Below are 288358 nucleotides of genomic sequence, written 5' to 3' on the forward strand. Positions count from 1 at the left end.
CAGTGGTTGCCTCAGAGGCCAGAGAGAAGCATGGCCTGCCACCACTGGGGACATGTGAGTGGGCTCCACCTGCAGTCACCTCAGGGGTTGGCAAAAAGAAGAGGGCACTGCACCCAAGCACCATACACTTTTGCTCTCACTCCCCTGGGAACACACCTGCCCTGCAGCTGCCATTGCCAAATGCTCTGGGCAGCACCCAGAGATGGTCATCTGTCCCTTCCCAAGACCCTACAACTAGGAGCAGCTGGCGCAGCACCTCCTGTGGGGGATAGGCAGAACAGGGTGCTTCTTGTATGGTCTGCATGTGGTGGGGGCAAACCACCACAGTTATCTCTGACTCCAGAGGCAGTCATGGCCCGCTCCCACTAGGGGTCCCTGAACAAGCACCACCTCACCTGTGGTTCCAATCACCTCAGAGGAGGGCATTGCAATTGAACACTGCTGCTGCTACTGCCAAATGCTCTGGACTCCTCGTAGATCTGCCTAGAGCTCATTACCACTTACTCGGACCCTGCAACTATGAGTAGCCTGTACCACATTCCTGCAGGTCCTTGCTGCTGTTTTGAACCCAATGACCAGGCACTGACTGCTGGCCCTACCCACTTCCTCCTTCTCCCTGAAAACACACTGAGTGTCCTGGAAATAACAGTCTGCTCACACCAAAGAAAGAGACAGAAACTATTCAAACTCGCACACCAAAAATAGCCACCCTCCCCCCCACAAAAAAAGAATACATAGAAGTAGCCTTGCAAGACTACAGTTTGGCTTCCCTAAACTCACAGACAAAGAAAAACATAAGCAAGATGAAGACGCTCAGAAACCAATCCCAGTTAAAGGAAAAGAGGAATTCACCTAAAGAAGTCAACAATGAAACAGACCTCTGAAGTCTGACAGACATTGAGTTCAAAAGGGAGATAGTGAAAATACTGAAGGAATTAATGCTGATCAAGGAATTAAGAGAGGATATGAATAGTAATGCAGATTCCTTTAGAAAGGAACTAGAAAATATAAGAAGGAGCCATGAAAAACTAGAAAATTCATGTGCAGAGATGCAAACTGAGCTAAAGGCACTAAAAAGCAGAATGAATGATGCAGAGAAATTAGTGACTTGGAAGACAGAATAATGGAAATCACCCAATCAGGACAGCAGACAGGAAACCAAATGAAAAAACATGAAAGCAATATAAGATATCTGTGGGATAATATAAAGCAGGCCAATCTACAAATAATAGGAATTCTAGAAGGAGAAGAAAAAAAGGGGGGATTGAAAATGTGTTTGAAGAAATGATGTCTGAAAACTTTCCAAATCTAAAGGAAACTGATATGAAGATACAGGAAGTACAGAGGGCCCCAAACAAGGTGAACTCAAACAGGCCCACGCCAAAACATAAGAAAAATGGCAAAAGTTAAAGATCAAGAGAGGATTCTAAAGGCAGCAAGAGAAAAGCAAAGCATTAATGATAAGCAAAGCCATAAGGCTATCAGCTATTTTTCTCTGTAGAAACCCTACAGGCCAGAACAGAGTGGCAAGATAGATTTCAAGGGCTGAGAGGAAAAAAATCTGCAACCTAGAATACTCTATCCAGCAAGAATATCATTTAAAATAGAAGGGAAAATACAGAATTTCTCCAGCAAACAAAAGCTGAAAGACTACAGCAATACTAAACCCATTCAAATAGAAATACGGAGGAGTTCCCGTTTTGGTGCAGTGGTTAACAAATCTGACTAGGAACCATGAGGTTGCAGGTTCGATCCCTGGCCTTGCTCAGTGGGTTAAGGATCCGGCATTGCCGTGAGCTGTGGTGTAGGTTGCAGATGCAGCTCGGATCCCGTGTTGCTGTGGCTCTGGCGTAGGCTGGCAGCTACAGCTCTGATTGGACCCCTAGCCTGGGAATCTCCATATGCCACGGGAGCAGCCCTAGAAAAGGCAAAAAGACAAAAAAAAAAAAAAAAAGAAATACGGAAAGGGCATCTCTAAATAAACAAAAAAAAAAAAAAAAGGAAGAAGAAATAGGATGGAAGGAACCATAATTGGAAAGCAATCCCTTAAGTAAGTCAGCATATAGATCTAAACATGAAGATGTTAAAAAAAGGACTTCAAAATCATACAATGTAGGGAAGGAAATTAAGAAAATATAGATTCTGTTTTTATTTTAATGAGGTGTTCGAGGCTATGTGACCATCAGGCTAAAGCAAGCAGATATAGGAAGGGGTTAAGAACATACTTTAACAACAGGGCAATCCAAATCAAAACTGAACATTACATTCACAAAACCTGAAAAGAAAAGTACTCAAACATAAAATAAATGGAAATCATGCAGCCAAAAAAGGAAGAGAAGAAAAGAGAAACATAGAATCAACAGGAAAACCAGGTAGAAAATGGCAATAAATACCTATCTATCAATAATCACCTTGGATTTCCTGTCATGGTAGAGTGGAAATGAATCTGACTAGGAATCATGAGGTTGCCGGTTCTATCCATGGCCTTGCTCAGTTGGTTAAGGATCCAGCGTTGCTGTGAGCTGTGGTATAGGTCACAAACACTGCTTGGATCCCACTTTGCTGTAGCTGTGGTGTAGGCCAGCAGCTACAGCTCCAATTAGACCCCTAGCCTGGGAACCTCCATATGCTGCAGATGCGGCCCTAAAAGTCTAAATAAGAATAGGAATAATAAGAATCACCTTAAATGTCAATGGACTGAATTCTCTGATCAAAAGACACAGAGTGGTAGATTGGATTAAAAAAAGCAAAAAGCATCCATCTGCTGTCTACAAGAGAGTCACCGCAGGGAAAAGGGCACATATAGTTTGAAAGTGAGGGGACAGGAAAAGATATCTCATGTCAATGGACAAGACAGGAGAGCAGGAGTTGCAATACTCATATCAGACAAAATCAACTTTAGAATGAAGGCCATAAAGAAAGACAAAGAAGGACAGCATTTAATGGTAAAAGGATCCATTCAAGAAGAAGATATTACAATCCTCTATATATATGCCCCTAATATAGGAGCATCTCGATACCTATAACAAATACTAAGAGACATAAAAGGAGAAATTTATGGGAATACAATCATAGCAGGAGACTTTAACACCCCACTCACATCAATGACAATCCTCTCGAGAGAAAATCAATAAGGCAACAGAGATCCTAAAGGACACACTTTAGAAACATTGGACTTAACATTATCAGGGCATTACATCCAAAAAAATCAGAATATGCATTCTTCTCAAGTGCACATGGAACATTCTCAAGGATCGATCACATACTGGGGCACAAAGCTAACCTCGACAAATTTAAGAGTATAGGAATTACTTCAATTATCTTCTCTGACCACAATGGCATGAAACTAGAAGTCACCCACAGGAAAAGAAATGAGAAAAAAACTTACTACATGGAGATGAAACAACATGCTACTAAAAAAACCTATGGGTCAATGAGGACATCAAGGAGGAAATTAAGGAGTTTCCATTGTGGTGCAGTGCAAATGAATCCTACTAGGAAAAATGAGGTCTTGGGTTCAATCCCTGGCCTCACTCACTAGGTTAAGGATCAGGTGTTCCTGAGAGCTGTGATGTAGGTCACAGATGTGGCTTGGATCTGGCATTGCTGTGGCTGTGGTGTAGGCTGGCATATGCCACAACATATGGCTCTAAAAACCAAAAGAGAAAGAAAGAAAGAAAGAAAGAAAGAAAGAAAGAAAGAAAGAAAGAAAGAAAGAAAGAAAGAAAGAAAGAAAGAAAGAGAAGGAGGAAATTAAAAAATACATCAAGACAAATGACAATGAAGACATAGCTACTCAAAATCTATGGGATGCCACAAAAGCAGTGCTCAGAGGGAAGTTCAGAGAAATACAGGACTTCCTCAAAAAAGAAGAAAAATCTCATGTTGACAACTTAACCCACCACCTAAATGAATTAGAAAAAGAACAACAAGCAAAACCTAAAGTCAGCAGAGGAAGGAAATCATAATGATCAGAGAGAAAATCCATAAAACAGACATTCAAAAAACAATAGAAAAAATCAATAAAACTAACACCTGGTTCTTTGAAACAGTCAACAAAATTGACAAACCTCTTGCCAGACTCACCAAGAAAAGGAGAGGAAAAAACCCAAATAAAGTCAGAAATGAAAAAGGAGACGTCACAACGGAAACTACAAAAATACCAAAAAAAATAGAAAAAAGAAAAAAACCATGAGAGAATACTCTCAACAATTATATGTCAACAAGTTTGACAAACTAGAAGAAACAGAAACCTTTCTAGAGACTTATACAGCCTTCCAAAACTGGATCAAGAAGAAATAGATCAACTGAGCACCCTGATCACTAGAAATGAAATTGAGTGTGTCATAAAAACACTCCCTACAAATAAAATTCCCAGGACCAGATGGCTTCACAGGAGAATTCTACCAAACATACAAAGAGGAACTTACACCCACCCTCCTTAAACTTTTTCAAAAGGTTGCAGAAGAAGGAACACTCCCAAAGACATTCTATGATGCCACCATAACCCTAATTCCAAAACCAGACAGAGATACCACCAACAAAGAAAACTATAGGCCAATATCTTTGATGAATATAGACTTGAAAATTCTCAACAAAATTTTGGCCACCTGAATCCAACATATCAAAAAGATCATACACCACGACCAGGATGGATTCACTCCAGGTTCACAAGGATGGTTCGACATGTGCAAATCAATCAACATCAAACACCACATTAACAAAAGAAAAGTCAAAAACCACATGATCATCTCAATAGATGCAGAAAAATCATTTGACAAAGTCCAACATCCACTCACCCTAAAAATTCTTGCCAAAGTGTGTCTAGAGGGAACATACCGTAACATAAAAAAAGCCATTTATGACAAACTCACAGCAAATGTAATACTCGATGGAGAAAAGATGAAAGCCTTCCCACTCAAATCTGGAACAAGATGAGGATGCCCACTCTCGCCACTGTTACTCACCAAAGTATGGGAAGTTCCTAGCCACAGCAACCAGACAAACAAAAGAAATAAAAGGCATCCAACTAGGAAGAGAAGAGGTAAAGCTGTCACCGTATGCCTACAAAGACATGATACTGGATATAGAAAACCCTAAGGACTCAACCCAGAAACTGCTTGAACTGATCAACAAATTCAGCAAAGTAGCAGGATACAAGATGAACATTCAGAAATCAGTTTCATTTTCGGATACTACCAATGAAATATTAGAAAAGGAACACAAAAATACAATACCTTTCAAAAATACAATACAATACCCCAAAAATCAAATGCATGGGAATACCACGGACCAAGGAGGTGAAACACACATATGCTGAGACCTAGAAAACATTAATCAAGGAAATTAAAGAGGATTCAAAGAAATGGGAAGAGAGTCCATGCTCCTGGGTTGGAAGAATTAATACTGTAAAAATGTACTCACTACCCAAAGCAATCTACAGATTCAACGCAATCCCTATCAAATGACCCATGACATTTTTCACAGAACTACAACAGACAATCCAAAGATTTATATGGAATCACAAAAGACCCAAAATTGCTAAAGCAATCCTGAGGACCAAAAACCAAGCAGGAGGCTTAACTCCCCAGACTTCAGGCAATATCACAAAGCCACAGGAAACAAGAAAGTGTGGTGCTGGTTCCAAAACAGACAGACAAACCAATGGAACAGAAGAGAGAACCCAGAAATAAACCCAGACACCTATGGTCAATTAATCTTTGACAAAGGAGGCAAGAATATAAAATGGGAAAAAGACATCTTTTCAGCACGTATTGCTGGGAAACCCAGACAGGTGCACACACATCAATGAAACTAAAACACATCCTCACACCATGCACAAAAATAAACTCAAGATGGCTTCAAGACTTAAATGTATGACAAGACACCATCAAACTTCTGGAAGAGAACATAGGCAAAACATTCTCTGACATCAGCCTTACAAATGTTTTCTCAGGTCAGTCTCCCAAAGCAACGGAAATAAAAGCCAAACTAATCCAATGGGACCTAATCAAACAGACAAGTTTTACACAGCAAAGGAAACCAAGAAGACAACTTACAGAAAGGGAGAAAATAGTTTCAAATGATGCAACTGACAAGGGCTTAATCTCTAAAATATACAAACAACTTATACAAATCAACAGCAAAAAAGCCAATAGCCCAATTGAAAAATGCACAAATGACCTGAATAGACATTTCTCCAAGGAAGATATACAGTTGGCCAACAGGCACATGAAAAAATGCTCAACATCCCTGGTTATTAGAGAAATGCAAATCAAAACTACCATGAGATACCACCTCGCACCAGCCAGAATGGCTATCATTCATCAGTCCACAAATAACAAATGCTGGAGGGGGTGTGGAGAAAAGGGAACCCTCCTGCACTGTGGGTGGGAATGTAAGTTGGTGCAACCACCATGGAGAACAGTATGGAGGTGCGTTAGAAAACCACATAGAACTACCATATGACCCAGCAATCCCACTCTTGGGCATATATCTGGACAAAACTTTTCTTGACAAAGACCCATGCACCCACATGTTCATTGCAGCACTATTCACAATAGCCAAGACACGGAAAAATTCTAACTGTCCAGCAACAGATGATTGGATTAGGAAGAGGTGGTAAATATGTACAATGGAATTCTACGCAGCCATAAAAAGAACAAAATAATGCCATTTGCAGCAACACAGTTGGAACTAAAGACTCTCCTACTAAGTGAAGTAAGTCAGAAAGAGAACAAGTACCATAAGATATCACTTGTATCTGGAATCGGATATATGGCACCAATGAATCTTTCCACAGAAAAGAAACTCATGGACTTGCAGAATAGACTTGTGGTTGCCAGGGGGGAGGGGGAGGGAGTGGGATGGATGGGGTGCTTGGGGTTAATAGATGCAGACTCTTGCCTTTGGAATGGATAAGCAATGAAATCCTGCTGTGTAGCACTGGGAACTATATCCAGTCACTTATGATGTAGCATGATAACGTGAGGAAAAAGAATGTGTGTGTGTAACTGGGTCACCATGCTGTGCCGCAGAATATTGACAGAACACCGCAAACTAGCTATACTAAAAACAAATAAAAATCATTATATATATATCCAGTGTTGCCACAGCTGTGGCATGGGTTGCAACTGTGCTCAGATCTGATCCCTGGCCCAGGAGCTCCACATGCCACAGGGCAGCTAAAAAAGGGAAAAAAGGAACAAAAGAATACATTTAACCAAGGACATGAAAGACTGAAACACTTTCAGACAGTGATGAAGCCCCTGAAAACTATGACACACATAAATGGAAAGATACCTTGTGCTCTTGGAAAAATTCACATTGTTCAAATGTTCATTCTGCCCAAGGAAATGAACATGTGAATGCCAGCCCCTCCCCAAATTCCAACAGTCTTTTTCCCAGAAATAGAGCAAATCCTCCTACAGTTTGTGTGGAGCCACAAAAGACCTCAAGGAGCCAAAGCAACCCTCAGAAAGGACAAGAGGCCGGAGGCATCTCCCTGCCTGACTTCACTCTATGTTGTGAAGCTACAGTCACCAACAGAGTGTGGAACTGGCTCAAAAACAGGTGCCTGGCCCAGAGCAAGAGGACAGAGCCCAGAATTCAACCCACACTGAGCGGGTCAGTGTGTTCACGACAAAGGGGCCAAGGCCACGTCGTCCCCACAGGAAGTGCTGCTGGGAAAACTCAACACCACATACCATGTAAAGACAGTGGACACCATCCATACCACACACACAATGGACCAAAAAACCCCAGCTTTCAACCCAGAGCCCCTCTTGCATCCTCTGAAGGTGGACCCCCCCTCTGGTGCACATGGGAAGCTAAAAGCTTCTGCTCACCTTTTCCTCCTGTGCCACCCAATTGGCAGGAAACCTGGCTCCCATCAGTGTAGACACTGCCCCTTGATGTCCTAAAGCTGAAAGCCCCTGAAGTCTGAAGAAGACAGAGCTCTGACAGCAGAGATGCCACCAATCATCCCAGCAAAGCAGAAGCCATGGGCCCAAGGAGCCTCAACTCCCTTCATTTGTGCAAAGCAGGGTCCTCCAGGACCGCACCTGCCCCGTGGGTGCCACCACGGGAACTCCTAGAGTATTTGGTTTGGTCTGGTTTTTTTAGGGCTGCAGAAGTTCCTGGGCTAGGGGTCAAATGGATTTTGTAAAATTAAAGATTTCTCCTCTGTGAAAGGCCTTACTCAGAAAATCAAAAAGCAAGTCACAAACCGAGAGAAAACTATTTGCAAACACATACACAACAAAGGATTTGTTTCAAAATATGCAAAGAATTCTAACAAAACAACACCATTAAAAACAGAGAAAGCTCTGGAGTTCCCTTCATAGCTCAGCAGTTAATGAACCTGACTAGGATCCATGAGGATGTGGGTTCGCTCCCTGGCCTTGCTTAGTGGGTTAAGGATCTGGCATTGCTGTGACCTGTGGTGTAGGTTGCAGACACAGCTTGGATCCTGCACTGCTGTGGCTATGATATAGGCTGGCAGCTGTAGCTCTGATTTGACTCCTAGCCTGGGAACATCCATGTGACTTGGGTGCAGCCTAAAAAGAAAAAAGGAAGAAAGAAAACCATCCCCAAGAAATAGAGGTATCAAGAAAGCTGATTTATAATAGAGACAGCACTCTGCAAGTGGGTGGGGAAGGATGTTCACTTGAATAAACAGGGCCAGGATGGATGGTCACCCACATAAGAAAACTAGTATTACTGGAAACCTAACACAGTCCCACCTAAAAGACCCCTCCTACACCACTGCAAGAATAAGTAGGAGATGGCGTTCCTGTCATGGCACAGTGGTTAGCAAATCCAACTAGGAACCATGAGGTTGCAGGTTTGATCCCTGGCCTTGCTCGGTGGGTTGGGGATCTGACATTGCTGTGAGCTGTGGGTGCAGGTTGCAGATGCAGCTTGGATCCCATGTTGTTGTGACTCTGGTGTAGCCAGTGGCTGCAGCTCTGACTGGACCCCTAGCCTGGGAACCTCCATATGCCCTGGGAAGCAGCCCTAGAAAAGGCAAAAAGACAAAAAAAAAAAAAAAAAAGAAAGAATAAGTAGGAGAATATCATGATGACCTCAGGGCTGGGGGAGGGGACACAGTGTGATACTATTTACAGTGTAGCAAAAATAGAGTGCAGAAATGCTTAGAGTAAAAACAGCCTCATGCTGACAGTTGCTGGATTTTGACAAGATGCCAAGTAAATCAAAAGGTAAGAGAGGAGTTTCTGTCATGGCTCAGTGGTTAAGGAACCTGACTAGCATCCATGAGGTTGTGGGTTCGATCCCTGGCCTGGCTCAGCAAGGTAAGGATCCAGTGTTTCGGTGAGCTGTGGTATAGGTTGGAGATACGGCTCAGATCTGGTGTTGCTCTGGCTGTAGTGTAGGCCGGTGGCTACAGCTCCGATTAGACCCCTAGCCTGGGAATCTCCATAAGTGGCAGGTGTGGCCCTAAAAAAAAGACAAACCACCAAAAAAAAAAAAAAAGTAAGGGAAAGGGGTGCTGAAACAAATATATATCAGTGCAAAGAAGTGAAACTCAACCCCTACCTCATTCCATATGCAAATATGAATTTGAGACAAACACCTAAATTTTAAAAGTAACACGAGCAATTCTCATTGTGGTGCAGCGGAAACTAATCTGACTAGGATCCATGAGGATGTGGGTTCCATCCCTGGCCTCACTCAGTGGGGTAAGGATCTGGCATTGCCGTGAGCTGTGGTGTAGGTCGCAGAGACGGCTTGGATCCTGTATTGCCATGGCTGTGGTGTAGGCCGGCAGCTACAGCTCTGATTCAACCCCAAGCCTGGGAACCTCATATGTCACAAGTGTGGCCCTAAAAAATAAAAAATAAAAAAATAAAAAAAAAATAAAAATAGCACTATGTTTAGCACAGCAAAGGAAACCATCAACAAAATGAAGAGACAGCCTACTGAATAGAAGATATTTGCAAACCATTTAAATGACAAGGGGTTAATATCCAAAATATGTATGAAGGTCATATAACTCAATAGCAAAAAACCAAATAACACAGTTAAAAATGAACAAAGGGAGTTCCCATTGTGGCTCAGCAATAATGAAACCCAACTAGTAATCATGAGGTTGCAGGTTCAATATCTGGCCTTGCTCTGTGGGTTAAGGATCCAGCGTTGCTGTGAGCTGTGGTGTAGGTTGCAGACACAGCTCAGATCTTGCAGTGCTGTGGCTGTGGACTGCAGCTGCAGCTCAGATTTGACCCCTAACCTGGGAATTTCCAAACACCATGGGTTTGGCCCTAAAAAGAAAAAAAAAAATCAAAGAAGACATTTCTCAAAAGAAGACATACATATGGCCAACAGGTACATGAAAAGATTCTCAACATCACCAGTCATCAGGGAAATTCAAACCAAAACCACAATGAGATATCACCTCATTTCTTGTGGTGAGGATGTGGGGGAAAGTGAAACTCTGTACACTTAGTGGGAATATAAATTGGTGCAGCCGTTACATAAGTTCCTCAAAAAATTAAAACTAGAACTAACAGGAGTGAAATAAAGACCCGGTGGCTCTGCAGGTTAAGAACCTGACTAGCATCCATGAGGACTTGGGTTCAATCCCTGGCCTCACTCAGTGGGTTAAGATCCAGTGTTGCTGAAAGCTGCAGCATAGATTGCAGGTACAGCTTGGATCCTGAGTTCCTTTGGCTGTGGTGTAGGCCGGCAGCTGCCGCTCCAAATAGATCCCTAGCCTTGGAACTTCCATGAACTACAAGTGCAGGCCTTAACAAAAAAGACTAAGTTATGATCTAGCAGTTCCACTTTTCAAGATGTATGTGTCCAAAGGAATTGAAGTCAGAATCTCAAAAGGATATCTGTACCCCTATGTTCACTGCACCAGAGTTCAGAATGCCCAGATGTGGAAACAATCTAAATGTCTATTGGCAGAAGAACAGAGAAAGAAAATGTGATGTATAAACACATACAATAAAGTATTCTGCAGCCTTTAAAAATGTGGAAATCCAGGAGTTCCCATCGTGGCTCAGCAGTTAATGAACCCAACTAGGATCCATGAGGATGTGGGTTTGATCCCTGGCCTTGCTCAGTGGGTTAAGGACCTGGTGTTGCCATCAGTTGTGGTGTAGGTCACAGATGCAGCTCAGATCTGGTGTTGCTGTGGCTGGGATGTAGACCAGCAGCTACAGTTCTGATTCGGCCCCTAGCCTGGGAACCACCATATCAGTGCAAAGAAATGAAACTCAACCCCATACCTAATTTTAGGTGCAGCCCTAAAAAGACCAAAAAAAAAAAAAAAAAACCTGAAAGGAAAAAACCCTATGTAAAATCTTATCCTAAATTCTATTTTTTGCATCTCAAAAGCTGAAGAGACAAGATAGGATATCATCTGGTCATCTTCTTTTCTTAGTGAAAGGCTACAACTACAGTTCATGTAATGCTCAGCTAAGCATGGTGAGGGGATGGAAGAGTGAGAAAGAAATGAAATATATTCTTAGTAATGGAAAAAAAAGAGAGAAGAAAAGTCAACTTCAGAGGCCCTTTGAGCCATTCTGGGCCTTGGAAAGAACTGGAGATTCGAGGAGCCATTTGGGGTGAGTACAAGACACAGCCAGCAGCTGGGGTGACTGCAGCCTGGGCAGGGTAGGGCAGGATGGGGGCACTCCCTCCTCATCCATTTGAGTCAGACTGATCATTCATTTCCAATCTTCTGGGTTTGAGAGAAAAGGCTGGAAAGCTGGCTTTCCAACTGTATCCCTGCCTCATCCAGAAGCAGGTGCTTGTTATGAGGCTGGTGTGGTGAGCAGTCCCCATTCAAAGAGAACGGTGATTGACAAGCAGGGTCTCCTGGGAGGGGTGTCTAGGTGCTGCTACCTCTGAAGAGCCCACTGGGCCCCTATCCTGCAGCATTGAGGTCTTTTCTCCTTGATTTCAGAGGAATCCCTGCTCTCTGATAAACCTTTAAGCCACATTTTCTATGAGACACAAAGACCCCAGTGGAGTCTTCCAAACATGGTAAAGACTTTCACAGGATGAGAAGGTTCTAGTCACTTTTAGCTTTCCATCCTCTGCACCACTCCAGGACGGAAGAAAGCTGTGTACAAACTAGTTTCCCTTGGTCCTTCTGATTTGATCCCAAACTTCAGAATCTGCCAATCATGATCCTGGGAAGAATCAGCCACAAATGTAGGGGGGGAGCTAACATATGAGACCCAACTTATTGGCCAATTACACCCAGGTGGGGACTGGCTTGAGCTTGCAGTTTGGGCGAGGGTTGGTTCATCCCTAAGCCTTGCTTTCCTCTTCCTGGCAACACATCCTTCTGGTCAGGTCTCTGCTCCAAGAGTGAAGAAATGACAGAAACTTCTCTAGTCTCACCTGGAAGCCTGGATGAGAGGTGAGGAGGGCAGAAGCTGGACAGAGCCAAACTCCAGGACTTTTGTCTCCCCTCTGGAGGCTGCTGCATGTATGTACAAGGAGATTGAAGTGGATGGGAAAGGGCAGGGAGTCATCTGGAAGTGGCATTGGTGGAGGCGGGAAGGGGGCAGGAGGACCCAGGACCCACTGCCTGCCATCTCCACAGAGCTTCTTGGGCCCCAGCACCATGCGGCACTGCCCGTAAAAATGTTTCTTGGATGCTGTGTCCTTGATCCTCCTGAGCCGCTTCCTCCAAGAGAAAAATGCAGAGCATCCTAAGTACAGTTTATCCATGGTGAGTTCCAGAGGTGGAGCTTGGACTCCTAACCCTAACCCTTTGGGGGTGGGGGGTGGGTATATTTTCAGTTACACAAACAGTCTAAAGTCACCATGGAAGTTCTAAGAGGAATGCTGTTGAAGAATCAGGAGAGGGTTAGAGAAAAGATAATAGTGAACTAGCCTTGAAATATGTGTCGGGTTTGAATAAAGGTGAGGAAGACAAGGGGGCATTTTCCATGTGCAGAGAGCAGCCAAGGCCATGCTGTTTGGTGGGGTTGGCCCATGGGCAGCCTGCCTAGGTGAGGTCACATCCCTCTCCAGAGCCAGAGCGGTTGTGCAGAGCGCCAGCGTGGGGGTTGCGTGCGTGCCGTGGCGTCCGAGGGGGTTGCGTGCGTGCCGTGGCGTGCGTGGGGGTTGCGTGCGTGCCTGGGAAGGGAGCCCCCGGAGCGACTGCTGAGGGACACCGCGGCGAGCGAGCATGGGTGAAGGAGCTGAGGGCGTGAGCAGGGCTGCAGCGGGCAGGTCCAAGGTAGGTTTGTGTTTATCTTTTTGAGAAGGGAAGAGGGTGCCTAGGATGCTTGGGAAAAGGGGAGGGAAGGTCCCAGGAAGTGTTTGGGGGAAAGGTGCGTGGTTGGGGAGGGACCGGCTTCAGTGCAGGGCAGGTATGGGGGTTGAGTGCAGGAGGGTTAGCTGCGTGGAGGGGAAGGGAGCTCAGAGGGAATGGGGAGGGCCACCGCGAGCGTGGGGGAGGGAGGGTGAGGATGGCAGCGGAGCCCCAGCTGAGAGGTTGAAGTTAGGGTTAGTTTTGAGAGGCAGGAAGAGGGTGGATGGGATCCCTTGGAAAAGTGGAGGCGAGGTCCTAGGAAGGGTTGGGCCTGTGCGAGTGCGGGGAGCGTGGAGGCGGGCAGGCACCCCTTGCCCCCCGAGCGTGCGTGGGGGTTGCGTGGGTGCAGGGGAAGGGAGGCCGGAGGGAATGGAGAGGGACACGGAGAGCCTGGGGCCCTGCGGGGAGGTTGTGAGGGGCATTCTAGGGGATAGGTTCAAGGTAGGTTTTGGTGGCTGCTGCGGTGGTGGTGGTTTTTGTTGTTGGTTTTTGGTTTTTGGTTGGTTGTTGTGAAGGGGGAAGAGGGTGGAGGATGAGGACCCCTTAGCACATGGGAGCGGAAGGATGTCAGGAAAGGAGCCCAGAGGGGTTCTTGTGGGAATGGGCCAGGGCAGCTGGGAGGGGCTTGTGGGTAGTGCCTGAACAGAGGGGAAGGGAGAGCTGAAGGGAGTGCTGAGGGCCAGGGGAGCAGGGGGGGACTGAGGTAAGGCTGTCAGTGGAGTTCCAGCAGACAGGTTCAAGTGAGGTGTTTTTTGTTTTGGTTTTTGGCTTGCTGTGTGTGTTTGTTCGTTTGATTGTTTGTTTGAGAAGGGGGTAGAGGGGTGGGTAGGTTGGATGCCTTTGAGCTGATGGGGAAAGTTTCCAGGAAGGGGGGGGGTGTGGGTGGGGGCAGAGAGGGGCGAGGGGGGCGGGGACGCGGTTGTGCAGAGCGCCTGCGTGGGGGTTGCGTGCGTGCCGTGGCGTGCGAGGGGGTTGCGTGCGTGCCGTGGCGTGCGTGGGGGTTGCGTGCGTGCCTGGGAAGGGAGCCCCCGGAGCGACTGCTGAGGGACACCGCGGCGAGCAAGCATGGGTGAAGGAGCTGAGGGCGTGAGCAGGGCTGCAGCGGGCAGGTCCAAGGTAGGTTTGTGTTTATCTTTTTGAGAAGGGAAGAGGGTGCCTAGGATGCTTGGGAAAAGGGGAGGGAAGGTCCCAGGAAGTGTTTGGGGGAAAGGTGCGTGGTTGGGGAGGGACCGGCTTCAGTGCAGGGCAGGTATGGGGGTTGAGTGCAGGAGGGTTAGCTGCGTGGAGGGGAAGGGAGCTCAGAGGGAATGGGGAGGGCCACCGCGAGCGTGGGGGAGGGAGGGTGAGGATGGCAGCGGAGCCCCAGCTGAGAGGTTGAAGTTAGGGTTAGTTTTGAGAGGCAGGAAGAGGGTGGATGGGATCCCTTGGAAAAGTGGAGGCGAGGTCCTAGGAAGGGTTGGGCCTGTGCGAGTGCGGGGAGCGTGGAGGCGGGCAGGCACCCCTTGCCCCCCGAGCGTGCGTGGGGGTTGCGTGGGTGCAGGGGAAGGGAGGCCGGAGGGAATGGAGAGGGACACGGAGAGCCTGGGGCCCTGCGGGGAGGTTGTGAGGGGCATTCTAGGGGATAGGTTCAAGGTAGGTTTTGGTGGCTGCTGCGGTGGTGGTGGTTTTTGTTGTTGGTTTTTGGTTTTTGGTTGGTTGTTGTGAAGGGGGAAGAGGGTGGAGGATGAGGACCCCTTAGCACATGGGAGCGGAAGGATGTCAGGAAAGGAGCCCAGAGGGGTTCGTGTGGGAATGGGCCAGGGCAGCTGGGAGGGGCTTGTGGGTAGTGCCTGAACAGAGGGGAAGGGAGAGCTGAAGGGAGTGCTGAGGGCCAGGGGAGCAGGGGGGGACTGAGGTAAGGCTGTCAGTGGAGTTCCAGCAGACAGGTTCAAGTGAGGTGTTTTTTGTTTTGGTTTTTGGCTTGCTGTGTGTGTTTGTTCGTTTGATTGTTTGTTTGAGAAGGGGGTAGAGGGGTGGGTAGGTTGGATGCCTTTGAGCTGATGGGGAAAGTTTCCAGGAAGGGGGGGGGTGTGGGTGGGGGCAGAGAGGGGCGAGGGGGGCGGGGACGCGGTTGTGCAGAGCGCGTGCGTGGGGGTTGCGTGCGTGCCGTGGCGTGCGAGGGGGTTGCGTGCGTGCCGTGGCGTGCGTGGGGGTTCGCGTGCGTGCCGGGGAAGGGAGCCCCCAGAGCGACTGCTGAGGGACACCGCGGCGAGCGAGCATGGGTGAAGGAGCTGAGGGCGTGAGCAGGGCTGCAGCGGGCAGGTCCAAGGTAGGTTTGTGTTTATCTTTTTGAGAAGGGAAGAGGGTGCCTAGGATGCTTGGGAAAAGGGGAGGGAAGGTCCCAGGAAGTGTTTGGGGGAAAGGTGCGTGTTTTGGGCGGGAGGAGGGTGGCGGGGAGCGGCTTGGGGGCGGCGCAGGCGTGGGGGTTGGGTGCGTGCAGGGGAAGGGAGAGCGCAGGGACTGTGGAGGGCCACCGCGAGCGTTGGGGCGGGAGGTGAGGATGGCAGCGGAGCCCCAGCTATGTATAGATTTCTAAGGTATCTCCAGACTCTTCTCCATAGTGGCTGTACCAGTTTACATTCCCACCAGCAGTGCAGGTGGGTTCCCTTTTCTCCACAGCCCTTCCAGCACTTGTTCTTTGTGGTTTTATTAATGGTCATTCTGACTGGTGTGAGGTGATATCTCATGGTTGTTTTGATTTGTATTTCTCTTATAATCAACGATGTTGAGCATTTTTTCATGTGTTTGTTGGCCGTCTGTGTATCTTCTTCGGAGAAATGTGTATTCAGGTCTTTTTCCCATTTTTCCATTGATTGATTGGTTTTTTTGCTGTTGGGTTGTATAAGTTGCTTATATATTCTAGAGATTAAGCCCTTGTCAGTTGCATCATTTGAAACTATCTTCTCCCATTCTGTAAGTTGTCTTTTTGTTTTGGGTTTCCTTTGCTGTTCAAAATCTTTTCAGTTTGATTAGGTCCCATGGGTTTATTTTTGCTCTAATTTCTATTGCTTTGGGAGACTGACCTGAGAAAACATTCATGATGTTGATGTCAGAGAGTGTTTTGCCTATGTTTTCTTCTAGGAGTTTGATGGTGTCCTGTCGTATATTTAAGTCTTTCAGCCATTTTGATTTTATTTTTGTGCATGGTATGAGGGTGTGTTCTAGTTTCATTGCTTTGAATGCAGCTGTCTAGGTTTCCCATCAATGCATGCTGAATAGACTTTCCTTTTCCCATTTTATGTTCTTGCCTCCCTTGTCAAAGATTAATTGACCATAGGTGTCAGGGTTTATTTCCGGATTCTCTATTCTGTTCCATTGGTCTGTCTGTCTGTCTGTTTTGATACCAGTACCACACTGTTTTGATGACTGTGGCTTTGTAGTATTTCTTGAAGTCTGGGAGAGTTATGCCTCCTGCTTGGTTTTTGTTTCTCAGGATTGCTTTGGCGATTCTGGGTCTTTTGTGGTTCCATATAAAATTTTGGATTGTTTGTTCTAGTTCTGTGAAAAATGTCATGGGTAATTTGATCGAGATTGCAATGAATCTGTAGATTGCTTCTGGTAGAATGGCCATTTTCACAATATTGATTTTCCCAATCCAGGAGCATGGAATATCTTTCTATTTCTTTACATCTTCTTTGATTTCTTTGATTAAGGTTTTATAGTTCTCGGCATATAGGTCCTTTACCTCCTTGGTCAGGTGTATTCCGAGGTATTTGATTTTGTGAGGTGCAATTTTAAAAGGTATCATACTTTTGTATTCCTTTTCTAATATTTCATTGCTGGTATACAGAAATGCAACTGACTTCTGAATGTTAATCTTATATCCTGCCACTTTGCTGAATTTATTAATCAGTTCAAGGAGTTTTGGGGTTGAGTCCTTAGGGTTTTCTAGGTATAGAATCATGTCATCTGCATACAGTGACAGCTTTAACACTTCTCTTCCTATATGGATGCCTTTTATTTCTTTTGTTTGTCTAATTGCTGTGGCTAAGACTTCCAAAACGATGTTGAAGAGCAGTGGTGAGAGTGGGCATCCCTGTCTTGTTCCAGATTTGAGTGAGAAGGCTTTCAGTTTTTCCCCATTGAGTATTATGTTTGCTGTGGGTTTATCATAAATGGCTTTGATTATATTCAGGAATGTTCCCTCTATACCCACTTTGGCGAGGGTCTTGATCATGAATGGATGTTGAACTTTGTCAAATGCTTTTTCTGCATCTATTGAGATGATCATATGATTTTTGACTTTTTTTTTGTGAATGTGGTGTATGATGCTGATTGATTTGCGTATGTTGAACCATCCTTGTGAACCTGGGATGAACCCTACCTGGTCATGGTGTATAATTTTTTTGATATGTTGTTGGATTCGGTTGGCTAAGATTTGGTTGAGAATTTTTGCATCTATACTCATCAATGATATTGGCTGACAGTTTTCTTTTTTGGTGGTATCTCTGTCTGGTTTTGGAATGAGGGTGATGGTGGCATCATAGAATGTCTTTGGCAGTATTCGTTCTTCTTCAACCTTTTGAAAGCGTTTAAGGAGGATGGGCACCAATTCCTCTTTATATGTTTGATAAAATTCGCCTGTGAATCCATCTGGTCCTGGACTTTTATTTGTAGGGAGTGATTTTATGACCTCTTCCATTTCATTTCTAGTGATGGGTCTGTTCAGTTGGTCTGTTTCTTCTTGATTCAGTTTTGGCAGGCTGTAAGATTCTAGAAAATTGTCCATTTCTTCCAGATTGTCAAACTTGTTGCCATATAGTTGTTCATAGTATTCTCTTATGGTTTTTTGTATTTCTGCAGTATCCGTTGTGATTTCTCCTTTTTCATTTATAATTTTGTTTATTTGGGTTCTTTCTCTCCTCTTTTTAGTGAGTCTGGCCAGGGGTTTGTCAATTTTGTTCACCGTTTCAAAGAACCAGCTCTTGGTTTTATTAATTTTCTCTATTGTTTTTTGAATCTCTATTTTATTGATTTCTTCATTGATCATTATAATTTCCTTCCTTCTGCTGACTTTAGGACTTTTTTGTTCTTCTTTTTCTAATTCGTTTAGGTGGAGGGTTAAGTTGTCCATTTGGGATCTTTCTTCTTTTTTGAGAAAGGCCTGTATTGCTATAAATTTCCCTCTGAGCACTGCTTTCGCAGCATCCCATAGATTTTGAGAGGTTGTGTCTTCATTATCATTTGTTTCAAGGTAGTTTTTAATTTCCTTCTTGATTTCTTCATTGACCCATTGGTTTTTAAGTAGCATGTTGTTTAGTGTCCATGGAGTAGGTTTTTTCTCTTTGCTTTTCCCATGGTTGATTTCTAAGTTCATGGCATTGTGGTCAGAGAAGATACTTGAGATAATTTCTATGCTCCTAAATTTATTGAGATTCGCTTTATGTCCCAATATGTGATCGATTCTTGAGAATGTTCCATGAGCATTTGAAAAGAATGTGTATTCTGATTTTTTTGGATGTAGTGTCCTGAAGATATCAATGAAGTCTAACTTTTCTATTGTTTCCTTTAGGATCTCTGTTGCTTTATTGGTTTTCTGTCTAGAGGATCTGTCCATTGATGTGAGGGGGGTGTTTAGGTCTCCTACTATGATTGTATTCTCATCAATATCTCCCTTTATGTCTGTTAATATTTGTTGTATGTATCTGGGTGCTCCTATGTTTGGGGCATATATGTTGATGATAGTAACATCCTCTCCTTGGATGGATCCCTTAATCATTAAGTAGTGTCCTTCTTTGTCTTTCTTTATGTCTTTTGTTTTAAAGTCTATTTTGTCTGATATGAGCGTTGCGACTCCTACTTTTCTGTCATGTCTATTGACGTGAAATACTTTTCCCCACCCTTTCACTTTCAATCTATATGTATCTTTTGTCCTAAGGTGAGTTTCTTGTAGGCAGCATATTGAAGGTTTTTGCCTTTTTATCCACTCAGCCACTCTGTGTCTTTTGATTGGGGCATTCAGTCCATTGACATTTAAGGTGATAAATTGATAGATGATTATTTATTGCCATTTGAACCTCGTGTTCCAGTTGATTCTATGGTTCTCCATTCTTCCTTTCTTTTTTTTTTTTTTTTTTTTTTTTGTTGGATGGTCTCCTGTTATTATCTGCTTGAGTGTATTTTTTTTTTCATTTTTTGTAAATGCAATATTTGGTTTTGGCTTGTGGTTGCCCTGTTTTTTAAGTATGCTAACCCCTTCCCATAATTGTGTGTTTTAGCCTGATGGTCCTGTAAGTTCAAACACTTCATTACTATATTAAAAATTAAGAAGAGAGACATACATACAAACAAAAAGGGTAATTTACCTCCTAACATCCCTTGCCCACATTTTGTGGTTTTGATGACTCTTTTATTTTTTTCTTTTTAATTTTATTTTGTTTGAAGTATGTTCATGATTAAATCTGTATGCTGGCTTATTTGAGTGACTGCTCTCTGATTGCAATTTCCTCAGTCCTAGTTCTTCCTCTTCTTCTTCTTCTTTTTTTTTTCTTTTCTTTTTTCTTCCCTTTCCTTCCTTTTTGGTTTAGAGAAGCTCTTTCAAAATTTCCTTTAACCTGGGTTTTGTGTTGCTGTATTCTTTAAGTTTTCGTTTGTTGGGAAAAATTTTTATTTCCCCTTCTATTTTAAATGATATTCTTGCTGGATAAAGTATTCTAGGTTGCATATGTTTTCCTTGTAGCACTTTAAATATCTCTTGCCATTCCCTCCTGGCCTGTAGTGTTTCTGTAGAGAAATCAGCTGATATTCTTATGGGGGTTCCCTTGTAGGTAACATTCTGTTTTTCTCTTGCTGCCTTTAGGATCCTCTCTTTATCACTAACTTTTGCCATTTTTATTATGATGTGTGTTGGTGTGGGTCTGTTTGGGTTCAGTTTGTTTGGGGCCCTCTGTGCTTCTTGTATCTTGAACCCAGTATCCTTTAGATTTGGGAAGTTTCCATCGATAATTTCTTCAAATGTATTTTCCATTCCCTTATCATTTTCTACTCCTTCTGGAATTCCTATTATGCGTAGATTGGCCAGCTTTCTATTATCCCATAGGTCTCTTATATTGCTTTCCAGTTTTTTGATTCGGTTTTCTGTCTGTTGACCGGATTGAGTGATTTCCATTATTCTATCTTCCATATCACTGATTTGTTCTTCTGCATTATTCATTCTGGTTTTTACTGCCGTTAGTTCAGTTTGCGTCTCTGCAAATGAATGTTCTAGTTTCTCTTGGCTCCTCCTTACATTTTCTAGTTCCTTTCTGAGGGTATCTGCATTACTGTTCATATCTTCTCTTAATTCCTTCAGTATTTTCCCTATTTCTCTTTTGAACTCCAGGTCTGTCAGACTGCAGAGATCTGTTTCATTGTTGACTGTTTGAGGTGAGTTCTCCTGTTGGTTTGACTGGGGGTGGTTTCTCAGCTTCTTCATCTTGCTTGTTGTTTTCTTTCTCCTTTTGGAGTTGTACTCTCCGTGATCGGGTAGTGTTTGCCTTGTCACTACCGTGGAATATTTCCTGAGGGCTGGCGTTGTTGGTCAATCTTTTTTAAGGCAGTGTGGCTTTTCTGGAGTGTTGATGGGGCTAACAGTGTTTCTTTGAAGCAATGGAGGACTTCCTGAGGGCAGACAGGACTGGGAGGTCCACCCCACGATGGTAGCAGATTTCACTTGGTCATGCAGAGCTTGCTCTGGTGTTTTTAGGCTGTGGGGTTCTTGCAGGGAGTTGGCGGTGTTGGGCAGCTGCTCTTCAGGGGTGCATCACCCCCTGGGGGCTGGAGAAGCTATCTGGGTCACTGAGAACCTGAGAGGCTCTTCCCTAGGGCAGCCCAACTCAGAAGGACAGCCTGAGGATGTAGGTGAATCTTTTCACAGTCTGGCTGAGCTTGTTGCAGCTTTTCTGGGCCGCAGGGGCCCTTCCAGGGGGCTGGTGGTGCTGAGCAGTTATTTCACGGGAGTGGGGCATCCCCTGGGAGCTTGGGCGGGTAGCAGGGCCCTTGGAGACCCAAGAGGCTCCTCCCCAGGGCAGCCCGACTCAGAAAAACCGTCTGAGATCTTTTCCCAACTCGGCCAGGCTTGTTGCAGCTTTTCTGTGCTGCAGGGGGTGCTGCCTGGAGCTGGCAGTCCTATGCAGCTGGTCCACTAGGTCTCAGCACCCCCTGGGGGCTTGGGCGGGTAGCAGGGCCCTTGGAGACCCAAGAGGCTCCTCCCCAGGGCAGCCCGACTCAGAAAAACCGTCTGAGATCTTTTCCCAACTCGGCCAGGCTTGTTGCAGCTTTTCTGGGCGGCAGGGGGTCCTGCCTGGAGCTGGCAGTCCTATGCAGCGGGTCCACTAGCTCTCAGCACCCCCTGGGGGCCTGGGCGGGTAGCAAGGCCCTTGGAGACCCAAGAGGCTCCTCCCCGGGGCAGCCCGTCTCAGAAAAACCGTCAGAGAATTAGGCCGATCTATTCACAGTCTGGCTAGGCTTGTTCTAGCTTTTCTGGGCTGCAGGCCTTTTCTAGGGTGCTGGTGGTGTTTGGTGCTGCTCTGCAGAAGTGTAGCCCCTCCAAAGGGCAAGCAGGCCTGTGCAGGGACAGCCCCTGTGGTGGTAGGCTTCAGGCAATTGTTGAGACCAGCCCTCCTGGATGGCAGGTTGCCCCAGGTCCAGCGAGAGCATAGGGGGTGGTGGGGGCGGGGGGGATGCACTGGGAAGCGCAGCTTTCTGCTAGCTAGCGGACCTGTAAGCTTGCTGTGGTGTGGGGGGTATTCTATGGGGACCCACCCCTTCTTCTCTCCCCTCCCCAGCACGGGTGCAGACCAGGCTCTTCTCCCAGGTTCCCTCTGAGGTGGCTTTCCACTTCCCCGCCCTTAGAGTATTGCTCCCTTCCTCTGCGACAGCTTTGTTTTCTAGTCTCCCAGGCAGTCTCTGCCCCTTCAAATGGTTTAGAGACCTCCCAAGCAGTTTCCGCTCTGCCCTGCCCCCTAGCCCGGGGACTAATCTCTGGAGCCAAGGTCTTGGTACCCAGCCCCCACCCAGGCGTCCCCCGGCCTCCTCTCGGGGACTAACCTTCAGAGGCAAGGTCTCGGTGCCCAGCCCCCAACCAGGCGTCTCAATTTTTGGTGACTTTGCCCGTAGTTCAGATGGTCCGTTGGGTTCTTGATGGGTTTTTCCGTACTCCAACTTACTGACTGCTACACTCTTCTCTGCATCTGGAGATTCCTCCGGTTCGTTTGATCTTTCCCCCGTGTAGGTGACTTTCCAGGGTGCGGGATCCCTTTCTCCTCCGCAGTTCCCTTTCGGGAGCGCCCATCCCACTCGGATTCACCTTCTCTCACTCTCCTCTTTTCTCCCGTTCTGCCCAATAATTTCACGAACTTCTTGCCGTTATTGGAGTTTAGGTTCCTCTGCCAGCGATTGGTTGCTGTTCTGTGTGAGTCATTTCTTCTGTAGATGTGCTTTTTTTGTTGTGTTTGTGTGAGAGGGCGAGCGTGTCCCCCTACTCCTCCGCCATCTTGTCCTCCCGTATCGGATTTTTCTTATTCTTTAGCTCACCTTTAGTCCTTTACCCTAAGGAATAATCATACTTTGCATCTCTGCAGAAAGTTTTGTAGCAACCTAAGACTGTAAAATAAGACTTTGGCTAAAAAATGGTCTGTATCAATAAAACGGAAATTTATGTAGTGATGTATAATGATATTTTAGAAAATAATGTCAGGTTCATGATGCATTGTTATGGAAAAACAAAGGTTACAATAAAACACTATGTAAAGCAAGACCTGTTATTTTAAACATACAAATCAGAAAATAGAGGCTAGCATACAGAGAAGACTAGAAAGAAATTTATCAAAATATTAATAGTGATTATCTATGGGTAGTGGATTTCCTAGTATTTTTTTTGTTTTGTTTTCCCTGTGCAACTAGATATTCCAAATGAACATTATGTTATCATTATAATTAATAAATTATTAAAAAATGCTGCCTTGAACATTGATAATATTTATTTGTGACAGTGTTATTTTACTGTTAGCTTATTTAATATTCTACTGTATCTTTTGGCTCCTAAAGTAACTCTTCCTTGAGAAAGTTAATTGAGCTGTTAGGTATGTAAACTTAGTATCTCAGGCTGTGTATAACTTCAGTTCAGGTCCTTTATATTGCTGGGTAAATTTAACCTTTGATAGACTTATCTATTGTCTTACTCAAAGTAGTTTCTTCAATAAAATTAGAATTTTCTATTTTACTTTAACCGATCATTTGGGAACTAGAGTAAAGTAATCCTTACTGAAGTTATCTTTAATTTTACTTTTCTAAAAGGAGTTGAATAAAGTCACTACTCAACTGGCTCAGGTCACTACACATTTGCAGGATAAGCAAGAATATGGCAGTCAGGTGAAAAGTCATCTTAAAGAATATAAAGAGAAACATCTCTCTTTAGAACAGAAAACTGAAGAATTAGAAGGTCAAATTAGGGTTTGTATAAAAGAAACTGAATTTCGCCATATTTTCTGTTCCTGTAGCAATGTAATTGATGACTCAGATGGAATCTAAGATTTCAAACTTTCAAACAAAGGTTAAGCTGTGATGTAAAAGTTTTAAAAATTAAAAAAAAAGAAAGATTTCTCATCATGGTGCAGGGGTTAACAAATCCGACGAGGAACCAAGAGGTTGCGGGTTCGGTCCCTGCCCTTGCTCAGTGGGTTAAGGATCCGGCGTTGCCATGAGTTGTGGTGTAGGTCGCAGATGCAGCTCGGATTCCAAGCTGCTGTGGCTCTGGCGTACGTAGGCCAGCAGCTACAGCTCCGATCAGACCCCTAGCGTGGGAACCTCCATATGCCACGGGAGCTGCCCAAGAAATAGCAAAGAGACAAAAATAAATTAAATAAATAAATAAATAAATAAATAAATATATAAATGGAGTTCCCATCGTGGCACAGCAGAAATGAGTCCAACTAGGAACTATGAAGTTTCAGGTTCAATCCCTGGCCTTGCTCAGTGGGTTAAGGATCTGGCGTTGCCATGAGCTGTGGCGTAGGTTGCAGATTTGGCTTGGATTTGATGTTGCTGTAGGCTGTGACATTGCTAGGTGTAGGCTATAGCTCTGATTTGACCCCTAGCCTGGGAACCAAAAAAAATTACCTGTGCTTTTTCTTGTTTGATTTTTGAATTCCATCTTTACTTTTAACTTCTTTGTTAAAGGAGGGCTTTTGCAAATAGCAGTTAACATATATACTGGTTCCATGGTATGTGTAAATATTTCAAAGAGACAGCCAACCAGGGATCTACTCTGTAATTATGAGGAACTTATTTTTTGTTTTGCTATATCATTCCTGTCTCTTTCCCTCTTTATTCCAGTATAATATTCAGGGATGGCATATTTCTTCCTATTTTAAACTTTACATTTATACTCTTTGGGTTTTGTTTCTAATTTAATATCATTTAAATTTATTATAATTTACACTATGGTAAACTTCTTTCTTTAATACAACTCCAGATGAAAGTTTGGAGCTAAAGAGATTAAGTGGCTACACATATGAGAGAAGGATTTGACCTGAGTCCCTTGTCCTTTAAATTAAAACTGCTGTAAGTTAAAAATTTCTCAAGTTACTATATATATAAGTTATACCTCCACTGTCAGATAAAGCACTTCTGTACAACTGTAGAATCCTGGGCTTTGAATTTGTATACATCCACATCCACATCAGTATAACGTGGAAGAAGAAAATTACATTTTCAGATCTTCTCTGCATTCCTTTTTTTATTTTCTTTATGGTCAATAACATGGCATGACAAATTACTCGACATAATGGTTGAAAAAAACAAAAAACTAATTTTTTAGATGAAGGCGTCTCATGAGAAGTCTATTTAAGTATCTTTTAAAAATAGTTATTTAGAACCAATAATATTTATTGTAACCTATCACAACATTGGATATTAGATATTTTTTCTAATCATTGTTTTAGGACGTATTCCATCTGTTACATAGAATTAACATAGTTACATTGAGTGTCAAATATAAGCCTTGAGTAAGAACTACAGGTACCTAGATTGGCTTATAAAATATTTAGGGCACAAAATTTTTTACTGCTATACAAGAAAATGTCTTGCTCATAGATTTTTGAACTATGTACTTAACAGTTTGACTTTTTTTTGGCTTCACCTATGGAATGTGGAAGGGCCTCAGCCAGGGATCAAACTTGCACCACCGCAGCAACCTGAGCTGCAGCAGTGACAATGCCGGATCCTTAATCTGCTGAGCCATTAGGGAACTCCTGACTTTTGTGAATTTGTAAAAGTGCCCACAGTTATATCTACATGAATGACACAAAAATCACACTGTGAAGAACAATGATCTCTAGATGAAGAGATTGAAGAAGCAAAATCAGAAGTTTAATTGGTTTTATGTTTAGGGTCAATAGGTGTTAATGAGAAGGATGACATGACAACTGCATTTTAGTTGTGAATAGTTCTAATTATCTCAGTATTATTAACTGTGATTATAAAGGAGTACATATTTTAAGTGGGCCCATGTGTGAACCTGTTACTTAGTTTTTTCGGACTTTAGTTCATAAATTTTACGCAGGTAACAAATATAATTATTTTAAGTTTTTCTCTTAGAGTTAATTTTGAAAATTAAAAACTCAGTGACTGCTTCTCCTATAGGAAGCCTGCTGCTAGGTTTTCTTAAATATTCCATGATAAATGGCAGCTTTATTCAGTGAAAGCTTCAGAGTGTATTTTTTATTATAACAGATATTTTTGGCTATTTTTGTGTGTTATGTCAACACCAGTTTGAATGTAAACAAAAGTGGTATAATGTTATAGTAGATAATTGACATTAAAGTTGTTATTATATTTCTTCAATAGAAATTGGAAGCTGATTCACTTGAAGTTAAAGCAAGCAAGGAGCAAGCTTTGCAGGATCTACAACAGCAAAGACAACTGAACACAGATTTAGAGCTTAGAGCTACAGAATTGAGTAAACAAGTTGAAGTGGAGAAAGAAACATAAGCTTAATGACTTAAGGGGGAGCATTGTAAACTAAGAATTAACATATTTTTAAGATTTCAATTTTATCATCACATCTTTAAGGATTTACTTGATTCTATAAACTGCTTATATTAACATGAATAAAAATAAATCCATATAATATGGTTAAATAGGAGGGCTTGTTACCAGTCACATTTCAGCAGACTTTGTCTTTAAATGCCAAATATTCCATTCCGACTGTGTTGACGGACTTGATCTGTGGCAAGAGCATGAAGATTTTTGACTCTCAGTAGTAAAGATGGAAGTTGGGTGCGTGGGAAAGTTACCTTTCAGAGAAATGAAATAAAACCCATCAATAATTAAGTTGTTTTACACCTTCATGGTTGCATCCTTGTTTTGGGAGGGATGACAAAATTTTTTTGTTCTCATATCTAGTACATTGGGTCCTGATACTGTGAATTTGAGGATATACAGGTGCAAATGGCATTTCTTCTCACTGATAACATCATAGTTTCCAGTGCTGACGTTTGGAGAGTACACCTGATCCTTTGTATCACCCACTAACTTGGTTGTCACCTCTGGAAGCCAGTCATGTGTCTTTGAAGGTGACCTCTGAGTTGCTTCTTGTTCTCTTTCCCAAGGACACTTATGGGATCAGTGGTTCTTTCCACTTCTACTAAGGTTTTTTTTGTTTGTTTTTTTGTTTTTTCCCTTTATACGAACATTTCCTATGTTGGGTCCTGCCTTTCTAGAGTACTACCTAAGAAAGGCAAGCTAGGTAAACATATCTAGAGTTTGACTAAACCCTCAACCTTGGTTGAAAGGCTCAGCCCACATAACAGGGCACAGGGCCCACCTTTCTCAAGGGCCACTGATGCTATTCAAGCCCACCAACTTCCATCTTATATTTTCATTCCTCTGCAGTTTAATATATTTTCAAATATCTTTTGTGATTTCTTCTTTGATCATGGTTAGTTAGAAGTATTTTGTTTACTTGTCAAATATTTGGGATTCTTGTAGATATCTTACTGTTACTGGTTTCTCATTTAATTCCACTGAGGTCAGAGAACATACTCAGACTTTTCAAACTGTTTTATTTAGGGCCCAGTATATGGCTTATCTTGGTTAATTTTCCATGGGTACACATATGTGTTGTTGGGTAAAGTATTCCATAAATATCAATTAGGTTGAGGTAGTTGATAATATTGTTCTAATCTTCCATATCCTTGCCATTTTTTCCCTTCTGGTCATTTCTATCAGTTTCTGAGAACGGAGTGTTAAGGTTTCCCAGATCATGTGTGGTTTTTTTTTTTTTCATTTTGATTTGTTTTGTTTTTTTATTACTAAGTGACTTTAAAAAAACAGCTAAGTTTTGCAGTCACTATGAAGGCCTTTATTTCTATTGCTGTCTTTGATTCACATAGTCATATGATTTTATAATAATTATTTGTGGGAAAGTTAAATAGCATAGTGAATAAATATATCAAGTCCTAATTTCAAGGTTGCTTGACATGGATTTTAATTATATTAAAATGGTAAAGTAATAATTAGTACAATGACTTTTCTGTTTAGACCTTTAAAAATCAGTGCGGTACAGGATCCTATGAATGTAGTTCACTTTTCTAGCTACTTTTTAGAAAGTAAAAGTAAGTTTCTGGGACTAAAAGTTTGAAATTTTCAAGGTATATGTGCAGCTCTGGTATTGTATTAATACCTAACTTCAGTTATGTGGCTGATATAGCTTTTAATAATCTCTCTTTAACATATTGTTCAATTTATAGTAAGTACATTGATGGTAAAATACACTAGAAAGAGGATACATTCTAGAAATACTACTTTGCATCTGGTTTTATTTTCTCTTTAGAAACTTGTTGATCTTTAATATGTGCTTTTCCTTTGATATGCATATAAACATAATTGTATTCATTTTATGAAAAGAGAAGTCTTTAACTCTTACAGCAATATGTGCATTTCCTTATTCTTATAAATTTTTACTGATTTAGCTACAGAAAGCATTTTTTAAGGGGCAAATAATAACAAATCTCTTACATAATCTGCTAGGTTCTAAGATTACAATAAATCTTTTGTCCTTCCTCTATCTGAAATGAGATATTCTTCTATTTTTTTCCTACTTACCTTATGTGTTTTGAAGTTTAAGTCGTTTCAAAGATATAATGTGTTTTATGTTTTCAAGGAAGGAGGCAAATTTCTGTATGTTCAGGGGTTAATAGGTTCTTTAGAGTACAGGGAAAACTTTTCTGGCTGTCGTAGGCTAGGTTTGCTCTATGCACAGTTTTCTTTGGGGATTAAGTCAGGGGCGTTAGATGGTCTTGACTTTACCACTAATTTATTTACTTGAGGTAAATCTTCTTTATCTGTTAAATAGTCAGAACAGATGTTCTACGGCATTTTTTTGTGTGGTTTTATTATTTTTTGACTAAATTTTTTTTGCTTTTTTTAAAAAAAAAATTACAGTTAATTTATAATGTTGTACCAACTTCTGCTGTACAGAAAAGTGACCCAGTCATATACATGTATATATACATACACACACACATATATACATATTACTTTTCTTATATTATCTTCCAAGATATAGTTCCCTGAGACTTGATATAGTTCCTGTGTTATACAATAGGACCTCATTGCTTATCCATTCTAAATGTAATAGTTTGCTTCTACTAACCTCAAACTCCCAGTCTGTCCCATTTCCCCTTGGCAACCACAAATCTGTAAGTCTGGGAGTCTGTTACTCTTTTGTAGATAGGTTCATTTTGTGCCATTTTTTTGAGGGGGGAGGGGCTGCCCATGGAGCTGCTGGGCCAGAGATCAGATTTAAGCTGCAGCTGAGACCTATGCCTCAGCTGCACCAATGCTGGATCCTTTAACCCACTGTGCTGGGCCAAGGATTGAACCTGCATCCTACCAATTCCATTGCGCCACAGTGGGAACTCCTGTGCTGTATTTCAGATTCTGCGTTTAAATGAAATAGGGTATTTGTCTTCCTCTTTTTTCTTAATTTCACTTGGTATGAGAATCTCTTGTTCCATATGTGTTGCTACAAATGGCATTACTTCATTCATTTTTATGGCTGAGTAGTATTCCATTGTATATATGTACCATATCTTCTTAATCCATTAATCTGTAGATGGACATTTAAGTTGTTTCCATGTCATGGCTATCGTGAATAGTGCTGCAGTGAACATGGGAGTGCATTTATCTTTTTGAATGAAAGTTTTGTCTCGATATATGGCCAGGAATAGGACTGCTGGGTCATATGGTAGTTCTGTATTTAGTTTTCTGAGGAATCTCCATATTATTGAACCTCCATGGTGGTTGTACCAATTTACATTCTCACCAACAGTGTAGGAAGGTGCCCTTTTCTCCACACCCTCTCCAGCCTTTGCTATTTGTAGACTTACTAATGATGGCCATTCTGACTGGTGTGAGGTGGTACTGGCTTGATACATTAAATTATTATTTTTACTTCTTAAGGATACAAAAAAGTTTAAAAAAGTAATAATTTATTTTGAATGGTAAATTAGAGGTGATAAATTATGCATTATTAAATTTTTTCTTAAATAGCATATCCAGTACAAAGTTGGATCTACAGAAGAAATCTGAAGCACTTGAAAATATTAAGCAAGTGCTTACCAAGCAAGAAGAAGGAAAAAAAATCCTTAAACAAGAAAATAGAAAATTTAAGTCAAAATGCAAAAATGCAGCAGGAAGAATTGAATAACAAAATTCAAGCAGCAGTGACAGAACTACACAAAGTGAAGATGGAGAAAGAAACTCTAGTAACAGAGCTTTCTGGAGCAAAAGAGGAATTATCAAAAGTTTCTGATTCTTTGAAGAACTCCAGAAGTGAATTTGAAAAGGAAAGTCAGAAGGGAAAAGCTGCTATATTAGATATGGTTAGTTGTTTGTATTTACTTTTTTTTTTAAGCAGAAGTGATAATATTTAAAATGTACTGATTCTTCTGCCTAATTCATATTTGACATTTTCTTTTTTGCTTTATAGGGCCACACCCATGGCATGTGAAAATTCCCACAGGAGGGGTTGGATTGGAGCCACAGCTGCAGGCCTACAACACAGCCACAGCAATGTGGGATCTGAGCTGCATCTGTGACCTACACAACAGCTCATGGCAATGCCAGATCCTTAACCCACTGGGTGAGGCAAAGGCCAGGGATCAAACCCGTACCGTCATGGTTACTAGTTGGATTCATTTCTGCCAAGCCACAATGGAAACTCCTAAAAAAAAGATTTTCATGTTACTTTTATGTTCCTTTCTGTTTGGAGAAAACATCTATCTGTACACATTCCCTCTTAAAGTATATGTGATTATTTTTATTTATCATTTCAACACTTTCTTTTTAAGAATTTCCTTGCTTCCTTTTTTTTGAAGCATATTATTCTACGTTTAAAATAGCATAATTTGGAATTACCTGGTGGCTCAGGGAGTTAAGGATCCAGCATTGTCATTGCTGTGGCTTGGGTCATTGCCGTGGTGTGCATGGGTTTGATCCCTAGCCAGAGAACTTTTGCACACCACAGATGTGATCAAAAAAACCAAACCATATCCACAACCACATAAGTTATTTAATTTAATTAATTCTGTGACAAAAAATGTGGCTTCCAAACCAAAGTTTTCTAAAATCTTGCCCAAATACTATCTAAATTATTTATTGTGACTCTTGGTTGATGATTGAAACACTTAGCCTTTTCCTGTTCCTCCTTCCTTACTGCTATAATACTTGCCTGTTTTTATTAATGAAATGGGATTATTTTGTCCCATCTTCAATGATCAGCAATTCTGGTTTATTTCCTTCTAACGACCTTATAAGCTTGTAAACCAAAAGTCTTATTTTACTACAGATATTTTCGGCATAATATAGTTTCCATTTTTTTAGGAGAAAACCTGCAAAGATTTAAAGCATCACCTTGAAGTACAGATAGAATGCGCACATAAGGAACAGAATGAACTGAAAAACTCACTTGAAAAAGAGGAGCTAAGATTTTCTTTTTCTGTAACAAAATATGTTATAGCATAATAAGGTATTTATATTTTCAAAATATTTTCAGTGATAATTAGGTCAAAAGAAGGTTTATTTCATTTGTGTTCTACCCACTACTAAAAAGAGTTAACCTAGTTTTTGATAAGAGGCCTAAAATAAAAGTAGTTAATTAAAGATGGAAAATTGAGTAATCTAACTATAGAGTTATAATTAGATAATTTAGATTAAGGCAGACTACTATGGATAAAAAAAAGTCTTGATAGGCTTTCCATAGAAATGAAATTTTAAGGGCAATTTCATGGACATTGATATTAATATATTTGATAATGGTTGTTTAACAATGAAGAGATTTGTTGGCGTTCCTGTCATGGCTCAATGGTTAACAAACCCGACTAGTGTCTATGAGGATGCAGGTTTGATCCCTGGCCTCGCTTCGTGGGTTAAGGATCCAGCGTTGCCATGAGCTGTGGTGTAGGTTGCAGATACAGCTTGGATCTGCTGTTGCTGTAGCTGTGGTGGAGACAGGCATTTACAGCTCCGATTTGACCCCTAGCCTGGGAATCTCCATGTGCCACAAGTGCGGCCCTAAAAAGACAAAAAAAAAAAAAAAAAAAAAAAAGATTTTCTGTGGTTAATACTTCTGTTGTTCTCCATCAAAAGAAGCAAGAGTATAATATACATTAAGCGAGTATAGTAATATGTTGCTATTTTTTCTGAAGGCATACCTCCAGCAGCCAGAGTCCAGGCATGTAGCTTTCTAGAGATCTGATTTGATAAAGTAGTGAAACCTGGTCCTGACACATCTGTAGTGTTGTGTTCTGGTTGTTGCTTGAAAGAAGACACCTGTGTTTTAGATGCCAACATGTAACTGGCAAAATTATGGTGGTTTAGTGTATAAGTTCTGAATCCAGATTGTCCAGATTTATATCCTGGTTGTGCCACTTAATAGCTGTGCTGTCTTGCCTTGTCTTAGGCTGACAACTTGATCTCTCTGTGTTCCAGTTTTCTCAGTAGAAGATAAGGCTAATAAGAGAATGTTCACTATAGAATTATTTTGAGAAATAAATTGGTTAATATATTTCAAAGTGCTTAGAAAACCAGCTTAACAAAATAAATGGTCAAATGTTAGCTATTACTTTGTCATTGGTTATCATAACCAGTGGTACTTGTTAATCATTATTGTTATACTACCTGATTCCTGCTTTGCACAAAATATTTCCCTTTGTGTTGGAGATAAGCTGAAGCACTGAATTTTTTTCAAAAGTTACTCAGAATATGGTCAAATTGCTCAAATTATGTTCATAGTGAAATATGCATAAAACATGAAACATGACCTTAGCTAGAAATGTCGGAGAATGTGTAGTTCTCCTTGGCCACAGAGGAACCTCTCTTAGCTTCTATATGATGTCTAATTTTGAACAGAACTATATCCTAGTAGATTGTAAAAAGAAGGTATTAACAAAATATTCCTCAGATCTCTAAATGACAAATTGTGTGCGGTATAGTTTAGTTTCATCAAATACTAAACATATTTGCCAAAATTATTTTGGTTTTATTGCAGTTAATATGAAGCTATCCTTTCTGATGGTGGCTAACAGGCTCAGGTAGCATTTGCATATCCTTGAAAGGCAGTAGACATTTCAGCAATCTAGAGATGAATGCTGTTTTTCCCTATGTTATGATGTAAAGGAATAGTCCATTTCCAAGCTCTATCCAAATATATAAGTTAAAAAGGAAAGGAGGATTAAACAAATATTGAAGATTAATTCAGCATGCCATCTAATAGTGCATAGTGTCAGTCATGAAAGCTCTGTGAGGACAGGGATTTTTCTTTTTTTGTGGTTTACTAGTGGATTGTTTATGGCCATCAGACCCAGTAGTTTCTACTTAGAGTAGTGCTTAGCTTGAAGTAGGGTGAATGGATAAAAGAATGCTAAACAGATTTTTATTTTCTTTTAGACTTCTCATCAGTTGAAATTGGAGTGCAATTCAATGCAGGGACAACTAATGCAGGCCCAGAAGAGTTTAAAACAAAAGGAAAAAGAAGAACAACGACTTCAGGGTAACAGAAATGAGTTAAAGCAACTGACTGAACAGAAGAAAAAGCAAATTGAAGCACTCCAAGGAGAGATTAAAAGGTAGTGATATTTGTTTTCTTTTTATGGGAAGATAGTGATATTTGTTTTCTTTTTATGGGAAGATAGTGATATTTGTTTTCTTTTTATGGGAAGCAAAATTGTGCATTGAAAATAGTAACATGATAATTAACACAGATGAGGTGCAACAAAGAAAAATTTATACATGCTCAAATTTTTTGAAGTTAAAATACACAACTGTACTTCTATGATTGACTAAGTCTGGATTTCCATTCACTGTAATCATGTTGTTCGATAATTCTTATAACACTAATCATTTGTTTGATAGACAAAACTTTTTGTAAAATAAGATACAACAACATTGAGAAAAATGTATAAACATCTCTAGTGTATTAGAAAATTTTAAAGGAATTTAGCAATAAATTATCCTTATTAAGGGAAATAATCAAGATAAAAAATCACAATGTGAGATATATTTATATCTACTATAACGTATATAATGTAGGTTTCATATGGTTATAATTGTTTGATACTTTTAAGTTAAATCATAATGGTTTTTATTTCCAAACCTATGATAAGTTATTATTAAGCATCTGTTCTTCATTCTTAAATATGTTTTAATATTTGTCCAGACCAAGAGTTGATAAAAGTGGAATGAACTTAGTGTTTGAACAAAATGAGGTTTTCCTCATGGTTGTTCTATGTTAATTCATGCAGGGAGAAGGGAGATATAAAATCCTTAATATGTAGAACCAAATACTTCATAGCATTAAGAGCTGGCTTGTCATATTACTAGAGGAAAAAAAATAACCCCACAAATACATTCTTTTATGTGGACCTCTGTTTTACAACCATTATTATGGCTGCTTTACAAAAGAGTAATTTTCTAATGACCCTTTATTCTTTTTTTGTGTGTTATCATATGTAATCAGAAGTCAGGATATAATTATCACAATATGTATTTTGGTTTATGATTTGATATCTTGAGTTCATTTGTTTTTTCAAAATCCATTAGCCTCAAGAGTTCCCATTGTGGCTCAGGGGTTAAAGAATCTGACTAGGAACCATGAGGTTTCAAGTTCGATCCCTGGCCTTTCTCAGTGGGTTAAGGATCTGGCAGTTGTGGTGAGCTATGGTGTAGGTTGTAGACGAGGCTCAGATCTGGCATGGCTGTGGCTGTGGCATAGGCTGGCAGTTGCAGCTCCAATTAGACCCCTAGTCTGGGAACCTCAATATGCCTTGGGTGCAGTGCTAGAAAAAGACAAAAACAAACAAACCAAAGAAATCCATTAGTCTCATATTAAAGTATTCCTTAGATCATTTTTATAGCACCTGATTTAATAAGTAAAAAGTCTTAACAACTATTAGCACATTTTCTTTTTTTTTAAATTACTAGCTACAACAAGATTTCTTCCAGATTTATGGTTAATGTATATTTCTTCTACTTTGCATGGCTTTACTAGATACCACCTTAAGAATTATGAGATTTAGAGGAAGTGTTGTTATCAGTAGTTGTCTTACATGGGTCTGTTAAAACAAATATACCATAGACTAGGTGGCTTAAAACAATAAGCATTGATTTCTCAGAGTTCTGGAGACTGGGAAACTTAGAATAAAGGTACTTGGCATAGCTAGTGTCTGATGAGGGTCCACTCTGGCTTGTAGACAGCTGTATCCTGATATGACTGAGAACAGTTATCTCATTCCTTCTTAGAAGGGCACTAATCCCATTCACAAGGATTCCACCCCCATCATCTAATGATCTCCCAAAGATCCACTTCTACATACCATTACATTGGGGATCTAGGCTTAAACGTGCATTTTGGAGACATTCATTCACAGTAAGTAGTTCACTTATGCTAGTGCATGGATGCCAGAAAAAGGGACACAATTTTTAACCCTGAGGGAGTGCTGGGTGGATATCCAGTCTCTAAATTAGTTTTGGAATTTGGAGTAACTAGAGAATCATTGAGAGGCAAGAGTAGTTTGGCTTTATTGAGGAGCAGCATAATATCCTGGAAAGAAGGTAAATTTTAGAGTCAGGCAGATCTGAATTTAAATTTCATGTTATACGTATTATTAGGTTTATGGTCACAGGGAAGTGATTCATCTTTCTGAATTAATATAATGGGGTCATAGAGTTGTTGTCTACTCTGCCAGTGTCATGTTGCAAACAAAATAGTTGTGGGATAGTATATGGAAGTAGGCAAGCTGTGATCCAAGACTGTCAGTGCGCACGGCAAACCACACAGTGATGGTCTGTGGAAACTTATTAGTGGGCCACAGGGAAATAGGAAAAACAGGGATAAAGTTTAGGGTATAGATGTGTATGTGTACATACACTATATATAAGACACACATGCATATACTTCCTTTTTTTTAATGTGATTGTTTGGGAACCACTGAACAAGGATCCAGCACGGCTGTAAGTTATCGGTTCCTACAGCAACTTTATTTGAAACCTAATGTGGGAATACAGATTGAATAGGATATGGCCCCTATTCTTAAGTAGCTTATAATTTAATGAGGAAGCTGGTATGTAAGGACAAAGAAAATTGTAATAAAAAAGAGAAAAAAATAGAGCTCAGTAGAAGTTTTGGCTGGCTTTTTAGAGGAGCTGGCATTTCAACTGGATCTTTAAAGATGATTATAATTTTGAAAAGTTAAAAAAAAGGAAGAAGGAGTTCCCATTGTGGCTAAGTGGTAACGCACCTGACCAGTACCCATGAGAATTCGGGTTTGATCCCTGGCCCTGCTCAGTGGGTTAAGGATCCAGCATTGCCAGAAGCTGTGGCACAGATGCGGCTTGAATCTGGTGTTGCCATGCCTGTGGTGTAGGCTGGCAGCCTCAGCTCCGAATTGTCCCCTAGCCTGGGAACTTCTATATGCCATGGGTTCTGCCCTAAATAAATGAAGAAAGCAGATATTTCAAGGAGGAAGCAATACTAGCAAAGTTTTTGAAACTTAAAAAGATGTCATTATAGGAGGTTCGCTATTGGAATACATGGTAAGTGGAGAAGTGAGGGGAGATAAGGCTACAGAATTGGGTGAAGTAAGATCAGAGTAGATGGATAACTGTTTCTACATTAAATACTTGATATTGGAAGGTTAAAGGTTTTTAAGAAGGGGGAAATGTGATCATACCTGTTTTAGTACAAAAACTGATCACTGTGTGAAGGGTAAATTGCAAATGACGGACCCTCCTGTATTCTCCTTTGGAATGTTGGATTTAATTCCATTAAAATAATTATCAAACTGTTACATTGACCTGTTGTTTTTTTTAACCTACCCACTAATAAATTTGAATTTCCAAAATCAGAGAACTGTGTTTTCTAACAAATAAGCTATCAGTGATTTAAAAAGAATGAATGGATGAATCAATGAATGAGCCTGTCATTTGGAGTTGATAAAATGAAGGTCCAAATATAAGCCCCAGAGGGCAATGATGATCATTGTTAAGACTTTGTAGAGTACTTTGGTGAATAAAGAGAAAGAAATCTGGATTTGTGGGGGGGTGATGTTAAAGTAGTAGTCTACCAAAAAAAAAAATGCAGTATAGTCTTCAACATGAAAAATAATGTCATAATGAAGAATCATTGGAGGGGATATGGGGTATTATCTGATAATGTATGGGTGATCAATGCCCTTCCCCCCCTTAGGCATCCCCTTCCCCACCATCTCCCAGCAATCTGCTTCCTAACTCAGTTGCACCTATCTCTTTTTATTTATTTTTTTTTTGGCTGCACCCATGGCACTCAGAAGTTCCTGGGCCAGGCACTGAATCTGAGCTGCAGCTGCAGCCTATGCCACAGCTGTAGCCATGCGAGATTGCTTCACCCACAGCACCACAGTGGGACTCCTCTATCTCCTTTTCTTATTTCCCAACTTCCATAATCTTTGTCCAGGTTTTGTCTTATATGGACTATTATAAGATCCTCTTAGTGGAGTTTTGGGCTCTATTTGTCCACTTCCCATCTATTTGTCATTCATTCATTCAAGAAATATTACTAGGTATGTATTTTATGCCATGGGCACATTTCTGGGTGTTGGAGATGTGGCTGTGAGCATACAAGTAACCTGTTCTCATGGATTTACACCTTCTTGAGGGGGGAAGAGGCTTCACAAAAGACAGTGATGGATTTAGCCCTGCTAAAAGGCTGGGTGATCAAAGAAGCTTCTCTGAAGAGGTTTGAGCTGGTACATGAAATACACGAGCCATACATACAGTGCTCAGGAGAACAAGTACAGAGATCTTTGGCTACAGCAAGCATGGTAGTTTCTAAAAACAAGTATAGTAGGAGAGAGGAAGAGTCATATGAGCTGAGCTCAGCGAAGCAGACAAAGCATAAACATGCAAACTTGTAGATTATAACAGAATGATATATTTTATTTGAAGGACAATTAGAATCAATTAGGAAATTTTGAGCAGAAAATGATGGGATATGACTGAAGGGAGATAAAGGAGCAAGCAAGGAGGGCACTGAAAAACTATTGCAGTAGTCCAGAAAGTCCATGATGATGGCATGAACTAAAGTGTTACAAGTGAATGATTTGGAAGTGTCTTTTGGAAGTTAAATCATCAGGGCTTGCTGATAGATTGGATGGTGAGAGATGCTGGAAAGAAGAGTCAGGAATAACTCTAGGTTTCTGGCTTGTGAAGGTGGATGGATGGCCATATTTATTGGGGGAAATAGTAGCTTTTTGAGGAGGAGGATTGTTGTCAGGAGTCAAGAATTCTGCTTGAGGTAGATATCTATCAGTCAGTCAAGGGAAGATGTCTGGGAAGTCCTTTGATATAATGAGCTCAAAGTTCAGGCAGAGGTTGGAGCTAGAGACTTAAATTCAGAAGTCAACTGTAAATAAAGTACTTAAAGCTATGAGTCTAGTTAGGATATTCTAAAGAGAGACTGTTTATAGAATAAAAGCAGCCTAGGGATGGAACCCTGGGGTCTTGTACTACAGAGCGATCAAAGGCAGTAAGTAGTAAGAGATTTTAGGAAGGAAGAATAACCAGTGAGGTAATAGGTTAACCTAAAACACAAGATGTTTTGGAAACCAGGTTCAAGAAATGTTTCTAGCAGGGACCATCATCAGCTATTTTAAGGACTGCTGGAATGTTCAGTAAGATGTGGACAAGAACATGAATATTGGATTGTGGAACAAAAAGGTTGCTGATAAATTCAACAGCAGGTTCATGGAAGTAGTAAGTTTATTTTAAAAGCCAAGTGCTTCTTCTCATACTATACATACATATCTTCTAATTACATCATAATTTGTGCACATCTCTTGAATCTTCTTAAAGACTGAAAACAAGTTTAGAGGAGTTGGACCTTTGCAGGATTTTCATTTCTTTTTCTGCCTTGATGTTAATGAACATGCCCTTAGAAATTTCTTGGGTCATTCTTGAATTTTAGGGAGCAGAAACAATACACTTGAGCTCAGTAATGGCTTTGAAATTCTTTCATGCAGAAAATTCCTCTAGTTCAACCTTAACTTTCAGCATCTTCTAAAGCATGCATAGCACTCTATCTTCCATCAGAAAGTAGTTGTTACTCTCAGTCTCCTGAGACCTTGGTACTTGACACTTACCAGTGAAAATATTTTTTTCTTTACTTAATTCTTTTTTTAATTGGGACTTGTCAGATTTTGTAATTCTTTAATTTTGTATTTCTAAGTAAGATACTCTTTATTACAGTAGAATTTTAAGACGTAACTTTAGTTTGTTCTCAGGAATCTTAGTTATTGGATTTCATTCTGTATTTGTAACTGGATTTTTGTATGCATACTGTTTTAAATAACTTGTATGTTTCAGATAGAACTTGAGAATAAACTACAGCAGCAGTCAACACAAGCAGCACAGGAACTTGCAGCAGAGAAAGAGAAAATATCAGTGTTACAAAATGCCTATGAAAAAAATCAGGAAAATCTAAAGCAGCTTCAGTCTGATTTCTATGGGAAGGAATCTGAACTTCTTGCCACAAGCAAGATCTCAAGGTATCATAAAAACTCACTATGTTATTGATAAATATTAAATGATTGATCTGAACCCAGATGGGCAGGGAATGTTAGTATTTGTGGAATATCATACTTGTTTTCTTTTGAATTATTTTTGGAGAAATATGCTTTTTAAAAAATAAGTTGTGGGAATTCGTGTCGTGGCTCAGTGGTAACAAACCCAACTAGTATCCATGAAGGTGAGGTTTTGATCCCTGGCCTTTCTTAGTGGGTTAAGGTTCCAGTGTTGCCATGAGCTGTGGTGTAGGTCGCAGATGCAGCTTGGGTCCCGTGTTGCTGTGGTGTAGGCTGGCAACTGTAGCCCTGATTTGTCCCTTAGCCTGTGAACTTCCATATCCATGGGTGCAGCCCTAAAAAGGCAAGGAAGAAAAGGAAGGAAGAAAGGAAAAGAGAAAAGAAAAAGAATTCTACTGCAGTGCCTTGGGGAGGCATGGGTTTGATCCCTGGCCTGGAGCAGGGGGTTCAAGGACAGCTGCCACTCAGATTCAATCCCTGGCTTGGGACCTTCCATATGCCATGGGTGTGGCCATTTAAAAACAACCACAAAACCCCATACAAATGTATCTTTTAATAGTGAAACAATTTGGAAATATGTTAACTGTCGTATTAGCTTATCAAAGGACTTTGCTGCCTATGTAAAAAAAATAACTTATAAAGGACTGCTGTTAGAAAATCCAAGGAGTTTTCAATGTAAACCACTTGTGAAAATGGAAGCAATTTTATTGTTGCTTCTCAAGAAAGACTGACTTTAATTTTATGGATTTGTTAACTTCCCAAGACTATTGGAATGCATAATGGTTAAAATCGGGAGATTATAACTCAAAGTAAATTTAACCTTAATTATCTAAACATATCTGGATACCTTGTCCTTGGCAATACTATTTGATTAGATAAAGTATCATTAAAATGAATGATATACAAAAAAGGTAAATAATTTTTATGTAGCATTAAGTTATCAGTTCTCTACAGGAGATGGAACATTTCTATTCTCTCAAAGAAGACTTAGCCAGTCCTCTTTTTTGTCGTGGTGAAATATTATGCTTTTTGATCCTTTAATGTGTATGGTTTTTTGTTTGTTTGTTTCTTTGTACAAAGTGCCTTATTGACAAATTTTGTCAAATCACAGAATATTTATAATATACATAAATATACTATGTTTTATTCATAAGCTGTTTTAGGGAAGGCTTTATGAAGGAGGTAGGACTTGACCAGGTCCTGAAGGATCTAAGAATTTGAATACCCAGAGTCCTGAGAGAGATCCGTTCACTCAGGGGCACATTTGAGAAAAGGTGCTGCAGCAGGAACCAGCAAAGCTGGGAGTCAACATAATTGTCTTGCCAGAGTGATGGTTGGTGTCTGGAAGTTTAAAAGGTTGGGTTCAAATTGTGAAGTATCTTAGATGCCTAGCAGGGATGACTGGAGTTTATATTTGGGGGAGAGGAGAAGAGTCATCTAAGCAGAGGAATAAAATGAAAAAAAAAATTTGTAGGCAACTTAACCTGGAAGTTGTTTAAAGACAGCTTAGTTTGGACCTGAGGTAAATTAGTGCCATGGAGATTAAAGAGGCTGTCTCCCTTCCTCCTCCATAAACTCCAGCAGTCTAGGTGTGAATTGATTATGACTGGGGTTAAAAAGGTTGGAACAGAAGAGATTAATGGGAGAGAGACAATGAAACAAAAAGGATGAATAACATATAGGTAGAGAGGAGGTGAAGGAATTGTTGGTGACTAATGATCTGACAAAGAAACAGGAGATTGGGTAAAAGAATTTTCATAGGGCCAACAATAGATATTTTATATATATCAAGTTCAAAATCAACAAGTTGTTTTAAGGAAAAAAATACCACCTCGACATTTAGAGAGCATCTTACTTGCTGTATTCTCTAAGTAGCTTTAAATTACTATTTTTTTTCCCTTTAGAACACTATTGAAAGTTGGGGAGGGTTGGTGGAAGAGTTTGGACTTTATCCTAAAAGAAGGAGGATTTGCAAGGATTTGTATTTTATTTAGGCCAATAACTGGCAGCAGGATAAGGATGGATTGTAGGGGAACCTGGGTGAATGTGGGGATGAGACAGAGGAGACTGTGCCATAGTCCAAGTGAAGATGATGGTGGCTTGAGCTGGTAGGAGGAAGGATGGGAAATGCAGATGAACTGGAAGGACTATTTGGTGACAGAGAAGATGATATCTAAAGACTGACTGTAAAAGATCTACAGAAATCACACTTTTTCTTCATATGTATGTTATTTACGCATGAGAATAACAACAAGTCTTAGATCTTTTAAATCAGTATTTTTTCATTAAGCCAACTATTTTTGTCTAAAATGTTATGTCTTGTTCTAATTTTATACCTGAAAGAATGCAAATGTAAATATGGGAAGAAGAGAAAGACAGAGGGCTAAGGCTGCCATGGAGTTTTACAACTGCTGAGAGGCCATGAATAGATCTTTCTTCCAAAGCTTCCTTCTGCCTGTGAGACTGAAGCCCTGCTTGGCTGGTGACAGGCCTAATGTTTGCACAATAACAGAACTGTGACTGGATCTCAGCTCTTCTGATTCATGATTCTTTTACCATCATTTCACTAAATTTTTTTTTAATAGAAGTATTGACATTTAATTCCTTCCAAAGTGAGAAGTTATCTGAACTACTTAATAAAAGGAATTCCTAGGAACATTCAAATCAAATTTATAGGTCAGAATAAAGGATGGTTATTGGCCATTCTTTTGCTTCCGTGATTTTTTCAATTTTATGATTCTTATTTTTTCCATTATAGTTGGTTTAGTGTTCTGTCAATTTCTCCCACACAGCATCGTATTTGTTAAATAATCTTGTGTACAAGAGAGAAAAGGAAGAAGTTCAGAACCATGTAACATGACACCCAAGTCAGGGGTGCCATCTGTGGGCATGTGGTGTATCTAGACACCAGTGAAATGCAAGTCCGGCTGGCTTGATCTATGCCTTTAGCCCCATCTGCTGGATTATTAATGAAATACTAAAGTTTGTGACTGGGTATTCCAAATTGGCCATGCTGTAGGTTATTCTTTCTTGTCAAGAAAGTTCATAGAAATGGAATTTAACTATAGGTTTTGTACCGTGAATGAAGTGAGAATTCTAGGATAGTAAGTTTAAAATTAAATATAAACCTTGTTAGCCTAATACTATTCCTTATATCATTTCATCAGATATCAAGAATAAGTAACAACTAAAATTTCTAAAATTTTATTTTGAAAAAAGAAAAATTTTTGGACCAAAAAAAGCTACCACAGAATAATGCAGAAATTCCTTTTTGGCTACACTACTATGTGTTTAGGGTATTCCAGGATCAGGTTTGGTATTTGTTCTACTCAGGAATTTGCTTATTCTGGTGGGAGTCAGTGGGTTAAAGTAGCCCCAGTAAAACCACTAAATGAGAGAAGGAGTTCTCCAACGTAAAAAGATCCTGAGCAGATGAAAATATCCTGGCCTGCAGCCAGGAAAAGGAATATATAGCAGTGTATTGCTGAATGACACAAATGAATATTTAGAGGCAAAGTCGAAGAGTATGTCTTGGCATCTTCAGAAAATAGTAGCACAGATTTTGAGCTTGATTTTAAAAGATTTAGTCATTAGGTTTTTGTGAGAGTTTACAATGTTATAGGCAGCTATTTAAACCACAGGCATTTTGGAGTTTGTATATTATCTTGCTCAAGGGCATAACATACTATCTTTTTAGAGTGTACTGCTTTCTACTGTGCATATGTTAACTGTTATGTTTCTATAGAAATTTACTAAACAATGACATATAATAATCTGGGGAAATTTTTTTATAAGTCTGTGAAAGAGACGCTTTCTCTAGCATAGGAGGGCTTGATTTCAAACAGGAATCAAATTGGAAACCAAAATAAACTGATTCGAGAACTGAAGACTGCCAGGACTTCTTTGGAGCAAGATTCAGCCAAGAAAGAAGAGCAGTTGAAGGAGCAGTAGAAACCACTACAAGATGTTCAGAAAGAAAAGGTATTTTATTTTCTAACTAAATCTAGAATCTTCAGAGTTACAATGGCCATAGAGATCATCTAGTCAAACCTCTTAACCAGTAAAGGCATCACCTTATATTCAACAGCTAAGATGGGCATCAAGGTTATAAATAAGAGACTCTTGGTGACTGTAATTCTAATCCTAGGAGGTTATTCTTTACAGCTTCCTTGCCATTTCTTATTGCTCTTTTTAGTTATACAAAGGAGTCTGTTTTTTTATATCATAGACCCTTGGTTATTCAAAAAAAGATACTATAGCTCCTCAATTATTTCTCATATAACATGTTATCCTCTGGATATAGAAATCAGGTATGAAAGGTCTAGGAATAATTGAGTGTGTTAAGAATTCTTAATATTAATAACCAGCTTTTTTCTAAGAGGAAGTGTGGGTTTATTTTATATAAATGATGCTAAGTTATAAAGTTGAAAGTACTGGTTATATGACCAGTACACATAATGATCAGTTATATTTCTATATAAAAGATAAATGCAGATTCTAAGAAACATTTGATTTTTGGTTTCATAACTGAGATCATGTATTTCCATCAGTGGATAGAATATTCTTAAGTGTACAATTTATGAAGGTATTTGTGTGTGTGTGTGTGTGTGTGTGTGTGTGTGTGCGCACTTGTATGTATATCTGTTAATTGTGCAGTTCCTGGAAATTATCTTCAACTAAAAACTAGGGGGATGTTTTTGTGGGGATGGGACCGGTGAAGCTGGAATGAAATTTATGACTTATGCCACAAGTTTAGAAAATTCTGACAGAACTATAGTTTACAGGCCTTTAATTACAAGGGCATGAGATCATGCAGCTCTTGTTTTAGTTTTGGTTCTACTTCTAATAGATTATTGAACTTTTCTAAGCCTTTGTCCCTTTACCTATAAAATGAGGATTAAAAGGAGCTATGTGGTATAGAGATTAGATTAGACATATAGTTCTCCTCTTTAGGTGCCTTATGTAAAGATAGTGAGAGTAATAATATTAATAAGCATAAGAAGGTGTTTTAGCTCAAGTTTGGCCAGACACTATTTACTTTATAGTATTAACTATTTAGTCCTTATAACATTATTATTGTTCATATTGTATAAACAAGGACACAGGAACAAGAGAAGGTAGGTAATTTGCTCAAGTTAACTTAGGTTAAAGGGGAAGAGACAGTCATAAACAGTAGCAGTCATTTTTGTTAATTTTCAGTTAAGTAGTTAAAATTATTTTTTTAATAAGTTATTTTTCTATAGTCACTGAAAAAGAACTAGTAAATGAAAAATCTAAATTGGCAGAGATTGAGGAAATTAAATGTGGACAAGAAAAATAAATTGCTAAATTGAGTGAAGAACCTAAGTCTCACAAGCAAGAAAGCATAAAGATATGTGAAGATAATCATTGTTTTTCCTCTGTATTTTTTAGTGCTTGTTAAAAAAAAGTGTATATATATACACACACACACATTTATTTATTAAGAACATACTTTGTGGGAGTCCCCACCATAGCCCAGTGGGTTAGGAATCAAACTGCAATGGCTCGGGTTGCTGCAGAGGTGTCAGGTTTGATTCCAAGAGCAGTGGGAATTGCCTTGGCTTAGGTCACAACTGCAGCTCAGATTCAATCCCTGGCCTGGGAACTTCCATATGATGTGGGTGCAGCCATAAAAAGAAAAAAAAAAAACATACTTTATGCCAGGAACCATTGTTTTGTTATTTTTGACAAATATTCTTGCTCTCAGTGCTTTTGTGTTGCAGAATATCTATACATATATTGAAACTGTTACTTCTGTTTTCAGATGACTAAATAATGAGAAGTAACCCTAAAAATTTAGATTTTATTGAGATGCTAATCAAGAAAGCTATCAATTAAAAGAATTATGTGCGTTCCCATCATTGCCCAGTGGTTAACAAATCCAACTAGGAACCACGAGTTTGTGGGTTCAATCCCTGGCCTCGATCCGTCATTGCCGTGAGCTGTGGTGTAGGTCACAGATGTGGCTCAGATCCTGTGTTGCTGTGGCTGTGGTGCAGGTGGGTGGCTACAGCTCTGATTAGACCCCTGGCCTGGGAACCTCCATATGCTGCAGGAGTGGCCTTAGAAAAGGCAAAAAGACAAAAAATAAAAGAGTTATAGATAGCAAACTTCAAAATATCTAAGTTTAGAATTAAGATTTTAAGAGATTCTGTTTTTATAATTGTTTTTCTTCCTAAAATACTTAAATCTCTTTTTTTTTTGTTTGGGGCAAGGAGTAGCAAATTTGTTAGGACTGAGAAGATTGTGTAGTAGTGCCCCAAAGAACCATTTCACTGAAGGTGGAATTTAGGTGGTATATATACACAATGGAATACTACTCAGCCATAAAAACGAACGACATAATGCCATTGGCAGCAACATGGATGGAACTAGAGAATCTCATCCTGAGTGAAGTGAGCCAGAAAGACAAAGACAAATACCATATGACATCACTTATAACTGGAATCTAATATCCAGCACAAATGAACATCTCCTCAGAAAAGAAAATCATGGACTTGGAGAAGGGACTTGTGGCTGCCTGATGGGAGGGGGACGGAGTGGAAGGGATCGGGAGCTTGGGCTTATCAGACACAACTTAGAACAGATTTACAAGGAGATCCTGCTGAATAGCATTGAGAACTTTGTCTAGATACTCATGTTGCCACAGAAGAAAGGGTGGGGAAAAATGTAATTGTAATGTATACATGTAAGGATAACTTGATCCCCTTGCTGTACAGTGGGAAAAAAAGCAGATGAAAAAGGAAGAAGTTGAACTGAGGAAAGAATTTATGGAGAAGGGAGCTAAACTGGTCAGTAAGTTAATGGTGGGAGGTGTGTTTTTTTATTTTTTTTTTAAGGTACAGTTCATTCATAATCATGTGCCAATTGCTGCTGTACAGCAAAGTGACCCAGTCATCCATATATACACATTCCTCTTCCTGTAGTATCATCCATCATGTTCTATCCCAAGATTAGATATAGTTCCCTTTGCTGTACAGTACAATGGGAGGTTTTGTAATTGATTTTGTAAATTAATTCAGTGAGAGAGGATTTTTCTACTTAAAAGTTATAATTCAAGTGCTCAACTGACACTTTACTGTTCAATTTAAGACTGATGTGATTGACTTAAATAGCTGACATGTGATAGGAAATATAATTTTTGGCTTATGTAAGTGAAAGTTCAGTAGAACATAATTAAAAAAAAAAAAAAACCTTTTAGTGCCAGTAAAACAAACTAACCTCTAACTATGTAGTCTGCGGTAGATGGCATGAACGTTAGTTATATTGAACTCATTTTTTTGGTCACAGTGAATGCTGATAAGGGGAAGTGGAGATTTCAGTTGGGAATTGTGATGACCAATTGTGTGACCAAAAGTCTACTTTCCCCTCCCTAACTTGCGTGTGCCAAATGGGAAGCATCTGGCTTTCCTCTAGTGAATGAGGTCCAAATAGCCCCAGATAACTTGACTGTGGAATGTTTTCATTGAATTGCAATTTCAGGTTCACACAGTGATTTGAAGTATTGTGTTTTTGGCATGTTGATGGAGACCAAGGGATGCATGTGTAATTTAAGACATAAGAAAAGTCGAGCTTTATCTCCAGGGCACCTTGCTATCCCTGATTATGGTTATTCTTCTGCTGTAGTGGAAAAAAGGAAAATCTTAAATTGATTTACTTCAGCTTGATTTTATAAGAAACCTGCTGAACATCATTTCAGCATTGTGGCCTTTAAGCCAGTTCAAAATACACAGATATTTGTGGAATCCATTCTACTAGTGTCTTCTTTCCCAAAGAAGTAGTAGTAGTTATGCAGCTGGTATTTTAAATTCGACAAATTTATTTTTTTTACTTTATTTTTGTAATAGATTTTTTTTACTCACCGTTTTTCCTATTCTCAGCATTCTGAAAGAAAAGAAAAAGAAGTAGCAGTGCAGAAGCATGAGGAAAACTAGGCTAAACATACCATGCAGATAGCTGCATTAAATGAAAACCTGGGCACTGTAAAGAAGGAGTGGCAGTCCAGTCAGCAGTGAGTCAGTGAGCTCAAGAAGCAGATGGGGGAGTTCCCGTCGTGGCTCAGTGGTTAACGAATCTGACTAGGAACCATGAGGTTGTGGGTTCGATCCCTGGCCTTGCTCAGTGGGTTAAGCATCCGGCGTTGCCATGAGCTGTGGTGTAGGCCGCAAATGCAGCTGGGATCCCCCGTTGCTGTGGCTTTGGCCCTCCATATGCTGCGAGGTGTGGCTCTAGAAAAGAAAAAAAAAAAAAAAAAAAAAAGCAGATGGATGACTTACAGGGAAAAATCATGGTATTGGAAGCAACAGTTCAGAATAATCATGATGAAAGAAGGGCACTACCAGAAAGGTGACTGATGTCTAATAAAAATAATTTATTTCCATTCTAAGTGATAAAGACTTACATATTGCACATTGAAAAAAACTGAAGTCTTGAGAATAGTGCTCCAACAGGTATTTAAGTAGCCATTTAGAAACTACTCATTACAACAGATGGTTGAAATTCATGTATTATGCTTCAGACTGCTAAAGTAGTTCATTATCTGTGTTGGGGGGTCTTTAATTATTTTTTTAATGTTTTTGTGATTTGTTCTAGGTGTCTTAAAGGAGAAGGTAAAATAGAAAAGCTTCAAACCAAAGTACTAGAGTTGCAAAGAAAGCTGGATAATAAAACTGCAGCAGTGCAGGAGCTGGGCAAAGAGAATCAGTCCCTTCAGGTAAGTCGCCTGGTGATGTGCAGCAGTTTTTTAGTCTAGAATTTACCTCTTAGTAAAAAGCATATTTTGAACATTAAAAAATCTCATATATACATACTTTTAAATGGCTGCTGTCTGTGTAATAATATTGTAGGTGTTATGGGTAATTAAATACAAGATTTAAAGACTTCAGGGATTCCAAGGATTATAGAGACATGTCATTCATGAATTGTCAGTATTAGGAGAAGTCAAGAACACAAAGGCATGAATGAGTTGCTGTGTGTTAAAGAAGTGATCTGAATATATATGCTTGGAGTCTCAAGGAAGGATTGCTCCCTAGGGTTAGAATAAATGGGAAATTACCAAAGGTTAGAAATTTCCAGTGCTTTTGAGAGATAAAATTTGCTTTGCTTTATTGTCATTCAGACTTAAGATTGTAGCACTTTTTGATAATGGAAGATGACCAAATTATTTCTGATTTTCAAAATGTTATCCATTTGAAAACTTGGGCACCAATCATTCTTAAAAGTGTGGAATATTATAATGTGCTGAAACTTTTTAAAATAGATCAGACCTACACAAACACTGAATAGAAAGTGGGCTAACGACAATGAAGTACAGAGCTGAAGCACCTGTGGGAAAGGCTTTTCAGTCACAGTGAGATGGGATTTTATTCCACAGTTGACTGTTTTAACCATCAGAATTGTCCTGCATTTGATAGACTTTAAAAGTTTTGCCATTTATTAACTTTAACTTATAACTATGTAGAACAATTAAATTTATGCAGTCTAGTTTCTGATTAGCATATATTTTAACTTTAAATTCATTTGTTGCCTTCCTACTGATTCACTTTCTAGAATAATCATTTTCTGAACCACAGCATCATTATTAAACTCATACATTTTATCATCATTGAGTTATTTTAAAGGAAGAAAAAGCAGAGATTAAAAAAATCATTTTAAATAATACCATCATGTGATGTTTCAAATTTATATTCTGATTGTAGAAATGATGCCTGAAATATTTGGCAAGTAGAAATAGTTTTTCACCTGATAGGACTGTTTTATTAACACTTTAAAAATGCCTCGCATGGTTTTTTGAAAATTCTAAGATCAATCTCATATTGAAATTTTTAGTGTAGTATATAACTAGTAAGCATTCAAATTAATCAAAGGATTAAATCAGCATTGAGATTTGTTATTAAATAAACCTTGAAATAGTATACTTTCAAAGTGCAGTTGGCCTATTCTTGTAGTCTCATAATTTTGATGTAGTTGTTATGCTTGAAAATGTTTATTTTTTTGTTGTTGTTTACAGCATCACTGCAGACAATGTGGAAATATCTTCTGTGCTGAGTGTTCAGCCAAAAATGCCTTAACTCCTTCTTCTAAGAAGCCTGTTTGTATCTTTGATGCATGTTTCAGTGACTTCCAAGGATAATGGGTTGTCACAACTTCAGAGTAATAATACACTAACATTCAATTTTTAATAAATGCACTTCATAGAGGTCTTGGACTACTACTATTTGATTTGGACAGTGGTTGCAATACTAAACCAAATTAGAATTTATATCTTTTGGAATGTTATCAAGTAAAACTCTTCTATTTTTGTGAGACTTGGGCTCATCTTTCATCACGTTTTTCTGTTTCACCCTGGAACAGCTTACACGCCAAGTTTAGAATTAGCCAATGAAATATAAATAAACTTTGGATGGAAAATAGGAATGTATTTTTTAATTATAATTTCATTGTTCACAAATGACACAACTACATTTCCATAGCTTACTTCTCCCAAATTTACAGAAAGGTACGTGAGTACTGTTACCATATAATATGTGCCGCACAATGACACATATTTTCTTTGTGAAGTTTGGCATAGAACTATAAAGCTTTCTTTTTTCTTATATAATCTGTATGCTGCCTTATTTGAGTGACTGCTCTCTGATTGCGTTTTCCTCAGTCCTAGTTCTTTCTCTTCTTTTTTTTTTCTCTTCTTTTTTCTTCCCTTTCCTTCCTTTCTTTTTGGTTTAGAGAAGCTCGTTCAAAATTTCCTTTAACCTGGGTTTTGTGTTGCTGTATTCTTTAAGTTTTCGTTTGTTGGGAAAAATTTTTATTTCCCCTTCTATTTTAAATGATATTCTTGCTGGATAGAGTATTCTAGATTGCATATTTTTTCCTTTTAGCACTTTAAATATCTCTTGCCATTCCCTCCTGGCCTGTAGTGTTTCTGTAGAGATATCAGCTGATATTCTTATGGGGGTTCCCTTGTGGGTAACATTCTGTTTTTCTCTTGCTGCCTTTAGGATCCTCTCTTTATCACTAACTTTTGCCATCTTTATTATGATGTGTGTTGGTGTGGGTCTGTTTGGGTTCAGTTTGTTTGGGGCCCTCTGTGCTTCTTGTATCTTGGACCCAGTATCCTTTAGATTTGGGAAGTTTCCATCGATAATTTCTTCAAATATATTTTCCATCCCCTTATCTTTTTCTACTCCTTCTGGAATTCCTATTATGCGTAGATTGGCCAGCTTTCTATTATCCCATAGGTCTCTTATATTGCTTTCCAGTTTTTTGATTCGGTTTTCTGTCTGTTGACCGGATTGAGTGATTTCCATTATTCTATCTTCCATATCACTGATTTGTTCTTCTGCATTATTCATTCTGGTTTTTACTGCCGTTAGTTCAGTTTGCGTCTCTGCAAATGAATGTTCTAGTTTCTCTTGGCTCCTCCTTATATTTTCTAGTTCCTTTCTGAGGGTATCTGCGTTACTGTTCATATCTTCTCTTAATTCCTTCAGTATTTTCCCTATTTCTCTTTTGAACTCCAGGTCTGTCAGACTGCAGAGATCTGTTTCATTGTTGACTGTTTGAGGTGAGTTCTCCTGTTGGTTTGACTGGGGGTGGTTTCTCAGCTTCTTCATCTTGCTTGTTGTTTTCTTTTTCCTGGTGGAGTTGTACCCTCAGTGGCCGGGCAGTGTTTGCCTTGTCACTGCCGTGGAATATTTTCTGAGGGCTGGTGATGGTATGCAGCTGATCCTCTAGAGCTTGGCACCCCCTGGGGCCTTGGGCGGGTAGCAGGGCCGCTGGAAATCCAAGAGGCTCCTCCCCAGGGCAGCCCGACTCCGAAAAACCATCTGAGAATTAGGCAGACTTATTCACAGCCTGGCTAGGCTTGTTCTAGCTTTTCTGGGCTGCAGGCCTTTTCTCGGGGGCTGGTGGTGATTGGTGCTGCTCTGCGGAAGTGTAGCCCCTCCAAAGGGCAAGCAGGCCTGTGCAGGGACAGCCCCTGTGGTGGTAGGCTTCAGGCAATTGTTGAGGCCAGCCCTCCTGGATGGCAGGTAGCCCCAGGTCCAGCGAGAGCATAGGGGGTGGTGGGGGTGGGGGGGAAGCACTGGGAAGCACAGCTTTCTGCTAGCTAGTGGGCCTGTAAGCTTGCTGTGGTGTGGGGGGTATTCTATGGGGACCCACCCCTTCTTTTCTCCCCTCCCCAGCACGGGCGCAGACCAGGCTCTTCTCCCAGGTTCCCTCTGATGCAGCTTTCCACTTCCCCGCCCCTAGAGTATTGCTCCCTCCCTCTGCCACAGTTTTGTTTTCTAGTCTCCCAGGCAGTCTCTGCCCGGTCAAAAAGTTTCTAGACTTCCAAGCAGTTTCCGCTCCGCCCTGCCCCCCCAGCCCTGGGACTAACCTCTGGAGCCGAGGTCTTGGTGCCCAGCCCCCACCCAGGCGTCTCAATTTTTGGTGACTGTGCCCATAGTTCAGATGGTCCGTTCGGTTCTTGATCGGCTTTTCCGTACTCTGACTTACTGCTATTCTCTTCTCTGCATCTGGAGATTTCTCTGGTTCGTTTGATCTTCCCCCCGTGGAGGTGACTTTCCAGCGTGCGGGATCCCTTTCTCCTCCTCAGTTCCCTTTCGGGAGCGCCCATCCCGCTCGGATTCACCTTCTCTCACTCTCCTCTTTTCTCCCGATCTGCCCAGTAATGTCACGAACTTCTTGCCGTTACTGGAGTTTAGGTTCCTCTGCCAGCGATTGGTTGCTGTTCTGTGCAAGTCATTTATTCTGTAGATGTGCTTTTTTTGTTGTGTTTGTGGGAAAGGGTGAGCGTGTCCCCCTACTCCTCTGCCATCTTGTCCTCTCTCCCCCATAATTTCTACTAATCTGTCCTCCACCTCGTTTATTCATTCTTCTGCCTCCTGTATCCTGCTGTTAGCTGCTCCTCGTGAATTTTTTATTTCAGTTGTTGTATTTTGCATCTCTTCTTGTTTGAGTTTTATATCTTGTATCTCTTTGCTCAGTGTTTCCTGTTAACTACCCATCTTTGCCTCCAGTTTATTTCCAATGTCTTGCATCATCTTCAGCATCAACCGTCTAAAGTTTTTTCCTAGAGGCTGAGACTCTCCTCATCACTTAGCTGATATTCTGGGGGTTTTCCTTTCTCCCTCATCAGAGTTATAGTTCTCTGTCTTTTCATTTTTATAGGTTTTTGGTGCAGTGACCTTTTGACAGGGAATAGAATTGTAGCCTCTGTTCCTTCTGGTGTCTGCCCCCCTTGTGGCTGAGGTTGGTATGGAGCCTTGCTGTAGGCTTCCTGATGGGAAGGGCTGATGCCTGCCCACCGGTTCGTGGGGCTGATTCTGATTCTCCTCCCTCTAGTGGGTGGGGCTTTGTCTCTGGATGGGATTAGAGGTGTCTGTGTGCCTGAGGGTTCTTTAGGCAGCTTGTTTACTGAGGGATGGGGCTGTGATCCTACCTGGATTGCTGTTTGCCCTGGGGCTTCTCAGCACTGACTGGTGGGGCCAGATTTTGCCAAAATGGCCACCCTCCAGAGAAAGGCATGCTGCTGAATATTCCTGAGAGCTTTGTTCCCAATGTCCCTCCCTCGCAACAAGCCACATTCACCCCTGTTTTCCCAGGATGTTCTCCAAGAACTGCATTCAGTTTTGACCAGATTCCTATGGAGACTTTGCTTTGCCCTGGGACTCGGTGCACGTGAAAGTCTGTGTGCGCCTTTTAAGAGTGGGGTCTCCTTTTCCCCCAGTCCCGTGGAGTTCCTGCACACATGCCCCACTGGCCTTCAATGCCAGATGCTCTGGGGCTCTTTCTCCCAGTGCCAGATCCCTGCATGTGAGGATTTGATGTGGGGCTCAGAACTCTCACTCCTGTAGGTCTCTGTGAACCAGTTAGTTTCCAGTCTGGGGGGCTTCCCACCTGGGAGGTATGGGGTTGTTTGTATCACAAAATCATCCCTCCTACCTCTTGATGTGGCCTCCTCTTTCTCTTCCGGAGTAGGATGTCTTTTTGAAGGTTTCTGGTCCATTTGGGTGAAGATTGATCAGCCTTTAGTCGTGACTTTTGTTGTTTTTAGGAGAGAAGTTGAGCTCCAGTCCTCTTCCGCCATCTTAATCCCATCTCCTACATCCAACTTTCAAAAACCTGAAATGTGCCCATGACATCACTACCATGGACACTTACTGCACCACAGACAATGCATGTCTGTATTACTAATTTGCCTGCAAAAACTCCAGACTGGATTCTTGGCTGCATTGTTGAAAGAAAGAAAATAGCCGTTAACAGTGATTTCCCAAACAGAATGGTTTTACTCTTTGGGAAGATAAAACCCTTTGACTCAGTTCCTGCGGTGATTTACTAACATGCCTTTGGTGTGCCTGTTGGTCCTAGGTGGAGTGGGGAACACACACCTCGTTCCTGTCTTCAAGCAACCTAGGATCTATTCTGCAGACAAAACATGGATCCATCCAAAAGGTAAGTCACAAGTAATGATGGTGTGTTGTGAATTTCTGCAAGGAGTGGAAGAGCCCACAGAGTTCTCAGCTTAAGACTCAGTTGTCTTCCCAGCTCTCTGAAGTCTTTCCTCACAGCAGCCCAGACACCCTGTGATGATCTCTGCCCTGACCATTCTCATTCACGTTCATTGGACTGTCCCCAGGTTTAACAGATAAGAACAAGATAGGCCCAGTTACATTGGCATTTCAGATAAACAACAGATATATTTTAAGTATACGGATGCCTCATGCAATATTTGAGACCTACTCAAAAGTATTCCATGTTTCCCTGAAATGCAGATGGATATATACCACATCTTTCTTGGCTCATCCTTCTGTAGATGCTTGGGTTGTTTTCTTGTCCTGGTGATTGTAACTCTGTTGTGATGAAATAGAGGTGCGTATGATCGTCAAGCGAGTGTTTTCGATAAATTGCCAGAAGTGGAATTGCTGGGTCACACTGTAGTTCTGATTTTAATTTTTTGAGCAGTCTCATGCTGTTTTCCACTGTGGCTGCACCAGTAATGTTCCTTTTTCTCCACATGCTCTCCAACATTTATTGCTTGTGTGTGTGTGTGTTTATAATAACCATTCTCTAAGGGATGAGGTTGAAACATTATTGTGGTTTTGGTTTGTAGTTCCATTAGTGTGGTTTAACCTCTTGTCATAAGCCTGTTGGCCATTTTCTGTTTTCTTTGGAAAATGTCTATTCAGATCCTCTGCCCCAGTTTTTTGTTTGTTTGTTTTTTGTTTGTTTTGTGCCACACCCAAGGCACACAGAAGTTCCCAGGTAAGGGACGGAACCAGCAGCGCCCCATGGCACCGTAGTAACAATAGCAGATTTTTTGTATTTTTGCCACGTTCTTGGGCCGCTCTTGGGGCATATGGAAGTTCCCAGGCTAGGGGTTGAATCGGAGCTCTAGCCGCTGGCCCACACCACAGCCACAGCAATGCCAGATCTGAGCCGTGTCTGCGACCTACACCACAGCTCACAGCAACGCCAGATCCTTAACCCACTGAGCAAGGCCAGGGATCAAACCCACGACCTCATGGTTCCTAGTCAGATCCGTTAACCACTGCGCCACAATGGGAACTCCATTCCGCTGGTTTAATTTTCCCTTTCTATCACTTGCCTTTGAGGTCAGAGCCAAGTGTAAGCAGACAGATGTCCATGTGCTTACCACCTATGTTTTCTCCTAGACATTGTATGGTTTCATTTCTTCCATTTGAGTCTTTAGTCCATTTTAATTTGGGGATGTGTTGTAAGGTAGGGGTCTCGTTCCATTCCTTGCATGTGCCTGTGCAGTTCTTCCAGCACCATTGATTGAAGAAACTGTCCCTTGTCCATTGTATGCTCTGTGGTCCTTTGTTGGAAATGACTTGTCTGTGTCTGTGTTGGTTTTCCTTCTGGGCTGTCAGTGTTGTTTCACTGGTCTGTCTGTTTTGTTTTTGTGCCAGTCCTGATCTGTTTTGCTATCTATAGCTTTGTAGTGTAGTTTGAAATCAGGAAATGTAATCCTTCCAGCTTTGCTGCTCTTTCTCAAGATGGTTGTAGCTGATGGGGATCTATTGTGGTTCCATACAAATTTTAGAAGGGTTTCTCCTAGGTCTGTGCAATGTGCAGTTGGGATTTTGGTGGAGAGTGCATTGAGTCTCTGTTGCTTTTGGTAATCTGGACATTTGAATGATGTGAATTCACTCATAAACATGAAATATCTTTCCATTAATTTGTGCCTTTAATTTCTTTCCTCAACAGCATATAGTTTAGAGTGTACAAGTCTTTACCTTGCCTGGTTAAATTTATCTCTAGGTACTTTAGTTTTTTCTTTTACTTTCATTTTATTTATTTTTATCTATTTATTTATTTATTTTATTTTATTATTATTATTATTATTTTTTTTTGCTATCTCTTTGGGCGGCTCCCACGGCATATGGAGGTTCCCAGGCTAGGGGTCGAATCGGAACTGTAGCCACCGGCCTATGCCAGAGCCACAGCAATGCGGGATTTGAGCCGCGGCTGCAATCTACACCACAGCTCATGGCAACGCCAGATCGTTAACCCACTGAGCAAGGGCAGGGACCAAACCTGCAACCTCATGGTTCCTAGTCAGATTCCTTAACCACTGGGCCTTGACGGGAACTCCTAGGTACTTTATTTTTGATGCAATCATAAATACGATTTTTTGGTTTGTTTCTGTTTTAAATCTTCTATGTCTTTGTTTAGTCTTTCTTGTAATGTGTTGATCTTTGCCTCCAGTTTTTGTCTGAGCTCTTGGATCCTCTTCACAATCATTATTCTAAAGTCATTTTGCATGGAGGTGGGTGTGGGGGTTGTCTTGTTCCTTCATCTGGTTCATATTTCTCTGCCTTCTCATTTTGTATGCTTTTTGCATGATCTCCTTTTTGTAGGTTAGAGGTGTGTAGCCTGTCTTGCTTCTAGTGTCTGCCTTCTTGTAGGTAAAATAGAGGCGTTTATGGCCAGCTTCCTGATGGGAGGGACAGGTGCCTGCCCACTGGTAGGTGGAGCTGAGCCTTGTCCCTCTAGGGGGTGGACCTTTGTCTGTGGGTGTGATGTGGAGCACTTTAGGTACCTGTTTGTTGATCAGTGGGTCTGTGTTCCCAGCCTGTTTGTTGTTTGGCCTGGGGCTTCTCAGCCCTAACTTGTGGGACCAGATTGTTCCAAAAGGGCCACCTCCAGGGGAGCTCATGCCAACAACTATTCCTGGGACCTCTGCCTAGACTGTCCTGCCCTACAGTGTTTCCCAGTCACCCCCTCCTTTCCCAGGAGACCCTCCATGATTGGCCAGGTCATTCTGACCCAGATTCTTCTTGAGTGCCTGCTTAGCCCTGGGACCCAGTGCACATGAAAGCCTGTGTGCACCCTCCAGGAGTGGAGTTTCTGTCTCCCCCAGTCCTGTGGAGCTCTTGCACACAAGCCTCACTGGCCTTCAATGTCATGTGTCCCAGGGGCTCCTCCTTCCCGTGCCAGACTCCCTGGCTTAGGCACCTGCTGTGGGGTTCAGAAGTCTCCTGTGGGAAAGCCTCTGAAATAGAGTTCTTTTCCAGTTTGTGGGCTGCCCATGCAGGGGGTATGGGATTACTTCTACCATGAATGAGCACCTCCTGCTGTCTCAGTGTGGCTCCTTATTGCCTTTGGGTGTAGGATATCTTGTTCTTGGTAGTTTCCAGTCTATTTTGTTGATGGTCATTCAGCACATAGTTGTAATTTTGGTGTTTTCATGAGAGGAGGGGAGCTTGAGTCCTCCTACTCTGCCATCTTGTCTATTTCTTTCTTTCTTTTTTTTTTTTTTTGTCTTTTTATCTGTTCTGTGGAGGTTCCCAGGCTAGGGGTCTAATCAGAGCTGTAGCTGTGGGCCTACACCAGAGCCACAGCAATTCAGGATCCTCAACCCACTGAGCGAGGCTAGGGATCGAACCCACAACAGCATGGTCCCTAGTCAGATGCGTTAACCACTGAGCCACAACAGGAACTCCGTGTCTGTTTCTCTTCTTGGGTTTTGTTTTGTTTTGTTTGTTTTTAGGGCTGCACTTGCAGCATGTACAAGTTTCCAGGTTAGGGGTTGAATCAGAGCTGTAGCTACCAGCCTACACCACAGCCACATGGGGTCTGAGCTGCATCTGCAACTACACCACAGCTCAAGGCAACACAGGATCCTTCACCCACTGAGCAAGGCCAGGGATTGAACCTGTGTCCTCATGGGTACTGTTGTGTTTTTTAACCATTGAACCATGACAGAAACGCCTGTTTCTCTTTTTGATGTTTTGTTATTATTGTATAGAAATGCCACTGATATGTACGTTGATTATGTAAACTGAAACATAACTGAATGTATTCATTCAAACAGTTTTTTGCTAGAGTATGTAGGATTTTCTATTATAGTATCATGTAATCGGCAAAAAGGACACTTTTACTTTTTTCATTTATGATTCAGATTCCTTTTATTTCTTTTTCTTGTCTAATTGTTAGTAGGACTTCAAATCCTATGTGGAATAAAAGGGGCAAGAGTGGGCATCCTTCTCTTGTTCATCATCTTAGAGGAGAAAAAGCGTTCAGCTTGTCACAGTTGAGTGGAATGTTAGCTGTAGGTTTGCAGTTGATGGCCTTTATTAAGTTGAGGTCCATTCCCTTTATACTTGCTTTGTTGAGACTTTAACATAAGTGGATGTAGAAGTTTATCTCATGGGTTTCTTTGCATCTATGGAAATAATCATATGGTTTTTACCCTTTTTGTTTTTCGGTTTTAGTTTTAGGAATGCACCCACATCATACAGAGGTTCCCAGGTTAGGGGTCTAATCAGAGCTAGAGCTGCAGGCCTACACCACAGCCAAGCAAGTTCTGTTTCCCTTCCCAGATGATGGAAGATTTTAGGCATTATTTCTTCCATTAATTTTTCTGTTCTGTTCTCTTTCTCTTCTTCTGGAACCACCCCTGTAATGCAAATGTTATTCTGCTTGATGGTATCCCATAGGTCCTTTAAAGTAGCCTAATTTTTTAAAAATTCTTTTTTCATTTTGCCTCTCTATCTGATTGAGTTCCATTGTTTTGTCAGGCAGGTCTCTGATTAATTCTCCTTCATCCAGTCTGCTGTCAAAGCCCTCGAGTGTGTTTTTCAGTTCATTAATAACTTCTCTTTGGTTCTTTCCTCTGCTTCCTGTCTCTTCATTGAAGATCTCTTTGTGTTCATTCCTTCTTCTGAGTTCAGTAAGCATCTTTATGTCCATGACTTCTGACTCTTTCTCAGGTCGATGGCTTATTTCCACTTCATTTTGTTCTTATTCTGTGATTTTGCCTTGTGTTTGTTTTGTTTTTTTTTTAGAAAGATATCCCTGTGTTTCATTTTGCCTAATTTTCTGTGTGTGTTTCCATGCATTAGGTCCATTTGCCATCTCTCCCAGTCTTGAAGGAGAGGATATACTTGGGAGCTGTCCTGTAGGGCCCAGAGGCGCCATCCCACTTGGCCACAAGAGCCAGGCACTCAAGGAGTGTCTCCTCTGTGGTCTGTGTGAACCCTCCTGTTGTGGTGGGGGCCCAGCTGTGATTCTCTTTGCTGGGAAGTGGGGAAGCACCGGTCTGGGACACAAGGTGCCTAGCTGCGGTGGGTGCGAAGCCCTGATTTTTTCATGTTCTCTCTGCTTGAAAGCCCTTGTGTCCTGATGTTTAATTTCGAACATAGTTCCTCCATTGTTCCAGAGCTGGCTTTTCTCCCATGTGGACTAAGGGGGGCGATCTAGGGCCCTGGTCCTCAGGAAGGCTTTGCAGCCTCTCTGGGTTGCTTTCTTCCCTTTCCCTTGCTTCAGACAGTGTTGCTACAGCCACAGCTGAGCAGCATGTCCACAACTGCCATACTTATACACACACCAGCCCTTGCCAAGCAGAAGTGTGGGAATGGGGTTCCTCTCAGTCAGCAGGAAGGGGAGGCTGTTTCTCAGAGCCCATTTCCCTCCTAGCCATGGAGATGCACCCGCGAATGAGCTCCAGTGCTGAGCAGGTCAGCTTCCTTTTCTCAGAGAGTCAGGGGGCTGTGTGTTCATGTTTTCCTCTGTGGGACTGAGTATGAAGGTGAAAAGTAGGATTTCTTTTTTTGTCTTTATGCTATTTCTTTGGGCCACTCCCACAGCATATGGAGGTTCACAGGCTAGGGGTCTCATCAGAGCTGTAGCCCCTGGCCTACGCCAGAGCCACAGCAGCACGGGATCCGAGGCACATCTGCAACCTACACCACAGCTCATGACAATGCCAGATCATTAACCCACTGAGCAAGGCCAGGGACCATACCCACAACCTCATGGTTCCTAGTCGGATTTGTTAACCACTGAGCCATGACGGGAACTCCTGAAGTTTGCTTTTTAAATAAATTTAAGTTAAATATGTGTCCCTTTGAAGAATTCATTCCTACTTACAGCAAAGTATGCCTAAGGGTCATGTTTAAAAACATGTTCCCTGAGAATTTTTCTACCTGTATAGAATCCAGTAGTAAAGAAAAGAAAAGGAATACCGCCATGAACTACCACATGAGGTAAAATGAGGTAGGATGTATTGTTTGATGAGAACCTCAGTAGTGTATCTTAATTGTGGAATTTCATCCAAAAAAAACAGAACCAAAACTCTCATAAGATTCAGCAAATCCATTGCTAGGGCTTCTGATGAAAACGAACATCCTAATTTGAAAAGATAGGAGCAGCTCTGTCCACTGAAGTGTCCCTTAGACTTTTTCTCTCACATAACTTCTTTTCACAACAGCGAGTGATAATGTGTAGACCAGCCAGGTCATGGCAGCAGCCTGTGTCCACTGAGGGATGAGTCAAGAAGATGTGGTGTCCATATGCAGTGCAGTGGTATTTGGCCAGAAAAGAGAGTGGCCTCTTGCCATTTGCTGCACCTTGGGTGAGCCTAGAAAGTATTATGCTGAAGGCCACAGTCAGACAAATCAGGATACTATGTGATGTCCCTGATTTGTGCAGTCTAATACCCAAAACCAATGATCAAACACACCAAAGAGTAACAGACTCATAGATACAGGGAGGAAAAGAGGACTCCCATCTCCCTTGTTGTCCTATCAGAAGAGCGATGCATTTGGTCTCTCAATTTTAGATACTTGGGGAGAATCAGCCATGGCAGAGTTGTCTCTCACAGCCTCCCATACCTTACACCCTCCCTGCTTGGCTTGAAATATTGCAGTGCTCTCAGTTTTCTCCAGGAATTGTCTCATGTTCCATGTGGGCTGGTGCTCAGTTTGCTCTCGAGCCAGATTTCATGACACTGTCCCAGGCACTGGTGTGATGAGGGGTTGAATTTTGAGAAGAATACATTTCATCCTAGAACTTTGAGTTAGCTAAAGTTTGTTGCTTAGAAAATTATGAGATATGTGTTTTAAGGCAACCCACTGTTGAAAGTAGGGTGAGTCCTTGTTTCCTAACTGTTCAAGGCATAGTAAGTTTTGTACGTATACAATGACAGGGACACTGTTAATGAAGAACCAGTGGAAAGATAGTGAAGTGTACAGATTGTTGCATCCAGAGAAAAATTCTACACACGGTCATTGAGTGAAGACTTTTGCAACTTGATGAACATATGCTTAGTGTGTGGCATTTTACAATTTAATTTCTATAACTACTCCTTTTCTTCTGGACAAATGTTACCTATGGAGTGTAAAAATGTCTGGTGCCTCAACTACCAGAAATGAGTGGAAATGGTATTTCCATCAAAAAATGGGAGCCCTTTTAAATCTCACCATGGTAGGATTTTGCAATTCCCCTAAACGTTGAAGACCCATTATATTTGGGGAGGTCTTTTTCTCTCCAGTAATGTCTTTTCAAAACAGAGAGTAATACTGTTTGATTGTAGGATGCAGTTTTTGAAATAAAATGTTGACCCTGTCCAGGGAAACGGCCACTAGGCTATATAGAGCAGGTGGACCCAGAGGGGGCAGAGTTGCCTTCCCTCTGAAAGTTCCAGGCCTCTGACCAGTTTCCACGGCAATGGAATGCTGCCCACGGAGCCTTGTGGTTCAACTGCCAGTCTGTGAGAAGAGACGTGTGTGTTGGCCACAGCTGGGAGGCTCTCCCCTTCACTGCTCAAGTGTCAGACGATGGGCAACCTTAGCTGTTGTTGCGGAGGTATGTTGCTACTGTTCTAAAGGCTGTTTCCTCAGATGGGTGGTTCATTTTGACTAAACATATTATCTCCATCTTTATCTCCATTGCCACCAGTCTCATCAGTCTCTCAAGCCATAGGTCTGTTATACAGGCTTGCTGTATGACTAAGGTATATCTTAATGCTCCGAGTGAGCCAACTGCCTCAAGTATTTTCCTAAATGTGAGAAAAGACTCGTGTCTCGTGGCAGTTTGAAACACGTTCTCCCAGAGCACAGAGACGGCAAACATGCCCCTCTGCCTTTTTCGAAGCACGAGGCCCTCGCTGTCAGCCCTGCAGTAGACATTCAAAAGAGGGACGTTACAGCGCCACTCTTCTCAGTGTACATGTCGATGTCTTAATGCACATGCTAGCAGTCCAAAGGCAGAGGAATTTCGATGGAGCAAGAAACGGGGATTTTTCAGGTTGGATTTCCCCGGGTTGATGAGGACTAGCCCACTGGCTCTTTGGGTGTTAGCTGGTAGTGTGGTGACAAGGGCCAGTGCCAGCAGGTTAGTGGGGTGAACATTGGGTAAGGAAAGGAAGGAAGGTCTCTCTGGTGATCCTCAGAGAGACCCAGGGTGGGGTCTTCAAGCTGAGGTCTGGAGGGGGTCTCTCTAGGAGGAGCACTGTCCCTGCCACTCTCAGGTCTAGAGAAGGATGAGGAGTGTCCAGAGTATAGAGTGGGTTTGGGTGACAGAAGACTTGCACTCTGGCCCATTGTCAGCCAGACCTTCGTCAAGGTTGCTCAGACTGGTGCTCTGATGCAACGTCAGTGAGACCTGGAGAGTCACAGATTTCCTTTCCTAACCCCGCCCCCCAGCAGGCACTCATCCGGATGGCCACCTCCCCAGTGAGTCCACAGGACTTGATCATCCAGGTGTGGTCTGCCGCAGGAAAGCTGATTCTTGCTAGAGCCGTCATGTGAACTTGAAGGTGTTTTGATCCCTGAGTCAAATTGGGGATCCAAGCAGACCGCTGTTCACATGAGGTGGTCAGCTGGTCACTGTGAAGGGCTGCCAAGGGAAGATTGGGGGAGGATGGGCCGAGTTGGGGTTTGTCTAGTCCTCCAGAGGAGCTCTTTTTGGATGAATGTTTGTATTTTGGGTTGTGGGTCAGAAGATAGAGGCAAAATGTTGGGTAAAGAATTGGACTGCTCTCCTGGCTCTGATATGTTCTCCAGGATCACCCCAGGACATCTTGGGGGCAGCAGGATTCAACAGAGAGAGAGAGAGAGAAAGTGGAGTTCTGGATTCAAGCAAGAGTCCAGGGCATGATCTCAGCGCCAAGCAGGCTTCAGTGGTTCAGGGGGATGTGTGACCTGAGGGAACCAACTGCACTCTTGTCCCAGATCTGCTCACACATGATTGGCGCGACTCTTGAGAAGATGCTCTAAGTTTCAGTGCTGTCCACTGGAAGATAGGGGTTCGAGCCCCTGTTTTGAACCCTCTTCCTCTAAAGTGGCATGATGTGCAGATCAGGGAACGTGACAGGAGACATTCTCCCTGAGCCATAAAGCCCCCTTCCCATGGAAAGGCCTTCTCCTGTTTGGTTCTTCCTCACTCTTTAATTATTGTCTGTATCTGGTCTATTTGGAATGTGGGTCTTTTTCTCTCACCTGTCTTGTGTTCTCAAGCAGAGAGTAACACTGTGTGGTTCTGGGATGCATTTTTTGAGACAACATGTTGACCCTGCACTGCCATCCCTGTCCGTAGAAAGACACATTAGTCTAGACAGAGCAGGTGGGCCCAGAGGGGGCAGAGTTGCCTTCCCTCTGAAAGTTCCAGGCCTTGACTGGTTGCCACAGCAATAGGATGATACCCACGGGGTCCTGCGGTCCAACTGCCACTCTGTGAGTGGAGAGGTGTGTGTTGGGCCACAACTGGGAGGCTCTCCCCTTCACCCCTCAAGAGTTGGACGATGGGCAACCTGAGCTGTTGTTGGGGAGGTATGTTGATACTGATCTAAAGGCTGTTCCATCAGATGGCATAGTTTACCCTGATGGAAAATGTTCTCTGATTTTTTTTTTTCATTTCCACCACTTCAATTTGTGTACAGAGATGTAAATCTCTTATACAGCCATTTTGTATTACTCTTAAGATTTTTAATTATTTCTTCCTGGTTGGGCGCCTCAATTTTTTTCTTAATTTATACAATACTCCTTCCTATTTCCCATGTACAAACCTTCTCCCATCACACTAACCCTGGTAATACCCTACTCTGCCTTTATTCAGTGCAGAGGGACCCTGATTCCATTCTTCAATACACATGATGGAAATGGGCATTTATAGCTCCACTCTTCTGAATGCACATATCAACGTCTGAAGCCACATAATTGCAATTTTTTTTTGTCCCTTTTGCTATTTCTTGGGCTGCTGCCACGGCATATGGAGGTTCCCAGGCTAGGGGTCGAATCGGAGCTGTAGCCGCCAGCCTACACCAGAGCCACAGCAACTCGGGATCCAATCCATATCTGCAACCTACACCACAGCTCAGAGCAATGCCGGATCTTTAACCCACTGAGCAAGGGCAGGGACCGAACCTGCAACCTCATGGTTCCTATTTGGATTCGTTAACCACTGCTCAACAACGGGAACTCCCAATAATTGCATTTTAAATGTAGAAATTGATTGTAAGGAGTGAAACTTGGATTTTCAAGTAGGATTTCCATGGGTTGATGATGATAAGCTCCCTGGGTAGTTGGCTATTCGCTGGTAGTGTGCTGAGAACACACAGTGCTGGTAGGTTCGTGGGGTGACCATTTGGTAACTGAGGGAAGGAGGGTCCGACTGGTGATCCACAGAGGGAGACTTAGGGTCAGGTCTTCAAGCTGAGAGTCTCTAAAGGGTCCCTTTTAGAGGATAGAAGACTATCCCTGCCACTGCAGGGTCTGAAGAAGGATGAGGAGTTTCCAGGGTACAGATTGGGTTTGGGTGAAGAATGACTTGAGCTCCTGCTCATTCTCAGCCAGACCTTGGTCCAGGCTGCAGAGGAGGAGCTCAGACTCCTATTGCTGTACAGCAGCAAGGGGTACAACATTGTCAGTCAACAGTATTTTCATCACAACAATTTTTTAAAGAAAATTGTGTGAGACATTGACAGTCAGAGATTTTAATTTACTAAACAGTCAGAGCACTGGCCCAGATGGTCTCCTCCCGAGTGAATTCCCAGGAACCTCTTATCCAGGCATGATTAGCTGAAGGGAAGCTCATTCTTGGCATTCAGTCGAGACTGTTCTAAGCTCTGAGCCATCTTGGGAGTGAAACAGACCCCTAGTCGCTGGAGGTTGTCAGCTGGTTGTCATGAAAGTGTAATGTGATGCAGTGGATGACATGAAGATTTGGGGGAGAATGCCTGGGTTGGAGTATCCACGGAGCCAGGGCAAAGCCTAGGTCCTTCAGAGGGGCTTTGTTTGGAGGAAAATGTTGGATTCAGATCAGGGATTAAAGCATGGAGACAAAGGGCTGGATAAGGGTTTGGACTGATGTCTTGGTTCAGCATCTCCTGCAGGGAAGGCATCAGAGCTTGCCCACTAAAACCTTGGGATGGGAGGACTTGTGGGAGAGTGAGAAGATCTCTTGATTCAAGGGTCCAGGGCATGGTCTTGGCCCTGAGCAGGTGTCCGGCCTTCAGGGTTCAGGGATTTCTGTCCTCAAGGAACCAACTACATTCTTGGCCCACATCCATCCTTCAACATTGCCGTGATTCTTGGCAAGTTAGTCTAAAGTTCAATGCCCTCTACTGTCAAATCAGGCTTACACTCTCTGGGTTGCACCCCCTTCGCCTGCAACCGGGCCAACTTGGGGATGAGAGGAGATGATGAGAGAGACGCTACATGACCTGGAAAGCTTCCTTCCCATGATGTTCTTCCATACTCTCTTGCTGTGGAGCTATTCAAACCCCCTCTTTTGATCCAACCAGCCCCAAGACTCAAGCTTATGCAGGTAGTCATTCAATGAAACCAATCCCAAATGTTAACAAGAGATCCGTGGATAAACCAAAGGCAGTATGAATCCACATAGGAATAAAATTCTACCGGAGAAAAAATTGTAATTATGTTAAATATGTTGCTACATGGATGATCCAAAATGAAACACACTTTTAACAATAGTGAAGTCAGACAGACACAGGAAAAGAAATATTGAACAATTCAACATATAGGCGGTAAGTAGATTAGGCAGATTGTCAAAGGTGGAAAGTAGAGAGGGCTAAGACTTGGCAGCAGGGCTGAAGGGGGAGTCATTGCTGAATGGGTGCAGAGGTCCTATAAGTTATGATGAGAAAGGTTGTTATGGACAGTGGTGCAAAGTACATGGCTTGTGAAGGCATGCCCGACCCCTGAATTTCCTATTGCCAAAGTATTCCAAAGAGAAGCATTATGTATCTAAGAAAAGAAAAGAGGTGAAACATCCCAGAGGATGGCGTGTGAACACAGGAGCACCCTGTGGGAAGAGTAGGGAAGCTGAAATGATCTCCTGCCATTTCAGAAGATGGAGGAATGTGGCTGGAGAGGAAAATGGGCAGGAGGATTCACGAGACTCTGTCATGGCAGCAGAGCCTGCATGCTCGTGTTGGCCATTTCTCAGATGGAGAATATGCCACGGAGAGGTTCCCTTTAGCAAGAGAGGCAGAGGCTCCCTTTCTCAGGTCTTTCAAGGTGCTCTCTGCCGTCCTTCAAAACGTTTACCCGGGAGGATGGGCCAAGAGAAGCTCCATCCATGCTTCATCCCACCCCCACCCCTTGACTCCCAGCCCATGTCCAGTCAGGTGTGGCACCCAGAGTACCTCCTGATCAGCATCACTGCCTTGCTGACAGTGACTGTGTGTCCCCCTAGAAACACACGACAATGTTGTGGAGGCCAGTGGGAGTGAGAAGACCGAAGAGGAGGCCCCAGCCAGGGAAAATGAGGAGGAGGAAGGCTCGCCCAATAACAAGGTGGAGGAGGAGGCCACAACAAGTGGAAATAACGAGGAGGAGTCCCCAGCCAGCGACAGGGCCGAGCAAGAAGCCCAGACTGCCCCCAAGGTAAGCTCACTTTTCATGATCTGAGATTTAAAAAGGTGCCTCCTTTCTTCTTGGATGTGCCTACTTCAGAAATGGAAATCGGAGGAAGTCCATTATAGAGGATATATGCAGATTCCTCTTTGAAGGGATGTTGAGTCAAAGTTTGGTACCAACCGATAACTCCTTGCAAGGGGCATTGGCAAAAGTGACCCTATCAGTTCTGCAGTGTATGGTAGGGAGCATTTTTCTTTGAAGAAGACCAAAATTTTTTTAAATGAACATGGCCTTGAGAGATCTTCCTTGAAAAGCTGGTGCCTTTTCCAAAGGTGTCTTTGCTGTCTTCTTTTGGGGAAACAGACTCAACTCTGCCTTCTGTCTGTGTGCCTGCGGTCCGCAACCACAGGAAGACCTGTGGCCACAGTGCAGAGGATGCTGTGACACTCACAGTGTTTTCTTTTCTCTCATCACAGGTGGATGGGATGGATGATGAAAGCCGTAAGTATTCTGGAACCCGGCTCTGCTGAGGAGAAGTCCAGGTGTTGAGGAAGGGCGGGGGGTGCTTTCCTGCCCCTTTGGTTGCAGAGACACCCTGATTCTGGGTTCCTCCTGGGAAAGGGGGTGAAGGATGGGGTGAAAGAGACTGACTTCCCACAAAAGGGCCATCCCAAGTCCTCGGGTCCCTGGAGGAAAGGAGGCTCTTTGTATGGTGGGGGTAGGTGTCCGGGAACATTGGGGGGTGTGCGTGTGAGGGCCTGTTGGTGTGATTGTGAACCAGTGTGAGTGGGTGTGTTTTGTGGGGAGTCACTTGTGCCTTAGCACCACATAGCTGTCCAGTTTCTCGTTGAACAGTCTCATGATGACCGCAGGCTAACTGTCCATTCCCTCATTCTCCCTGCACCCGCTGGGAGCAAGGTTTGGGGAAAAGGCTTTCCTTCCTCTGTTGGTCTTTCGTTTCCTCTTTTCTTCCCCCTCTGCTTGGTGCAGACTTTCATGCTGTTGTTTCAAATATGTGCCGTGAACTCGAGCCTCTTGAGGTTGTAAGTGTCCCGAGGGAGTGTTGTGAACGCTGTGCTCCCCCCGCACCTCCTGCCCACTCGGGGCAGCCACCCTTCCAGCCTCTGCTCAGGAGTGGTCTTTCAGACACCTCATGTGCATGACATCAGAGAGTCTTTGTCCTTCTGTGTCTGACTGGCTTCACTTGAAGTGATGTCCTCCAGCGAGTTCCTGTTGAGGCTCAGAGCTCATGAACCTGACCAGTACCTATGAGGACACGGGTTCGACCCTTGACCTTGCTCAGTGGGTTAAGGATCTGACTTTTCCCTGAGCCACGGTGTAGGTTGCAGACATGGCTCAGATCCCAAGTTGCTGTTGCTGTAGCATAGGCAAGCAGCTGTAGCTCTGATTCAGCTCCTAGCCTAGGAACCTCCAAATGCCTCAAGCGAGGCCCTAAAAAGACCAAAAGAAATGATATTGAGATTTTGATATGTGTTGTAGTGTACCTGCTATTTTTTCATGTAGTATGAAATGTCAATGATATTCCGTCTTCCAATCTATTTTTTTTATTTTTCTGTATTTTTCAGGCCTTGCTCATGACATAATGAAGTTCCCAGGTGAGGGGTCAAATCTGAGCTATTTATGCCATACTACACCAGAGCCACATCCACACCTACAACACACGTCTGTGACCTACACCACAGCTCAAATCAACACTGGACCCTTAACCCACTGAGTGAAGCCAGGGATTGAACCTGCTTCATCATGGATATTAGTTGGGTTCATTCCTGATGAGCCACAATGGGCACTCCTCCTTCCCCTCTGTGAACATGGAATGTCATTTGAATTCTTTGTGACTTATTCAATTCTTTCAGCAATGTTTTGTAGTTTTCAGTGTAAAAGTTGTTTCCTTTCTTAGAGCCCTGAGCCTGCTTTCCAGCTACTCCAGCAGCACCATGAGAAGGACGGGCTCGTGAAAACATTGGCGTGTCCCTCACTGCCTCTGCACTGAGCTCTGATTATGGCAGCACAGGTGTTGTGGGCCATACACAGCACCTCTGCTTACCCGTGGGTTCTGCTAGGAATCGGTCTAGAATGTCACCGTTGCCATCTCTCTTTGGGGGTCTGCAGGGCCTCCCAGAATTCCTGGCACAGGTTCATGAGCACAGGAGATACATACAGATGAATGATCAGGTCAGACCAGCCAACTGGTCTGCAGTAAAGCATGTCCGGGGAGGGGAGGTCATATCTTGCTCATCTTTGAATCTCCACCCTGAACACGATGCCTGATGTGGCAGTCACTGGCAGAGCACCTCTTTATACTTCATGGAATTCTGTAATAAATAGTGCAATCCATTCATATAAAACACAGCACCGTTCAATTGCTTACTCAGCTATCCCCTTTTCAGTGTGTGTAGAGGTGGAATTTCAGGTGTGTCAGTTTAGAGGTAGGAGCTATAAAGGGCCATAGAAGGAAGAAGTTGAAAGGTCATTCCTTCAGCACGTTGCTGTCCTTCGAATGTTGGCATCTGTGCTCACCTTGTGTGGAAGGGTCTCAGTCCATGGAGCAGAGGGAAGGTCTGGGAGCCTGGAGGAAAACCCAGGGTGATGCTCTGTAACCTGCAGTCACCTCAGGGAAGCAGGAGGAATGGGAGGGTCACTCTTTCTAACTCAATTCCCCGCGTGGTGTATTTCTACAGAGTCAGTGGTGGAGAGCATGAGCAGCCGCCAGGATGAGGAGGCTGCAGGTAGGGAAGAGCACGCAGCTGGGATCCAGTGGGAGAGGGTTCCTGGGAGCACCTGGGTTCCGCCTGCTGCCGGGAGAGGGAGGAAGTGGGGGATAGGACTTGGCGGGTGGGTGGGTGGGTGGCCTAATGAGTGGCACTCTGCTGTGGTGTTTTCCCCTGTGAAATGGATACCACGAAGAAGACTTGGGTCCCTGGTCTTTGTTGTGCTGTGTTTGTATTCCTCTCTCCTTTTCTTTGAGAGGGAGAATCGATTTTCCCTCCCAAAGCTGCTCCTTCCTGCTTTGGTCTCTGCCCGTTGTGCAAGTTTGCTTTGTGATTGGCACCGTGAGGGCCCAGTGCACAAGAGCTGTTGACTTGGTTTCCTTTATTGGCCTTGAGGGACCTGAAGTGGTGGCACCCAAAGCTCTCCTAGGCCCTTGACCCTGGAGACCAAGTTGGTCGAGTGAGTGTCAGGTGGTGGGTGAGAAGGCAGCTCTCTCACTCTGCATGTTCGGGATTTCTGACCTCCCTGTCCTATTGTGTCCTCACGGTGTGTCCTGAGGGAAGGGGCGTTCCCAGAGTTGGATGCCCAGAACAGGGAACTGAGGCACAGACAGATCTACATCTCCTTTTGTGGCATGTGTTTCTTCTACAGGGGATGTGAGGAGTTCCCTAGTGTCCTAGAGGCTAAAGATCGAGTGTTCGATCCCTTCCGTGGTGCAGAATCAAGTGCCTGGGTTGGGAACCACTGCATCCCCTGGGAGTGGTGACAATCAATCAGTCAACCAATGGGATTGACATCAGACCATTCTGCATGGTCATTATCTAGGTTGTCTCCGCTACCCAGAGGCATTTTCACACGAAACCTGTGTGGGGAGGTAATGTTTTGAAGTGCACCCCAAAGAGCAAGATCTTTCTAAGTAGAACTTGGATTCTGAAGGCTCTTCTGGGCGGCCGGGTGTTATGGGCTTTGAGGGCTTGGCCTGGGAGTCAATTATTAGTCATTTCCCTGTTATCTTCTGCAATCAGGATGTCACTCGTTCTCTCTGTTGTCATGTATTTTCCAGAATCTTGCTTTGGAAACCTAGGATCTTGCTTCAGGAGTCTGAGGGCAATTTTGTTCTTTACCACCTTGGCTGGAATAATCCCATGGTGGCCACACAACAGGGTGCACCCTGCCAATGAGCCAGATGAAGGTACTGTGGAACCTGACTCAATACATCCAGGCCTGAACAATGATTCTAGTTCATTCCGTGTTCCAAATTTCAGAACAAACTCTACAAATGCTACGCCACATCTTTCTTTTATTCCATGATGCAAATTCAAACGAACTAACTCGGAGTTCCCATCGTGGCGCAGTGGTTAATAAATCCGACTAGGAACCATGAGGTTGTGAGTTTGATCTCTGGCCTGGCTCAGTGGGTTAAGGATCCAGGGTTGCCGTGAGCCATGGTGTAGGTTGAAGATGTGGCTCGGATCCTGAGTTGCAGTGGCAGTGGTCACTGTAGGCCACTACAACTCTGATTAGACCCGTATCCTGGGAATCTCCATATGCTGAGGGAAGCAGGCCTAGAAAAGGCAAAATGACAAAAAAAGCAAAAAATAAATTGAATAACTCAGTTGGTAATTTCCCAACTATGGAAATAATGATTCATTTAAAATCGACATTTGGTTCCTGGTTAATAGCAAAGGTGACCTCACTCATTTTATGACATTTGCTGATATTTAACATTTCCAGTTGTAATAGATCCCTGCATGGAACCACATTTCCCAATTTGAAAACAATACTAGAAATGATTTAGAACAAGATTATATTAACAAGAAATGGTGGATATTACAGAAAGCTCCTCTAACCCATTCCTCCAATTTCCACCAATGACAACGTCCAGCACTGAATGGGGAACTCATGGTACACTGAGCAGCAAAAGATTCCTATAATTTTAATTAATGAAAAGTTCCCCATTTACATTCACATTCAGTTTTTGGGCTGTGCCAGTAGTTGAGGTTGGACACATGCAAAATATTAGGAGGCCCCAGTATGTTACCATAGAGAACGTGTACACTCCCATTTGTAGAAGGACGTTATTCCCAACAGCAAAGAGATGAAACCAATCACAAATGACAAGAGATCAGGAGAGAGATCAAATGCGATATGTGAACAGAAGAGAACAGTATTCTACCGGAAACAAAAGTAAAATTTTAAATAGGATACCAAGAGGATGATCCAAAAAAAAAAACTAAGTACTGTTTGACCAAAAGTGAGGCGTTCCCATCATGGCGTGCCAGCAGTGAAACCGATTAGGAAGCATGAGATTGTGAGTTTGACCCCTGGCCACAATCAGGGGGATAAGGATCTGGTGATGCCGTGAGCTGTGGTGTAGGTGGCAGATGCAGCTGGGATCCTGCCTTGCTGTGGCTCTGACATAAAATGGCAGCTACGGCTCCTATTAGACCCCTAGCCTGGGAACCTCCATATGCCATGCGTGTGGTCCTAAGAAGCAACAAGTATCAATAGAAAAAAAAAATAGAGAAATCAGGCAGCACAGAGAAGGAAATATCGTGCAACTCAACATATAGGCGGTAACCAGACTCGGCAGAGTGTCAGAGATGGAAAGTAGAAATGGCCAAGACCTGGCAGCAGGGCTGAAGGGGGAGTCATTCCTGAATGGGTGCAGAGGTCCTATGAGTTATGATGAGAAAAGTTGTTATGGACAGTGGTGCAAAGTACATAGCATTGGGAAGGCCTGCTCTCCCCGTGAGTTTCCTATTGCCAAAGTATTCCAAAGAGAAGCATTATGTATCTAAGAAAAGAAAAGAGGCGAAACATCCCAGAGGATGGCGTGTGAACACAGGAGCACCCTGTGGGAAGAGTAGGGAAGCTGAAATGATCTCCTGCCATTTCAGAAGATGGAGGAATGTGGCTGGAGAGGAAAATGGGCAGGAGGATTCACGAGACTCTGTCATGGCAGCAGAGCCTGCATGCTCGTGTTGGCCATTTCTCAGATGGAGAATATGCCACGGAGAGGTTCCCTTTAGCAAGAGAGGCAGAGGCTCCCTTTCTCAGGTCTTTCAAGGTGCTCTCTGCCGTCCTTCAAAACGTTTACCCGGGAGGATGGGCCAAGAGAAGCTCCATCCGTGCTTCATCCCACCCCCACCCCTTGACTCCCAGCCCATGTCCAGTCAGGTGAGGTGCCCAGAGTACCTCCCGAGCAGCACCACCGCCTTGCTGACAGTGACTGTGTGTCCCCCTAGCAACCCTCGATGATGTTGTGGAGGCCGGCGGGAGTGAGAAGACGGAGGAAGAGGCCCTGGCTGGGGCAAATGAGGAGGAGGTGGGGCCGGGAACTGAGAAGGTGCAGGAGGAGGCTGCCTGCATTGACGAGGCAGAGGAGGAGGCAGGCCCATCCCTTGAAAATGACGAGGAGTCCCCAGCCAGCGACCTGGTTGAGCAGGAAGACCAGCTTGCCCCCAAGGTAAGCTCACCTTTCTTGATCGGAGATTTAAAAAGGTGCCTCCTTTCTTCTTGGATGTGCCTACTTCAGAAAAGGAAATCTGAGCAAGTCCATTATAGAGGATATATGCACATTCCTCTGTGGAGGAATGTTGAGTCAAAGTTTGGTACCAACCAATAACTCCTTCCAAGGGGCATTGGCAAAAGGGACCACATCAGTTCCCAAGTGTACATAGGGAGCATTTGTCTTTGAAGAAGCCTGAATGTTTTGTTTTGTTGTCTTTTTGCCTTTTCTAGGGCCACTCCTGTGTCATATGGAGGTTCCCAGGCTCAGGGTCAAACCAGAGCTGTAGCCACCGGCCTGCGCCAGAGCCACAGCAACGCGGGATCCGAGCAACGTCTGCAACCTACACCTCAGCTCACGGCAATGCCGGATCCTTAACCCACTGAGCAAGGCCAGGGATCGAACCCGCAACCTCATGGTTCCTGGTCGGATTCGTTAACCACTGCGCCACGACGGGAACTCCAAAGAAGCCTGAATGTTTTTTAAATGAACGTGGACTTGGGAGGTCTTCCATGAAAAGCTGGTGCCTTTTCCACAGGTGTCTTTGCTGTCTTCTTTTGGGGAAACAGACTCAACTCTGCCTTCTGTCTGTGTGCCTGCGGTCCGCAACCACAGGAAGACCTGTGGCCACAGTGCAGAGGATGCTGTGACACTCACAGTGTTTTCTTTTCTCTCATCACAGGTGGACGGGATGGACGATGAAAGCCGTAAGTATTCTGGAACCCGGCTCTGCTGAGGAGAAGTCCAGGTGTTGAGGAAGGGCGGGGGGTGCTTTCCTGCCCCTTTGGTTGCAGAGACACCCTGATTCTGGGTTCCTCCTGGGAAAGGGGGTGAAGGATGGGGTGAAAGAGACTGACTTCCCACAAAAGGGCCATCCCAAGTCCTCGGGTCCCTGGAGGAAAGGAGGCTCTTTGTATGGTGGGGGTAGGTGTCCGGGAACATTGGGGGGTGTGCGTGTGAGGGCCTGTTGGTGTGATTGTGAACCAGTGTGAGTGGGTGTGTTTTGTGGGGAGTCACTTGTGCCTTAGCACCACATAGCTGTCCAGTTTCTCGTTGAACAGTCTCATGATGACCGCAGGCTAACTGTCCATTCCCTCATTCTCCCTGCACCCGCTGGGAGCAAGGTTTGGGGAAAAGGCTTTCCTTCCTCTGTTGGTCTTTCATTTCCTCTTTTCTTCCCCCTCTGCTTGGTGCAGACTTTCATGCTGTTGTTTCAAACATGTGCCATGAACTCGAGCCTCTTGAGGTTGTAAGTGTCCCGAGGAGTGTTGTGAACGCTGTGCTCCCCCCGCACCTCCTGCCCACTCGGGGCAGCCACCCTTCCAGCCTCTGCTCAGGAGTGGTCTTTCAGACACCTCATGTGCATGACATCAGAGAGTCTTTGTCCTTCTGTGTCTGACTGGCTTCACTTGAAGTGATGTCCTCCAGCGAGTTCCTGTTGAGGCTCAGAGCTCATGAACCTGACCAGTACCTATGAGGACACGGGTTCGACCCTTGGCCTTGCCCAGTGGGTGAAGAATCCCGCATTGCGGTGAGCTGCGGCAGAGGTCCCAGACGCGGCTGGTATCCAGCTTGGCTGTGGCTGTGGTGTCGGCCGGTGGCCACAGCTCTGATTTGCCGCCTCGCCTGGGAATTTCCATCTGCTGCGGGGGCAGCCCTCAAGCCCAAAAGTGAATCAGTCAATAATGTCCTGGAGTTCTCTGTGCATTGCTGCAATGGGTAGGGTTTCCTTCTTCTGTGACAACGGAATACCTTGCTATGGTCTGTATCCACCCCGTTGTCTTTCTCAGTCTGTGTGCCCGTGGACACTGGGGCTCTGTTTCTGTTGGGCTCTTGTGTATGGCGCTGCCGTGATCCTGGGATGGCAGGTCTCTTTACCCGACACTGATGGATCTTCCTTTACATGTCCATGCAGCAGTGGGATTGCAGGGTCCTGCCGTGGTGTTTCCCGTCCTGGCTGGCCCCGTTGACATTCCCTGCTACAGTGTCCAGAAGTCCCAGGCAGTCACATCTTCCCAAACATCTGTTCAGGTTTGAAAACACTCCGTGTCCTACCAGGTGGGAGGTGATACCTCGTGGTGCCTTTGCTTTGCCTTTCCATTGTGATAGGCGACTTTGGGAAACATGCCCTCTGTGTGCTGCTCTCTGTGGTCTTCTTGGACGGTGGGTCTCTCCCAGGCTTCCACTCATCTACAACTGAGGTATTTGCCTTTTGATTCAATTGATTTGTAGTTGTTTCCCATATATTCCAAATATGAGCCCCTGTTTCAAATACAAGATTTACAAATATCCTCTTCTGTAGGTTGTCTTTCCATTCAGTGGATTGTTAGACACTGTCCTTTCTGTTTGTTTCTATTTTAATGGAGGTACAGTGTTGTTTCACTCTCTGCTGTGGAGCAACGTTCCCCAGTCGTGTGTGTCCATTAACGTATGTTCCTTTTTTGATATTATTGCCGTCTGAGATCAGGTCGATTACAGGAGATTGGATCTCGTTCTCCGTGTGCTGCAACAGGAGGACCTTGTTGTCTCTCCATTCTCAATGCCGTAGTTGGCGTCAACTGCCCCCAAACTCCCAGTCCGTGCCCTTCACAACCACAAGTCTGTTCTCTGCATCCGTGGGTTCTGTGGACAGGTTCCTTTGTGCCGTGCTTTAGATTCCACCTCTAAGTGAGATCAGGTGGTATCCGTCTTTCTCTTTGTCACGTACTTCACTTTGCACGAGAATCTCCCGATCCATCCCTATTGTTTTGAGTGGCATTGGTTTCTTCTTCGATTTTCTGGCCGAGTCGTGAATTCCATCATCTATGTGGACCACATCGTCATGAGCCATTCATCTGTCTGTGGACATGAGGTGGCTTCCCTGTCTTGGCTGTTGTGAACAGTGCTGCCATAAACATAGAGGGGCATATGTCTTTTTCCTGGATACATTTGTCCTGATATTTCCCAGGGTGCTTGGCTTGCTAGGTCGCATGCCCTGCTGTGTTCAGTTTTCGCAGGACCCTCCATGGTGTCTTCCATAGTGGTTGTACCAGTGTACGTTCGCATCGGCAATGCTGGGGCGGGGGAGCCTTTTCTCCACCCGTATCTGCGACCAGAGCTCTCGGCAACGCTGGATCCTTAACCCCCTCAGCGAGGCCAGGGATCAACCCCGCAAGCTCGTGGTTCCTAGTCGGATTCGTTTCCGCTGTGCCCTGACGGGAACTCCTGGGTGGTTTCTTTGCTGTTGTTGTTGTGGAGGTGTATGAGTTTTCTTTATATATGTTTTGGAGGTGAACCTCACGGGCAGTGGTCCCTTTCTCCTCAGTGCTTCTGTAGAGCTGCTGTCCACAGTGTGCCAGCCACTGGCCAGAAGGAGCCATTTCTGCTTAATTGAGTTCAGTCAGTAGTTAGGTCTGCCTCTTGCAGTGAACAGAATAAAGCAGCCTATGGTTCACTCCCAGGGGCCACCACACAAGTGTGTCCATGCAGCTGGAATTTCAGGTGTGTCACCCTGGAGCTGAGGCCTCCAGATGGACTCGTAGAAGGGAGATGTGTAAGGCTCCATCCCTCAGCAGCCCACGATCTCTGAAGGTTTGCCACTGTGGCCAATGTTTTATGGAAGCTTCTGAGGCCGTAGAGCAGAGGGAAGTTCTGAGCACACGGAGGACAAGCCAGGGTGGTGCTGTGTGGCCGCAAACAACCCTAAGTAGGGGATACGTGTGGGGGACAGGCTCTAACACCTTGATTCCTTATGTCTGTGTCTCTGCAGTATGTTTCATGGAGAGTCTGAGTGACAGCAACCATGATGAAAGTGATACAGGTAAGAACAGCTCTCAGGTAGGAGCCAATGGGAGAGGGATCCCGGGACACTTGGGTGACGCCTGCTGCTTGGAGTGTGGGGCAGGTGAGTCTGAAACTTAAAAACAGAAAGAAATTGATGTAAAGATGTTCACCGCCTACTTTAATAAGGAGAGGGAGCAGATATGAGATGCCTGAATGTTGGCATCTGTGCTCACCTTGTGTGGAAGGGTCTCAGTCCATGGAGCAGAGGGAGGGTCTGGGCACCTGGAGGAAAAACCAGGGTGATGCTCTGTACCCGTAGTCACCTCAGGGAAGCCGGAGAAACGGGAGGGCCACTCTTTCTAACTCCTTGATTCCCCTGATGGTGTGTTTCTACAGACTCAGTGGTGGAGAGCCTGAGCAGCCGCCAGGATGAGGAGGCTGCAGGTAGGGAAGAGCACGCAGCTGGGATCCAGTGGGAGAGGGTTCCTGGGAGCACCTGGGTTCCGCCTGCTGCCGGGAGAGGGAGGAAGTGGGGGATAGGACTTGGCGGGTGGGTGGGTGGGTGGCCTAATGAGTGGCACTCTGCTGTGGTGTTTTCCCCTGTGAAATGGATACCACGAAGAAGACTTGGGTCCCTGGTCTTTGTTGTGCTGTGTTTGTATTCCTCTCTCCTTTTCTTTGAGAGGGAGAATCGATTTTCCCTCCCAAAGCTGCTCCTTCCTGCTTTGGTCTCTGCCCGTTGTGCAAGTTTGCTTTGTGATTGGCACCGTGAGGGCCCAGTGCACAAGAGCTGTTGACTTGGTTTCCTTTATTGGCCTTGAGGGACCTGAAGTGGTGGCACCTGAAGTGGTGGCACCTTGACCCTGGAGACCAAGTTGGTCGAGTGAGTGTCAGGTGGTGGGTGAGAAGGCAGCTCTCTGGCTCTGCATGTTTGGGATTTCTGGCCTCCCTGTCCTATTGTGTCCTCACGGTGTGTCCTGAGGGAAGGGATGTTCGCAGAGTTGGATGAGTTAAAGGAGGCATACTTGGAGTTCCAGTGGTTAAGGAATCCAACTAGGAACCATGAGATTGCGGGTTCGATCGCTGGCCTCACTCAGTGAGTTAAGGATCCAGTAATGCCGTGAGCTGTGGTGTAGGTGGCAGATGCAGCTGGGATCCTGCCTTGCTGTGGCTCTGACATAAAATGGCAGCTACGGCTCCTATTAGACCCCTAGCCTGGGAACCTCCGTATGGCATGTGTGTGGCCCTAAAAAGCAACAAGTATCAATAGAAAAAAAAATAGAGAAATCAGGCAGCACAGAGAAGGAAATATCGTGCAACTCAACATATAGGCGGTAACCAGACTCGGCAGAGTGTCAGAGATGGAAAGTAGAAATGGCCAAGACCTGGCAGCAGGGCTGAAGGGGGAGTCATTCCTGAATGGGTGCAGAGGTCCTATGAGTTATGATGAGAAAAGTTGTTATGGACAGTGGTGCAAAGTACATAGCATTGGGAAGGCCTGCTCTCCCCGTGAGTTTCCTATTGCCAAAGTATTCCAAAGAGAAGCATTATGTATCTAAGAAAAGAAAAGAGGCGAAACATCCCAGAGGATGGCGTGTGAACACAGGAGCACCCTGTGGGAAGAGTAGGGAAGCTGAAATGATCTCCTGCCATTTCAGAAGATGGAGGAATGTGGCTGGAGAGGAAAATGGGCAGGAGGATTCACGAGACTCTGTCATGGCAGCAGAGCCTGCATGCTCGTGTTGGCCATTTCTCAGATGGAGAATATGCCACGGAGAGGTTCCCTTTAGCAAGAGAGGCAGAGGCTCCCTTTCTCAGGTCTTTCAAGGTGCTCTCTGCCGTCCTTCAAAACGTTTACCCGGGAGGATGGGCCAAGAGAAGCTCCATCCGTGCTTCATCCCACCCCCACCCCTTGACTCCCAGCCCATGTCCAGTCAGGTGAGGTGCCCAGAGTACCTCCCGAGCAGCACCACCGCCTTGCTGACAGTGACTGTGTGTCCCCCTAGCAACCCTCGATGATGTTGTGGAGGCCGGCGGGAGTGAGAAGACGGAGGAAGAGGCCCTGGCTGGGGCAAATGAGGAGGAGGTGGGGCCGGGAACTGAGAAGGTGCAGGAGGAGGCTGCCTGCATTGACGAGGCAGAGGAGGAGGCAGGCCCATCCCTTGAAAATGACGAGGAGTCCCCAGCCAGCGACCTGGTTGAGCAGGAAGACCAGCTTGCCCCCAAGGTAAGCTCACCTTTCTTGATCGGAGATTTAAAAAGGTGCCTCCTTTCTTCTTGGATGTGCCTACTTCAGAAAAGGAAATCTGAGCAAGTCCATTATAGAGGATATATGCACATTCCTCTGTGGAGGAATGTTGAGTCAAAGTTTGGTACCAACCAATAACTCCTTCCAAGGGGCATTGGCAAAAGGGACCACATCAGTTCCCAAGTGTACATAGGGAGCATTTGTCTTTGAAGAAGCCTGAATGTTTTGTTTTGTTGTCTTTTTGCCTTTTCTAGGGCCATTCCTGTGGCATATGGAGATTCCCAGGCTCAGGGTCAAACCAGAGCTGTAGCCACCGGCCTGCGCCAGAGCCACAGCAACGCGGGATCCGAGCAACGTCTGCAACCTACACCTCAGCTCACGGCAATGCCGGATCCTTAACCCACTGAGCAAGGCCAGGGATCGAACCCGCAACCTCATGGTTCCTGGTCGGATTCGTTAACCACTGCGCCACGACGGGAACTCCAAAGAAGCCTGAATGTTTTTTAAATGAACGTGGACTTGGGAGGTCTTCCATGAAAAGCTGGTGCCTTTTCCACAGGTGTCTTTGCTGTCTTCTTTTGGGGAAACGGACTCAACTCTGCCTTCTGTCTGTGTGCCTGCGGTCCGCAACCACAGGAAGACCTGTGGCCACAGTGCAGAGGATGCTGTGACACTCACAGTGTTTTCTTTTCTCTCATCACAGGTGGACGGGATGGACGATGAAAGCCGTAAGTATTCTGGAACCCGGCTCTGCTGAGGAGAAGTCCAGGTGTTGAGGAAGGGCGGGGGGTGCTTTCCTGCCCCTTTGGTTGCAGAGACACCCTGATTCTGGGTTCCTCCTGGGAAAGGGGGTGAAGGATGGGGTGAAAGAGACTGACTTCCCACAAAAGGGCCATCCCAAGTCCTCGGGTCCCTGGAGGAAAGGAGGCTCTTTGTATGGTGGGGGTAGGTGTCCGGGAACATTGGGGGGTGTGCGTGTGAGGGCCTGTTGGTGTGATTGTGAACCAGTGTGAGTGGGTGTGTTTTGTGGGGAGTCACTTGTGCCTTAGCACCACATAGCTGTCCAGTTTCTCGTTGAACAGTCTCATGATGACCGCAGGCTAACTGTCCATTCCCTCATTCTCCCTGCACCCGCTGGGAGCAAGGTTTGGGGAAAAGGCTTTCCTTCCTCTGTTGGTCTTTCGTTTCCTCTTTTCTTCCCCCTCTGCTTGGTGCAGACTTTCATGCTGTTGTTTCAAACATGTGCCATGAACTCGAGCCTCTTGAGGTTGTAAGTGTCCCGAGGAGTGTTGTGAACGCTGTGCTCCCCCCGCACCTCCTGCCCACTCGGGGCAGCCACCCTTCCAGCCTCTGCTCAGGAGTGGTCTTTCAGACACCTCATGTGCATGACATCAGAGAGTCTTTGTCCTTCTGTGTCTGACTGGCTTCACTTGAAGTGATGTCCTCCAGCGAGTTCCTGTTGAGGCTCAGAGCTCATGAACCTGACCAGTACCTATGAGGACACGGGTTCGACCCTTGGCCTTGCCCAGTGGGTGAAGAATCCCGCATTGCGGTGAGCTGCGGCAGAGGTCCCAGACGCGGCTGGTATCCAGCTTGGCTGTGGCTGTGGTGTCGGCCGGTGGCCACAGCTCTGATTTGCCGCCTCGCCTGGGAATTTCCATCTGCTGCGGGGGCAGCCCTCAAGCCCAAAAGTGAATCAGTCAATAATGTCCTGGAGTTCTCTGTGCATTGCTGCAATGGGTAGGGTTTCCTTCTTCTGTGACAACGGAATACCTTGCTATGGTCTGTATCCACCCCGTTGTCTTTCTCAGTCTGTGTGCCCGTGGACACTGGGGCTCTGTTTCTGTTGGGCTCTTGTGTATGGCGCTGCCGTGATCCTGGGATGGCAGGTCTCTTTACCCGACACTGATGGATCTTCCTTTACATGTCCATGCAGCAGTGGGATTGCAGGGTCCTGCCGTGGTGTTTCCCGTCCTGGCTGGCCCCGTTGACATTCCCTGCTACAGTGTCCAGAAGTCCCAGGCAGTCACATCTTCCCAAACATCTGTTCAGGTTTGAAAACACTCCGTGTCCTACCAGGTGGGAGGTGATACCTCGTGGTGCCTTTGCTTTGCCTTTCCATTGTGATAGGCGACTTTGGGAAACTTGCCCTCTGTGTGCTGCTCTCTGTGGTCTTCTTGGACGGTGGGTCTCTCCCAGGCTTCCACTCATCTACAACTGAGGTATTTGCCTTTTGATTCAATTGATTTGTAGTTGTTTCCCATATATTCCAAATATGAGCCCCTGTTTCAAATACAAGATTTACAAATATCCTCTTCTGTAGGTTGTCTTTCCATTCAGTGGATTGTTAGACACTGTCCTTTCTGTTTGTTTCTATTTTAATGGAGGTACAGTGTTGTTTCACTCTCTGCTGTGGAGCAACGTTCCCCAGTCGTGTGTGTCCATTAACGTATGTTCCTTTTTTGATATTATTGCCGTCTGAGATCAGGTCGATTACAGGAGATTGGATCTCGTTCTCCGTGTGCTGCAACAGGAGGACCTTGTTGTCTCTCCATTCTCAATGCCGTAGTTGGCGTCAACTGCCCCCAAACTCCCAGTCCGTGCCCTTCACAACCACAAGTCTGTTCTCTGCATCCGTGGGTTCTGTGGACAGGTTCCTTTGTGCCGTGCTTTAGACTCCACCTCTAAGTGAGATCAGGTGGTATCCGTCTTTCTCTTTGTCACGTACTTCACTTTGCACGAGAATCTCCCGATCCATCCCTATTGTTTTGAGTGGCATTGGTTTCTTCTTCGATTTTCTGGCCGAGTCGTGAATTCCATCATCTATGTGGACCACATCGTCATGAGCCATTCATCTGTCTGTGGACATGAGGTGGCTTCCCTGTCTTGGCTGTTGTGAACAGTGCTGCCATAAACATAGAGGGGCATATGTCTTTTTCCTGGATACATTTCTCCTGATATTTCCCAGGGTGCTCGGCTTGCTAGGTCGCATGCCCTGCTGTGTTCAGTTTTCGCAGGACCCTCCATGGTGTCTTCCATAGTGGTTGTACCAGTGTACGTTCGCATCGGCAATGCTGGGGCGGGGGAGCCTTTTCTCCACCCGTATCTGCGACCGACACCAGAGCTCTCGGCAACGCTGGATCCTTAACCCCCTCAGCGAGGCCAGGGATCAACCCCGCAAGCTCGTGGTTCCTAGTCGGATTCGTTTCCGCTGTGCCCTGACGGGAACTCCTGGGTGGTTTCTTTGCTGTTGTTGTTGTGGAGGTGTATGAGTTTTCTTTATTTATGTTTTGGAGGTGAACCTCACGGGCAGTGGTCCCTTTCTCCTCAGTGCTTCTGTAGAGCTGCTGTCCACAGTGTGCCAGCCACTGGCCAGAAGGAGCCATTTCTGCTTAATTGAGTTCAGTCAGTAGTTAGGTCTGCCTCTTGCAGTGAACAGAATAAAGCAGCCTATGGTTCACTCCCAGGGGCCACCACACAAGTGTGTCCATGCAGCTGGAATTTCAGGTGTGTCACCCTGGAGCTGAGGCCTCCAGATGGACTCGTAGAAGGGAGATGTGTAAGGCTCCATCCCTCAGCAGCCCACGATCTCTGAAGGTTTGCCACTGTGGCCAATGTTTTATGGAAGCTTCTGAGGCCGTAGAGCAGAGGGAAGTTCTGAGCACACGGAGGACAAGCCAGGGTGGTGCTGTGTGGCCGCAAACAACCCTAAGTAGGGGATACGTGTGGGGGACAGGCTCTAACACCTTGATTCCTTATGTCTGTGTCTCTGCAGTATGTTTCATGGAGAGTCTGAGTGACAGCAACCATGATGAAAGTGATACAGGTAAGAACAGCTCTCAGGTAGGAGCCAATGGGAGAGGGATCCCGGGACACTTGGGTGACGCCTGCTGCTTGGAGTGTGGGGCAGGTGAGTCTGAAACTTAAAAACAGAAAGAAATTGATGTAAAGATGTTCACCGCCTACTTTAATAAGGAGAGGGAGCAGATATGAGATGCCTGAATGTTGGCATCTGTGCTCACCTTGTGTGGAAGGGTCTCAGTCCATGGAGCAGAGGGAGGGTATGGGCACCTGGAGGAAAAACCAGGGTGATGCTCTGTACCCGTAGTCACCTCAGGGAAGCCAGAGAAACGGGAGGGCCACTCTTTCTAACTCCTTGATTCCCCTGATGGTGTGTTTCTACAGACTCAGTGGTGGAGAGCCTGAGCAGCCGCCAGGATGAGGAGGCTGCAGGTAGGGAAGAGCACGCAGCTGGGATCCAGTGGGAGAGGGTTCCTGGGAGCACCTGGGTTCCGCCTGCTGCCGGGAGAGGGAGGAAGTGGGGGATAGGACTTGGCGGGTGGGTGGGTGGGTGGCCTAATGAGTGGCACTCTGCTGTGGTGTTTTCCCCTGTGAAATGGATACCACGAAGAAGACTTGGGTCCCTGGTCTTTGTTGTGCTGTGTTTGTATTCCTCTCTCCTTTTCTTTGAGAGGGAGAATCGATTTTCCCTCCCAAAGCTGCTCCTTCCTGCTTTGGTCTCTGCCCGTTGTGCAAGTTTGCTTTGTGATTGGCACCGTGAGGGCCCAGTGCACAAGAGCTGTTGACTTGGTTTCCTTTATTGGCCTTGAGGGACCTGAAGTGGTGGCACCTGAAGTGGTGGCACCTTGACCCTGGAGACCAAGTTGGTCGAGTGAGTGTCAGGTGGTGGGTGAGAAGGCAGCTCTCTGGCTCTGCATGTTTGGGATTTCTGGCCTCCCTGTCCTATTGTGTCCTCACGGTGTGTCCTGAGGGAAGGGATGTTCGCAGAGTTGGATGAGTTAAAGGAGGCATACTTGGAGTTCCAGTGGTTAAGGAATCCAACTAGGAACCATGAGATTGCGGGTTCGATCGCTGGCCTCACTCAGTGAGTTAAGGATCCAGTAATGCCGTGAGCTGTGGTGTAGGTGGCAGATGCAGCTGGGATCCTGCCTTGCTGTGGCTCTGACATAAAATGGCAGCTACGGCTCCTATTAGACCCCTAGCCTGGGAACCTCCATATGGCATGTGTGTGGCCCTAAAAAGCAACAAGTATCAATAGAAAAAAAAAAATAGAGAAATCAGGCAGCACAGAGAAGGAAATATCGTGCAACTCAACATATAGGTGGTAACCAGACTCGGCAGAGTGTCAGAGATGGAAAGTAGAAATGGCCAAGACCTGGCAGCAGGGCTGAAGGGGGAGTCATTCCTGAATGGGTGCAGAGGTCCTATGAGTTATGATGAGAAAAGTTGTTATGGACAGTGGTGCAAAGTACATAGCATTGGGAAGGCCTGCTCTCCCCGTGAGTTTCCTATTGCCAAAGTATTCCAAAGAGAAGCATTATGTATCTAAGAAAAGAAAAGAGGTGAAACATCCCAAAGGATGGCGTGTGAACACAGGAGTACCCTGTGGGAAGAGTAGGGAAGCTGAAATGATCTCCTGCCATTTCAGAAGATGGAGGAATGTGGCTGGAGAGGAAAATGGGCAGGAGGATTCACGAGACTCTGTCATGGCAGCAGAGCCTGCATGCTCGTGTTGGCCATTTCTCAGATGGAGATAATGCCACGGAGAGGTTCCCTTTAGCAAGAGAGGCAGAGGCTCCCTTTCTCAGGTCTTTCAAGGTGCTCTCTGCCGTCCTTCAAAACGTTTACCCGGGAGGATGGGCCAAGAGAAGCTCCATCCGTGCTTCATCCCACCCCCACCCCTTGACTCCCAGCCCATGTCCAGTCAGGTGAGGTGCCCAGAGTACCTCCCGAGCAGCACCACCGCCTTGCTGACAGTGACTGTGTGTCCCCCTAGCAACCCTCGATGATGTTGTGGAGGCCGGCGGGAGTGAGAAGACGGAGGAAGAGGCCCTGGCTGGGGCAAATGAGGAGGAGGTGGGGCCGGGAACTGAGAAGGTGCAGGAGGAGGCTGCCTGCATTGACGAGGCAGAGGAGGAGGCAGGCCCATCCCTTGAAAATGACGAGGAGTCCCCAGCCAGCGACCTGGTTGAGCAGGAAGACCAGCTTGCCCCCAAGGTAAGCTCACCTTTCTTGATCGGAGATTTAAAAAGGTGCCTCCTTTCTTCTTGGATGTGCCTACTTCAGAAAAGGAAATCTGAGCAAGTCCATTATAGAGGATATATGCACATTCCTCTGTGGAGGAATGTTGAGTCAAAGTTTGGTACCAACCAATAACTCCTTCCAAGGGGCATTGGCAAAAGGGACCACATCAGTTCCCAAGTGTACATAGGGAGCATTTGTCTTTGAAGAAGCCTGAATGTTTTGTTTTGTTGTCTTTTTGCCTTTTCTAGGGCCATTCCTGTGGCATATGGAGGTTCCCAGGCTCAGGGTCAAACCAGAGCTGTAGCCACCGGCCTGCGCCAGAGCCACAGCAACGCGGGATCCGAGCAACGTCTGCAACCTACACCTCAGCTCACGGCAATGCCGGATCCTTAACCCACTGAGCAAGGCCAGGGATCGAACCCGCAACCTCATGGTTCCTGGTCGGATTCGTTAACCACTGTGCCACGACGGGAACTCCAAAGAAGCCTGAATGTTTTTTAAATGAACGTGGACTTGGGAGGTCTTCCATGAAAAGCTGGTGCCTTTTCCACAGGTGTCTTTGCTGTCTTCTTTTGGGGAAACGGACTCAACTCTGCCTTCTGTCTGTGTGCCTGCGGTCCGCAACCACAGGAAGACCTGTGGCCACAGTGCAGAGGATGCTGTGACACTCACAGTGTTTTCTTTTCTCTCATCACAGGTGGACGGGATGGACGATGAAAGCCGTAAGTATTCTGGAACCCGGCTCTGCTGAGGAGAAGTCCAGGTGTTGAGGAAGGGCGGGGGGTGCTTTCCTGCCCCTTTGGTTGCAGAGACACCCTGATTCTGGGTTCCTCCTGGGAAAGGGGGTGAAGGATGGGGTGAAAGAGACTGACTTCCCACAAAAGGGCCATCCCAAGTCCTCGGGTCCCTGGAGGAAAGGAGGCTCTTTGTATGGTGGGGGTAGGTGTCCGGGAACATTGGGGGGTGTGCGTGTGAGGGCCTGTTGGTGTGATTGTGAACCAGTGTGAGTGGGTGTGTTTTGTGGGGAGTCACTTGTGCCTTAGCACCACATAGCTGTCCAGTTTCTCGTTGAACAGTCTCATGATGACCGCAGGCTAACTGTCCATTCCCTCATTCTCCCTGCACCCGCTGGGAGCAAGGTTTGGGGAAAAGGCTTTCCTTCCTCTGTTGGTCTTTCGTTTCCTCTTTTCTTCCCCCTCTGCTTGGTGCAGACTTTCATGCTGTTGTTTCAAACATGTGCCATGAACTCGAGCCTCTTGAGGTTGTAAGTGTCCCGAGGAGTGTTGTGAACGCTGTGCTCCCCCCGCACCTCCTGCCCACTCGGGGCAGCCACCCTTCCAGCCTCTGCTCAGGAGTGGTCTTTCAGACACCTCATGTGCATGACATCAGAGAGTCTTTGTCCTTCTGTGTCTGACTGGCTTCACTTGAAGTGATGTCCTCCAGCGAGTTCCTGTTGAGGCTCAGAGCTCATGAACCTGACCAGTACCTATGAGGACACGGGTTCGACCCTTGGCCTTGCCCAGTGGGTGAAGAATCCCGCATTGCGGTGAGCTGCGGCAGAGGTCCCAGACGCGGCTGGTATCCAGCTTGGCTGTGGCTGTGGTGTCGGCCGGTGGCCACAGCTCTGATTTGCCGCCTCGCCTGGGAATTTCCATCTGCTGCGGGGGCAGCCCTCAAGCCCAAAAGTGAATCAGTCAATAATGTCCTGGAGTTCTCTGTGCATTGCTGCAATGGGTAGGGTTTCCTTCTTCTGTGACAACGGAATACCTTGCTATGGTCTGTATCCACCCCGTTGTCTTTCTCAGTCTGTGTGCCCGTGGACACTGGGGCTCTGTTTCTGTTGGGCTCTTGTGTATGGCGCTGCCGTGATCCTGGGATGGCAGGTCTCTTTACCCGACACTGATGGATCTTCCTTTACATGTCCATGCAGCAGTGGGATTGCAGGGTCCTGCCGTGGTGTTTCCCGTCCTGGCTGGCCCCGTTGACATTCCCTGCTACAGTGTCCAGAAGTCCCAGGCAGTCACATCTTCCCAAACATCTGTTCAGGTTTGAAAACACTCCGTGTCCTACCAGGTGGGAGGTGATACCTCGTGGTGCCTTTGCTTTGCCTTTCCATTGTGATAGGCGACTTTGGGAAACTTGCCCTCTGTGTGCTGCTCTCTGTGGTCTTCTTGGACGGTGGGTCTCTCCCAGGCTTCCACTCATCTACAACTGAGGTATTTGCCTTTTGATTCAATTGATTTGTAGTTGTTTCCCATATATTCCAAATATGAGCCCCTGTTTCAAATACAAGATTTACAAATATCCTCTTCTGTAGGTTGTCTTTCCATTCAGTGGATTGTTAGACACTGTCCTTTCTGTTTGTTTCTATTTTAATGGAGGTACAGTGTTGTTTCACTCTCTGCTGTGGAGCAACGTTCCCCAGTCGTGTGTGTCCATTAACGTATGTTCCTTTTTTGATATTATTGCCGTCTGAGATCAGGTCGATTACAGGAGATTGGATCTCGTTCTCCGTGTGCTGCAACAGGAGGACCTTGTTGTCTCTCCATTCTCAATGCCGTAGTTGGCGTCAACTGCCCCCAAACTCCCAGTCCGTGCCCTTCACAACCACAAGTCTGTTCTCTGCATCCGTGGGTTCTGTGGACAGGTTCCTTTGTGCCGTGCTTTAGATTCCACCTCTAAGTGAGATCAGGTGGTATCCGTCTTTCTCTTTGTCACGTACTTCACTTTGCACGAGAATCTCCCGATCCATCCCTATTGTTTTGAGTGGCATTGGTTTCTTCTTCGATTTTCTGGCCGAGTCGTGAATTCCATCATCTATGTGGACCACATCGTCATGAGCCATTCATCTGTCTGTGGACATGAGGTGGCTTCCCTGTCTTGGCTGTTGTGAACAGTGCTGCCATAAACATAGAGGGGCATATGTCTTTTTCCTGGATACATTTGTCCTGATATTTCCCAGGGTGCTCGGCTTGCTAGGTCGCATGCCCTGCTGTGTTCAGTTTTCGCAGGACCCTCCATGGTGTCTTCCATAGTGGTTGTACCAGTGTACGTTCGCATCGGCAATGCTGGGGCGGGGGAGCCTTTTCTCCACCCGTATCTGCGACCGACACCAGAGCTCTCGGCAACGCTGGATCCTTAACCCCCTCAGCGAGGCCAGGGATCAACCCCGCAAGCTCGTGGTTCCTAGTCGGATTCGTTTCCGCTGTGCCCTGACGGGAACTCCTGGGTGGTTTCTTTGCTGTTGTTGTTGTGGAGGTGTATGAGTTTTCTTTATATATGTTTTGGAGGTGAACCTCACGGGCAGTGGTCCCTTTCTCCTCAGTGCTTCTGTAGAGCTGCTGTCCACAGTGTGCCAGCCACTGGCCAGAAGGAGCCATTTCTGCTTAATTGAGTTCAGTCAGTAGTTAGGTCTGCCTCTTGCAGTGAACAGAATAAAGCAGCCTATGGTTCACTCCCAGGGGCCACCACACAAGTGTGTCCATGCAGCTGGAATTTCAGGTGTGTCACCCTGGAGCTGAGGCCTCCAGATGGACTCGTAGAAGGGAGATGTGTAAGGCTCCATCCCTCAGCAGCCCACGATCTCTGAAGGTTTGCCACTGTGGCCAATGTTTTATGGAAGCTTCTGAGGCCGTAGAGCAGAGGGAAGTTCTGAGCACACGGAGGACAAGCCAGGGTGGTGCTGTGTGGCCGCAAACAACCCTAAGTAGGGGATACGTGTGGGGGACAGGCTCTAACACCTTGATTCCTTATGTCTGTGTCTCTGCAGTATGTTTCATGGAGAGTCTGAGTGACAGCAACCATGATGAAAGTGATACAGGTAAGAACAGCTCTCAGGTAGGAGCCAATGGGAGAGGGATCCCGGGACACTTGGGTGACGCCTGCTGCTTGGAGTGTGGGGCAGGTGAGTCTGAAACTTAAAAACAGAAAGAAATTGATGTAAAGATGTTCACCGCCTACTTTAATAAGGAGAGGGAGCAGATATGAGATGCCTGAATGTTGGCATCTGTGCTCACCTTGTGTGGAAGGGTCTCAGTCCATGGAGCAGAGGGAGGGTCTGGGCACCTGGAGGAAAAACCAGGGTGATGCTCTGTACCCGTAGTCACCTCAGGGAAGCCGGAGAAACGGGAGGGCCACTCTTTCTAACTCCTTGATTCCCCTGATGGTGTGTTTCTACAGACTCAGTGGTGGAGAGCCTGAGCAGCCGCCAGGATGAGGAGGCTGCAGGTAGGGAAGAGCACGCAGCTGGGATCCAGTGGGAGAGGGTTCCTGGGAGCACCTGGGTTCCGCCTGCTGCCGGGAGAGGGAGGAAGTGGGGGATAGGACTTGGCGGGTGGGTGGGTGGGTGGCCTAATGAGTGGCACTCTGCTGTGGTGTTTTCCCCTGTGAAATGGATACCACGAAGAAGACTTGGGTCCCTGGTCTTTGTTGTGCTGTGTTTGTATTCCTCTCTCCTTTTCTTTGAGAGGGAGAATCGATTTTCCCTCCCAAAGCTGCTCCTTCCTGCTTTGGTCTCTGCCCGTTGTGCAAGTTTGCTTTGTGATTGGCACCGTGAGGGCCCAGTGCACAAGAGCTGTTGACTTGGTTTCCTTTGTTGGCCTTGAGGGACCTGAAGTGGTGGCACCTGAAGTGGTGGCACCTTGACCCTGGAGACCAAGTTGGTCGAGTGAGTGTCAGGTGGTGGGTGAGAAGGCAGCTCTCTGGCTCTGCATGTTTGGGATTTCTGGCCTCCCTGTCCTATTGTGTCCTCACGGTGTGTCCTGAGGGAAGGGATGTTCGCAGAGTTGGATGAGTTAAAGGAGGCATACTTGGAGTTCCAGTGGTTAAGGAATCCAACTAGGAACCATGAGATTGCGGGTTCGATCGCTGGCCTCACTCAGTGAGTTAAGGATCCAGTAATGCCGTGAGCTGTGGTGTAGGTGGCAGATGCAGCTGGGATCCTGCCTTGCTGTGGCTCTGACATAAAATGGCAGCTACGGCTCCTATTAGACCCCTAGCCTGGGAACCTCCATATGGCATGTGTGTGGCCCTAAAAAGCAACAAGTATCAATAGAAAAAAAAATAGAGAAATCAGGCAGCACAGAGAAGGAAATATCGTGCAACTCAACATATAGGCGGTAACCAGACTCGGCAGAGTGTCAGAGATGGAAAGTAGAAATGGCCAAGACCTGGCAGCAGGGCTGAAGGGGGAGTCATTCCTGAATGGGTGCAGAGGTCCTATGAGTTATGATGAGAAAAGTTGTTATGGACAGTGGTGCAAAGTACATAGCATTGGGAAGGCCTGCTCTCCCCGTGAGTTTCCTATTGCCAAAGTATTCCAAAGAGAAGCATTATGTATCTAAGAAAAGAAAAGAGGCGAAACATCCCAGAGGATGGCGTGTGAACACAGGAGCACCCTGTGGGAAGAGTAGGGAAGCTGAAATGATCTCCTGCCATTTCAGAAGATGGAGGAATGTGGCTGGAGAGGAAAATGGGCAGGAGGATTCACGAGACTCTGTCATGGCAGCAGAGCCTGCATGCTCGTGTTGGCCATTTCTCAGATGGAGAATATGCCACGGAGAGGTTCCCTTTAGCAAGAGAGGCAGAGGCTCCCTTTCTCAGGTCTTTCAAGGTGCTCTCTGCCGTCCTTCAAAACGTTTACCCGGGAGGATGGGCCAAGAGAAGCTCCATCCGTGCTTCATCCCACCCCCACCCCTTGACTCTCAGCCCATGTCCAGTCAGGTGAGGTGCCCAGAGTACCTCCCGAGCAGCACCACCGCCTTGCTGACAGTGACTGTGTGTCCCCCTAGCAACCCTCGATGATGTTGTGGAGGCCGGCGGGAGTGAGAAGACGGAGGAAGAGGCCCTGGCTGGGGCAAATGAGGAGGAGGTGGGGCCGGGAACTGAGAAGGTGCAGGAGGAGGCTGCCTGCATTGACGAGGCAGAGGAGGAGGCAGGCCCATCCCTTGAAAATGACGAGGAGTCCCCAGCCAGCGACCTGGTTGAGCAGGAAGACCAGCTTGCCCCCAAGGTAAGCTCACCTTTCTTGATCGGAGATTTAAAAAGGTGCCTCCTTTCTTCTTGGATGTGCCTACTTCAGAAAAGGAAATCTGAGCAAGTCCATTATAGAGGATATATGCACATTCCTCTGTGGAGGAATGTTGAGTCAAAGTTTGGTACCAACCAATAACTCCTTCCAAGGGGCATTGGCAAAAGGGACCACATCAGTTCCCAAGTGTACATAGGGAGCATTTGTCTTTGAAGAAGCCTGAATGTTTTGTTTTGTTGTCTTTTTGCCTTTTCTAGGGCCACTCCTGTGGCATATGGAGGTTCCCAGGCTCAGGGTCAAACCAGAGCTGTAGCCACCGGCCTGCGCCAGAGCCACAGCAACGCGGGATCCGAGCAACGTCTGCAACCTACACCTCAGCTCACGGCAATGCCGGATCCTTAACCCACTGAGCAAGGCCAGGGATCGAACCCGCAACCTCATGGTTCCTGGTCGGATTCGTTAACCACTGCGCCACGACGGGAACTCCAAAGAAGCCTGAATGTTTTTTAAATGAACGTGGACTTGGGAGGTCTTCCATGAAAAGCTGGTGCCTTTTCCACAGGTGTCTTTGCTGTCTTCTTTTGGGGAAACAGACTCAACTCTGCCTTCTGTCTGTGTGCCTGCGGTCCGCAACCACAGGAAGACCTGTGGCCACAGTGCAGAGGATGCTGTGACACTCACAGTGTTTTCTTTTCTCTCATCACAGGTGGACGGGATGGACGATGAAAGCCGTAAGTATTCTGGAACCCGGCTCTGCTGAGGAGAAGTCCAGGTGTTGAGGAAGGGCGGGGGGTGCTTTCCTGCCCCTTTGGTTGCAGAGACACCCTGATTCTGGGTTCCTCCTGGGAAAGGGGGTGAAGGATGGGGTGAAAGAGACTGACTTCCCACAAAAGGGCCATCCCAAGTCCTCGGGTCCCTGGAGGAAAGGAGGCTCTTTGTATGGTGGGGGTAGGTGTCCGGGAACATTGGGGGGTGTGCGTGTGAGGGCCTGTTGGTGTGATTGTGAACCAGTGTGAGTGGGTGTGTTTTGTGGGGAGTCACTTGTGCCTTAGCACCACATAGCTGTCCAGTTTCTCGTTGAACAGTCTCATGATGACCGCAGGCTAACTGTCCATTCCCTCATTCTCCCTGCACCCGCTGGGAGCAAGGTTTGGGGAAAAGGCTTTCCTTCCTCTGTTGGTCTTTCGTTTCCTCTTTTCTTCCCCCTCTGCTTGGTGCAGACTTTCATGCTGTTGTTTCAAACATGTGCCATGAACTCGAGCCTCTTGAGGTTGTAAGTGTCCCGAGGAGTGTTGTGAACGCTGTGCTCCCCCCGCACCTCCTGCCCACTCGGGGCAGCCACCCTTCCAGCCTCTGCTCAGGAGTGGTCTTTCAGACACCTCATGTGCATGACATCAGAGAGTCTTTGTCCTTCTGTGTCTGACTGGCTTCACTTGAAGTGATGTCCTCCAGCGAGTTCCTGTTGAGGCTCAGAGCTCATGAACCTGACCAGTACCTATGAGGACACGGGTTCGACCCTTGGCCTTGCCCAGTGGGTGAAGAATCCCGCATTGCGGTGAGCTGCGGCAGAGGTCCCAGACGCGGCTGGTATCCAGCTTGGCTGTGGCTGTGGTGTCGGCCGGTGGCCACAGCTCTGATTTGCCGCCTCGCCTGGGAATTTCCATCTGCTGCGGGGGCAGCCCTCAAGCCCAAAAGTGAATCAGTCAATAATGTCCTGGAGTTCTCTGTGCATTGCTGCAATGGGTAGGGTTTCCTTCTTCTGTGACAACGGAATACCTTGCTATGGTCTGTATCCACCCCGTTGTCTTTCTCAGTCTGTGTGCCCGTGGACACTGGGGCTCTGTTTCTGTTGGGCTCTTGTGTATGGCGCTGCCGTGATCCTGGGATGGCAGGTCTCTTTACCCGACACTGATGGATCTTCCTTTACATGTCCATGCAGCAGTGGGATTGCAGGGTCCTGCCGTGGTGTTTCCCGTCCTGGCTGGCCCCGTTGACATTCCCTGCTACAGTGTCCAGAAGTCCCAGGCAGTCACATCTTCCCAAACATCTGTTCAGGTTTGAAAACACTCCGTGTCCTACCAGGTGGGAGGTGATACCTCGAGGTGCCTTTGCTTTGCCTTTCCATTGTGATAGGCGACTTTGGGAAACATGCCCTCTGTGTGCTGCTCTCTGTGGTCTTCTTGGACGGTGGGTCTCTCCCAGGCTTCCACTCATCTACAACTGAGGTATTTGCCTTTTGATTCAATTGATTTGTAGTTGTTTCCCATATATTCCAAATATGAGCCCCTGTTTCAAATACAAGATTTACAAATATCCTCTTCTGTAGGTTGTCTTTCCATTCAGTGGATTGTTAGACACTGTCCTTTCTGTTTGTTTCTATTTTAATGGAGGTACAGTGTTGTTTCACTCTCTGCTGTGGAGCAACGTTCCCCAGTCGTGTGTGTCCATTAACGTATGTTCCTTTTTTGATATTATTGCCGTCTGAGATCAGGTCGATTACAGGAGATTGGATCTCGTTCTCCGTGTGCTGCAACAGGAGGACCTTGTTGTCTCTCCATTCTCAATGCCGTAGTTGGCGTCAACTGCCCCCAAACTCCCAGTCCGTGCCCTTCACAACCACAAGTCTGTTCTCTGCATCCGTGGGTTCTGTGGACAGGTTCCTTTGTGCCGTGCTTTAGATTCCACCTCTAAGTGAGATCAGGTGGTATCCGTCTTTCTCTTTGTCACGTACTTCACTTTGCACGAGAATCTCCCGATCCATCCCTATTGTTTTGAGTGGCATTGGTTTCTTCTTCGATTTTCTGGCTGAGTCGTGAATTCCATCATCTATGTGGACCACATCGTCATGAGCCATTCATCTGTCTGTGGACATGAGGTGGCTTCCCTGTCTTGGCTGTTGTGAACAGTGCTGCCATAAACATAGAGGGGCATATGTCTTTTTCCTGGATACATTTGTCCTGATATTTCCCAGGGTGCTCGGCTTGCTAGGTCGCATGCCCTGCTGTGTTCAGTTTTCGCAGGACCCTCCATGGTGTCTTCCATAGTGGTTGTACCAGTGTACGTTCGCATCGGCAATGCTGGGGCGGGGGAGCCTTTTCTCCACCCGTATCTGCGACCGACACCAGAGCTCTCGGCAACGCTGGATCCTTAACCCCCTCAGCGAGGCCAGGGATCAACCCCGCAAGCTCGTGGTTCCTAGTCGGATTCGTTTCCGCTGTGCCCTGACGGGAACTCCTGGGTGGTTTCTTTGCTGTTGTTGTTGTGGAGGTGTATGAGTTTTCTTTATATATGTTTTGGAGGTGAACCTCACGGGCAGTGGTCCCTTTCTCCTCAGTGCTTCTGTAGAGCTGCTGTCCACAGTGTGCCAGCCACTGGCCAGAAGGAGCCATTTCTGCTTAATTGAGTTCAGTCAGTAGTTAGGTCTGCCTCTTGCAGTGAACAGAATAAAGCAGCCTATGGTTCACTCCCAGGGGCCACCACACAAGTGTGTCCATGCAGCTGGAATTTCAGGTGTGTCACCCTGGAGCTGAGGCCTCCAGATGGACTCGTAGAAGGGAGATGTGTAAGGCTCCATCCCTCAGCAGCCCACGATCTCTGAAGGTTTGCCACTATGGCCAATGTTTTATGGAAGCTTCTGAGGCCGTAGAGCAGAGGGAAGTTCTGAGCACACGGAGGACAAGCCAGGGTGGTGCTGTGTGGCCGCAAACAACCCTAAGTAGGGGATACGTGTGGGGGACAGGCTCTAACACCTTGATTCCTTATGTCTGTGTCTCTGCAGTATGTTTCATGGAGAGTCTGAGTGACAGCAACCATGATGAAAGTGATACAGGTAAGAACAGCTCTCAGGTAGGAGCCAATGGGAGAGGGATCCCGGGACACTTGGGTGACGCCTGCTGCTTGGAGTGTGGGGCAGGTGAGTCTGAAACTTAAAAACAGAAAGAAATTGATGTAAAGATGTTCACCGCCTACTTTAATAAGGAGAGGGAGCAGATATGAGATGCCTGAATGTTGGCATCTGTGCTCACCTTGTGTGGAAGGGTCTCAGTCCATGGAGCAGAGGGAAGGTCTGGGCACCTGGAGGAAAAACCAGGGTGATGCTCTGTACCCGTAGTCACCTCAGGGAAGCCGGAGAAACGGGAGGGCCACTCTTTCTAACTCCTTGATTCCCCTGATGGTGTGTTTCTACAGACTCAGTGGTGGAGAGCCTGAGCAGCCGCCAGGATGAGGAGGCTGCAGGTAGGGAAGAGCACGCAGCTGGGATCCAGTGGGAGAGGGTTCCTGGGAGCACCTGGGTTCCGCCTGCTGCCGGGAGAGGGAGGAAGTGGGGGATAGGACTTGGCGGGTGGGTGGGTGGGTGGCCTAATGAGTGGCACTCTGCTGTGGTGTTTTCCCCTGTGAAATGGATACCACGAAGAAGACTTGGGTCCCTGGTCTTTGTTGTGCTGTGTTTGTATTCCTCTCTCCTTTTCTTTGAGAGGGAGAATCGATTTTCCCTCCCAAAGCTGCTCCTTCCTGCTTTGGTCTCTGCCCGTTGTGCAAGTTTGCTTTGTGATTGGCACCGTGAGGGCCCAGTGCACAAGAGCTGTTGACTTGGTTTCCTTTATTGGCCTTGAGGGACCTGAAGTGGTGGCACCTGAAGTGGTGGCACCTTGACCCTGGAGACCAAGTTGGTCGAGTGAGTGTCAGGTGGTGGGTGAGAAGGCAGCTCTCTGGCTCTGCATGTTTGGGATTTCTGGCCTCCCTGTCCTATTGTGTCCTCACGGTGTGTCCTGAGGGAAGGGATGTTCGCAGAGTTGGATGAGTTAAAGGAGGCATACTTGGAGTTCCAGTGGTTAAGGAATCCAACTAGGAACCATGAGATTGCGGGTTCGATCCCTTGCCTCACTCGGTGTCTTAAATATCCAGCATTTTTGTGAGCTATGGTGTTTGTCGCAGATACAGCTTGCATCCTGTATTTCGTGGCTGTGGTTTCGACTGGCAGCTGCAGCTCCCATTTTGTCCCTAGCCTGGGAACCTCCATATCCTGTCAGAGTTGCCCTAGAATAACGAAAAAGACAAAAATAGTATAAAATAAAATAAAGGAGAAGTCATCTGGGGTTGCTGCATAGGATCCAGTACCCTTGAGTCCTGTCCACCTGCACAGCTGACCCCAGGCTGCTGTCATGACTCTCCTCCCCTCTGGGAGAGGTCCATGTCCAGCTGCCCAAAGAGACCACCCCTGGCCAGCAGGAATTTGGGGGACTGTGTGAAGGAGCTGCTGGCCTTGCTTCAGACCCTTTCTCTCCTGGCCCTGTGACCTCATCTCCTGGGATTGACCATGTCCCAGACAGAGCCTCTGGCAGCAGGACCAGGTGGTCACAGCTCCTGTTGGATCCCCCTCTTCCCATCAGACTGCTATCCCCTGATCCCCAAATCCCAGTCATGTTGACCCTGTGTCCCTTCCTAGCCTGGCCCTGGTCTCCTCCCTCCCAGGTCCCCGAGGCTCAGGCCAAATGGAGGCAGGTGGTGAGCATTCACATCAGGTCTGTACTGAACCAATCTCAGCCTGAGAGAAGTGACACAGGGTCCTTTCCCTCTGAGTTTGTGTCAGCCTCTCTAAGGCCTCCCTCATGTCGGGGCTCCAGAAAACAATCAAGATGAAGGCATCTATCCCTCAGTGCTCATGTACGAAGAGTGGCTCACCTGGCCCAGCCCTGCATCCTTGTGGATGCTTAGTGCTCCTGGCATCACACAGAAGACATGGCAGGATCCCAACCTGAGTGGGAATTTCCAGGGTCTGGGTCTTCCCTCAGTCTCTGTAAGGCCCAGGGATGGCCTGGGCCATCCCATGCCACCCATTCTCAAACTGAGGTTGGAACTTCTGTAAATTCTTTGACATAGATGACAAGTTCAAATGCAGCAACCCCTGAGGCAATTCAGTTCTGTCTTCTCTTGGGAAAAGTGAAAGGCTAGGATTCAAATTTGTTGTATTCCTTTCAGTGACTTTTCACTGTGTCATCTAATAACATGAATGTAACTTGTTTTAGTACACTTTCAAAAGCATTGTCTTCTCAGAGTTCCTGCTGTGGCTCAGTGGGTTAAAAACACGACATGGTGTCCATGAAGATGCAGGTTCAATCCCTGGCCTCGCTCAGTCAGTTGAAGAATCTGGCATTGCTGCAAGCTGTGGCATACATTGCAAAGGCGATTCAAATCCCACCTTGTGGCATCTGTTTTAGGCCTGCAGAGGCAGCTTGTCCCTGACCCCTAGCCCATGAACGTCCATATGCTGCAGGTGTGGCTGAAAAAAGAAAAAGAGAATACCTTTCTTCTATATACTTTTCATGCAGCAATAGAATAAAAAGATAAATTTATATTTCTACTACCACATCTTCATGATTTTTTGAAACTCTTAATACTGAAAAATATTTATTGAATTTCTTTTGCTATAGATTATTTACTGTATTGTGTTAGTTTCAGGTGTACAGCTTCAAATTCTTTTTCTTTACAGGTTATGAGAAGATATTGCATAGAGTTCCATGTGCTACACAGTGAATCCTTGTTGCTTCTCTATTAATCTCACATTCCCAATTGATCCCTTCCCTTCCTTTCCCTTTCCCCTTTGCTAATGGAAGTTTGCTTCCCATGTCTGTGCGTTGTTTCAGTTTTGTAAAAAAGCTGGATTGTAGTCATGTTTCAGATTCAGCATAGAAGTGTTAGAACTTTCATCTTTGTCTAACTTACTTCACGTAGTATGATAATCTCTAGGTCTGTCCATGTTGCTGCAAATTGCATGGCTTCATTCTTTCTTATGGCTGAGTGTGACTCCTATATATACATGAAGTATTTTTTGAAGAAGTGAGGTATTTTTGTACCTATTTCTGCTGTACAGCAAAGGGACCCAGTCACACCTATTTATACATTATTTTTCTCTTCTTATGTTCCATTGTGTTCTCTCCAAAGAGACTGAATACAGTTCCCTGTGCTACAGCGTAGGGCCTCATTGCTTATCCATCCTAAATGTAAGCGTTTGCATCGACCAACCCCAAATTCCCAGTCCATCCCACTTCCTCTCCCCTCCCCCTTGGCTCCCCACACGTCTGTCCTCTAGATCTGTGAGTCTGTTTCTGTTCTGGAGATATGTTCCTTTGTGCCCTATCTTGGCTTCTGCATGGAAGTGATGTCATGTGGTATTTGTCATTGTCTTTCTGACTTGTGCCACATACCATGATAACTTTAGTGGCATCGCTGTTGCTGCCAGTGGCATTGTTTCTTTCTTGTACACAGCTGAGTGGTACGACATTGTATATGTGTACCCCATCGTCTTCATCCATCCATCTGTTGGTGGACATTTAGATTGCTTCCATGCCTTGGCTCTTGTGAATTGTGCCATGAACATACAGGGGCATGTGTTTTTTGAGGGGGGTTTGGGTTTTTTTTTGTTTTTCATTTTTTTGTGTTTTTACCATTTCTTGGGCCGCTCCCGTGGAATATGGAGGTTCCCAGGCTAGGGGTCAAATCGGAGCTGGAGCTGCTGGCCTACACCACAGCCACAGCAATGCAGGATCCGAGCTGTGTCTGCAAACTACACCACAGCTCATGGCAACGCCGGATCCTTAACCCACTGAGCAAGGCCAGGGATTGAACCCGCAACCTCATGTTTCCTAGTTGGATTCGTTAACCACTGAGCCACGATGGGAACTCCACAGGAGCATGTGTCTTTTTGAGTGAAAGTTTTGTCTGGGTAGATGCCCAGGTGTGGGATCGCTGGATCATATAGGGTAGTACTGTAGTGAGTTTTCTGAGGAACCCCCATACTCTTTTCCAGAGTGGTCACACTGATTTCCACTGCCACCAACAGTGTAGGAGGGTTCCCCTTTCTCCACACCCCCTCCAGCATTTGTTATCTATCAACTTAATGACGGCCATTCTAACAGGTGTGGGGTGGTCCCTCGCTGCAGTTTTGATGTGTAGTCCCCTCGTACCAGGCAAGGTTGAGCATCTCTTCATGTGCCTATTGGCCATCCCTAAGCCTCATCTGGAGAAATGTCTCTTTAGGTCTTCCGGCTCTTTTTGCATTGAGTTGTTTGGTTTTTGTGGTGGTGGATGAGTTGTATGTGTTGTTTCTCTATTTTGAAGGTAAAGCCATTGGTGGGTGAATCATGTACAAATATTCTCTCCTAGAATAGATTTACAAGGAGATCCTGCTGAATAGCATTGAGAACTATGTCTAGATACTCATGTTGCAACAGAAGAAAGGGTGGGGGAAAAACTGTAATTGCAATGTATATATGTAAGGATAACCTGACCCCCTTGCTGTACAGTGGGAAAATAAAAAAAAAAAAAACAAATATTCTCTCCCATTCTGTGGAGTTTTTCTTTTTTAAAAAAAGGTCTCCTTTGCTGTGCAAACGCTTTTGAGCTTAATTAGTTCCTACTGATTTAGTTGTGTTTTTATTGTCATTATTCTAGGAGGCATATCAAACAAGATCTTGATGCGATTTATGTCCAAGAGCATTCTGCCTGTTGTTCTCTAGGGGTTTTCTAGTATCTGGCCTTACATGGAGGTCGCCCAGCCATTTGGAGTTTATTTCTGTGTATGGTGTTAGTGAATGTTCTCACTGCACTTTTGACAGGTACCTGTCCGGTTTTCCCAGCACTACTGATGGAAGACAATGTCTTTCCTCCAGTGTATGTTCTTGCCTCCTTTGCCATAGAGCAGTTGACCCTTGGTGCTTGGGTTTATTTCTGGGCTTTCTGACTGATCAGTGTTGCTGCTTTTTCACCAGGATCATAGAGTTGAATGACTGTAGCTTTGTAGTATAGTCTGAATACAGGAAGACTGATTTCTCCACTTCTTCCCCCCCCCCCTTGAAAAGCACAAGCGAGAATGGCCAGGAGGTAGAAAGCATTCTCAGGGTAAAAGGAGGTCTTCAGGCCTCTGTCCATTTCTGCCACGCAGGTCTCATGGTTAGTGGTATAAAGCATGGGCTGCAGGGGCTGGTTACCCCTTCCCTTGGGTTATCAGATGTCCTGCTCCTCCCAGGGCCCCACTGGGAGGGACTACATCCTTGTCTCCTGGAGCCTCCCCTTTCCGCTGCATCTGTTTCACTGTGCAGGGATCAGTCCCTTGAAGGCTGCCCAGCCCAATGCACAGGGAACTCGCTCCTGGAGGACAATTGTATTCCCTCTTTGCTAACAGAAAACCTCCTCAGCTAAGCACAGCATAGACGGCAGTGCCACGGGGATCTGAGCCCTGGGGAGTTCCAGGCCCTGAGGAGCCTGACGGACCCACACATCCACCCAGGGGAGCCCTCCTTCCATCTGACTCTGCACCTCCTCGGTGATGGCATCCCTGTGTTTGTGTTGCAGACTCCTCTGGGACACCTTGAAGCCTCAGCCTGGGACTGGAAGAGTCCAAAAGTTTCCATCTTGACCAGGATACAAGATTGACCTCACTCTTCATCTATTACGAGCCAACTTTAGTATAAGCTTAGTTCTTTATTGTCTAGATTTAGTATTAAGTTCTGATACATGTTTACTACTTGGTATATAAGATTTTGGTAGAATGTAAGATTGTGTATTAAATAATTGTTACCTATCCATTTGCTTTTTTTAAAACTAGTTTTCGATAAAATAAACACAGGTATAGGAAAGCCCCCTTAAGCAGAGGTAGAACTTAATGCACTGGAGTCAGGCAGTCACCCTAGTGTCCACCCCCTGTCCTGTCACCCGCATCAGTCCTGACTGAAGAAGGGGACTGTGGATTTAGTCCTGACCAACTGCCCTCAAGCCAGTTTCTTTCCAAGGATTCTGTGGCCTCATGTCGGTTTGTACCTTTGACCATGGGAACTCTGTCACGCTCCCTCTTTCAGGATGACATGGTTGGCCGAGCCTTGCATGCCCAGACCCTGGCTGCTGGAACATCCATATCTCACCTTTTCCCTCCTCATGTCTCTGACATGTTTCTTTATATCCCATGCCTGGAGTTGGTATTTTTAAAACATGTAGAGTGACACCGAATGAGACACAGATAAAAACTGTAAAAGTAATTTTAATAAAGTACACTTTGATTGCAAAGCAAGTGTGTTTTGTGTTAATGGATCCCTTGGGAGGATAAAGAATGGCATACCCAAGTATGGAAGGCAGAGATAGGAAACATGAGAGAAGGCATGAACGTGCAGATTTTTCGGCAAAGGCCAAGAGAAACATTTCTTTGTCCACAGAAGGAAGATGTGGTGCTGCAGAATTGGGTGGCAAGAGTATTTTCTCTATTCCAAAATCTGAGAGTGAATCCCAAGGTTAACACTTTTCCCCTCCCCAGAATGCGTTGTCACACCTTTCCATTGTCCACGCATCGTCGTGCTCTGCTCTCCCTGCCTTGTAGGACTCTGGGTTCTGCATGATCAGGGTTGCACCTGAAACAACAAAGAAAGAGAGGGAAAGACCAGCTGTCTTTGCCTTGGCTTCTCAAACCCCTCGGGCTCTCCTGGGCTTCCTGGCTTTCCGTGTCTAAAGATGCTCCTAGTGGGAAGCTGAGTCCTGGTCATTCAGATAGGACGTGGGATGGCCAAACTGGGTTCACCCCTGGGAACAGACTTTGCACACTTCCCCAGGTTGTAATGCACATCCCGGCCCCAACCCCACCTACCCCCATGCTCCAGAGCTTCTACTGGGCGACCACAAAAAGAGGAGGCTTTTTCCACCGTCCACCAGCAACAAAAACAGAGGAGACAGAGACCAAAAGGAAGACAGACAGGGAGAGAGAGAGAGGGCTGAGCATAAAATGGGGAGAAAGTGGAAACAAGAGTGAGAGAAAGACACCAAAAATTCAGAGAGAAAGAGAGGGAAGAGAGGCAGTTGACATAGTGGCCTTAGCATCGGGCTCAAGTCACCCCTAGTGACCAAAGCTGTCACAAGTCTGAGCTATCTCAAGGTGTTTTTCGTCCTGGTGAAGCATCTCCCCTGGGGAAGCCATTCTGAAGTTGGCAGAGGGGTTGAGGGGCCTGCAGCTCCTGGGGTCCCTGCTGGGCCGATCAGGTCAGGTTCTCCCCCAGATTTCCACAGACACTCACCCAGCATCTGAAGGGGATGCAGTCCATCCAAAAAGATGTGCTCCCAACCATGCTGCTTGAAGAGCCCCAAGAAGGGAACCAAGACACCTGCCTTTCATGTTCTGGGAACCAGACAGCTATCAGCAGGATACTCCTAGCATGGACTGCTCTAATGCAGTCAGGTCAAGCCAGGAAGCATGGCTGAGAGCTAAAAGAAGAGCTGTTGGCCAAAGGGAAAGGAAACTCCAATAAGGTGCGAAGTACAGTGATAGACCCCCAGGCTCCAAGATCAACAGAGACTGGACGTGCAGAGTTCCCTCCGCCTCCCACAGCAGAACCTTGGTCTGCACTGGCCTTGGGCACCTGCCAGCGTGAGTTACCTGCTCCTCTCAGTGCCCCAAAATGAATACCAGTTGCAAAGTTGGCTGGGCCTCTCACCCAACCCGACACCACCCTATGCCCTGAAATCAGCAACCCCTCTTTTTAAATCAAGTGAGCAGGCTTTGAGTCATCAGCACCCTTCAGACCTGAGATCCAGACAAATCAAGGACCACCCAGCTTGTATCCACATGACCTGGATTCAGGTAGCTTCCTTCTAACGAGGGTGCCACAGAGGAGGAAGAGGCTCAGACGGAGAAGGAAGAAGGCGAGTGTGGAGCTCTCTGGAGAGAAAGGGCACAGGGATGAGCACAGCCTGCCCCCAAAATACCACCACGTGGACACACTGTGCTCATGACCAGAAGCCAAATTCCATGCCAGCCTGATTCTAGGAAGCTGCACCTCCAGGATTCAAGCCAGGTACATCTGGACCAAGAATGCTGCCTCCAAGTCATCAAAGGGCCCTCAGAGCCCCCTGATAGCCTGTCCAACTCTCTAGGCACTGGGCTGCCCAACCAGACAGGAATGGAACCACAGGTGTGAAAGGGGAACTATGTCCCCTCTCTGAGTTGAGGCAAAGAGGGCCAGAGTATCAGAGGCTGCATGTACCCAGGTGCAAGGCCCTGGGCACTTCCATGAGGTTCAACCCACCTGTCTCCAACCCCATCTCTGAGCCTGAAGGCACAGCCAGGGAGCTGCAGAGGGACTCTGCTGGTGTCTGGCACCATCTGGTGGCCATGTGCTCTGAGACCAATGCTCCACTTTTCCTACTGTTTCCTAATACAGACCCCCTGTCCCCACTGGCCTTGGGGCATTTGCCAGCATGACTTCCTTAACCCTCTCCCTCTCAGTACACTGAGAAGCACTGCAGGTGGGGATAAGCCTATCTCAAGGTCTCCCAGGGCTCTCTCCCCACTCGAAACCACCCCACTCGCTGAAATCTGTGAGCCTTGCCTTTTTTTGTGTGTGTCTTTTTAGGGCAGTATCCTTGGCATGTGGAGGTTCCCAAGTTAGGGGTCTAATTGGAGCTGTAGCTGCCAGCCTACACCAGAGCCACAGCAATGCAGGATCCGAGCCGAGTCTGTGACTGACACCACAGCTCATGGCAACATGGGGTCCTTAACCCACTGAGTGAAGCCAGGGATCAAACCTTTGTCCTCATGGGTGCTAGTCAGATTCATTTCTGCTGAAACACGATGGGAACTCCTGGCACTGCATTTCTAAACATTCATACTGAACCATCAGGAAAAGAACGAAAACAACCCTATTCACCACTGCATCCAAAAGAACAAGGAGTTCACACTGGGGTGCAAAGGGATCGGTGGCGCCTTGGGACCCCTGGGAGGCACGTTCCATCACAGAGGGTTAAGGATCCAGTGTTGGAGCAAGACAGCAGAAGCATAAGAGGACACGCTCACCCTCTCCCACAAACACATCAGAAAAACACATCTGCACGTACAATGACTCGCACAGAACATCCACTGCCTGCTGGCAGAGGAACCTAAACCTCCAAAAAGGGCAACTCTTGAGAGAACTGGGAAGAACCAAAGACAAAAAGAGAGGGTAAAGGAATCAGGGTGGGACTAGCATTCCTGAGAGGGAGCTCTGAAGGAGAAAAGGATCCCACCTCCTGGGAAGGCAGCTAACTGACAGGGAGATAAGCTGAGATGGAGGAATCTCAAAGTCACCACGAAAAGCACAGCAGCTGGACTGAGGAAGGCAAAGCAGAGTGAGAGCTGCATCTGAACCACTGGCCGGGACACCCCAGCCAGAGATGCGCAGACAGGGGCTGGGTGCTGAGACTCTGGCTCCAGAGGGGAGTCCTGGGGAGAGGACTGAGGCTGGCATGTGGGGACAGCCTGAGGGGCTAAGCAGCTGTGCAGCACAGGCTGAGGAGAGGAATGCCAGGGCAGAGGGAATCCAGGAGAAGGGCCAACCCACACGAGAGGCCAGGCACCATTGCTGGGGAAGGGAGGGGCATGGGTGGACCCAAAGGAAGCTCCAGGCACCAGAGCTGCCCATGCCCCAGGCTCAGAGGACCAGGTGGCTCTGTGCAGGTTCCCAGCAGGCGGTGAGAAGCCTCTTGCTCCTCGAAGGGAGACTGGGCACTTCTTCTGCAGGCTGCCAGTGGTCAGGCACCTCTTGTGTGGCCTAAGAGCATCAGGGGGCTGAGTGCTGTGTGGTGCCTCTTGCACCATCTACAGGCAGCAGGGACAGGCCTCAGTGGTTGCCTCAGAGGCCAGAGAGAAGCATGGCCTGCCACCACTGGGGACATGTGAGTGGGCTCCACCTGCAGTCACCTCAGGGGTTGGCAAAAAGAAGAGGGCACTGCACCCAAGCACCATACACTTTTGCTCTCACTCCCCTGGGAACACACCTGCCCTGCAGCTGCCATTGCCAAATGCTCTGGGCAGCACCCAGAGATGGTCATCTGTCCCTTCCCAAGACCCTACAACTAGGAGCAGCTGGCGCAGCACCTCCTGTGGGGGATAGGCAGAACAGGGTGCTTCTTGTATGGTCTGCATGTGGTGGGGGCAAACCACCACAGTTATCTCTGACTCCAGAGGCAGTCATGGCCCGCTCCCACTAGGGGTCCCTGAACAAGCACCACCTCACCTGTGGTTCCAATCACCTCAGAGGAGGGCATTGCAATTGAACACTGCTGCTGCTACTGCCAAATGCTCTGGACTCCTCGTAGATCTGCCTAGAGCTCATTACCACTTACTCGGACCCTGCAACTATGAGTAGCCTGTACCACATTCCTGCAGGTCCTTGCTGCTGTTTTGAACCCAATGACCAGGCACTGACTGCTGGCCCTACCCACTTCCTCCTTCTCCCTGAAAACACACTGAGTGTCCTGGAAATAACAGTCTGCTCACACCAAAGAAAGAGACAGAAACTATTCAAACTCGCACACCAAAAATAGCCACCCTCCCCCCCACAAAAAAAGAATACATAGAAGTAGCCTTGCAAGACTACAGTTTGGCTTCCCTAAACTCACAGACAAAGAAAAACATAAGCAAGATGAAGACGCTCAGAAACCAATCCCAGTTAAAGGAAAAGAGGAATTCACCTAAAGAAGTCAACAATGAAACAGACCTCTGAAGTCTGACAGACATTGAGTTCAAAAGGGAGATAGTGAAAATACTGAAGGAATTAATGCTGATCAAGGAATTAAGAGAGGATATGAATAGTAATGCAGATTCCTTTAGAAAGGAACTAGAAAATATAAGAAGGAGCCATGAAAAACTAGAAAATTCATGTGCAGAGATGCAAACTGAGCTAAAGGCACTAAAAAGCAGAATGAATGATGCAGAGAAATTAGTGACTTGGAAGACAGAATAATGGAAATCACCCAATCAGGACAGCAGACAGGAAACCAAATGAAAAAACATGAAAGCAATATAAGATATCTGTGGGATAATATAAAGCAGGCCAATCTACAAATAATAGGAATTCTAGAAGGAGAAGAAAAAAAGGGGGGATTGAAAATGTGTTTGAAGAAATGATGTCTGAAAACTTTCCAAATCTAAAGGAAACTGATATGAAGATACAGGAAGTACAGAGGGCCCCAAACAAGGTGAACTCAAACAGGCCCACGCCAAAACATAAGAAAAATGGCAAAAGTTAAAGATCAAGAGAGGATTCTAAAGGCAGCAAGAGAAAAGCAAAGCATTAATGATAAGCAAAGCCATAAGGCTATCAGCTATTTTTCTCTGTAGAAACCCTACAGGCCAGAACAGAGTGGCAAGATAGATTTCAAGGGCTGAGAGGAAAAAAATCTGCAACCTAGAATACTCTATCCAGCAAGAATATCATTTAAAATAGAAGGGAAAATACAGAATTTCTCCAGCAAACAAAAGCTGAAAGACTACAGCAATACTAAACCCATTCAAATAGAAATACGGAGGAGTTCCCGTTTTGGTGCAGTGGTTAACAAATCTGACTAGGAACCATGAGGTTGCAGGTTCGATCCCTGGCCTTGCTCAGTGGGTTAAGGATCCGGCATTGCCGTGAGCTGTGGTGTAGGTTGCAGATGCAGCTCGGATCCCGTGTTGCTGTGGCTCTGGCGTAGGCTGGCAGCTACAGCTCTGATTGGACCCCTAGCCTGGGAATCTCCATATGCCACGGGAGCAGCCCTAGAAAAGGCAAAAAGACAAAAAAAAAAAAAGAAATACGGAAAGGGCATCTCTAAATAAACAAAAAAAAAAAAAAAAAAAGGAAGAAGAAATAGGATGGAAGGAACCATAATTGGAAAGCAATCCCTTAAGTAAGTCAGCATATAGATCTAAACATGAAGATGTTAAAAAAAGGACTTCAAAATCATACAATGTAGGGAAGGAAATTAAGAAAATATAGATTCTGTTTTTATTTTAATGAGGTGTTCGAGGCTATGTGACCATCAGGCTAAAGCAAGCAGATATAGGAAGGGGTTAAGAACATACTTTAACAACAGGGCAATCCAAATCAAAACTGAACATTACATTCACAAAACCTGAAAAGAAAAGTACTCAAACATAAAATAAATGGAAATCATTTAGCCAAAAAAGGAAGGGAAGAAAAGAGAAACATAGAAGCGACAGGAAAACCAGGTTGAAAATGGCAATAAATACCTATCTATCAATAATCACCTTGGATTTCCTGTCATGGTAGAGTGGAAATGAATCTGACTAGGAATCATGAGGTTGCCGGTTCTATCCATGGCCTTGCTCAGTTGGTTAAGGATCCAGCGTTGCTGTGAGCTGTGGTATAGGTCACAAACACTGCTTGGATCCCACTTTGCTGTAGCTGTGGTGTAGGCCAGCAGCTACAGCTCCAATTAGACCCCTAGCCTGGGAACCTCCATATGCTGCAGATGCGGCCCTAAAAGTCTAAATAAGAATAGGAATAATAAGAATCACCTTAAATGTCAATGGATTAAAAAAAGCAAAAAGCATCCATCTGCTGTCTACAAGAGAGTCACCGCAGGGAAAAGGGCACATATAGTTTGAAAGTGAGGGGACAGGAAAAGATATCTCATGTCAATGGACAAGACAGGAGAGCAGGAGTTGCAATACTCATATCAGACAAAATCAACTTTAGAATGAAGGCCATAAAGAAAGACAAAGAAGGACAGCATTTAATGGTAAAAGGATCCATTCAAGAAGAAGATATTACAATCCTCTATATATATGCCCCTAATATAGGAGCATCTCGATACCTATAACAAATACTAAGAGACATAAAAGGAGAAATTTATGGGAATACAATCATAGCAGGAGACTTTAACACCCCACTCACATCAATGACAATCCTCTTGAGAGAAAATCAATAAGGCAACAGAGATCCTAAAGGACACACTTTAGAAACATTGGACTTAACATTATCAGGGCATTACATCCAAAAAAATCAGAATATGCATTCTTCTCAAGTGCACATGGAACATTCTCAAGGATCGATCACATACTGGGGCACAAAGCTAACCTCGACAAATTTAAGAGTATAGGAATTACTTCAATTATCTTCTCTGACCACAATGGCATGAAACTAGAAGTCACCCACAGGAAAAGAAATGAGAAAAAAACTTACTACATGGAGATGAAACAATATGCTACTAAAAAAACCTATGGGTCAATGAGGACATCAAGGAGGAAATTAAGGAGTTTCCATTGTGGTGCAGTGCAAATGAATCCTACTAGGAAAAATGAGGTCTTGGGTTCAATCCCTGGCCTCACTCACTAGGTTAAGGATCAGGTGTTCCTGAGAGCTGTGATGTAGGTCACAGATGTGGCTTGGATCTGGCATTGCTGTGGCTGTGGTGTAGGCTGGCATATGCCACAACATATGGCTCTAAAAACCAAAAGAGAAAGAAAGAAAGAAAGAAAGAAAGAAAGAAAGAAAGAAAGAAAGAAAGAAAGAAAGAGAAGGAGGAAATTAAAAAATACATCAAGACAAATGACAATGAAGACATAGCTACTCAAAATCTATGGGATGCCACAAAAGCAGTGCTCAGAGGGAAGTTCAGAGAAATACAGGACTTCCTCAAAAAAGAAGAAAAATCTCATGTTGACAACTTAACCCACCACCTAAATGAATTAGAAAAAGAACAACAAGCAAAACCTAAAGTCAGCAGAGGAAGGAAATCATAATGATCAGAGAGAAAATCCATAAAACAGACATTCAAAAAACAATAGAAAAAATCAATAAAACTAACACCTGGTTCTTTGAAACAGTCAACAAAATTGACAAACCTCTTGCCAGACTCACCAAGAAAAGGAGAGGAAAAAACCCAAATAAAGTCAGAAATGAAAAAGGAGACGTCACAACGGAAACTACAAAAATACCAAAAAAAAAAAAAAAAGAAAAAAACCATGAGAGAATACTCTCAACAATTATATGTCAACAAGTTTGACAAACTAGAAGAAACAGAAACCTTTCTAGAGACTTATACAGCCTTCCAAAACTGGATCAAGAAGAAATAGATCAACTGAACACCCTGATCACTAGAAATGAAATTGAGTGTGTCATAAAAACACTCCCTACAAATAAAATTCCCAGGACCAGATGGCTTCACAGGAGAATTCTACCAAACATACAAAGAGGAACTTACACCCACCCTCCTTAAACTTTTTCAAAAGGTTGCAGAAGAAGGAACACTCCCAAAGACATTCTATGATGCCACCATAACCCTAATTCCAAAACCAGACAGAGATACCACCAACAAAGAAAACTATAGGCCAATATCTTTGATGAATATAGACTTGAAAATTCTCAACAAAATTTTGGCCACCTGAATCCAACATATCAAAAAGATCATACACCACGACCAGGATGGATTCACTCCAGGTTCACAAGGATGGTTCGACATGTGCAAATCAATCAACATCAAACACCACATTAACAAAAGAAAAGTCAAAAACCACATGATCATCTCAATAGATGCAGAAAAATCATTTGACAAAGTCCAACATCCACTCACCCTAAAAATTCTTGCCAAAGTGTGTCTAGAGGGAACATACCGTAACATAAAAAAAGCCATTTATGACAAACTCACAGCAAATGTAATACTCGATGGAGAAAAGATGAAAGCCTTCCCACTCAAATCTGGAACAAGATGAGGATGCCCACTCTCGCCACTGTTACTCACCAAAGTATGGGAAGTTCCTAGCCACAGCAACCAGACAAACAAAAGAAATAAAAGGCATCCAACTAGGAAGAGAAGAGGTAAAGCTGTCACCGTATGCCTACAAAGACATGATACTGGATATAGAAAACCCTAAGGACTCAACCCAGAAACTGCTTGAACTGATCAACAAATTCAGCAAAGTAGCAGGATACAAGATGAACATTCAGAAATCAGTTTCATTTTCGGATACTACCAATGAAATATTAGAAAAGGAACACAAAAATACAATACCTTTCAAAAATACAATACAATACCCCAAAAATCAAATGCATGGGAATACCACGGACCAAGGAGGTGAAACACACATATGCTGAGACCTAGAAAACATTAATCAAGGAAATTAAAGAGGATTCAAAGAAATGGGAAGAGAGTCCATGCTCCTGGGTTGGAAGAATTAATACTGTAAAAATGTACTCACTACCCAAAGCAATCTACAGATTCAACGCAATCCCTATCAAATGACCCATGACATTTTTCACAGAACTACAACAGACAATCCAAAGATTTATATGGAATCACAAAAGACCCAAAATTGCTAAAGCAATCCTGAGGACCAAAAACCAAGCAGGAGGCTTAACTCCCCAGACTTCAGGCAATATCACAAAGCCACAGGAAACAAGAAAGTGTGGTGCTGGTTCCAAAACAGACAGACAAACCAATGGAACAGAAGAGAGAACCCAGAAATAAACCCAGACACCTATGGTCAATTAATCTTTGACAAAGGAGGCAAGAATATAAAATGGGAAAAAGACATCTTTTCAGCACGTATTGCTGGGAAACCCAGACAGGTGCACACACATCAATGAAACTAAAACACATCCTCACACCATGCACAAAAATAAACTCAAGATGGCTTCAAGACTTAAATGTATGACAAGACACCATCAAACTTCTGGAAGAGAACATAGGCAAAACATTCTCTGACATCAGCCTTACAAATGTTTTCTCAGGTCAGTCTCCCAAAGCAACGGAAATAAAAGCCAAACTAATCCAATGGGACCTAATCAAACAGACAAGTTTTACACAGCAAAGGAAACCAAGAAGACAACTTACAGAAAGGGAGAAAATAGTTTCAAATGATGCAACTGACAAGGGCTTAATCTCTAAAATATACAAACAACTTATACAAATCAACAGCAAAAAAGCCAATAGCCCAATTGAAAAATGCACAAATGACCTGAATAGACATTTCTCCAAGGAAGATATACAGTTGGCCAACAGGCACATGAAAAAATGCTCAACATCCCTGGTTATTAGAGAAATGCAAATCAAAACTACCATGAGATACCACCTCGCACCAGCCAGAATGGCTATCATTCATCAGTCCACAAATAACAAATGCTGGAGGGGGTGTGGAGAAAAGGGAACCCTCCTGCACTGTGGGTGGGAATGTAAGTTGGTGCAACCACCATGGAGAACAGTATGGAGGTGCGTTAGAAAACCACATAGAACTACCATATGACCCAGCAATCCCACTCTTGGGCATATATCTGGACAAAACTTTTCTTGACAAAGACCCATGCACCCACATGTTCATTGCAGCACTATTCACAATAGCCAAGACACGGAAAAATTCTAACTGTCCAGCAACAGATGATTGGATTAGGAAGAGGTGGTAAATATGTACAATGGAATTCTACGCAGCCATAAAAAGAACAAAATAATGCCATTTGCAGCAACACAGTTGGAACTAAAGACTCTCCTACTAAGTGAAGTAAGTCAGAAAGAGAACAAGTACCATAAGATATCACTTGTATCTGGAATCGGATATATGGCACCAATGAATCTTTCCACAGAAAAGAAACTCATGGACTTGCAGAATAGACTTGTGGTTGCCAGGGGGGAGGGGGAGGGAGTGGGATGGATGGGGTGCTTGGGGTTAATAGATGCAGACTCTTGCCTTTGGAATGGATAAGCAATGAAATCCTGCTGTGTAGCACTGGGAACTATATCCAGTCACTTATGATGTAGCATGATAACGTGAGGAAAAAGAATGTGTGTGTGTAACTGGGTCACCATGCTGTGCCGCAGAATATTGACAGAACACTGCAAACTAGCTATACTAAAAATAAATAAAAATCATTATATATATATCCAGTGTTGCCACAGCTGTGGCATGGGTTGCAACTGTGCTCAGATCTGATCCCTGGCCCAGGAGCTCCACATGCCACAGGGCAGCTAAAAAAGGGAAAAAAGGAACAAAAGAATACATTTAACCAAGGACATGAAAGACTGAAACACTTTCAGACAGTGATGAAGCCCCTGAAAACTATGACACACATAAATGGAAAGATACCTTGTGCTCTTGGAAAAATTCACATTGTTCAAATGTTCATTCTGCCCAAGGAAATGAACATGTGAATGCCAGCCCCTCCCCAAATTCCAACAGTCTTTTTCCCAGAAATAGAGCAAATCCTCCTACAGTTTGTGTGGAGCCACAAAAGACCTCAAGGAGCCAAAGCAACCCTCAGAAAGGACAAGAGGCCGGAGGCATCTCCCTGCCTGACTTCACTCTATGTTGTGAAGCTACAGTCACCAACAGAGTGTGGAACTGGCTCAAAAACAGGTGCCTGGCCCAGAGCAAGAGGACAGAGCCCAGAATTCAACCCACACTGAGCGGGTCAGTGTGTTCACGACAAAGGGGCCAAGGCCACGTCGTCCCCACAGGAAGTGCTGCTGGGAAAACTCAACACCACATACCATGTAAAGACAGTGGACACCATCCATACCACACACACAATGGACCAAAAAACCCCAGCTTTCAACCCAGAGCCCCTCTTGCATCCTCTGAAGGTGGACCCCCCCTCTGGTGCACATGGGAAGCTAAAAGCTTCTGCTCACCTTTTCCTCCTGTGCCACCCAATTGGCAGGAAACCTGGCTCCCATCAGTGTAGACACTGCCCCTTGATGTCCTAAAGCTGAAAGCCCCTGAAGTCTGAAGAAGACAGAGCTCTGACAGCAGAGATGCCACCAATCATCCCAGCAAAGCAGAAGCCATGGGCCCAAGGAGCCTCAACTCCCTTCATTTGTGCAAAGCAGGGTCCTCCAGGACCGCACCTGCCCCGTGGGTGCCACCACGGGAACTCCTAGAGTATTTGGTTTGGTCTGGTTTTTTTAGGGCTGCAGAAGTTCCTGGGCTAGGGGTCAAATGGATTTTGTAAAATTAAAGATTTCTCCTCTGTGAAAGGCCTTACTCAGAAAATCAAAAAGCAAGTCACAAACCGAGAGAAAACTATTTGCAAACACATACACAACAAAGGATTTGTTTCAAAATATGCAAAGAATTCTAACAAAACAACACCATTAAAAACAGAGAAAGCTCTGGAGTTCCCTTCATAGCTCAGCAGTTAATGAACCTGACTAGGATCCATGAGGATGTGGGTTCGCTCCCTGGCCTTGCTTAGTGGGTTAAGGATCTGGCATTGCTGTGACCTGTGGTGTAGGTTGCAGACACAGCTTGGATCCTGCACTGCTGTGGCTATGATATAGGCTGGCAGCTGTAGCTCTGATTTGACTCCTAGCCTGGGAACATCCATGTGACTTGGGTGCAGCCTAAAAAGAAAAAAGGAAGAAAGAAAACCATCCCCAAGAAATAGAGGTATCAAGAAAGCTGATTTATAATAGAGACAGCACTCTGCAAGTGGGTGGGGAAGGATGTTCACTTGAATAAACAGGGCCAGGATGGATGGTCACCCACATAAGAAAACTAGTATTACTGGAAACCTAACACAGTCCCACCTAAAAGACCCCTCCTACACCACTGCAAGAATAAGTAGGAGATGGCGTTCCTGTCATGGCACAGTGGTTAGCAAATCCAACTAGGAACCATGAGGTTGCAGGTTTGATCCCTGGCCTTGCTCGGTGGGTTGGGGATCTGACATTGCTGTGAGCTGTGGGTGCAGGTTGCAGATGCAGCTTGGATCCCATGTTGTTGTGACTCTGGTGTAGCCAGTGGCTGCAGCTCTGACTGGACCCCTAGCCTGGGAACCTCCATATGCCCTGGGAAGCAGCCCTAGAAAAGGCAAAAAGACAAAAAAAAAAAAAAAAAAGAAAGAATAAGTAGGAGAATATCATGATGACCTCAGGGCTGGGGGAGGGGACACAATGTGATACTATTTACAGTGTAGCAAAAATAGAGTGCAGAAATGCTTAGAGTAAAAACAGCCTCATGCTGACAGTTGCTGGATTTTGACAAGATGCCAAGTAAATCAAAAGGTAAGAGAGGAGTTTCTGTCATGGCTCAGTGGTTAAGGAACCTGACTAGCATCCATGAGGTTGTGGGTTCGATCCCTGGCCTGGCTCAGCAAGGTAAGGATCCAGTGTTTCGGTGAGCTGTGGTATAGGTTGGAGATACGGCTCAGATCTGGTGTTGCTCTGGCTGTAGTGTAGGCCGGTGGCTACAGCTCCGATTAGACCCCTAGCCTGGGAATCTCCATAAGTGGCAGGTGTGGCCCTAAAAAAAAGACAAACCACCAAAAAAAAAAAAAAAAAAAAAAGTAAGGGAAAGGGGTGCTGAAACAAATATATATCAGTGCAAAGAAGTGAAACTCAACCCCTACCTCATTCCATATGCAAATATGAATTTGAGACAAACACCTAAATTTTAAAAGTAACACGAGCAATTCTCATTGTGGTGCAGCGGAAACTAATCTGACTAGGATCCATGAGGATGTGGGTTCCATCCCTGGCCTCACTCAGTGGGGTAAGGATCTGGCATTGCCGTGAGCTGTGGTGTAGGTCGCAGAGACGGCTTGGATCCTGTATTGCCATGGCTGTGGTGTAGGCCGGCAGCTACAGCTCTGATTCAACCCCAAGCCTGGGAACCTCATATGTCACAAGTGTGGCCCTAAAAAATAAAAAATAAAAAAATTAAAAAAAAAATAAAAGTAGCACTATGTTTAGCACAGCAAAGGAAACCATCAACAAAATGAAGAGACAGCCTACTGAATAGAAGATATTTGCAAACCATTTAAATGACAAGGGGTTAATATCCAAAATATGTATGAAGGTCATATAACTCAATAGCAAAAAACCAAATAACACAGTTAAAAATGAACAAAGGGAGTTCCCATTGTGGCTCAGCAATAATGAAACCCAACTAGTAATCATGAGGTTGCAGGTTCAATATCTGGCCTTGCTCTGTGGGTTAAGGATCCAGCGTTGCTGTGAGCTGTGGTGTAGGTTGCAGACACAGCTCAGATCTTGCAGTGCTGTGGCTGTGGACTGCAGCTGCAGCTCAGATTTGACCCCTAACCTGGGAATTTCCAAACACCATGGGTTTGGCCCTAAAAAGAAAAAAAAAAATCAAAGAAGACATTTCTCAAAAGAAGACATACATATGGCCAACAGGTACATGAAAAGATTCTCAACATCACCAGTCATCAGGGAAATTCAAACCAAAACCACAATGAGATATCACCTCATTTCTTGTGGTGAGGATGTGGGGGAAAGTGAAACTCTGTACACTTAGTGGGAATATAAATTGGTGCAGCCGTTACATAAGTTCCTCAAAAAATTAAAACTAGAACTAACAGGAGTGAAATAAAGACCCGGTGGCTCTGCAGGTTAAGAACCTGACTAGCATCCATGAGGACTTGGGTTCAATCCCTGGCCTCACTCAGTGGGTTAAGATCCAGTGTTGCTGAAAGCTGCAGCATAGATTGCAGGTACAGCTTGGATCCTGAGTTCCTTTGGCTGTGGTGTAGGCCGGCAGCTGCCGCTCCAAATAGATCCCTAGCCTTGGAACTTCCATGAACTACAAGTGCAGGCCTTAACAAAAAAGACTAAGTTATGATCTAGCAGTTCCACTTTTCAAGATGTATGTGTCCAAAGGAATTGAAGTCAGAATCTCAAAAGGATATCTGTACCCCTATGTTCACTGCACCAGAGTTCAGAATGCCCAGATGTGGAAACAATCTAAATGTCTATTGGCAGAAGAACAGAGAAAGAAAATGTGATGTATAAACACATACAATAAAGTATTCTGCAGCCTTTAAAAATGTGGAAATCCAGGAGTTCCCATCGTGGCTCAGCAGTTAATGAACCCAACTAGGATCCATGAGGATGTGGGTTTGATCCCTGGCCTTGCTCAGTGGGTTAAGGACCTGGTGTTGCCATCAGTTGTGGTGTAGGTCACAGATGCAGCTCAGATCTGGTGTTGCTGTGGCTGGGATGTAGACCAGCAGCTACAGTTCTGATTCGGCCCCTAGCCTGGGAACCACCATATCAGTGCAAAGAAATGAAACTCAACCCCATACCTAATTTTAGGTGCAGCCCTAAAAAGACCAAAAAAAAAAAAAACCTGAAAGGAAAAAACCCTATGTAAAATCTTATCCTAAATTCTATTTTTTGCATCTCAAAAGCTGAAGAGGCAAGATAGGATATCATCTGGTCATCTTCTTTTCTTAGTGAAAGGCTACAACTACAGTTCATGTAATGCTCAGCTAAGCATGGTGAGGGGATGGAAGAGTGAGAAAGAAATGAAATATATTCTTAGTAATGGAAAAAAAAGAGAGAAGAAAAGTCAACTTCAGAGGCCCTTTGAGCCATTCTGGGCCTTGGAAAGAACTGGAGATTCGAGGAGCCATTTGGGGTGAGTACAAGACACAGCCAGCAGCTGGGGTGACTGCAGCCTGGGCAGGGTAGGGCAGGATGGGGGCACTCCCTCCTCATCCATTTGAGTCAGACTGATCATTCATTTCCAATCTTCTGGGTTTGAGAGAAAAGGCTGGAAAGCTGGCTTTCCAACTGTATCCCTGCCTCATCCAGAAGCAGGTGCTTGTTATGAGGCTGGTGTGGTGAGCAGTCCCCATTCAAAGAGAACGGTGATTGACAAGCAGGGTCTCCTGGGAGGGGTGTCTAGGTGCTGCTACCTCTGAAGAGCCCACTGGGCCCCTATCCTGCAGCATTGAGGTCTTTTCTCCTTGATTTCAGAGGAATCCCTGCTCTCTGATAAACCTTTAAGCCACATTTTCTATGAGACACAAAGACCCCAGTGGAGTCTTCCAAACATGGTAAAGACTTTCACAGGATGAGAAGGTTCTAGTCACTTTTAGCTTTCCATCCTCTGCACCACTCCAGGACGGAAGAAAGCTGTGTACAAACTAGTTTCCCTTGGTCCTTCTGATTTGATCCCAAACTTCAGAATCTGCCAATCATGATCCTGGGAAGAATCAGCCACAAATGTAGGGGGGGAGCTAACATATGAGACCCAACTTATTGGCCAATTACACCCAGGTGGGGACTGGCTTGAGCTTGCAGTTTGGGCGAGGGTTGGTTCATCCCTAAGCCTTGCTTTCCTCTTCCTGGCAACACATCCTTCTGGTCAGGTCTCTGCTCCAAGAGTGAAGAAATGACAGAAACTTCTCTAGTCTCACCTGGAAGCCTGGATGAGAGGTGAGGAGGGCAGAAGCTGGACAGAGCCAAACTCCAGGACTTTTGTCTCCCCTCCGGAGGCTGCTGCATGTATGTACAAGGAGATTGAAGTGGATGGGAAAGGGCAGGGAGTCATCTGGAAGTGGCATTGGTGGAGGCGGGAAGGGGGCAGGAGGACCCAGGACCCACTGCCTGCCATCTCCACAGAGCTTCTTGGGCCCCAGCACCATGCGGCACTGCCCGTAAAAATGTTTCTTGGATGCTGTGTCCTTGATCCTCCTGAGCCGCTTCCTCCAAGAGAAAAATGCAGAGCATCCTAAGTACAGTTTATCCATGGTGAGTTCCAGAGGTGGAGCTTGGACTCCTAACCCTAACCCTTTGGGGGTGGGGGGTGGGTATATTTTCAGTTACACAAACAGTCTAAAGTCACCATGGAAGTTCTAAGAGGAATGCTGTTGAAGAATCAGGAGAGGGTTAGAGAAAAGATAATAGTGAACTAGCCTTGAAATATGTGTCGGGTTTGAATAAAGGTGAGGAAGACAAGGGGGCATTTTCCATGTGCAGAGAGCAGCCAAGGCCATGCTGTTTGGTGGGGTTGGCCCATGGGCAGCCTGCCTAGGTGAGGTCACATCCCTCTCCAGAGCCAGAGCGGTTGTGCAGAGCGCCTGCGTGGGGGTTGCGTGCGTGCCGTGGCGTCCGAGGGGGTTGCGTGCGTGCCGTGGCGTGCGTGGGGGTTGCGTGCGTGCCAGGGAAGGGAGCCCCCGGAGCGACTGCTGAGGGACACCGCGGCGAGCGAGCATGGGTGAAGGAGCTGAGGGCGTGAGCAGGGCTGCAGCGGGCAGGTCCAAGGTAGGTTTGTGTTTATCTTTTTGAGAAGGGAAGAGGGTGCCTAGGATGCTTGGGAAAAGGGGAGGGAAGGTCCCAGGAAGTGTTTGGGGGAAAGGTGCGTGGTTGGGGAGGGACCGGCTTCAGTGCAGGGCAGGTATGGGGGTTGAGTGCAGGAGGGTTAGCTGCGTGGAGGGGAAGGGAGCTCAGAGGGAATGGGGAGGGCCACCGCGAGCGTGGGGGAGGGAGGGTGAGGATGGCAGCGGAGCCCCAGCTGAGAGGTTGAAGTTAGGGTTAGTTTTGAGAGGCAGGAAGAGGGTGGATGGGATCCCTTGGAAAAGTGGAGGCGAGGTCCTAGGAAGGGTTGGGCCTGTGCGAGTGCGGGGAGCGTGGAGGCGGGCAGGCACCCCTTGCCCCCCGAGCGTGCGTGGGGGTTGCGTGGGTGCAGGGGAAGGGAGGCCGGAGGGAATGGAGAGGGACACGGAGAGCCTGGGGCCCTGCAGGGAGGTTGTGAGGGGCATTCTAGGGGATAGGTTCAAGGTAGGTTTTGGTGGCTGCTGCGGTGGTGGTGGTTTTTGTTGTTGGTTTTTGGTTTTTGGTTGGTTGTTGTGAAGGGGGAAGAGGGTGGAGGATGAGGACCCCTTAGCACATGGGAGCGGAAGGATGTCAGGAAAGGAGCCCAGAGGGGTTCGTGTGGGAATGGGCCAGGGCAGCTGGGAGGGGCTTGTGGGTAGTGCCTGAACAGAGGGGAAGGGAGAGCTGAAGGGAGTGCTGAGGGCCAGGGGAGCAGGGGGGGACTGAGGTAAGGCTGTCAGTGGAGTTCCAGCAGACAGGTTCAAGTGAGGTGTTTTTTGTTTTGGTTTTTGGCTTGCTGTGTGTGTTTGTTCCTTTGATTGTTTGTTTGAGAAGGGGGTAGAGGGGTGGGTAGGTTGGATGCCTTTGAGCTGATGGGGAAAGTTTCCAGGAAGGGGGGGGGTGTGGGTGGGGGCAGAGGGGGGCGGGGACGCGGTTGTGCAGAGCGCCTGCGTGGGGGTTGCGTGCGTGCCGTGGCGTGCGTGGGGGTTCGCGTGCGTGCCGGGGAAGGGAGCCCCCGGAGCGACTGCTGAGGGACACCGCGGCGAGCGAGCATGGGTGAAGGAGCTGAGGGCGTGAGCAGGGCTGCAGCGGGCAGGTCCAAGGTAGGTTTGTGTTTATCTTTTTGAGAAGGGAAGAGGGTGCCTAGGATGCTTGGGAAAAGGGGAGGGAAGGTCCCAGGAAGTGTTTGGGGGAAAGGTGCGTGGTTGGGGAGGGACCGGCTTCAGTGCAGGGCAGGTATGGGGGTTGAGTGCAGGAGGGTTAGCTGCGTGGAGGGGAAGGGAGCTCAGAGGGAATGGGGAGGGCCACCGCGAGCGTGGGGGAGGGAGGTGAGGATGGCAGCGGAGCCCCAGCTGAGAGGTTGAAGTTAGGGTTAGTTTTGAGAGGCAGGAAGAGGGTGGATGGGATCCCTTGGAAAAGTGGAGGCGAGGTCCTAGGAAGGGTTGGGCCTGTGCGAGTGCGGGGAGCGTGGAGGCGGGCAGGCACCCCTTGCCCCCCGAGCGTGCGTGGGGGTTGCGTGGGTGCAGGGGAAGGGAGGCCGGAGGGAATGGAGAGGGACACGGAGAGCCTGGGGCCCTGCGGGGAGGTTGTGAGGGGCATTCTTGGGGATAGGTTCAAGGTAGGTTTTGGTGGCTGCTGCGGTGGTGGTGGTTTTTGTTGCTGGTTTTTGGTTTTTGGTTGGTTGTTGTGAAGGGGGAAGAGGGTGGAGGATGAGGACCCCTTAGCACATGGGAGCGGAAGGATGTCAGGAAAGGAGCCCAGAGGGGTTCGTGTGGGAATGGGCCAGGGCAGCTGGGAGGGGCTTGTGGGTAGTGCCTGAACAGAGGGGAAGGGAGAGCTGAAGGGAGTGCTGAGGGCCAGGGGAGCAGGGGGGGACTGAGGTAAGGCTGTCAGTGGAGTTCCAGCAGACAGGTTCAAGTGAGGTGTTTTTTGTTTTGGTTTTTGGCTTGCTGTGTGTGTTTGTTCCTTTGATTGTTTGTTTGAGAGTGGGGTAGAGGGGTGGGTAGGTTGGATGCCTTTGAGCTGATGGGGAAAGTTTCCAGGAAGGGGGGGGGTGTGGGTGGGGGCAGAGAGGGGCGAGGGGGGCGGGGACGCGGTTGTGCAGAGCGCCTGCGTGGGGGTTGCGTGCGTGCCGTGGCGTGCGAGGGGGTTGCGTGCGTGCCGTGGCGTGCGTGGGGGTTCGCCTGCGTGCCGGGGAAGGGAGCCCCCGGAGCGACTGCTGAGGGACACCGCGGCGAGCGAGCATGGGTGAAGGAGCTGAGGGCGTGAGCAGGGCTGCAGCGGGCAGGTCCAAGGTAGGTTTGTGTTTATGTTTTTGAGAAGGGAAGAGGGTGCCTAGGATGCTTGGGAAAAGGGGAGGGAAGGTCCCAGGAAGTGTTTGGGGGAAAGGTGCGTGGTTGGGGAGGGACCGGCTTCAGTGCAGGGCAGGTATGGGGGTTGAGTGCAGGAGGGTTAGCTGCGTGGAGGGGAAGGGAGCTCAGAGGGAATGGGGAGGGCCACCGCGAGCGTGGGGGAGGGAGGTGAGGATGGCAGCGGAGCCCCAGCTGAGAGGTTGAAGTTAGGGTTAGTTTTGAGAGGCAGGAAGAGGGTGGATGGGATCCCTTGGAAAAGTGGAGGCGAGGTCCTAGGAAGGGTTGGGCCTGTGCGAGTGCGGGGAGCGTGGAGGCGGGCAGGCACCCCTTGCCCCCCGAGCGTGCGTGGGGGTTGCGTGGGTGCAGGGGAAGGGAGGCCGGAGGGAATGGAGAGGGACACGGAGAGCCTGGGGCCCTGCGGGGAGGTTGTGAGGGGCATTCTTGGGGATAGGTTCAAGGTAGGTTTTGGTGGCTGCTGCGGTGGTGGTGGTTTTTGTTGCTGGTTTTTGGTTTTTGGTTGGTTGTTGTGAAGGGGGAAGAGGGTGGAGGATGAGGACCCCTTAGCACATGGGAGCGGAAGGATGTCAGGAAAGGAGCCCAGAGGGGTTCGTGTGGGAATGGGCCAGGGCAGCTGGGAGGGGCTTGTGGGTAGTGCCTGAACAGAGGGGAAGGGAGAGCTGAAGGGAGTGCTGAGGGCCAGGGGAGCAGGGGGGGACTGAGGTAAGGCTGTCAGTGGAGTTCCAGCAGACAGGTTCAAGTGAGGTGTTTTTTGTTTTGGTTTTTGGCTTGCTGTGTGTGTTTGTTCCTTTGATTGTTTGTTTGAGAGTGGGGTAGAGGGGTGGGTAGGTTGGATGCCTTTGAGCTGATGGGGAAAGTTTCCAGGAAGGGGGGGGGTGTGGGTGGGGGCAGAGAGGGGCGAGGGGGGCGGGGACGCGGTTGTGCAGAGCGCCTGCGTGGGGGTTGCGTGCGTGCCGTGGCGTGCGAGGGGGTTGCGTGCGTGCCGTGGCGTGCGTGGGGGTTCGCCTGCGTGCCGGGGAAGGGAGCCCCCGGAGCGACTGCTGAGGGACACCGCGGCGAGCGAGCATGGGTGAAGGAGCTGAGGGCGTGAGCAGGGCTGCAGCGGGCAGGTCCAAGGTAGGTTTGTGTTTATCTTTTTGAGAAGGGAAGAGGGTGCCTAGGATGCTTGGGAAAAGGGGAGGGAAGGTCCCAGGAAGTGTTTGGGGGAAAGGTGCGTGGTTGGGGAGGGACCGGCTTCAGTGCAGGGCAGGTATGGGGGTTGAGTGCAGGAGGGTTAGCTGCGTGGAGGGGAAGGGAGCTCAGAGGGAATGGGGAGGGCCACCGCGAGCGTGGGGGAGGGAGGGTGAGGATGGCAGCGGAGCCCCAGCTGAGAGGTTGAAGTTAGGGTTAGTTTTGAGAGGCAGGAAGAGGGTGGATGGGATCCCTTGGAAAAGTGGAGGCGAGGTCCTAGGAAGGGTTGGGCCTGTGCGAGTGCGGGGAGCGTGGAGGCGGGCAGGCACCCCTTGCCCCCCGAGCGTGCGTGGGGGTTGCGTGGGTGCAGGGGAAGGGAGGCCGGAGGGAATGGAGAGGGACACGGAGAGCCTGGGGCCCTGCGGGGAGGTTGTGAGGGGCATTCTAGGGGATAGGTTCAAGGTAGGTTTTGGTGGCTGCTGCGGTGGTGGTGGTTTTTGTTGTTGGTTTTTGGTTTTTGGTTGGTTGTTGTGAAGGGGGAAGAGGGTGGAGGATGAGGACCCCTTAGCACATGGGAGCGGAAGGATGTCAGGAAAGGAGCCCAGAGGGGTTCGTGTGGGAATGGGCCAGGGCAGCTGGGAGGGGCTTGTGGGTAGTGCCTGAACAGAGGGGAAGGGAGAGCTGAAGGGAGTGCTGAGGGCCAGGGGAGCAGGGGGGGACTGAGGTAAGGCTGTCAGTGGAGTTCCAGCAGACAGGTTCAAGTGAGGTGTTTTTTGTTTTGGTTTTTGGCTTGCTGTGTGTGTTTGTTCCTTTGATTGTTTGTTTGAGAAGGGGGTAGAGGGGTGGGTAGGTTGGATGCCTTTGAGCTGATGGGGAAAGTTTCCAGGAAGGGGGGGGGTGTGGGTGGGGGCATAGAGGGGCGAGGGGGGCGGGGACGCGGTTGTGCAGAGCGCCTGCGTGGGGGTTGCGTGCGTGCCGTGGCGTGCGTGGGGGTTCGCGTGCGTGCCGGGGAAGGGAGCCCCCGGAGCGACTGCTGAGGGACACCGCGGCGAGCGAGCATGGGTGAAGGAGCTGAGGGCGTGAGCAGGGCTGCAGCGGGCAGGTCCAAGGTAGGTTTGTGTTTATCTTTTTGAGAAGGGAAGAGGGTGCCTAGGATGCTTGGGAAAAGGGGAGGGAAGGTCCCAGGAAGTGTTTGGGGGAAAGGTGCGTGGTTGGGGAGGGACCGGCTTCAGTGCAGGGCAGGTATGGGGGTTGAGTGCAGGAGGGTTAGCTGCGTGGAGGGGAAGGGAGCTCAGAGGGAATGGGGAGGGCCACCGCGAGCGTGGGGGAGGGAGGTGAGGATGGCAGCGGAGCCCCAGCTGAGAGGTTGAAGTTAGGGTTAGTTTTGAGAGGCAGGAAGAGGGTGGATGGGATCCCTTGGAAAAGTGGAGGCGAGGTCCTAGGAAGGGTTGGGCCTGTGCGAGTGCGGGGAGCGTGGAGGCGGGCAGGCACCCCTTGCCCCCCGAGCGTGCGTGGGGGTTGCGTGGGTGCAGGGGAAGGGAGGCCGGAGGGAATGGAGAGGGACACGGAGAGCCTGGGGCCCTGCGGGGAGGTTGTGAGGGGCATTCTTGGGGATAGGTTCAAGGTAGGTTTTGGTGGCTGCTGCGGTGGTGGTGGTTTTTGTTGCTGGTTTTTGGTTTTTGGTTGGTTGTTGTGAAGGGGGAAGAGGGTGGAGGATGAGGACCCCTTAGCACATGGGAGCGGAAGGATGTCAGGAAAGGAGCCCAGAGGGGTTCGTGTGGGAATGGGCCAGGGCAGCTGGGAGGGGCTTGTGGGTAGTGCCTGAACAGAGGGGAAGGGAGAGCTGAAGGGAGTGCTGAGGGCCAGGGGAGCAGGGGGGGACTGAGGTAAGGCTGTCAGTGGAGTTCCAGCAGACAGGTTCAAGTGAGGTGTTTTTTGTTTTGGTTTTTGGCTTGCTGTGTGTGTTTGTTCCTTTGATTGTTTGTTTGAGAGTGGGGTAGAGGGGTGGGTAGGTTGGATGCCTTTGAGCTGATGGGGAAAGTTTCCAGGAAGGGGGGGGGTGTGGGTGGGGGCAGAGAGGGGCGAGGGGGGCGGGGACGCGGTTGTGCAGAGCGCCTGCGTGGGGGTTGCGTGCGTGCCGTGGCGTGCGAGGGGGTTGCGTGCGTGCCGTGGCGTGCGTGGGGGTTCGCCTGCGTGCCGGGGAAGGGAGCCCCCGGAGCGACTGCTGAGGGACACCGCGGCGAGCGAGCATGGGTGAAGGAGCTGAGGGCGTGAGCAGGGCTGCAGCGGGCAGGTCCAAGGTAGGTTTGTGTTTATCTTTTTGAGAAGGGAAGAGGGTGCCTAGGATGCTTGGGAAAAGGGGAGGGAAGGTCCCAGGAAGTGTTTGGGGGAAAGGTGCGTGGTTGGGGAGGGACCGGCTTCAGTGCAGGGCAGGTATGGGGGTTGAGTGCAGGAGGGTTAGCTGCGTGGAGGGGAAGGGAGCTCAGAGGGAATGGGGAGGGCCACCGCGAGCGTGGGGGAGGGAGGGTGAGGATGGCAGCGGAGCCCCAGCTGAGAGGTTGAAGTTAGGGTTAGTTTTGAGAGGCAGGAAGAGGGTGGATGGGATCCCTTGGAAAAGTGGAGGCGAGGTCCTAGGAAGGGTTGGGCCTGTGCGAGTGCGGGGAGCGTGGAGGCGGGCAGGCACCCCTTGCCCCCCGAGCGTGCGTGGGGGTTGCGTGGGTGCAGGGGAAGGGAGGCCGGAGGGAATGGAGAGGGACACGGAGAGCCTGGGGCCCTGCGGGGAGGTTGTGAGGGGCATTCTAGGGGATAGGTTCAAGGTAGGTTTTGGTGGCTGCTGCGGTGGTGGTGGTTTTTGTTGCTGGTTTTTGGTTTTTGGTTGGTTGTTGTGAAGGGGGAAGAGGGTGGAGGATGAGGACCCCTTAGCACATGGGAGCGGAAGGATGTCAGGAAAGGAGCCCAGAGGGGTTCGTGTGGGAATGGGCCAGGGCAGCTGGGAGGGGCTTGTGGGTAGTGCCTGAACAGAGGGGAAGGGAGAGCTGAAGGGAGTGCTGAGGGCCAGGGGAGCAGGGGGGGACTGAGGTAAGGCTGTCAGTGGAGTTCCAGCAGACAGGTTCAAGTGAGGTGTTTTTTGTTTTGGTTTTTGGCTTGCTGTGTGTGTTTGTTCGTTTGATTGTTTGTTTGAGAAGGGGGTAGAGGGGTGGGTAGGTTGGATGCCTTTGAGCTGATGGGGAAAGTTTCCAGGAAGGGGGGGGGTGTGGGTGGGGGCAGAGAGGGGCGAGGGGGGCGGGGACGCGGTTGTGCAGAGCGCCTGCGTGGGGGTTGCGTGCGTGCCGTGGCGTGCGAGGGGGTTGCGTGCGTGCCGTGGCGTGCGTGGGGGTTCGCGTGCGTGCCGGGGAAGGGAGCCCCCGGAGCGACTGCTGAGGGACACCGTGGCGAGCGAGCATGGGTGAAGGACCTGAGGGCATGAGCAGGGCTGCAGCGGGCAGGTCCAAGGTAGGTTTGTGTTTATCTTTTTGAGAAGGGAAGAGGGTGCCTAGGATGCTTGGGAAAAGGGGAGGGAAGGTCCCAGGAAGTGTTTGGGGGAAAGGTGCGTGGTTGGGGAGGGACCGGCTTCAGTGCAGGGCAGGTATGGGGGTTGAGTGCAGGAGGGTTAGCTGCGTGGAGGGGAAGGGAGCTCAGAGGGAATGGGGAGGGCCACCGCGAGCGTGGGGGAGGGAGGTGAGGATGGCAGCGGAGCCCCAGCTGAGAGGTTGAAGTTAGGGTTAGTTTTGAGAGGCAGGAAGAGGGTGGATGGGATCCCTTGGAAAAGTGGAGGCGAGGTCCTAGGAAGGGTTGGGCCTGTGCGAGTGCGGGGAGCGTGGAGGCGGGCAGGCACCCCTTGCCCCCCGAGCGTGCGTGGGGGTTGCGTGGGTGCAGGGGAAGGGAGGCCGGAGGGAATGGAGAGGGACACGGAGAGCCTGGGGCCCTGCGGGGAGGTTGTGAGGGGCATTCTTGGGGATAGGTTCAAGGTAGGTTTTGGTGGCTGCTGCGGTGGTGGTGGTTTTTGTTGCTGGTTTTTGGTTTTTGGTTGGTTGTTGTGAAGGGGGAAGAGGGTGGAGGATGAGGACCCCTTAGCACATGGGAGCGGAAGGATGTCAGGAAAGGAGCCCAGAGGGGTTCGTGTGGGAATGGGCCAGGGCAGCTGGGAGGGGCTTGTGGGTAGTGCCTGAACAGAGGGGAAGGGAGAGCTGAAGGGAGTGCTGAGGGCCAGGGGAGCAGGGGGGGACTGAGGTAAGGCTGTCAGTGGAGTTCCAGCAGACAGGTTCAAGTGAGGTGTTTTTTGTTTTGGTTTTTGGCTTGCTGTGTGTGTTTGTTCCTTTGATTGTTTGTTTGAGAGTGGGGTAGAGGGGTGGGTAGGTTGGATGCCTTTGAGCTGATGGGGAAAGTTTCCAGGAAGGGGGGGGGTGTGGGTGGGGGCAGAGAGGGGCGAGGGGGGCGGGGACGCGGTTGTGCAGAGCGCCTGCGTGGGGGTTGCGTGCGTGCCGTGGCGTGCGAGGGGGTTGCGTGCGTGCCGTGGCGTGCGTGGGGGTTCGCCTGCGTGCCGGGGAAGGGAGCCCCCGGAGCGACTGCTGAGGGACACCGCGGCGAGCGAGCATGGGTGAAGGAGCTGAGGGCGTGAGCAGGGCTGCAGCGGGCAGGTCCAAGGTAGGTTTGTGTTTATCTTTTTGAGAAGGGAAGAGGGTGCCTAGGATGCTTGGGAAAAGGGGAGGGAAGGTCCCAGGAAGTGTTTGGGGGAAAGGTGCGTGGTTGGGGAGGGACCGGCTTCAGTGCAGGGCAGGTATGGGGGTTGAGTGCAGGAGGGTTAGCTGCGTGGAGGGGAAGGGAGCTCAGAGGGAATGGGGAGGGCCACCGCGAGCGTGGGGGAGGGAGGGTGAGGATGGCAGCGGAGCCCCAGCTGAGAGGTTGAAGTTAGGGTTAGTTTTGAGAGGCAGGAAGAGGGTGGATGGGATCCCTTGGAAAAGTGGAGGCGAGGTCCTAGGAAGGGTTGGGCCTGTGCGAGTGCGGGGAGCGTGGAGGCGGGCAGGCACCCCTTGCCCCCCGAGCGTGCGTGGGGGTTGCGTGGGTGCAGGGGAAGGGAGGCCGGAGGGAATGGAGAGGGACACGGAGAGCCTGGGGCCCTGCGGGGAGGTTGTGAGGGGCATTCTAGGGGATAGGTTCAAGGTAGGTTTTGGTGGCTGCTGCGGTGGTGGTGGTTTTTGTTGCTGGTTTTTGGTTTTTGGTTGGTTGTTGTGAAGGGGGAAGAGGGTGGAGGATGAGGACCCCTTAGCACATGGGAGCGGAAGGATGTCAGGAAAGGAGCCCAGAGGGGTTCGTGTGGGAATGGGCCAGGGCAGCTGGGAGGGGCTTGTGGGTAGTGCCTGAACAGAGGGGAAGGGAGAGCTGAAGGGAGTGCTGAGGGCCAGGGGAGCAGGGGGGGACTGAGGTAAGGCTGTCAGTGGAGTTCCAGCAGACAGGTTCAAGTGAGGTGTTTTTTGTTTTGGTTTTTGGCTTGCTGTGTGTGTTTGTTCGTTTGATTGTTTGTTTGAGAAGGGGGTAGAGGGGTGGGTAGGTTGGATGCCTTTGAGCTGATGGGGAAAGTTTCCAGGAAGGGGGGGGGTGTGGGTGGGGGCAGAGAGGGGCGAGGGGGGCGGGGACGCGGTTGTGCAGAGCGCGTGCGTGGGGGTTGCGTGCGTGCCGTGGCGTGCGAGGGGGTTGCGTGCGTGCCGTGGCGTGCGTGGGGGTTCGCGTGCGTGCCGGGGAAGGGAGCCCCCGGAGCGACTGCTGAGGGACACCGCGGCGAGCGAGCATGGGTGAAGGAGCTGAGGGCGTGAGCAGGGCTGCAGCGGGCAGGTCCAAGGTAGGTTTGTGTTTATCTTTTTGAGAAGGGAAGAGGGTGCCTAGGATGCTTGGGAAAAGGGGAGGGAAGGTCCCAGGAAGTGTTTGGGGGAAAGGTGCGTGGTTGGGGAGGGACCGGCTTCAGTGCAGGGCAGGTATGGGGGTTGAGTGCAGGAGGGTTAGCTGCGTGGAGGGGAAGGGAGCTCAGAGGGAATGGGGAGGGCCACCGCGAGCGTGGGGGAGGGAGGGTGAGGATGGCAGCGGAGCCCCAGCTGAGAGGTTGAAGTTAGGGTTAGTTTTGAGAGGCAGGAAGAGGGTGGATGGGATCCCTTGGAAAAGTGGAGGCGAGGTCCTAGGAAGGGTTGGGCCTGTGCGAGTGCGGGGAGCGTGGAGGCGGGCAGGCACCCCTTGCCCCCCGAGCGTGCGTGGGGGTTGCGTGGGTGCAGGGGAAGGGAGGCCGGAGGGAATGGAGAGGGACACGGAGAGCCTGGGGCCCTGCGGAGAGGTTGTGAGGGGCATTCTAGGGGATAGGTTCAAGGTAGGTTTTGGTGGCTGCTGCGGTGGTGGTGGTTTTTGTTGTTGGTTTTTGGTTTTTGGTTGGTTGTTGTGAAGGGGGAAGAGGGTGGAGGATGAGGACCCCTTAGCACATGGGAGCGGAAGGATGTCAGGAAAGGAGCCCAGAGGGGTTCGTGTGGGAATGGGCCAGGGCAGCTGGGAGGGGCTTGTGGGTAGTGCCTGAACAGAGGGGAAGGGAGAGCTGAAGGGAGTGCTGAGGGCCAGGGGAGCAGGGGGGGACTGAGGTAAGGCTGTCAGTGGAGTTCCAGCAGACAGGTTCAAGTGAGGTGTTTTTTGTTTTGGTTTTTGGCTTGCTGTGTGTGTTTGTTCGTTTGATTGTTTGTTTGAGAAGGGGGTAGAGGGGTGGGTAGGTTGGATGCCTTTGAGCTGATGGGGAAAGTTTCCAGGAAGGGGGGGGGTGTGGGTGGGGGCAGAGAGGGGCGAGGGGGGCGGGGACGCGGTTGTGCAGAGCGCCTGCGTGGGGGTTGCGTGCGTGCCGTGGCGTGCGAGGGGGTTGCGTGCGTGCCGTGGCGTGCGTGGGGGTTCGCGTGCGTGCCGGGGAAGGGAGCCCCCGGAGCGACTGCTGAGGGACACCGCGGCGAGCGAGCATGGGTGAAGGAGCTGAGGGCGTGAGCAGGGCTGCAGCGGGCAGGTCCAAGGTAGGTTTGTGTTTATCTTTTTGAGAAGGGAAGAGGGTGCCTAGGATGCTTGGGAAAAGGGGAGGGAAGGTCCCAGGAAGTGTTTGGGGGAAAGGTGCGTGGTTGGGGAGGGACCGGCTTCAGTGCAGGGCAGGTATGGGGGTTGAGTGCAGGAGGGTTAGCTGCGTGGAGGGGAAGGGAGCTCAGAGGGAATGGGGAGGGCCACCGCGAGCGTGGGGGAGGGAGGGTGAGGATGGCAGCGGAGCCCCAGCTGAGAGGTTGAAGTTAGGGTTAGTTTTGAGAGGCAGGAAGAGGGTGGATGGGATCCCTTGGAAAAGTGGAGGCGAGGTCCTAGGAAGGGTTGGGCCTGTGCGAGTGCGGGGAGCGTGGAGGCGGGCAGGCACCCCTTGCCCCCCGAGCGTGCGTGGGGGTTGCGTGGGTGCAGGGGAAGGGAGGCCGGAGGGAATGGAGAGGGACACGGAGAGCCTGGGGCCCTGCGGGGAGGTTGTGAGGGGCATTCTAGGGGATAGGTTCAAGGTAGGTTTTGGTGGCTGCTGCGGTGGTGGTGGTTTTTGTTGTTGGTTTTTGGTTTTTGGTTGGTTGTTGTGAAGGGGGAAGAGGGTGGAGGATGAGGACCCCTTAGCACATGGGAGCGGAAGGATGTCAGGAAAGGAGCCCAGAGGGGTTCGTGTGGGAATGGGCCAGGGCAGCTGGGAGGGGCTTGTGGGTAGTGCCTGAACAGAGGGGAAGGGAGAGCTGAAGGGAGTGCTGAGGGCCAGGGGAGCAGGGGGGGACTGAGGTAAGGCTGTCAGTGGAGTTCCAGCAGACAGGTTCAAGTGAGGTGTTTTTTGTTTTGGTTTTTGGCTTGCTGTGTGTGTTTGTTCGTTTGATTGTTTGTTTGAGAAGGGGGTAGAGGGGTGGGTAGGTTGGATGCCTTTGAGCTGATGGGGAAAGTTTCCAGGAAGGGGGGGGGTGTGGGTGGGGGCAGAGAGGGGCGAGGGGGGCGGGGACGCGGTTGTGCAGAGCGCGTGCGTGGGGGTTGCGTGCGTGCCGTGGCGTGCGAGGGGGTTGCGTGCGTGCCGTGGCGTGCGTGGGGGTTCACGTGCGTGCCGGGGAAGGGAGCCCCCGGAGCGACTGCTGAGGGACACCGCGGCGAGCGAGCATGGGTGAAGGAGCTGAGGGCGTGAGCAGGGCTGCAGCGGGCAGGTCCAAGGTAGGTTTGTGTTTATCTTTTTGAGAAGGGAAGAGGGTGCCTAGGATGCTTGGGAAAAGGGGAGGGAAGGTCCCAGGAAGTGTTTGGGGGAAAGGTGCGTGGTTGGGGAGGGACCGGCTTCAGTGCAGGGCAGGTATGGGGGTTGAGTGCAGGAGGGTTAGCTGCGTGGAGGGGAAGGGAGCTCAGAGGGAATGGGGAGGGCCACCGCGAGCGTGGGGGAGGGAGGGTGAGGATGGCAGCGGAGCCCCAGCTGAGAGGTTGAAGTTAGGGTTAGTTTTGAGAGGCAGGAAGAGGGTGGATGGGATCCCTTGGAAAAGTGGAGGCGAGGTCCTAGGAAGGGTTGGGCCTGTGCGAGTGCGGGGAGCGTGGAGGCGGGCAGGCACCCCTTGCCCCCCGAGCGTGCGTGGGGGTTGCGTGGGTGCAGGGGAAGGGAGGCCGGAGGGAATGGAGAGGGACACGGAGAGCCTGGGGCCCTGCGGGGAGGTTGTGAGGGGCATTCTAGGGGATAGGTTCAAGGTAGGTTTTGGTGGCTGCTGCGGTGGTGGTGGTTTTTGTTGTTGGTTTTTGGTTTTTGGTTGGTTGTTGTGAAGGGGGAAGAGGGTGGAGGATGAGGACCCCTTAGCACATGGGAGCGGAAGGATGTCAGGAAAGGAGCCCAGAGGGGTTCGTGTGGGAATGGGCCAGGGCAGCTGGGAGGGGCTTGTGGGTAGTGCCTGAACAGAGGGGAAGGGAGAGCTGAAGGGAGTGCTGAGGGCCAGGGGAGCAGGGGGGGACTGAGGTAAGGCTGTCAGTGGAGTTCCAGCAGACAGGTTCAAGTGAGGTGTTTTTTGTTTTGGTTTTTGGCTTGCTGTGTGTGTTTGTTCGTTTGATTGTTTGTTTGAGAAGGGGGTAGAGGGGTGGGTAGGTTGGATGCCTTTGAGCTGATGGGGAAAGTTTCCAGGAAGGGGGGGGGTGTGGGTGGGGGCAGAGAGGGGCGAGGGGGGCGGGGACGCGGTTGTGCAGAGCGCCTGCGTGGGGGTTGCGTGCGTGCCGTGGCGTGCGAGGGGGTTGCGTGCGTGCCGTGGCGTGCGTGGGGGTTCGCGTGCGTGCCGGGGAAGGGAGCCCCCGGAGCGACTGCTGAGGGACACCGCGGCGAGCGAGCATGGGTGAAGGAGCTGAGGGCGTGAGCAGGGCTGCAGCGGGCAGGTCCAAGGTAGGTTTGTGTTTATCTTTTTGAGAAGGGAAGAGGGTGCCTAGGATGCTTGGGAAAAGGGGAGGGAAGGTCCCAGGAAGTGTTTGGGGGAAAGGTGCGTGGTTGGGGAGGGACCGGCTTCAGTGCAGGGCAGGTATGGGGGTTGAGTGCAGGAGGGTTAGCTGCGTGGAGGGGAAGGGAGCTCAGAGGGAATGGGGAGGGCCACCGCGAGCGTGGGGGAGGGAGGGTGAGGATGGCAGCGGAGCCCCAGCTGAGAGGTTGAAGTTAGGGTTAGTTTTGAGAGGCAGGAAGAGGGTGGATGGGATCCCTTGGAAAAGTGGAGGCGAGGTCCTAGGAAGGGTTGGGCCTGTGCGAGTGCGGGGAGCGTGGAGGCGGGCAGGCACCCCTTGCCCCCCGAGCGTGCGTGGGGGTTGCGTGGGTGCAGGGGAAGGGAGGCCGGAGGGAATGGAGAGGGACACGGAGAGCCTGGGGCCCTGCGGGGAGGTTGTGAGGGGCATTCTAGGGGATAGGTTCAAGGTAGGTTTTGGTGGCTGCTGCGGTGGTGGTGGTTTTTGTTGTTGGTTTTTGGTTTTTGGTTGGTTGTTGTGAAGGGGGAAGAGGGTGGAGGATGAGGACCCCTTAGCACATGGGAGCGGAAGGATGTCAGGAAAGGAGCCCAGAGGGGTTCGTGTGGGAATGGGCCAGGGCAGCTGGGAGGGGCTTGTGGGTAGTGCCTGAACAGAGGGGAAGGGAGAGCTGAAGGGAGTGCTGAGGGCCAGGGGAGCAGGGGGGGACTGAGGTAAGGCTGTCAGTGGAGTTCCAGCAGACAGGTTCAAGTGAGGTGTTTTTGTTTTGGTTTTTGGCTTGCTGTGTGTGTTTGTTCGTTTGATTGTGTTGTTTGAGAAGGGGGTAGAGGGGTGGGTAGGTTGGATGCCTTTGAGCTGATGGGGAAAGTTTCCAGGAAGGGGGGGGGTGTGGGTGGGGGCAGAGAGGGGCGAGGGGGGCGGGGACGCGGTTGTGCAGAGCGCCTGCGTGGGGGTTGCGTGCGTGCTGTGGCGTGCGAGGGGGTTGCGTGCGTGCCGTGCCGTGCGTGGGGGTTCGCGTGCGTGCCAGGGAAGGGAGCCCCCGGAGCGACTGCTGAGGGACACCGCGGCGAGCGAGCATGGGTGAAGGAGCTGAGGGCGTGAGCAGGGCTGCAGCGGGCAGGTCCAAGGTAGGTTTGTGTTTATCTTTTTGAGAAGGGAAGAGGGTGCCTAGGATGCTTGGGAAAAGGGGAGGGAAGGTCCCAGGAAGTGTTTGGGGGAAAGGTGCGTGGTTGGGGAGGGACCGGCTTCAGTGCAGGGCAGGTATGGGGGTTGAGTGCAGGAGGGTTAGCTGCGTGGAGGGGAAGGGAGCTCAGAGGGAATGGGGAGGGCCACCGCGAGCGTGGGGGAGGGAGGGTGAGGATGGCAGCGGAGCCCCAGCTGAGAGGTTGAAGTTAGGGTTAGTTTTGAGAGGCAGGAAGAGGGTGGATGGGATCCCTTGGAAAAGTGGAGGCGAGGTCCTAGGAAGGGTTGGGCCTGTGCGAGTGCGGGGAGCGTGGAGGCGGGCAGGCACCCCTTGCCCCCCGAGCGTGCGTGGGGGTTGCGTGGGTGCAGGGGAAGGGAGGCCGGAGGGAATGGAGAGGGACACGGAGAGCCTGGGGCCCTGCGGGGAGGTTGTGAGGGGCATTCTAGGGGATAGGTTCAAGGTAGGTTTTGGTGGCTGCTGCGGTGGTGGTGGTTTTTGTTGTTGGTTTTTGGTTTTTGGTTGGTTGTTGTGAAGGGGGAAGAGGGTGGAGGATGAGGACCCCTTAGCACATGGGAGCGGAAGGATGTCAGGAAAGGAGCCCAGAGGGGTTCGTGTGGGAATGGGCCAGGGCAGCTGGGAGGGGCTTGTGGGTAGTGCCTGAACAGAGGGGAAGGGAGAGCTGAAGGGAGTGCTGAGGGCCAGGGGAGCAGGGGGGACTGAGGTAAGGCTGTCAGTGGAGTTCCAGCAGACAGGTTCAAGTGAGGTGTTTTTTGTTTTGGTTTTTGGCTTGCTGTGTGTGTTTGTTCGTTTGATTGTTTGTTTGAGAAGGGGGTAGAGGGGTGGGTAGGTTGGATGCCTTTGAGCTGATGGGGAAAGTTTCCAGGAAGGGGGGGGGTGTGGGTGGGGGCAGAGAGGGGCGAGGGGGGCGGGGACGCGGTTGTGCAGAGCGCCTGCGTGGGGGTTGCGTGCGTGCCGTGGCGTGCGAGGGGGTTGCGTGCGTGCCGTGGCGTGCGTGGGGGTTCGCGTGCGTGCCGGGGAAGGGAGCCCCCGGAGCGACTGCTGAGGGACACCGCGGCGAGCGAGCATGGGTGAAGGAGCTGAGGGCGTGAGCAGGGCTGCAGCGGGCAGGTCCAAGGTAGGTTTGTGTTTATCTTTTTGAGAAGGGAAGAGGGTGCCTAGGATGCTTGGGAAAAGGGGAGGGAAGGTCCCAGGAAGTGTTTGGGGGAAAGGTGCGTGGTTGGGGAGGGACCGGCTTCAGTGCAGGGCAGGTATGGGGGTTGAGTGCAGGAGGGTTAGCTGCGTGGAGGGGAAGGGAGCTCAGAGGGAATGGGGAGGGCCACCGCGAGCGTGGGGGAGGGAGGGTGAGGATGGCAGCGGAGCCCCAGCTGAGAGGTTGAAGTTAGGGTTAGTTTTGAGAGGCAGGAAGAGGGTGGATGGGATCCCTTGGAAAAGTGGAGGCGAGGTCCTAGGAAGGGTTGGGCCTGTGCGAGTGCGGGGAGCGTGGAGGCGGGCAGGCACCCCTTGCCCCCCGAGCGTGCGTGGGGGTTGCGTGGGTGCAGGGGAAGGGAGGCCGGAGGGAATGGAGAGGGACACGGAGAGCCTGGGGCCCTGCGGGGAGGTTGTGAGGGGCATTCTAGGGGATAGGTTCAAGGTAGGTTTTGGTGGCTGCTGCGGTGGTGGTGGTTTTTGTTGTTGGTTTTTGGTTTTTGGTTGGTTGTTGTGAAGGGGGAAGAGGGTGGAGGATGAGGACCCCTTAGCACATGGGAGCGGAAGGATGTCAGGAAAGGAGCCCAGAGGGGTTCGTGTGGGAATGGGCCAGGGCAGCTGGGAGGGGCTTGTGGGTAGTGCCTGAACAGAGGGGAAGGGAGAGCTGAAGGGAGTGCTGAGGGCCAGGGGAGCAGGGGGGGACTGAGGTAAGGCTGTCAGTGGAGTTCCAGCAGACAGGTTCAAGTGAGGTGTTTTTGTTTTGGTTTTTGGCTTGCTGTGTGTGTTTGTTCGTTTGATTGTTTGTTTGAGAAGGGGGTAGAGGGGTGGGTAGGTTGGATGCCTTTGAGCTGATGGGGAAAGTTTCCAGGAAAGGGGGGGGTGTGGGTGGGGGCAGAGAGGGGCGAGGGGGGCGGGGACGCGGTTGTGCAGAGCGCCTGCGTGGGGGTTGCGTGCGTGCCGTGGCGTGCGAGGGGGTTGCGTGCGTGCCGTGCCGTGCGTGGGGGTTCGCGTGCGTGCCAGGGAAGGGAGCCCCCGGAGCGACTGCTGAGGGACACCGCGGCGAGCGAGCATGGGTGAAGGAGCTGAGGGCGTGAGCAGGGCTGCAGCGGGCAGGTCCAAGGTAGGTTTGTGTTTATCTTTTTGAGAAGGGAAGAGGGTGCCTAGGATGCTTGGGAAAAGGGGAGGGAAGGTCCCAGGAAGTGTTTGGGGGAAAGGTGCGTGGTTGGGGAGGGACCGGCTTCAGTGCAGGGCAGGTATGGGGGTTGAGTGCAGGAGGGTTAGCTGCGTGGAGGGGAAGGGAGCTCAGAGGGAATGGGGAGGGCCACCGCGAGCGTGGGGGAGGGAGGGTGAGGATGGCAGCGGAGCCCCAGCTGAGAGGTTGAAGTTAGGGTTAGTTTTGAGAGGCAGGAAGAGGGTGGATGGGATCCCTTGGAAAAGTGGAGGCGAGGTCCTAGGAAGGGTTGGGCCTGTGCGAGTGCGGGGAGCGTGGAGGCGGGCAGGCACCCCTTGCCCCCCGAGCGTGCGTGGGGGTTGCGTGGGTGCAGGGGAAGGGAGGCCGGAGGGAATGGAGAGGGACACGGAGAGCCTGGGGCCCTGCGGGGAGGTTGTGAGGGGCATTCTAGGGGATAGGTTCAAGGTAGGTTTTGGTGGCTGCTGCGGTGGTGGTGGTTTTTGTTGTTGGTTTTTGGTTTTTGGTTGGTTGTTGTGAAGGGGGAAGAGGGTGGAGGATGAGGACCCCTTAGCACATGGGAGCGGAAGGATGTCAGGAAAGGAGCCCAGAGGGGTTCGTGTGGGAATGGGCCAGGGCAGCTGGGAGGGGCTTGTGGGTAGTGCCTGAACAGAGGGGAAGGGAGAGCTGAAGGGAGTGCTGAGGGCCAGGGGAGCAGGGGGGGACTGAGGTAAGGCTGTCAGTGGAGTTCCAGCAGACAGGTTCAAGTGAGGTGTTTTTGTTTTGGTTTTTGGCTTGCTGTGTGTGTTTGTTCGTTTGATTGTTTGTTTGAGAAGGGGGTAGAGGGGTGGGTAGGTTGGATGCCTTTGAGCTGATGGGGAAAGTTTCCAGGAAAGGGGGGGGTGTGGGTGGGGGCAGAGAGGGGCGAGGGGGGCGGGGACGCGGTTGTGCAGAGCGCCTGCGTGGGGGTTGCGTGCGTGCCGTGGCGTGCGAGGGGGTTGCGTGCGTGCCGTGGCGTGCGTGGGGGTTCGCGTGCGTGCCGGGGAAGGGAGCCCCCGGAGCGACTGCTGAGGGACACCGCGGCGAGCGAGCATGGGTGAAGGAGCTGAGGGCGTGAGCAGGGCTGCAGCGGGCAGGTCCAAGGTAGGTTTGTGTTTATCTTTTTGAGAAGGGAAGAGGGTGCCTAGGATGCTTGGGAAAAGGGGAGGGAAGGTCCCAGGAAGTGTTTGGGGGAAAGGTGCGTGGTTGGGGAGGGACCGGCTTCAGTGCAGGGCAGGTATGGGGGTTGAGTGCAGGAGGGTTAGCTGCGTGGAGGGGAAGGGAGCTCAGAGGGAATGGGGAGGGCCACCGCGAGCGTGGGGGAGGGAGGGTGAGGATGGCAGCGGAGCCCCAGCTGAGAGGTTGAAGTTAGGGTTAGTTTTGAGAGGCAGGAAGAGGGTGGATGGGATCCCTTGGAAAAGTGGAGGCGAGGTCCTAGGAAGGGTTGGGCCTGTGCGAGTGCGGGGAGCGTGGAGGCGGGCAGGCACCCCTTGCCCCCCGAGCGTGCGTGGGGGTTGCGTGGGTGCAGGGGAAGGGAGGCCGGAGGGAATGGAGAGGGACACGGAGAGCCTGGGGCCCTGCGGGGAGGTTGTGAGGGGCATTCTAGGGGATAGGTTCAAGGTAGGTTTTGGTGGCTGCTGCGGTGGTGGTGGTTTTTGTTGTTGGTTTTTGGTTTTTGGTTGGTTGTTGTGAAGGGGGAAGAGGGTGGAGGATGAGGACCCCTTAGCACATGGGAGCGGAAGGATGTCAGGAAAGGAGCCCAGAGGGGTTCCTGTGGGAATGGGCCAGGGCAGCTGGGAGGGGCTTGTGGGTAGTGCCTGAACAGAGGGGAAGGGAGAGCTGAAGGGAGTGCTGAGGGCCAGGGGAGCAGGGGGGGACTGAGGTAAGGCTGTCAGTGGAGTTCCAGCAGACAGGTTCAAGTGAGGTGTTTTTTGTTTTGGTTTTTGGCATGCTGTGTGTGTTTGTTCGTTTGATTGTTTGTTTGAGAAGGGGGTAGAGGGGTGGGTAGGTTGGATGCCTTTGAGCTGATGGGGAAAGTTTCCAGGAAGGGGGGGGGTGTGGGTGGGGGCAGAGAGGGGCGAGGGGGGCGGGGACGCGGTTGTGCAGAGCGCCTGCGTGGGGGTTGCGTGCGTGCCGTGGCGTGCGAGGGGGTTGCGTGCGTGCCGTGCCGTGCGTGGGGGTTCGCGTGCGTGCCAGGGAAGGGAGCCCCCGGAGCGACTGCTGAGGGACACCGCGGCGAGCGAGCATGGGTGAAGGAGCTGAGGGCGTGAGCAGGGCTGCAGCGGGCAGGTCCAAGGTAGGTTTGTGTTTATCTTTTTGAGAAGGGAAGAGGGTGCCTAGGATGCTTGGGAAAAGGGGAGGGAAGGTCCCAGGAAGTGTTTGGGGGAAAGGTGCGTGGTTGGGGAGGGACCGGCTTCAGTGCAGGGCAGGTATGGGGGTTGAGTGCAGGAGGGTTAGCTGCGTGGAGGGGAAGGGAGCTCAGAGGGAATGGGGAGGGCCACCGCGAGCGTGGGGGAGGGAGGGTGAGGATGGCAGCGGAGCCCCAGCTGAGAGGTTGAAGTTAGGGTTAGTTTTGAGAGGCAGGAAGAGGGTGGATGGGATCCCTTGGAAAAGTGGAGGCGAGGTCCTAGGAAGGGTTGGGCCTGTGCGAGTGCGGGGAGCATGGAGGCGGGCAGGCACCCCTTGCCCCCCGAGCGTGCGTGGGGGTTGCGTGGGTGCAGGGGAAGGGAGGCCGGAGGGAATGGAGAGGGACACGGAGAGCCTGGGGCCCTGCGGGGAGGTTGTGAGGGGCATTCTAGGGGATAGGTTCAAGGTAGGTTTTGGTGGCTGCTGCGGTGGTGGTGGTTTTTGTTGTTGGTTTTTGGTTTTTGGTTGGTTGTTGTGAAGGGGGAAGAGGGTGGAGGATGAGGACCCCTTAGCACATGGGAGCGGAAGGATGTCAGGAAAGGAGCCCAGAGGGGTTCCTGTGGGAATGGGCCAGGGCAGCTGGGAGGGGCTTGTGGGTAGTGCCTGAACAGAGGGGAAGGGAGAGCTGAAGGGAGTGCTGAGGGCCAGGGGAGCAGGGGGGGACTGAGGTAAGGCTGTCAGTGGAGTTCCAGCAGACAGGTTCAAGTGAGGTGTTTTTTGTTTTGGTTTTTGGCTTGCTGTGTGTGTTTGTTCGTTTGATTGTTTGTTTGAGAAGGGGGTAGAGGGGTGGGTAGGTTGGATGCCTTTGAGCTGATGGGGAAAGTTTCCAGGAAGGGGGGGGGTGTGGGTGGGGGCAGAGAGGGGCGAGGGGGGCGGGGACGCGGTTGTGCAGAGCGCCTGCGTGGGGGTTGCGTGCGTGCCGTGGCGTGCGAGGGGGTTGCGTGCGTGCCGTGGCGTGCGTGGGGGTTCGCGTGCGTGCCGGGGAAGGGAGCCCCCGGAGCGACTGCTGAGGGACACCGCGGCGAGCGAGCATGGGTGAAGGAGCTGAGGGCGTGAGCAGGGCTGCAGCGGGCAGGTCCAAGGTAGGTTTGTGTTTATCTTTTTGAGAAGGGAAGAGGGTGCCTAGGATGCTTGGGAAAAGGGGAGGGAAGGTCCCAGGAAGTGTTTGGGGGAAAGGTGCGTGGTTGGGGAGGGACCGGCTTCAGTGCAGGGCAGGTATGGGGGTTGAGTGCAGGAGGGTTAGCTGCGTGGAGGGGAAGGGAGCTCAGAGGGAATGGGGAGGGCCACCGCGAGCGTGGGGGAGGGAGGGTGAGGATGGCAGCGGAGCCCCAGCTGAGAGGTTGAAGTTAGGGTTAGTTTTGAGAGGCAGGAAGAGGGTGGATGGGATCCCTTGGAAAAGTGGAGGCGAGGTCCTAGGAAGGGTTGGGCCTGTGCGAGTGCGGGGAGCGTGGAGGCGGGCAGGCACCCCTTGCCCCCCGAGCGTGCGTGGGGGTTGCGTGGGTGCAGGGGAAGGGAGGCCGGAGGGAATGGAGAGGGACACGGAGAGCCTGGGGCCCTGCGGGGAGGTTGTGAGGGGCATTCTAGGGGATAGGTTCAAGGTAGGTTTTGGTGGCTGCTGCGGTGGTGGTGGTTTTTGTTGTTGGTTTTTGGTTTTTGGTTGGTTGTTGTGAAGGGGGAAGAGGGTGGAGGATGAGGACCCCTTAGCACATGGGAGCGGAAGGATGTCAGGAAAGGAGCCCAGAGGGGTTCCTGTGGGAATGGGCCAGGGCAGCTGGGAGGGGCTTGTGGGTAGTGCCTGAACAGAGGGGAAGGGAGAGCTGAAGGGAGTGCTGAGGGCCAGGGGAGCAGGGGGGGACTGAGGTAAGGCTGTCAGTGGAGTTCCAGCAGACAGGTTCAAGTGAGGTGTTTTTTGTTTTGGTTTTTGGCTTGCTGTGTGTGTTTGTTCGTTTGATTGTTTGTTTGAGAAGGGGGTAGAGGGGTGGGTAGGTTGGATGCCTTTGAGCTGATGGGGAAAGTTTCCAGGAAGGGGGGGGGTGTGGGTGGGGGCAGAGAGGGGCGAGGGGGGCGGGGACGCGGTTGTGCAGAGCGCGTGCGTGGGGGTTGCGTGCGTGCCGTGGCGTGCGTGGGGGTTCGCGTGCGTGCCGGGGAAGGGAGCCCCCGGAGCGACTGCTGAGGGACACCGCGGCGAGCGAGCATGGGTGAAGGAGCTGAGGGCGTGAGCAGGGCTGCAGCGGGCAGGTCCAAGGTAGGTTTGTGTTTATCTTTTTGAGAAGGGAAGAGGGTGCCTAGGATGCTTGGGAAAAGGGGAGGGAAGGTCCCAGGAAGTGTTTGGGGGAAAGGTGCGTGGTTGGGGAGGGACCGGCTTCAGTGCAGGGCAGGTATGGGGGTTGAGTGCAGGAGGGTTAGCTGCGTGGAGGGGAAGGGAGCTCAGAGGGAATGGGGAGGGCCACCGCGAGCGTGGGGGAGGGAGGGTGAGGATGGCAGCGGAGCCCCAGCTGAGAGGTTGAAGTTAGGGTTAGTTTTGAGAGGCAGGAAGAGGGTGGATGGGATCCCTTGGAAAAGTGGAGGCGAGGTCCTAGGAAGGGTTGGGCCTGTGCGAGTGCGGGGAGCGTGGAGGCGGGCAGGCACCCCTTGCCCCCCGAGCGTGCGTGGGGGTTGCGTGGGTGCAGGGGAAGGGAGGCCGGAGGGAATGGAGAGGGACACGGAGAGCCTGGGGCCCTGCGGGGAGGTTGTGAGGGGCATTCTAGGGGATAGGTTCAAGGTAGGTTTTGGTGGCTGCTGCGGTGGTGGTGGTTTTTGTTGTTGGTTTTTGGTTTTTGGTTGGTTGTTGTGAAGGGGGAAGAGGGTGGAGGATGAGGACCCCTTAGCACATGGGAGCGGAAGGATGTCAGGAAAGGAGCCCAGAGGGGTTCGTGTGGGAATGGGCCAGGGCAGCTGGGAGGGGCTTGTGGGTAGTGCCTGAACAGAGGGGAAGGGAGAGCTGAAGGGAGTGCTGAGGGCCAGGGGAGCAGGGGGGGACTGAGGTAAGGCTGTCAGTGGAGTTCCAGCAGACAGGTTCAAGTGAGGTGTTTTTTGTTTTGGTTTTTGGCTTGCTGTGTGTGTTTGTTCGTTTGATTGTTTGTTTGAGAAGGGGGTAGAGGGGTGGGTAGGTTGGATGCCTTTGAGCTGATGGGGAAAGTTTCCAGGAAGGGGGGGGGTGTGGGTGGGGGCAGAGAGGGGCGAGGGGGGCGGGGACGCGGTTGTGCAGAGCGCCTGCGTGGGGGTTGCGTGCGTGCCGTGGCGTGCGAGGGGGTTGCGTGCGTGCCGTGGCGTGCGTGGGGGTTCGCGTGCGTGCCAGGGAAGGGAGCCCCCGGAGCGACTGCTGAGGGACACCGCGGCGAGCGAGCATGGGTGAAGGAGCTGAGGGCGTGAGCAGGGCTGCAGCGGGCAGGTCCAAGGTAGGTTTGTGTTTATCTTTTTGAGAAGGGAAGAGGGTGCCTAGGATGCTTGGGAAAAGGGGAGGGAAGGTCCCAGGAAGTGTTTGGGGGAAAGGTGCGTGGTTGGGGAGGGACCGGCTTCAGTGCAGGGCAGGTATGGGGGTTGAGTGCAGGAGGGTTAGCTGCGTGGAGGGGAAGGGAGCTCAGAGGGAATGGGGAGGGCCACCGCGAGCGTGGGGGAGGGAGGGTGAGGATGGCAGCGGAGCCCCAGCTGAGAGGTTGAAGTTAGGGTTAGTTTTGAGAGGCAGGAAGAGGGTGGATGGGATCCCTTGGAAAAGTGGAGGCGAGGTCCTAGGAAGGGTTGGGCCTGTGCGAGTGCGGGGAGCATGGAGGCGGGCAGGCACCCCTTGCCCCCCGAGCGTGCGTGGGGGTTGCGTGGGTGCAGGGGAAGGGAGGCCGGAGGGAATGGAGAGGGACACGGAGAGCCTGGGGCCCTGCGGGGAGGTTGTGAGGGGCATTCTAGGGGATAGGTTCAAGGTAGGTTTTGGTGGCTGCTGCGGTGGTGGTGGTTTTTGTTGTTGGTTTTTGGTTTTTGGTTGGTTGTTGTGAAGGGGGAAGAGGGTGGAGGATGAGGACCCCTTAGCACATGGGAGCGGAAGGATGTCAGGAAAGGAGCCCAGAGGGGTTCCTGTGGGAATGGGCCAGGGCAGCTGGGAGGGGCTTGTGGGTAGTGCCTGAACAGAGGGGAAGGGAGAGCTGAAGGGAGTGCTGAGGGCCAGGGGAGCAGGGGGGGACTGAGGTAAGGCTGTCAGTGGAGTTCCAGCAGACAGGTTCAAGTGAGGTGTTTTTTGTTTTGGTTTTTGGCTTGCTGTGTGTGTTTGTTCGTTTGATTGTTTGTTTGAGAAGGGGGTAGAGGGGTGGGTAGGTTGGATGCCTTTGAGCTGATGGGGAAAGTTTCCAGGAAGGGGGGGGGTGTGGGTGGGGGCAGAGAGGGGCGAGGGGGGCGGGGACGCGGTTGTGCAGAGCGCCTGCGTGGGGGTTGCGTGCGTGCCGTGGCGTGCGAGGGGGTTGCGTGCGTGCCGTGGCGTGCGTGGGGGTTCGCGTGCGTGCCAGGGAAGGGAGCCCCCGGAGCGACTGCTGAGGGACACCGCGGCGAGCGAGCATGGGTGAAGGAGCTGAGGGCGTGAGCAGGGCTGCAGCGGGCAGGTCCAAGGTAGGTTTGTGTTTATCTTTTTGAGAAGGGAAGAGGGTGCCTAGGATGCTTGGGAAAAGGGGAGGGAAGTTCCCAGGAAGTGTTTGGGGGAAAGGTGCGTGGTTGGGGAGGGACCGGCTTCAGTGCAGGGCAGGTATGGGGGTTGAGTGCAGGAGGGTTAGCTGCGTGGAGGGGAAGGGAGCTCAGAGGGAATGGGGAGGGCCACCGCGAGCGTGGGGGAGGGAGGGTGAGGATGGCAGCGGAGCCCCAGCTGAGAGGTTGAAGTTAGGGTTAGTTTTGAGAGGCAGGAAGAGGGTGGATGGGATCCCTTGGAAAAGTGGAGGCGAGGTCCTAGGAAGGGTTGGGCCTGTGCGAGTGCGGGGAGCGTGGAGGCGGGCAGGCACCCCTTGCCCCCCGAGCGTGCGTGGGGGTTGCGTGGGTGCAGGGGAAGGGAGGCCGGAGGGAATGGAGAGGGACACGGAGAGCCTGGGGCCCTGCGGGGAGGTTGTGAGGGGCATTCTAGGGGATAGGTTCAAGGTAGGTTTTGGTGGCTGCTGCGGTGGTGGTGGTTTTTGTTGTTGGTTTTTGGTTTTTGGTTGGTTGTTGTGAAGGGGGAAGAGGGTGGAGGATGAGGACCCCTTAGCACATGGGAGCGGAAGGATGTCAGGAAAGGAGCCCAGAGGGGTTCGTGTGGGAATGGGCCAGGGCAGCTGGGAGGGGCTTGTGGGTAGTGCCTGAACAGAGGGGAAGGGAGAGCTGAAGGGAGTGCTGAGGGCCAGGGGAGCAGGGGGGGACTGAGGTAAGGCTGTCAGTGGAGTTCCAGCAGACAGGTTCAAGTGAGGTGTTTTTTGTTTTGGTTTTTGGCTTGCTGTGTGTGTTTGTTCGTTTGATTGTTTGTTTGAGAAGGGGGTAGAGGGGTGGGTAGGTTGGATGCCTTTGAGCTGATGGGGAAAGTTTCCAGGAAGGAGGGGGGTGTGGGTGGGGGCAGAGAGGGGCGAGGGGGGCGGGGACGCGGTTGTGCAGAGCGCCTGCGTGGGGGTTGCGTGCGTGCCGTGGCGTGCGAGGGGGTTGCGTGCGTGCCGTGGCGTGCGTGGGGGTTCGCGTGCGTGCCGGGGAAGGGAGCCCCCGGAGCGACTGCTGAGGGACACCGCGGCGAGCGAGCATGGGTGAAGGAGCTGAGGGCGTGAGCAGGGCTGCAGCGGGCAGGTCCAAGGTAGGTTTGTGTTTATCTTTTTGAGAAGGGAAGAGGGTGCCTAGGATGCTTGGGAAAAGGGGAGGGAAGGTCCCAGGAAGTGTTTGGGGGAAAGGTGCGTGGTTGGGGAGGGACCGGCTTCAGTGCAGGGCAGGTATGGGGGTTGAGTGCAGGAGGGTTAGCTGCGTGGAGGGGAAGGGAGCTCAGAGGGAATGGGGAGGGCCACCGCGAGCGTGGGGGAGGGAGGGTGAGGATGGCAGCGGAGCCCCAGCTGAGAGGTTGAAGTTAGGGTTAGTTTTGAGAGGCAGGAAGAGGGTGGATGGGATCCCTTGGAAAAGTGGAGGCGAGGTCCTAGGAAGGGTTGGGCCTGTGCGAGTGCGGGGAGCGTGGAGGCGGGCAGGCACCCCTTGCCCCCCGAGCGTGCGTGGGGGTTGCGTGGGTGCAGGGGAAGGGAGGCCGGAGGGAATGGAGAGGGACACGGAGAGCCTGGGGCCCTGCGGGGAGGTTGTGAGGGGCATTCTAGGGGATAGGTTCAAGGTAGGTTTTGGTGGCTGCTGCGGTGGTGGTGGTTTTTGTTGTTGGTTTTTGGTTTTTGGTTGGTTGTTGTGAAGGGGGAAGAGGGTGGAGGATGAGGACCCCTTAGCACATGGGAGCGGAAGGATGTCAGGAAAGGAGCCCAGAGGGGTTCGTGTGGGAATGGGCCAGGGCAGCTGGGAGGGGCTTGTGGGTAGTGCCTGAACAGAGGGGAAGGGAGAGCTGAAGGGAGTGCTGAGGGCCAGGGGAGCAGGGGGGGACTGAGGTAAGGCTGTCAGTGGAGTTCCAGCAGACAGGTTCAAGTGAGGTGTTTTTTGTTTTGGTTTTTGGCTTGCTGTGTGTGTTTGTTCCTTTGATTGTTTGTTTGAGAAGGGGGTAGAGGGGTGGGTAGGTTGGATGCCTTTGAGCTGATGGGGAAAGTTTCCAGGAAGGGGGGGGGTGTGGGTGGGGGCAGAGGGGGGCGGGGACGCGGTTGTGCAGAGCGCGTGCGTGGGGGTTGCGTGCGTGCCGTGGCGTGCGTGGGGGTTCGCGTGCGTGCCGGGGAAGGGAGCCCCCGGAGCGACTGCTGAGGGACACCGAGGCGAGCGAGCATGGGTGAAGGAGCTGAGGGCGTGAGCAGGGCTGCAGCGGGCAGGTCCAAGGTAGGTTTGTGTTTATCTTTTTGAGAAGGGAAGAGGGTGCCTAGGATGCTTGGGAAAAGGGGAGGGAAGGTCCCAGGAAGTGTTTGGGGGAAAGGTGCGTGGTTGGGGAGGGACCGGCTTCAGTGCAGGGCAGGTATGGGGGTTGAGTGCAGGAGGGTTAGCTGCGTGGAGGGGAAGGGAGCTCAGAGGGAATGGGGAGGGCCACCGCGAGCGTGGGGGAGGGAGGGTGAGGATGGCAGCGGAGCCCCAGCTGAGAGGTTGAAGTTAGGGTTAGTTTTGAGAGGCAGGAAGAGGGTGGATGGGATCCCTTGGAAAAGTGGAGGCGAGGTCCTAGGAAGGGTTGGGCCTGTGCGAGTGCGGGGAGCGTGGAGGCGGGCAGGCACCCCTTGCCCCCCGAGCGTGCGTGGGGGTTGCGTGGGTGCAGGGGAAGGGAGGCCGGAGGGAATGGAGAGGGACACGGAGAGCCTGGGGCCCTGCGGGGAGGTTGTGAGGGGCATTCTAGGGGATAGGTTCAAGGTAGGTTTTGGTGGCTGCTGCGGTGGTGGTGGTTTTTGTTGTTGGTTTTTGGTTTTTGGTTGGTTGTTGTGAAGGGGGAAGAGGGTGGAGGATGAGGACCCCTTAGCACATGGGAGCGGAAGGATGTCAGGAAAGGAGCCCAGAGGGGTTCGTGTGGGAATGGGCCAGGGCAGCTGGGAGGGGCTTGTGGGTAGTGCCTGAACAGAGGGGAAGGGAGAGCTGAAGGGAGTGCTGAGGGCCAGGGGAGCAGGGGGGGACTGAGGTAAGGCTGTCAGTGGAGTTCCAGCAGACAGGTTCAAGTGAGGTGTTTTTTGTTTTGGTTTTTGGCTTGCTGTGTGTGTTTGTTCGTTTGATTGTTTGTTTGAGAAGGGGGTAGAGGGGTGGGTAGGTTGGATGCCTTTGAGCTGATGGGGAAAGTTTCCAGGAAGGGGGGGGGTGTGGGTGGGGGCAGAGAGGGGCGAGGGGGGCGGGGACGCGGTTGTGCAGAGCGCGTGCGTGGGGGTTGCGTGCGTGCCGTGGCGTGCGAGGGGGTTGCGTGCGTGCCGTGGCGTGCGTGGGGGTTCGCGTGCGTGCCGGGGAAGGGAGCCCCCGGAGCGACTGCTGAGGGACACCGCGGCGAGCGAGCATGGGTGAAGGAGCTGAGGGCGTGAGCAGGGCTGCAGCGGGCAGGTCCAAGGTAGGTTTGTGTTTATCTTTTTGAGAAGGGAAGAGGGTGCCTAGGATGCTTGGGAAAAGGGGAGGGAAGGTCCCAGGAAGTGTTTGGGGGAAAGGTGCGTGGTTGGGGAGGGACCGGCTTCAGTGCAGGGCAGGTATGGGGGTTGAGTGCAGGAGGGTTAGCTGCGTGGAGGGGAAGGGAGCTCAGAGGGAATGGGGAGGGCCACCGCGAGCGTGGGGGAGGGAGGGTGAGGATGGCAGCGGAGCCCCAGCTGAGAGGTTGAAGTTAGGGTTAGTTTTGAGAGGCAGGAAGAGGGTGGATGGGATCCCTTGGAAAAGTGGAGGCGAGGTCCTAGGAAGGGTTGGGCCTGTGCGAGTGCGGGGAGCATGGAGGCGGGCAGGCACCCCTTGCCCCCCGAGCGTGCGTGGGGGTTGCGTGGGTGCAGGGGAAGGGAGGCCGGAGGGAATGGAGAGGGACACGGAGAGCCTGGGGCCCTGCGGGGAGGTTGTGAGGGGCATTCTAGGGGATAGGTTCAAGGTAGGTTTTGGTGGCTGCTGCGGTGGTGGTGGTTTTTGTTGTTGGTTTTTGGTTTTTGGTTGGTTGTTGTGAAGGGGGAAGAGGGTGGAGGATGAGGACCCCTTAGCACATGGGAGCGGAAGGATGTCAGGAAAGGAGCCCAGAGGGGTTCGTGTGGGAATGGGCCAGGGCAGCTGGGAGGGGCTTGTGGGTAGTGCCTGAACAGAGGGGAAGGGAGAGCTGAAGGGAGTGCTGAGGGCCAGGGGAGCAGGGGGGGACTGAGGTAAGGCTGTCAGTGGAGTTCCAGCAGACAGGTTCAAGTGAGGTGTTTTTTGTTTTGGTTTTTGGCTTGCTGTGTGTGTTTGTTCGTTTGATTGTTTGTTTGAGAAGGGGGTAGAGGGGTGGGTAGGTTGGATGCCTTTGAGCTGATGGGGAAAGTTTCCAGGAAGGAGGGGGGTGTGGGTGGGGGCAGAGAGGGGCGAGGGGGGCGGGGACGCGGTTGTGCAGAGCGCCTGCGTGGGGGTTGCGTGCGTGCCGTGGCGTGCGAGGGGGTTGCGTGCGTGCCGTGGCGTGCGTGGGGGTTCGCGTGCGTGCCGGGGAAGGGAGCCCCCGGAGCGACTGCTGAGGGACACCGCGGCGAGCGAGCATGGGTGAAGGAGCTGAGGGCGTGAGCAGGGCTGCAGCGGGCAGGTCCAAGGTAGGTTTGTGTTTATCTTTTTGAGAAGGGAAGAGGGTGCCTAGGATGCTTGGGAAAAGGGGAGGGAAGGTCCCAGGAAGTGTTTGGGGGAAAGGTGCGTGGTTGGGGAGGGACCGGCTTCAGTGCAGGGCAGGTATGGGGGTTGAGTGCAGGAGGGTTAGCTGCGTGGAGGGGAAGGGAGCTCAGAGGGAATGGGGAGGGCCACCGCGAGCGTGGGGGAGGGAGGGTGAGGATGGCAGCGGAGCCCCAGCTGAGAGGTTGAAGTTAGGGTTAGTTTTGAGAGGCAGGAAGAGGGTGGATGGGATCCCTTGGAAAAGTGGAGGCGAGGTCCTAGGAAGGGTTGGGCCTGTGCGAGTGCGGGGAGCGTGGAGGCGGGCAGGCACCCCTTGCCCCCCGAGCGTGCGTGGGGGTTGCGTGGGTGCAGGGGAAGGGAGGCCGGAGGGAATGGAGAGGGACACGGAGAGCCTGGGGCCCTGCGGGGAGGTTGTGAGGGGCATTCTAGGGGATAGGTTCAAGGTAGGTTTTGGTGGCTGCTGCGGTGGTGGTGGTTTTTGTTGTTGGTTTTTGGTTTTTGGTTGGTTGTTGTGAAGGGGGAAGAGGGTGGAGGATGAGGACCCCTTAGCACATGGGAGCGGAAGGATGTCAGGAAAGGAGCCCAGAGGGGTTCGTGTGGGAATGGGCCAGGGCAGCTGGGAGGGGCTTGTGGGTAGTGCCTGAACAGAGGGGAAGGGAGAGCTGAAGGGAGTGCTGAGGGCCAGGGGAGCAGGGGGGGACTGAGGTAAGGCTGTCAGTGGAGTTCCAGCAGACAGGTTCAAGTGAGGTGTTTTTTGTTTTGGTTTTTGGCTTGCTGTGTGTGTTTGTTCCTTTGATTGTTTGTTTGAGAAGGGGGTAGAGGGGTGGGTAGGTTGGATGCCTTTGAGCTGATGGGGAAAGTTTCCAGGAAGGGGGGGGGTGTGGGTGGGGGCAGAGGGGGGCGGGGACGCGGTTGTGCAGAGCGCGTGCGTGGGGGTTGCGTGCGTGCCGTGGCGTGCGTGGGGGTTCGCGTGCGTGCCGGGGAAGGGAGCCCCCGGAGCGACTGCTGAGGGACACCGAGGCGAGCGAGCATGGGTGAAGGAGCTGAGGGCGTGAGCAGGGCTGCAGCGGGCAGGTCCAAGGTAGGTTTGTGTTTATCTTTTTGAGAAGGGAAGAGGGTGCCTAGGATGCTTGGGAAAAGGGGAGGGAAGGTCCCAGGAAGTGTTTGGGGGAAAGGTGCGTGGTTGGGGAGGGACCGGCTTCAGTGCAGGGCAGGTATGGGGGTTGAGTGCAGGAGGGTTAGCTGCGTGGAGGGGAAGGGAGCTCAGAGGGAATGGGGAGGGCCACCGCGAGCGTGGGGGAGGGAGGGTGAGGATGGCAGCGGAGCCCCAGCTGAGAGGTTGAAGTTAGGGTTAGTTTTGAGAGGCAGGAAGAGGGTGGATGGGATCCCTTGGAAAAGTGGAGGCGAGGTCCTAGGAAGGGTTGGGCCTGTGCGAGTGCGGGGAGCGTGGAGGCGGGCAGGCACCCCTTGCCCCCCGAGCGTGCGTGGGGGTTGCGTGGGTGCAGGGGAAGGGAGGCCGGAGGGAATGGAGAGGGACACGGAGAGCCTGGGGCCCTGCGGGGAGGTTGTGAGGGGCATTCTAGGGGATAGGTTCAAGGTAGGTTTTGGTGGCTGCTGCGGTGGTGGTGGTTTTTGTTGTTGGTTTTTGGTTTTTGGTTGGTTGTTGTGAAGGGGGAAGAGGGTGGAGGATGAGGACCCCTTAGCACATGGGAGCGGAAGGATGTCAGGAAAGGAGCCCAGAGGGGTTCGTGTGGGAATGGGCCAGGGCAGCTGGGAGGGGCTTGTGGGTAGTGCCTGAACAGAGGGGAAGGGAGAGCTGAAGGGAGTGCTGAGGGCCAGGGGAGCAGGGGGGGACTGAGGTAAGGCTGTCAGTGGAGTTCCAGCAGACAGGTTCAAGTGAGGTGTTTTTTGTTTTGGTTTTTGGCTTGCTGTGTGTGTTTGTTCGTTTGATTGTTTGTTTGAGAAGGGGGTAGAGGGGTGGGTAGGTTGGATGCCTTTGAGCTGATGGGGAAAGTTTCCAGGAAGGGGGGGGGTGTGGGTGGGGGCAGAGAGGGGCGAGGGGGGCGGGGACGCGGTTGTGCAGAGCGCGTGCGTGGGGGTTGCGTGCGTGCCGTGGCGTGCGAGGGGGTTGCGTGCGTGCCGTGGCGTGCGTGGGGGTTCGCGTGCGTGCCGGGGAAGGGAGCCCCCGGAGCGACTGCTGAGGGACACCGCGGCGAGCGAGCATGGGTGAAGGAGCTGAGGGCGTGAGCAGGGCTGCAGCGGGCAGGTCCAAGGTAGGTTTGTGTTTATCTTTTTGAGAAGGGAAGAGGGTGCCTAGGATGCTTGGGAAAAGGGGAGGGAAGGTCCCAGGAAGTGTTTGGGGGAAAGGTGCGTGGTTGGGGAGGGACCGGCTTCAGTGCAGGGCAGGTATGGGGGTTGAGTGCAGGAGGGTTAGCTGCGTGGAGGGGAAGGGAGCTCAGAGGGAATGGGGAGGGCCACCGCGAGCGTGGGGGAGGGAGGGTGAGGATGGCAGCGGAGCCCCAGCTGAGAGGTTGAAGTTAGGGTTAGTTTTGAGAGGCAGGAAGAGGGTGGATGGGATCCCTTGGAAAAGTGGAGGCGAGGTCCTAGGAAGGGTTGGGCCTGTGCGAGTGCGGGGAGCATGGAGGCGGGCAGGCACCCCTTGCCCCCCGAGCGTGCGTGGGGGTTGCGTGGGTGCAGGGGAAGGGAGGCCGGAGGGAATGGAGAGGGACACGGAGAGCCTGGGGCCCTGCGGGGAGGTTGTGAGGGGCATTCTAGGGGATAGGTTCAAGGTAGGTTTTGGTGGCTGCTGCGGTGGTGGTGGTTTTTGTTGTTGGTTTTTGGTTTTTGGTTGGTTGTTGTGAAGGGGGAAGAGGGTGGAGGATGAGGACCCCTTAGCACATGGGAGCGGAAGGATGTCAGGAAAGGAGCCCAGAGGGGTTCGTGTGGGAATGGGCCAGGGCAGCTGGGAGGGGCTTGTGGGTAGTGCCTGAACAGAGGGGAAGGGAGAGCTGAAGGGAGTGCTGAGGGCCAGGGGAGCAGGGGGGGACTGAGGTAAGGCTGTCAGTGGAGTTCCAGCAGACAGGTTCAAGTGAGGTGTTTTTTGTTTTGGTTTTTGGCTTGCTGTGTGTGTTTGTTCGTTTGATTGTTTGTTTGAGAAGGGGGTAGAGGGGTGGGTAGGTTGGATGCCTTTGAGCTGATGGGGAAAGTTTCCAGGAAGGGGGGGGGTGTGGGTGGGGGCAGAGGGGGGCGGGGACGCGGTTGTGCAGAGCGCCTGCGTGGGGGTTGCGTGCGTGCCGTGGCGTGCGTGGGGGTTCGCGTGCGTGCCGGGGAAGGGAGCCCCCGGAGCGACTGCTGAGGGACACCGCGGCGAGCGAGCATGGGTGAAGGACCTGAGGGCGTGAGCAGGGCTGCAGCGGGCAGGTCCAAGGTAGGTTTGTGTTTATCTTTTTGAGAAGGGAAGAGGGTGCCTAGGATGCTTGGGAAAAGGGGAGGGAAGGTCCCAGGAAGTGTTTGGGGGAAAGGTGCGTGGTTGGGGAGGGACCGGCTTCAGTGCAGGGCAGGTATGGGGGTTGAGTGCAGGAGGGTTAGCTGCGTGGAGGGGAAGGGAGCTCAGAGGGAATGGGGAGGGCCACCGCGAGCGTGGGGGAGGGAGGGTGAGGATGGCAGCGGAGCCCCAGCTGAGAGGTTGAAGTTAGGGTTAGTTTTGAGAGGCAGGAAGAGGGTGGATGGGATCCCTTGGAAAAGTGGAGGCGAGGTCCTAGGAAGGGTTGGGCCTGTGCGAGTGCGGGGAGCGTGGAGGCGGGCAGGCACCCCTTGCCCCCCGAGCGTGCGTGGGGGTTGCGTGGGTGCAGGGGAAGGGAGGCCGGAGGGAATGGAGAGGGACACGGAGAGCCTGGGGCCCTGCGGGGAGGTTGTGAGGGGCATTCTAGGGGATAGGTTCAAGGTAGGTTTTGGTGGCTGCTGCGGTGGTGGTGGTTTTTGTTGTTGGTTTTTGGTTTTTGGTTGGTTGTTGTGAAGGGGGAAGAGGGTGGAGGATGAGGACCCCTTAGCACATGGGAGCGGAAGGATGTCAGGAAAGGAGCCCAGAGGGGTTCCTGTGGGAATGGGCCAGGGCAGCTGGGAGGGGCTTGTGGGTAGTGCCTGAACAGAGGGGAAGGGAGAGCTGAAGGGAGTGCTGAGGGCCAGGGGAGCAGGGGGGGACTGAGGTAAGGCTGTCAGTGGAGTTCCAGCAGACAGGTTCAAGTGAGGTGTTTTTTGTTTTGGTTTTTGGCTTGCTGTGTGTGTTTGTTCGTTTGATTGTTTGTTTGAGAAGGGGGTAGAGGGGTGGGTAGGTTGGATGCCTTTGAGCTGATGGGGAAAGTTTCCAGGAAGGGGGGGGGTGTGGGTGGGGGCAGAGAGGGGCGAGGGGGGCGGGGACGCGGTTGTGCAGAGCGCGTGCGTGGGGGTTGCGTGCGTGCCGTGGCGTGCGTGGGGGTTCGCGTGCGTGCCGGGGAAGGGAGCCCCCGGAGCGACTGCTGAGGGACACCGAGGCGAGCGAGCATGGGTGAAGGAGCTGAGGGCGTGAGCAGGGCTGCAGCGGGCAGGTCCAAGGTAGGTTTGTGTTTATGTTTTTGAGAAGGGAAGAGGGTGCCTAGGATGCTTGGGAAAAGGGGAGGGAAGGTCCCAGGAAGTGTTTGGGGGAAAGGTGCGTGGTTGGGGAGGGACCGGCTTCAGTGCAGGGCAGGTATGGGGGTTGAGTGCAGGAGGGTTAGCTGCGTGGAGGGGAAGGGAGCTCAGAGGGAATGGGGAGGGCCACCGCGAGCGTGGGGGAGGGAGGGTGAGGATGGCAGCGGAGCCCCAGCTGAGAGGTTGAAGTTAGGGTTAGTTTTGAGAGGCAGGAAGAGGGTGGATGGGATCCCTTGGAAAAGTGGAGGCGAGGTCCTAGGAAGGGTTGGGCCTGTGCGAGTGCGGGGAGCGTGGAGGCGGGCAGGCACCCCTTGCCCCCCGAGCGTGCGTGGGGGTTGCGTGGGTGCAGGGGAAGGGAGGCCGGAGGGAATGGAGAGGGACACGGAGAGCCTGGGGCCCTGCGGGGAGGTTGTGAGGGGCATTCTAGGGGATAGGTTCAAGGTAGGTTTTGGTGGCTGCTGCGGTGGTGGTGGTTTTTGTTGTTGGTTTTTGGTTTTTGGTTGGTTGTTGTGAAGGGGGAAGAGGGTGGAGGATGAGGACCCCTTAGCACATGGGAGCGGAAGGATGTCAGGAAAGGAGCCCAGAGGGGTTCCTGTGGGAATGGGCCAGGGCAGCTGGGAGGGGCTTGTGGGTAGTGCCTGAACAGAGGGGAAGGGAGAGCTGAAGGGAGTGCTGAGGGCCAGGGGAGCAGGGGGGGACTGAGGTAAGGCTGTCAGTGGAGTTCCAGCAGACAGGTTCAAGTGAGGTGTTTTTTGTTTTGGTTTTTGGCTTGCTGTGTGTGTTTGTTCGTTTGATTGTTTGTTTGAGAAGGGGGTAGAGGGGTGGGTAGGTTGGATGCCTTTGAGCTGATGGGGAAAGTTTCCAGGAAGGGGGGGGGTGTGGGTGGGGGCAGAGAGGGGCGAGGGGGGCGGGGACGCGGTTGTGCAGAGCGCCTGCGTGGGGGTTGCGTGCGTGCCGTGGCGTGCGAGGGGGTTGCGTGCGTGCCGTGGCGTGCGTGGGGGTTCGCGTGCGTGCCGGGGAAGGGAGCCCCCGGAGCGACTGCTGAGGGACACCGCGGCGAGCGAGCATGGGTGAAGGAGCTGAGGGCGTGAGCAGGGCTGCAGCGGGCAGGTCCAAGGTAGGTTTGTGTTTATCTTTTTGAGAAGGGAAGAGGGTGCCTAGGATGCTTGGGAAAAGGGGAGGGAAGGTCCCAGGAAGTGTTTGGGGGAAAGGTGCGTGGTTGGGGAGGGACCGGCTTCAGTGCAGGGCAGGTATGGGGGTTGAGTGCAGGAGGGTTAGCTGCGTGGAGGGGAAGGGAGCTCAGAGGGAATGGGGAGGGCCACCGCGAGCGTGGGGGAGGGAGGGTGAGGATGGCAGCGGAGCCCCAGCTGAGAGGTTGAAGTTAGGGTTAGTTTTGAGAGGCAGGAAGAGGGTGGATGGGATCCCTTGGAAAAGTGGAGGCGAGGTCCTAGGAAGGGTTGGGCCTGTGCGAGTGCGGGGAGCATGGAGGCGGGCAGGCACCCCTTGCCCCCCGAGCGTGCGTGGGGGTTGCGTGGGTGCAGGGGAAGGGAGGCCGGAGGGAATGGAGAGGGACACGGAGAGCCTGGGGCCCTGCGGGGAGGTTGTGAGGGGCATTCTAGGGGATAGGTTCAAGGTAGGTTTTGGTGGCTGCTGCGGTGGTGGTGGTTTTTGTTGTTGGTTTTTGGTTTTTGGTTGGTTGTTGTGAAGGGGGAAGAGGGTGGAGGATGAGGACCCCTTAGCACATGGGAGCGGAAGGATGTCAGGAAAGGAGCCCAGAGGGGTTCGTGTGGGAATGGGCCAGGGCAGCTGGGAGGGGCTTGTGGGTAGTGCCTGAACAGAGGGGAAGGGAGAGCTGAAGGGAGTGCTGAGGGCCAGGGGAGCAGGGGGGGACTGAGGTAAGGCTGTCAGTGGAGTTCCAGCAGACAGGTTCAAGTGAGGTGTTTTTTGTTTTGGTTTTTGGCTTGCTGTGTGTGTTTGTTCGTTTGATTGTTTGTTTGAGAAGGGGGTAGAGGGGTGGGTAGGTTGGATGCCTTTGAGCTGATGGGGAAAGTTTCCAGGAAGGGGGGGGGGTGTGGGTGGGGGCAGAGAGGGGCGAGGGGGGCGGGGACGCGGTTGTGCAGAGCGCCTGCGTGGGGGTTGCGTGCGTGCCGTGGCGTGCGAGGGGGTTGCGTGCGTGCCGTGGCGTGCGTGGGGGTTCGCGTGCGTGCCAGGGAAGGGAGCCCCCGGAGCGACTGCTGAGGGACACCGCGGCGAGCGAGCATGGGTGAAGGAGCTGAGGGCGTGAGCAGGGCTGCAGCGGGCAGGTCCAAGGTAGGTTTGTGTTTATGTTTTTGAGAAGGGAAGAGGGTGCCTAGGATGCTTGGGAAAAGGGGAGGGAAGGTCCCAGGAAGTGTTTGGGGGAAAGGTGCGTGGTTGGGGAGGGACCGGCTTCAGTGCAGGGCAGGTATGGGGGTTGAGTGCAGGAGGGTTAGCTGCGTGGAGGGGAAGGGAGCTCAGAGGGAATGGGGAGGGCCACCGCGAGCGTGGGGGAGGGAGGGTGAGGATGGCAGCGGAGCCCCAGCTGAGAGGTTGAAGTTAGGGTTAGTTTTGAGAGGCAGGAAGAGGGTGGATGGGATCCCTTGGAAAAGTGGAGGCGAGGTCCTAGGAAGGGTTGGGCCTGTGCGAGTGCGGGGAGCATGGAGGCGGGCAGGCACCCCTTGCCCCCCGAGCGTGCGTGGGGGTTGCGTGGGTGCAGGGGAAGGGAGGCCGGAGGGAATGGAGAGGGACACGGAGAGCCTGGGGCCCTGCGGGGAGGTTGTGAGGGGCATTCTAGGGGATAGGTTCAAGGTAGGTTTTGGTGGCTGCTGCGGTGGTGGTGGTTTTTGTTGTTGGTTTTTGGTTTTTGGTTGGTTGTTGTGAAGGGGGAAGAGGGTGGAGGATGAGGACCCCTTAGCACATGGGAGCGGAAGGATGTCAGGAAAGGAGCCCAGAGGGGTTCCTGTGGGAATGGGCCAGGGCAGCTGGGAGGGGCTTGTGGGTAGTGCCTGAACAGAGGGGAAGGGAGAGCTGAAGGGAGTGCTGAGGGCCAGGGGAGCAGGGGGGGACTGAGGTAAGGCTGTCAGTGGAGTTCCAGCAGACAGGTTCAAGTGAGGTGTTTTTTGTTTTGGTTTTTGGCTTGCTGTGTGTGTTTGTTCGTTTGATTGTTTGTTTGAGAAGGGGGTAGAGGGGTGGGTAGGTTGGATGCCTTTGAGCTGATGGGGAAAGTTTCCAGGAAGGGGGGGGGTGTGGGTGGGGGCAGAGGGGGGCGGGGACGCGGTTGTGCAGAGCGCCTGCGTGGGGGTTGCGTGCGTGCCGTGGCGTGCGTGGGGGTTCGCGTGCGTGCCGGGGAAGGGAGCCCCCGGAGCGACTGCTGAGGGACACCGCGGCGAGCGAGCATGGGTGAAGGAGCTGAGGGCGTGAGCAGGGCTGCAGCGGGCAGGTCCAAGGTAGGTTTGTGTTTATCTTTTTGAGAAGGGAAGAGGGTGCCTAGGATGCTTGGGAAAAGGGGAGGGAAGGTCCCAGGAAGTGTTTGGGGGAAAGGTGCGTGGTTGGGGAGGGACCGGCTTCAGTGCAGGGCAGGTATGGGGGTTGAGTGCAGGAGGGTTAGCTGCGTGGAGGGGAAGGGAGCTCAGAGGGAATGGGGAGGGCCACCGCGAGCGTGGGGGAGGGAGGGTGAGGATGGCAGCGGAGCCCCAGCTGAGAGGTTGAAGTTAGGGTTAGTTTTGAGAGGCAGGAAGAGGGTGGATGGGATCCCTTGGAAAAGTGGAGGCGAGGTCCTAGGAAGGGTTGGGCCTGTGCGAGTGCGGGGAGCGTGGAGGCGGGCAGGCACCCCTTGCCCCCCGAGCGTGCGTGGGGGTTGCGTGGGTGCAGGGGAAGGGAGGCCGGAGGGAATGGAGAGGGACACGGAGAGCCTGGGGCCCTGCGGGGAGGTTGTGAGGGGCATTCTAGGGGATAGGTTCAAGGTAGGTTTTGGTGGCTGCTGCGGTGGTGGTGGTTTTTGTTGTTGGTTTTTGGTTTTTGGTTGGTTGTTGTGAAGGGGGAAGAGGGTGGAGGATGAGGACCCCTTAGCACATGGGAGCGGAAGGATGTCAGGAAAGGAGCCCAGAGGGGTTCGTGTGGGAATGGGCCAGGGCAGCTGGGAGGGGCTTGTGGGTAGTGCCTGAACAGAGGGGAAGGGAGAGCTGAAGGGAGTGCTGAGGGCCAGGGGAGCAGGGGGGGACTGAGGTAAGGCTGTCAGTGGAGTTCCAGCAGACAGGTTCAAGTGAGGTGTTTTTTGTTTTGGTTTTTGGCTTGCTGTGTGTGTTTGTTCGTTTGATTGTTTGTTTGAGAAGGGGGTAGAGGGGTGGGTAGGTTGGATGCCTTTGAGCTGATGGGGAAAGTTTCCAGGAAGGGGGGGGGGTGTGGGTGGGGGCAGAGAGGGGCGAGGGGGGCGGGGACGCGGTTGTGCAGAGCGCCTGCGTGGGGGTTGCGTGCGTGCCGTGGCGTGCGTGGGGGTTCGCGTGCGTGCCGGGGAAGGGAGCCCCCGGAGCGACTGCTGAGGGACACCGCAGCGAGCGAGCATGGGTGAAGGAGCTGAGGGCGTGAGCAGGGCTGCAGCGGGCAGGTCCAAGGTAGGTTTGTGTTTATCTTTTTGAGAAGGGAAGAGGGTGCCTAGGATGCTTGGGAAAAGGGGAGGGAAGGTCCCAGGAAGTGTTTGGGGGAAAGGTGCGTGGTTGGGGAGGGACCGGCTTCAGTGCAGGGCAGGTATGGGGGTTGAGTGCAGGAGGGTTAGCTGCGTGGAGGGGAAGGGAGCTCAGAGGGAATGGGGAGGGCCACCGCGAGCGTGGGGGAGGGAGGGTGAGGATGGCAGCGGAGCCCCAGCTGAGAGGTTGAAGTTAGGGTTAGTTTTGAGAGGCAGGAAGAGGGTGGATGGGATCCCTTGGAAAAGTGGAGGCGAGGTCCTAGGAAGGGTTGGGCCTGTGCGAGTGCGGGGAGCGTGGAGGCGGGCAGGCACCCCTTGCCCCCCGAGCGTGCGTGGGGGTTGCGTGGGTGCAGGGGAAGGGAGGCCGGAGGGAATGGAGAGGGACACGGAGAGCCTGGGGCCCTGCGGGGAGGTTGTGAGGGGCATTCTAGGGGATAGGTTCAAGGTAGGTTTTGGTGGCTGCTGCGGTGGTGGTGGTTTTTGTTGTTGGTTTTTGGTTTTTGGTTGGTTGTTGTGAAGGGGGAAGAGGGTGGAGGATGAGGACCCCTTAGCACATGGGAGCGGAAGGATGTCAGGAAAGGAGCCCAGAGGGGTTCGTGTGGGAATGGGCCAGGGCAGCTGGGAGGGGCTTGTGGGTAGTGCCTGAACAGAGGGGAAGGGAGAGCTGAAGGGAGTGCTGAGGGCCAGGGGAGCAGGGGGGGACTGAGGTAAGGCTGTCAGTGGAGTTCCAGCAGACAGGTTCAAGTGAGGTGTTTTTTGTTTTGGTTTTTGGCTTGCTGTGTGTGTTTGTTCGTTTGATTGTTTGTTTGAGAAGGGGGTAGAGGGGTGGGTAGGTTGGATGCCTTTGAGCTGATGGGGAAAGTTTCCAGGAAGGGGGGGGGGTGTGGGTGGGGGCAGAGAGGGGCGAGGGGGGCGGGGACGCGGTTGTGCAGAGCGCCTGCGTGGGGGTTGCGTGCGTGCCGTGGCGTGCGTGGGGGTTCGCGTGCGTGCCGGGGAAGGGAGCCCCCGGAGCGACTGCTGAGGGACACCGCAGCGAGCGAGCATGGGTGAAGGAGCTGAGGGCGTGAGCAGGGCTGCAGCGGGCAGGTCCAAGGTAGGTTTGTGTTTATCTTTTTGAGAAGGGAAGAGGGTGCCTAGGATGCTTGGGAAAAGGGGAGGGAAGGTCCCAGGAAGTGTTTGGGGGAAAGGTGCGTGGTTGGGGAGGGACCGGCTTCAGTGCAGGGCAGGTATGGGGGTTGAGTGCAGGAGGGTTAGCTGCGTGGAGGGGAAGGGAGCTCAGAGGGAATGGGGAGGGCCACCGCGAGCGTGGGGGAGGGAGGGTGAGGATGGCAGCGGAGCCCCAGCTGAGAGGTTGAAGTTAGGGTTAGTTTTGAGAGGCAGGAAGAGGGTGGATGGGATCCCTTGGAAAAGTGGAGGCGAGGTCCTAGGAAGGGTTGGGCCTGTGCGAGTGCGGGGAGCGTGGAGGCGGGCAGGCACCCCTTGCCCCCCGAGCGTGCGTGGGGGTTGCGTGGGTGCAGGGGAAGGGAGGCCGGAGGGAATGGAGAGGGACACGGAGAGCCTGGGGCCCTGCGGGGAGGTTGTGAGGGGCATTCTAGGGGATAGGTTCAAGGTAGGTTTTGGTGGCTGCTGCGGTGGTGGTGGTTTTTGTTGTTGGTTTTTGGTTTTTGGTTGGTTGTTGTGAAGGGGGAAGAGGGTGGAGGATGAGGACCCCTTAGCACATGGGAGCGGAAGGATGTCAGGAAAGGAGCCCAGAGGGGTTCGTGTGGGAATGGGCCAGGGCAGCTGGGAGGGGCTTGTGGGTAGTGCCTGAACAGAGGGGAAGGGAGAGCTGAAGGGAGTGCTGAGGGCCAGGGGAGCAGGGGGGGACTGAGGTAAGGCTGTCAGTGGAGTTCCAGCAGACAGGTTCAAGTGAGGTGTTTTTTGTTTTGGTTTTTGGCTTGCTGTGTGTGTTTGTTCGTTTGATTGTTTGTTTGAGAAGGGGGTAGAGGGGTGGGTAGGTTGGATGCCTTTGAGCTGATGGGGAAAGTTTCCAGGAAGGGGGGGGGTGTGGGTGGGGGCAGAGAGGGGCGAGGGGGGCGGGGACGCGGTTGTGCAGAGCGCCTGCGTGGGGGTTGCGTGCGTGCCGTGGCGTGCGAGGGGGTTGCGTGCGTGCCGTGGCGTGCGTGGGGGTTCGCGTGCGTGCCAGGGAAGGGAGCCCCCGGAGCGACTGCTGAGGGACACCGCGGCGAGCGAGCATGGGTGAAGGAGCTGAGGGCGTGAGCAGGGCTGCAGCGGGCAGGTCCAAGGTAGGTTTGTGTTTATCTTTTTGAGAAGGGAAGAGGGTGCCTAGGATGCTTGGGAAAAGGGGAGGGAAGGTCCCAGGAAGTGTTTGGGGGAAAGGTGCGTGGTTGGGGAGGGACCGGCTTCAGTGCAGGGCAGGTATGGGGGTTGAGTGCAGGAGGGTTAGCTGCGTGGAGGGGAAGGGAGCTCAGAGGGAATGGGGAGGGCCACCGCGAGCGTGGGGGAGGGAGGGTGAGGATGGCAGCGGAGCCCCAGCTGAGAGGTTGAAGTTAGGGTTAGTTTTGAGAGGCAGGAAGAGGGTGGATGGGATCCCTTGGAAAAGTGGAGGCGAGGTCCTAGGAAGGGTTGGGCCTGTGCGAGTGCGGGGAGCATGGAGGCGGGCAGGCACCCCTTGCCCCCCGAGCGTGCGTGGGGGTTGCGTGGGTGCAGGGGAAGGGAGGCCGGAGGGAATGGAGAGGGACACGGAGAGCCTGGGGCCCTGCGGGGAGGTTGTGAGGGGCATTCTAGGGGATAGGTTCAAGGTAGGTTTTGGTGGCTGCTGCGGTGGTGGTGGTTTTTGTTGTTGGTTTTTGGTTTTTGGTTGGTTGTTGTGAAGGGGGAAGAGGGTGGAGGATGAGGACCCCTTAGCACATGGGAGCGGAAGGATGTCAGGAAAGGAGCCCAGAGGGGTTCCTGTGGGAATGGGCCAGGGCAGCTGGGAGGGGCTTGTGGGTAGTGCCTGAACAGAGGGGAAGGGAGAGCTGAAGGGAGTGCTGAGGGCCAGGGGAGCAGGGGGGGACTGAGGTAAGGCTGTCAGTGGAGTTCCAGCAGACAGGTTCAAGTGAGGTGTTTTTTGTTTTGGTTTTTGGCTTGCTGTGTGTGTTTGTTCGTTTGATTGTTTGTTTGAGAAGGGGGTAGAGGGGTGGGTAGGTTGGATGCCTTTGAGCTGATGGGGAAAGTTTCCAGGAAGGGGGGGGGTGTGGGTGGGGGCAGAGGGGGGCGGGGACGCGGTTGTGCAGAGCGCGTGCGTGGGGGTTGCGTGCGTGCCGTGGCGTGCGTGGGGGTTCGCGTGCGTGCCGGGGAAGGGAGCCCCCGGAGCGACTGCTGAGGGACACCGCGGCGAGCGAGCATGGGTGAAGGAGCTGAGGGCGTGAGCAGGGCTGCAGCGGGCAGGTCCAAGGTAGGTTTGTGTTTATCTTTTTGAGAAGGGAAGAGGGTGCCTAGGATGCTTGGGAAAAGGGGAGGGAAGGTCCCAGGAAGTGTTTGGGGGAAAGGTGCGTGGTTGGGGAGGGACCGGCTTCAGTGCAGGGCAGGTATGGGGGTTGAGTGCAGGAGGGTTAGCTGCGTGGAGGGGAAGGGAGCTCAGAGGGAATGGGGAGGGCCACCGCGAGCGTGGGGGAGGGAGGTGAGGATGGCAGCGGAGCCCCAGCTGAGAGGTTGAAGTTAGGGTTAGTTTTGAGAGGCAGGAAGAGGGTGGATGGGATCCCTTGGAAAAGTGGAGGCGAGGTCCTAGGAAGGGTTGGGCCTGTGCGAGTGCGGGGAGCGTGGAGGCGGGCAGGCACCCCTTGCCCCCCGAGCGTGCTTGGGGGTTGCGTGGGTGCAGGGGAAGGGAGGCCGGAGGGAATGGAGAGGGACACGGAGAGCCTGGGGCCCTGCGGGGAGGTTGTGAGGGGCATTCTAGGGGATAGGTTCAAGGTAGGTTTTGGTGGCTGCTGCGGTGGTGGTGGTTTTTGTTGCTGGTTTTTGGTTTTTGGTTGGTTGTTGTGAAGGGGGAAGAGGGTGGAGGATGAGGACCCCTTAGCACATGGGAGCGGAAGGATGTCAGGAAAGGAGCCCAGAGGGGTTCGTGTGGGAATGGGCCAGGGCAGCTGGGAGGGGCTTGTGGGTAGTGCCTGAACAGAGGGGAAGGGAGAGCTGAAGGGAGTGCTGAGGGCCAGGGGAGCAGGGGGGGACTGAGGTAAGGCTGTCAGTGGAGTTCCAGCAGACAGGTTCAAGTGAGGTGTTTTTTGTTTTGGTTTTTGGCTTGCTGTGTGTGTTTGTTCGTTTGATTGTTTGTTTGAGAAGGGGGTAGAGGGGTGGGTAGGTTGGATGCCTTTGAGCTGATGGGGAAAGTTTCCAGGAAGGGGGGGGGTGTGGGTGGGGGCAGAGAGGGGCGAGGGGGGCGGGGACGCGGTTGTGCAGAGCGCGTGCGTGGGGGTTGCGTGCGTGCCGTGGCGTGCGTGGGGGTTCGCGTGCGTGCCGGGGAAGGGAGCCCCCGGAGCGACTGCTGAGGGACACCGCGGCGAGCGAGCATGGGTGAAGGAGCTGAGGGCGTGAGCAGGGCTGCAGCGGGCAGGTCCAAGGTAGGTTTGTGTTTATCTTTTTGAGAAGGGAAGAGGGTGCCTAGGATGCTTGGGAAAAGGGGAGGGAAGGTCCCAGGAAGTGTTTGGGGGAAAGGTGCGTGGTTGGGGAGGGACCGGCTTCAGTGCAGGGCAGGTATGGGGGTTGAGTGCAGGAGGGTTAGCTGCGTGGAGGGGAAGGGAGCTCAGAGGGAATGGGGAGGGCCACCGCGAGCGTGGGGGAGGGAGGGTGAGGATGGCAGCGGAGCCCCAGCTGAGAGGTTGAAGTTAGGGTTAGTTTTGAGAGGCAGGAAGAGGGTGGATGGGATCCCTTGGAAAAGTGGAGGCGAGGTCCTAGGAAGGGTTGGGCCTGTGCGAGTGCGGGGAGCGTGGAGGCGGGCAGGCACCCCTTGCCCCCCGAGCGTGCGTGGGGGTTGCGTGGGTGCAGGGGAAGGGAGGCCGGAGGGAATGGAGAGGGACACGGAGAGCCTGGGGCCCTGCGGGGAGGTTGTGAGGGGCATTCTAGGGGATAGGTTCAAGGTAGGTTTTGGTGGCTGCTGCGGTGGTGGTGGTTTTTGTTGTTGGTTTTTGGTTTTTGGTTGGTTGTTGTGAAGGGGGAAGAGGGTGGAGGATGAGGACCCCTTAGCACATGGGAGCGGAAGGATGTCAGGAAAGGAGCCCAGAGGGGTTCGTGTGGGAATGGGCCAGGGCAGCTGGGAGGGGCTTGTGGGTAGTGCCTGAACAGAGGGGAAGGGAGAGCTGAAGGGAGTGCTGAGGGCCAGGGGAGCAGGGGGGGACTGAGGTAAGGCTTCCCATCCTTAAAATGCTCACTTCACACATCTCAGAAGAGATGAGACCACCTAAGCTACAAATAAATACATCTTTCTTAGATGCCATAAAATCTGCCACTCCTGCAGCTCTTTCCTAAATTTTCCTTCACACTCAAGTGACCCCTTGCTGCCTCCACCTTTGGCAGAGTTTACAAATACTCACAAGTTCCTCCCCACTGAAAATAACCTTCACTCAAACCTGCACTTCCTTTAAGCTGTAAGCTAACACCTGATTTCTCTCCTATGTTAGAAAAGAGTTCCAAAAAGCAGCTTCTCAGTGCCACCTTCACTCCCTTAGAACCTCTTTTCTAAAACATCATTTCTACTCTCAAGGACTCTTCATGACCTCAGATCAACCCTGGTACTTCTGGTGGCAAATGCTAATGTCAAATCAAATGATATTTTCTAGGTCCTCAGCTTCCTTGACTTAACGGTCACATTTGACCCTCCTCCTCCTCCTACCTACTGTCACAAACTGTCTGAAACAAAGAAACAATCCATAGCGAATGTGTGAAGGATGGACAACACTACATTTTCCTGATTCTCTTCAACATTCTTGTGTACTCCACACTGACTTGTTCACCTTCAAGTCTGTCACTACAGAATTCTACTTCCAACTCCTTTGACACAGGCACATATCATCTCCCTTACAGATCTCATCTGCTATGCCCTATTCAGAAATGATCACTTCAGAAAACTGCATCCCACCTTAACCTCCTTCAGGTGCCATAAATACCACTCCTGAGATCCCTTCAGACCAAAATCAGAGAGTGTATTCTCTCACTCCCCCTGCACCATAACAGCTATTCCACTGAAAATACATGGCATTTTGCTATATTTATGAGGTGTTTCACCACTTTCTATATCACTCATTTGCAATCTAAGATATCATATAAAAAAGAAGCTGGGAGATATAAGCCTGTGATATAGGCATAGCTTTGTCACTAATCAACTGTGTGAAATCAAGGAAGGTAATTAACCCCTGGATTCCACTTACTTATTTGAGAAAAACAGACTGGACTAAAGTTTTTACAGCCTGCTACCCACCACAGATACACATTCTTTGCCTCTTTGGCCTCCCTCTCTTCCTCTCCACACACACAAACACACACACACACACACACTCCAGAAATTCAAGATTTCTATGAAATTTTATTCTTAACCAACAAACCTCCATATCTAAAAAGTACCAAGACTTGCCTTTTTTTCTTGCTAAATTTCTCAAAATTGTTCCCTTTCCATTTCTGCTGCTGTTACTTAGGTTTTACTTGTATTTTTTCAGACACAGCATTTGAACCACCTTTTAGTGTTCCTGCTTTCTTGTGCTCATACTATTTAGCCTATATAGTGCAACTCATTAAAACTTCTTTGTAGTATTAGTCCCTCATTTGCAACTATTCAATGTTTCCCCTTAGCCTAATTAAGTATCCTTTGTAGTCTTGTGATAAAGATCTTTGATTATCTGACCTCTACCTACTTTCATAATTTAATCTCCCAATTTTTTTTTTTTAAGCAAGTGGCCACACCTGCGGCATATGGAAGTTCCCAGGCCAGGGGTCAAGCCACAGCCACTGCAGAAGCAAAGCTGAGTAGTTATGTTGTGAGCCACACGGGAAGTCCCCAATATTATTTTCTATTTCAAACCAAAAAGGTATCCTTTCCACAGGCTTGAAACAACCAAGCTAGCCCAGGCTGATGCCACCACCTAGTGGTGGAGCCTGTAAGAGATAAGGCAAACGAATTTTCCCCCTTGCCCTTCACTCTCATATATGGTTTATTTATTTTCATCTTTCTCTTCAGCATTTCTATCTTTCCTGTCTTCTTATCCCCCATAGAAATTACCTTCGCTGTCTTTATAAGCCAATGAAAGCCCAGGTCAGAGATTTTCTATGTTATATAAAAAGGAAAAAGGCAAGTCATAAGTCATGTGAAAACATAATTAAATAAATACTGATGATAAACAAACTAACCATCTTCTGAAATGATAACATGGGATTCTTAGGTCTCTTTACTTGCCATTCATCAAACAACAAATCAAGTCACAACTAAGGCTTGTACAACTTACCTTACATATATTTCCTTCTCCTGAATTGTCCCCTCCTGATTAACTCTTCCCTCAGGCCCCACCCAATCCTCATACCAACCCACTGCAGATCCCCATCTCACTGAGGTGTAATGATGAACCACCCAGACCCTGGTGGATCTCTCTCATCCCAATGGAGAGAACTGTTTATATGTTCTTACCACTTCTACACAGAGTGTAAGGAAAAATGCTTTGTTCACCTGTCTTTACTGTGTCTGGCCCAGTGTTTGGAGCAGAGGAGATCCACACTTGCTGGGTTTATGAGTTGACAGATGGACTTGGATTAAGGCTGGAAGTCAGGACTAAAATAGGGGTGGGGTAATAAGGAGCAGTAACATAGGAACATCCATCCATCCTTGTAAACTTCACAGAAAATCCAGGTGTGGCCACCAGGCCAATGAAAATGTTGGAGATGAATGCCCTGAAAATGGCTTTAATTTCCAGCATCTGAGGAACATGTTATTGCCCATCTAAAAATGCTTCCAGTGTGACTTCAAGTGATTCCAAATCAGTGTCCCTACTGCAGAGCTTCTCATAAACACTATGCTTGAATATCCTAGCAAGATAGGGAGTAAAGAATGGCTGATTTTCTTATGTGGTCTGTAGAAGACACTTAATCATATATTTAGCTCCATATATAACATAAACCTTTGTAATTAAGCAAGAATTTTGGCCAAATATTTATTTGTTGCTCTTTAAGGCTGTACCTGCAGCATAAAGAAGTTCCCAGGCTAAGGGTTGAATTGGAACTACAGCTTAATGCATATGCCACAGCCATAGCAACTCAGGATCCAAGTCACATCTGTAACCTACACCACAGTTCACTGCAATGCCAACTGCTTTAACCAATTGATTGAGGCCAGGGATAGAATCCACATCCTCATGGATACTCATCAGATTTTTTTCCCACTACACCACAATGGGATCTCCCTGGCACAATATTTAAATATTGGACTTAAAGATTTAAAAAAATGTGAAATATACTGAGTCTTCCTATGCTTGAATACATTTTTTGCAATAAAGAGCTCCTCTAAGCTAGGAGATGAGAAAAAAAATAAAAAAGAAACCAACATTCTGATCTTAGCTATTAGCTGCATCACTCATTTCAAAAGCTTCTTGAGAGGGTCTCAGGAAAAACACTTACAAATTGAACAAATGAGAAAAAAAGACACAGTTTGTCTTCATCACCTATAAAATTTGGTTTTGACCAAAAAAAAAAAAAAAAAAAGAAAGCTCACCTACAGCAATTTACCACTCATAAAGATTAAACTGACACCTAGACTTATGGCTTCCTTCTATTAAACAAGGTCCTTTAGGTCACAAATTAGGCCATGCAAACAACATTTAATGCACTAATTTGCTTACATTTCTTGATTCTATGTAAAATCAGCCAACTTGGTTGGAAAACAGGTGCAGGTAGACCTGATAAGGCAGTTAAAATATTTGTAATATCCTTTCCATTTCTGTCTAACATTCAAAGAAATGACTGCTTCAGAGATGACTCAACAGCTAAGCCTAGCGCCATACAGTAGGAAGGCATGACATCCAGTGAATAAAAACAGTATTACTTTGCATGCAATTTTTATTTTTTAATTTTAATTTTTTATTCTTTTGTCTTTTGGGGGCCACAGCCAGGGCATAAGGAGATGTTGAGGCTAGGGATGGAATCAGCTGCCACCTTTAGCCCCAGCCACAGCAACAGAGGATCTGAGCCACTTCTGTGACCTGCACCACAGCTCACAGCAACACAGGATCCTAACCCACCAGGTGAGGCCAGGGATTGAACCCACACCTTCATGGATACTAGTTGGGTTTTTTAACCACTGAGCTATGACAGGGACTCCTGAACATAAGTTTTATTTTTATTTTTATTTATTTATTTATTTATTTTTTGCTATTTCTTGGGCCACTTCCACAGCATATGAAGGTTCCCATGCTAGGGGTCAAATCGGAGCTGTAGCTATCAGCCTATGCCAGAGCCACAGCAACATGGGATCAGAGCCACATCTGCAACTAACACCACAGCTCATGGCAATACCGGATCATTAACCCACTGAGCAAGGGCAGGGACTGAACCTGCAGCCTCATGGTTCCTAGTCAGATTTGTTAAACACTGTGCCATGACAGGAACTCCCTGAACATAATTTTTAGATTCCTCTTTTGGCACCTGCCCATAACATGGATTTAAATGATCTATTAACATGATGAGACCCCATTAGGAGTATTTCTAGTAACTAATTAAAAGATACAAATGCATACATAAACAGGTGGCCTGAGAGATTTTCTGAAGTTTTCTAACAATCTCACTTCTTTTCAGAGTGACAAAGAATTTGGCTCTTTTAAGCTATTCATTTTTCAAGGAATGAATACACAAATGCACATATTATTCAAGTCAAGCCTTAGAATGAAGGTGTTAAGTGTCATGTCTGACATAATTTAGGTTTATATTAATAGCTTTTAAAAATTATGTAATGTTTTAAGTACTTCTGCACTCATCATGAAGCTTAAATACAAAGCAAAGTAAGGTGGATAATAATTCTACTTGTGGCACCACGGTTGTCCTTCTAAAACACAAAGCCAAACATCAGAATTAATCTACAGACCTGGAGAAACACATTTTCTGAGTGGCTTCAGAAAGTGGATGTGTTGGAGCATCATAACTCTAAGAGTAATATGGAAAAAAAAATCACCATTACCTACTTTTAACACTTACACATAGAAATCTTAAAACCCTGAAACCTCATTCTGAATATATGAAGCCTTAAGAATCTGCTTTTGTAAAATATATAAAAATAATTGAAGATCATGTATTTTAAATCTTTTCAGATTTTAATAGTAACTGTAAATACACAATTAAACAAATGAACAAATGAACAAATTCTCTACCAGGCACCAAGGAGTTGCTTGACAAAAGGTATTTAATAAAACCATAGTTCAGACACACAAAAAAATTTTAACTGCATAGAAAATACTTATGAGTTTACTTTCCTAATGCATAAATTTGGTCCTTGTTTTCAAAGCCCCACAATTCACATCAGTGGGAACAAAAAATCTTATGGACACAACAGAAAGTTAACTTCCTAGAGGAAAGCACTTGGGGTAAGAAAAACCAATTAAAGAACCAGGATCTCTTTCTTTTTCTTTCTTTTCTTTTCTTTTTTTTTAACCTTACTAGTTTCTCTTTCAAAAGAAAGACAACAATAAACTGATAGCACATTTGCAAATGTTTAGCCCAGAGATTTGGCCAGTGGCACCTGTTCTAAGTACATTCAACCAATTCAAACTCAAACCTCAGGGCAGCACTCCTTCAGGTCACAAAATATCCAGTGGCACTAGGTGAATCCATTGCAAAGATACTATCCCTTAGCAGTTTACCTCTCTTGACATCACACCTACATTCTGAATATTTCACAAATCACAAGAAAAGTGCAGATTCAGATCAGTGGAGTCTCTGCTGACTCACCTTTTACCTAAGAAAGCTGGGTAGGGCACGTGTATGAGATTTCCTAGCTCCTCTGCACCAGAAGATCTCCTGCCTGTGCCACCACTCTGGTTTCCAGCAATGGCTCCTGGGCCAAATCTAGTGTGCCCAGGGTCACCACCACCTGCTCCTCGCTCCAGCTCTAGGGTGAGTACCATTGTGATCACAGGCAAATTATCTGCTCCTTTGCCACTCTGTCTCCTCCTGCACAAAACTGCCAGCCCTGATCTCTCCAAGTGGACCAAACCCTAGGCACCCTCACAGTCCAGTAGGGTGCTTTCTTTCCATCCACTTCCATGAGCTTCAGAGGACTACTGTCCAGGGATGGGCACAATCAAGGCCACACAGCATTGAAAGCCTACAACAGTGCTGTAGCAAGTTGCCACTGCCACAGGCACAAAGGGCAGGGCACTGGACTGGCCAGGCATTCTTAAGGAAATCAGTACCCCTTACCCTTCACCCACTACACAGGCCCCAATTTGGTTTCACTTAAACTTACCTTAAAGTTGGCCTCAAGCTGAGGTGGAGTTTTCCAGGGCACCATACTTTTCCTTTTAGCACACCCTCCAGGGGGCCAGGTGGGCAAGGGACATTGCTTGGGTGGCAGGTACTCAAGGTATTGGCAGGTCCTCTGCAGCCCTCCAAGGTCCCCCTTTGCTTTTCAGCCAGGCACACATGGCTTTGCAGGCATGCATGGCCATGCAGGCATGCAAGGTCTGCAGGCACGCATGGCCCAGTGATCCTCCTTTGCTCTCCATCCACCCAGCTCCTAGGCCACCTGCTAGGCTCCTGCATCGCAGGATACCAGCACACACAGAACAGGGGGCATATTTCTCTGTCCATGGCCACACTCACAAATGCCGATTCTCTTTCTCCAGTGTGGAATTTCAACCTGACTTTGCCTAGAAGCAGGATTCACTTGCTGTGCACTGTTGGGGCTAGGTGCCCCTGCCCTGGGTCAGGGATCTTCCTGCATCTCCAGCAGCCAACTGAAAGGTAGGAGACCAGCAAGTGCCCTGGGGTAATCTATGGATGCTCCTCTGAGGAAGAGTCTGGCCCTCCCTATAGAGCCAAGTTTGGTTATGGCCAGCCCACAGATTGGTACAGAGAATTAATATGCAGTATGTTCTGTTCTAGGTGTTTGATGGTGTCTTGTCTTCCCTTTCAAATCTCTACTGCATTTTGAGCTTATTTTTGTCACCGGTGTGAGGGTGTGTTCCAGTTGCATTGCTTTACATGCATCTGTCTGGTTTTCCAAGCACCCCTTAATTAAAAGGCTATCTTTTCCCCATTTCATATTCCTGCCTAATTGACTGATGTTTAATTGACCCAAGGTATCTGGGCTTATTCTGACTTCTCTATTTTGTTCCTTTTTTCTACATCTGTTTGGATACCAGCACCACACTGTCTTAATTACTTTACCTTTGTAATATTGCCTGAAGTCTGGGAGAGTTATGCCTCCTTGTTTTTTGTTGTTGTTGTTGTTGTTCCTCAGGTTTGCCGAGGCAGTTCTGGGTATCTTATGCTTCCATATAAATTTTTGGATTGTTTATTTTAGTTCTATGAAAAATGTCATCAATAATTTGATGGAGATTACACTGAATCTGTAGAACACTTTGGGTAGTATGGACATTTTTATGATATTAATTCTTCCAACCCAGGAGCATGGAATAACTCTCCATTTCTTTGAATCCTCTTTAATTTCCTTGATTAATATTTTATAGTTCTCAGCATATAAGTCTTTAACCTCCTAGGTCAGGATTATTTCTAGGTAGTTGATTTTTGGGGTGCAATTTTAAAAGATATTGTAATTTTGTGTCCCTTTTCTAATATTTCATTGTTAGTATACAGAAATGTAACTGGTTTCTGAATTTTACTCTTGTGTCCAGATAATTTTGATGAATTTGGTGATCAGCTCAAGTATTTTTGTGTGGAGTCCTTAGGGTTTTCTATATGTAGTATCATGTCATCTGTATACAGTGACAATTTTACCTCTTCGCTTTCAATTTGGATAACTTTTATTTCTTTTGCTTGTGGGGTTGTTGTGGCTAGAAATTCCTATACTATGTTGAATAAAAGTGGTGAGATTGCGCATCCTTGTCTTGTTCCAGATTTTAGCAGAAAGGCTTTCAGCTTTTCTCTACTATTATATTTTCTGTGGGTTTGTCATAAATGGCTTTTATTATGTGAAAATATGTGCCCTCTATACCCAGTTTGGTATGAGTTTTTATGCTGAATGCATGTGGGACTTTATCACATGTTTTTTTCTACATCTGTGGAAATGATCATGTGGATTGACTTTTGTTAATGTTGTGTATGACATTGGATGATTTGTGTATGTTGAACCATCCTTGTGATCCTGGGATGAATCCCACTTGGTGGTGGTGTATGATCTTTTTTATATGTTGTTGGATTTGGTTGGCTAAAATTTTTTGAGCACTTTCACATATATATACATAAATGTTGTATGGCCTATGATTTTCTTTTTTTGGTAGTATCTTTGTCTGGTTTTGTTATTAGAGTGATAGTGGCTTCATAGAATGTCTTTGAGAGTGTTACTTCTTCTTCAACCTTTTGGAAAAGTTTAATGAGGTGAGTATAAATTCTTTGTATGATTGATAGAATTCTCCTGCAAAGCCCTCTTGTCCTGGGCTTTTGTTTGGAGGAAGTGTTTTTATTATATATTCAATTTAATTTCTAGTGATTTGTCTGTTCAGTTGAAACATTTTTTATTTAGTTTTGGCAGGCTGTGAGTCTCCAGAAAGTTGTTCATTTCTTCTAGGTTGTCAAAATTGTTAGCATATAATTGTTCATAGTATTCTCTTTTGTTTTTATTTTTGTCTGTATTTCAGCACTATCTGTTGAAATTTTGTTGATTTTATTATTTATTTTTTTCTCACCTCTTCTTGGTGAGTCTGGCCAGAGGATTTGCTTGAAAACAAGCAAATCTACATTTCTGGGTAAAATTTGAAGGAGTAAGACTTAGCCTACTATTTGACTTGATCACCACCTAGTGGGAAAATAGCCTAAGTGACTGTTAACCAAAGAGTTGTAAAAATCACAGAAATGATCACTAACAAGGTTGCCCTAATCTGTGCAGGGGATGGTGTTGTGTGGCTTGTTCCCCTACCTGTTTAGGAAATTTTCCTGAGAATTGATCTTTATATGAACATTTATGATAGCATTGGCTGAGCTAATTTGTCCACAGATATGACAAATTCCCAACTTAAAACAAAAAAAAGTATTGCCAACTATCTTTAGTAACTAGCTTTTCAGTTGAGTCTTTTTTCTCCATTTTCCTCTGAAAGGTCTAAGCAGCAGTGTTGCTCTTCTGTTAAGAATTCTGTGTAAGTCAACTATACTCAAATAAAATTTAATTGAAAAAAGCATTCTATGATTAGTATATTTGGCATCTTTTTCAAATAGATTTAAAAACATCTTAAATATGGCAGAAAGATGCTACTTGTGCCCCAGAAACAGTCTCCAGAGCACCAAACATGCATTTCTAATTTTATCCCAAATATTTCTTGCTAACTCTTCTTATATAGTAAGATTATTCCATTTTGCAATACCTATAATTGCAAATGTGGTTCAAATTAGTTTTCATGGGATAGATTGCTATAGTCACTTTTCTCTCATGGTTTCATTTTCCACCTTGCACATGTTATCAGGACCATGGGGCTGGTCTGATTAGCTTCTGCTTTTTGGGTGACATTTCCAATATCAGAGGGCAGGACAGTTACCCAAGGGATAAATAATCCCATAATGCAGAATTCTGACAGTTCTCCCTTAAAAATGAGGGCATTTTTGAAACAATTCTCATACTCCATGTTGGCACTTGTGGCTGTCCCACACCCGGTGGGGTCTGGACCTGCTTCTCCTCCTGAGTGACCCTGTTTCCAAGTGTCATGCATCCAGTGGGGCTGTAATATTGAAGCTTAGGGTGTGAGCCTCTGTCAGTGATGAACCCCTTCTAAGAACTCTCCCCCAGCTTACCACAACTCCCATGCATAAGAGTTCTGGGTGGGGGTGTGCAGGCTAAGCAGGGGTGGTGAGGCCATGTGGGTGCTGGGACAGGATGGGTATGTATTTTTTCTGCTCCCTGGAGCATCCCAGATGCAAAAAGTGCTTACTGTGGGGTTGAGCAACTGGTACCATCAGTAAATTTGGCCTTTTAAGAAAGAGGCATGTGCCCAAATCAATGGAAACTATAATTCTTGAATATGTTCTATTTGGGAGCACAGGAAACAGGGACATGGGAACAGAGCTGGCATGGGGACTCTCCCTAATGTCATATCAAAAGAACAGCACAGTGGAAAACAGATGGGGACAGTGATGAGATTTGTGGGCCTCCTTGTGTGTGTGCAGCACCAGCCACTGAGCCAACCTTCACACAAGGGTTGTCACCAAGTAGCCATGCTGTAGGTGTCAGCCCATGTGTCTGACCCATAACCTATCTGAGTGAGTTCATGGGGGTGCAGGGGCTTGGCCCTCCTACTGGCAGAGACTTTGGGAAGATTCCCTTTTGCCTTAATTAATGCCCCCAGTTATATGATATGCATTTTCAAGTGTGATATTTCATTTAGGAAAAGTATTTCATCTGCTATCCTCCACCACATTTTATTTCATCCACCCACTCCTCTTTCATTCTCATGCTCTCTCTCACTCAAATTTCTCCCCCAGAGCTGCAGCCCTCTGTGTCCAGCATCCCCTCCAAGACTGGTCCCCTGCTGGACCCACCCTGCCCCACAATCTACCTACAGGCACACTCTGTGATCTATCACTTTCCTCCAATTGGGCTGTCAGGTCTTCATTGGCCTTCCTGCTTATCACTAAGCATCAGCATTGAATGCCAGGAGCACAGAGGGTTCAGCTCCTCCTCCTCTTCTGGGTTTTAATACCCCTCCTTTACCATGTTGCTACATAAAGTCATTGTATCTGCTTTGTTAAAATTTTATTTACTTATTTTTCTGCTGTTCAGCATGGGGCCCAATTTACACATACATGTATACATAATTTTCCTCCCATTGTCATGTTGCAGTGTAAGTATCTAGACATAGTCCTGCCGTGATACACAGCAGGATCTCATTGTAAATCCATCCCAAGAGCAATAGTTTGATTCTATTAATTCCAAGCTCCAGATCCCTCCCATTCCCTCCCTCTCCCCCCTGTGGAGCCACAAGTCAATTCTCCAAGTCCATGATTTTCTTTTCTGTGGAAAGATTCATTTGTGCCACATATTAGATTCCAGACATAACTTACATCATATGGTATTTGTCTTTCTCTTTCTGACTTATTTCACTCAGTATGAGAGTCTTTAATTCCATCCATGTTGCTACAAATGGCATTTTGTCATTCTTTTTTTATGGCTGAGTTGTATTCCATTGTGTATATACACTACATCTTCCTAATCCAATCATCTGTTGATAGACATTTGGATTCTTCCCATGGCTTGGATATTGTGAATAGAGCTACAGTGAACATGCGGGTGCATGTGTCTTTTTTTAAGGATAGTTATATCTGGATATATGCTCAAGAGTGGGACTGCTGGGTCATATGGTAATTCTATGTATAAATTTCTAAAATACCTCCATACTGTTCTCAACAGTGGCCGTACAAGCTTACATTCCCACCAGCAGTGCAGGAGGATTCCCTTTACTCCACAACCTCTCCAGCACTTGTTATTTGTGGATTTATTAATCATGGCCATTCTGACTGGTGTGAGGTGGTATATTGGTAGTTTTGATTTGCATTTCTCTAATAATCAGGGATGTTGAGCATTTTTTCATGTGCTTATTGGCCATCTGTATATCTTACTTGGAGAAATGGCTATTCAGGTCTTTTGCCCATTTTTCTTTGGGTTGTTGGCTTTTTTTGCTGTTGAGTTATATAATTTGCTTGTATATCCTAGAGATTAAGCCCTTTCAGTTACATCATTTGAAACTATTTTCTCCCATTCTGTAAGTTACCTTTTTGTTTTCTTTTGGGTTTCCTTTTCTGTGCAAAAACCAAGGTCCCATTGGTTTATTTTTGCTCTTATTTCTGTTGTCTTGGGAGAATGACCTGAGAAAATCTTCATGAAGTTGATGTCAGAGAGTGTTTTGCCTATGCTCTTTTCCAGGAGTTTCATGGTGTCTTGTCTTACATTTAAATCTTTCAGCCGTTTAGAGTTGATTTTGCTGCATGGTGTGAGGGGGTGTCCTAGTTTCATTGATTTGCATGCAGCTGTCCAGATTTCCCAGCAATTATTGCTGAATAGACTAAGTTTTTCCCATTTTATGCTCTTGCCTCCTTTGTCAAAGATTAATTTACCATAGGTGTCTGGGTTTACTTCTGGGTTCTCTATTCTGTTCCATTGGTCTGTCTGTCTGTTTTGGTGCCAGTACCACACTGATTTGATGACTGTGGCTTTGTAATATTTTTTGAAGTTTGGGAGAGTTATGGCTCCTGCTTGGTTTTTGCTGCTCAGTATTGTTTGGCAATTCTGGGTCTTTTGCTGTTCCATATAATTTTTTGTTTTTTTCTAGTTCTGTGAAAAATGTCATGAGTAATTTTATAGGGATTGCATTGATTCTATAGATTACTTTGTGGAGTATGGCCATTTTTACAATATGAATTTTTCCAATCCAGTAGCATGGACTATCTTTCCATTTATTTACATCCTCTTTAATTTCCTTGATTAATGTTTTATAATTCTCAGCATATAAGTCCTTTACCTCCTTGGTCAGGTGTATTCCCAGGTATTTGATTTTTTGGGGTGCAATTTTAAAAAGTATTATATTTTTGCATTCCTTTTCTAATATTTCACTATTAGTATACACAACTGTGACTTATCTCTGCTTTTTATATGTGAGGCTTCCCATGGTTCTGAATGTGAGGAGGATTATGCCTCTCTTGGCATTTTAAGAGCCCATCTCCTCCTACTAGGAATCCAGCCCCTGTGGATGGCCTCTCACTCCTCAAAGATGTGGAGGTGGGCATGCATCATGAGAGAAGTTTCTGGAAGGCCTGTGCAGGTGTGGATTGTTCCTCCATTGGAGCACACAGCTGGGCAGGTGTCCAGTTCATGATTCTGGGCCCCTGGGCTGGGGGAAAATTCAATTATGTGAATTAACAAATGGCAGCCTCTGATTCCCACTCCCAGAAATTTTGTTCTTGATGTATCTTTCCAAGCAGATGCTGTGAGTTGGGTAAACTTTCTGCCCTGCTCTCTGGACATCAAGGCACTTGGTAATCAGAAAGCAAGTGGCTCAGTCTGAGGTAGCACAGGTTTGCTGAACCTGGCCCTCCCCAGTCTCTTTCCTGCCCATGCTTGTCTCACAAACAAACAAGATTCCTTTTTCCTGAGATCCTCCTTCTATCCCATATATTTTCACCTCTTCTCATCTCTCATGACAACCAAACTGGGTGAGGCCTCCCTGACTGTCTGGCTGGTGGGAGGCCCTGTTACTATCCTGTTGAGGGTCACACCTCTAGCCCGACTTCGCACCTGGGGGCCAGTGCCAGTTTCCCAGCTTGGCTCATTTTGTGGCTGGATCCACCCCCAGTACTGTCCTTGGACCTTATGAATCCTTTCGGACATGTGTCACTCTCCCCAACTTTGTCACCACCCCCACCCAGCCCTGTCCCTTCCATCTTTATCCTGGATCATGGAGCTTCCAAGCTCTCTTTCCATGTTTTCCACATAGTGTTTAGAGTGGTAATTTGGACTTGTTTTTTGGTTTTCATGGTGTGTATTTGTGTGTGTTGTTTTCTTTTCTTTTCTTTTCTTTTTTTTTTTTTTTTTTTTTTTTTGCAACCAGCAACAACCCAGGCCACTCAAGTGACAACACTGGATCCTTAACCCAGTGCACCACCAGGGAACTCCTAGAATGGTTGTTTTTCATGCAAACCCAGTTGCCAATTTGTAGTAGCCCCCCTTTTCCCATGAGTTCTTACAGTTCTTAGGATAAGAGCAAATGCACATGCCCCCCCCCCAACAGACCCACTGTCTTCATGTCTTCAAGGCATCTTAGGAATTAATCTCAGCCCTGTCCTTCTATTGGGTGAGGGTGACATCTGAGCTGAGACACAGATGATAAGTGGTTTGCTCAGCAATATCTCATCCCAGAACCTTCCAGGCAGAGGGACACAAAAGCAGCACACTCAAGTGGAAATGAATTTGGTCTGTGTATCAAACAGAGAAGGCCAAGGCTACCAATTGGATGGGGTGTCCATGGTGGTGGAAAGTGTGAGGGCACTGAGGGGAGGGGTTGTGATTTTGCCTGAAGGGCAGTGGGGGCTTTGGACAGGTTGGTGCAGAGCAGGTGACTTCATTAATAATTGAGCAGGGGCATCAAGTAAGGGGCATCTTGGCTTGTCTCTGGGGAGGAGGGAAGGAAGCAGAAGCAACTAAGAGGGTCATGAAAGAATCCAGGGAGGCTTTGATGGGGCTCAGACTAGGTTGTGGCAGAAGAGAGACCCAGAGACAGGCTCCCAGTGATGAAGTTGAGGTCATCAGAGCAGATGTGGCTCTGGGATGGAAGTGTGCTCTGGGCAAAGGGGCCTGCAGGGTCACTTGTTTTCAACATGTTTTAAAATGTGCTGCATGCCTCTTGGCAGTTTCCCAGCATAGGAACAACAAGGACAAAAAAAGACTAATTTTCTTTTAAAAGTTGAGAGAGAATTCACATAGAGTACACTTTGCCCATTGAAAGTGTACAATTCACTGGGTTTTAGTCAATTCATAGCTAGCTATGGTACCCACCACTACAGTCAATCTTAGAACATTTTCATTACCCAAGAGGAAAGCCCATACCTTTTAGGACTCAGTCCCCACTCCCTCTGCCTCCTGGGCCCTGGGGACCACTGATCTGCTTTCTGTCTCTATGGATTTGCCTGTTTCGGATGGTCTGTGTCAGTGATATCAGGTGATGTGTCTCCTGTTGTAGACAAGCCCATCCACTCAAGCCTTCCCCCCAAAACAGTACTTACCCTGTTGCTACCTTAAATATCTCCACTAAATGGCCTCATGTGTCACATTGTAGCCCAGGGAATACAGAGATGAAAAGACTCTTGTACCAAACCAGGAACTTTTCTTTGTGCAATTGTATTGTTTTCCAATATTCCTGTCCATGAAGATACTGTCTTTCCCACCTGATTGCTTGCTGAGCCCAAAGAGGTTTGTTTGGGATTTTAGACTTAATTATAAAATTAGTTGTATGTGACCCTGACTTTAGTACATCTTCTTCCCTTAAAAAAGTGACTAATGAGGAATCAATGGGCATAGAGTGAAAATGGTGATAATATTCTTTTTCAGGAACTCTTGTTTATGGCCAAGGGGTGTAGCCGATGGCTAACTCCAGTCCAGCCAAGGAAGCTCCCAAGAGGCTGAGGACACTGTAGGTTCCAGATTGATGTGTTTTATTTTTAATCCAGAGGAAATTAAAAACATAAGAATACACAAAGTGTAATACAAATACCAGGTTTTATTGTTTATTATGCAGAATTGGCAATGTCTAATATTTTGGCATTTTGTAAATCATAGGGGTAAAATGTTCCTGAAAAGTCAAAGTCCCCCTCAACCTCTAGCCAGGTTCCTCTGCTCAGAGGCAAATGCTGTCATGATTTCACTGTGAATCCTTCTTGTCCCTTGTTCTCTTGTTATATGTATCAGTGATTGATATATGGTGTTGTGTTGTTGCGTACAAAAGAATATATATACCTGGTATCACACTGGGAATGTCATTTATAACTTAAATTTCTGCTTGGTGTTATAGTTTTAAGATTTGTTTTTATTGACAGTGTCCATCCATCCATCCATCCATCTATCTTCCCATTTGTCTATCCACTCATCCATCCATCCATCCATCTTTTGGCATTAAAGGAATATATGGTTTGGATATTTGATCTCTAATTTAAGCAACCCTGTTATATCTTTTGTAGTATACATTTGCATTCCTTTTCTGTGGATGAAAGCATATAATCTAGTTTTATTTGTGGTTTCATTCATTAGTTGCTTAGGCCACAGAGAGCCCTCCTCTCACAGTCCCTGACACCCCTCTGCCTTCAATTTCTCCATAATGTGGTGATAATCAGCCTCATTGTCCTTAAACGGAGTGGTTTAAGCTTTACAGTTTTAATCAGGAACTTGGTGAGTCATTAATTATTTAGAACAAAGGAGAAGGTTCAGGGGCCCTCCTGTGAAAGCCCCCCCCCCCCAGGAAGTCACACCCTGATCTTGGTTATCATTCATCTCTTGTGGCATCTAAAGGCCAAGAGGGACTTTGTTTTTATAAGCATCATTAAGAAAACAAAAAGCCTATTGAACCAGCTCAAGTTTAGGTGTGGTAACTATTCGAAGCCTCATCTTCCTGTTAGATGTTAGCCTAGTGTTCCACATATGAGAGTTGTGGAGCTGGCTCTGTGGTCTCTGTCAACCCAGGACAAACATCTGTCCCTATGGGCTCTTCTGCTTAAAATTCATGTTAGTACCCACATTAAATCCCTTTGAGAAAAGAATGTTTGGTCTGGAATTCTTACACTTTTGTAGAAAGCTGTGTAAATCCCATACTGTGGTGAGGCTATTGCATTTCAGAGTCCACACTGGGGAAGAGCAGAGGTCTCCTCCTCCATGGTTTCACAGGCTGATAAGAGTGATCCAGAAGGTGGGAGTTGGAGGGTGTAAATCATCAGTATCTCATTTTCTGCACCAATGCATAAGGTGAGGCTGTTTTTCAGAACCTGGGCTTTGTGATTGGATTTCTGTGGCTCCTCATGCAGCAGCCTGGACCTCCTCACCTCAACGTTCTGACTATTCTTCTCACAGATCTTTTTTTCTGGGAGCAGCAAAAGGTTCTTACTATTCTTCTCACAGATCTTTTTTTCTGGGGGCACCCAAGGTTCTTACTCTTCTTCTCTCAGAACTTTTTTTCTGGGGGCACAGATAGGATCCCTTAGTCTGCTTGGTCAACACAGTGTGTCTGTCCCCATCTGATTGAGCAGCTGCCTCCCATCCCCCTTTCTCTCCAAGGAATCCATGTCACAACCCACCCTCCCACCCACCCCTACCCTCCCCAACAGGTGAACATTCCTGATATTTGGCTCCATCTTGGAATGTGGATCAAGTTGAAACTTATCAACCATTCATTCCAGCCCTGCCCCAGGAAGTTGTGTGATGCTGGGGCAGGTCTGAGGTTCTGGGTGTTCCTCTTTGGGTTGGAGCTGCTCATACCTCCTCTGGGAGAAATGTAATATCATCATGCATTTGATGCATTTCTGAGTTGGGGTCCACTGCCTGCCACTTAGAGAATCCATTACATACTCTAAAATGTCTGTAGAAAGGGAAAGTGCCTTAAAACAGAAAGCTGGCAATCTGGAGGGATGGTGGCCAGAGTTCCCCAGAAAGCACCTCCAAAGATTCTGCCAGGACATGAAACTTTTAAATGAAAATGGAGGTGATCTCAAATAATTATCAAGATGGTGGTCAGAGTTGCCAGTGTTTGCAACTGCATGCAGACTTGTCCACTCTTGCTCTAGATGTTTCTTTTCTAGTCAAATACATGGCATATATAAATTGCTTGGCCAGGGATCAAAACCAAACCACAGCTGTGTCTTACACCATAGCTGTGGCAATTCTGGATTCTTAACCCACTGCACTGGGCTGGGGATTGAACCCACACCACCACAGTGACCCAAGCTTCTGCAGTAGGACACTTATACCCACTGGGCCACAGCAGGAAGGCCACAGGATGTTACCTGTTCACATGGTTTGGTCACAGTTTGTCTGGGAGATGACTGAAGGGGAACCTAGAAAAGAGATATGGTCACCTGTTACCTATTCTTCATTTCTACTTCTTTGATTTACAAAAAGAACTAACAAGTTAGTCCACATATTATGTGATTAAAAGATTTGGAAGGTGGGAGTTCTACCTGTGGAATTAATAGGATCAGTGGTGTCTCTGGAGCACTGGGACACAAGTTTGATCCCTGGACACAATGGTGGGTTAAGGATCCAGCATTTTTGCAACTGCAGAATAGGTCATGACTGTGGCTCAGATCAGATGCCTTGCCCAGGAACTTCACATACCTTGGTGGCCAAAAAAGAAAAAGATTATTTGAAAGTTGTGCTTGGGCTGGAGAAGAGTAAAGCAGGAGGGTGCCTGGTTTAAAAATTCATTTAAATGTAGCTTTGGTAAAGTGACAAGAAAAGGGCCTTCCTGCTGGGGATGGTTTCTTGCAAAGTGCTGATTAATGATGTGCCTCCTTTGCTGGCCCAGGGGCTTGAGGAATGTGGGCTCAAGACATGTGTCAGGATGGTTTCAATCTCCCTAGCCTACTCTTACCCCAGCCCCACTTACTGATTCCAGAAGGTCCTCTCTGGCCAGCATCTGATCCTTTGCTTTGCTCTGGGCCTGCCTGAAATTGTGATACCAATGGGGGAAATTAACTCACATCAAAGGAGGGTGTGAATCTCTGACAGAGCCCAGCAGGTTTCAGTCCATTACTATGGCCTTGACAGTGGCAGTGGACCACTAGCTGGGCCCTTAAAGGTCAGTGGGGTGCCCAGTCCTCCCATAACTTCACCACAGCAACCAGGGGCTGCTGCCAAGCTTTTCTTGTTTTAAAAGTGTTACTAATTGGAAAAAAAAATCCAGGGCTACGCTAGACCTCCTTAGTGTTTAAATATTCAAAAGGTCTTGCTCAGGGGCTTCAGCTTCTTTGAACCATTCTGTTCTTCCTGGTCAAGATCACCTGCAATCTCCCCCATGGTGTATATACACATCCCTTCCTGCGTTTCCTGTGACAGCTTTTTGATGTTTGCCACCATGATAGGTCTCTGTCCATGGCAGAAAGCATTATTTAATTGGGATGATGGCATTTGGAAAACCCCTGGTTATGGATTGGTTTGCAGAGGCTGTCATGTGAACAGCTGAGAGGCCAGGTCACTTCTCCATGCAACTTACAGGACTCCTGACAAGGTATGTTTATTGTGAGTCTTTTAAGTGCATCATCAAGAAATCTGTGGTGATGTGAAATATGCCTCTTGTGCAATGAAGGGCATTCTCAGAACTGGCATTTTTTTCAGAACATCCTGCCCTTTTACTGAACACAAGTTACAAGCTTCAAAGCAAGAGTGTCTGTCCTCACTGGGTTCTGAGCTTCCAGCTCCATGTCCTGCATAGGATGATGAGGGAGGCCCTCTCAGCACCAGAACCTCCGAGTGCTTTGTCATTTCACCCCATCCCTCAAGCATTCTACTTGATTTTTCTGGGAGGAAGTTAGAGAAAACTGGATTGAAATCTCACCTGAGGGCCATCTGTGGGCAGAAGAGCCAGGGGAGAGGACATGAACTGGTCAAATAATTCAACCTGTGTTGTAGATGATCATCCCCTGGCCTCCAGACAACTCGCTAGATGGTGTCATATTTACCACATGATCAAGTTTGTCTAGATGCTTCATACTGTTAGAACATCTTACATAATAGCCACTGTTGGCAGCTCCCTCTCCCAGGGCCCAGAGCAAATTTGGGAAGTAATTGGCTCACTTACATAAAATTCTCTTTCCATGTTGTTGTGAGGCAGAACAGCTTTGTTCAGATTCTGCCAGCTTCTCTCCTATGGGCCGTCCCCTTTTGTAGTTGTACTGGACCACAAAGCACCAGGTTTGGTGACCGGCTGTGGATCAGTTGAGTTAGTTGGTCACACAGACATACGGACCTTGGGGTGAGGGAGAGACTTGACCATGTTCACAGTGTGATGAGCTGTGTTCTGTCTCACAATATCCATATGTTGGGTCCTGACCCCAGCACCCAACTGTGACTGTATTTAGGGAGGGGGCATTTAAAGAGGTGATGAAGGTAAATTGAGGTCACTAGGGTGGACACTGACCCCATACAAACAGTGTCCTTAAGGAAGAGGAGGTGAGGACACAGACACACAGAGAGGCAGAACCCTGTGAGGACACAGGGAGGAGATGGCATTTTACATGCCAAGAAGAGAGAGCTCAGAAGGGGCCAGTGCTGCACACACCTGGGTCTCAGATTCTAGGCTCCAGGACTATGGGAAATGCTATCTATAGTTTAAGCCACCCTGGCTGTGGTGTTTTGTTTCAGCAGCCTGAGCTGACTCATACTCATAACCTGATCCAGGGTCTCCCATAGCCCACCCAAGTGGGACACCTGCTCTTCCCTGTCTCTGGGGCCCTGGCTTCCTCCCTTTGTGTTTAGTTTTTTCAGACTCATGTCTCATGGAATAGACTCACTTAGGAGAGTGAGACTCCTGCTTCATGGTCAATTTGAGCTTGACGAGGATCTACCTGCAGAAATGCTGGAGTTCTGTGCAGGTTAACCACACACTGACCACAGCTCTGATCACTCTGGGGTTGTGTCTCCCCCTCCAGGGTTTTTGCAGCAGTCAATGACATGATGAGTTCCCAGTGCATCTGGTGCAAAGTGGGGCCCAGAAATGGTAACTCCTACCATCCTGGCCCTGGTCCAGCCCAGACTTTGCTTTCCTGCTGGTTTACGTCTCCCCAGATTGTCCATTTTTGGACCTTTGTGTTAAGTGCAGTTCAGGTCCATTGACAGCTAATGATCTGCAGGTCTGGTGATGCCAAGAGAAGGACAAACCCAGTCCTCACATAGCATCTCATACTCAGGGCTAAGGAGGGTGTTGGTAGTGCTAGGAGAGGAAGGGAGAGAGGGCAGGTTGATGGGAATAGACATGACCTGGAGGAGGTTGTGGTCACTTCCTGGGCTTGAGTGTGCCTCCCTGGTGGGGATGCTGAGGCTGGCCTGCAGAAGTCCATGGAGCTTTCTGGATGCTGGGCTGCCATTGGCTCATGATGTCAAGGGGGTGTGTCAGTCACTATCCCCCTCTCCCTGACAGAGTTTGCACTTCTCTGCCATTTCAGCACCCCTCCCTTCCCCAGACCATCCAGACACCATGATGAGGTGAGGAAGGCTCTGCTAGGGGTGGGGCAGGGAGCAGCTCTGTGACATGGCTCTTTTAGATGCCCTTTGTCCCCCTGCACATGTCCTGTATGTTAAGCCGCCAGCTCAGCCCAGACACACTGGGGGGTTTCAGATGGATCTGGATGTCATAGCAAAGGATGAGTGAGTGACAATTGTCACTGCTACCTGTCCATCAGGGGAGGGACGTCATGAAGATAAGTACACTATGCCTCCCCTCCCAGGAGACAAGAAATACAGGGTGGAGAAACTGTGATCCACAGGCTGGATAGGAGGGGGTAGGGGCAGCTGAATTAGATTGGATGGTACCTGGACAATAGGTTCAAGTGAGGGATCTCAGTGGTCAGCTTGGCCCCAAGTGGCTGGAGGGACAGAATATCCCAGACCTTATTGGAAGGTATGTGTGTGTGTGTGTGTGTGTGTGATTTCAGCTGGCAAAGGAGGCTAGTCAACTGGAGACATGTGCCCAAAGGTAAATGTGACCTGGCATTCCAAAGGACTACACCTGAGTGTTCGGGTATTGCTAAAGAGAGAGAGTATGTATGTGTATGTGCTTGTATATATATGTGTTTGCATTTATGTATTTTTATGTGCTTATGTATATATGTTTGTGTGTTTGCATGTTTTCTGTTTTTGTGCATATGTTTCTGTGTGTGTTTACATATGCATGTTTATGTTCAGGTATGTGTATATGTGTGTGAGTGTGCCAGTGCACATGTGTATGGTACTGGGGCAAGGGCAGAGGTGGGCATCAGGCACCAAGAGGCAGGATGTGGGGGCAACTGTCTTGAGAGGGGATGCTTGTGGCTGATGGGAAATGCAGTTGTCTGGGTCTGAGAGGCACGGGGTGAGCTCAGCACAGGGGCCAAGAGTAACCTGGGGAAGAAAGGATGCGGGGGGGGGGGTCTTCTGGACAACAGTGAGGGGACAGACTAAGACTCAAGTACTCCAGGTCAGGGATTAATCCAAGCTGATCTAGAATGTGAGGCACAGGGCAGAGTCAAGAGCTCCTCATAGGAGGAGGTCCTGCCCCTTAGATGGGGAAGGAAGACTGGGGGAGTTGGGCAGGGGCAGGGGTTGTGGGGGGATCCTTTTGGCTTTGGTCAAGTTTTTAGGTCAGGTGTCTGCACACAGTCCACCCCGGAGTTACTCATCTGTTGGTGAGTACCAGATTCCCCAAGACTGCCTGCTCTGTGAACTTGGCTTCATGGTCATCACCTTCCTTTGCACCCAGAGCCCTGCAGCCTTTCCACTGCTGTATGTTCCTGAGCAGGTTCAGAGATTATTTTCAGCCTTGGGAACTCATCCCAGTGTAAAAACCTTTGTTTGAAGTGCTTTGTTGTTCCTTGGAGGGCTTTCTTTTGGCTACCTTCACCAGAGCCCCAGGCTTGAGGTAGAAGGAAGGACACCCTGTTCATGGCTCTCCCCCAGATTTTTTCCCAGAGATGTAGTTGTGGCTCACCTGCCCAGCAGTGTGTGTCTTGAGCTTTGTCACTCTCTCTATTTTTTTAAATTTATTTATTTATTTGTGTGTGTGTGTGTGTGAGAGATTAGGGCTGCACGCATAGAATATGAATGTTCCCAGGATAGGGGTTAGATTTGAAGCTATAGCCACCAGCTTGCACCACAGCCAGCACAATACAGTATCTGAGCTGTGTCTGAATCCTATAGCACAGCTCAGCAATGCCAGATCTTTAACCTACTGAGTGAGGCCAGGGATCAAACATGCATTCTCATGGATACTAGCCAGTTTTGTTACCACTGAGCCATGATGGGAACTCCCACTTTGTCTATTTTTAAAAGCATCTCAGAACCTAGCCTTAATTCTTTGACAAAAATCATATAAAGTCTTTCAAAACATGTCCCTTACTATGCAAGTTAAACTCTTTGCCCTTGTAACTGTTCAACATTGTGGCAAATTGACAGTTAATGGGGAAATCTAAACAAAGGTGGTAGTCCACAAAGGACCTGTACATAAAGAGCCTCTTCTGTTTTCTTGGTGACAGTCCAGCGTTTTATAATTTGTCTGTGCTGAGGGTGCCCTGGGCTTCTATGGAGAGGAAGTGATGTGTCACTTATACAGCAAGGACTCAAGAGCCAGACTGAGGTTGAGCCTCCACCATTTCCTAGATATGGAAATATTGGGTAGTTACATGAATCTTTGGGCTCAGCTTCCTCATCTGGAAAATGGAAATAATGATGACTCTTATTGTATGATATTTTAATATAAAATTATATTATAGTTACTGATAATAATACTAATCATATAAATAATAACAGTTGTGGTGAAGGGAAATGCAGTTAGCACAACTTCTGGCATATTAGGAGTCAACAAATGTCAACAATGACTGTGTCATCATCATGATCATATGTCATCCATTATGTAGGTTCACCATCACCATCATGAACACCACTGTCATCACCACAATCACCAACATCACCACATCATCACCATGATCAATAACATTACCATCAGCAGCAGCATTGTCCTAGCAGTGGCACCATCATAATCATATCACCATCACCGCCACATTATAACACCATAATTATCAACATCCCCATAACCACCACCACCACCATCACACCCCATGGAGATAAGAGTTCCTTAAGGAGCAAGAAGCCTTATCTTTTGATGGAACCCAGTTCAACCCATGATAGCATTATTATCCACGTTCTATCTGATCCTTAAAGCATCCCTACAAGTTATATAGTTGCCATGGTTTCCATCACAGAAACAGGACTGATGGTTTGGGAAGTTTGCCTAGGATCACAAGGTTAGAGTATGCAGCTGGGTTATAAACACAAGCCTTTCTGACCTTCAAGCTCATGCTCCTTCTAGAAGTTTCTCAGTGAGTGCCTCTTGACATTTTTTGGAGCAGGATATTTCTTTGTGCACAGTTCTCCTATACACAACAAAGACTCAGCATCCCCAGCCCTGTTCACTAAGTGACAGAGGACACCAGTCTCTGGGCTTATCGCCAAATGCCTCACAGATCCCTGGGAGGTGATTCCCAGACTGTGCTCTGCTCAGCACTCAACTTCTAGCAGGATTCTTTCTGCTGGCCATGGTGGGGGATGGGGGGAGTCTCAGGCCCTCTTTGGATGCTGATATCTAAGGGAACTTGAGTTTGGGTGTCCAAGTCATTGAAGCCAAGGTCAGCAATGATTCCCCAAGCAGTAATTGGTGAACTACTCACTGTCCCACTTGGTCACACCTATGAAGTGTGTTTGCAGTGTTGGAGTTTCCATATGTTCTTCTCAATCAGCCAAGGGTGGGCAGGAGTGTGGCTGGCAGTCACTGAAGTGCACACTGGCTCCAACCCACCTCAAACCCCAAGAGGTGCTCTAAGTCCTCTTATGGAATTCAGCCTTTGCCATTGGATAGGGACAGAGTCACATTCAGGCAATGGGGTCACATTTCCCAGCAGTGGGATCCAGGGTGCCTGTTGAATTTACTTCATTGTTTGTGGTATCTGGATCATCTTACCCAGCAAAAAGGAGCTCACCCACCCAAGGCAGAGGCTCAGCAAGAGAGTAGGGCCTTTTGTATCCTTGAGCAAGCAGAATCTCCTTGCAGATAATTGATTTCAACTTCACAGCCAATTGAGAGCTCACAGTTTTTGAATGCTTCTTCTGTGACCCAGGTCTTGCTGATGGCTCTGCAGTAGAATAGAGTTTTAATTTGATAAATATTAGAAGTCATGGTCAGAAGTGGATTTCATCTCCCATTTGTCTTCCTGGCTAACCAGTGTGTTGTGAATAAGGGACCTGGGGCCATGAACAAATCATGTCATTCTGGTTCTTAGCATGGATGCTATGTTTTGAAAAGTGTTCGTGATTGGTTTGCTGGTGCCATCTGTACTGCAAAACATTTCCATAAATTAAGTTTCATGGCAACTGTTAGGATTTCAGAAACAAAATATTTTCCATTATTGCCTTTATGTTTCATGAGGGTTTCATCAGTGTTTTTAGAGCTGTTATGTTCTGAGTGAGGCAGGAGGGGACACAGACCCTTGTGCCCTGAGCATTCCCATTGGTGAAGTTTTGAAGGGCATGTCCATCTGCATCTGAGGAGTCAGATGAGAGTGGTCTGCATGAAAGTCAAGCCAAATTCAATTTGCTCCAGTTGTGGTCCTCTGTTCTCTGGACCAGCTGCAGAGGCAGTGCCTTGAAGTTTGTGAGAAATACAGCTTCTGGGGCGCAACCCAGACCCTCTGCCTCAGACCCTCTCCTAGGAGGGGGAGGGATGACAATCTGTATTTTAATAAGCATACAAGTTGAAGAAGCTCCACAGACATGAGAGAATGGCCTGAGTTGGTTAGGGATGACCAGGGAACATGGCCAGCCCCAGGGAGCAGTGCTAAGAGTGAGAGTGGAGACCATAGAAACAGTGAATCAACCTGAGCTTTCCCCTTTTCTATTTACCAATTTGAATAGAAGGTCATATTTTTTCACCCTGAAAAGCCAGGGGCTCCAGGGAACAGAGAAGCAGGATGGAAGCATCCCTGGGATCTCAAGCCACATGTCCATCTGGCCTCCTTCATCACTAACCAGGTGTCTTTGTCCCTCCCCTGCACAAGTGCACTTGAGGTACTCCAGTTGCCACAGTGTAGGTTGCAAAGCAATAGATTCTGTGTTTGTTTAACCAGAGCCTGTAGGATGTCCAGAAATATGGGCTGTTCCATCTGATGAGTGATGCACAGCAGCAAGTTCTTGGATGGGGAGCAACGTCTGTGAGAGTACCCCCAGGTCTTGGCCAAGAACATCCCCTATCATTAGATACTAGTCCAGCCTACAGCCTGGGTGCTGGTGGGGTAGAATCCTTAACAGATTCAAGGTTTGACTTAGGTCTGGAAATTACACTTAATCAATTAGGGAGTTCCTGTTGTGGCTCAGAGGGTTGAGAACCCAACATAATGTATGTGAGGATGCAGGTTCAATCCCTGGACTCATTCACTGGGTTAAGGGCAGGCATTGCTGTGAGCTGTGGTGCAGTTTGCAGATGTGGCTCGGATGCAGTGTTGCTGTGGCTGTGGCCAACAGCTGAAATTCCCATAAAACCCCTGGCCCAAGAACTTCCATATGCTGCTGGTGTGGCCCTAAAAACAAAAATGAAGTTTCAGCTAATTTGGTTATGATTTGTGGGCTCTTGTGCAATTTTTAGTCATTTGTGTTTTTGCTGTGGATTTGACAGATTTGATGGAGAGAAACAGGAGTGGGAGCAAACCATGGGTCTGACCCAAGCTTGTGTCACCAGGACTTGTGAGCCCTGGGGATGCAGGATAAGGCTCACTTCTGCCTCTCCAAGTAAGACTTCTTGCCCCTCGGCACAGGGGAGCCCACAGTCACCCTGCTCTTTTCTGAAGCAGGATGCCCAAAATGACTGGTGGGCTCTATGAGCTGCTGGGGTCAGTCACATGGTCTTGGGGCTGCTTCATGAAGTGCAGGGCATGTTCCTTGGACAGTTCTACATCCACAATGTGTGCACCAGTCCCTGCATTTAGGAGCCTGGGTTAGTTGCACCCTGAGTTATGGTGTTTCCACATGATATGTTAAGACAGTGACACAAGTAGGTGGAAATGTGGGGATGTCTACCACTGCTACACATGTTGCTGTTATCAAGTGATGGTATTCATTTTTGCTTCATCAGCAGTGAGAGCCTATGAGGGTGGAACTATGGGTGGTATCTGGATCATTAAAGGTGGTGACTCTGAGGTCAGGACATCATGGACCAAGGCAGAACCTTGTTTGCACATTCCTAGTTCTGACTGACTTTGAGGCTGAATTTTGAGGATCACTGTTCAGGTGTAATATGGTGGACCATGGAGAATAGTTGGCATGGAGGAAAGTTGGCATGCCACTTGGGAGTCATTTGATTCCACTTCTGTCCTTAGTTTGCTCATCTGTAATAGGGATTCCCTTTCGTTCCCTGGTGGCTCAGTGGGTAAAGGATTGGCATTGTCACTGCTGTGGTGCAAGAATCCTGACCCAAAACATCCTCATGCTGCAGTAACAGCCAAATATATTGGGATCCATTGAAAGTCCCCTCTTTGAGGACCTAGCCCATGTGCACGAGTAGGTGAAGATTCTGATCTGACAGAGTTTATGGCCAGTGGGAGAAAACAGGCCAGGAACAGTAAATAGCTCACTGGAGGCTGACAATTTATATAGATATGATAAAACAGGGCAAGAGCCAGAAGTCCAGAGCCTACACACAGTCCAATAGTGTCTGGATGGGGTGACACTAGCCTATCTTCCCCACTCCACCCCTGAAAACTGAAGAGAGTAGGTAAACCCAGGCAAGACTATGTCCTGAATTTCAGAGCAGCTGTCACACGTGTCCTTCTGGTGTCCATCCAGGAACTGCAGGGAGCCAAGGCTGGGACATCAGACAGACTTGGTCTGTCCTGGTGGCTGTGGGAGACTGTGTGGGAGCCCAGATTTGAAATCAGGGGGACATTGAGACCCTCCTCTTGAGTGGCTATGAGGCTACTTTGAGGTTTACTGCAGAGCTGTACACTTAGCAGAAGACCTGACAATGGGCAATGTTGCCACAGCTTCTCCATGCTTAGCTCTCACTGCCATGAAGCATCATTGGCACATCTGTCCATTCCTCTCCGTGGGCCACCATCTTGCTGGGTGATCAGCTATGCAGGGCTGAACCAGGTCTGGGGCTGATCGGGGCTGGAGCTGGACACACTGAGGCAGTGTGGTTGGGACTTGTCTGCCTTGGATAATTTCAATAAGACACAAAGCCCACTTATGAAACATGGAAAAAAAGAGCAAAAAAAAGTGGTTTGTGTTGAACCTGCTTTCCTCTGTAGCCACAAGCTATAAACCTTAGGGCTCTAGGAAGAGATTTTCTCTGCTCCTGTTGAGGGATATTATGAAGCCAGGTATATTTTTTAATAACTGGCAAATGCAACCATTGACTTGAATTTCTGAAGATCTATCAACTTAGAAAACACTGTTAGATCTCCTGATGTCACCAATGGAGGTTCCTGAAAACTCAGAGCCATGACAGATTAAGAGGAGCATGGCTTAAGAGGAACCATGGCAGAGTAAGAGGACAGCATTCTTTCACAGCTGTCCCAGAATGTGGGACACACATAGCAGCTATCCTGCTTGAATCTAGAGTCAGAGGGGCAGGATCCTAAAAGGGGCTGCATCTCCTCCCAACAAGTCAGGTCATAAGGTGGACCCTGCTATTTTTTACTGCACAGTCAATCCAGTGTACATGAGTATATGTGTAGTTGAACATACATGTGTATGCACACATGCATATAAAACTTGGAGGAAAATTTCATGCAGAAAATTATTTATCACATACAAATGTACTATTTATATTGATTTAGTGTCTATTCTATTGTCAAACTTTGGTGTACTTTTAGAACTATGTGGAATTCTTGTTACAATTCTAGAGATTCTAATTTAGTAGGGGGGTTTTGGATATATGTATAGGTATTCCTAACAAATTATCCAGATGTTTCTAAGCAGGTAATTTGTGCACACACATTGAATAACAGTGCTATAGACTGCATTTGCATCCTCAATCTACTAATGGATCAAGTGATTAAGACATTTCCTGGGGGTTATCTTTCATATCAGATGCTGTGAGAATCATGAAATTTTCAATTCCTCATAAATCACACAATGCAAATTCAATACATTTGCAATCATAAAACAAAAATATGATGTTTTAAGAAAATAGAACTTCTTTGGTGTTTATGTCCCATCTTCTAGTTCTATACTTTTTTTGTTTTTGTTTTTGTTTTGTGTTTTTTTAGGGCCACACCTGTGGCATATGGAAGTTCCCAGGCTAGGTTGGAGTCCAGGCTGTAGCTGCCAGCCTATTGCACAGCCACAGCAATGTGGGATCTGAGATGTATTTGTGACCTACACCACAGCTTATGGCAATGCCAGATCCTTAACCAACTGAGTGAGATTATGGATCAAACCCACATCCTCATGGATATCATTGGGTTCATTATCACTGAGCCACAACAGGAACATATATTTCTTTAAACTTTTGCTATATCTGGTCTCTTTTCCCCAATGCTTCCAAAAGGAGGGTCTATCATATATTCTTGCTGAATTATTTGGAATAAACTTAATTGTTTTAATCTGAATTTGTCATTCATATTTAGTACATTGTTTTCACAATTATTCTGTGTGAAGGAGGTTTTTATGCATCACTTTACATGCACATTTTGGAGTAATGGATGATAGGGTTTAATATGGTATAATTGTTAAGAGAATAGTCTTTGATTAAGATAATTTTGAGATGAAAACTTGGTGTTGCCATATACAGTGTGAGCTTTGGCAAATCAAACCTCTTTAAATTCGAGTTAAAGGAGAATGATAGAATTATTAGCAGGATTAAATATTTCTTGTAGATGTTTTATTGCCAACAAATGTTCCATAGCTATTAGCTATCACAAACATTACTGGAGTCTCTGTACATATATAGAATCATTTATTAATCTAATGTTTTTGAGCATTAGAAAGGATAATGCATAATTTCTCTGAACCTGATGTGATGAATGATACTTTGAGGTGACTGGTTTTGTAGAATTTCTTGGCAGCTGAAGTGATTCTCAACATCCTTGGCTATTACAGTACCACTCTCCTGGTTTTTCTGATTCCCATTGGCCTCATGCCTCATAGGATTTGGGAATGATACATTTTTGGGTATGATTTTCTCATGATTAAAGGCCAAATAGGTCATTTTATGAACTTCAGATAGAGAGTGTAAGCAACCAGAATTTGAAGAGATACTCATTTAGAGGAGGTAATAAGGTGAAATGACAAGAGCAGACTCAAGTTAGATTCCCTGGGTTTTAATGTCATCAGGGAAAGCTATTTAACATTCCTATCCCATATACCTATAAACACAGTAACAAATGTGTTTATTTCATAATGTTTTGGGACCAAGTAAGTGGGTTTATGTATATTAAGAGCTTAAGAAATTTCCTGGCATATAGTAAACACTACAGGGAATTTTGCCTTTAACACTTTTAAAGAGGCTTTGCTGACTTCCAGGACTTAGGAGCAGAGCAGCATGGTTCTTGCTGTTCCATGTGAACTTGGGAGAGTGTGTATTTTGCTTTTGTTGGGTGATGTAGCCTGTAGATGTCAGTTAACTGATGTTGAGTTTAGTTATGTCTTTACTGATTTTATGGCTGCTAGATTTGTCCATTTCTGATAATGGATTTTTGAAGACTCTCACTATAGTTAACTTACTAAGTTGATGCATTTTTTAATTGTCTTAATTATGAGAGTGTATGTCAGTGTAAGCAGAATTTTATCCAGATCTTCTGTTTTATTAACTACTACATCCATAGCATAGAACCTGGCACAAAATGGTTGCTCAATTTTAAAAAAAATAATAAATGATTTGATAAATAGTTATTAAAACTACCTTGGAGATTAAATTTTCACATGTTCAATCTCACACTTATACAAAATACATTGAGTCTTAGGTTAAAAAAAATGTCTTGCTATGGCACAGTGCAGAAACGGTAAACTCATTTTCACTGGACTAAAATTGCAGGGCTGATATTTTCAGCTGGCAATGGCTCCATAATCATTCTGAAGCTATTTTTTCTCCTTGTTACACCTTCATTCCCCTAGTTATGCAATGTGATTGGTTTATCAGTTATTTCTTAAATATGTAAATGTTCTTTTAAAATTTGATAGAAAAATCCTCAGTGAATTTAATTAAGCAAAAATCTCTTTTGGACATATTCCAACTTCAGCACTCCATGATTAACATCATTAGAAGGTATAAAATCTTCATGATCTTTGCTCATATTTAGTAGAAGATGCTGTCCTCTTAAGAATAAGGAAATTATTTCAGGAAATGTCTAAACCATGATATAAAGAGGTACAAAGATACCCTCTCCAAATCTCAAGTATAACTATTTGGATATAGCCACACGATTCAATGAGACTGGCTAAACCTCTGAATAGTAGTTATGCTTTATTGATATTACTACAAAATATCTGATAAGATAAAGAGTTCACTAGTATATTGACTACTTGCTATTTTCACATGTACACATAAAGTGACATAGGATTTTTTTTTTTTGCATTTCTGATAAATTTTCTTAATGGGAATTTTTTTAGTATTCCTTCTTTCACCATGACTCCTACATGCTACAATGCAAAAGACAATGTTCTGAAATATTTAAAAGCTTCTGTGGAGGAGTTCCAATCATGGCATACTGGAAACTAATCTGAGTAGGAACCATGAGATTGTGGGTTTGATCCCTGGCCTCACTCAGTGGTTTAAGGATCTAGTATTGCTGTGGCTGTGGTGTACACTGGCAGCCGAAGCTCTGGTTTGACCCCTAGCCTGGGAACCTTAATATGCCATGGGTGAGGCCCTAAAAAGGACAAAAAAGTCTGTGGAGAAAATGGGCAGATATAGTCATATGGAATCAAATATACCCTCAAAGAATAATGCAGCTTGTTTCCCTCTGTGAGGAAAGCAGATGGAAGAGAGATTTCCAGTGCTTTATGTGTGAGATAAAAGTCCTCATTCAAATTGTTGTTGAGCTTTAACATTTAATAGTGGAAAACAGGCTTTGAAGTTGTGTATATTTCTTTATCACAGTACATATAAAACTATATCACTTGAGTGTCTAAGAACTGAAAAAATTAAAAAAAAAATTCTGCAGATAGTACAGAGCCTTTGAAATAAATAAAACTTAGATTCTAATTCCATGTTTGTCACTTAAAAACATGTAACTTTGGGAAAGTTAATTTTAAATGAGTCAGGTTTTTTTTAGTATAAAATGGAGATAATAATTCTTCTTGTTGTGAACATAAAATGTGATACATTAAATGTAATTATGCATAATTATATCTTTTTTTGGCCTCTTGCCATTTCTTGGGCCACTCGCATGGCATATGGAGGTTCCTAGGCTAGGGGTCTAATTGGAGCTGTAGCTGCCAGCCTACACCAGAGCCACAGCAACGCAGGATCTGAGCTGCATCTGCAACCTACAGCACAGCTCACAGCAACACTGGATCACTAACCCACTCAGCAAGGCCAGGGATCAAACCCACAACCTCGTGGTTCCTAGTCGGATTCATCAACCACTGTGCCACCACGGGAACTCCATAATTATATCTTTTATGTATATGTATATATGCAATGTATAACTGATTGTGTATTTATAACACGTAAGTATGCATCAGCATAACATTTGAACATGATATTGCAAAACAACTGTAATTATATTCTTACAAATGTAGTATTTACTTTCATTACATTTTCAGTCTATTTCAATGGAAATAATGTCATAAAAGTAACTGTTTCCCTTACAATGTTGTTTTCCATTTCAGAAGGATATAAACTTGTGATTCATGCTGATATGTTTAAATTGAATCTTTTGATATTTTATAAGAAAATGAACTTCTTTGGAGGTTCTAGCAGGGGAGTGCAACTATGCATATACCCTTGACTGAAGACTGGTCCTCCTCTATTGAGGATGGTTATCGTTTTTGACCAAGCATGCAGCTTTGGGAGGGATGTGCTTGGAGGAGTGAGGGAGGAAGGGGCCACCTGCCTAGCCAGACAGATCAACTGAATCAACCCTGATGATCAGTGGGGTGACAGATGTTGCTGCCAGATAACCCTCACATTTCAAGTATCTTCTCTGACCACAATGGTATGAAAGTAGAAATCAACCACAGGAAAAGAAATGAGAAAAAAAACTACTACATGAAGACTAAACAACATGCTATGAAAAAACCAATGGGCCAAAGAGGAAATCAAGAAGAAAATTAAAAAAAAAATACCTCAAGACAAATGATAATGAAGGCAAAACCTATCAAAATCTATGGGATGCCACAAAAGCAGTGCTCAGAGGGAAATTCATACCAATACAGGCCTTCCTCAAAAAAGAAGAAAGATCTCAAAGTGACAAATTAACCCACCACATAAATGAATTAGAAAAAGAAGAACAAAGAAGACCTAAAGTCAGCAGAATGAAGGAAATCATAGAGAGCAAAGAGGACATCAATAATATAGAGATTCAAAAAACAATAATGAAAATTAATAAAACCAAAGCTGGTTATTTGAAAAGATAAACAAAATTGACAAACCCCTGGCTAGACTCACTAAGAAGAGGAGAGAACGAACCCAAATAAACAAAATAAGAAATGAAAAATGAGAAATCAGAACGGATAATGCATAAATAAAAAAAAAATAAGAGAATACTATGAACAACTGTATGCTAACAAATTTGACAATCTGGAAGAAATGGACAATTTTCTAGAATCTTACAGCCTGCCAAAACTGAATCAAGAAGAACAGATCAACTGAACAGGCCAATCACTAGAAATGTAATTGAATATGTCATGAAAACACTCCCTACAAATAAAAGTCCAGGATCAGATGGCTTCACAGGCAAATTCTATCAAACATATAAAGAGGATCTGGTGCCCATCCTCCTTAAAATTTCCCACAAGGTTGAGGAAGAAGGAACACTCCCAAAGACATTCTTTGATGCCACCATCACCCTAACTCCAAAACCAGAGAAAGATGCAACAAAAAGGAACACTATCAGCCAATATCTTTGATGAATATAGATACAAAAATTCTCAACAAAATTTTAGCCAACTGAATCCAACAACATATCAAAAAGGTAGTACACCATGACAAGGCAGGGTTCATCCCAGGTTCATAAGGATGGTTCAACATACACAAAACAATGAATGTCATACACCACATTAACAAAAGCAAAGTCAAAAACCACAGGATCATCTCAATAGATACAGAGAAAACATTTGACAAAGTCTGACATCCATTTATCATAAAAAATCTTCACCAAAGTGGGTATAGAGGGAACAATTCTTAATATAATCAAAGCCATTTTTGACAAACCCACAGCCACTATAATACTCAATAGAGAAAAATTGAAAGCCTTCCCACTAAAACCTTGAACAAGGAAGGGATGTCCACTCTTGCCACTGCTATTCAACATAGTTTTGGAAGTCCTAGCCACAACAATCAGAAAATCAAAAGAAATAAATCTATCCAAAAAAGGAGAGAAGAGATAAAACTGTCACTGTATGCAGATGACATGATACTATACATAGAAAACCCTAAAGACTCAACCCAAAATCTACTTGAACTGAGTAACAAATTCAGCAAAGTAGCAGGATATTACATTCACATTCAGAAATCAGTCATGTTTCTGTTTACTAACAATGAAATATTAGAAAAGGAATACAAAAATATAATACTTTTTATTTTTTTATTTTTATTTTTTATTTTCCCACTGTACATCAAGGGGATCAAGTTATCCTTACATGTTTACATTACAATTACATTTTTACCCCACCCTTTCTTCTGTTGCAACATGAGTATCTAGACAAAGTTCTCAATGCTACTCAGCAGGATCTCCTTGTAAATCTATTCTAAGTTGTGACTGATAAGCCCAAACTCCCAATACCTCCCACTCCCTCCCCCTCCAATCAGGCAGCCACAAGTCTTTTCTCCAAGTCCATGATTTTCTTTTCTGAGGAGATGTTCATTTGTGCTGGATATTAGATTCCAGTTATAAGTGATATGATATGGTATTTGTCTTTGTCTTTCTGGCTCATTTCACTCAGTATGAGAGTCTCCAGTTCCATCCATGTTGCTGCAAATGGCAGTATGCCATTCTTTTTTATGGCTTAGTAGTATTCCATTGTGCATATATACCACTTCTTCCTAATCCAATCATCTGTGGATGGATGTTTGGGCTTTTTTCCATGTCCTGGCTATTGTGAATAGTGCTGCAATGAACATGCGGGTGCATGTGTCTCTTTTAAGTAGAGTTTCATCTGGATATATGCGCAAGAGTGGGATTGCAGGGTCATATGGAAGTTCTATGTATAGATTTCTAAGGTATCTCCAAACTGTTCGCCATAGTAGCTGTACCAGTTTACATTCCCACCAACAGTGCAGGAGGGTTCCCTTTTCTCCACAGCCCCTTCAGCACTTGTTATTTCTGGACTTATTAATGAGTGCCATTCTGAATGGTGTGAGGTGGTATCTCATCGTATTTTTGATTTGCATTCCTCTTATAATCAGCGATGTTGAACATTTTTATATGTGTTTGCTGTCCATCTGTATACCTTCCCTAGAGAAATGTCTATTCAGGTCTTTTGCCCATTTTTCCCATTGGTTGATTGGATTTTTTGCTGTTGGGTTGTATGAATTGTTTAATATTCTAGAGATTAAGCCCTTGTTGGTTGCATCATTTGAAACTATTTTCTGCCATTCTGAAAGTTGACTTTTTGTTTTCTTTTGGGTTTCCTTTGCTGTGCAAAATCTTTTCAGTTTGATTAGGTCCCATAGGTTTATTTTTGCTCTGATTTCTTTTGCTTTGGGAGACTGACCTGAGAAAATATCCATGATGTTGATGTCAAAGAGTGTTTTGCCTATGTTTTCTTCTAGGAGTTTGATGGTGCCCTGTCTAATATTTAGGTCTTTCATCCACTTTGAGTTTATTTTTGTGCATGGTGTGAGGGTGTGTTCTAGTTTCATTGCTTTGCATGCAGCTGTCCAGGTTTCCCAGCAATGCTTGCTGAATAGACTTTCTTTTTCCCATTTTATGTTCTTGCCTCCCTTGTCAAAGATTAATTGACCATAGGTGTCAGGGTTTATGTCCAGGTTCTCTATTCTGTTCCACTGGTCTCTCTGTCTGTTTTGATACCAGTACCACACTGTTTTGATGACTGTGGCTTTGTAATATTTCTTGAAGTCTGGGAGAGTTATGCCCGCTGCTTACTTTTTGTTTCTCAGGATTGCTTTGGCAATTCTGGGTCTTTTGTGGATCCATATGAATTTTTGGATAGTTTGTTCTAGTTCTGTGAAAAATGTCATGGGTAATTTGATAGGGATTGCACTGAATCTGTAGATGGCTTTGGGTAGTATGCCCATTGTTACAATATTGATTTTTCCAATCCAGGAACATGGAATATCTTTCCATTTCTTTCCATCTTCTTTGATTTCTTTGATTAAGGTTTTATAGTTTTCGGCATATAGGTCCTTTACCTCCTTGGTCAGGTGTATTCCGAGGTATTTGATTTTGTGAGGTGCACTTTTAAAAGGTATTGTATTTTTGTATTCCTTTTCTAATACTCCATTGCTGGTATACAGAAATGCGACTGACTTTTGAATGTTAATCTTCTAGCCTCCTACTTTGCTGAATTTATTAATCAGTTCCAGGAGATTTTGGGTTGAGTCCTTAGGGTTTTCTATGTATATGTCATCTGCATACAGTGACAGTTTTATCTCTTCTCTTCCTATATGGCTGCCTTTTATTTCTTTTGGTTGTCTAATTGCTGTGGCTAGGACTTCCAAAACTATGTTGAATAGTAGTGGGGAGAGTGGGCACTCCTGCCTTGTCCCAGATTTGAGTGAGAAGGCTTTCAGTTTTTCCCCATTAAGGACTATATCTACTGTGGGCTTGTCATAAATGGCTTTGATTATGTTCAGGAATGTTCCCTCTATACCCACTTTGGCGAGGATCTTGATCATGAATGGATGTTGGACATTGTCAAATGCTTTTCTGCACCTCTTGAGATGATCAAATGATTTTTGACTTCTCTTTTGTTTATGCAGTGTATGACATTCATTGATTTGTGTATGTTGAACCATCCTTGTGAACCTGGGATGAACCCTGCCTGGTCATGGTGTATAAATTTTTTGATATGTTGTTGGATTCGGTTGGCTAAGATTTTGTTGAGGATTTTTGCATCCATATTCATCAAAGATATTGGCCGATAGTTTTTTTTTTTTTTTTTTTGGTGGTATCTCTGTCTGGTTTTGGAATTAGGATGATGGTGGAATCACAGAATGACTTTGGGAGTATTCCTTCTTCTTCAACCTTTTGAAAGAGTTTAAGGAGGTTGGGCACATGTTTCTCTTTATATGTTTGATAGAATTCGCCTGTAAAGCCATCTGGTCCTGGACTTTTATTTGTAGGGAGTGTTTTTATGACATCTTCAATTTCATTTCTGGTGATCAGTCTGTTCAGTTGGTCTGTTTCTTCTTGATTCAGTTTTGGCAGGCTGTAAGATTCTAGAAAATTGTCCATTTCTTCCAGATTGTCAAACTTATTGCCATATAGTTGTTCATAGTATTCTCTTATGGTTATTTATATTTCTGTGGTATCTGTTGTGATTTCTCCTTTTTCATTTCTTATTTTGGTTATTTGGTTTCTTTCTCTCCTCTTTTTAGTGAGTCTGGCTAGGGGGTTGTCAATTTTCTTTATCTTTTCAATGAAGCAGCTCTTGGTTTTCATTAATTTTCTCTATTGTTTTTTGAATCTCTATTTTATTGATTTCTTCTTTGATCTTTATAATTTCCTTCCTTCTGCTGACTTTAGGTCTTTTTTGTTCTTTTTTTAATTTTTTAGGTGGAGGGTTAAGTTTTCAATTTGGGATCTTTCTTCTTTTTTGAGAAAGGCCTGATTTGCTATAAATTTCCCTCCGAGCACTGCTTTCGCAGCCTCCCATAGATTTTGAGAGGTTGTATCTTCATTATCCTTTGTTTCAAGGTATTTTTTACTGTCCTTCTCTATTTCCTCACTGACTCATTGGTTTTTTAGTAGCATGTTATTTAGTCTCCATGTAGTAGTTTTTTTTTCTCTTTCCTTTTCCCATGGTTGATTTCTAATTTCATGGCATCGTGGTCAGAGAAGATACTTGAGATAATTTCTATGCTCCTAAATTAATTGAGGTTAGCTTTCTTTCCCAATATGTGGTTGATTCTTCAGAATGTTCGATGTGCATTTGAGAAGAATGTGTATTCTGGTTTTTTTTGGATGTAGTATCCTGAAGATATCAATTAAGTCTAACTTTTCTATTGTTTCCTTCAAGATCGCTGTTGCTTTATTGTTTTTCTGTCTAGAGGATCTGTCCATTGGTGTGAGGGGGGTATTTAGGTCTCCTACTATGATTGTATTCCCATCGACTTCTCCCTTTATGTCTGTTAATATTTGTTGTATGTATCTGGGTGCTCCTGGATTTGGGGCATATATGTTGACGATAGTAACATCCTCTCCTTGGATGGATCCCTTAATCATTAGATTGTGTCTTTCTTTGTCTTTCTTTATGTCTTTTGTTTTAAAGTCTATTTTTTTCTGATATGAGTGTTGCAACTCCTGTTTTCCTGTCATATCTATTGGCGTGAAATATTTTTCCCCACCCTTTCACTTTCAATCTATAAGTATCATTTGTCCTAAGGTGAGTTTCTTGTAGGCAGCATATTGAAGGTTTTTGCCTTTTTATCCACTCAGCCACGCTGTGTCTTTTGATTGGGGCATTCAGTCCATTGACATTTAAGGTGCTAATTGATAGATGATTATTTATTGCCATTTTGAACCTCGTGTTCCAGTTGATTCTATGGTTCTCCACTCTTCCTTTCTTTTTTTGGTTGACTGATCTCCAGTTATTTTCTCCTTGAGTGTTTTTTTCTTTTCATTTTTTGTGAGTGCAATGTTTGGTTTTGGCTTGTGCTTGCCCTATTTTTTGAGTATGCTAACCCCTTCCTATAATTGTGTGTTTTAGCCTGATGATCTTGTAGGTTCAAACACTTCATTACTGTACTGAATTTACGAAGTGAAACAAACAAACAAAAAAAGGGCTCTATTTATTTCCTAACATCCCTTTCCCACATTTTATGATTTTGATGACTCTTTTTTTTCTTTTTAATTTTATTTTATTTGGAACATGTTCATGATTAAATCTGTATGCTGGCTTTTTTGAGTGACTGCTCTCTGTTTGTCGTTTCCTCAATCCTCGAACTTCCTCTTTTTTATTTTTCTTTTTCTTCCCTTTCATTTGGTTTAGAGAAGCCCTTTCAGTATTTCTTTTAGCCTGGGTTTTGTATTGGTGTATTCTTTTAGCTTTTGTTTGCTGGAGAAAATTTTTATTTCCCCTTCTATTTTAAATGTTATTCTTGCTGGATAGAGTATTCTAGGTTGCATATTATTTTTTTCCTTTTAGCACTTTAAATATCTCTTGTCATTCCCTCCTGGCCTGTAGAGTTTCTGTAGCAAAGTCAGCTGATAATCTTATGGGGGTTTCCTTGCAGGTAACATTCTGCTTTTCTCTTGCTGCCTTTAGGATCCTCTCTTTATCACTAACTTTTGTCATTTCTTTTTATAATGTGTCTTGGTGTGGGTCTATTTGGGTTCAACTTGTTTGGGGCCCTCTGTGCTTCCTGTATCTTGAGCTAAGTATCCTTTAGGTTTGGGAAGTTTCCAGTGATAATTTCTTCAAGGATATTTTCCATCCCCATATCTTTTTCTACTCCTTCTGGAATTCCTATTAGGCATAGATTGGCCTGCTTTATATTATCCCATAGGTCTCATATATTGCTTTCCTATTTTTTCATTTGGTTTTCTGTCTGCTGACCTGATTGGGTGATTTCCATTATTTTACCACCCACATACCTAATTTGTTCTTCTGCATTATTCATTCTGGTTTTTACTGCCCGTAGTTCAGTTTGTATCTCTGCAAATGAATTTTTGTGTTTTTCTTGGCTCCTCCTTATATTTTCTAGTTCCTTTCTGAGGGTGTGTGCATTACTGTTCCTATCTTCTCTTAATTCCTTCAGTATCTTCACTATTTCTCTTTTGAACTCCAGGTCTGTCAGGCTGCAGAGATCTGTTTCACTGTTGACTGTTTTAGGTGAGTTCTCCTGTTCATTTGACAGGGGGTGGTTTCTCAGCTTCTTCATCTTTCTTGTTGTTTTCTTTTTCTTGGTGGAGTTTTCCTCCTGATGGCTGGGCAGTGTTTGCCTTGGCACTGCCGTGGAATGTTTCCTGAGGGCTGGTGTTGTTGGTCAGTCTTTTTTGAGGCAGTGTGGCTTTTCTGGAGTATTGGTGGAGCTAACAGGTTCTCTCTGAAGCAAAGGAGGACTTCCTGAGGGCAGAGAGGACTGGGAAGTCCATACCATGATTGTAGCAGGTTTCACTCCACCAGGCAGAACTTGTTCTGGTGTTTTTAGGCTGTGGGGTTCTTGCAGGAGGTTGGCGGTGTTGGGCAGCTCTTCCTCATGAGTGCAGCATCCCCTGAGGGCTGGAGCAGCTATCTGGGTCACTGAGAACCCAAGAGGCTCTTCCCTAGGGCAGCCCAACTCAGAAGGACGGCCTGAGAATGTAGGTGGATCTTTTCACAGCTGGCCAAGCTTGTTGTAGCTTTTCTGGGCTGCAGGGGGTCTTGCCTGGAGCTGGCAGTCCTATGCAGCTGATCCGTGAGAGCTAGGCATGCCCCTGAGGGCTTGGGTGGCCAGCTGGGCCGCTGAAAACCCAAGAGGCTCTTCCCAGGGCAGGCTGACTTGAAAAGACTGTCTGAGAATTAGGCAAATCTTTTCACGGTCTGGCTAGACTTGTTCTAGCTTTTCTGGGCTGCAGGCCTTTTCTGGGGGCTGGTGGTATTTTGGTGCTGCTCTGTGGAAGTGTAGCCCCTCCTCAGGGCAAGCAGGCCTGTGCAGGGACAGGCCCTGCAGTGGTAAGTTTCAGGCAATTGTTGAGGTCAGCCCTCCCAGATGGCAGGCAGCCCCAGGTCCGGTGAGTGCACAGGGGGTGGCGGGGGTGGGGGGAGGGGATGCACTGGGAAGCACAGCTTTCTGCTAGCTAGTGGGCCGGTAAGCTTGCTGTGTCATGGGGAGTATTCTATGGGGACCCACCCCTTCTTCTCTCCCCTCCTCAGCATGGGCGCAGACCATGGCCTATCCATTTTAAATGTAATAGTTTACATATACAAACCCCAAAATCCCTCTCCATCCCACTCCATCCCACGTCCTTCTTGGCAACCACAGGTCTGATATTTATATCTATAGGAGTGTTTCTGTTTTGTACATAGGTTCACTTCTGCCACACTTCAGATTCCACATATATGTGATATCATCTGTTACTTCTCTTTGTTGTTCTGATTTAATCAATACTATGAGAACCTCTAGTTGGATTTGCTTGTTTTTTTTTGATACATCATCCTAACATGGTAAACATTTGTTTTTTCTTTGGCACCATGGAATTTCTTTCAAATAATATACAGTCCAAATAAAAACCTTCTGAATAATCAGAAAACTCCATGGAGAAAATGGACAGATATTTGAATGAAATAAAGTATTTCCTTAAGTATGAAATCTTCTTTTTTCCCTTTGTTGTCAAACTGGATGAAAGAATAATTCCATGTATTTATGAGTAATTTAAAAAACCTTCCTTCAGGTAAGTAGGAGCCTCCACAAGATAAGACTAAAGAGTTAATACTGGAAACCAGGCTTCGCAATTGTGTGACTTTATTATGTAAGAAACTAAAGCACTTTGAAATAAACCAAATTTAGAGTCCATTTCTAGTTTTATTATTTAAAAATATATGATATTGGGTAAATTAATAGAGATGCTCTGAGTCTCAATTTCTTCAAATATGAAATGGGGATTAGAGTTCTCGCTACTTGCAGTTTTTTTTTTTTTTTTTTTGTCTTTTTTTGCCTTTTCTAGGGCCATTCCTATGGCATATGGAGGTTCCCAGGCTAGGGGGCTAATTGGAGCTGTAGCACCAGCCTACACCAGAACCATAGCAACATGGGATCTGTGCTGCATCTGTGACCTACACCATAGCTAATGGCAACACCAGACCTTTAACACACTGAGCAAAGCCATGGATCATACCTGCAACCTCATGGTTCCTAGTTGGATTCATTAACCACTGTGCCATTATGGGGACTCCAACTTGCTGATATTTAATGTGATACACTAAATTATGGGTGCATGACTGGAATCCACTGCAGTAAATTTGAGCAGTGGAATGACATAATGAGATAATTTAAGAGTATTTAATTTAAGAGTATTTAATTTAAGAGTATCAATTGGGATGCTTTGGGAGAATAAGTTTTTGGTAGATAGAATAAAAGTGAAGAGACATAGCAAGAGGCTATTGTAGTGGGCCAGAAAAGAAATAGGGCAGTAGAAAATGATAAAATTTGTGTAATAATAGGAAAATAGAGACAATATTATCTAACAGTCAATAAATAGATATGAGAGCAATAAAGCAGTGAAGAACACTGTGAGATTGTTTTGTCTGAACAATCATGTGGAAGGTGTTAGCATTTAAGGAGATGGGGAATACATTTTGTTATTGTAAACAATTTTATGTTTAACTTTATAAATACTAAATTGATATCCAAATCAAAATGTCCAAAATTGGAGATGCTGCATACACAGGTTTGATAATTAAGGGAGGGAGAGGGGATGGAGACACAAAACTGAATTGCTTCAGTCTTTATTGGTCATTAAAAGGAAGAATATCCACCTAAAGACCCTATGAGATGTCAAGAAGTTTGGAGATAATTCAGGACAGTGATATTCCATTCATTGTTTGATCTCTCCGACAGGATTATGTAAATCACCTCATGTGGGTCTCAAGTATTACACTTTTGTGACTTTATAAGTGCTATACTTTTTCATGGAATTCTTTTACCATCTTTTTATCCTTTTTTATGAAAAATTTAAAGGTGTTAAATTTTTAAACTGCTATGTAATAAATTACATTTTTCAAATTGAGATATCATTGGTTTGCTATGTTAATACTGTGTTAAAGTGACAAAAACACACACACATATACACATTATTTTTCTCTTTTAATTGAAGTGTAGTTGATTTACAATGTTGTGCTAATGTCAGCTGTACAGCAAAATGACCCAGTCATAATATATATAAACATTCCTTTTCTCATATTATCTTCCATCTTCTGTCACAAGAGCCTTAATATAGTTCTCTATGCTATACAGTAGGACCTCATGGACTATCCATTCTAAATGTAATAGTTTGCATCTATTAAACCAAACTCTCACTACATCCCACTCCCTCCCTCCTCCCCCTTGGAAACCACAAGTCTGCATTCCATGTCTGAGTCTGTTTCTGTTTTGTGGATAGGCTTGGCAACCTGGATGCAATAGAGATTCCCATACCAACTGAAGTAAGTCAGAAAGACAAAGGTAAATACCATACAATATTGCTTATATGTGAAATATAAAATATAGTACAGATACATTATTTTCTAAAATACCCTTTCCATTATGTTAGTCATAGAATAATGAATATTGTTCTCAGTGTCATACAGTAGAAAGTTGTTTATCCCCTCCATGTATAGCAGATGTAAGCCAAGTTTTTTATTCTTTCAGTTAAGAATAATTCAGGTGAAGCATGACTTCTTCTTGGAAGCTTTCTCTGATTCCAGCTTTATATATATATATATATATATATATATATAGATTATATATATATATATTGATTATAAGCGCTCTGTGAATGGACATTTAATGGCACTCATTACATGGATCTGGAATTGCCTGATTCCTCATTATGTATCATATCACTGAGCATAGGAAACTTGGCCTTATTCAGCTTGGTAACCACAATATATATGATATATTCGACACAGATACACTCCATACATGTCTTTCTAATGAATCAATAAATAAAATTTTTTAATGCAATGAAGTGTTTCCCCCCTTGTTTTATAGGTTAACTGCTTTTAATATGTGAATTTGGCTCTTGTACAGACTAGATGGAATCAAGAAACAATGTGACACACTTTGTCCTCCTGGGCCTCACACATAACCCAAATGAGCAAAAATCCTTTTTGTAATGTTCTTACTGTTCTACACTTTGACCATGGAGGGCAACCTGCACTTCGTTGTGACTATAACTATCAGTAATACTATGGGCTCACCAATATACTTTTTTCTTGCTGGTTTATCATGTATGGATCTCACATTTTCTTCTTCTATTACCCCTAGATTGATTTCAGACCTGTTCTTTGGGTAAAATACCATATCCTTCAAATCCTGTATGATCCAGCTCTTTACCAAACACTTTTTTGGTGGGTCAGAGACTGTACTTCAATTGGTGTTTGCCTATGACTGCTTGTGGGCATCTGTATGCCTTTGCATTATTTGGTTATCATGAGGCAAATGATGTGTGTTGTGCTGCTGCTGGTGTCTTGGGTTTGAAGTTTTCTGCACTCAGTAATTCAACTTAGCACTATCTATGGGCATTCTTTCTGTGGCCCCAATGTCATTGATCACTATATATGTGAAATGTACCCCTTATTGAAACTTGTCTGTACTGACACCTATGTGACTGGGTTCCTAGTGGTGGCCAATGAGTGGCTGATCTCTTCTATTTCACTTCTGCTCTTACTCATTTCCTATGCAGTCTTCTTGGGCTTTCTAAAGAACCTGAGCCAGCAAGGGAGGCAGAAAGACCTCCAGACCTGTGGTTCCTGCCTGCATCACCATGGTTGACTGCTTCTTTGTTCCTTGTATTTTCATGTATGTAAGACCAGTTATGACCTTTCCCACTGACAAATCATTGATGTGTTTTATACAATTGTAACCCCTATGTTGAATCCATTAATCTACAGTATAAGGAATTATAAGCTGACTAATGCTATGAAGACGCTCTGGAGAAAAAGCATCATATCTTATAGTAAGTAAGTTTGACATTCAGTATAACACTTAACATTAGGTTCCATTTCATTAGAATGCATAAGCCATTAAATCTGATTCTGATTTATTCTTCAAAGAGTTTATGATAATTATAATTAAAAAACACAATAGCTGTACTTTCATGCTGGGATGTAAGGTTCATAATTACCTTTATTTCACTGTACCTAGAAATGAATAAGACTATAGAATGAGGTGCCAATAATACTTAATTACTGTTGAGATTATTATATAGTTGCACTGATTTTTAATCATATTATGTATTTGTCTTTTCAACTCTTTTCAGAAACAGTATGATATTAGATTATTGTAATTTAAGTTAATTTTTTATTTATACAGTTTAAAATATATAATTGTATATATGCTGAACTCTTTACTATATTCTGGTTGTATTACATACAAATTTTTTAGTTAAATTCTTTTGTTTACAAGAAAAATTGAAGTATAATAGACAATAACAAATGGCATGAATGAAAAACCAGGAGTTCCCGTCGTGGCGCAGTGGTTAACGAATCCGACTAGGAACCATGAGGTTGTGGGTTCGGTCCCTGCCCTTGCTCAGTGGGTTAACCATCCGGCATTGCCGTGAGCTGTGGTGTAGGTTGCAGACGTGGCTCGGATCCCACGTTGCTGTGGCTCTGGCGTAGGCTGGTGGCTACAGCTCCGATTCGACCCCTAGCCTGGGAACCTCCATATGCCGTGGGAGAGGCTCAAGAAATAGCAACAACAACAACAACAACAACAAAAATCTAAAAAAAAAAAAAAGAAAAAAAGAAAAACCAAACAATACAGTATAAAGTTCAGAAAAAATTTCTTATGTTTCTCTCAGCATTTCCTCCAGTCTTTATTCTCAGAGTTAGGTCCTAACTTTGTTAATTTTAATCTGGTAATAATCTTTGCAAATATGAGTGTGGTTAACATATATATATATTTTTTTTCCTTGTTATATGTTTTTAACTTTTTATACTATGCATAATTCATTTGCATGTCTATTTTGTTTAGATTTTATATTTTTTTCCATCTTATTTAGAAAAACAAATTCCATTTAAGTCATGCCAAGATTCAACTCTTTTTTAGCATCTAATTTTAAAGCATTTTTTATGTCATTTTATATTAAAACTTTTGAATCATCTTGAATATATTTTGATATAGGTGTTAAATATGGACCAAATTTTAGTTGTTTCTATAAATTTTAGTTAAAAAATAATCACATAATTATCATTTTGCTATTGATTTTAAACCCAGACTATTTTATCCTGAATTTCAATGTATTTAGATCCAATTCAAGATTCTATTCTTTTTAAGTGATCTCTTCACATGTGCAGGTTGACACACAATATAATTGCTGTGATGAAAAACACATTTTGATATGTGAGAAGATTAGCAGTTCCTGATTATACTTCTTTTTCAGAATAATGCCTGGACTTACATATTCCTATACCAAAATTACTAAAAATAAAATATTTCAAGTATAAATAACATAAATACCTTTAAAATTTAAATTAATTTTTTTCAATTGGTTTTATTTTAAAAACTTGGTTAAAGTGTTCTTTTTTTCCAAAATTAGAGTGTCTGGCTATATATTTTTTATTTCATTTCATTTTATCATTTTTATTTAATTTTTAAATTTATTTTATTTCCCCAGTACTTTATATTTTTTCTAATGTACAGCATGGTGACCCATTTACGCAGACATGTATACATTATTTTTTCTCACATTATCCTGCTCCATCATAAGTGACTAGACATAGTTCCCAGAGCTACACAGCAGGATCTCAATGCTAATCCGTTCCAAAGGCAATAGTCTGCATCTATTAACCCCAAGCTCTCAATCCATCCCACTCCCTCCCCCACCCTTTTAGCAACCACAAGTCTGTTCTCCAAGTCCATGAATTTATTTTTTGTAGAAATGTTCATTTGTACTATATATTAGATTCAAGATATTAGTGATATCATATGGTATTTGCCTTTCTCTTTCAGAGTTACTTCAGTCAGTACCAGAGTCTCTAGTTCCATCCATGTTGCTGCGAAGAGCATAATTTTATTCATTTTTATGGCTCAGTAGAATTCTATTGTGCATATATATCACTTCTTCCTAATCTGATTATCTGTCAATGGACATTTGGGTTGTTTCCATGTCTTCGCTATTGTGAATAGTGCTGCAATTAACATGAGAGTGCATGTGTCTTTTTGAAGGAATGTTTTGTCCAGATATATGCCCAAGTGGGATTGCTGGGTCATATAGTACTTATATGTATAGTTTTCTGAGGTACATCCATACTGTTTTCCATAGTGGTTTTACTAGCTTACATTCCCACCTACAGTGCAAGAGGGTTTCCTTTTGTCCAGACCATCTCCAGCATTTGTTATTTGTGGACTTATTAATGAGTGCCATTCTGACTGGTGTGAAGTGGTACCTCATGGTAGTTTTGATTTGCATTTCTCTAATTATCAGTGATGCTGAGCATTTTTTCATGTGCTTGTTGGCCATCTGCACATCTTCCTTGCAGAAATGACTCTTCAGGTCTTTTGCCCATTTTTCTATTGGGTTGTTGGATTTTTTGATGTTGAGTTGTATAAGTTTTTTGTATATTTTAGGCATGAAGCCCTTGTCAGTTGCACCATTTGAAATTATTTTCTCCCATTCTATAAGTTGTCGTTTTGTTTTCTTTTTGGCTTCCTTTGCTGTGCAAAAGCTTTTCAGTTTCATGAGGTCCCATTGTTTTATTTTTCCTTTTTTTCTGTTGCTTTGGGAGACTGACCTGATAAATTTAAAATAGTTAAATCACAAAACAATGCTAACTTTTTATTTTCAGTAAAATATAATTAGAGAGATTAATTTCAGAGGAGTTTATACCTTTCGGGTATTAAAAACTGTTGTCCAGTCAGAATATATATTTTCAGTTAAAAAGTTGTCTTTTACATTCCCAGACTGTTTAAACTTATTCCTTGTATATGGCTGCTGTCCTTCATTCATGGCCTCTACAATTCTAGTTGATACCTTCTGTAAGAATAATTCATCTCTTTATGGCTCTTCAGAACTCAAGACTTTTTTTCTTCTTCTTCTTTCCAGGGCCACACCCACAGCATGTGGAAGATTCCAGATTAGGGGTTGAATCAGAGCTGTAGCTGCTGACCTACACCACATCCACAGCAACATCAGATCTGTGCTGTGTCTGCAACCTACACCATAGCTCACAGCAATGCCTGAAACTTTACCCACTGAACAAGGCCAGGGATCAAACCTGCATCATCATGGGTGCTAATCAGATTTATTTCCACTGAGACATGACGCAAACTCCCAGAACTCAAGTCTTTGATGAGAATATTTTGGTGCTTCTGAGATCATTCTGCCCCACAGTGGTCTCCAATGACTGCTATATGGACATTTTCACAACTGTGTTCTATGAAACCATCACGAGCGACAGAAACGTGGCTTCCTCTTTCAAATGACCGGAGCTATAGGGTTTCTCCTTGCAACCACTCAAATCCTCTTCACAGTGTGGCTGCCCACCTGTGGTTCCAAAGTTATTGGCCATTAAATATGACCTAAACCCTTTATTGAAACTTGATACTTATACTCTTGGTCTCTGTTGCTGCCCACAGTGAGTTCATTTACTTGTTAAAATATTTTCCCTTGATGGGCTCCTCTGGGGTCATCTTGTGCCCCCCAGGACCTATAGCTTGGAGATAAAATGCAAAGTCCTCTCTACCTGTGTCTCACATCACTGTCATCACAGTGATCATCTTAGCCTCTGTGCCCTAATGATTTGTATATTTGTACCCAACCACCACCATATCTATTGATAAAGCTATGGCTACACTTTACATCAAGATAGCACCTTGGTTAAACTTCTTAAGCCTACACATTCTGAGAAATTTAGAGCTGAAAAATTCTCTGAGGACATTCTGGAGTGAAAAAGTGACTTCAAGAAATGACCATAATATAAAATAACTTTGGCATTTATTTATTTATTCATTTTCACCTTTTTTCTAGGGCTGCACCCATGGCATATGGGGGTTGCCAGGCTCCAGGTTGAACCAGAGCTATAGCTGTTGGCCTACACCACAGCCACAACAATGCAGGATCTGAGCCATGTCTGCCTACAGCACATCCACAGCAATGAAGGATCCAAGCCATGTCTCTGACCTACAACACAGCTCAAAACAATGCCAGATCCCTAACCCACTGTGTGAGGCCAGTCATGGAACCCACTACCTCATGGTTCCTAGTGAGGTTTGATTCTGCTGCAGTACCACAATGGGAATTTTGACCAATTGATGATATCACCTCAGTTCTTAAGTTTATTTTAAAAATTGTGGCCAAATATGTGTAACAAAATTTACCATTTTAACCATTTTAAGGAGCATTGAGTCAATTCACATTGTTAAGCCATCACCACTGTCCAATTCCAAAACTTTTCCCACATCCCAAACTGAAACTCCATACCCATTAAACGAAATTCCTCATTTCTTCTCACTGAGACCCAGACAACCACCATTCTACTTTCTGTCAATAAATATGACTACTTTCAATGTCTCATGCAAGTGGAATCATACAATGCTTGTTTTTGTGTGTATGTGTGATTTCATTTTTCATTTATTATAATGTTCTTGGGACCTTTGTTGAAAATTATGCAAATGCATACACAAAGTTTTATTTCTAGGCTTTCTATTATAGCCCATTATTCTGTATGACCATGTCTATTCCAATACTAGTCCTGTGATTACCACAAGTTTGTAGTTGGTTTTATAATGAGAAAGTATGACCTCTGCAACTTTCTACTCCTTTTTCAAGATTGTTTTGGCAATTTGGATGTTCTTGGGAATGTGTATGAATTTTAACATGGGCTTTTTAATTTCTCACAAAAAAGAACACAGATTTTGATAGGGATTGCACTGAATTTTCCAATCACTTGAGTTTGTATTCACATCTTAGTACTATTAAATATTCCAGATCACAAATTTCTTCCTATATATGTGTGTTCTCTAATATCTTTTAACAATGTTTTATAGTTTTTCATGTACAAGACCTTTGTCTCCTTGGTTAAGTTTATTCTAAAGTATTTTATTCTTTTTGATGCTGTTGTAAGTGGAATTATTGTCTTACTTTCTCCTTGGGTTGTTCATGATAGTAGAGAAATTCAACATATTTTTCATAATAAAAATTCAATAAATTGGATGTAGAATAACATACCTCAGCATAATAAAACCATATATGACAGGGCCACAGCTAACATCATACTCAGCATAGAAAGATGGAAAGTTTTCCTATTAAAATCTATAATAAGACAAAGGACACACTCTCACCAGTCCTTTTTAACATACTACTGCAATACAAATTCCTGGGAAAATTTTAGTGTTTTCTAAGTATAGCTCCTGTCATCTCTGAAGTGTGCTAATTTAATTTATTAATCATTACTTAATTTTACTGTCTATAACAGTGCTTCTAATGGTAGCCACTTTTCCAAAATATCCATCTCTTTCCAGAAAGACTTTCTCTGACTGTGTTGAATTTTCCTTTTTATTTCTGCCACAGTACCATGAATAAGACATTGAATAGGACTATAATTAATTTATGAAATCATCTCCTTCTTTATTGTCAGACTCATAAAAAAAATAAAACCCACACAGGAAAAAAAGACATTTATGTGATTTCCCCCAAGTTTTATTAATTGTCATGTCCTCTCTTGGCAAATTTCTGGTATAACAGAGGTGCCTTAATTTAAAAACACAACAATTGGGTAATTACTTGTTACATCTAAATTGACAATAAAATTATGTTTTTAGTCAGACTTTAATATGAATAAATTGAGCATTAAATAATATAAAAGTAAATCTTGCTAAGGCAGTTGGGGAAATACATCACTGGGACAAAATGATTAGGTTGATATTTTATTCTTGACTATTGGCAATAGTCTCATAATATCTTTTTTTTTGTCATTTCTAGGGATGAATCTGCTGCATATGGAGGTTCCTAGTCTAGGGGTCTAATTGGAGCTGTAGCCACTGGCCTATGCCACAGCCACAGCAACATGGGATCTGAGGTGTGTCTGTGACCCACACCACAGTTCACAGCAATGCTGGATCCTTAACCCACTGAGTGAGGCCAGGGATCAAACCCACAACCTCATGGTTCCTAGTCAGGTTCATTAACCACTGAGCCACAATGGGAACTCCCCACATAATATTTATAAAACTATTTATATACATGTTACTTCTTTCTGCCCCTAATTATGTTATTTGGTCTAGTAATATTTTTACATATAGATTTTCTTTAAAAACTTTGTGCAAAATCCAAGTGAAGTAATTAATCAAGAATCAGCCTCACACACATCCCAATTCCAAGAGTCAATGATAAATGCAGTTAAAGGGATAAAATGTCAAGTTCCTGTAACAGTGCAGCAGAAATGAACCTAACTAGGAACCATTAAGTTGCAGGTTTGATCCCTGGCCTTGCTCAGTAGGTTAAGTATCCATGTGTTGCCATGAGCTGTGATGTTGGTCTCAGATATGGCTTAGATCTGACATTGCTGTGGCTGTAGTGTAGGCCAGAAGCTATAGCTCTGACTGGACCCCTAGCCTGGGAATCTCCATATGCTGTGGGTGCAGCCTTAAAAAAAGAAAAGAAAAGAAAGGTATAAAATTTCCCATGATGTTCTACCCTATCAGAAAGAATGTGCTACCCATTTAGAAACATGTATGTATGTATGTGTGTGTATATATATATATATATATATATATATACATATACATATAGATGTCTTTTCATAGATTTAACACATGCCAGAAAAAATGTCAATATATCAATAGTCTGGTCATGTCAACATGGCAGAGTGAGAAGGCATAAACATTCCAATGTTATTTTTCTTTTTGATGTTAGTATGAAATAAGTTACTTGTGAAAAATTTCCCCAAGTAATGGCTAGTTGCTATCTTACTATATAAAATAGTATTTTCTTATCATTTTGATAAATGTCCTAATATGATAAGCTTTTACTTTTCTATGTATGTAATGGTATTCCTTTTAAATATCTGCATTGCTTTTGGACATTCTGAATAATCCAAAGACTCCATGGAAAAAAAATGGACAGGTAGCTTAATGAAATAAAATATTTTGCTTCAAACAATAATGCACCATTTTCCCCCCTATTATACTGGGTGAAGGAACTCCAGGACTCCATATTGAGTTAAAAACTCAATCTTCAAATTGTGGACATGCTGCCACAAGGTAAGAATAACAGTACATAGTGGGAAACATGCTCACAATTATATGACATTCTTTATTATGTAAAAATTAGATTACTTTGAAGTAAATAAATTACATTTGATTCTTGATTTATCACTTAAGATCTGTGACTTTCAGAAAATTAATTAGATATTCTAAGCCTCTGTGTCTTCAATTATGAAATGGAGGATTATATTCCTGTTTGCTATAAATATTAATTGTGGTACATTAAATAATGACTGCATGAATGCAATATTTTATAGCGTTTTGAACAGCAGGAGGGATGTCATCATAATAAGACAATTTGGTCTGCCTCAAGGAGAACCAATTTTTGGAGGTCGGAGTAAAATTGGAGGAACATGGCAGGAGGCTATTCCAGTAGGCAGGGATGGAGAGAAGAGGTAGGGAGTATTCGAATTTGTGATATATTTTGAAAGTAGAGTCAATAAGATTTGTTAACATTTTATCAGTATCAAAGGAGTAAAGAACATTGAAATTTTGAAAAATGATACCATTTATTATCATTATCATCTATTATATACAGCAGTGGGTATATGTTATTCCCACACTCTGAATTCTTCCATCCTCCACTGGTTTCACTTATGATAACCATAAGATTGGTATTGAAACCTGTGAGTTTTTTTCTGTTTTAAATAAGTTATTTTGTATCATTTTGTTAGATTCCACATTTATGTGATGTGATATTTGACTGTCTGACTTCACTTTGTATGATAATCTCTATAAGAACCTATTCCTGTGTACTGCACAGGAAATTCTACTCAATAATTTGTAATAACCTATATGGGGGAAAGAATGGTATATTTACACCTATGACTGATTTACTCTGCTGCTATCTGAAATCAGTACATCATTCTAACTCAGGTATACTCCAAAAAATTAAATTTAAAAAAGATACCCTTTAATAAGTAGGGAACACCTACCTAATTTATATCTATATATAAAATGGAAAATTGTAAAGTTAGTTTTATAAATACTATATTATCATTCAATTGGGTGTCCAAAGTTAGAGATTTTGCATATATGGGTTTGAAAGTTAGGGCTGGATACACAAAATAGGACTGCAGTAGCATTTATTGGTTAGAAAATGTTAAATATCCATCCAAAGACCCTAAGAAGCATCAGTGAGGTCTGAGGCAATTTGGGACAGTGATTTTCCACTTATGGTTTGGTCTGCTCACACTGATTATGTAAATTACCTTAGTGGGTCTCACATATTTCATGTTTGTTACTTTATAAATGACATACCTGTTCATAGAAATCCATTCCTAATTTTTTATTCTTTTACTTTAAACTCAGCTAAAGGATTGCTTCCTCTGGGAAGTCTTCTCTATTTCCAGGTTTTTTGTGTTTTTCCTTTGGCCGCACCCACAGTATGCAGAAGTTCTTGGCCAGGGATTGAACCCATGCCACAACAGTGATCTGCACATATCAATGACAACACTGGGTTATTAACTCAATGAGCCACAAGGGAACTCCTCTGTTTCCAGATTGACTGATATCGCCTTACATAGTGAATCTTTGCTTGTGTGAAAATCCTTAAAATGCCATTTATTACATGGGTCTGATATTGTCTGATCCATTAAGATATCACTGAGGGTAGGGAATTATTCCTTACTCAGCTTAGTAATCACAATATTTATGACACATTGTGCATGAATAGATATGCCACACACATTCTTTCAATTGAATAGATGAAAAAAGAGTTAAAGTTGTTATAATGCCTTTAAAACTTTTTGCCCTTGTTTTGTATATAAATTGCTTCAATTATGTGAAGTCAGCTCCTATACAGATTAGTTGGAACCAAGGAACAATGTGATTTCTTTGTCCTCCTGGGTCTCACAAAGAATCCAAAGGAGCAGAATGTCCTTTTTGTTATGTTCTTACTGTTCTACATTTTGACATGAGGAAAATCCTGCTCATTGTTGTGGTGATAACTGTCAGTACGACCCTGAATTCTTGCTAGATTATAATTTATGGATCTAATTTATTCTTTTTATATTTCCCCAGGTTGACTTCAGACTTATTCTTTGGGAACAATACCGAATCTTTCATGACCCAGCTTTTTACAGAGCACCTTTTCAGTGATCAGCGATTTTCCTTCTGTTGGTGACGATTTATGACTAACATTTGTAAACCCTTGCATTATTTGGTTATCATGAGACAAATGGTTCATGTTGTGTTACTGGTTTTGTCCTGTATTGGAGGTTTTCTGCACTCAGTTATTCAACTGAGCACTATTTATGTGCTCCCATTCTGTGGCTCCAATGTCTTTGATCACTTTTTTTGTGACATGTTCCCCTTATTGAAACTCATCTGCACTGACAGTTACGTCATTGGCATCTTAGTGGCCAATGGAGGAATGATGTGCATTATTTTGTTTCTGCTCTAACTCATTTTCTATGCAGTCATCTTTCATTCTTTAAAGAACCTGAGTCAGGAAGGGAGGCAGAAATCCCTCCAGACAGATGTGGCTATCTGCTTCTTGTTCCTTGTGTTTTCATGTATGCAAGGCCTGCTAATACCTAACCTATTGACAAATTATTGAGTGTGTTTTACACCATCATAAGCCCCATGCTGTACCCATTAATTAACAATCTAAGAAATTCTGAATTGACTAATTCTATGAAGAAGCTCTGGAGAAAAACATATCCTATCAAGTAGTAAATAAGTACATTATACATCACAAAGACAGTAATTTAGATATACAGTAAATCTTGGAATGTAAATGTCTTTACAAATCTGACGCAAAACTTCCTTTTCTTTAAAGGCTTTGTGATAATTATAATTTTAAAAAGGAACTATAAGTTTGTGCTACTAATAGTAATTTCCCTGCCAGAATGTACACTTTATAATGTCTGGTTTATCACTCCACCTTTTTTTTTTTCTGGCCTCTCAGTGACATATGGAATTCCTGAGCCAGGGATTAGATCCAAACATAGTTTCCACCTAAGCCCCACCTGCCACAAAGTTGGATCCTGCCCTGGGATTGAAACTGTGTCCAGTCTCCCAAGACTCTGTGGATCCCTTTGTACCACAGTGGGAACGCCTCACTACACCTTATTTAAATTAAATTAATTTAAATTTGGGAGTCAATAAATAATGTATTATTTATAGTTGATGAAATTTTTATAGTCACTAATTTTCACTTAATTTCTGCTTTCCTTTTAATACTTTCTATTTCTCTTTTTAGGTTTATTTTTTTATTTGTCTCTTTAGGGCCATACCCATGTCATATGGAAATTTCCAGGCTAGGGTTAGAATTGGAGTTCTAGCTTCCAGGCTATGCCACAGCCACAACAATGCCAGATCTGAGCCACATCTGTGAACTACAGCTACAGGGAACTGGGAGAGGCCAGGAAACCTGCTTCCTAATGGATACTTACTGCTGAGTCACAATGGGAACTCCTCTAATTCTGTTTTATTTTAAGCATATTCTTTTGTTTTATCTTCTTCATTTTATTTTAATAGTTAAAATATTTAGTGCTGTACAGATTATCTTTTTTGTTCAGTTTCATTTGCATTAGATATGATATGTTGACTATAATATTTAATTTTTAAAATAAAATGTTGACAGTATAAAGGATAAGACATTTAAAAATTGGATTTATGCAAAAGGCAATAATGTAGAATAGATCTCATACCCACCCCCTACCAGAGTCTCCCATTTGTTCCAGAGGCAGTCACCCTAGTCTCTTTCTAAAATTCTTTGAGCAATAATCTTTGAAATAATAAGTATATTTTCATATATATGTTTGCCTTTATGACTCTGTCTGTTTTTGCATGTTACTACTCAGCTTCCTGAACATCTTTATGTGCCGGTCTATATAGACCTAACTCATTCTGTTTCTTCATATTGCTTAACTTTTATAAAAAAATAGATTAAAATTGGTGTATACAGTCCTCTTCATGCAGTCCTCAACTTATTTCTATTAGAAATAATTCTGCAAGGATATCTTTTGGAAATTTTCTCAGTGTGGGTTCCTAGGAATGGAATCATTGAGTCAATTGGTATGTATATTGTAATTGTCCATGTTCATAGCATTTCCAAAATGCCATTCATGACTTTGAACAAACTGACTAGTCCTCTCAGTCTGGAAAATACCTCTTTTACCACATTGAGAACAATCCATGCTTGATGAAATTTTATGATTCATGAAGTTTTGATTAAATAAATTGTATCATATGTATATTTTAACCATGAATAAATAAATGTGGTTGAATTTTGGAATCTACTTACATGTTTAATATGATATGCATTCCTTCTTCTTGAATTGTATATTAATGATTTTATTTTTTAAATTTGATCACTGATCATTTTCAATACTGATTTTTATGATTTATTTATATAATAAATGTATTATCTCATTGACTTTGTATATATCATTATTATTTTTCTAGCTTGTGATTTGCTTTCCTTATTTTTATAACATGCTTAATATTTTTGGCCATGAAGAATTATTTTTATATTTATATAATTAAATCAGCAAGTATTGTATGACTTTACATCTTGCTTAGAATTTCCCCATTTAGATGTTACCAAAATATTCTTGCACATGTTTTCAGCATTTAATTTTAATGTGTTTTTTTGTTTCTTTACATTTTATGTTTAAAAAATTTAAACCAACTCTACTTAATTTTGATGCAAGGAGTCAAGTACAGATTATATTGTAATTATTTTTCTTGATTGCTCTTTTATAGATGCATGATTATTTTTTCTCATGGCTTTGATACCCTAACATTGTATTCTAATATATGGCATATTTGGAATCATTTTAGACCTCTACCATCTTTCATGGATCCCTTTATTCATGTGCCATTTAACACAAGAAAACAAAGCATTTGATTTATAATATACTTTGATACCTCATAAGCCTATGACAATTTCATTACTATTCCTTATCAGGACTATTGATCTTCTTGCATATTTATGTTTTAAAATAAAAATTCAATGAGTTAGTATGATAAAAACAACCTATAGTGTGTATTTTTTGTTTTTTTAATTTTGTTAAGATTGTAATGTTTTCCATAAAAGTTCTGTCAATTTCATCAGTACAGAAAAGAATATATATATTACTTTTCTCATATTATCATCCATCATATTCCATCATGAGTGACTAGATATAGTTCCCTGTGCTACACATTGCAGCACATTCATGATAGCCAATATATGGAAACAACATAAGTGTCCACTGACAGATGAATAGATTAAGAAGAGGTGGTATACATACAGAATGGATTACTACTTAGCCATAAAAAAGAACAAAATAATGCCTTTTGAAGCAATATGGATGGATCTAGTATTTTGAATATTTGAGAATGAATTTGTGCATTTAGAGAAATATGAATTCTTATACACAAATTGGGTAGATTTCTGCTGGCAAGACTAGCAGGTCAAAAATGTGCTGTTGGTCACTCATATATAGGTGAGTCCAGGCACCACGATCTGGTGCTAAGCTATCAGCCAGGTCTGGGGTTTCCTACATGGGCTGGTAGGCACAGCTGGGTCCTATCACTACAAAGCTTGAAGGAGTATTCCAAATGGAGCTTGCCAGCATGAGTGTCATCCTAGGATAGCTCCCCTCCAAGGACTGCTGCCTGGATCTACATCTTCAGACGGATTTTCAATTGCTCCCTGATTCTCTGGGAGGCTGTGCAATATTAGCATGTGAGTGTGACCCTAGACCTTTTTAATTGATTGCTTCTGCCCACTTCCTATAGCCATCTTCTGGCTCCTCCTAAAGTCAGCCCCACTGGTCTTTAAAGACAAATCATTTGGTTACACATCTTCCAGGTGGAGGAATAATGGCTAAGTATCACAATGTGGTGCTCAGACTCCTTCCATTTTGCAGAGAATTCCTGCAGTTTAAATATCCTCTCATTTTGTGGGTCACCCTCTCGGGACTATGGCTCTATACTATGTCTCCTCCTACATTTTTTTGTAGTTCCTTCTTTATATTTTTGTTGTAGAGGAAATGTTTTGCTAGTCTTCAGGTCATTTTCCTCAGTAGCTACTCCATAAGTAGTTGTAATTTTGATGTCCCCATGGGAGGATGTGAGCTCAGGGTCTTCCTATTCTGCCATGTTGGCCACCACTTCCTATGTGTCTGCATTTATACCCAAAACATACTGATGAGATTCCTATAATTTTGTAGTATGTTTTAGAATCAGGAAAAAGAACCCCTTCAAATTTGTTCTTCTTTTTCAAGACTGCTTTGCTATTTGAGTTCACTTGAGATTTCATATGAATTTTAGGATGGATATTTCTATTTCTGCAAGAAACATTTTTAGGATTTTGATAGGGATTGATTGAATATGCAGATCATCTTAGCAAGTGTTGACATCATTATAGCAGTAATTATATCAGCTCATGACCTTTTTATTTATGTTTCTGTAACATCTTTCAGTGATATTTTGTAGTTTCTATTGTAGAGGACTTTTGCCTCGCGTGTTTACCCTTAAATATTTTATTCTTTAATAATTTTTATTAAACAGTAGTTGACTTACAACATTGTGAAAATTATTTTAATTTTTTCTTTTTTTTAATTTTTGTCTTTTTAGGACCCAAGCCATGACATATGGAATTTTCCAGGCTAGTGGTCTAATCAGAACTGTAGCTGCCAGCCTACACCATAGCCTTAGTAGCACAGGATATGAGCCACATCTGCAAACTATAGCAGAGCTCACAGTAATGCTGGATCCTTAACCTACAGAGCAAGGCCAGGGATTGAACCCATGTCCTCATAGATACTATTTGGATTAGTTACTGCTGATCCACAATGGGAACTCTTTATTTTTTATGCTGTTATAAATGGATTACTTTATTAATTTCCTCTTTGATGTTGTATTTTTTTATTCTTTAATGTTAAAAACTGTCCAAAAATTGGATACAGGAGAAATGCATCTAAACATTACAAAGGCCCAATATAACAGCTCCACATCTCACATTATATTAAATATTGAAATGCTGAAATCTTTCATACTAAAAATCAGGAACAAAAGTGAACCCTCTGCCTACATTTTTTGTAAACTCATCAGTAAAAAAAAAAAAAATCTCTGAATTTTTATTTTATTTATTTATTTATTTATTTTATTTTTGTAATTTTTTTTAGGCCTTCACCTATGGCATGTAGAGATTCCCAGGCTAGGGGTTGAATCAGAGCTATAGTTACTCGCTTATGCCACAGTCACAGCAATGCCAGATCTGAGCTGCATCTGTGACCTACACCACAGTTCACAGCAATGTGGGGTGCTTAACTCTCTGTATGAGGCCAGGTATCAACCCTGAATCCTCATGGATACTAGTCAGACTAGTTTTCCACTGAGCCATGATAGAAATTCCTGAATTTTTAGAATTTACTAACACAGATTATATCACCTCTGAAGTGAGAGGATGTTATTTAATTAATGTTTTTTTTTTTATTTCACTGGCTGTAAGAGTGCTTTCCAGTGGTATCCATTTCCTATCTTTTCTTTAAATCTTTTTAGGGCCACACCCATGACATATAGATATTCCTAGGCTAGGGGTTGAATCTGAGCTATTGCTGCTGGCCTATGCCACAGCCACTGTAAATCAGGATCTGAGCTGTTCCTGCAAACTAAACCCCAGCTTGTGGCAATGTCAGGTCTTCAACCCACTGAGTAAGGCTGATGATCAAACTCTCATACTCATGGATGCCGGTTGGGTTCCTTATTGATGAATTATGATGGGAACTCCCTATTTCCTATCCTTTGGATCTCAGAATAATCGTCACATTTTAAAAAAGGCTTTCTCTGATTATATTATCAAAAGTAGGATTCTCCCTCTAACTTCTGTAAGAGTACTCTATTTGCTATTTTCTAAGCAGTTAATACTTCTATATTTGCCTTATTAAATGTTTAATCTTATTGTTTTTTAATTCTGTTGTACAAATATGAGATCAAATCATTAAGGAACTTTTTACATGATTTCCCAATGACCTCAAATTTATTAGTTGGTGTGTTCTCACTCAAAACACAGTTACTAACATTGAATAGGTACATTAAATTTAAAAAAATCATAATGTAATAGAAAATATTAGTCAATGCATCTAAATTGGTGATAAAATTTTTGTATACCTAACCAAACTTGAAGGCAGAATGAACTTAGTATCAAATAAAAGGAAAGAAACAGCTTTGTAATCTCTGGTTAATTAATCTAACTGGAGCCAAATAACTGAACTGATATTTTATTCTTGAATTACAATGGTCTTATCATGACAATGACAATGGTCTTATCATGACAATGGTCTTATCTGCGTTACCTATTTCTAATCCTAACTATGTGATGTAACCTAGTAGTGTTTTTACATGTACGTGTACTTTTAAATTTTTCTGGAAAATCCCAGTGAATTTAATTAATCATTACTCTTGGATATATTCCAATTCTAAGACTCAATGATAAATATGGTTAGAAGTGATAAAAAGTCCAGTGATCTTTGCCAATATCAAGGGAAAAAAGATGATATCTTTTTAAGAACTTATATAAAATTTCTAGGAGGTCCTTTGTTAGGTTTAAAGTATAGCACGAAGAAAATAAGAGCACAAAAATTTATCTCAAAATCTCAAGTCAATTATGCTGGCTCTACCAATAACATAGAATGAGAAGGACTGAATCATTGAAAGGAAGTTTGCTATTTTGAATTTAGTAGGACAATATGTTATTAGAGACCTATTTTCTTGGGAAATGACTTATTACTGTCTTCCAATGTAAACATAGGATTTGCATGTCTTTTTGATAAATCATCCTATAACATAGTATTTTTTGCCCCTCTTTTTGTGTCCACCATGAAAGTTCTTTTAAATAAGATATAGTGTAAATTAATCAATCTTCTGAGTAATCAGAAAAACTCTATGGAGAAAATGAGCAGATATGCAAATAAAATAATCTATTTTCTCAGGTAATGCTACAGAATTTTCTCTCCTGTTGTCAAACTGAATGAAAGAATAAGTTCGCATCCCTATGAGTGAGTTAAGAACTCATTCTTCAGATTGTGATTAAGCCTCCACAGGTAAGATTAATAGTGGGAATAATGCTTCAGAGTTGTAAGAAATTAAGTTACTTTAAAATAAGTCAAATTTAGATTCAATTCTAGTTTTACCACTTAAAAATGTGTGACCTTGGGAAGATTGAGATATTTTGCACATTAAGTTTCTTCAACTATGAAATGGGTATTGGTTTCTTATTACTGTAAATTTCAAGGTGATATATTAAATTGTGTGTGCATGTAGTAATCTGCTGTAGAAATTTTGAGAAATTTAGTGATAAATCAGAACATGTAAAACATTCTGGGAATCATCTGGGCTCCTTCAGGAGAACACATTGTTGGAGTCCAGATTAAATTTGAGAGACATGGCAGGAGGCCATTGCCATGGGTCAGGAGGGAAATTCAGGACCAGGGGGATGATCAAATTTGGGAAGTATTTTGAAAGTAAAGACAAGAAGATGTGAGAAAAGTATCAATAAGTAATAGGAGAACAACAAGGAGTGAAAAATAGGATTTTTTTTTTCTGGAAAATTACATGGAAGGTGGTATTTGATGAGTGGGGGACTCCGTTTTGTTTATTGTGGAAAATTTAAATTTTATTTTATAGAAATTATTTTGATATCCAAATATAGATGTTCAAGTTGGAGATGTTGTCTCTACAAGGTTGAAAACAAGTGTAAAGATAGGGGCTGAGATACACAGTGAAAGTGCTTCAGCATGTATTGGTTTGGAAAAGGAGGAATATTCAACATAAGACCCTAGGAAAGAAGTCTTATTGTGGCTTCAGACAAACCACAACAGTAATGTTCTATTCATAGTTTCATGCATTCACTCTGAATAAGGAAATTTGCTTATATGTGCCTTGATTATTACACTTTTTGACTTTACACATGGTGGAAATTTTCATGGAATTCCCTTCTCATCTCTTGTTTATCATTTTTCCCTTAAAATTATGCAAAATTTACTTCCTCCAGGAGAATTTCTTGGGTTCCATTTTGATTGATATATTCCTGCACTGTGAATCTAGCATTGTATGAATATCCTCACAGCTGCACTTATCACATGGGTCTTGAATTGTCTGATCCCTTGTCTTGTATCATATCACTGATCACAGGGAACTATTCCTTATTCAGCTTGGTAATCACAGTGCCTATAACATATTGACATAAGTAGATATTTCATACATATTCTTAGATTTGAATGGATAAGTAAAAGATGAAGCATATTAAAAAATTTCCCCCACTGTTTTGTAGGTAAACTAATTCTAATATGTGGAGTCAGCTTCCGTACAGATGAGATGGAACCCAGGAACAACATGACTTTCTTTATCCTCCTTGGCCTCACACAAAATCCAAAGGAGCAGAAAGTACTTTCTGTTACATTCTTGCTCTTCTACATTTTTACTGTGGTAGGCAACCTGCTCATTGTTGTGACTATAACTCTCAGTAAGACCCTGAACTCACCAATGTACTTCTTTCTTGCTAGCTTATCATCTATAGATATAATTTATTCTTCTTCTATTTCCCCCAGATTAATTTCAGACTTGTTCTTTGGGTACAATACCATATCATTTCAATCTTGCATGATGCAGCTCTTTACTGAACACTTTTTTGGTGCCTCAGAAATCTCCCTTCTGTTGGTGATGGCTTATGACCGCTATGTGGCCATCTGTAAGCCCTTACATTATTTGGTTATCATGAGGCAAAGTGTGTGTGTTGTGCTACTGGTGGCGTCTTGGATTGGAGGTTTTCTGCACTCAGCAATTCAACTGAGCACTGTTTATAGGCTCTCATTCTGTGGCCCCAATGTCATTGATCACTTCATTTGTGACATGTTCCCCTTATTGAAACTTGTCTGCGCTGACACCTATGTCACCAGCATCCTAGTGGTGGCCAATGGAGGACTGATATGTTCTATTTCATTTCTGCTCTTACTTATCTCCTATGGAGTCATCTTTCACTCATTAAAGAACCTGAGTCAGGAAGGAAAGAGGAAAGCCTTCCAGACCTGTGTTTCGCACATCACTGTGGTTATCTGCTTCTTTGTTCCTTCTATTTTCATAAATGTAAGACCTGCTAAGACCTTCCCCATTGACAAATCATTGAGCGTGTTTTATACAATCATAAGCCCCATGCTGAACCCCGTAATTTACAGTCTAAGAAATTCTGAGTTGACTAATGCTATGAAGAAGCTCTGGGGAAAATCATATTATGTTAAGCAGTAAATAAGTGCACTGTATACAATTAACTACAGAGTAATTTATCATCAGGGTCAGTCTTCTTTAAATGTAAAAATCTTCACAGGATTTTATGCAAATTATCCTTTTGACTAAAGGATTTGTGATAATTATAACCTAAAATACAGCTGTAAGCTTTATTAATAATAGTGGTTTCCTTTTTTAGAATTTATAATGTCTTCTTTATCACTAGAAACATGATATTCATTAAAGATGGGAAGTCAATAAATAATATATAATTTATTACTCAATAAAATTTTTGTAGAATTTCACTCATTTTTCCTTAATTACTTATTTCCTTTTAATAATTTCTTATTCTATTTTATTTTAGGCATATTCATTTGTTTTAGCTTCATTCACTTTATTGAAATTGTTAAAATATTTAATGCTCTACAGATTTAACTTTTTCTTAACTCTCATTTACATTAGATATGATATTGTGACCATTATATTTAATTGTTAAAATAAAATGTTGAAAGTATAGTGGATAATAGGACATTTTAAAATTGAATTTATGCAAAGGGCAATATTGTACAATAAACCACCTACACATCCCCTACAAGATTGTCACATTTCTTTCAGTGGCAGTCACTCTAGTCTGTATCTAAAATTATTCAAGAAATATTCTTTGCAAAACTAAGTACATTTGCATATATGTGTTTGCATTTATGGCTCTATTTTTTGCATTTTATTTTTCAGCCTCCTGATAATCTTAGCATGCCAGTCTATATAGACCTAACATTTTCTGTTTCCTTCTTTGCTCAACTCTTCTACAAAGACATATTAAAATTGATATATCCAGTCCTTTTCATATTGTCCTTAGTCTTTTTCTATAAGAGAAAAAAATCTGCAAGTAAATATTTTTGAAATTTTTTATTTGTGAATTCCTAGAAGTGGAATTGTTTAGTCTATTTGTATACATAATGAAATTGTCCATTTTCACAGCATTGCCAAAATATGATTCATGACTATGTCCAAACTTACTACTCCCTTCAGGCTGGGAAAACATTTTTGAACACATCTGAACAACACATGCTTAATGAACCTGTATGATATATGAAATTTTGATTAAAGAAATTATTTCATTTGTATATTTTAATTACAAATAAATAAGTTCCCTTGAATTTCGGCATCTACTACTACTACTTACCCCATTTAAAATGATTTGTATTCCATTGTAACGAATTGGTTATTAATTATTTTTGTGTTATATTTCATCACTGATCTTTTTCCATACTGATTTTTATTATTTAATTACACAATAAATTTATCTTATTTACCTTGTACATAGACTTATTTTTCTATCTTCCAATATAGTTTTTTTCTTATTTTTACACTGTACATAATATTTTTGGGGAATGAAGTAATATTTACATATATCTGTAATTAAATTAATAAATATTTTATGTCTTAAATGTCTTGCTTAGAATTTCCCAGTTTCAATGTTATCAACACATTATTCCACAAGTTTTCAACATTTAATTTTAAAGTTTTTGTTTCTTTATATTTAAAGTTTATAAACTTTAAATAAACTACAGTTCATTTTGATGCAAGGAGTCAAGAATGGATTACATTTTAATTATTTTTCTTGATTGCAATTATAAGGATGCATGGTTATTTTTCTCTGTTGCTTTGATATAACAAACTTATTTTTTACTTTTTCTCAGAGCAAATCTTTTATTTTTAATTTTCATAATGACATTTTTTTTCCATTATAGCTGGCTTACAGTGTTCTGTCAATATTTTACTACAGTGTTGTGACCCAGTTACACATAAATGTATGCATTATTTTCTTTCACATTATCATGCTCCATCATAAGTAACCAGACATAATTCCTAGTGCTACACAGCAGGAGCTCAATGTTAATCCATTCCAAAGGCAAGAGTCTGCATCTATTAACCACAAACACCCCATTCATCCCACTACCTCCCCCTCCTCCATGGTAACCACAACGTTATTCTCCAAATGCATAATTTTCATTTCTGTGGAAAGGTTCAATTGTGCTGTGTATTATATTCCAGATATAAGTGATATCATATAGTATTTGACTCTCTCTTTCTGACTTACTTCACTCAGTATGAGAGTCTCTAGTTCCATCCATGTTGCTGCAAATGGCATTATGTCATTCTTTTTTTATGGCTGAGTAGTATTCCTTTGTGTATATATATATGATACCACCTTCCTAATCCAATCATCTGTTGACAGACATTTGGATTGTTTCCATGTTTTGGCTATTGTGAATAGTGCTGCAATGAACATGTGGGTGCATGTGTCTCTTTTAAGGAAAGATTTGTCTTTATATATGCCCAAGAATGGGATTGATGGATCATATGGTAGTTCTATGTATAGTTTTCTAAGGTACCTCCATACTGTTTTCCATAGTGGTTATACCAGCTTACATTCCCACCAACAGTACAAGAGGGTTTCCTTTTGTCCACACAAAAGGATTTGTTTTTTGTGCGCTTATTAATGATGACCATTCTGACTGGTGTGAGGTGGCATCCCATGGTAGTTTTGATTTGCATTTCTTTAATAATCAGTGGTGTTGAGCATTTCTTCAAGTGCTTGTTGGCCCTATGTACATCTTCCTTGGAGAAATGTCTATTCAGGTCTCTTGCCCATTTTTCCATTGGGTTGTTGGATTTTTGCTGTTGAGTTGTATAATTTGCTTGTATATTTTAGAGATGAAGCCCTTGTCAGTTGCATCATTTGAAATTATTTTCTCCCATTCTATAAGTTGGCTTTTTGATTTATTTTTGTTTCCTTTGCTGTGCAAAACTTGTCAGTTTTATGAGGTTCAATTGGTTTATTTTTGCTTTTTTTTCTGTTGCTTCGGGAGACTGACCTGAGAAAACATTTATAAGATTGATTTCAGAGAATGTTTTGCCTATGTTCTCTTCTAGGAGTTTGATGGTGTCTTGTCTTATATTTAAGTCTTTAAGCCATTTGGATTTTTTTTTTTGCATGGTGTGAGGTTGTGTTCTAGTATCATTGCTTTCAATGTAGCTGTCCAGGTTTCCCAGCAATGCTTGCTGAAAAGTCTGTCTCTTTTTTTAACCATTTTATGTTCTTGCATCCTTTGTCAAAGATTAATTGACTATAGGTGTCTGAGTTTATTTATGGGTTCTCTATTCTGTCCCATTGGTCTTTCTGTCTATTTTGGCACCAGTACCACAATGTTTTGATGACTGTGGCTTTGTATTATTGCCTTATGTCTGGGAGAGTTATGCCTACTGCTTGATTTTTCTTCCTCAGGAGTGCTTTGGCAATTCTGGGTCTTTGTGGTTCCATATAAATTTGTGAATTGTTTGTTCTTGTTCTGTGAAAAATGTTTTGGGTAATTTGATAGGGATTGCATTGAATCTGTAGTTTGCTTTGGTTAGTATATGTATTTTTACAATATTTATTTTTCCAAACCAGGATCATGGCATATCTTTCTATTTCTTAATTTCCTTGATTAATGTTTTCTTTAATTTCCTTGATTAATGTTTTATAGTTCTCAGAATATAAGTCTTTTACCACCTTGGTCAGATGTATTCCCAGGTATCTGATTCTTTTGGGGTGCATTTTTAAAAGGTATTATAATTTGGTATTCCTTTTCTAATATTTCATTGTTATTATACAGAAATGTTACTGATTCTGAATGTCAAAATTATATGTTGATTTTTTTGTCAAATTTGTTGATCAGTTCAAGTAGTTTTTGGGTTGTGTCTTTAGAGTTTGCTACATATAGTATCATGTCATCTGCATATAGTGACAGTTTTATCTCTTCTCTTCCTATTTGGATACTTCTTTTTTCTTTCGTTTGTCTGACTGCTGTGGCTTGGACTGCCAATATTATGTTGAATAAGTGTGGTGAGAGTGGCCATCCTTGTCTTGTTCTAGATTGTAGTGGGAAAGCTTTCAGCTTTTCTCCATTGAGTATTACATTTGCTGTGGGTTTTTCATAAATTGATTTGATTATATTAAGGCATGTTCCCTCTATACCCACTTTGGTAAGAGTTTTGATTATGAATAGATGTTGGACTTTTTTGAAAGATTTTTCTGCATATGAGGTCATGTGGTTTTTTACTTTTGTTTTGTTAATATGGTGTTTGATGTTAGTTTATTTTCATATGATGAGCCATCATTATACACCTGGGATGAATCCCACCTGGTCATGGTGTAGGATCATTTTTATATGTTTTTGGGTGAGAAGTTTCACATCTATATTCATCAAAGATATTGGCCTATAGTTTTCTTTTTGTTGGTATCTTTGTCTGGTTTTGGAATTAGGGTGAGGGTGACATCATAGAATGTCTTTGGGAGTGTTCCCTCTTCTTCAACCTTTTGAAAAATTTTAAGGAGCATGCTTACCATACATGCAATATTATGTTGAATATGGCACCGTTTGTGCCATACATTAGATTCCAATTTTGGTATTTCTTTCAGAATGGGTTTAGTATTGCTGTAGTATTTTATCTTTTATTTGGTGGAGAAATTCTTTATTTCCACTTTTCTATTGTAAATGATAGTATTTCTGGATAGAGTATTCGTGGTTGCAATTTTTTTTTTCCTTTCAGCACTTTAAATATATCTTGACACTCCCTTTTGACCTATAGTGTTTCTGTAGAGAAATCAGCTGATAGGCTGAAGGGGGTTCCTTTATAATTAATGCTTTGCTTAAGTCTTGCTGCCTTTAGAATCCTTTTCTTATCTTTAATTTTTACAGTTTTTATTGTAATATGTCTTGGTGTGGGCCTGCTTGGGTTTACATGTTTGGGGCCATCTGTGCTTCTTGTACCTTTATATCAGTATCCTTTATGTATTTTAATTTTATAGTGATTTTTATTTTTCTGTTATAACTGGTTTACTGTGTGCTGTCAATTTTCTACAGTACAGCAAGTTGACCCTTTACATATGCATGGATACATTCTTTTTTCTCACATTATCAGGATCCATCATAAGTGACTAGACATAGTTCCAAGTGCTATACAGCAGGATCCACTGCTTATCCATTCCAAAGGCAATATTCTGCATCTATTAACACCAAATTCCCAATCCATCCTACTTCTCTCCCTCCCCCTTGGCAACCACAAGTATGTTCTCCGTGTCCATGGTTCTCTTTTCTGTGGAAAGTTTAATTTGTGCCATATATTATATTCCAGATATAAATGATATCGTATGGTATTTTTCTTTCTCTTTTTGACCTATTTCACTTAGTATGAGAGTCTCTACTTCCATCCATTTCTCTTCAAATGGCATTATTCTGTTCTTTTTTATAGCTGAGTAGTATTCCATTGTGTATATGTACCACATCTTTTTTGTTTGTTTGTATGTTTAATTTTTTATTGTTGTTTCCCCAATAAATTTTTTTCTACTGTACAGCATAATGACCCAGTTAAACTTACACGTATACATTCTTTTTTCTCCCATTATCATGCTCCATCATAAGTGATTAGAGATAGTTCCCAGTGCTACACAGCAAGATCTCATTGCTAATCCATTTGAAAAGCAATATTTTGCATCTATTAACCCCAAATTCACAATTCGTCCCACTCCCTCTCCCACCCCCTTGGCAACCACAAGACTATTCTCCAAGTCCATGATTTTCTTTTCTGTGGAAAGGTTCGTTTGTGCCATACATTAGATTCCAATTTTAAGTGATATCATATGGTAATTGCCTTTCTCTTTCTGACTTACTTCACTCAGGATGAGAGTCTCTATTTCCATCCATATTGCTGCATATGGCATTATTTCGTTCTTTTTTTATCGCTGAGTAGTATTCCATTGTGTATCCCTTAGATTTTGAAAGTTTTCATCTATAATTTCTTCAAATATATTTTCAACCCCCTTTTATTTTTCTTCTTCTGGAATTCCTATTATGCATATATTAGCCCACTTTTTGTTATCCCATAGGTGTCTTATACTGCTTTCCTTTTTTTTTTAATTTGTTTTTTTGTCTGCTGTCTGTATTTCTATTATTCTATCTTCCACATCACTAATTCGTTCCTCTGCATTATACATTGTGTTTGTTATTGCCTTTAGCTCATTTTTCATCTCTGGAAATGAATTTTCTAGATTTTCTTGGCTCCTCCTTATATTTTCTTGTTCCTTTCTATAGGAATCTGCATTACTGTTCATATCCTTTCTTAATTCCTTCAGTATTTTCACTATCTCCCTTTTCAACTTGTTGTCTGTCATGCTCCAGATGTATGTTTCATTGTTTACTGCTTTAGGTGAATTCTGCTGTTGCTTTAACTGGGAATGTATTCTGTGCCTCTTCATCTTGCTTGTGTTTTTCTTTTTTTGTGGGTTTTGGGAAGCCACACTATATTCTTATAAGGCTACTTCTATGCAAGTGTACCCCTTTGTATTTTGGGGGGGTTACTATTTATTTTTGGTGTGTAAGTTTGAATATTTGCTGTCTTTCTTTGGTGTGAGCAAGGTGTTATGCCCAGGATGCTCAGTGTGTTTTCAGGAAGAATGAGGTAATGGGTAGGGCCAGCATTCAGTTCCTGGTCACTGGGGTCTCAGCAGCAAGGGCCTGCAGGAAGGTGGTACAGGATACTCCTAGTTGCAGGGCCCTGAGACTTGGTAATGAGTTCTAGGCAGATCTACAATGTGACCAGAGCATTTGGCAGTAGCAGAAGCAGAGGTCATGCGTTCCCGGGGAGTGAGAGCAACAACAGCTTGTGTTGGATTACAATGCCCTCCTCTGAAGTGATTGGAACTGCAGGTGGTCCCTAGTCAGGACCCCTAGTGGTAGCAGGCCCTGACTGCCCATGGAGTCAGTGCCCCTGCCACTTGTAGACCTTGCATGAAGCAACCCATCTCAATTAGTCCACATAGGAGGTTCTGCACAGGCTGCTTCTAGTTGTAGGATCCTGGGAAGTGACAGAGATCAGGCATTTGGGTATTGCCCAGAGCGTTTGGCAGTGGCAACAAAAGGGTGGGTGTATTCCCAGAGGTGTGAGAGCACCAACAGGTGTTGTTTGGTCCCAATGCCCTCCTCTGTGGTGCCCTTGATGAAAGTGGGGCTGCAAGTGATGTCTCTTCATGGACCACTAGTGTTGGCCTGTGGTTCCCACCTCTGGAGTGAAAGATAACTGCAGCGTTTTGCCCCTGCCACCAGTAGGCCATGCAAGAAGAATTTCGTCCTGCTTAGCCCCCACAGGAGGTCCTATACCAGCTGTTCCTAGTTATAGGTTCTTGGGAAGGGACAGAGATAAAGCATCTGGATACAGCCCAGAGTGTTTGGCAGTGGGAGCAACAAGGTGGGTGTGCTCCTAGGGGAGTGAAAGCAACAACAGGTGGTATTCCATGGTAAAGTATGGCTCTGTGGTGCCCTCTGAGATGTTTTGGGCTCTAAGTGGTTTTTTCCAGGTATCCCAAGTGGCAATGGGCCATGGCCACCTCTGGAATCAGAGATAACTGCAGCAGTTTGACCTTGCCACCTGCAGACCACACAAGAAGCACCCTGTCCCACTTAGCCCATGCAGGAGGTAATGTAACAGCTGCTCCTAGTTGTAGGGTCTTGGAAAGGGACAGTGATAAAGTGTCTGGGCATTGCACAGAGTATTTGGCAGTAGCAGTTGCAGGGCGGGTTTGTTCCAATTGGAGTGAAAGTAACAGCGTATGGTGCTTGGTTGTGGTGCCCTCTTTTTTTTTTTTTTTTCATTTTTGCCAACCCTTGAGGTGACTGGGGTCAGAGGTGGATCCCACTCACAGGACCCCAATGGTGGCAAGTCATGCCTCTCTCTGGCCTATGAGACAACCACAGTGGTCTCTCCCTGACTGCAAGAGGCACTAAATCACACTTAGACCCCTGATACCCTTAGCCCACAAAAGAGTTGCCTGGCCACCTGCATGAGAAGTGCCCAGTCTCGCTTAGCCTGAGCAAGAGGCTTCTTGCTGCCCATAGCCTGTGCCAGAGCCACCCTGGCCTCTGAGATCCCTCAGGCATCGGCACACTCTGGTGCAGGGAATTTCCTATGGTGGTCCACCCTTCCTCCTCTCACCCTCCCAAACCATGGTGCCTTGCCTCTCCTGTTGGTTCTGGACCTTCTCCTAGGTTCCCTCTGCCTCCCCAGTCAATGGCATATGGTTCTCCACCCATGGCACACTTCTCTTTAGCCCTTAGGCTGTCTCCACACAGCCAACCCTAGTCCTCTTCCCAGGACTGACCTCTGGAGCCTAAATCTCAATGCCCAGCCCCCACCTGAGTATTTCTGGCTGTGATGTCTGGGCCAGTGGTTCAGATGATTTGTGCCGCTCTCACTCTATTTTGCTGTTCTCAGTCCAGCTGTTGAACTTTCCTCAGTGACTCTAAGGTCCCTCCAACTCAGCTGATCTGTCCATTATTTAGGTGGCATCCCAGGGTGTGTGTTCCTTTTCTCCATCACAGCTCCCTCACAGGAATGCCAGTCCCATCCTTATTCCTTTTCTCTCTCTCTTTTTTTCTTTTGTTCTACCTGGTTAGGACAAGAGTTTTTTGCCCTTTTTGGATGTTTAAGTTCTTCTGCCAGCATTCAGTTGATATTCCGTGTGAGTCACTTTACATGTAGATGTGTTTTTTTTATGTGTTTGTGGGAGAAAGTGAGCTTACTCCTCCACCATCTTGCTCCCTGCCCCCAACTGTATGTTTTAATATATGGCTTATGTTTGGAGTCATTTCAGGCCTATGTCATCTTACATGTATCTATTCATGTGCCATTTAACAAAGGTTGTAATTGCATTGGTTTAAATAATATTTTGATATCTCATAAGCCTAGGGCTTTATTACTATTTGTTATCAAATCTATTGCTATTGTTTTCATATTCATGTTTTGAAATTAAATTTCAATAGGCTAATATGGTAAAAACTGCATCTAGTGGGTATTTTGGATAAGATTTGATTGAGAAAGAATTTGTATGTTTAGAGAACTGCAAATTCCTATCCACACACTGGATATTTTTCTGATGGCATGGCCAGCAGGTCCCAGACTGTGGTGTTGGTCTGCCCATAGGTGGGGCAAGGGACTAAGCTATCCTGGATCTGGTGCCCACCTAGGGTAGGTAAGGATGTCCTTGAGTGGCTGGAGCCTGAGGGCTTCCTCCATTAGCCAGTCTGATGGTTGGATGGGTAGCGTTCCTGCCCAGCTATCTGCCTGGTCTAGGGTTTCCTGTGGATGGTGCAAATAGGCTGGTGGGCAGGCTGGGTCCTATCACTACAAAGCTAGAATGACAGGTTCCACAATAGAGCTTGCCAGCACAAGTGTCACCCTAGGATAACTCCCCCAAAGGGCTGCTGCCTGCATCAATATCCCCAGAGTGAGTCTCAGTTGCTCCCTGCTTCTCTGGGAGGTTCTGTAATATTAGCATGTGATTATAACCCAAGCCCTTTTCAACTGACTTCTTCAACCCTCTTCTGAAAGCCATCTTATGGCTCCTTCAAAAGACAGCCACTCTGACCTTATTATTTTGGGTCCTCTTCTTCCAGGTGCATGATTCCTTGGCTATGTATCTCACAGTGGGGTTTAGACCCCTCCCATTTTGTAGAGAATCCCTGCAAGTGTAATTATCCTCCTGTTTCTGTGTTCCCCACTTGGAAGTATGAGTCTCGACTCCGTTGTCTCCTGCTCCTGTTTTTTCGTATTTCCTTCTTAATATTTATGTTGTAGTTTTTTAAGAGTAGTGTTATAAGTTGTGTTGAGCTTTTTTGACAGTCTTTGGTCACTCTTATCAGTAATTGTTATGTATATGGTTGAAATTTTGGTTTCCCCATGGAAGGACATGAGCTCAGGGTCTTCCTACTGCTGTGGTGATCACTCCTTGCTATACGTTTGCCTCTAGGCAAAAACCGTACTGCTGAGATTCCTATAGTTTTATAATATGTTTTAGTTTCAGTAATGGGAACCCCAATTTTGCTCTTTTTTTAAGATTTATTTGTCTATTTGAATTTCTTTAAGATTTAATATGAATTTTAGGACAGATTTTTTGTCCTAAAAATTTGATGTGGATCCACTATATATGGCCTTTATTGTATTCAGGTAATTCCCAAATTTGCTCTTCTTTTTCAAGATTTATTTGTCTATTTGAATTTCTTAGAGATTTAGTATGAATTTTAGGACAGATTTTTTCTATTTCTGCAAAAAAAATCTTTTTTTTTGAATTTTGAAAAGATTTGATTGAATATGTAGGTCATCTTAGCTAGTGTTGACATCTTAACAGTATTAAGTATTCCAGGGAGTTTCCATTTTTTTTTCTCAGTGGGTTATGAACCCGCATGAAGATGCCAGTTGTTTCTCTGAACCCATTCATTTGGTTAAGCATCTGGCATAAGTTGTGGTGTAAATCGCAGGCATGGGTTGCTGTGGCTGTGGTGTAGGCTGGCAGTTGTGGCTCCAGTTTAAACCCTAACATAGGGACTTCCATATACTGCAGCTATGACCCTAAAAAAATAAATAACTTTCAAAATAAAATTAAAAGAGTAAGCATTCATCTTCTGAAGGTATTTTTATTTAGGTATGGCTTCTGTAATGTCTTTCAGCAATGTGTTGCAGTTTTCCCTGTAGAAGACTATTGCCCATTGCTTTAGTTTACTCTTATTTTATTTTTTTAATTTCTTTATTAATGTAGTTGATTTACACTGTTGTGATAAATATTATTTTTGGTGCTGTTACAAGAGGATTTTTTGTCTTAATTCCTCTTCGTGTTGTTCTTTGATGGCATAGAAATTCATCATTCTTTTTTGATAAAAATCTCTCCAAAAACTGGGTAGAGAAGGAATTACCTGAATACAATAAAGGCCATATATAGTGGTTCTACAGCTCACAATTATCTCTATATTGAAATGCTGAAATCTTTCCTATTAAAATCAGGAACAAAACAAGAGTGCACCCTCTTACTACTTTTTCTCTTCACACATTACTAAATGAAACTTCCTTGAAATTTTAGAATTTACTCATATAGATCATATCATCTCTAAAGTGAGATGATTTTATGTAATTAATTAAATTTTACTGCATTTTACTGTCTGTAACAGTACTTTTAATAGTAGCCATTTCCTACCTTTTGTAGCTCAGCCTAATCATCACATTTTAAGAAAGGCCTTCTCTGATTACATTATCCAGAGTAGGATTCTTCCTCTAATTTTTGTAAGAGAACTGTATTTGTTATCTGAATGTCTATACATAATTAAATTTTTTCCTTTACTGTTTGACTGTAAGAATGTGAGATACAGAAAGAAATATTATGTGATCCCCTTCCCCTCTCCCCCATCCTCCCATTTATTAATTGTTGTGTTCTCACTCATAACACAGTTTCTGCCATTGAACATGCACCTAAATTTTAAAAAAATAATGATTTAATAGATTAAACAATTACTTATTACTTCTAAATTCTTGATAAAAATTTGTATACCTAACCAAACATGAAGGCAGAATAAATTTAGTATCAAATAAAAGAAAAGAAACACTTGCTTTTCATGTTGGGAAATGTCTGATTAATTCATCTAACTGGAACAAAATGACTGGGCTGGTATTTTATTTTTGACTGACAATGGGCTCATCATGCTTCTAAAGAATTTTTTTCCTACATTACATCTTTCCCACCCTAATTATGTGATTTAACCTAGTAGTGTTTTTACATCTATGCATAGTTTTAAAATTTTCAGGAAACTCCCAGTGAATTTAATTAAGCATGACTCAATCTTGCACACATTCCAATACTAAGACTCAATGCCAAATATCTTAGAAGGGATAAAATGTCCAGTGATCTTTGCAAATATCAGGAAAATGTGATATTCTCTTAAAGAACTGATATAAAATATTCAGGGGGTCCTTTGTTTTGTTTAAAGTATAGCATGGAGAAAAGAATATCACAAGAATTTCCCTCTAAATATCAAGTCAACTATGCTGGCTCCATAAACATGGTAGAATGAGAGTGACAGAACAATTGAAATGTATTTTTCTATTTTGCAGTTAGACAATACATTACTAGAGACACATTTTCTTGGGAAATGACTTGTTGCTATCTTTCTATGTAATCAAGACTTACTTGTCTTTTTGATAAATAATCCTTTAGCATGGTAATATTTTGTCTGTGCACCATGAAATTTATTTTAAATAAAATATAGTGCAAGTAAAACCAATCTTCTGAGTAACCAGAAAAGTCCATGAAGAAAATGAGCAGACATGCAAATGAGTTAAACTATTTTCTTAGCTAATAATGCAGTCTTTTGCCCTCTGTTGTTAAAATGGATAAAAGCAGAATTCCATATCCCCATGAGTGAGTTAAAAACTCATTCTTCAGATTATGAACATGCCTCCACAAATAAGACTAAGAATAAATAGTTGAAATCATGCTTCCAATATGTTACTTTCTTTATTTGGTAAGAAATTAAATTACTTTGAGTCAAATTTATATTAAATTTTAGTTTTACTGCTTAAAATATAAGTCCTTCGGAAAATTAATGAGATGTTCTATGCATTAAGTTTCTTCAACTATGAAATAGGTATTAGAATTCTTGTTACTGTAAATTTAAAGGTTATGTATTAAATTGTGAGTACATGGTTGGAATCCACTGTAGGAATTTTAAGAAGTGTAGTGTCAAAGCCAGAATATGATTTAAAGAAAATCATCTGGGCTGCTTCAGGACACCCCAAAGTTGAAGGCCAGAACATAAGTGAAGAGACATAGTGGGAAGCTATTTCTGTGGGCCAGGAGGGAAATGCAGGACTATGGGGATGATCAAATTTGTGGTGTATTTTGAAAGTAAAAACAATGGATGTGATAAATGTATCATTAAGCACTAAGAGAACAATGGGAAATGAAAACATGGTTGTTTTTTTTTTTTTGGCTGAGCAATTATAAGGAAGTATATATTTTTATTTCAGAAAAATTTTAATTTATTTTTATATATGGTAAGTTGATATCCTATTCTAGATGTCTGAGTTGGAGACGTCATATCTAGAAGCTTGAACATAAGTGGAAAGATAGGGGCCGTGGCACAAAATGAAAGGACTTCAGCGTATATTGGTGGGGAAATGGAAGGATATACAACACAAGACCCTAGGAAATAAGTCTCAGTGTTGTTTCTGACAATTTAGGACAGACTGTTCTATTAACAGTTTGATCTACTCACATAGGATATGCAAATTATCTTATATAGGTCTTCAGTAACAAGTGTTTTTGATTTTATAAATGGTGAACCTTTTTCATGGAATTTCCTTCTCATCTTCTCTTGTTCATTTTTCCTTTATAACTCAGTTAAAGCATGGCTTCCTCTGGGAAGCCTTCTCATTTTCCAGTTTGATAGATATATTCCTGAACTGTAACCTTAGTTACTTATGAATATCCTTATAGGCACACTTCCTATACCAGACTGGATTTCTCTGATCTCTTGTCATGTACCATATCACTAAGGATGGGTAACTATTCTTTATTCATATTATTAATCACAATGTCTTTGACATTTTGGACACATATACTTCATACACATTCTCATAATTAAATGGATATGTAAAGATGAAACTTACAACACTTTAAAGATTACCTCCAATGATTTGTAGGTAAACAACTTAAAACATGTGAACTCAGCTCCTGTACAGACCAGATGGAACCCAATAAATTTGGCCTCCAGGCCTCACACAGAATTTGGAGGTGCAGAAAGTACTTTTTGCTATATTCTTGCTCTTCTACACATTGACCATTGTGGGCAACCTGCTCACTGTTCACTGATGTAATTTTTCTTGCTAGTTCATCATTTATGGATGTAGCATATTCTTCTTCTGTTACCCCTAGATTGATTTCTCACTTGTTCTTTGGGGAGAATACCATATCCTTCCAATCTGGAATGATCCAGATCTTTACTGACCACTTTTTGGTGGGTCTGAGATCATCCTTCTGTTGGTGAGAGCCTATGACTGCTATGTGACCAACTGTTAGCCCTTGCATTATTTGGTTATCATGAGGCAAAGGGTATGTGTTGTGCTACTGATGGTGTCCCAGGTTGGAGGTTTTCTGCACTCAGTAATTCAACTGAGCATTATTTATTCACTTCCCTTCTGTGGCCCCAATGTCATTGATCACTTTATGCATGACGTGTGCCCCTTATTGAAACTCATCTACACAGGTGTCACCAGCATCTTGGTGTTGGTCAATGGAGGGCTGATCTATTCTATTTCATTTCCACTCTTACTCATCTCCTATGGAGTCATCTTGATCTCTCAAAATAACCTGAGTTAGGAAGAGAAGAGGAAATGCCCTCCAGACCTGTGGTTCCCACATGACTCTGGTTGTCTGCTTCTATGTTTCCTGTATTTTCATGTATTCAAGGCCTGCTAAGATGTTCTCCAGTGACAAATATTTGAGTGTGTTTTGTACACTCATTTCCCCATGCTGAACCCTTTAATGTATAGTCTAAGAAATTCTGAGTTGACTAATGCTATGAAGGAGCTCTAAAAAAATGTTATATGTTATAATGCAACAAATAATTGCTTTATCTTGCATGAAAAAAGTAATTTTGCATTTTGTCCAATCTCCTTGTAATTTAAAAGTCTTCACAATCATGGTGCAAACCTTTTCTCTAAAGTATTTATGATGACTAAAATTACAGTATTAAGCATATATGTTTGTGCTATTTTAACAATTTCTCTCATAGAATGTAAGCACCATAATATCTAGTTTAACACTGTACCTAGAAAATTTGCATGCTTTTATGTTAGGGGGTCAGTAAATAGTATGCAATACGTTAGTCAATATATATTTTATATATTAGTTTTTACTTAATTTATGCATTTATATTATATTTTATCATCATAATTTTTTTAGATAGGCTTGCCTCTTCATTCTTTTTTTTGTACTAGTTTAAATATTTAATATTACATAGACTATCTTCTTAATTAAATATTATTTGTGTTACATATGACATTGTAGTGTAATGTTTTACTTTTTAAAATGAGACACTGAAAATATACTGGATAGCAATAAATATTAAAAATAGAATCCATCCAAAATGAATATGTAAACAAAAACCTCTTCCCTCTCCAAAACCAGATTGTCCCATTTTTCCAGATGCAGTGAGTGTGGTTCTAAGATTTTCAAGTAATACCCTTCATGGTGCAGAGAAAATGAATCTCACCAGGAACCATGATATTGTGGGTTTGATCCCTGGCCTCACTCAGTGAGTCAGAGATCAAGTGGTGCCATGAGCTGTGGTGTACGTCACAGACAGGGGTTGGATCTGGTGTTTCTGTGGCTGTTATGTAGGCCAAGCGGCTACAACTCTGATCAGACCCCTAGCCTGGGAACCTCCATATGCCATGGGCACAGGCCTAAAAAGATAAAAAGGCCAAAAAATAATAATGTTTATCATAATAATGTTTACAGAAATAATGTTTACAAAATAAGCTGCATATATTTTCATATATGTGTTTTTAATTATGTCTTTTTGTGTACATTTTGTATTTTACTTCTTGGCCTCCTGAAGATTTTACATGTCAGTCTATATAGTCCTAACTCATTATGTTTCCTCATAATGCTTAATGATTATAAGAATACACACTAAAATTGATGTATACAGATCTTTTCATGTTTTCCACATTTTTAATGACAAATAATTCTGCAGTTAAATCCATGTAAAATTCATTAAGTATGAGTATTGGAAGTGGAACTGTTGAGTGAATTGGTATATGTATTTCAAATGATGGAGTTCCCATGTGGCCCATCAGGTTAAGAACTGAACATGGTGTCTGTGAGAATGAAAGCTCCATCAATGGCATTGCTCAGTGGGTTAAGGATCTGGCATTGCTGCAAGATCTAACAGGTTGCAGATGTGCTTCAGTTCTGATGTTGTAGATGCTGTGGCATAGGCCTGAAGCTGCAGCTCTGATTCAACCCTAGCCCTGAAACTTCCATACGCTGAAGGTGCAGCCATAAAAAGTTGATGTTCTTATTTATTGCCATCTGGGACCTTGAACCAAACTCATTACTTCCTTCATTCTGGAAAATATTTTTGACCATAGCCAGTGCTTTATAAATATTTTTGGTATATGACAGTCTGATTAAGGTAATTTTGCTCCATTTTTATACTTTAATTATAAAGAAATAAACTTTATTCAGATTTTAAAAGTGATTTGTATTCCTTTACATGAATTGCCTATTAATGAATTTTATGTGTTTTGATTGCTGAACTTTTTCCATAATGATATTTATTTATTTATTTATTTATTTCACAGCTGCACTCACAGCATATAGAAGTTCCCTGGCTAGGTGTCAAATTGGACCTGAAACTGCTGGACTACAACATTGGTGGATCCAAGCTACGTCTGCAACCTACACCACAGCTCATGACAATGCTGGATCCTTAACCCACTAAGCCAGGTCAGGGATCAAACCAGCATAGTCAGGGCTATTAGTTGGTTTCCTTACAACTGAGCCACAATGGGAAATCCTCCATAATTATTTTTATTATTTAATCATATACTAAGGAGGTTTTTCCATTTACCATGCCTGTGTAATTATTATTTTATTTTAGCTCATTATTTGATTTTGTTGTTTCTATATTATGTGAAATATTTTTGGTCATATAGAAATATTATATAATTGAATATATCAATATTTTATATCTTTTATGTCTTGCTTATAAAGAATTTCCCTATTTCTTTTTTCCTTTTCCTTTTTCAGTTTCAGTTGTGGCATAGGGATGTTCTGGGACCAGGGATTGAATCTGGGCTGCATCTGTGATCTAAGCCACAGCTGCTGCAATGCCAGATCCTTAACCACTGTGCCATGCTGGGAATCAAACTGATAACAAAGACAAGCTGAATCATTAACCCCTTGTGCCATGGTAGGATTGTCCAGAATTTCCCTACCTAAATGTTACCAAAATATTATCCCACATTTTTTCAACATTTAAAATTTCAAGTATTTTTTGTTGTTTTATATTTTAATTTTTCAATAATCTACACTTTAATATAAGGGGTTCAGTAGGGATTGAATTTTAATTATTTTTGAAGATGGCCATATTTATAGATGTATCTTTTTAATTTATTTTACTGTTATTTCCTTCAACACACTTTTTTCCCCACTGTACAACATGGGGACCCAGTTACACATACACATATACATAATTTTTTCTCCCATTGTCATGCTGGGTTGTAAGTATCTAGACATAGTTTTCAGTGCTACACAACAGGCTCTCATTGTAAATCCATTCCATGAGCAATAGTTTGCATCAATTGACCCCAAACTCTCAATCCCTCCCACTCCCTACCCCTCCCCCCCGGGCAACCACAAGTCTATTCTCCAAGACTGGATTTTCTTTTCTGTAGAAAGGTTCATTTGTGCTGTATATTAGATACCAGATATGAGTGATATTTATCTTTCTCTTTCTGACTTACTTCACTCAGTGTGGTACTGGTACCAAAACAGACAGATAGACCAATGGGACAGAATAGAGGACTCAGAAATAAACCCTGACACCTGCGGTCAATTAATCTTTGACAAAGGAGGCAAGAACATAAAATGGGAAAAAATAAAGTCTTTTCAGCAAGCATTGCTGGGACACCCGACAGCTGCATGCAAATCAATGAATCTAGAACATACCCTCACACCATGCATAAAAATAAACTCAAAATGGTTGAAAGACTTAAATATAAGACAAGACATTATCAAAATCCTGGAAGAGAACATAGAGAAAACATTCTCTGACATTAACCTTATGAATATTTTCTAAGGTCAGTCTCCCAGAGCAACAGAAACAAAAGCAAAAATAAACCAATGAGACCTAATCAAACTGATAAGCTTGTGCACAGCAAAGGAAACCAAAAAGAAAACAGAAAGACAACTTACATTATGGGAGAAAATAGTTGAAAAGATGAAACTGACAAGAGATTAATCTCTAGAATATACATTTTTATAGAGGTATAACTATTTTTCCTCGTGAATTGATATCCCAACTTTGTATTCTAAAATATAGTACGTGTTTGGATACAAATCATGCCTTTATTAATTCCCAGTGTTTTTGTTTTGTTTTGTTTCATTTATTTTGTTTTTTACTCTCATACTATTTAAGATAAGATGTAATTGCATTTGATTTAAAATACACATCGAAACATTCCCATTGTGGCTCAGCAGTACTGAACCTGACTATTATTCATGAAGATGCAGGTTCAATCCCTGGCCTTGCTCAATGAGTTAAGGATCTGGCATTCCCATGAGCTGTAGTGTATGTCAAGGGCATGGCTTTGGTCCTGTGTTGCTGTGTCTGTGGCACAGGCTGGCAGTTTGAGGTCCTATTCAACCCATAGCCCAGGAACTTCTATAGGTGTGGCCCTAAAAAAATAAAATAAAATATGCATTGATATCTCATAAGTCTTCATCACCTTTATGACTATACATTATCAGAAACTTGGTTTTTTGCATATTTATATATTAAAATTAGTTTTCAATAAGCTAGTCTGGTAAAAACTACACATAGAATTTTCAATAAGACTTGATTGAGAAAAAAATTGTATCTTTAGAGAGTAGAAAATTCTTATCCACAAACTGGATAGCCATTTCCGCTTAACAACTTCTTTTACATTCATAGTATTTTTAATTAAAAATTAATTTTTGAGATTTTTTACTTAATTAATTTTATTATATTTACAAGTGTACATCAATCAGCAAAACCAAACCCTACAGCATGTCCATCCCTAACCCTCAGTACATCCCCCCACCCCCCAACCTGTTTCATTTGCAAACCATAATTTTTTCAAAGTATGTGAGTCAGTATCTGTTCTGAAAAGTTCATTGTGTCCTTTTTTCAGATTCCACACCTCAGTGATAGCATTTGATGTTGGTGTCTCATTGTCTGACTGACTTAACATGATAATTTCTAGGTCCATACATGTTGCTAAAAATGCCTTTATTTCATCCCTTTTAATGACTGAATGATATTCCTTTGTTTATATGTACCACATCTTCTTTATCCACTCCTCTGTTGATGCACATTTAGGTTGTTTCCATGTCTTGGCTATTGCAAATAGTGCTGCAATGAACATTGTCTTTTCAAGTCATGGTTTTCTCTAGATAGATGCCCAGGAGTGGGATTGCCAGACCAAATGCTAGTTATATTTTTATTTTTCTGAGAAATCTCCATACTGTTTTCCACAGTGGTTTCACCAATTGACATTCCCACCAACAGTGTCATAGGTTTCATTTTTATCCACACCCTCTCCAGCACTTATTGTTTTTAGACTTTTGGATGATGGCCATTCTGGCTGGTGTAAGGTGGTATCTCACAGTGGTTTCAATTTATATTTCTCTAATAATGAGTGATGCTAAGCACTTTTCCTGTGGTTTTTTTTTGCCATCTGTATGTCTTCTTTGGAGAACTGTCTGTTTAGATCTTCTGCCAATTTTGGGTTGTTGGGTTTTTTTCATATTGAGTGGTAGGTGGTATTTACTAATTTTGGAGATGAATCCCTTGTCAGTTGATTCATTTGCAAATATGTTCTACCAATCTGTGTGTCATCATTTCATCTTGTTTAGGGTTTCCTTTGCTGTGCATAATCTTTTAAGTTTAATTATGTCCCTTTTGTTTATTTTTGTTTTTACTGTCATTATTCTAAGAGGTGGATCTGATTCATTAGAAGCAGCCAACTGCAGAATACAGGAGGCAGAGATTTTTGACTATGATTTTAAATAGGATCTTGTCTTCTATTATATTTTCCAACTGCCTGATGTTTCAATGTAAGAATCCTTTGTTTCCCAATTTTACATAAGACAAAATCTTCACATCATACCATTCATCATTTTTAGTGAAAATTCTGTAAGTATTGACAAAAACATACAGTAGTATAATCACTATATTTATCAATATGCAAAATGTTTCACCATCAAAAGTATTTCCCCATACCTCTTTGTATTACCTCCTGCCTCTACCATGAAAAACACTGGTCTTGGAAAACACTGACTCATTTCCACTTCTACAGTTTTACCTTTTTGTCCTCCAGCTTTATTAAAGTATAATTGAGAAATTAAAATTGTATATATTTGGAGTTCCTTCTGTGGCATAATAATTTACAAATCTGACTGCAATGGCTTAGACTGCTGTAGAGGCACAGGTTACAACTCAGGCCTGGCACAGTGGGTTAAAGTATCTGTCCTTGCCCTATCTGTGGCATAGATCTCAGCTAGGCCTTGGATTCAGTACCTGGCTGGGGAATTTCCATATACTCTGCTTGTGGCCACTAAAATAATTGTATGTATTTAAGTTGTATGATGTCATGATTTTACATACATATATATTGTGAAATGATTAACACAATTGAGCTAACATATACATCTACTGAATCACATGAATACCTAAGCATTTTATTCTTTTTTGTTTCCAATGTAAATTGAATTATTTACAAAATTAAAATGAAGTTGATTTTTAAATGGTTCATAGTTGATGTATATAAATGAAAATAATTTTTGTTGATTTTGTACCCCTTAGCTTTGCTGAATTTTATTATTAGTTCTAACAATTTTAGGTGTGATTTTTCCCATTTTCTATATGTAAGATCATGCCCAGTATTTTGTCTCTTAAATCTGGCTCCTTGTTCCTAGCATCATAAATTTGAAATTTATACATGTCATTGTAATTATCAGTAGTTAATTTCATTGCTAAGTAGTATTCTAAACTGTATCACCTGTATCACTGTTTATCCTTTTCTCTATTAAGTGATATTTTAATTGTTTCTATCTATTTGAGATTGTGAATAAAACTGCTATAAATTTTCACATATAAGTTTTTATAAAACCAAGAAACAAAAAATAATATAAAATGATTTTTTTCAAGACACTGGACATCATAAGAAATTTCCAGTGACCACTGAGCAATGGGAAACAAACAAGTTGGGCTCTAGAATTTTTCAAGTTTAATACCATCAAAATGTTTCTATGTTTGGGTACAAAGAGAGCTACCTCAGAAGATCCTGGTAGACTTCCTGATTTGAGGATATGATATTGAGGGTCTGAGGAGACCAATGCACCAAGGCAGCTAGAATTCTGATGGTAAAATGCAGCATATGATGTACTTGGAGGGCAGAAAGAGAGATTCAGAGAGAATGAGGGAGGGAATGTTGGAGGTCTGGAGAGGACCCCCATGAATTCATGGATTTGAGGAAACTACCAGAGGCTGGGGAAAGATTTACCCAGATGGATTAGAGAGAAGGGTCTTTGATGCTCACACTGGACCAGGAATATTGCCTTTTCTCACCAGCTAGAAAACTGCATGGCTCACAGGGTGAGTGCAGTGGGCTGAATACTAGAAAGATTTTGCATTGGTTGTAGGGCATAATTAGCCCCTGACCAAGCACTGCTCCAGACCTGCCTCATAAACCATAACAAGAAAAAAATCCAAAGATAAAACATCCAAAAAAATCAAACTATTATGTTGGAGATCACTGAACTGCTGAGCTCTGCAGAATGCAGACTTGGTATGTGCGAAGTCACAATAAGCCAAGGAATGGTTAAAATGGCAAAAGTCAGTTAAGCATACATGCTAACACAGGTTCTAAAGCACAGGGTCTCCTGCTAAGACATAATAAGGTAATAATACAATCACTTTGCTGTCCTGCAAGCAGCTGCATTGTGTCCTAGATAAATGCACCAGTGACTTGGTGCTAGTATCATTCTTCTGCAATCTTACAAGGAGGTAACCTTGAAACTGCCTATGCCTGTTTCTGCCCACTAATCTATATACAACAACTTCTCTAATAAAAGCTATGTGGGTCAAAGTCTAGGGGGCTTTGTTCTAAGAAACAGAATGCCTTCTGGTCCCCCACTTTCTAAAATGTAAAAGAGTCTTGTGGGTTTTTTATGCTATACCATCCCTCTTTAGGATTTCCATTGCTCTGCAGCACTGGATGCAGCACTATTATTTTTAGAATTTTGTGTTTATGTTGATGTGGGTTATCAATTTGATTATTTTGATTTTGATTTCTTGTTTCATTCTAGTATAAGGGTTATGCTGGGTACACAAAATGAGTTGGGGAGTATAATTTCCTCCAATCTCTAAAGTTACTTATGTAGGATTGCTACTATTTCTTGTTTGATTTTTGTATAGAGTTAATTACTAAAGCTATATGGGAAGAGAATTCTGTTTGGGAAAGGGAAGGATTCCAAATAATTAATTGTATTGGGTAGTAGATTATTCTAGTTTTACATTGTTTTATTGGTGTGATTATTTAGAAGTTTGCGCTTTTCATATCAGCAGCATTTTCTTTAGTTGGCAATACATTGTCATAAATTCATTTATCATATCCTTTATTATCCTTTTAAGTTCTGTAGGTTCTGCTGTGATGACATCGCCTTGATACTTGATTCTGATAATTTGTTTTTTTCTATATTTTTCTAAATCCATTTTGACAGGAGCTTATCAATTCTATTAAAATTTTGATGAACCAATTCCTGGACTCACATGTTTTATATATGAATATTTTATATACATAAATTATTGTGTATTGTGTATATATATACACACGCATGCACGTTTTATATATGAATATTATATATATATGTAAATTATTGTGTGTATTATTGTATACACACACACATACATATACTTATATAGTCTTTTCAGGGCTACACCTGTGGCATATGGAATTTCCTGGGCTAGGGGATTAATTGGAGCTATAGCTGCCACAGCTACAGGAATGCTAGATCCAAGCCACACCTGTGAGCTATACCACATCCCACAGCAATTCTGGATCCTTAACCCACTGAGCAAGGCCAGGAATCAAACCCATATCCTCATGGATATAATTTGGGTTCATTACTGCTGAGCTACTACAGCAACTTCTCTATCAATATTTATTTTAATGATTTCTGTCTTCTATATCCTATTTCTATGCTATGATGTTTCATATCCTTATTTTACTTTTTCTTTTCTAGCTTTTTGACATAGAAGCCTAGGTCATTTCTTATAATATTTGTTTTCTTATACTTGTTCTTCAAGCTGTAAATGTATCTCTAACCACTCCTTTGGCTGCATCTATGTAATTTACATATAAAATATGTAATTCATATTATATGTATTTTATATATATATAATTCATAGATATCTTTAATATACTTTTTATATACATATGTCATATGTCTCTTGAACATTAATTTTTTAATATGTTCATGGGTAAATTAGACTTGCATTCCTTAAATTGTACATAGTTGCAAAAATTATATCTTGTTGTCAATTTCTAGTTGAATTACATTTTGTATACTATATATATGTATATACATCTATTTATCTATATAGATAGATAAACATAGTCTGTATGATTTCAGTCCCTTGAAATGTATTGCATCTTCTTTTGTGACCTGGTATATTTTTTTCTATAAATGGAATAGTCCCACAAATGTTTCTCTATCTCCACTCTCACACAAACACAGATTCTATAAACTTGCCTGTTTGAAACTCTGTGACAAATTACGTGACAAAATTTATTTGCAGTAGAAACAAGTTTTAAATGATTGGTTCTGAAATTAACATTCATCATCTTCTGCAAATAAGATCAGAGGTCATCTGCAAAGACAGATCTTAAACAGTTTTTCCTATTTTGAAGGTAATGATTTAAATAAGAAATTTTTTACATATTTCATTTCTGCCCAGAGTGGACTTTTCACGTTCGGTGATTTGGTCTCTAGTTAAATTTTTTATGATTTCCCCTGAGAGGACAGGGTTCTTTAAATCCTGTTCTACAAGATGGTTGGTGACACTTCTGGAGAGAAAAAGTTTATCCTCAAAATTATTACTAAGGTCCCTGAGAACTTATTATACAAGAATCACCTTTGAAGATGCCCCAATTGAATGACTCAATAATACGTGCTGCAGTTAAACACAGATAAAGTGTTTGCAGACCATTGCCCTTACATAAAACAGTATTTGCCTGTGTCAGAAGTGACTTGACTGGCTTTTTCACAAATTAAAATGATTGACTCAAAATAGTAAAGTATGTATACAAAATGACTCTTCATCCTCTAAGGAAACCAAAGTTCAGCAATACACAATGAAGACCAGATAGTAAAACTTGTTGAGAATTGAAATGTGGCAAAAACTATTTTGCTTTTCAATTTTATATATAAAAATCAAATAGTGATTTTTTTACAATTCATCCAAAATTTGCAATTTTCTCCCCAATCAAAATGTTGATTAAATATTTGTTTGTTACTAGGACAAATTCTTCCAGCAATGAATATTCATAATCTATTCACAATCAAGATTTTTCAGGTAAAAGAACATTCATATTTATTTTGAAAATTCACAACAATTTGAAAAGTCATATTTTTTAATGAAAAAATGACATCAATCAGATAACCTCCAAGCATGGAAACAATTCAATGCCCAGTGATGGTGCATGTATCTGGACCTTTTGGGTTTTTGAGATGGCATCTATGCATGAAGGACAAGGGAGTAGACATCACCAACCAGAATGTGGACTGAATAGCTATTTACTTAGGTAGGTTACACAGGAACTATGTTTTACACAAGATTCTGAACTAGGCTTTACATTTTGCAGGAGTTCATTGGTGGTGTGAAAATTTAGGGTTTTTTTAATTTTTTTTAATTTTTTTTTATTTTCCCACTGTACAGCAAGGGGGTCAGGTTATCCTTACATGTATACATTGCAATTACAGTTTTTCCCCCACCCTTTCTTCTGTTGCAACATGAGTATCTAGACATAGTTCTCAATGCTATTCAGCAGGATCTCCTTGTAAATCTATTCTAGGTTGTGTCTGATAAGCCCAAGCTCCCGATCCTTCCCAGGGTTTTTTTTTTTTAATGTTACTCTATCTAACTCCCATGATCAGCCAAGTAAGTTTGTTATTGCTAAGATATGTGGAGATCAACTCTATGATGTAATATGCTTTTTGAATACTTTCATCTTTAAAGATCCAGAATATGGAACAAGACAGGGTGCCCACTCTCACCACTTTTATTCAATATAGTACTGGAAGTCCTAGACACAGTAATCAGACAAACAAAAGAAATAAATGTTATCCAAATTGGAAGAGAAGAGGTGAAATTGTCACTAGATGCATATGACATGCTACTATACATATAAAAACCTAAGGACTCAATACAAAAACTACTCAAACTAATCAACAAATATGGCAATGTTGCAGGATATAAGATTAACATTTGATGGCATTTCTGTATACTAACAATTAAATATTAGAAAAGGAGTACAAAAATACACTACCTTAAGAATTGCACCCCAAAAAATCAAACACCTGGGAATAAACCTGACAAAGGATATGAAAGACCTACATGCTGAGAACTATAAAGCATTAATCAATAAAATTAAAGAAGATGTAAAGAAATGGAAAGATATTCCATGCTCCTGGGTTGGAAAAATTAATATTGTAAAAATGGCCATGCTATCCAAAGCAATCTACAGATTCACTGCAATATCTATCGAATTAACCATGACATTTTTCTCAGAACTAGAAAAACCAATCCAAAAATTTATATGGAAGCACAAAGGCCCAGAGTTGCCAAAGCACTCCTGAGGAAGAAAAATCAAGCAGGAAGCATAACTCTCCAGACTGCAGGCAATATTACAAAGCCACAGTCATCAAGACAATGTGGTACTGGTAACAAAACAGACAGACCGACCAATGGAACAGAAAAGATAACCCAGAATTAAACCCAGACACCTATGGCCAATTAAGCTTTGACAAAGGATGTAAGAATATAAAATGAGAAAAAGACAGTCTTTTCAGCAGGGGTGCTTGGAAAAATGGATGGCAACATGTAAATGAATGAAATTGGAACACAATCTCTCACCAGACACAAAAATAAATTCAAAATGGCTGAAAGACTTAAATATAAGACAAGACACCATCAAATTCCTAGAATAGAACATAGACAAAATGTTCCCTAACATGAAACTTACAATTTTTTTTTCAGGTCAGTTTCCTGATGCAACAGAAATAAGAGCAAAAATAAACCAATGGGACCTCATCAAACTGACAAGCTTTTACACAGCAAAGGAAACCATAAAAAAAGATACCCTACAGAATGGGAGAAAATAATTTCAAATGATGCAACTGACAAGGGCTTAATCTCTAAAATACATTAGCAACTTATGCAACTCACAGCAAAAAAGCCAACCACACAATGGAAAAATTGGCAAAAGACCTGAATTGACATTTCTCAAAAGGAGATATACAGATGGCCAATGAGCACATGAAGAAATGCTCAACATCACTGATTGTTAGAGAAATGCAAATCAAAAATACCATGAGATACTACATCACACCAGTCAGAATGGTCATCGTTAATAAGTCCACAAATAGCTAATGCTGGAGGGGGTGTGGATAAAAAGGAACATTTCTGAACTGTTGGTGGGAATGTAAGCTGTTACAGCCACTATGGAGAACAGTATGGAGGTATCTTAGAAACCTATACATAGAACTACCATATGTCCCATCAATCCCAGTCTTGGGCATATATCTAGACAAAACTTTCCTTAAAAAAGACACATGTACCCTCATGTTCATTGCAGCACTATTCACAATAGCCAAGACTTGAAAACAAACCAAATATCCATCTACAGATTTTATTAGCAAGATATGGTACATATACACAATGGAATCCTACTCATCCATAAAAAAGAACAAAATAATGCCATTTGCAGCAACTTGGATTGAGCTAGAGACTCTCATACTAAGTGAAGTCGAAAGAGAAAGCCAAATACCATATGATATCACTTATAATGGGAATCTAATTTATTGCAGAAATGAACCTTTCCACAGAAAAGAAAATCATGGTCATGGAGAACAGATTGGTGGTTGCCAGGCAGGAGGTGGAGGGAGTGGGAATGACTGGGAAATTAGCATTAAAAGATGCAAACTATTGCCGTTGGAAAGGATAAGAAAGAGATCTTGCTGTATAGCATTGCGAACTCTATCACTTATGATGGAGCATGACAATGTGAGAAGAAAGAATGTATACATTTATCTATGACTGGGTCATCTTTCTGTGCAGTAGAAAATTTACAGAATGCTGTAAATGAGCTATCATGGAAAAATAAAAATCATTATTCTAAGAAAAAATCTAGAATTAATTTACCTTCTCTAATATCAGCTATAATCAGAAACTAAATTCAATTGTAAATATTTGGGAATATTTTAAAGGGCAGATATTTCTAAGTCTCATGATAGATTCAGTTGATATGTTCTCTAAGCATTGTTTGTTAATCTGATAAAATCTAGAAGGTGATTGATCTCTGTAGCATTTGACTGAGTGACATTCAATAACCCAATGTAATTCTGTAGTCAGCAGGCTTTTACTTCCAGTCTTATTTTTTGCTGTCTTTCACATCTGAGTTTCAGCATCCTGTTATCTTTCTTGGCCATTTGTCTGAATTATCTTTTAATTGTTTGTTTAAATGTTATATATATGGATATATAGATATATAATGTATTTATCTTTTTAGGGCCATGCCAGTGGCATATGGAAGTTCCCAGGCTAGGGGTAAAATCAGAACTACATCTGCCAGCCTGTACCACAGCCACAGCAATATGGGATACAAGCCAACACTGTGTGACCTGCACCATGGCAAGGTTGGAATCTTACCCTACTGAGTGGGGCCAGGGATGAAACCCATATCCTCATGTATACTAGTTGGGTTCATTACCACTGACCCATTATAGGAGCTCCCTATATATTTATGTTTTTAATTTGTTATTTGCTTAGAGATTTTCATCTACTTTAGATATTAACTCTATTTATACCCTCTAAAATGTGAATCTTCTCCCCAAATTCCTTTTTTCTATTGACAATGTGGTATCTCTTCCTAAATTCTTAAAATATTTTGAAATTTTTAAGATACATATTTTGGATTTCAATGATTGATTAAGAAGTGGTTTCTACCCCTCAAATGTAGAACATCACCTTCTTTATTAACTGGTAAGTAAATATGAGGTAAATCTTGCTTTATTTCTTTATTAACGATTGATTTGTTTTTATTTTTGTATAATTTATTAGCAATATGTATAATTTAATTAGATTTTAGGTAGAAAGCTAGCTGTGGAAACTAATTTATTTAATAATGTGTCCTTTTTCCACATTCCTATCTAATTACTTGCCTTTCCCTTAAACTGTAATATTTTTGAGGTTCTGATCATGTTTTCAACAGCTTGGTACTGTAATATCTGAGAGTGCTGGAGCATAATAAACCACCATGTCTATTGGTTGAATGAATAAACAAATTATCCTAAGATTTCAGGAAGTCACTGGTAATTATTATATTTATAGATAATTTTGTCCTGATCCCCAAAATAAAACATGGCCAAGAATCTATGAAACATACACAGACGGGATTAAGATGGTGGAATAGAAGGACTGGAGCTCAACTTCTCTCCTAAAAACAACGAAATTCACAACTAAAGACTGAGCACACTTCACCAAAATGGACCAGAAACCATAAAAAAGATACCCTACTCCAGAAGAAAAAGAGGAGGCCACATCAAGAGGTAGGAAGGACAATTTCGCTATATTAACAACCTCCTGGGTGGGAAGCTCCACATAATGGAAACTAACTGGTTCACAGAGACTCATCTACAGGAGTGAGAGTTCTGAGCCATACATCAAACTCTCACGTGTGGGGATCTGGCACAGGGAGAAAGAGCCCCAGATAATGTGGCACTGAAAGCCAGTGGGGCTTGTGTGCAAGATCTTCACGGGACTGGGGGAAACAGAGACCCCATTCTTAAAAGGTGCACACAGACTTTCACGTGCACTGAGTCCTAGGGCAAAGCAAAGTCTCCAAGGGAATCTGGGTCAACCCTGACCACACTTCTTGGAGGAAATCCTGGGAAAACAGAGGTGAATGTGGCTTGTTCTGAGGGAAGGACATTGAAAGCAAAGCTCATTAACAAACTGAAGAATAAAAACCATATGATCCTCTCAACGTTCTGATGTAGAACAGAAAAGAGAAAAAAGATTGGAAAAAAATGAAGAGAGTCTCAGGGAACTCTGGGACAACGTGAAACACACCAACATCCGTATTATAGGGGTGCCAGAAGAAGAAGAGAGAGAGAAGGAGACAGAAAAAATATTCCAAGAGATAATAGCTGAAAACTTCCCTAACATGGGGAAGGAATCACTCACTCAAATCCAGGAAGCGCAACGAGTACCATACAAAATAAACCCAAGGAGCAACACCCCCGAGACACATACTAATCAAACTGACCAAAATTAAAGACAAAGAGAAAATCTTGAAAGAAGCTAGGGAAAAGAAACATATAACATACAAAGGAACCCCGATAAGGATATCAGCAGATTTTTCAGCAGAAACTCTGCAGGCCAGAAGGGAGTGGCATGATATACTCAACATGATGAAAGGAAACAACCTACAACCAAGATTACTCTACCCAGCAAGGCTCTCATTCAGATTTGAAGGAGAAATCAAAACCTTCTCAGATAAGCAAAAGCTGAGAGAATTCAGCAACACTAAACCAGCCTTACAACAAATACTAAAGGAACTTCTTTAGGCAGAAAAGAACAAGAGAAGAAGGAAAGAAAAAAAGAGCAGCAAAAACAAATCCAAAGTAATTTAAAAAATGGCAATAAGAACATACATAGCAATAATTACCTTAAATGTGAATGGACTAAACACCCCAACCAAAAGACATAGATTGGCTGAATGGATACAAAAACAAGACCCATGTATATGCTGTCTTCAAGAGACCCACTTCACTTCTAGGGACACATACAAATTGAAAGTGAGAGGATGGAAGAAAATATTTCATGCAAACAGGGATCAAAAGAAAGCTGGAGTAGCAATACTCATATCAGAGAAAATAGACTTTAAAATGAAGAATATTTTCAGGGACAAGAAGGACATTACATAATGGTCAAAGGATCAATCCAAGAAGATGTTATAACAATTTTAAATATCTACACACCCAACTTAGTTTCACCACAATATATAAGGCAACTGCTAACAACCTTCAAAGGAGAAATCGACAATAACACAATCATAGTGGGGGACATTAACACCCCACTTACAGCAATGGACAAATCAACCTGACAGAAAATCAGTAAGGAAACACAGGCCCTGAATGAAGCATTAAACAAGATGGACTTAATAGATATTTATAGGACATTCCATCCAAAAGCAAGAGAATACACATTCTTCTCAAGTGCACATGGAATATTCTCTAAGATTGACCATATCCTGGGCTACAAATCCAACCTCAGTAACTTTAAGAAAATTGATATCATATCAAACATCTTTTCCGACCACAATGCTATACGACTGGAAATCAACAAGAAAAAATCTGCAAAAAAAAAGCACAAACACATGGATACTCAACAACATGCTACTAAACAACCAATGGATCACTGAAGAAATCAAAGAGGAAATTAAAAAATGCCTAGAAGCAAATGACAATGAAGATACGACACTCCAAAACCTATGGGATGCAGCAAAAACCATTCTAAGCGGAAAGTTTATAGCAATAAAGGCCCACCTCAGGAAACAAGAAAAAGCCCAAATAAACAAGCTAACTTTATATCTAAAGCAGCTCAAGATAGAAGAACAGACAAGACCTAATGTTAGTAGAAGGAAAGAAATCATAAAGATCAGAGCAGAAATCAATGAAATAGAAACAAAGAAAACCATAGAAAAGATCAATGAAACGAAAAGCTTGTTCTTTGAAAAGATCAACAAAATTGATAAACCCTTAGCCAGACATATCAAGCAAAAAAGAGAGAGGACTCAAGTCAATAAAAATAGAAATGAAAACGGAGAGGTAACAACGGACACCATAGAAATACAAAGGATCATAAGAGACTACTATATGCAACTATATGCCAATAAAATGGAAAACCCAGAAGAAATGGACAAATTCTTAGAAAAGTACAATCTTCCAAGACTAAACCAAGATGAAATAGAAAAGATGAATGGACCCATCACAGGAACTGAATTTGAAACTGTGATTTAAAAACTTTCAACAAACAAAAGTCCAGGACCAGATGGCTTCACAGGCGAATTCTATCAAACATTTAGAGAAGAGCTAACACCTCTCCTTCTGAAACTATTTCAAAAAATTGCAGAGGAAGGGATACTCCCAAACTCATTCTATGAGGCCACCATCACCCTGGTACCAAAACCAGACAAAGACCCCACAAAAAAAGAAAACTACAGTCCAATATCACTGCTGAATATCGATGCAAAAATCCTCAACAAAATACTAGCAAACCGCATCCAACAGTACATTAAAAGGATTGTACATCATGATCGAGTGGGATTTATCCCAGGGATGCAAGGGTTCTTCAATATCCACAAATCCATCAGTGTGATACACCACATCAACAAACTGAAGAATAAAAACCATATGATCCTCTCAATAGACGTGGAAAAAGCCTTTGACAAAATCCAACACCCATTTCTGATAAAAACCCTTCAGAAGGTGGGCATAACGGGAACCTATCTCAAAATGATAAAGGCCATATATGACAAACCCACAGCGAACATCATTCTCAATGATGAAATGCTGAAAGAATTCCTGCTGAGATCAGGAACAAGTCAAGGATGTCCACTCTCGCCACTACTCTTCAACATAGTTCTGGAAGTCCTAGCCACAGAAATCAGAAAAGTAAAAGAAATAAAAGGAATCCAACTTGGAAAGGAAGAAGTAAAAGTATCACTATTTGCAGATGACATGATACTGTACCTAGAGAATCCTAAAGACTCTACCAGAAAACTGTTAGAGCTTATCCACGAAATTGGCAAAGGTGCAGGATACAAAATCAATACACAGAAATCGATAGTGTTCCTACATACTAACAATGAAAAAGCAGAAAAAGGAAATTAGGGAAGAAATCCTGTTTACCATAACATCCAAAAGAATAAAATACCTAGGAGTAAACCTACCGAAAGAGACAAAAGACCTGTACTCTGAAAACTATAAGACACTGATGAAAGAAATAAAAGATGACACAAATAGATGGAAAGACATATCATGCTCTTGGATTGGAAGAGTTAATGTTATCAAAATGGCCATACTACCCAAGGAAATCTACAGATTCAAGGCAATCCCTATCAAATTACCAAGGACATTTTTCACAGTATTTGAACAAAATATTTGAGAGTTGTTTGGAAGCACAAAAGACCCAGAGTAACCAAAGACATCCTGAAAAAGAAAAATGGAGCTGGAGGAATCAGACTTCAGACTATACTACAAAGCAACAGTCATCAAAAGTGCATGGTACTGGCACAAAGACAGACATATAGATCAGTGGAACAGGATAGAAAGCCCAGAATTAAACCCATGCACTTAAAGCCAACTAATCTATGACAAAGGAGGCAAGGATATACAATGGATAAAGGACAGATTGTTCAATAAGTGGTGCTGGGAAAACTGGACAGCCACATGGAAAAGAATGAAATGAGAACACTCCCTAACACCATACACAAAAATAAACTCCAAATGGATTAAAGACCTAGATATAAGGCCAGACACTATCAAACTCCTAGAGGAAAACAAAGACCAAACACTCTCTGACATAAATGACAGCAACATATTCTCAGATCCACCTATCAGAGTATTGACAATAAAAAGAAAAATAAACAAATGGGACCTAATCAAACTTCAAAGTTTCTGCACAGCAAAGGAAACCCTAAACAAAACAAAACAGGCAACCCACAAAATGCGCAAAAATCTTTGCAAGTGATTCAACTAAAAAGGGATTAATCTCCAAAATTCATAAACACCTTCTGAAGCTCCATACCAAAAAAACAAACAACCCCATCCAAAAGTGGGCAGAAGATCTAATCAGACAATTCTCAAAAGAAGATATACAGATGGCCGAGAAACACATGAAAAGATGTTCAGTGTCACTCATTACTAGAGAAATGCAAATCAAAACCACTCTGAGGTACCGCCTTACACCAGCCAGAATGGCCATCATCCAAAAGTCTACAAGCAATAAGTGCTGGAGAGGGTGTGGAGAAAAAGGAACCCTAGCACACTGTTGGTGGGATTGTAAATTGGTGAAACCACTGTGGAAAGCAGTATGGAGATTCATTAGAAAACTAAACATAGAACTACCATTTGATCCAGCAATCCCACTCCTGGGCATCTATCCATAGAAAACCATGACTCGCAAAGACACATGTACTCCAATGTTCACTGTAGCACTATTTACAATATCCAAGACATGGAAACAACCTAAATGTCCATCGACAGAGGAGTGGATCCAGAAGATGTGGTACATATACACAATGGAATATTACTCAGCTGTCAAAAACAATGAAATACCAGCATTTTTAGCAACATGGATGGACCTAGAAACTATCATGCTAAGTGAAGTCAGTCATACAATGAGACACCAACACCAAATGCTTTCACTGACATGTGGAATCTGAAAAAATGACAGACGGAACTTCTTTGCAGAACAGATGCTGACTCACAGACAATGAAATACTTATGGTCTCCGGAGGAGACAGTTTGGGGGGTGGGGGGATGTGCTTGGGCTGTGGGATTGAAATCCTGTGAAATCAGATTGTTATGATCATTATACAACTACAGATGTGATAAATTCATTTGAGTTACAAAAAAAAAGAATATATGGAACATAGGCAGAATGTGCAGAATGTAACTGAGTTTGTCCTTTGGGGCTCACTTAGAGCATCCAGGGTCAGAAAATATTATTTGTCCTGTTCTTGTCTACATTGTGACAATGTTGAGCAACATACTCATTGTCATGACTGTGATGGTCAGCTCAACTCTGGATGCTCCTATTTGCTTCTTTATTGGCTACTTATCTTTTATAGATGCTGTTTATTCTCCTATAGTCACCACAGATATGATTATAGACTTAATTTCCTTCTAAGCTTGCTTGACCCAACTTTTTATAGGGCACTTATTTGGTGGTACCAAGATAATACTACTTGTGGTCATGGCCTATGGCTGCTATTTGCCCATCTGAAAACCCTTGTATTATTTGACAATCGTGCATCAATGTGCATATATTCTGTTGCTGCTGCTGTTGGCCTGGGTTGGTGGGTTTCTACATGCTCTAGTCCAGCTTCTATTTGTTTACAATCTTCCCTTCTGTGGCCCCAATGTCACTGACCACTTCATTTGTGTCATGTATCCCTTGTTAAAACTTGCCTGCACTGACACCTATATCTTTGGTCTTGCTGTGGTTGCAAATGATGGGGAAATATATGTGGTCATATTTATTCTCTTACTCATATCCTATGGGGTCATTCTGCACTCCCTGAAGAATCTTGGTCAAGAAGGGAGGTGTAAAGCCTTATCCATCTATGGGTCCCATGTTACTGTTGTGGTCATGTACTTTCTGCCCTGTATTTTTATGTATGTAAGACCTCCTTCTAACTTACCCAGTGATAAATCCTTGACTGTGTTTTACACTATTATCACTCCTATGTTGAACCCTTTAATCTATACTCTGAGAAACAGAAACATGAAAAATTCCATGAAGTATCTCTGAACCAGAAAAAGAAAATGATGCGGTAGGGATATATATCACCTATTTTCAATGAACCATTGCTATTTCCAGGAAGGCTATGTGTAACTGAAGTAAATTTCTGCTCAGGTTTAATAACTTGTACATGTTGAAAACATTTATTGTCTTAATAATTCCAATGATCAAAATATGCTTTTAAGATCTTAATAATTTCCAAGTCTAATTATGTGTTTTATTTCAAATATATTTTAAGATTTTTCACAATTTCTTATGAAAATGTATATAGTTTTATGTGTAAATGTCTATATTGATATATTAATTTTGTTTTCATATGACAAGTCATGTTACAGTTAGTACTGTAAATTTTTAGTAGATTTTCTCATGTTTCTCCCTTAAATAATGTAATAGTTCCACAGTTAATACATTTATTACAGATATTAGAAAAATAAAATAAGAAATAAAAACTTGGTTTACTCCTCCACACACTGATAGCCTAATATTAATATTTGAAACATATTATATATTTTATGTTTATGTTATATATATTATAATATATTTATAATATATACATATATCAATATTTGAAACATATTTTAGGTTTATATGTTATGTATATTATAATATGTTCATAATATATATACATAATTTATATATATTATTTGAAGCATTAATTATATATGTAATTTTTGTACCTGCAATAACTTTATATTATTTTATTTATATTACTTACTGTAGTAATGATAAAGAAGAATGATGTTTCAGAGGTTTTTTTTTTTTTTTTTTTTGTCTTTATGACTTTTCTGGGGCTGCTCCCACGGCATATGGAAGTTTCCAGGCTAGGGGGTCTAATCAGAGCTGTAGCCACTGGCCTACGCCAGAGCCACAGCAATGTGGGATCCAAACCACGTCTGCAACCTACACCACAGCTCACAGAAACGCCAGATCCTTAACCCACTGAGCAAGGCCAGGGATCAAACCTGCAACCTCATGGTTCCTAGTTGAATTCAGTAACCACTGAGCCACTACAGGAACTCCATGTTTCGGAGTTTTAAGATTAATCATAAAGAAGGTAAGAGTATAAAAATTATCTGAAAGAACAAGATGTATACATGTAAAAATTACCAATACTTTCTTATTTTCCCAATTGGGAAATCATATTTTCTCCTTAAGTGGAGCAGTTGTGTTTGCTGTTATATTTTCATTAAGGTGACCAATTAATCTTCCCAGATAGTTTATATTATCTCACAAAGCCTCTATTTTTCAATATCTTCATCTCCTTTTTTTGGTTATGATGTTTTATAGCCTTCTACAGAGACCAAAGCTCTGATTTTCATGTTTAAATGTAGCATAATCTATAATCCATGAGCTTCAAATCACTACAAACATTACATTGTTAAGAAAGGTTCTGACACTATACTGTTATTATCTCTTTTATGAATGAAATGCAGATTATTAGGCAATAAGAAGCCAGATATATTTTTTATTTGCCAGATATATTAGTCATAAAATCTCTCTCAGAGTCAGGCTTGAAACTAAGTATTATCAGCCTCTACCATGGTCAGAAGAGTGTGGTCACTGATATTTATTATTCTGCCTCCCTTATTTAATCTGGATTCATGAGGGTCTAAGGCTACAGAATAAATCACTGCCTTTCATTGATCCAACCACTTGTATGAAAACTATGCATATTGTGAAGGATTGACTGACATCTCAGTAAAATATTACAGTCATCTCCATAGAATGTACATAAATCTTGCCTTTTGTTTTTCTTATTTAAATAGAGGGCTCATTTATATTTGATTCACATTTTCAGTGAGCTTGTAAGAAAGGCCTAATGTCATATTTTGGCATGAATTACAGCACCATTCCCAAAGCTATGGGCATATGCTTGTATCCGTACATTCACTGTCCTATATCCAACAAAATGCAAGTATGTATCCCAGCACACACTCAGATCTGCATCTGATCTCATGTGAATATATATGACCACATATTTGTACATATTCAATGATATGAATATCTCTATCCAGTTTTAGGTATGTGTCTATATGTGAAAACAGCTGGGTATATATGTGACACAACATGGAACAGTATGTAACCACTGACTTGCATTTGTGTATGCATATGTATATGTATTTGATGTGATCACACACATCTGCTTATGTCCATGCACAAGGTTGTACATTACTATTCACTGGCCTGATTCTGAGTGTTTTTAATTTAGGCAGAACTCAAGGGAACAAATTCCTCTGTTCCAAGGGGCATGGACTTGAGTCACTCTCCTAAGAAAAGAAAGAGTATTGCCATCTCACACCATATCTGAAAATACACATCCCATGTGGATTAAAGATGGAAATATGAAAAGAAATTTTAGGAGTTCTGTCATGGAGCAGTGGTTAACAAATCTGACTAGGAGCCGTGAGGTTGCAGGTTCAATCCCTAGCCTTGCTCAGTGGGTTAAAGATCCAGTGTTGCTGTGATCTGTGGTGTAGGTTGCAGATGCAGCTTGGATCCTGAGTTGCTGTGGCTCTGGTGTAGGCCAGTAGCTACAGCTCCTATTTGATGCCTAGCCTGGGAACCTCCATATGTCATAGGAGCAGCCCAAGAAAAAGGCAAAAAGACAAAAAAAAAGAAATTTTAGTTTTTTGTCTTTTTATGTCCACACCCATGACATATGGAGATTCCCAGGCTAGGGGTCAAATCAGAGCTACAGCTGTGGCCTATGCCACAGCCACAGCAATGCCAGATCCAAGTCACATCTGCAACCTACACCACAGCTCATGGCAATGCAATATCCTTAACCCATTGAGCAAGGCCAGGGATTGAACACACAACCTCATTGTTCCTAGTCGGTTTAACTTCCACTGCACCACAACAGGAAGTCCCAAAAAGAATTTTTTTAAAAATTAGAAATTCAGGGCAGGGAAAGAATATGAGAAGTACAAGCAGACGTCTTTGACCCCTGAGTCAAGCTTCCTTTCCTCTCATTACAGTATAGGTGGTGAATCCTTGATCCCAACCACATTCTTTTTGGTATCCAGGTGAATGAGTTCTTTGCTTACTGATAAGTTTCCAAATAGTTGGAAGATTTCATATATTTCTATATTGGCTAGCTATTTCTGCCTGACAATTACCCCAAATTTAGTGAAACAAAACACATGTATTATTTCAGTTTCTGTAGGTCAGCAAATTGGGCATGACTTGTCTGGTTCCTTCTTTATGTTCTCTCACAAGGTGCTTGCTGGGCTGCAATCTCACATAAAAGCTCAGCTGAGGAAGGATCCACTTCTTAACTTGTGCATATGGATATTGTGAGCATTCAGTTTCTCAATATAAATGAAGAAATATATTAAATCATAATTCCAACTCCATTACACTGTCCTTGGATTTTTGTCATGTATTTTATTGCTGCATATGCTACACACCCCTGAACATATTAGTAATCTTTCATTAAAAAAACTGGCATTTAATTCATATATGTTATTCCCATTTTTTCATTCTTTTCCATAAATTCTGATTTCCATATGAGTTTTTTTCTTTTTTCTTTTTTTTTTGTTTTTTTTTTGCCGTTTTTTGGGCCACTGTTACAGCTCATGGAGATTTCCCAGGCTAGGGGTGGAACTGGAGCTGTAGCCACCGGCCTACACCACAGCCACAGCCACAGCCACAACAATGCAGGATCCGAGCCGCGTCTGTGACCTACACCACAGCTTACAGCAATGCCAGATCCTTAACCCACTGAGCAAGGCCAGGGATCGAACCCGCAACCTCATGGTTCCTAGTCAGATTCGTTAACCACTGCACCACGACAGGAACTCCTGACTTGTTTTCTTTAGTCTGAATAATATCATTTTACATTTCTTGTAATGAATGTTTACCTGCAATGATTTTCCTACCCCTCACATTCTTAGATGATTATTAAGCTTCATACAGGCAAATTGTGACTACATACATCTCAGCCAAAAAAACAAAAAACAAAAAAAAAAAGTTGGTAGACTGAAAAAGTAAGCTGGAATTTTAGCATATTCTCAGTGTAGAAGTTTGGAAAAAGTTTTTAGAGGTAAAATTCTAGCTTGTTAGAATGACTTATTAAATGCATGAGATTTTCTACTGAAATCCAATAAATTCTACATTTTAGGTCTAATGTCTACATACCAGGAATAAAGAATATAGTATAGGACTTTCAGGCATTCACCTACTGTCTGGACTGTCCCTTTTCCTTTTTACCATTTATCATTTCCAACTTTTTCTGTTTCCAAACTGTTTTTTTTCATCTAAGTCAACAGATATTGAATATATTTCTTACCATAATATAATTATCAGGCAGAACACTAAATGAACTTTAGTCAATTCTTCTATTCAGTTGAAAGGGATTGAGTAGATTTTCTGAGCATCAAGTGACTTAAGGACATATACAAGAGAAATAGTTATGTTTTATTCTCCAGAGTCAAGAAAATTTTCATGAAATGTGTATCTCCCCATGAAAGTACAGGTTACTGTTGTTAAGTGACTTTGACAGAGGAGTGTATCAAGAAGATGTGGTACATATACACAATGGAATATCACTCAGCCATTAAAAAGAATGAAATACCAGATTTTTAGCACCATGGATGGACCTAGAAATTATCATGCTAAGTGAAGTCAGCCATACAGTGAGACATCAACATCAAATTCTTTCACTGACATTTGGAATCTGAAAAAAGGATATACTGAACTTCTTTGCAGAACAGATGCTGACTCACAGACATTGAAAACTTTTGGTCTCCAGAAGAGAAAGTTTGAGGGGTGGGGGGATTTGCTTGGGTTGTGGGATGGAAATCCTGTGAAATTGGATTGTGATGATCATTATAAAACTACAGATGTGATAAATCCATTTGAGTAATATAAAAAATAAAATTAAAAAAAATGACTTTGGAAAAATTTCCACTACAAATTTTTTCAAATATTTTGCTTACCCTAATCTTTTTCTCTTCTTTTTCTGGTATTGTAATTAAACTAAATATATGCCAGAACTATGCAATGTGACATTTAAATGTATCCTGTGATATTTTCTTCATTGTCCATTATTTTATCTCCCCCACTTTGATGTGTATATTCTCTTCTAATCTTCTTGCTATTTACTATTTTTTTATGTCTGTACAATCTACAGTTAAACTCAATGATTATATTCTTAATTTCAGTTTTATATATTTTAATTTCCAAATTTATTTCCTTGAATTTATTACCCATCTTGTTCCTTAATTGTTTGAGGACACTATATTTATTTTAAACTGCTTGTTTTTTTTTGTAATTTTGTTCATCTGTATCTATTTATTTTTATTTTTAATTTATTATTTTTTATTTCCACAATACATTATTTTTTTCTACTGTACAGCATGGTTATCCAGATACACATACATGTATACATTATTTTTTCTGACATTATCATACTCCATCTTAAGTGACTAGGCATAGTTCCCAATGCCACACAGCAGGATCTCATTTCTAATCCATTCTAAAGGAAATTGTCTGTATCTATAAACCCCAAATTCTGATTCCATCCCACTCCCTCCCCCTCTCCCTTGCCAACCACAAGTCTATTCTCAGAAAATAAAATCTTGGAGTTCCCGTTGTGGCGCAGTGGTTAACAAATCCGACTAGGAACCATGAGGTTGCGGGTTCAGTCTCTGCCCTTGCTCAGTGGGTTAACGATCCAGCGTTGCTGTGAGCTGTGGTGTAGGTTGCAGACGCGGCTTGGATCCCGAGTTGCTGTGGCTCTGGCTTAGGCCAGTGACTACAGCTCAGATTCGACCCCTAGCCTGGGAACCTCCATATGCCGCGGGAGCGGCCCAAAGAAATAGCAAAAAGACAAAAAAAAAAAAAAAAAAAAAAAAAAAAAAAAGGAAAATCTTGGGTTTGTATCTATTTCTTTTGCTTTTCAGTTGAGTCTTGTATTAGAATATGTTTTATCACTTTTCTTTTTGTGGAATGTTTTATTTTTAAAAAGTTGAGATATAATTCTGAGATTTTTATGACATTTTGTTATTTGAGATAATTTTATTTTCTTGCTAGCTGGCAGCTGAGTTTGAGGAAAAAAATCCAAGATAACATTAATCTAATTAAGAAATTAGATGATTCAGACTGTGCTTGAGTTTCATTTTCTTTTTTCATTTTTAAAAGTTTTATTTAAGTATACATAATTTATAATGTTTTGATAACTTCTCCTGTACAACAAAGTTATTAAGTTATACAAATAACACACATCCATTTTTTTCAGATTTTTTCCATATAGGTCCTCACATAACCTTAAGTAGTGTTTCCTCTGTTATACAGCTGATCCCCATTGACCATCCATTCCATAAACAATATTGTACATATGCCAAACCCAAACCTCCAAACAATCTCCTTCTCCCACCATTCACTTTGGTAACTGTAAGTTTGTTTTCCATGTTTGTGAGTCTGTTTCTGTTTTATAATTAATTTCATATGTATCTTTTTTTTAGTTTCCACATATAAGTGATATATGATTTTTGTCTTTGTCTGACCTACTTCACTTAGTGTGATAATCTCTAGGTCCAACTATTTTGTTGCAAAAGGCATTATTCATTCTTTTTATGGCTGAGTAATATTCCATTTATATACATCTACTGCTTCTGCTTATTCCATTCCTCTGTCATTAGATACTTGATTTGTTTTCATTTCTCGCTATTGTAAATAGTGCTGCAGTGAACATTGAGTTGTGTATATCTTTTCCAACGATAGTTTTCTCAGGATATATGCCCAGCAGTGGGATTAATGAATCATATGTTAGTCCTATTTCTGGTTTTGTAAGGAACTTTGATACTATTCTCCATAGTGGTTCCAACAACTTACATACCTACCAACAGCACTGGAGTGTTCCCTTTTCTCCACATCTTCTTCAGCATTTATTTTTTGTAGAATTTTTGATGATGACTACTCTGAGCACTGGGAGGCAATTACTATTATAGTGTTGATTTGAACTTCTCTAAAAATTAGTGATATTAAGCATCTTCTCATATATAATTAGATGTTTTTAAGGGCTTAGCCAGTGGCAGAGAATTTCCCATGCTCAAGGTTGAATTGGAGCTGAAGCTTCTGGCCTACCTTACAGCCTCAGTAACACCACATCTGAGCCACATCCAAGACCTACACTACAGCTCTCAGCAATGCTGGATCTTTAACCCATTGAGCAAGGCCAGGGATTGAGCCTGCATTCTCATGGATACTAGTTTGATTCTTAACCCTCTGAGCCACAAGGGGAATTCCAAGATCTTATGCTCATTTTTTGATTGGATCCTTTTTTTTTGTATATAGAGAGCTGCTAAAGTTGTTTGTATATATTGGAGATTAATCTCTTGTTGGTCATCATTTTCAAATATTTTCTCCCATTCTACTGGTTGATTCTTTGTTTTGTTTATGGTTTCCTTTGCTGTGAAAAAGCTTTTAAATTTAATAAGGTCTCATTTCTTTATTTCTGTTTTATTTTCATTACTCAGGAGAAGGATCAAAATATTGCTGCAATTTGGGAGTTCCTGTGTTGGTGCAGTGGCTAATGAATCTGACTAGGAACCATGAGGTTGTGGGTTCAATACCTGGCGTTACTCAATGGGTTATGGATCTGGCATTGCCATGTGCTGTGGAGTAGATCGCAGATGTGGCTTAGATCCTGTGTTGCTGTGGTTCTGGTGTAGGCTTGGCAGCTACAGCTCCAATTTGACCCCTAGCCTGGGAACCTCCATATGCCACAGGTGCAGCCCTAAAAAAGGCAAAAAGACAAATATATATATATATATATATATTTATATATATATATATATATATATATATTCCTGCAATTTATGTCAAAGAGTGTTCTGCCTACGTTTTCCTCCAAGAGTTTTATAATGTCCAGCCTTACATTTGTGGTTTTTAGTATTGGCCCATATCTTTAACAAAAAGACGACCTCAGATTCAAGGTTAGGTATCTGACTTCTATTCTTTTCAAAATATGGGCCACATAGTTCCTTGACCATTTTAGTTTTCTAATGACTTCAGATACATGCACTTTACATTTTCTATGTCTTCTAGTGGTTCTTATTAAAATGGTGCAAAACAAGACCATCTTTCCAAATTATAGATATTATCTCTTCATTTTAATTTCTAGTTTGATAGTATACATAGTTCTCAAAGGATTACTGTGGGTTACTACATATTTTGAGACAATGTCTATATCATTTATATTATCACTATATTATACTTACTGGGACACATAAACACACCTTCTGGTGTATTGAAAACATTATTGATCTAGGAAAGGTTTTAACTAGTTCAGAGGGAAGATAACATTAGCTTTTACTAGCATTTGGCAGGAAGAGACACAGAGTATTATACCTATGTACATATTTGCTCTCCAGATGAGTTATAATTTAGTCCACAGTAATACAGATTATATCAGAATGTTTTTCCAAATGAAAAATGTTATCAATTTTTACCACATACTGGTAAAAAAGGAATTGGAACTTAAATATACACTTTATTTATTTTTTATTTTTTGTATTTTTGCCATTTCTTGGACCACTCCTGTGGCTTATGGAGTTTCCAAGGCTAGGGATCGAATCGGAGCTGTAGCCACTGGCCTACACCAGAGCCACAGCAACACGGGATCCAAACCAGGTCTGCAACCTAAACCACAGATCACGGCAATGCCAGATCCTTAACCCACTGAGCAAGGCCAGGGATCAAACCTGCAACTGCATGGTTCCTAGTCAGATTCGATAAACACTACCATGATGGGAACGCCATTAAACATACACTTTAAGTCTTAGACATACTACATGTGACATTTTTGTTCATTTCATCCATTTATTAGGCAAAAACCCACCAACTTCAAAAAATCATTGGAATTTATTTGACTTACCACATTTTTTTTTTTAGTTTCAGATGTACAGCAAAATGAAGCAATTATACATATTTCCATAATTTCCCCCATGTATTAAAAAACACCAACTTTTGATGGGACTTGGCGCATAGTAAATATCTTAAACTGGTTCACAAAGGTATTTGATTACTCTTTGTCTAAAGCTGTTATAACCCAGAAGAATGCAATATCAAACTAAATATATGTAGAGATACAGATGCTTGGTGGAACCCAGTGTAAACCAAATTAAGGAAATAACAGTGGAAGCACTCAGAGATTTGAGCTGGGGGTAGACTCTTATTGGAAAAACAAACCCTTTTGGTAGAAACAATAACTTTATTGGACTAGATTGAAATTAAGCATTGGGTTAATGAATTAAAATCTTAACAGTTTCAGCTGACATAAATTCTGGCCTGATCAACAATATCAGCTTTAACTCTGGTCTGCAGAAATGTGATTACTTGTTTTTTCAAGAATTGACTATCTACATCCATAAACTCCTCAGTCACAAAGCTCTATATATCTGAGCATCAGAGTCTCTTGAGCAGAAGCTTACATAGCTAGGGTATGGTCCTCCTTTGTTGGATATATTTTTGGATGTGTTTCTCCCTTCATTTCTACTGAAATATGATTTGCCTTACCTAAAGATTTCCTAACATGAAATTCATAAACTATTATTCATTTTATTTTTTGTCTTTTCAAATTATAGACTTTTCCTATATTTGGTCCTTTGCTACACTTTATTTTATTTATTTATTTATTTATTTGTTTGTTTGTTTATTTATTCATTTATTTGTAAGAACCTAAACTTTTTTCTCTAAAAATTTTTCTAGGGGAGAAAACTGTCCAGAAGTCTTTTTTTAATGTGAATTTGTTTGAAATATTCTAATAAACTAGTCTATAATGAGCTTACATTCTCTTTCATTTAAAACAGTTATGATAAAAGTCATAAGTTGTGTCTTTACATAAAAATGGAATAATTATTATTTTTATGATAGAATGGCCCATGAGATTTCTCAAAACTCACATTAATGTCCAGCTTGTGATTTTCTTTCAATTGGTATCCAGTTTTCCAGATTTTTTGTTAGTGTAGTTATATTTTCTTTGCAAAGATTTCATTCATTGCTTGTGGATATTTCTGGGTTTCCCAATTTTGTGAAATTAAGCTGGGGAGAGGCAGAGACATGCCTTTAGTTAAGAAAGAAGCAACCTTAATGATAAGCTATTTAAAAGCCTGAAGAATGCTATTAGTACCTATAAGAACACTCAGTTTTTGGTTCTTCCAGGAAGTTAAAATCCCAGCATTTCTCCTATTATATACCATTTTTCCTGTTAGGTACATAGGGAAATAAATGAATGTTATCCTAAACCCTCAACCAAAGAAAGATAATTTTTTGATTGCCTAACTGTAAATGATTGAGAATCATAAATTCAAATAACTAATTTGTGTTAATTTTTTTCACACCAAAAATGAGCTTGATCAAGTTAGTGTCCATTAATTAGGCCAGTTTTTGCATTGTCATACAAACAATGTTTTGTTTTTCTTTGAAGAAATTTTTCCAGCAGGTGAGAAAGTTCAACTATATTTGCAGAGTAAATGTTTATGCTCTATTTATGAGTTTTTGTGTTCTAGGTGTCCATGTCAGAATGTCCTATATTTATCCCAAAGATTGAGGTGATGGTAAGCCTGCATAGTGATACACAATTTGTGGCCACTTGAAATTATTTCTAGATCAACTGCTTAGCCATACTTTACTGTGTGTTTTATGGTCACACATGGATGCGAGGTATCTGCAGTTACCCTCAGTAAAAGAAGCATTTGGGCCAAGGATAAACCCAAGAGGTGAATTCTTAAAACAACTGACAAAGGATTATCACTGAAAATTCATATGATATGTTTATATATAGCTAATGTCTTAAATATCATATATTTTCATTGAAAGAAGTCTGAATTGAGAAATTTAGGCAGGAAAATGCAGAAACTAACCAGGATATACAAAATGTACTTGGTTTTATTATTAAAATCTTACAGATATTGGGAGTTCCCATCATAGTGCAGCAGAAATGAATCCGACTAGGAACCATGAATGAGTCATGTTGAATGTTAATCACAGCTGGCTTTTAAAGAAAGCATGAACTTTTTCTGTACATTATCCACCCCATAAAATTTATCTGGACAGAATTTACTTGTCCACATTTGAGGTTTTCTAATTTTGTAATTTTCCTGAACAGTGAATAACATAAAATTTTGGGTTTGTTTCTATAAATGTATGGTTCTCTCTTGTGTAATTTTGTCCTTATCGTTAGATGTAGGATCTCTGAGAAATCAAAGCTTTTATTTTCTTTTTGAATTTTCTTTTCTTTACTAAGATGTGCTTTATGCTTTCTTGTTATGACTTTCTAGTAAGCCTCCTAAGTAACCCCTGGAACCCTAAGGGAATTGGGCTTCCAGTACATCCTCACCAAAAAAAATAAAATCTGAAGTTTTTTTTAAAAAGAATGTAGCCAGTTATCACATTAATATTCTTATGAGTTGTGATTACCCATTTCTTAAATAAAATATCTCCTTCCTGATTTGAGTCTTCTCTTCTTTCTTATCTAAAATTTTTCTCTATTATTCTAACTGTTTCTAGTCAAAATTTATTATATAACAAGTAAATATTATACTAATATATAATAATAAAGTTAATTCCTAAGGTTTACAATCTTATCCTATGCCTAAATAGGGGTTTCTGAGTTATAAGCATAATGTCCTTTTAATCCTGGACTTTGTCTATAATTATTATCAAATTGACAAAATCCATATGATTTGTTCTAATTAATAATCCTTATCATTTATTAAGCCTTTGCAGGTGCTAGGTAGAGGTCTAGGAAATTTACTTGCAATTAAAAAAACCTTAAGAGGCATCATTGGTATCCTCATTCTAAACATGAGGACACTGAGGCATAAAGTGGTTTATTAAGTTGCTCAAGGTCACCTAGATGATGAGTAATGAGGGTGGAATTTCCAACACAGGCAGTGAAGCTCCAGAGCCTACATGACTCACTGCACTTTGCTCTCTTTCCAGAGATATTTGGGATTTTAAATTGGAATAATCCAAATGAGAACCTTGTAGCTATTATTTGGTTTTTGTAGTTGTCAGATCCCTTTATCCCTTGCCAGCTTTTATTAAAGTAATAAAAAATGTGAAAAGTTTTATTTAATTACCAAAAATTTGAATAAATAAAAAGTTTTATCAGAATAGATTAAGCAGGGGCTGCATACAAATTATCACAGTTAGACTGGAATGTATTCTAACTTCACCTACTTCAATCTCTTTATTTTCTAATGAGCAAACTGAGACAGCCTTGCAATTACACCTAGAAAAGAACTCAAGACCATACTTTCTTACACTGAGCTTGGATTTTTCCCTTGAGTATATTGCTATCTGAAATCTGGGCACTGAAGTCCTATTTTTGAGCACTCTCAGTATTTAAGCATTTTAAATAAAACCATATTCCACTGTCATCTGCCTCTTTCTTTAGTGTGTATTTTCTCCTCCCTCACTACCTACCTCACCCCAAGAGTTTTGAAAATAAATACTAGCTATTAATCTGTTAATGTAATAGTTGGTGATAATCATGAGTCAGTTAAATTCAAAAATATATCCAGACATGTGCTACATACTTACTGTATGTGTGTTAAGAGTTGTCAGACAGGTAAAAATTAAATGAAAAGAACTACAACTCCTTAAAAATATGACAGTCAAAGAGTCAGAACAAGTAATTGCTATAGGGAAAGGTGTGCTAAATAATTTTGTAGTTATTTGATACAGCTAAAATTCCAGTGTCTTGAAATTTAATGAGCAATTGATGAAGACCAAACAGCCTCTGAGACATGAAAGACTGAGTATCTTGTAGTGGCGTGTCATAGTTTTAATGGAGTTATTCCAGAAAAGATGTTATTTCAGGTGCTATATAAGTTCATGCTGTAAAGGTACTCAGTACAAATGCTACCAACTTGAAAGACCGACTCTCCACCAATATTGAGTTTATCATCACCATCGGAGTATATTTCTGAAGAGTCATTGCTGGCTTGTGTCAAGTACTGACATAGTTTCATCAAGTTTCTAGTAAATGTATGACTTCCTGTTGGCCCTTTGATTATGCTTCTCTATAGAAGATCCAATAAAACATAGAGATGTAACCTCTTGTTTGTGGCCCCAATGAAACCATATGAGGAGAAACAGAGTGGAAAAATCATTTTTTTAAAAAAATTTTAGGATCACATTTGTGGCATACAGAATTTCTCAGCCAAGGTAGGCTAGGAGTCAAATTGGAGCTGCTTCTGCAGGCCCATGCCACAGCCACAACAATGCAGGATCTGAGTTGAGTCTGTGACCTACACCACAGATCACAGCAATGCCATATCCCTGCCACTGAGCAGGGCCAAAGACTGAACTTGCACCCTCATGGATACATTTCCACTGTCCCACAGTGGAAACGCCCAAATGAAGTTTTAATGGGCTCATTGGGATGAGACCTCAATGTATATATTTACTAGGTGTTAATTATGGGAAAACCACTGTAAGAGATACAGTGATGAAGATGTGCTCCATAGTATAACAGATACATTCATAGTCATGTTCACAATCTCATTACAGCTCTGGGTATCCTGAGCTCTTATCTCTGAAATAGCATATATGCAAGATTAAATGGAACATAGTAACAGTGTAACAGATTTTGTTCTTCTGGGCCTCACTAAGGATCCTGAGGGACAAAAAGCATTTTTTGTCCTGTTTTTATTCTTCTACCTTGTGATGATGGTAGGCAATCTGCTCATTAGGGTGACTGTTTTTGCCAGCCCCTCCCTGGGCTCTCTGATGTACTACTTCCTTGCCTATCTGTCGCTCATGGATGTGGTTTATTCCAAGGTCATTTCCCCAAAGCTGATTACAGACTTATTCGGTGGTAAAAAGACAATTTCCTGTCCAGTTTGCATGGGACAGCTCTTTTAAGAACACTTGTTTGGGGATCCTGAGGTCTTCCTTCTGGTGGTGATGACCTCTGATTGCTATGTGGCCAAATGAAAGCCACTGTATTAACTGACCATCATGAATCAACAGATATGCATCCTACTGATGACGGTGGCCTTGTTTGGAGGTTTTATGCACTCAGTGATTCACCTTCTCTTTGTGCACAAGCTCCCTCTTTGATGCCCCAGTGCCATCGACCACTTCGTTTGTGACATGTACCATCTGTTGGTACTTGCCTGTACTGACACTTCCATTGCAGGTTTCACTGATACTGCCAATGGTGGCATAATCTGTATGGTTATCTTTCTCCTTCTACTAATGTCCTATGGGTTCTTCCAGAATTCTCTTAAGGCTCACAGTTAGGAAGGGAGGCAAAAAGCCCTATCCACCTGCAGTTCACATTTCATGGTTCTGGTCCTTTTTTGTTACCTGTTTTTTGTATTTTCTTTTATGTGAGACCTGTTTCTAACTTTCCCATTAATAAATCCATAACTTTGGTTTATACTGTCATCACTCCCATGTTGAGCCCTTTAAACTTGGAGATGAAAAATGCCATGGAAAACTATGGCATCAAGAGTTATCTGTAGGTAGAATAAGAATATGTTTCCCACAGTGAACACAGTTGTTACTAATCCTAAAGTGACAAATAGGCAGTAAATTCTATTAATGGATTACTTAGTCAAATCAATGGATTCTGTAGAGATGTTTTTCTTTAACTTTAAAAAAGCATCAAAGAGTAGCATAAATTGTACTTTGAGGTTAGAATCAATCTATTAGAGAACTTCTTCAAGTTAAATAAAAGACAGAGTTATTTGTGCTATTACAAGGAAAAATAAACTAAGTTTATCTTCTAACTATATTTTTTAGTTTATATTAAAATCAGACTTTAAAAGAAAGTGAATTATCTTTTCAAAAGTGGAAAATAAGCTACCCTTGAAATTTTACTTTCACCCAAATAAATGATATCCACTCTTCATGTCAGTGTTCATGCATTCATATTTAAGGGTACTTAAAAGGGAGAAGATATCATGTTTGGTTAAAGACACTGTCAGTGAGCACATTGTTAGATGAAATGTAGTTGGTGAGGAAAATGGAGTCTATATCTTGATTATTAGGATAAAGAACCACACTAATACAATTTGTAAACATATTTTCAGGCTTTTCCTCACTAGTCATTATGTGTATTTTTGCCATTCTTCATAGAGTAGAGAGAGCTTCTGATTTCATCTTAATGAATCTGAATATCTGGGTAAAGAAATACATTATTTTGTGTAAGCAGTGTGTTCCCTACAAGTCATGCTTGATCTAAATAGTTTTTACTTATAGATTTAGTTATAATTTGTTTTTGTATAAACAAAATTTTGTTTTCTAATTTTATGTAACAAATCAGGTTTTTCTCAGTCTGCAGCCCATTCTGAAAAATCAAAAACAAGGAAGCAGACAGATTTGCTTTCTTTGTGTTATGGAACATCATCTAAGCTTTGTAAGAATTTTATTTTCAACTAAAATGTTTTTAGAATTTTTATTTTAAAATTTTATTATGATTTTTTGAATAATATATGCAATTTATATTTAAACTTTGTACAGTCTTACCAAGAATATGACCAATATCATTGAAACTAACTGTATATGCCTTCCTGACAGCCTCCCCTGCCCCTTCCCAGAGGTAATCTCAATAATTGACTTTTCATTAACCATCAATAAAAATAGTTTAACTATATATATAAAATGAAGTCAATGTATATTACTTGGAATTTCATATTCTTTTTAAATTTTATTTATTTATTTTTTAATTTATTTTTTTTCCCACTGTACAGCAAGGGGATCAAGTTATCCTTACATGTATACATTTTTTCCCCCATCATTTGTTCTGTTGCAATATGAGTATCTAGATATAGTTTTCAATGCTACTCAGCAGGATCTCCTTGTAAATCTATTCTAAGTTGGGTCTGATAAACCCAAGCTCCCGATCCCTCCCCCTCCCTCCCTCTCCCATCAGGCAGCCACACATCTATTTTCCAAGTGCATGATTTTCTTTTCAGTGGAGATGTTCATTTGTGCTGGATATTAGATTCCAGTTATAAGTGATATCATATGGTATTTCTTTATTAAAATTATACTATGTAGTACCTAATTTTCATATATATATATATATATATACACACACACACACACACATATATATATATATAATGAAGTCAATGTATATTACTTGGAATTTCATATTCTTTATTAAAATTATACTATGTAGTACCTAATTTTCCAGATCTTACTTTTATCAACAGGGTTAAGTTGCTAAGATTTGATCATATTTTTACATGTTTCTCTAGTCCCATCATTTTTCCTGCTGTAAATTATTCCAAGCCTGAATCAATCACTGATTATGTATTCATTCCATCAGTGGTCATTTGGGTTGTTTCCAGTTTTTGATATTGCATATAGTGCTGCTATGAACATTCTAAAAGGCAGGCTTTTGTGTTAGTACGGTGTACACAAATTAACTTTTGGCTGATCGTTGCAATTGCCTTCTAAAGTTGAATTAGTGGGTGCAGTCCTGCCAGCAGGAGGAAAAAGATCCACCAGTCTATATCCCAACCAACCTTTGATATGGTCAGATTTTTAATATATTTGAAAACCTAATAAGACTATGACTTTATTGTGGTTTTTATTTTGCGATACTTACTGCTATTTAATTTGAGCCTATTTTCATTTTTATCAATCATTCATTTTTTATTATCCTTAATTTTGCCAAATTTTCTATTGGGAAATTTTTCTTTTCTTTCTTCTTTTCTCTTTCTTTTCCTTTTTTTCTGTTTTTTGCCATCCCAGCAGCATACGGAAGTTCCCAGTCCAGGTATAGAGTCTGAGCCAGAGCTGAAAACTGTTCAAAAGCTGCAGAAATTTCAGATCCATAAACCTATGTGCTGGGCCAGGGATCAAACCCATGCCTCCACAGAGCCTGTGGGTTATTAACCCACTGTACACAGCAGGAATTCCTGGTTTTTTTTTCTGTTATACATTTGTTGTAGTTCTTTAGAAATCCTCTGTTCTTATTATGGTTTTTTTGTTTTGTTTTGTTTTGTTTTGTTTTGTTTTTACCTAGGCATTACAAAGGTCTTTTTCTAGTTTGTGTTTTTTCCTTTTCTACATTTCTGTCATATCACTTGATGAATAGGAACTTCTAAATGTAATCAGATTTCTTTATGTGGAGTGTTAGTACTTCTATGTCTTTCTTAATGTTCAATTTTCTCCTGTATGATCAGAAAAATTATCAATCTATATTTTGGTCTAAATATTTCAACATTTTGTACATTTAAATTTCCAATTTTAATTCATTGAACATTGATTTTTGCATACACTTTAAAGTAAATGTGCTATTTATTTTTTTTCCTAAGAGAGATAACTTATTGTCTAAGATTCACTTATCGAATTGTCCATCCTTTCACATGTTGAGCTTTTACTTACGTCTGAGTCTAGTTGTGGCTTATCCATTACTGTAAACTAATCAATTTTTCTAAACTTGTAATCATATAATAAGTTAGCTTATTTAAAATAAGTGAAACTTATTTTTAATTAGCTTTCAAGTCTAACATGACAAATCTCAAATTAGTCTTTTTTGTGAGGTGATTTGGCTAAATTGGGGCTTCGTTTTTCCATATACTTTTAAGTCAGCTTGTCATGTTAAAAAAAAAAGCTATTGGGATTTTTAAATTTAAATCGCATAGAGGCAATTGACAATTGATTCTTTCTGCCCTCTGTACTCAGTTACATCATTAAAGCTCTTAAATTTTGAAAAATTTCACAAATATTCCTTCATATCTTTTAATAACTGTCTTCCTATATATTTTTTCCTTCTTTTCCACAGTCTTACTGAACACCAATTTTTTAAAATATTTATAATTTTATGTTATAATCAAATTTATATTTTATTTTAAATCAAGAATTTGCATTTATTTAGCTTATAGTGAAATATTTTGCCATTGGTACCTTTTTATGAATTGCTTTTTCATACATTTTGTTTGATGTAATAGACATGTTCAAAATGACATTGATTTAAGATTTTCTATACTATAGTATAAAGCAAAAAATTTTCCTATATAGTGCTTTTATAGTGTAGAAGTGTTATACTTTTTATTTTAATGTTGTCAGTCACTATCATTAGAGTTTATACCTTTTTTAAGTAAAGTTTACTTGAAAATTAATAAATATTTTCTTCCAGTTTAATTATGTATTTGAATTTAAAACTTTAATTTTTAATTACTCAATGAATTTTATTACATTTATAGTTGTACAATGATCATCACAACCACATTTTTTTTTGGTCTTTTGCTTTTTAGGGCTGCACACGTGGCATATGGTGGTTCCCAGGCTAGTGGTCTAATCAGAGCTACAGCTTCCAGCCTACACCATAGCAGTAGCAATGCCAGATCCAAGCTGTGTCTGAAACCTACACCACAGCTTACAGCAACACCAGATACTTAACCCACTGAGTGAGACCAGGGATCAAATCCTCAACCTCATGGTTCCTAGTCGGATTTGTTTCTGCTGTGCCATGACTGGAACTCCCACAACCAAATTTTATAGCATTCCCATCCCAAAACCCCAGAGCATCCTCACACCCCCCAACCGGTCTCATTTGGAAACCATAAATTTTTTGAAGTCAGTCAGTCAGTATATGCTATGCAAAGAAAGATTCTGCATGTAAGCAATACCTTTCACTGTTGGTGTCTCACTGCCTACCTTCACTTATCATGATAATTTCTAGGTACATGCATGATGCTACAACTGCCACTATTTCTTTCCTTTTAATGGCTGAGTTATATTCCACTGTGTATATATATCACATCTTTTTTATCCACTCTTCTGTAGATGAATATTTAGGTTATTTCCATGTCTTGGCTATTGTTTAAGGTGCTGCAATGAACATTTGTGCACATGTACATTTTTGAGTCATGGTTTTCTCTGGATAGATGCCCAGGAGTGGTATTGTCTTCTTTGGATAATTGTCTGTTTAGATTTGCTGCCCACTTATTTTACCTAGGGTTGTTTGTTTTGGTATTGAGCTGCAGAATGTGTTTTATAAATTTTGGATTTTAATTAATCATAATGTTCATAAAATTAATCACATTTTTAATTTTTGTTTTTAAGGTTTTTTTGAAGCACCAAAGACCCAGAGTAGTGAAAGCCATTCTGAGAAAAAAAATGGAGCTGGAGAAATCAGGCTCCTTGACTTCAGACTATACTACAAACCTACAGTCATCAGAACCATATGGTACTGGCACAGAGACAGAAGTGTGGATCAGTGTAGCAGGAAAGAAAAACCAGAATTAAACACACACCTACAGATAACTATTCTATGACAAAGAGGCAAGAATATATAATGGAGAAAAGACAGCCTGTTCTACAAGTGGTTCTAGGAAAACTGGACAGCTACATGTAAAAGAATGAAATTAGAACACTCCCTAACACCATACACAAAATGAAACTCAAAATGGATTAAAATCCTAATATAAGACCAGATACTATAAACCTCTTAGAGGAAACCCTAGGCCAAACACTCCAACATAAACCACAGCAATATCTTCTCAGATCCAACTCCTGGAGTAATGAGAATTGAAAGCTTTAAATATATGTATACATCTATATGCATAGGATATTTTAGAAAAAAAGAGAAAGTGTGTGTGTGTGTGTGTGAATGTGTATGTAAAGATTTTATATCTAATTTATAAATGGTTTTGTTACCTTAAAATCATTTTTTAACAAATTTACCAAAAATCTAACCTACTCCTCTAATTTAATATGCCCTGTTTACTATATTTAATGTACAGATACTATATATTTATTTCTAGAATATTTTCCTTTGATCAGTTGACTATTCTTAAGAGGTTACTCCATTGTTTTAGTTTTTTTTTTACCTTCTATTTACCAAAGGATGATTTATTTATTTATATATTTATTTATTTATTTATTTATTTATTTTATAATTTATTTTTCCCACTGTACAGCAAGGGGATCAAGTTATCCTTACATGTATATATTTTTCCCCCACCTTTGGTTCTGTTGCAGTGTGAGTAACTACACATAGTTCTCAATGCTACTCAGCAGGATCTCCTTGTAAATCTATTCTAAGTTGTGTCTGATAAGCCCAAGCTCCCAAAACCTCCCACTCCCTCCTCTCCCATCAGGCAGCCACACATCTATTTTCCAAGTCCATGATTTTCTTTTCAGTGGAGATGTTCATTTGTGCTGGATATTAGATTCCAGTTATAAGTGATATCATATGGTATTTGTTTTTGTCTTTCTGGATCATTTCGCTCAGGAAGAGAGCCTCTAGTTCCATCCATGTTGCTGCAAATGGCATTATGCCATTCTTTTTTATGGCTGAGTAGTATTCCTTTGTGTATATATACCTATTCTTCCTAATCCAATCATCTGTGGATGGAGGTTTGGTTTTTTTCCAGGTCCTGGCTTGTGACTAGTGCTGCAATGAACATCTGGGTGCATGTGTCTCTTTTAAGGAGAGTTTTGTCCGGATATATGCCCAACAGTGGGATTGTGGGGCCACATGGTAATTCTATGTATAGATTTCTAATGTAACTCCAAAGTGTTCTCCATAGTAGCTGTACCGGTTTACATTCTCACCAACAGTGCAGGAGGGTTCCCTTTTCTCCACAACCTCTCCAGCACTTGTTATTTGTGGACTTACTAATGAGTGCCATTCTGACTGGTATGAGGTGGTATCTCATCGTAGTTTTGATTTTCATTTCTCTTATAATCAGTGACGTTGAGCATGTTTCATGTGTTTGCTGGCCATCTGTATATGTTCTTTGGAGAAATGTTTGTTCAGGTCTTTTGCCCATTTTTCCATTGATTTATTGGCTTTTTTGTTTTTGGGTTGTATAAGTTGCTTGTATATTCTGGAGATTAAGCCCTTGTCCATTGCATCATTTGAAACTATTTTCTCCCATTCTGTCAGTTGTCTTTTTGTTTTCTTTTGGCTTTCCTTTGCTGCGCAAAAAAAAAAAAAAAAAAAAAAAAAGCTTTTCAGTTTGATTAGGTCCCATGGGTTTATTTTTGCTCTGATTTCCATTGCTTTGGGAGACTGACCTGAGAAAATCTTCATGATGTTGATGTCAGAGAGTTTTTTACCTATGTTTTCTTCTAGGAGTTTGATGGTGTCCTGTTGTATATTTAAGTCTTTCAGCCATTTTGAGTTTATTTTTGTGCATGGTGTGAGGGTGTGTTCTAGTTTCATTGCTTTTAATGCAGCTGTCCAGGTTTCCCAGCAATGCTTGCTGAATAGTCTTTCTTTTTCCCATTTTATATTCTTGCCTCCCTTGTCAAAGATTAATTGACCATAGGTGTCAGGGTTTATTTATGGGTTCTCTATTCTGTTCCATTGGTCTGTCTGTCTGTTTTGATACCAGTACCACACTGATTTGATGACTGTGGTGTTGTAATATTGCTTGAAGTCTGGGAGAGTTATGCCCCCTGCTTGGTATTTATTTCTCAGGATTGCTTTGGCAATTCTGGGTCTTTTGTGGATCCATATGAATGTTTGGATAGTTTGTTCTAGTTCTGTGAAAAATGTCATGGGTAATTTGATAGGGTAGTATGGCCGTTTTTACAATGTTGATTTTTCCAATCCATGAACATGGAATATCTTTCCACTTCATTACATCTTTCATTTCTTTGATTAAAATTTTATAGTCTCAGCATATAGGTCCTTTACCTCCTTGGTCAGGTGTATTCCGAGGTATTTGATTTTGTGAGGTTTAATTTTAAAAGGTATTGTATTTTTGTATTCCTTTTCTAATATTTCATTGTTAGTATACAGAAAAGCAACTGACTTCTGAATGTTAATCTTATATCCTGCTACTTTGCTGGATTTAGTAATCAGTTCCAGTAGTTTTTGGCTTGGCATCCTCGGGGTTTTCTATGTATAGTATCAGGTCATCTGCATACACTGACAGTTTTATCTCTTCTCTTCCTATAAGGCTGCCTTTTATTTCTTTTGGTTGTCTAATTGCTTTGGCTAGGACTTCCAAAACTATGTTGAAGAGCAGTGGTGAGAGTGGGCATCCCTGTCTTGTTCCAGATTTGAGTGAGAAGGCTTTCAGTTTTTCCCCATTGAGGATTATATCTGCTGTGTGTTTGTCATAAATGGCTTTGAGTATGTTCAGGAATGTTCCCTCTATACCCACTTTGGCGAGGGTCTTGATCATGAATGGATGTTGAACTTTGTCAAATGCTTTTTCTGCATCTATTGAGATGATCATATGATTTTTGACTTTTCTTTTGTTAATGATGTGTATGACGTTGATTGATTTGCATATGTTGAATCATCCTTGTGAACCTGGGATGAACCCTGCCTGGTCACGGTGTATGATTTTTTATGATGTGTTGTTGGATTCGGTTGGCTAAGATTTTGTTGAGAATTTTTGCACCTATATTCATCAATGATATTGGCTGATAGTTTTCTTTTTTGGTGGTATCTCTGTCTGGTTTTGGAATGAGGGTGATGGTGGCATCATAGAATGTCTTTGGGAGTATTCCTTCTTCTTCAACCTTTTGAAAGAGTTTAAGGAGGATGGGCACCAATTCCTCTTTATATGTTTGATGGAATTCGCCTGTGAAGCCATCTGGTCCTGGACTTTTATTTGTAGGGAGTGATTTTATGACCTCTTCAATTTCATTTCTAGTGATGGGTCTGTTCAGTTGGTCTGTTTCTGCTTGATTCAGGTTTGGCAGGCTGTAACATTCTAGAAAATTGTCCATTTCTTCCAGATTGTCAAACTTGTTGGCATATAGTTGTTCATAGTATTCTCTTCTGTTTTTTTTTTTTGTATTTCTGCAGTATCTGTTTTGATGTCTCCATTTTCATTTATAATTTTGTGTATTTGGGTTCTTTCTCTCCTCTTTTTGGTGAGTCTGGCCAGGGGTTTGTTAATTTTGTTTACCTTTTCAAAGAACAAGCTCTTGGTTTTATTAATTTTCTCTATTGTTTTTTGAATCTCTATTTTATTGAATTCCTCTTTGATTTTTATGATTTTTTTCTGCTGACTTTTTTTTTCTGTTCTTTTTCTAATTCGTTTTAGGTGGAGGGTTTAGTTGTCAATTTGGGATCTTTCTTCTTTTTTGAGCCTCCCATAGATTTTTGAGAGGTTGTGTCTTCATTATCCTTTGTTTCCAGGTATTTTTTAGTGTCCTTCTTGATTTCCTCAGTGACCTGTTGGTTTTTTAGTATCATTTTTGTCTCCATGTGGTAGGATTTTTCTCATTCCTTTTCCCATGGTTGATTTCTATTTTCATGGCCTTGGGATCAGAGAAGTTACTTGAGATAATTTCTATGCTCCTAAGTTTGTTGAGGTTAGCTTTGTGTCCCAATATGTGGTCGATTCTTGAGAATGTTCGATGTGCATTTGTGAAGAATGTGTATTCTGATTTTTTTTGGATGTAGTGTCCTGAAGATATCAATTAAGTCTAACTTTTCTATTGTTTCCATTACGATTGCTGTTGCTTTATTGGTTTTCTGTCTAGAGTGCTGTCCATTGGTGTGAGGTGAGTATTAAGGTCTCCTACTATGATTGTATTCCCATCGATTTCTCCCTTTATGTCTGTTAATATTTGTTGTATGTATCTGGGTGCTCCTGGATTTGGGGCATATATGTTGACGATAGTAACATCCTCTTCTTGGATGGATCCCTTAATCATTAAGTAGTGTCCTTTGTCTTTCTTTATGTGTTTTGTTTTAAAGTATATTTTTCTGATATGAGTGTTGCAACTCCTGCTTTCTTGTCATGTCTATTGGCGTGAAATATTTTTCCCACCCCTTCACTTACAATCAATATGTATCCTTTGTTCTAAGGTTAGTTGCTTGTAGGCAGCATATTGAAGGTTTTTGCCTTTTTATCCACTCAGCCACGCTGTGTCTTTTGATTGGGGCATTCAGTCCATTGACATTTAAGGTGCTAATTGATAGATGATTATTTATTGCCATTTTGAACCTCGTGTTCCAGTTGATTCTATGGTTCTCCACTCTTCCTTTCTTTTTTTGGTTGACTGATCTCCAGTTATTTTCTCCTTGAGTGTTTTTTTCTTTTCATTTTTTATGAGTGCAATGTTTGGTTTTGGCTTGTGCTTGCCCTATTTTTTGAGTATGCTAACCCCTTCCTATAATTGTGTGTTTTAGCCTGATGATCTTGTAGGTTCAAACACTTCATTACTGTACTGAATTTACGAAGTGAAACAAACAAACAAAAAAAGGGCTCTATTTATTTCCTAACATCCCTTTCCCACATTTTATGATTTTGATGACTCTTTTTTTTCTTTTTAATTTTATTTTATTTGGAACATGTTCATGATTAAATCTGTATGCTGGCTTTTTTGAGTGACTGCTCTCTGTTTGTCGTTTCCTCAATCCTCGAACTTCCTCTTTTTTATTTTTCTTTTTCTTCCCTTTCATTTGGTTTAGAGAAGCCCTTTCAGTATTTCTTTTAGCCTGGGTTTTGTATTGGTGTATTCTTTTAGCTTTTGTTTGCTGGAGAAAATTTTTATTTCCCCTTCTATTTTAAATGTTATTCTTGCTGGATAGAGTATTCTAGGTTGCATATTATTTTTTTCCTTTTAGCACTTTAAATATCTCTTGCCATTCCCTCCTGGCCTGTAGAGTTTCTGTAGCAAAGTCAGCTGATAATCTTATGGGGGTTTCCTTGCAGGTAACATTCTGCTTTTCTCTTGCTGCCTTTAGGATCCTCTCTTTATCACTAACTTTTGTCATTTCTTTTTATAATGTGTCTTGGTGTGGGTCTATTTGGGTTCAACTTGTTTGGGGCCCTCTGTGCTTCCTGTATCTTGAGCTAAGTATCCTTTAGGTTTGGGAAGTTTCCAGTGATAATTTCTTCAAGGATATTTTCCATCCCCATATCTTTTTCTACTCCTTCTGGAATTCCTATTAGGCATAGATTGGCCTGCTTTATATTATCCCATAGGTCTCATATATTGCTTTCCTATTTTTTCATTTGGTTTTCTGTCTGCTGACCTGATTGGGTGATTTCCATTATTTTACCACCCACATACCTAATTTGTTCTTCTGCATTATTCATTCTGGTTTTTACTGCCCGTAGTTCAGTTTGTATCTCTGCAAATGAATTTTTGTGTTTTTCTTGGCTCCTCCTTATATTTTCTAGTTCCTTTCTGAGGGTGTGTGCATTACTGTTCCTATCTTCTCTTAATTCCTTCAGTATCTTCACTATTTCTCTTTTGAACTCCAGGTCTGTCAGGCTGCAGAGATCTGTTTCACTGTTAACTGTTTTAGGTGAGTTCTCCTGTTCATTTGACAGGGGGTGGTTTCTCAGCTTCTTCATCTTTCTTGTTGTTTTCTTTTTCTTGGTGGAGTTTTCCTCCTGATGGCTGGGCAGTGTTTGCCTTGGCACTGCCGTGGAATGTTTCCTGAGGGCTGGTGTTGTTGGTCAGTCTTTTTTGAGGCAGTGTGGCTTTTCTGGAGTATTGGTGGAGCTAACAGGTTCTCTCTGAAGCAAAGGAGGACTTCCTGAGGGCAGACAGGACTGGGAGGTCTGCACCACGATGGAAGCAGATTTCACTGGGCCGGGCAGAGTTTGCTCTGATGTTTTTGGTCTGTGGGACTCTTGCAGGGGGCTGGCAGTGCTGGGCAGCTGTTCTGTGGGAGTGTGGCACCCCCAAAGGTCTGGAGCACCTAGCTGTGTGCTCATACCCCAAGAGGCTCTTCCCTAGGTCAGCCCAACTCTGAAGGACTCCCTGAGAATGTAGGCAGAATTCTCACAGCCCAGCCGAGCTTGTTCTAGCTTTTCTAGGCTGCAGGCCTTTTCTCGGGGGGTGGCAGTGTTTGGTGCTGTTCTGTGGGTGTGTAGCCCCTCCAGAGGGCAAGCAGGCCAGGGCAGGGAAAGCCCCTGTGGTGGTGGGCTTCCAGTAATTTTGAGGCCAGCCTTCTGGGATGGCAGCCAGCCCCAGTCTGGGTGAATGTGTGAGGAGTAGCGGGAGGTGTTATGCACTGGGAAGCACAGCTTTCTGATAGCTGGTGGGCGAGTGAGCTGGCTTTGTCATGGAGAGTATTCTATGGGGGCCCACCCCTTCTTCTCTCCCCTCCCCAACACTGGTTCCTTCTCTCCAGCAGATCCAGCTTTTCTCCCAAGTTCCCTCTGATGTGGCTTTCCACTTCCCAGCCCTTAGCATATTGCTCCCTCCCCCCATGACTCTCTGCTTTCTAGTTTCCCATGCAGTCTCTGCCCTGTCAAACCTGACAGACCATTTCCTTGACCCCCCAAGCAGTCTCCGCACTGCCCTGCCCAGCCTGTCCCTGGGGAATAACCTCAGGAGCCGAGGTCTCAGTGCCCACCCCCCCCAGTTGTCTCAATTTTTGGTGACTGTGGCAGTACTTCACATGATCTTTTTGGTTCTTGCTCTGCTTTTCACAACTCAGACTTACTGCTTCACTCTTCTCTGCATTTGGAGATTCCTCCAATTCCGTTGATCTTTCCATCAAGTAGGTGACTTTCCAGGGTGTGGGATCCCTTTCTCCTCCACAGTTCCCTTTTGGGCGCACCTGTCCAGTTAGGATTCACCTTCTCTCGTTCTCCTCTTTTCTCTCATTTTACCCAGTTATGTCAAGAGATTCTTGCCCTTGTTGGAGTTTAGGTTCTTCTGCCAGTGATAGGTTGCTGTTCTGTGCGAGTCATTTAACCTGTAGATGTGTTTTTTGTTGTTGTTGTGTTTGTGGGAATGGGCGATCTTGTCCCCCTACTCTTCAGCCATCTTGCCTCGGTCCCTGATTTACTTTTTTTATGTGTGATTATGTCAATGGTCTTTCTTCCTTTGAATTCTTACTACCCTCTTCTCTACAATCTTTTAGAATTTTTTCAGATTCCTCTCAGGTGTGGACCTTAAGTTCAAGAGATCTCTCTGCTTGAATTTGATATTTGCCTCTTTACACTTAATTTTAAATTTATATATTCTTATTGTCATATTTATGTTGCATGTGTTATTTATATGTGATCTTATGTGTCAATTCTATTGTATTGTATGTTTTGTTAGACCATCTGTAAGGGAATTCAGATTTAAGGACAGGCCATACCTATATAAAAGACATCTGGATTTAGTTCTTATGTTTTCCTTCTTGAGTTAATTTACAGTAGTCTCTTTCAAATTATAAGTATGAATTACCTATTTCTGTAGTTATTTTTATCATCTATTTATTAACTTTTTATTTTTTGTATATTTTTATTAAAGCATAGTTGATTTACACTATTGTGTCACTTTCTGTTGTAAAACATAGTGACCCATCACCATATAAAATATATATGTGTGTGTGTGTGTGTGTGTGTCCGTGTAAGTATTTACATACATACATATATATTTTTTTCTCATACTATCTCCCATAATGTTCTATCCTAAGAGATTGAATATAGTTCCCTGTGATGTATAGTAGGTAGTGGATTTGGGGGTTGGTATGTATAAACTATGACATTTAGAATAGACAAGCAATATAGTCCTTCTGCAGTTCTTTTATGAGTCTTTTCTTTTAGATGAAGTTCTAAGCTGCAATTTTGCATGCAGAATTAGTTAAGTGGAAACATTTAGTAAATTGATTAGCAATAATTTCAATAAGTATGTCTGCCACACATAAAGATTTAATCTTGTACTTCATTCAGTGCCACCTTGGATTTGAGAATTTCAAATATACACTGATTAATTGAAAATAAATATTCTTAGTCAAAATAACTTATGTCTTTGCTATTAAGAAATTACTTTCTCTTTGTTGTTAGAATGATACTTTTTCCATTTAATTCCCCTAAACCAACTGGCCAGGAGAAGCCTCTGAAAATATACAATTTGTATACAAACTATGGACACATAATGTGGAAGGGCTCGGTTCTCTCGAGCATCATTCCTCAGTGAATTTAATCTTGAAAAAGCAGCCTTGGTGACAAACTGTTTTAACACTCCAGATAAATTTTCTCTTACCTGGGAGATGATTTCTCCTTGGGTATTAATGTTACCATCACATGTACAATGAAATCCATTACCTTACTAGGTATGAACTACATTAAAATACTCATGTAAATGTTTTAAAATATCCAAAAAAAGATTGTTTCTTTAATTATTGAAGTCTCTATTTTATTGACTAAAATATTAAATATTTGTTTAATTAATTTGGTCAGTTAAACATAATAATGCAACTTAAATTTTTTACTTGATATATATTTTCAATGGAAGAATTAAATTTTGATGAGTTATCACAATATCAACTCTATACTATGGAAGCCAACTATGAATAGGTCTATAATCCAAACTGAAAAATGTTTATAAAAGCTTGAGAAGATTGTCATCCTTAGTACTGGCAGAGATGTATCCTTATGTGACAAAGCCCTTCCAGCTGCAGTGACAATGGGCGTTCTGCTTTTTCTCTGCCATCACAGCAGGGGTTGTTGTGCTGGTGATCCTGCTAATATTCATCAAACTTAAACTTCATCTTTGAGGACCAAAGATAGAATTGGAGAAGACTGGATTTGGAACAAGGAGGAAATAGAAACCCAGGTACCATATTCACAGAAATTCTCACTGTTATACAAAATGGGCAAAATAGTTACTTAAAATGAAATATGTATCTTTTTTTTTAAGATGCAGCTCTTATAATTTGACCTGAAATTTTTTATGCCAGAAGTTCCAGGAATAATATATTACAAACATTTTCTCTATTTTTATAAAATTCTATTGGAATAAATACAAAAACAGTAAGTTTTTCAAATATATTGTGTTAGAATTGTTTAAATGCAAAGTGAAGTAGAGTAAATATAGCATAACATAATAAAACATGACATATATATGGTTCTTGCAATAATTTTTTAGATTACTTTATATAATTTATGTATTCCACCTGTTATTTATTTCCTATTTTAATATATTGAAGATAATATTAAGGTTTATGGTAACACTTTACAAATTATAATCTTGTGCATTGTATCTTTGAATGTTCTTATTCTGTGTGGATATTTTATGTCCTTCGGTAATTTTTTTAGTTGTGGTAAAATATGAAAACAAATTATTGTGTATCCAAACCATTCTCCATCTCCAGAACTTTTTTATTTAAAAAATTACTATAGTTGATTTACAATGTTTTGTAAACAACTGCTGTACAGCAAAGTAACCAAGTTATATGTATATATACATTTCTTCCACATTATCCTCTATCATATTCCATCAAAAGTGATCAGATTTATAATTCTTTGGGCTATATAGCAGAATCTCATCCCTCACCATTCCAAATACAAGAGCTTTCATCTACTAATCCCAGACTCCCAGTACCTCCCACTCCCTCTCCCTCCCTCTTGACTACCACAAGTGTCTTCTCCATGTCCATGATTTTATTTATTTTCTGTATATATATGTACATCTGTGTCATATATTAGATTCCAGATATAAGTGATATTATATGGTATTTGTACTTCTCCTCTGAATTACTTCACTTAGTATAAGAGTCTCTAGTTCCATTTGTGTGGCTGCAAAGGGTATTATGTCATTCTTTTTAATGGATGAGTAGTATTACACTGTGTATATGTACCACATACTCTTAATCCATTCATCCATCACTGGACATTTAGGTTGTTTCCATGTCTTGACTATTGTGAATAATGCTGTTATGAACATAGGGGTACATGTATCTCTTTCACTGAATATTTTGTCCAGATATATGCCTAGGAGTGGCATTGCTGGTAGTTATATATTTAGTTTTCTGAGGTACCTCCATACTGTAATCCATAGTGGTTGTACCACTTTACATTCCCACCAACAATGTAAGAGGAGGATTCCCTTTTCTCCACACCCTCTACAGAATTTGTTATTTGTAGACTTACCAATAATGACTATTCTGACTTGTGTGAGGTTGCACCTCAAAGTAGTTTTGATTTTAATTTCTTGACTTATTGGTGATGTTGAGCATTATTTCATGTGCCTTTTGGCCAGCAAGCAGGTTCATCTTCTGTTTCTTTCTTTCTTTCTTTCTTTTTTAAATTTCTTTCTCTCTTTCTTTCTCTCTTTCTTTCTCTCTTTCTTTCTTTCTTTCTTTCTTTCTTTCTTTCTTTCTTTCTTTCTTTCTTTCTTTCTTTTTTAAATTTCTTTCTCTCTTTCTTTCTCTCTTTCTTTCTCTCTTTCTTTCTCTCTTTCTTTCTCTCTTTCTTTCTTTCTTTCTTTCTTTCTTTCTTTCTTTCTTTCTTTCTTTCTTTCTTTCTTTCTTTCTTTCTTTCTTTCTTTCTTTCTTTCTTTTTATAGCCAAAGTTGTGGCATATGGAATTTATAGAAGTTCCCAGGCTAGGGGTTGTATCAGAGCTGCAGCTGGAGCCTACATCACATCCATAGAAACTTGGGATCCAATCTACATTTGTGACCTACACCACAGCTCATGTCAAAGCCAGATCCTTAAACCACTGAGTGAG

General features: G+C 44.1%; 2 protein-coding genes, 1 long non-coding RNA gene and 3 pseudogenes across 27 annotated transcripts; all 6 read left to right on the top strand.

Moving 5' to 3' along the window:
• Nucleotides 1-13101: 13101 nt before the first annotated feature.
• On the top strand, nucleotides 13102-100964 carry LOC146398984 (uncharacterized). Of its 16 annotated transcripts, none has more exons than XM_084980929.1 (30): nucleotides 14293-14416; nucleotides 29873-30204; nucleotides 31205-31349; nucleotides 33269-33447; nucleotides 39222-39399; nucleotides 43281-43416; nucleotides 48049-48169; nucleotides 49466-49608; nucleotides 53824-53907; nucleotides 66418-66608; nucleotides 67058-67082; nucleotides 69281-69328; nucleotides 70375-70503; nucleotides 72560-72780; nucleotides 73505-73529; nucleotides 76571-76621; nucleotides 76981-77028; nucleotides 78591-78811; nucleotides 79536-79560; nucleotides 82608-82658; nucleotides 83018-83065; nucleotides 84630-84850; nucleotides 85575-85599; nucleotides 88647-88697; nucleotides 89057-89104; nucleotides 90667-90887; nucleotides 91612-91636; nucleotides 94684-94734; nucleotides 95094-95141; nucleotides 100257-100964. In XM_084980929.1, exons 8-30 carry the CDS (start codon nucleotides 49560-49562, stop codon nucleotides 100274-100276), a joined length of 1926 nt encoding a protein of 641 aa, XP_084837055.1. In that variant the 5' UTR covers nucleotides 14293-14416; nucleotides 29873-30204; nucleotides 31205-31349; nucleotides 33269-33447; nucleotides 39222-39399; nucleotides 43281-43416; nucleotides 48049-48169; nucleotides 49466-49559; the 3' UTR covers nucleotides 100277-100964. The 16 variants fall into 16 exon arrangements, with proteins under 16 accessions (XP_084837058.1, XP_084837064.1, XP_084837069.1 ...); XM_084980927.1 differs by lacking the exon at nucleotides 14293-14416 and adding an exon at nucleotides 15486-15608 and having other exon boundaries at nucleotides 39218-39399; XM_084980928.1 differs by lacking the exon at nucleotides 14293-14416 and adding an exon at nucleotides 15486-15608.
• An 18960-nt stretch (nucleotides 100965-119924) lies between these two features.
• Nucleotides 119925-217269, top strand: LOC146398985 (uncharacterized). 10 transcript variants are annotated; one of them, XR_014818327.1, is made up of 7 exons: nucleotides 131811-131937; nucleotides 164730-164865; nucleotides 203477-203538; nucleotides 204969-205033; nucleotides 212217-212280; nucleotides 212541-212678; nucleotides 214306-216663. It is a non-coding gene; the product is annotated as an uncharacterized LOC146398985 (long non-coding RNA). The 10 variants fall into 10 exon arrangements; XR_014818325.1 differs by lacking the exons at nucleotides 131811-131937; nucleotides 203477-203538 and adding exons at nucleotides 160087-160209; nucleotides 167458-167575; XR_014818326.1 differs by lacking the exons at nucleotides 131811-131937; nucleotides 203477-203538; nucleotides 204969-205033; nucleotides 212217-212280 and adding exons at nucleotides 119925-120049; nucleotides 167458-167575; nucleotides 179393-179538 and having other exon boundaries at nucleotides 214306-217269.
• Nucleotides 204111-205031, top strand: LOC110258754 (olfactory receptor 4A47-like; annotated as a pseudogene).
• Nucleotides 217270-222597: 5328 nt separating the features above from the next.
• On the top strand, nucleotides 222598-223524 carry LOC110258759 (olfactory receptor 4A47-like). Its single transcript, XM_021082024.1, has one exon. It carries the CDS (start codon nucleotides 222598-222600, stop codon nucleotides 223522-223524), a length of 927 nt encoding a protein of 308 aa, XP_020937683.1.
• Nucleotides 223525-257113: 33589 nt separating this feature from the next.
• LOC110258761 (olfactory receptor 4A47-like) lies at nucleotides 257114-258002 on the top strand (annotated as a pseudogene).
• Nucleotides 258003-271568: 13566 nt separating this feature from the next.
• On the top strand, nucleotides 271569-272505 carry LOC110258762 (olfactory receptor 4A16-like; annotated as a pseudogene).
• The last annotated feature ends 15853 nt before the right edge of the window (nucleotides 272506-288358 follow it).

This window comes from Sus scrofa, chromosome 10 (assembly GCF_054392235.1).
Source record: "Sus scrofa isolate SSC_HxYL_T2T_F1_AM1 chromosome 10, Sscrofa_HxYL_maternal_Yorkshire_Landrace_v2.0, whole genome shotgun sequence".
In the NCBI taxonomy this organism is placed as follows: domain Eukaryota; kingdom Metazoa; phylum Chordata; class Mammalia; order Artiodactyla; family Suidae; genus Sus; species Sus scrofa.

What these genes read in the sequence shown, in the direction of transcription:
- LOC146398984 (XM_084980929.1), top strand. Translation starts at nt 49,560, where the DNA reads ATGCATGTTTCAGTGACTTCCAAGGATAATGGGTTGTCACAACTTCAG. An exon ending in AAGACCAGCTTGCCCCCAAG is followed by an intron (nt 72,781 to 73,504) that starts GTAAGCTCACCT and finishes CTCTCATCACAG; the next exon opens with GTGGACGGGATGGACGATGA. An exon ending in CGGGATGGACGATGAAAGCC is followed by an intron (nt 73,530 to 76,570) that starts GTAAGTATTCTG and finishes GTGTCTCTGCAG; the next exon opens with TATGTTTCATGGAGAGTCTG.
- LOC110258759 (XM_021082024.1), top strand. Translation starts at nt 222,598, where the DNA reads ATGGAACCCAGGAACAACATGACTTTCTTTATCCTCCTTGGCCTCACA.